At 40.7% G+C, this 288,358-nt stretch overlaps 7 protein-coding genes and 3 long non-coding RNA genes across 35 annotated transcripts in view; 5 read left to right on the top strand and 5 right to left on the bottom strand.

Moving 5' to 3' along the window:
- PLEKHM3 (pleckstrin homology domain containing M3) overlaps positions 1 to 27,318 on the bottom strand; it is a 137,296-nt gene extending 109,978 nt beyond the window's left edge. For 2 of the 5 annotated variants that reach the window (XR_002439610.1, XM_021399698.1), the window contains exons 1-4: positions 27,182 to 27,318; positions 17,467 to 17,597; positions 16,404 to 16,622; positions 3,980 to 4,792 (exon numbers count right to left, since the gene is read on the bottom strand). Coding sequence is in view for 1 of the 5 variants with exons in the window: in XM_021399698.1 (XP_021255373.1) it covers positions 3,980 to 4,583 (604 nt within the window). In the remaining 4 variants the exon portion in view is untranslated. Of the gene's footprint in view, positions 1 to 3,979; positions 4,793 to 10,526; positions 10,680 to 13,170; positions 16,379 to 16,403; positions 16,623 to 17,466; positions 17,598 to 22,258; positions 22,367 to 23,203; positions 23,415 to 27,181 lie in introns of those variants that run through there. The other 3 variants (XR_002439612.1, XR_002439613.1, XR_002439611.1) reach the window with 3 other exon arrangements.
- On the bottom strand, positions 24,699 to 61,875 carry CARF (calcium responsive transcription factor). Of its 18 annotated transcripts, none has more exons than XR_002439606.1 (19): positions 61,728 to 61,856; positions 61,121 to 61,357; positions 57,441 to 57,656; positions 56,217 to 56,337; positions 53,537 to 53,666; positions 52,052 to 52,136; positions 47,609 to 47,798; positions 45,171 to 45,291; positions 44,131 to 44,274; positions 43,174 to 43,407; positions 42,612 to 42,774; positions 41,618 to 41,693; positions 37,891 to 38,021; positions 36,588 to 36,942; positions 34,348 to 35,029; positions 30,171 to 30,214; positions 27,182 to 27,361; positions 25,979 to 26,059; positions 24,699 to 25,018 (listed from the first exon to the last, which is right to left on the bottom strand). XR_002439606.1 is itself a non-coding variant. In XM_021399688.1 (16 exons), exons 1-15 carry the CDS (start codon positions 61,842 to 61,844, stop codon positions 35,645 to 35,647), a joined length of 2,382 nt encoding a protein of 793 aa, XP_021255363.1. In that variant the 5' UTR covers positions 61,845 to 61,856; the 3' UTR covers positions 34,494 to 35,029; positions 35,606 to 35,644. The 18 variants fall into 18 exon arrangements, 10 of the variants coding, with proteins under 10 accessions (XP_021255360.1, XP_021255363.1, XP_021255362.1 ...); XR_002439605.1 differs by having other exon boundaries at positions 24,699 to 24,970; XR_002439608.1 differs by having other exon boundaries at positions 27,197 to 27,361.
- On the top strand, positions 61,786 to 69,319 carry WDR12 (WD repeat domain 12). Its single transcript, XM_021399700.1, has 13 exons — positions 61,786 to 61,883; positions 61,970 to 62,064; positions 62,154 to 62,248; positions 62,827 to 62,933; positions 63,686 to 63,801; positions 64,263 to 64,417; positions 65,182 to 65,227; positions 65,838 to 65,923; positions 66,109 to 66,249; positions 66,363 to 66,468; positions 67,221 to 67,353; positions 68,058 to 68,130; positions 68,856 to 69,319. Exons 1-13 carry the CDS (start codon positions 61,843 to 61,845, stop codon positions 68,931 to 68,933), a joined length of 1,272 nt encoding a protein of 423 aa, XP_021255375.1. The 5' UTR covers positions 61,786 to 61,842; the 3' UTR covers positions 68,934 to 69,319.
- On the bottom strand, positions 87,569 to 118,071 carry FAM117B (family with sequence similarity 117 member B). Its single transcript, XM_021399699.1, has 8 exons — positions 117,371 to 118,071; positions 110,980 to 111,128; positions 105,213 to 105,305; positions 104,610 to 104,723; positions 97,783 to 97,926; positions 96,529 to 96,751; positions 95,619 to 95,739; positions 87,569 to 93,485 (listed from the first exon to the last, which is right to left on the bottom strand). The coding sequence occupies exons 1-8, from the start codon at positions 117,912 to 117,914 to the stop codon at positions 93,167 to 93,169; spliced, it is 1,707 nt and encodes a 568-aa protein (XP_021255374.1). The 5' UTR covers positions 117,915 to 118,071; the 3' UTR covers positions 87,569 to 93,166.
- On the top strand, positions 111,137 to 124,625 carry LOC110400089. 4 transcript variants are annotated; one of them, XR_002439616.1, is made up of 5 exons: positions 111,137 to 117,336; positions 121,484 to 121,581; positions 123,251 to 123,456; positions 123,625 to 123,797; positions 123,964 to 124,625. It is a non-coding gene; the product is annotated as an uncharacterized LOC110400089 (long non-coding RNA). The 4 variants fall into 4 exon arrangements; XR_002439615.1 differs by lacking the exon at positions 111,137 to 117,336 and adding an exon at positions 117,365 to 117,493; XR_002439618.1 differs by lacking the exon at positions 111,137 to 117,336 and adding an exon at positions 117,365 to 117,493 and having other exon boundaries at positions 123,549 to 123,797.
- Positions 126,848 to 226,492, bottom strand: BMPR2 (bone morphogenetic protein receptor type 2). The gene is made up of 13 exons (XM_021399684.1): positions 225,872 to 226,492; positions 176,050 to 176,223; positions 174,693 to 174,872; positions 151,534 to 151,644; positions 150,946 to 151,037; positions 148,779 to 149,009; positions 144,510 to 144,624; positions 142,739 to 142,899; positions 141,060 to 141,207; positions 139,938 to 140,074; positions 136,318 to 136,490; positions 133,934 to 135,213; positions 126,848 to 132,201 (listed from the first exon to the last, which is right to left on the bottom strand). Exons 1-13 carry the CDS (start codon positions 225,945 to 225,947, stop codon positions 131,951 to 131,953), a joined length of 3,129 nt encoding a protein of 1,042 aa, XP_021255359.1. The 5' UTR covers positions 225,948 to 226,492; the 3' UTR covers positions 126,848 to 131,950.
- LOC110400092 lies at positions 151,610 to 155,121 on the top strand. Its single transcript, XR_002439621.1, has 2 exons — positions 151,610 to 151,887; positions 152,845 to 155,121. It is a non-coding gene; the product is annotated as an uncharacterized LOC110400092 (long non-coding RNA).
- Positions 226,996 to 232,139, top strand: LOC110400090. The gene is made up of 2 exons (XR_002439619.1): positions 226,996 to 227,049; positions 227,217 to 232,139. It is a non-coding gene; the product is annotated as an uncharacterized LOC110400090 (long non-coding RNA).
- Positions 245,842 to 274,640, bottom strand: NOP58 (NOP58 ribonucleoprotein). 2 transcript variants are annotated; one of them, XM_021398475.1, is made up of 15 exons: positions 274,411 to 274,640; positions 267,448 to 267,524; positions 265,797 to 265,849; positions 263,790 to 263,914; positions 262,889 to 263,025; positions 261,636 to 261,700; positions 259,347 to 259,481; positions 258,462 to 258,607; positions 257,393 to 257,519; positions 256,613 to 256,776; positions 255,747 to 255,881; positions 254,437 to 254,498; positions 251,898 to 252,031; positions 246,912 to 247,033; positions 245,842 to 246,188 (listed from the first exon to the last, which is right to left on the bottom strand). In XM_021398475.1, the coding sequence occupies exons 1-15, from the start codon at positions 274,453 to 274,455 to the stop codon at positions 246,132 to 246,134; spliced, it is 1,584 nt and encodes a 527-aa protein (XP_021254150.1). In that variant the 5' UTR covers positions 274,456 to 274,640; the 3' UTR covers positions 245,842 to 246,131. The 2 variants fall into 2 exon arrangements, with proteins under 2 accessions (XP_021254150.1, XP_021254151.1); XM_021398476.1 differs by lacking the exons at positions 267,448 to 267,524; positions 274,411 to 274,640 and adding an exon at positions 267,041 to 267,069.
- SUMO1 (small ubiquitin-like modifier 1) lies at positions 276,365 to 286,177 on the top strand. Its single transcript, XM_021398477.1, has 5 exons — positions 276,365 to 276,543; positions 281,404 to 281,478; positions 282,563 to 282,640; positions 284,264 to 284,335; positions 285,306 to 286,177. Exons 1-5 carry the CDS (start codon positions 276,532 to 276,534, stop codon positions 285,372 to 285,374), a joined length of 306 nt encoding a protein of 101 aa, XP_021254152.1. The 5' UTR covers positions 276,365 to 276,531; the 3' UTR covers positions 285,375 to 286,177.

The raw sequence follows: 288,358 nt of genomic DNA, 5'->3' as shown, positions 1-288,358 counted from the left end.
CCGTACTCAGCATTGGGAGGGCCCACCTCGAGTACTGCAGTCAGTTTTGTGCACCTCAGTACAGAAAGGACATTGAGGTGCTGGAGCAGGTCCAAAGAAGGGCAACAAGGCTGGTGAAGGGCTTGGAGAACATGCCCTACAAAGGGAGACTGAAGGAACTGGGGCTGTTTAGTCTGGGGAAGAGGAGGCTGAGGGGAGACCTCATTGCTCTCTTCAAATACCTGAAAGGTGATTGCAGTGAGAGCGGGGTTGGTCTCTTCTCACTGGTGACAGGACAAGGGGAAACGGCCTCAAGTTGCTCCAGGGGAGGTTTAGGTTGGATATCAGGAAAAACTTCTTTACAGAAAGGGTTGTTAAGCACTGGAACAGGCTCCCCAGGGAGGTGGTTGAGTCACCATCCCTGAATGTGTTTAAAAACCGTTTGGATGTGGTGCTCAAGGACATGATTTAGTGGTGGGTTGTTAGAGTTAGGGTAGTATGGTTAGGTTGCGGTTGGACTTGATGATCTTGAAGGTCTTTTCCAACCTGAGCAATTCTATGATTCTATGATTTCTGGTATAGACTCTCTACTACCACCACCATGATCCATCGCACTAGACAGCCATGTCAAATAGTGGTGAGATATAAATTAGCCCCTTTGCTTAAGGATTATCTTAGTCTCACTCAACCCAGATCGCAAGTGCTGCTCAAAATCTACATGCCCAGGAGCTTGCTTGCTGTACTTGCTTCTGTGAATGACATTAACACCACAAGAACGCACTTATGTCCTTCTTTCACAAGCAATTGATTCAGGTAAAGAAGAAAACCCTTGTAATTTCTCTCACCAATTCATGTGCACTTCCTCAGCATCCCTTCAACTTGCTCCTTTACCCAGCAGCTGAGCACAGCGTGTATGGCAGCACTTGGTTAAGATGGAATTGAGGCTGCTTTATGCTACATAAGGTCAGTGGTGGAGTAGAAAAATGAAATCCCTCAAGTCCATGTGATCCCTGAAGTAGGATAAAGCAGCACTGCAAAACTCAAAGATCATTCCCAATCCACAGTCTGTGAACCACTACCATGCTGCTCATGAATACAGATTTAGATATGTTTTTCCTCCACAAAAATATACTAGAGAAGCTTGCCAGTATAACACAATAGAAAATGCAGCAATGACAGCAGAGCAGCAAGGTCCTAGGCTGCAGGAAGTGAGGGTTTGCTCAAATACAACAGTCGTGGGCACAGAAATAAAGGAAAGAAGCTGCTTACCTTCAAAAGGCCTCATGTACACAGGGATCTCCAGCAAGATACCCCTACCTCCACTGCCAACCCTTAAATGAGGTCCAGGAATGGGGGGGATCCTGGCTCCATCCCTTCTGCTCACTCAGGTGCATTGCATTGCATGCACCTCAGCTCTTCTGGGTTGTTGGCCCTGCTTTCCTACCAGGTGCTCAATCACTGTTTCAAGCAGTGACTTAGCATTTCCACTACAGCCAGATATCCAAGAGTTGCATGAAGTTGGGGCCCAAACCCCTTTTGAAATATTCTCTGTACTACTCCTGAAGATGTGATCAGACCTTTGCAGTGTTCCCAATGATGGCTAGGCTCCCAAACAGGTAAAAAGATGCGAAGAGAGGGAAAAAATGATAAATCAATCAGTAGAGAGAGGCAGGTGAAATTCTGGCCCCAATCAGTAGACTTTGGCCTTGTTAGCCAGTTTTAAGGCAATCATTTTCTTCAACATGCCTATTTTGCCATGTCGCAGTGCAGCAACCAACCTATAGATGCAGCATCCTGACACGGTAATGCTAAAATCAGTGGGGCTGGCTGAGTACCTACCTGCATAGCCTGCTGGCGAGGGGCACCAGGCCATCAGCTCTCTGCAGCTGGGACACTTTCAGCACACAAGTGCTCCTCCGCTCAGTGAAAGCTCTTCAGTGCCCCCATGCTCACAGGCATGGGAGGCAAAATAAGCAGCTACCTGCGAAAAAACACTATAGCACCCACACTCTTGGGACTGGTTGTATTTGAATGAAAACATTCACATGACTGTCAAAGATAACTGCCCATGCACTGTGTTTTAATGATCTAAGCGAGCTTTCTCGAGATGCTACAGAAGCAGTATTATCCCTTTGTTTGCCAGGCCACATGCCCAGAAATACAGAAGCCCGCCCTGAATTTGCTTGCAGCTTCCTTCTTTTCTAGCTTCACTTACTGCTTGACACTACTCTGCAGCATAAGCAGTGCTCATTTCTGGTACACTAGCTGCCTTGCCAGCAGGCCTGAGGAGATACAGCCCCAAAAGGTGCAGGTTCTTTCAGAGCTTTTTCTTTCACAGAATGTGGAATGGATCCAGTTTTATTTTATTTGTATTATGAAAAAGTAAGCAGCAGGAACAGATAAGCTCAGAGTAATAAATATAATATGAAGATAATGAAAAAATAATAATTGTAATTGTGAAGAGCTGATCTGTGCAGCAACTTGGCCAGCCTCGGGGGACCGGGAGACCCCTGCAGGCTCCAGAGGGAAGTCCTTCACCACCACGGGGACTGATAGGAGCAGCTGCAAGCTGCTCTCAGTACCTCATGTGCATTGGCTTAATCTGCATCAAAACCCTGGAGAGGGATGTCTCCAGGAGCTGAGGCCTCCATGACTTCTTCCACCACCCCCAGAAGCTTTCAGCCAACCTGCTAATACATTTTTTGTCTGTTGTGGAGTACAGTTACCAGTCCCAGATACACGTTCCTGTAACACTTACTTTCTTGGTTTTGCTTTTCTGTTTTCAGCTCAAAGTAGCAGCAAACTGTAGTGTAAACTCACCATTAAACACAAAGGAAAGAAATACCACAGCTACTGTCTGAATCCCGCACAGCAGCAGAACAGAATACACCAGGGAAACAGGTTAAAAGTTAATTTTCAGACCACAGTTTTCACTCCTCAAGGAAGGTAACCACCACCCTGAGACAGACATCCCGTGAAGAAAGGCTCTGGGAGAGCACACAGCAAGCATTGACAAATGCTTCACACCTTTGCTGAGCATCTTAGAGGTACTGACTGCTACTGGGCTGCAGTAGGGTCCTGACAGAAATTCTTCCTCCACTCTTATCACCCACTTCCCGCTCTTGCTTCTTCACTTCTAAGATCCCAGGAATTGACTCTACTGAGTCTCCTCTACAAAAGGCATTTTGAATACAGCTTGGAGCCCGGTCCACTACTGACATTCACAAAATAAATCATAGAGATGGAGACAGTGGTTGAGCGTTTCCGAAGCCCTGAGCACAACCTCTTCCAGTGTGCCGCTTGAGAAAGGAAAAGGAAAAACTATCACTTGCTGAAACATCGCCACAGCTCACTGTGGACGCCTGCCTCAACCTGATAACAAGACTTCCTGTACCCCAAACAAAGCTGGCAGAGAAGCCTTAATATTGACAGGCACAAATAGCATGCTTGAGTTTTTGTTAATTGTTTATAGACTGAATAGCCAGCATTTCTTAAAGAAACAGAACAGAGATCTCAGGCCTCACAGTAAAGCTTCATATACCTACCCTCTTTTTAATGGCTGTTCTTTAATTTCTTTATAAAAGCTGACTTTGTTTGGATTTGCCATTCTCCCAATAGCTTTAGCATCCAAAGTTGTGTTTTGGTTTGTTTTTTTTTTTTTTAGTTTAGGAAATGATCAGAAATACATAACAAAAATGATTTTTCCTGAGTCAGAATGAATGAAACAGGAGCAAAGAGTAAAACAAGCTTAGTTTTTTGAACAGAAGTCAAGATTGTTTTAAACACTGACCTGTTTGCCAGGCAAACAGAGCTGTATCAAAGATAAGAAAGTCATGCTGTTTTACATCATCTTAAGAGTTAGCTCGTAGAGTTCTTTTTGTTTCTTTTTTGTTGTTGCTGTTTAATTTTTTTGAAACAAGCAGCTCCTTATGGAGATAAATGTTAAAAACAAACAGGAAAGCCTCCGCTACAATAGAAACAATAACATATCCGTACAAACCTGTGTTTCCTTGGATGTCCTGTCCCTTGGTTAGTGCCAGGTAGGAGAGCAGAGCACAGTTATTGTCATGACCTGGCAGAGCTGGTTGCTGCAGAGAGGAGCCAGTGAAGACCACTCCCCAGTTTACATGGCTGATATCAGAGCGTGAGCGGTTGTGTCCTGGCTTGAACGTGGAGGCTTCTTCATTCTGCACTAGGATGTCATTCACTGACCGAGGCCTGTCTCTCCTCCGCTGACAGATGCTGAAGATGTTAAAAGCCGCAGTCTCCCCTTCCCCTGCCCAAGCAAGGTTGTCAGCAGCTGTTCCCCTTTGCACCATGTGCTGATCTTTGGCAGAAAATGCTGTCTGGGCTTTGGTTTCCAAGAGGCCATTTTTGCAGTGATCCCAAATGAGGGTACCTTTGGCTAAGGAGGCAACATTCCTTAGATTCCTGCTCTCTGTTATCTGATCAAACACTTCGTGCCCAACCAGCTCAGGCACCTCCTGGACACCAAACACCCCAGAGGGCTGCACAATCTTCTCAAGCTTAGTATCAAAACTATTGAAGAAGTCTTCAGTCACTTCCAAGGCAGGGCTAATATCATCAACTTCAAGAGCCTCCATGTCCTGTGCTGCCAGTGGGTCCAAGGGACACAGCTGCTTCACATCTGCCCTTAGCACACCACTAGCTCAGATGGTAGGACAAGTCCACACACCAACCACAATCCTTAGTGGCAGAGAGGAACCCAACCAATCCTCTTCTTCAGATGTGAGACTGAACATCCACTGATCAAGTTGGCTGTAGTCACTCTAGGAAGCACGCTCGTAGTCACCTGTAAAGCAAAGCAAAGCATCATGTCAGCACTAACTTTTTCACAGATAAACGTGTTTATCTGCATTGCTCTTTCCACAGTCACAGTGTGTTAGCTCTTCTTGAACTGGAACAGAGAGCAGGGTGGGCCACCAGATAAAGGGGAGCCAAAGTGATACCACTTACTAACCAAACGTTAGAGAGCTGCACTGGAAGGCAGTACTGACCAACACTGCAAATGCAGCCACCTAGGTAACTTAGTATAGGTTCCCATCAGGCTGCAAAGCAAGTCAACTGACCTCAACTACTTTTTTTCCTGGATCGCTTGCATTCCTCCCTTTAGGAGACCAACACTAGTTTGCAACAGCCACTCTGATGCTTGTCTGCAGAAACAGAACCGTGATATTTTATAAATCAGTGCTAATAGGCTGCCGCAGAGTGACTGCTGCACATTTCTCTCTAGAGTATTGCTGGGAATCTGTGTGAAATGGTGTGGCAACCTAAATCCCAGAAAGATAACACATCCTATGAGGAAAACAAAATACATGGTAACCCATACTGTCATTAAGCTGCAGATCTTTACTTCCCAGCAGCTGATTTAGCAAAACATAATAGAGAATGGCTTTAAGGCTGGAACTACTGAAGAGCTGTATTGAGCTCACTTCAGGAAGGAAGGGAGGATTATTACACTCCCTGGGGTGCAATAAGGGGCTGTCTCATTGCCAACTTCTGTCTCACCATGCCTGCTGCCTTCTAACCTCCCCTTCTTGAAGCTCCATCCACGGTGCTGCTGTGCTTGAGGGACATGCAAGGAAGCTAGGTTCGAATAGGGAAAATCAAACATGCAAATTCTTGGGACCTAGACACTAGGTGCCAGGGGTAAAACAGCTCTCACAGCACCTGGAGCAGACATACACAGGATGGCCAAAAAGTCAAGGAGATCTGTGTTTTGACCACATCAGTTCAAGGCCTAGAAGCAGCAAAGCTCCATTAGCTCAGAGCTCTGCCTAGATTAATACACTCTAAGCAGAACTAATTAGCCGGGACAGGGCTGATAATTAGCAGCTCATTAGCTTGTGAATACTGCTAAGTGCCACCAAGACCCATGAAGATTTACACTTAGCAGGAAAAAACATCTATTAAACAGCATCAAACACACATCATGCTTATATTTAAAGTTTTTCGGGTTTTGTTGTTTTTTGTTTTGTTTTTTAAATCTAGAACAGTCTACTTGCCTTACCCTAACTTAAATTAGTAAAGTCATTTAAATAGACACTCCTTCCTCAAGCCACAGGGAGGAAGGAGACCAGCATCTCCTAAAGAGGGGCGCAGAGTCCTGGAGCACAAAACCTCTGCAGGCACCCACTGGCCTCCTCCCTCTCACGGCTGTGGCCACAACACTCCCGTGCTGGAAAGCAGCAGCTCAGCCTCTAGCGTAACAGATCAGCATTACAGACCACCATTTCTCTAACACATTCCAATTAAAATAAATAAGCAAACAAATAACCACATACATAACTCTGGAAACTTCAGGGGTTTTCACTGAGATCATTCTCCTCCATCTCTTTGTAAGGACTCACTTCACTTGTCTCAGCGAACTGGGACTAGGATCAGCTTGAACAAGCAGATGAGACACTAATGAGGGTCACTGACACAGTAATGGCAGAGCCAGAACCAAAATGGAGTGTTGAACAAAACAGACATGGAGTGGTTTCAAATCAGAACAGCATGGGAATGCTCTTTGCAAAGCTGTGCAATTGTACTAGTTACGGCAGTGGGAAATGAAGCCACTCCAACCACATCCACATTGTCACCTTAAAGGAAGACGAAGTTCACTCTCACAGATCATTCCTGCCATTGACCCCAGAGCTGCATTCTGCTCATGGTGTCTCAGAGCTCCAGCATGCTGAGGAACGAAACCTGCTTCAACCTATCCACTTATTCCACATCCTCCCATGGCATGTCTTTAAAGTAAGAATGGTATTTGGAAATTGCAAAACCGCAAAAGGCTTTCACTTGAATAAAAGCAGTACCAGCACAACCCCATGCCAAGAGAGCTGCAGGCTGACCGCACAAAGGCGCTGTCTCCTTAATTGGCGGAGAACACAGCCCTGCTCCCACACAAGCACTGGAGCAACAATCACTCCAGAAGAGTTTATGACATGCCACTGAAGCACTGCAGAGGAAGAATTTCAGTGGTAGCAGATGCAGTGTTGCTCCGTTCTTCAATTTAAATCATCAGCAAAGGTGAAAAGGGACAGAAGAAAAAACAACACTTACATGTAACAGGTTCATCCTTAACCACTTGAGCTGCTTCATGCAGCTGCATGTTTCTCTGGACCCTACAGACTGGAATTACCGGTGTCATGCAGCCACGCATAGTGCTGCAGAACTACAGCTGACCTCATGTCCGGGGAGATGCTGAATCACAAGGTCATGAGAAGGTGACAGGCCCTGCATCATACGGTATGCAAATAGCAACACTCATACTCCCTAACTTCGCTGCTCTGTCATGCTCCATAGGTACAGGCAATGTGACCTTGGCAGTGGCAGGCAGAATGCATCCCACTACACCTAGAGCCTCCTCAGGTCAGAGAAGGAGTTACGCCATGTGTGCAGTGATTCCCTCAGCACTAGGATTTGATAAACCTCCATAAGCACAAGTTGGCATCTTCTGGCAGTGACATTCAGCAAAGATTTCCTTCAGACTTTTAAAGGGATTTCGTGACAAATGAAAGCAAGCTCTGATATGCCAGTAAGCAGCTCCATCCAAATCTCCTCTAGGAGAGAAAACAGTGGAAACCACTCCCTTCATATAAGGGCAGAAAAGGAAAATAAAACATTAGGATGAACTCCTTTCAAATTACTATCGCATGTATTGCCTCATGTATTGCTTCTCAGAAACACCTGAAAGTTTCCAAGGACATTCAGCCTAGGATAGTAAATACAAGGAAGAGGGATGCATCAGCCCAGACTAGTAAAATCAGCCAAAGCTATAGGCAGCTGTAAAGAACCCACCTTAACCAAAATTGGTGAAGGTGGTGCATTGTTCTTAGCAAAAACTGCTCAACATCAGCTTGTAGCAGCTGAAAAGTATCTACTGTAGATAGAGCTTCTGTCCACAAACGTGCAGCAGTCAGATAACTCATGTTGTGAGCATTCATTAAGTCTTTACTATCACGAGTGCATAACGGCCAAATTACTCATGGCTGAGGCAAGCAGCAGTGATTGCTGGTCATGCCACATGAGACACAGAGCTTCCGTTTACTTAGGGTAACGCAAAGCCTCAAGAAGCCACAAAGGCCAACATAGCTGACAGAGCAATCTGACAACAGATGAAAACCATGGATGACAAACGCCAGGGAATGTACACTGGAACAGATTGTTTCAATTCCTGATAAACTTTTCTGGATCCCCATCTTCCAGGAAGAATATCTGGGCACCACACTGCAATAACTAGCAGGAAAGAGGCAAGGGCAGAAAATAATCCTGCAAGTGACAAACCTCCATGACAGCACCCACTGTGTACCACCAGCTCACGCATCATGACCAGGACTGTTCATTCTAGCTCAGACAGGAGAGAAAACCAGAGCCAGCACGCATTTAGGAACCAGTGACTACAAAGATCCATTTAGCTCTGCAGTCCCTACAAAAAGTATATATATACATACATATATATATATGTCTCATACATATATATATACGTATATATATGTCTCATACATATATATACGTATATATATATATATAGATAGATGTCTCATACATATATATATATATCTCTCTCTCATACATATATGTATGAGACATCTTTCTATTTGGTTGCCTAAGGAAAAACGGTTTTTGCCATTGTCCTGCCTATCTTCCAGTTCTTCTTCTTCCCTCTCCTTTGAATTATGCAGGCAACTTCAACTAGACACAGCTGTATAGAAGTGTCTTTAAAGACACAATTCTTGCATTTGTTAAATATTGGGCAGGAAACAGGAAAATTCACCCTTCTGCTAAAGGGAAGGCAAGCAAAACCCGGTCCCTCTTTGTTTCCAGAAGTGCCACCACTTCAAGCACAAGTGTTAGCGCTAGATAGCTCTGAAAACACCAGGAAGCAGAAGAGAAAAGAAAGGAGACATGACACAATTTGGTAAGAAAGCAGCCAGGGTGGTTTTGGTGCTCACAGCACCACCACAGTGAGCAAGTGATGAGTTTCAGTTACGCACAACAGATAAATAAGGGTCTTCTCTTTTTTTTTTTTCCTCTAGTTGGAGGAAGAATTAGAAAGGAACCATCAATTACATACACAAACAATATTTTCAGGAAGAAACATGTAAACAAGAGGAGTGCCCAGCTAGCCAAAAGACAGAAAAACGTGAGTAATACCGAGTCACTGATTCCTAATGACTCTTAGAGTCAAATTCCTGGCAGAGAATTTGGTATTTCTGAGAATTCTCTCTCAAGGCCACAAGAGGAGTTTCACAGGTTACCTGTCTGCAAACAGAGAGCAGTGGTGCCTCAGTTCCTGGAGAGCTCAGCCCATCCCTTTCTCGGCACCCTGGAACATGCTGAGGGAACCAGCCGTGCTTACCTCACACTGTAACTGTAGGCTGAAACCCCTATGCCAGCAAGAAAACAGAACGGAACATTCTTTTGGAACATTTGGTAACAATTTGGTAGCAGAGCAGATTCAAGCAGCCACAGGAACCTTTATTGTTTGTGTGCTGCAGACTTGGACCACTAACAAGCCTGGCTCATGTCTGTGACAAGCTCAGTCCAACTAAGAGGTTATCTGAAGAAAAGATGGACATAGAACCACCTTGAACAGAACCACTGGGGTTGGTGCAGCTGATACCTAATGAGCTTTTCTATCAGTCAGACTCTGAGCAACCTCAACCTATGACCTCTCTTTGAGTGGTACCTTGAACAATCACAGCCTATGGGCTCTGTTCTACAAACATTAGCTCTGAAGGTCCCATCAGCCAAGTACTGCACAGAATCCAAATGGGATGCACTTAGGTCAATGACTGTCCCTGAAAACCAGTATGCTGCGCAGAATCCCTAGGAAAAACATTATGAAGCTGAGGACTTAGGAGCTACCTCTAAATTAAGAAGTTGTGTTATATTTGTCAGGTGGCACACTTGAGTTGCTAGAAGAGGATGATGACATACAGGCGGCTGTCAAAGTCTTTACTACCATTTTCATACTCTGCTGGCACAAATTGCCTGCAAAATGAAGCTGAAAAATTGAGGCAGCAAAATGCAAGGTACTGCACAGTGCCATCCTTCCAACACCTCCCTACTATAACTGGACAGCAGATGATGTTTTGTTTACAGCATAGCAAGGCCTACTCAGCAAACACTCTCAGTGGTCTTCTGACCACCAGCTTCCTTGTTCCCCCAGCCCAAGATAAGCGTTATCCCCAGTAACACAGCACACAAGCTTATTAGATTCATCATTTAAATCTCTGAACGAAATCTACATTGCCTCACAAAAGAAAAGACAAAACTACAATATTTTTTTCATATGGAACAGGCAATCGGAGTTTCAAAGAGACTGCCGTATGATAGTCAACAGTCTTACATTGCCTGAAGAATTGTCTTCAGATGACATTTTTAAAGCACCTTTTGAGAAGCCTCTTCCCCGAGTATCCAACTGAGAGATTAACTGCTTAAAATGTTCAGACAATTCTAGTTTACAGCGTCCCATGGAAGTGCTTTTTGATTGATAATCAGGCATAAACCACTGATGTTCAGAAGAAGCTTACAAAAACTGGAGAAAGATGCTTTCTGGTCAGGAATGCTTGCCTGGAGGGCCAGGTGCTCAAGAAGGTCACTGAATGTAAGCATAACCATTTCTGTGGTGCAAAATCATCTGCTTGCTATGGTCTCCCTGAAGGGCAGCAATAAGCTTTTTCACGCTAAAGGAAGAAAAAAAAAAAGAGAGAGAGATGAAGAAAGAGGAGAGACCAGGGAGAAAGCAGAATGGCGCATTCTGTGAAGGGGAGCAGACATTTAGGTGAGGGTACACAGGTTTCACTCTGTGGAAGCACAGACTTCCTCAGCTGCTGATCTGCCCCATTGCTTTACCAAAGAAACTCCCCAGGCATCCTCACCCGGCATGGCAAACTAGCACATTGCAGCTATAAACACCTCATCCAGCAATGAGCACGCATTAATGAATAATAAACAGTGCTTGTAGTACACCTTTAATTTTAACTGCACTTTGGAAAAAGTAATTAAAATGAAACATCTCTAAGCTGAGGAGCGCACACCAGAACAAAGCACAGGGTATGAAAGGCACTGTGCAAACCTCCACCTGTGCAGGAAGACACATGGCTCATTGGACATTGCCACTATGATGTATCAGCTTGTCTGCTAAGAGGAAATGGGAGAACTTGCATGTGACAAAAGACAGAAAACATTTTTAATACACTTTTCTGGTTAACACAACTGAAGTTGTATCTCTCCAGTCCATACGTTCTAGAAGAACTACGCTGAAGAGAAGACCCTGCTTTGTCTTTTATGTATTTTAACAGTGATCAGAAATCAAGACATTTTCATTTTGTCCCCAGGAGCTCTGAACAGAAAGGAAAGACGTATGTTGCTCCTGAGCATGTTGTTCTGTAGCACTCATTTCCAGAGGCTGCTGGAAATGAGGCTGCTGAGCTGTCAGCTGCTGTGTGCAGCAATGTTCTGCCCAGCATGCCTCCCCTGCTGCCTGGAGGTGGCCGTGTTTAAGTAATAAAGGACATATATAAGGGGGGGCTGCCAGATAAAGACATTTATCTCCTTTTAAGTAGGACAAGGGGACAATAAGAAGCATTGGGACTTTTCTAGATGAGGCTAGCTAGTATAAATAGTAAAGCAATAAGTGAATCCTTTGCTATCTATGCCAGCCTACACAATTAACTTTCAGTTAGCTCTGCAGAGCAGTTTCTCTGAGGTGCACCAAGCAGGGAGCAACAAGCACACCCCAGCTGAGCCAGCACAGCCCAGCACGCCCCACAGCTGGCAGTAACAGCTGCCACTGCCTGCAGGCCACAATGAGGGCTGGAAACACAGCATCTCCACAAGAATATGGGAAACATTTCTTCTCTGAGCTTATAGCAAGGCCAAAGGAAAAATACAGACTTGAATTCCAAACCTGTCCAGCACACAGTCTTCCAAGCAGCCCCGATCTGCAAACACAATCAACTCCTTGCTGTGGTACCCAGGGAGCTCTGCTGGGACACAGAGAGCAAGGTAGACACAGGCCTGGTCTCCCACATCTACTGGTGGCTGAATGTCAACACTGATGGGACTACGTTTTTAATAACAAATTCGTTTCTAACCTCAATCTAAGCCCTCTTCTTATCTTTCAGATAGCCGGGACCGCTGTGGTTTGGCACATTTATCTTTGGGGAAGCGGTACAGGGGAGGGAGAGTACAAAGGATGCTCAGCACAGCACCACAGCAACCCGGTGCCCCTGGCCCCAGAACTCTGCCCCAGCTTCCAGCCCTCATCCCCCCCCCCCCCAGCAGGCTCCTTCAGCACAGCTGCTGCCATCAGCTGACTCCTCCAGCACAAACACCTGCTGCTCTCTAAACTGAACCATAACTTTATTATGAGAGATATTTGCAGAAACCTAACAGAAACCTCAAAACATCAGATCAAACCGAAACACTAACAACACGATGGGACACAGCTCTGTAGGAATGGTGCACCTAGCTACTGCAGACTGATTATGTCCTTCGTTCTGCTATGCAGTGCCCTATTTTGTGTTTTAAATTTCTGATTCTTTAATCAGAATTTTTTCCATGCAGGATGAACAAGCCATGTAAGCGATGAGATAAAACTCCTCTAGCTTTGAGCGGGTGTTGGTCCCACCGAGAGGCAGATGCTTTTGTTCCTATGTACGGCAACTTGCTGTAGTCACTCGGTGGGATGATGCAGTGCCTAAAATTAGACTTGTCTGTAAATCCTGGCAGATCAGGGCGATAAGCACATATCTGTAGAGCGGAGAACAGATGAGGTGCAAGCTGCGATTCTCTCTGCCAGGCTCACCCCACCCTTCCGCAGTGCCCCAGGCCGGCCCGCGCCCACACGGCCGGTGTCCCCCGCGTTCTCAGCTCTGCCTCTGCCCGGGTGCCCACTGCACAAAAGCAGCGGTTTCAGTAACACACGAGAAGACCGCAGCACCGTGTCACGCTCCGCGCCGCTCGGAGCGAAGCCGAAACGCTTGCTGAGAACTGCGGGGAGATGCAGGGCCGGGGCTCCGCCAGGGGCACGGACCACAGCCGCGTCCATACCGTGGGCGCCGTCCCGGCTGCACGGGGGCCTCGCCTCCGCCCGCGCGGCCCGGGGAAGGCTTCGGGCGGCGGCCCCGCGGAACGCCCGACCCGCAGCGCACGCGGACGCGCGAGGTTTACCTGGCCGCCGCGCTACGAGGAAGGGGCTCCCGGCGCCCCGGCCGGAGCGGAGCGGAGCCGCCGGCGTGCGGGCACGGCCCGGTACGGCCCCTCTCGGCGCGGCCGCGTCCTGCCGCAATCCCGGCCCGGCCGCCGCGGGAAACGGCGCCGCGGAACCAAGGTTCCTGCCGCCGCCCTCAGGGCCGCCCGCGCCCGGCCTCGGCAAAGGGACCGCGAGCCTGGGCGTGGGGAGCGGCCGAGGCTCGCGCACCTGGGCGGCCTCGAGACAGGCAGCGGGGCGAGGGGCTCTGCGAAGCGCCCGGGGCGTGACGGCTGCGGGAGCAGGTCGGTGCGGTGAGCATCACCCGCGGCAGCAAGGGCACCCCCGGTGCAGCCTGTCACCCAGGGAAGCCAAGCTGCAAGGCAATCACAAACTCTTCATTTAATTAGAATGCAGTGCAGGACCCCACCCAAGAACACGGCATGTGCAAAAATAACCTACAGGCACGCTTACCTGGGTGAAGCCCAGTACCTCAGCCCCGTGCCTGATAACACCCAGCAGCGTGACACCACAGGCTGTGCACATGGGCACAGGGCTGCACCGATACATGCTGCTGAACCGAGCCCAGAACAGGGATCTACAACCAGCAGTGTGAGGGGGGGTTTGGGTATCTGTCATAAGAGGACTGCTAAGAAAGCAGTGCGGGGACAGCAGAGGCCTTGCTCAAGAATCATAGAATCATTAAGGTCGGAAAAGACCTCTAAGATCACCCAGTCCAAACACCCACCTACCACCAATACTGCCCACTAAACTATGGCCCTCAGTGCCACATCTCCAAGGCTCTTAAACACTTCCAGGGATGGTGACTCCACCAAACACAATCATAGAATCATCAAGGTTGGAAAAGATCTCTAAGATCACCCAGTTGAACCATCCAATCATCAGTGTGCGTCTTTCTCACAGTGGTCATTAGGGAACAGTTTGGATTCAAGTTTTTAGTTCTCCATTGTCTGAGAACCACTTTTACGAACAATGATGACCAATTTACCTGAAGGAGGAGAAGACTCCATCCCCTTTCTAAATGATATTTTCACATCTCTGAGTCCTCACAAACTCCTCTGCCACAGCTTTCTACAATGGAGCCCTCCTAGGTTGGGGGCTCTATGTTTTCTTTTTTTAATCCATCAGACATCTGCCTGCATTCTGTGTGACACTGGGGAGAATGAACGGCCAGACTTATCCTTCAAAGTATGACAGACTCCTATTCTGAAGAAATCTGAACCTTGGAAAATGTAATTGTCGTAACTTTACATATTGAAGAATATAAATTTCAGATCATATACTCATATAATCATTAAGGTTGGAAAAGACCACTAAGGTCATCTAGTCCAACCATCAACCTGTCACCGCCATACCCACAATGTTACTAGGATGTAGCACTTTTCATCCTTTGAAAATATCGCCATTCTCTAGCACAACAGGAGCTGTTACAAGCTAAAGACCTGGCAGTGGCTGTTGCACACAGCTTGACGTCCAGCTCGGTGCCCTCACTCAGCAGCCATCAGCACACAGCCTGATATCGCACTCAGTGCCTGGAGCCCTCTAGCAGTAAACCTTGCAAGAAAACAAACTCCATGCCCACCTGATGAGGCCATACATGGGGTCATTTTCCCGCTACCTGACCATCTCTTAGCTTTCGTTAGAGGGTCTGGAAGTCTAAAGTCAATACCAAAAGAGGGAGAGCATGGCTCTTTCTGCTAACTCTGGAAGCATAACTCAGCAGCTGTCCTGCTGGGAGAGCTTGCAGGACTGAGTGGTCTTCTTTGATCTGAATGACTCCCATACATACAGCAGAACAATCCAACAATCTGTTGGATTGTCTGCTACCAAGTTTGGCCCCTTTTGATGGGAGTCCAAACATCTTTCTCTCCAGCTGGGGAACTCTCGGGCAACACTTAGGAACACTTAGAGAACACTTAGGGCGGGCACAATGTGGAAGGGCGAATGCCAGTTCACCATACTGAAGACCCACCAGCTCACACCAGCTGAGAGTTAGACCACCGCCTCTGAAGCAGGGCCTTTTTTCACACGTTTTAATTACGGACTCCCTGCACGGAAGCTATTACCTCGCAGAAAGGCCGCTAACTGGCACATTCAGTGCAAGATGAAACCTTTCCGATAATTGTTCCTTAAGTTCATGTTTGCAAAAATAAATATCATCAGATGATTAAATTAAACACCACAGCCAGCCCAGCAATACGCTGTTCTCACTTATCGTGCAGGAAGGAGATCAAAGAGAGTGGCTCAGGTAGAGCCGTTCCGGCTCGGGTTGGTAGCTACCTATAGAACACACTAATTAGCCCCGCTCGGCGGGTGCAGTGCGGAATTAACCCTCCCGAAATCAGCCGGCATTGCCGTTTTCGTGCCCCGTGAGCACCTGGGTGCGGAGGGACTCCACAAAGCCCCGGCGCAGCCCCGACCCGACCTCAGGGTCTCTCGGGCCCCCAGCTCCCGCAGCGCCTCCTCCCGCAGCCCCCTGCCGGGAGCTGCTCCTGGGGGCGCCGCGCCCCCGCCCGCTGTGCCGGGCCTTCCCCGGGCGGAGCGGGGCGAAGCCGCCCCCCCGCCGGCCCCGAGAGCTCCGCTATTCTTCTGCTAATGGGATTGGCACCGCTTAAAGCGGTCTGCGCGGGTATTGTCTGCGGCCGCAGCAAGAGAAACATTATTCAAAGGCCATTCAGGGCCTAAAAGAAGCGGCAGAGCAGAGTAATTATCGGAGACTCTCCATTAACGAGGGCATCTTTGCTCTTTGTCTGTGTTGGTTTAATAAGGGCCGCTAATGGGGCCGGGGGAGGGGCGGGCTAATGCTTCTAAACAAACCCCCTCCTCCCTCCCCCGCCGCTGAGCCCCGCTGGCCTGATGGGCGCTGACAGCCGGCCGGGAGCTGCCGTACTGGGGCTGACCCCGGGATCACGCGGGGTGCCCCCGGCCCGGCTCGCCGGCAGCCGCCTGTGCTCCTGAGAGTCGTTCTGTGCTGCCCGACCCCGCACTGCGCCCGCCCGACCTCTCTCATGTCACCCAGTGACCCTTCGCGGCTGGGCATGACGCGCTGACGGCAGTAATGGGGGACGACGGCCAGACGGAGCTCCCGCAGCAGAGGCCCGGGCTGCTGCCCGCACCCGGGAGGTACTACGGGTGGGCACCGTCCCGAGCATCCCGCACCGCGGCCGGGTCCAGCGCAGGCAGTGGCTCCCACCTGCCGGCGGGGTGGAGGGAGAACCTACGCCAACCTCCAGCCCGACATCCTGCTCCGCTGCTCTCCAGAGCACACACATAAATCCTTCTGAAGGCCTCCAGACTGTTCCAAGTGCCAGGTTTGAGGGGTCCGTCTCAGGGGCACTTTGCAGTATCACAGGGTCAGGCACACGTTGGTCACTTCAACATGGAAACGTGGACGAGAGATCTCAGGACGTCTCTGCAAAAGACAGCAATCAAACAGCGCACTGTAATGCCACAAAAGCAACAAGCTGGAGGAACAGTGCAGCTCTTCTCAGTTGTGACACAAAAAGTACTGCGGATACAGGGTTAAGGACCACAGGGCTCATTTTTAGCCAGCTCTGAAAATAAACAACATTCAATGAAATGATTCCCACACGTTTGTGCAAGTTTTTTGCGGAAGCCAAACCTTGGACACCACTATTCTTTCACATAGAACTTCCAGCTCACTTTCAAATGCCACAGCTCTAATGGATGGTTGCACTGCACAACTAGCCTGTGGACTACAGACACAAAGCAGTGCCTGTGCACCTGCACGTGTACATGTCTGCAGCCTCGGGGATAGTACCTGTGGGACAGCTGATGCCAGTGCTCTCTCTCATTATGAGAAATGAGTTTATCCAGGCGAGGTACGAAACAAATGCTTCCATACGGGCACCCACCCAGCCCTCTCCTGAAGCAAATATCCTGATGCTAATGGTTCATCATAAGCAGAGGAACAAAAAACCATGGAAACCCCGCACTACTTAAACCAGCGGGTTTGTGCGTGAAGAAGCAGATTCCGTATAGTCTGTATAGTTTCTCACCCTTGTTTTGCAGTTGGCAAAACAAGGGTTGGCAGTTCTGAAATTTTCATAGTTTTGGGTTGTTGTTCTCAGCATTTCACCAGCAAGTGCATGTCTTGCAACAAAAAAACCTCTTTGTAAGTGCTCTATCTCCTCTCCATGGGAGCAAAACGTCTCAGAACACCCTTGCAAGTCAAAGAGAGCACTCACACTTCACATGAAGGGGGCTAAGATACAGGGCAAATAAACTGGTAATACCTGATGTCACTCTTGGCAGACAGAGCTGAGGAGTGGACATGGTTCTTTCTTCAGAGCCTTAGCATGGTGTCCTGCAATCAATGGTATTCCCTGTCCTTGTTTTGAAGCACTCTGTTTCAAGAAGCACATTCCTGAAAAAGAAGTCAGTTTTCAGCATGTAATTGCTCATGTTAATGACAGCTACTATTCAGATATTTTTTCTTTTTAGAAAAATTATACGTATGCAGGGGAACTACCTTTGCCAATGGATTTTGCAATCTAAATTAGGAAGTTAATACACTGATACAGAATGCACAGGACCTGGCCTCTGATGATAAGTTTTGCTTTATAAGTATCATTATTATCTCTCTTTACCACTAACAGATAACACAGACAGCTTTGTAGTGTGTATGCTAACATGAGATTTGAACAAAAACAAAACAGTGACTCAAAAGGGATAATGGAGATCTAGTTGATACCCAAAGCAAAAATGAATGAAGAGAAAAAAAACAGACAACAATCAAACAAAAACCAAAATCGATAGCTTTAAAAATCTTGGTACCCCAGGAAAAACAAGTTGCGACAACGGGTAAGGAGAGATGGCCAAGATCTGGACAAAGATGTGTCATGAAAAAGGAGAGCTTTTGCGTGAAGGAGAAGTCAGTGAGTAGTTTGGTAGTTTGTGCTGAGCAGGGTGAAACGAGACAGACCTGGAAGGGAGCAGAGCTCCCAGCAGCGAGAGATAGGGTGGGTGGTAAGATACCAGTCGGTCTAGTCCTTGAAACTGCAGTCAGAGTAGCACAGCTGAAGGTGAGGCATCTGGCATGAAAGATAGGAGCACTGCAAGTAAGCAGGGAATGACTACATCTGCCCTGCAACTACTTTTTCACCAGTTCTCCCTTCTTTTTTTATATTCCTCCTGCAAATATTTGAGGCTATCAGACAATTAATTGAAGTGGATTCATTCCAGGTTACTCTGCTTCACTCTGCTGCTGTCATCCTGTCGCATTTGAACTGACCGGAACCCCACGAATGCAACAAACAGGACTGTGCTGCCTGCACAGTTTTGCATTTGCTCTGAACTGAGTTTGAGCTTATCAATGTAGATTTGAGCCATTTTTAAGTTGAATACGAGCCTTGAAACCTAAGAGAAAATGAAAAGGAGTTAGAAAGGTCAAAAGATGCCTTTCCAGAAAATCAGTTCTGTATGTTCGCAAACTATTGTGAGCAGAAGACATATTGAAATAGGGGGCAGGAAGCAGTTATTAATCTAAGTGCACTCCAGTTTAGTTCAGAGTAATTTCCCGGCTTTGTCTCCGTATCCTTTCATCTCTTTCTCTAGAAAACATCTTGCTTTGCCAGCTTAGCAAAAACCTTTCCCTTCAATGCCCTCAGCTAGCATTTGTCACACCTGCCCTCTTCTGTACTCCTGCTGCCTTTTCAGCAAGCAAGTGGTGCCAGGGGAAGGTCCCCTAGTCACAGGCCTGACCTGACCTGGTCTCAGGACACTGCTCACTGTTCCTGCAAAGCCTTTGATATAGCAATGAGGAATATTTACACCAACACACAATATCTACACCAGCCAGCACCAATCCTGTCTGTTTTGGAATGAGGAATAATACCAGCGTTTCAATACTGTGGATAGAGGCCTGAAACTGACCCCATCTAGAAGAACCTGAGATATCAGAGCTTTCACAAAAGCAATCTGCTGGCTCTAATAAAATAAATTTAAAAAAGAAGAAAAAAAAAGAAAAAAAGAACTAGCATATTTAGTTGTTGCTATGAGGGACTTGCTGTCCTCATAAGTGAAGTTACAGCCAGACCTTCAGTGTTTGACTGTGCACTCCTTTACAGTGACTGTTCTGCTTAATACTAATCTCATCAGCAAACTGCATCTAGGGAAAAGCAGAAAGATTGGGTTGCTGCTGCATTCCTGAGATCTCTGCTGATGTAGTCACTCAGGTGCAGCTGCAGTTAGATATGAGTTAGCACAGCACCAAAAGCTCTTTCTCTGCTATATGAGTAAGGACATAAACGCATCCCACAGGTACCTTCTCCACTGCTTGCAACTCCTATACAAATACTACCCTGAGTGCCAAAATCCTTTTTACCTCATATATCTATCCATCACCAAACTCATGCTCAAAGGACATCCATCATTTTGTAAATCTTGAATAGTGTGCACTAATAGTCACAGCTTTTCTTTTTTTTTCTAAATAAAAATGATGCCATTGGTGTCCATGGAGATGAACTACTTGGGTGATAAAGGAACATGACCGCCTTGGCCAGAGATTATCTACAGTGTCACCTATAATGGAGCAAATAATGGCATCTCTTGGTACTTACTGCATCCTTTAGGAATAGAGCTGGAGTAGTCTGGCTTTATGCAACTGTGTTGCAAAATATTAAGAAGAAAAGCTTCAGTCCTCTGCACACAGGTAAATCCAATACATTCTGTTCCATGAATCAAGCTCAGCTATTAATCATGGTAATCACCAGCACTTACTGCCGGGAAAACTGTAGCCATTAAGTCTGGGTATCTACAAAGTCAATTTGCTGTAATACCTTCACATCTTCAACACTCTGTGAGAGCTTCCTGAACAACACCTATTCCATCAAGACAGCGTGTTACTGGCTCTAATACTGCACTGAATTCTCCTTACTGTGACTTGCCTTTGAACAAGGATTGTGTGATATCTAATACCTGCCAACCCGTATGTGACTTTCTATCCAATATATAATGCTTCCCCCACTCTAGCAATTATGGTGAAGACTCCCAGTTGCATTGATGCTGGCCTGACAGCACTCAAAAGCTGCTCAGAAGAATATTACTTCCTCCTGGCTAACATAGAATTAAAGAGAAAAATCATGACACTGAAGACTTCTCACCCCGGGTGGGCCAAAGGTCACGCTTCCCTACTGTGGTATCACACGTGTTTATCCTGCATTAAACACTTTACGTTTAGAATAAACTAAGTTAGAAGAGCAGTGCTGCAGTCCGTGCCGGAGGTGGCAATTGCAGGCTGCGTTTCCAGAGGCCCCGAGCAGCCGTGCATCGCTGCCCCCTCCTGGACGGACTGCGCCTGCACCAACACGGAGCCCGGGCTGCCAAAACCCAGCCGAACAAGTGTTTTCTTCAGGCACTGAAGGAATACGATTGTCCACTTACTGAGCGTTGCCCCGACACCTTCAGTAACCTGACTGAGCACCACAGCGATAGCTGCGCTGCTGCTAAATAGATAAGGACTTATTGAAATATAATTAGACACAACATAGGTAGCACTCACTAGGATGAGGAGTTTGCAAGTCAAAAACTCCAAGAGATAAAACGGTTGTAACATAAATTAAATTTGCTCAAAAAAACCAAAAAAAAAACCCAGTTATGTTTCAGGATGTTACCTCATGCTTCCAAGGCTCCTCTTGAGTGCTCTGGAAAATTGCCCTCTGCTGTGCATGCGTACACAGTGTGCCTGCATGCATCTGCGTGCTTGTGCACATCCTCTTCTCTGACCATCTAAACTCCTGCACACAGCAATACTTTGCTATGCTGCTTAGGTTATTTCTACACTTCCTGCCCGTGAAAGGGCTCTTCAGGGTACAAATCCTGCTAACTTCCTTTCCCGATCTTCCATTCCAGCTGATGTTCTCTGTGGACGCTTAGTGAGCTGTTCTTCAGCCCTCACCAGCAAACTAAGTGTTCTTTAAGCCTGCTGCTGACGCTTGCCGTGCTGAGGCACTTCCAGGGTGCCTTTGTTCCGCCATGCTGATGTGCTCTCCATCACCTCAGAGAAGAACTTAAAAAGTTGGAGATGTACACATTTTTCAGCACTTCAAACACACAACACAGCTGCCCGCTGAGCTGTCTTCCAGGAATGCAGGGAGATGCCTGCTGCCAGCTCCCCTTGACCCTAAGCATTGAGCCCAGCCCTGCAGCCTCTCTCCAGCCCAGTGACTGCTGCTGGCTGAGCCTGAAATGGGAAGAGGGCACAACCCAGATTTAGGCAGCATGCTTCTTAGCTCAGAGAGCTCTGGTGCAAAGCTCTCTCCATGTATGCTCCAGATAAGTTTTGTCCATGCAGCAGCCTCTCTCGCAGCTGAAATCTGGCTAGCTGGGAAGGACAGTATTGCATCTGCACCTCAAGGAACTGACTGAGCACAGAGATGCAGCACATCAGGACTTCTCAAGGAAATGTTTGTGGTACTTTCCTGTCTGTGTACAAGACTGATGTTCGATTGAAGTCACTGTCAGGTGTAGCCTGAAAGACGCACTACAAAGTATTATGGTTTCCCATACATTCATAGGGATATGAGGGCTTATTTCCTCACAAGGGGCTGTGAAGATAAATCCAGCCATGACAGAGAGGTGCTCAGGCACTGAAGAAACTGAGGAGACAGCATTTCATTATCTGAGTGTCCCCAAAAGCCAGATGTGTAATTTCCTAGGCGGATAAATTCAGACCTTGTTTTGTGGCTGATGGAAAAAGGTGCATTATAGCTATCAGTGACATTTCCCATCCATGATTCCTGAGGAACTGTCCAAGAGATCATGTCTCACTGACTGCACAAGCCAAGAGCTCCCTCTAGCACCACAAGAGAAATAATGCAGTTGGAACTTAGGCAATGCTAAATGAAGAGAAAAACTTTGTGAAGAAGTATCAGAGAAATACATTAATTCTGCTGCTTTTCTTCACTTTTGACCAAATATATCCTAGGAGTCAGTTGTGTGCACATAGCTAAGCACAGACATCTTAAGAATTAATAGCAAACATATGTACAGGGCAAGAAAATGCAGGACCTTATTTTACATGCTTACTCAAATCACAGGTGCAATTGCACACATCCATCCCGGTCATTAGTTGTCTCAAGGCAAGTGCAGACAATTCTGGTCAACAGTTTCTATGGAGGGAGACTGCTGTGATCACTGCAAACGTACGTATTGTTACCAAGAAAGAGGTAAAAGAGGAAAACAATAAATAAATAAATAAACTTAGATAACAGGGCATGAAATAACCCTGTAGAGCATCTCAGGTCACAATATTCAGGTTGGGTTCTTATATTGTTTTTCTAATCATTACTTCCATTTTATAGCATTTGAAAATAGAACAAAGGACCCCTTTGACTGCAAAAGCTCATCCAGGAGTACCTAAATTGTCTTGAGTGATGTATGTGAGTCTGTGACTAATTTAAAATGCAGTTTTCAGTGACTGATTGGCACAGAAGAAGCAAGACAAGGTAACAACCATGCTAAATGCCAAAAGCTCTTTCAACACACAAGTAAGTTAGGTGAAACTTCAGGAAGTGACTACCTTGAAAAAAAACAGCGTACATACTATAAATAGCGTAAGGGTCTTTCTTCTTAAACTGCTACTAAGAGCTGTCACATCATTTGTGCATTACCGAATTGCTCAAAATGGTTTTGTACAGTTGTTCATAGCAAGTATAATCAACAAATAACTTTGACAAAAATAAGCACCTGTATGTATAACTATGCACATGTGCATCGTGTGAGGCAATATATACTTTTTTTTTTTGCAGACTCCAAAAGTACAATCACTTCCTAAAATTTGCTTTGTCTAATGTATACAGAGGAGCCTACTGCTGAAAGAGCTGACAACAACTTTAGAAGAAATGCTACTACTAATGTTGTCTGACCAGAGAGCCCAAACCATACCACACTCCCTTTCAACTCCTGGTGGCCTAAATGGCCAGCGCCCCCCAAAACTTAGGGCTAGAGAATAAACAGACTGGGGTAAAATACCTTCTTTTCAAACAGTCTGAAGGAAGACTGGGAAAGCACTTCTCACTCCAGAAACAGCTAGATGATGGGGTGAGTTGAACCAGCTGCTAACACCAAGCTTTCACCTCTGCTTTCTCTTGCAAATTTGCTCCTACAAGTCTTTTGCTCTAATATGAAGAGAGAACAAAAGTAGGACTCATGACCGTCTTCATTTCCTTCCTTTTTCTCTCACCTGCTGAATATGGGGATGATGGCTGTGTTCCCTGCCAACAGTCAACAGCTCTGCAGCTGTTGTTTTCCAAGTAGCAGCACCTTCATCCCATTTCATTTGCTTGTCCCTATAGATGAGGAAAAAAAAACAACTCAGCAGGGCACAGACCTTCCATGGAAAAAATGAGGTCTGAAAAACCCTACTTAAGTCACTTACCTACTGCTACAAAAAGTAAAAATAGTAAAAAAAAATCTGACTAAAAAAATCAGCAGAAATGTTTCAGAGCGTTTCAGATGCCTCACTCTGTGCTAGTCCCCTAATCCTGTCTGACACTGCTTGCCCTTGTATATGATCATGGCACAAATGTGGATTAGAATTTCAAAGTATGAATTAGCAGTAAGGATCCACCAGCCAAAATAAAGATAATCTGCTATTCCCATACATAATAGCAAAACACCAAGTCAAGCAAATACAGATACAAATAGGGAAAATTTTATACATAATTTAGCTATATAATTATGATACAGAATTATATATAATTATTGTATGTACATATATACATATGCATATGTATGTGTAGATGTATTATATATAATATGCATATACACACACACGATCTGTTGTGCCTAATTTTGTGTTTAAGCAAAACAGTTTCTGGGGGCTCTCTTCTTTGAATCATCCAGCCAGTATATCAGCTAGCAAGGTACTGAAGAATGAACATGATTTTAAGCACATAATAAATAAGTAAGAAGCATCGCTGACTCATAGCACTTAACTGTACTATATTTGTGTATGTCAGTCAAAGCTCTTTGGAAACCTAGATGATCTTTACTTTTAGGGCATAATATTATAATGATTTTTTTTGAGTCCAGAAATGACTTCAGTACTCTGGAAATTCTGTGCACTTCAAATTAAGTATGGTTCAGGTTTCTCTACTCAAAGTCCTTTCTGTTGCAGCGAGGACCCCGTAGCTCATAATGACTGAAAACAGTCACTTCTGTGCTAAAAACTACTGTCAAGGAAATAGGAATTCAGATATTACAAAAGCAAAACACAAGTGAAAGAGTAAATATAGAACATCTTAAGTTTCTTCCTGGTGTTTTTTGATAATTACCATCAATATTTGAACACAAATTATTCCTGTTAGCTAATAGATGAAATATATCTTGCCATGAAAAACTTGTGTATTGTGTTCTAATGTGACAACTATTTACTGGATAAAAGAGATCCCACAGAAGGTGTGCAAAGCAGTTGAACACTAAATAAAAGCTAGACAAAGCCAAGAGAAACCAAATCCACCACACATTTGTATTTTATGAAGCGCTTTATTTGCCATTGCTTTCCGCAATGTCTTAATCATTACTTTTGTTTGCAATCTCAGAATAAATGCCATCATATCACCAAAGTGTTGGTCTTTGGTCAATGTCTGAAAGACCTTATCTTACTAATAAGTATTATGCTGACTGACTATGATATTTTTTGTTATCACCTATCCACAGCAAAACAGTTCCATCTTGCAGCCGTTAGCCAATCTCACTAGTGATACCTCAGATCATTTTGCAAAGAAGTTCATACATCTGGAAGAGAAGTAATAGAGACATTTTTTTTTTCATAGATTGAGCTTCCTAAAAAAAAAAAAAAAAAAAAAATCAATTTCTCTATGAAAACATTACTCATTTTACTGTCTGCAGCCATGGCTGCAGAAGGTGATCAGCTGGGTTCCAGGGTAGCCTTTGTAATTTTTTTTTTTTTAAATGAAAGTTGCCATAGTTTAGTGACCCAAACTACAGCATTCTAGACAAAGTCACTTTGCCTGATCCAAGTTCAGAAGCGTTTGGACTATTTCAGTGCAAAGGACTTTTGGTAGCTGGAGAACATGTATAACCACGTATACTTCCAGAGCAGCTGGTGGCTAATTATCCATGTCTGACCCTGACAGTTACAATATGGAGAAATACTTTCCCCTTCATAGTACCTCAAGAGACAAAAGAACTAGTATATGCATTTCCATCTATGGCCTTGACATAGCTAGGAAAATTTGAGAAATAAAATATACATTAAGTAAATAGTAAAACAATAATCAAAAGTCAATAATATTGGAAGAAATTAATTGAAATCCTTTTTGAAGCTCTTTTAATTTATTAGCTAAGAAGTCCTCTTTGTCCACCATGGATAACTTTACATCCTTCATACAGACAGCTCTAACAATTTGCCACGTTCCTTTTAACAGAGAACCTTCCTTTCATGGTGAAATGAAAAAGGAAAAGAAAAGAAAGATTAATTTAGTTAATGGTAGGAAGTTATCCATCGCTTTTCTGTTACAAACAGTGCCTCCGCTAGAAATCAGCAAGCGAACCATCTCACCTAGTATTCAGCCTAGACACCCTTAGTGGAAAGCATCAGGTGTTTTTGGTAGGTGGTATAAGAACCCATGTACAAAACTTACATTCCAAGGAAGTTCCCTTCTCATTTCAACAGGAAAATTCTCTCTGAAAAGCACTGGAATATAAATCTCATGCCCAGACTCTGCTTATTTCTTTTACAGTGCATGGCCTAACAGTACTTTGACCAAAGATGCCACTCACCCCAGGCTTTATCCCCTTCTGAAGCGCAGATATAACACTCTGAAGATGCTGCTACCATCCTCATCATCAGCAAGAGCAACACTGCCAGAGTAGATGAAGGAGAAAGTACTGCAGCAGCATTATTTTTTCAGAATGCCTCCCCTACATTTCAATCTGTAGAACGCAAATATGGTTGATACCCAGTAGAAATGTAATGGGCTAGACAGGTTCCTCAGTCAACACCACAGTTGAGATTTACTACAGGGAAATAGTGAATGAGCAGAAGTTGAAAGGCCCAGCCAGAACATGTTCAGAAATACAAGCCCCAATTCAAACACTGTGCACTCCTTTCTACACATAGAATGGCTTTTTAAGAAGTAAAATGTGATCAATTTTGTGCCTTGCTTAAAGAACTCAAAGTAATATTTGTTTGCAACCAAAGAGATCACTATTTGTCATTGTGACTTGAGATCAAATACAAGTTTTCAGTAAGTACTTGTGGGATTACCCAGGAAGCCCTGTTAATCAGGTAAGAATTCACTCCAGAGAAGCAGCTGCCATGAAGAAACACTTTCATTAGTCCCATCCATCTGAAACGGTTTAGACATCACTCATATCAAAGTAGGACCTCTTCCTGTGTCACCACAGTCCACTATTTCCTAGGTTAGGGAATACTGTGAGGTTCATACCTCAGATGATGGAGAAACTGTGGTAGGTTGCACTGTCCACCTTAGCCGCTCTTCCACTCTCCCCTTCTTAACAGGTCAGGGATAAAAACAGGCTGAAAAAGCCCATGGGTTCAAAGACAGGGAGATCACTTACCACTTACAGTCACGAGCAAAACAGACTCAACATGGGGAAAATCAATTTAATTTACTGCCAGTTAAAATAGATTTGGATAGCGAGAAGCAAATATCAATTAATGCAATACTTTCCCCCTCATCAAGTACGTTTAAAAATAGTGAAGTCGTCATTCCTCAGATAATCTCTTCTCAGTAGGAACTCAAGAAGGTTCTCACCTTCCCCGTCTCCTTCCATGTACAAAACCTCAGACATGGTAGCAGCTTTGTCAACAATTAAGACAACAAACGTTATACCAGCTTACATTTAGAAGATAACTACTGCACAGAAGATAAAGCAAATATGTGGTTACCATTCTAGCTTTTATTACATATGAGTTCATAGCATAAGTAACACCAAGATCAGCTACAAACAATTGCTTACCATAAAAACATTTACCATTCAAAGTGAACCACTTCAGTCAGAAGAAACTGCAATCCCGAGCTGCATCCTTGATAGCTTTCTATCTCCTGCAAGCAGCTTTGTACAAACTTCACTTCCTCTTCTGTTTCCAGTCTGGCTTCTTGCTGGTTTTAACTGGAGTACTCTCAGAGGTAAGCGATCCTAAGAAAACATCCAACATCTTATGAACTAAGAGATAAAAGCAGAAGACAAGGAGGAAGCACTTGCGCTCTTCAGAAAACTGGACTGTCATTTGTAAGAAATACATAATTAATTTCTAATTGGCAATCTCTTACTTAATTTTAGCTTTAGAAGAAATATCTGAGAAATTGTTACATTTATCTCCGAAAGAACAGCACCCCAGTAAAGTACAATTGAATTTTTTACCATAGTAAAGGAAATAAATAGTAATAGGAATATTACCATAGTAATAGGAAATAAACACTGGACAGTCAGATCTAGGCTAGAAGGTAATTTCTAGGCAAAATTACTGACTAATTAGCAAACCCACTGTTAAACTTCAAGGGTTTGGTTGTTTCTTATTTTTTTTTCCCCCTTGTGGGGAGAGGGCTGGTCACAAAGGAGTTCAAGATTCAACCAGTAATTTTTCTCATGTTGTTTATAAAAAAAAAAGGGTATTTTGTGAGCAGCAAGGATGCTTGCTTTAACATTGCCTTTTTTGATTGCTTATTCCTTCTCTCAGCTCCCATTCCCAACACAGCTTAAACACAGCATACTTGAGGGTGGCTGTCCTATGTGCTGTAAGTTCACTCAGCATGGACACAGTCCATCACGTTTGCATACAAGACGACCTCAATTTTCCCCCATGGTGGAAAACAGAATTCCACAAGCTATGGTTGAGGAGACAAAAATGAGGAGCATTACAGTCACTAAGAACACAAATGCAGCTGACATTCTTGAGAGCTGGGAAAAAAAAAAAAAAAAAAGATTTCTCCTGCTCAAGAAGCACTGCAGGATACATATGCACAGCTTCAGAGCTAGTACCTAGCACAGTTAGGCCACAAATTTGTATTACCAAATTCACAGTTGAAGGCTTTCTCTTCTTTCTCTTTTTCTTGAGACCTGACCATTTACGATGCCATTGGTTTCACTAAATGAATATAAATTCCAAGCACAAAGAAAATTTGTTTTACAATTTAACCATCTCCAGACTTGATGTGACCCAGTTGTTCATAAACAAACTATAGTTCACAGATGTCGTCATTGACATGCTGTTAGGTGACCTGATCAGATAACGCAAATGAAAAGGAGGTACCCCCTTGTGACAGGGAAGGTGGTAAGGATTCTGGTGTCATTCATTTCCTCCCCACTCTGAGGTGCGTTTGGCTCTACAACTGCTGTGTATTTTTGTGCATACACTAAAAACACTGATCTGCATATGGGGCTGCACTTCTCCCTCTCCCACTGATCTCCCCCTGACACCCACAGCTCTGTTTCTGTCCCTCCTACCACCATTTGATTGTCCTAATTACATTTTAAATAATATGTAGAGACAGACTATTCTATAAAGACCAGAAGCAAAGTCCCAGATCTTTGCTAGTGCCACTGAATACAATACGATATTTAAGCAAACAACAGAAGGGCAACAAGGCTGGTGAAAGGTTTGGAGAACACGCCCTACAAAGGGAGACTGAAGGAACTGGGGCTGTTTAGTCTGGGGAAGAGGAGGCTGAGGGGAGACCTCATTGCTCTCTTCAAATACCTGAAAGGTGATTGCAGTGAGAGCGGGGTTGGTCTCTTCTCACTGGTGACAGGACAAGGGGGAAATGGCCTCAAGTTGCTCCAGGGGAGGTTTAGGTTGGATATCAGGAAAAACTTCTTTACAGAAAGGGTTGTTAAGCACTGGAACAGGCTCCCCAGGGAGGTGGTTGAGTCACCATCCCTGAATGTGTTTAAAAACCGTTTGGATGCAATGCTCAGGGACATGATTCAGCAGTGGGTTGTTAGAGTAAGGGTTGTATGGTTAGGTTGCAGTTGGACTTGATGATTTTGAAGGTCTTTTTCAACCTGAGCAATTCTATGAAATATTGATAATATTTTAGTGTTACTCGTGGTCTATCAACACTGTGATGCTGCAGAAAACTGAGTATATTACAAAAGTAACCAAATGGCAGATCCAATAGCATGCAAATGTTTGCTTTCCAGTTCCTTCACACTGAGGACACAGAAGTCAATTCTTACAAATCACCATACTACAAAGAGATTTTCATCCTTAACAATCTCTACTAGAAAAATGATAAGGAGGAGCAAGAAATCTGTTTTGAGCAACATGTTCTTGTTTGAACAGACAGCCATTAGCAAGAGCCCAGCACATGTTAAATGATCACGTGAACTGCACTGCAGATTGCTAAGAATGATAGTAGTAAAAACATGAATTTCAATTATCTACATAAAATTCCAGATTACGTGTGCCCTAAAATATATGCATCACTTAACTACAGTCAAGCGTAACTAAATCTGTATTAGTCAACTACACACAAGTAACTATATTCAAGGTTGTTTTTTTTAAAATGTATACAAGTCCATGTGCATGTGTCAATTAAAGCCTCAGTACAGAAAAAAGTTTTGCTCAAGTGCCTTTTGCATATGCATGCCTTTTGCAAGGTTTCTTCTATCTAGTATAGACTAATGGACCACTGATGAGGTTTTACCACTGCACTACTCAATGCAGTTAATTTTCTAGACAAGGAAGACCCCTTGGACAGGAACACTCAGCATTTGTCCTCAGAAAGCTCAAAGGATGTGACCCTAGATGGCAAACACCTACTAATACCTCCTATGATAAAGTATTACTGTTACCGTAATTCCTTTGAAGACCCCCCAGAAAACACATCAAATCTCTTTAAAAAATAAACATGTAATTTGTCAGATGGGTTGGAAAAGCAACCCACCCACACTCCTGTCACGTGATAGGATTTTTGTCTTCCCTTTTTCCCCCCACAAATCATACCTTAGTTGGTGCTTGTAGGATAGACCTGCTGGATACCTTCTGACCTAAAAAAACAACACAATGTGTTTTATGCATTTTTTTTTTTCATCCATTCACGAGTGTACCGACACGATTATTACTGATAGAATAGGCTCTCGTGTTTACTCTTAAAGGTTTGTTCGGCAGGGAAGGGCAGGCCAGGAAGAATTTTCTCATCAGTGTTCCATGAAGAGCAGTGTCTTTCCAAAGTCTCATCCTCAGCTACATTGCACTTTCTATCCCAGATTCCTTCTGCCTAATCTGAGAACACATCTGTCTGAATACGCTTAAGGAAGCATATCCTAAGTTTGCCAACAGCAAAGTCAAGTGAACAGCCAGCTACTATCCACGCCAAAATGAATGATAAGTCACAAACAAAACAAGGATAAAAAACAATTAAAGGAATACATGGACTTAGAACCCAAGGGAGACAAACAAAAAGTGACAGAAGCAAACCTCATCAGTATTTACTTGTGCAGTGAAGTCATTAACTACTTTCAACAACATAACAGTGAAACAGGGCAGAAAACTTGGATGGAAGTCCTAATAAGTGCGAAGAAAGGTTTGGCTGGAGTGTGTTTGAGGTAGACAGGGCAGCAGCCAGAGGGATGAGTGGAGCATCAAGTTAATTCAGTTGGGAAGAACAAGCATTTTCCTTGGTAATGTGTAAAGAAGAGGAGGCTACTCCTATGTTTAAACTCTAAGAGGATTTTCTTCATCAGACTAAGGGAAGATATTTAGTTGCCTTTGGTACTCACCAAAACTTAAGCAGCTCCGTTGGTTCTGAGGGCAAGGCAGGCTTTCCTTTTCTTCCACATCTATATATTTCCCTCATGAACTCACACTCACCCTGCCCCCTCCCACCCCGCCCCAGACACTGGAGCTGTGCTGAACCTTTTGTGATGGGCTTGCAAACCCTTTCAGGGCCAGGAGCTCCCCCCAGCTCAGCCCTCCACATAAGGAACAATCCTTTTTACACTTGCAGGACTTTCTTCCACCAAGTCTCCTTGGACTTGTCCTACTTGTTCTCATTACTACACAGTAACTACTGCCCCTGTAACTCTTGTATTTCTCCCCATGAATACCCATAATCACAACATAGACAGCTTTTTTTTAAAGAGAAAGTAGTTTACATTTGAATAGAAGTACTATACATTAAATTACTGTATAAATATATATACATACATATACAGACATCTGTGTCTCTAAGTTTTGTACAAATTGCAACAATCTTCATATCACACAATCAAATTTGAGTTTTGAACAGTGCAAAAAAAAACCTGTGCGCTCCCTGATACTACTGGTTTCCATCCAAGAGGTTGCCAGTCTTGGTAAGAGCTATAGATAACCAGTCTTGGTAAGAGCTATAGATAAGCGCCTTTCTGCATCTTTTCTATGTTTTTGCAAAAAACTTTTTTGCATGCACATACATAAGTACAGCCCTTCTTGTCAAGCCAACAAACCACCCTTATGGTAATGAGGAATGAGAATAGAGTGGAAAAGAATTTGCTCATTTACAGTGCCATGGAAGCTCAGTATCTGTATGTATGCAAAATGAACACTTGAACACAACAATCACAAGAAAACAAAGTAAACATCAGAAAAACATTTGCAAATCCAACTTAACGCCACAACCAACTACTTTGCACCAAGCTACACAGCTTTCTCAGAAAAAAAAAAAAACCTCGAGTATTCTATTCAAACAAATTTAAGTGTATTGAAAGTGGTATTGTCTACTTGTGATTTTTTTTCTGCATGTGTGAGATTTTTTTCCGTAAATTTTAAGTGGACATTAGTGACCTAAGTTGTTTATCTGAATACAGATGCTTGAACATTTGCGACCAGCTCATGTTCTCCATCAGCAACACACACAAAGCAAGTGTAAACATACTCTCCAAACAGGAAACATAATGCTAACTTAAAAGACAACTCAGTAATAAACTGGAATATGCATTTGGAAGATGAAGTGGAATTATGTGAAAATGAAGGAAACTATCAGCCTAAGTATTTCAAACAAAATTTTCCTATGAACAAAATTGCAACTTTAACCCCCAGCTTTTGAACAGTCTACATCATCTTCAAATTTCTCCCAGCTTCTTCTTCTCTTGATTTCAAGGCATCATGCAAATCAGGCTCAATTATAGAATTAATTTCATGGTCTGTAACTCAAAACAGACTACAAGATTTCCACAAGCTATAAATGCTAAACTAAAGATAGAACTACCTTCAGAAATATTGTTCGGCACAGGATTAGATTATAGCTAATAGCGGGAAGAAGTGTGTCAGTTAAAAAGTAGATCTGTTAATGAGAGAACTGAAGCAAGAGCTACTGGAAATAAAACTTCTTTCCTCAAGTTTTTACACCAGCCACGAGTCCACTGCTTCCATTGAAAAAAAAACTGAAATAACCTATTGCTAGTTAGCAGTAACTTGTTTTGAGAATAAGCACTCTCAAAAATGAGGAACAATTCTTAAAGGGGAAAAAAATGTAATATTGAGAAAGGCAATATACTTTGGAATGTATTATTTTAAGAAGAACAGATGGTGATGGAATCACTGATCAGTGTGGAATGAGGTACCCATCCTGGTATATAACAACTAAATTTGAAAAGATGACTGCTGCCTCCAGAACTCTGACTGCAGCAGAGAACATCCATTCTGGACATACTTTCACAATTAACAACAACAACAAAAAAACAACACCAACACCAAAAGGGTAAACCTCATGGGATTTACCTACCCAGAAATAAGTAAGGCATACTACAAAACAAGTCCATGTATCAGAGACTCCAAATATCTGAAGATTCTCTATGCACTTGCATGATGAAACACTGGCTCTTAGTGTTTATGATCTGTTGGAAAGTTCAGATTTAAGCTAATCCATAAACATTAACCTTAGAATGAACAGTATTAACAGCGATAGTTAATTAACTTCACGGAAGTCAACATATTTTTATGTTAAGACTACAACATAACAACTATCTAACAGATGCTGCTTATAGAGGTATTAGGAATCCAATTTCAACCTGTGATTTTGAAAATTATAGCTTTAAACACACAAAAGAAAATTAAAAATAAATTTTAAATGGCCACTATTCCAATGAGGTTTGTGAATGCCTCAAATGCATATTAATAAATCTAGTCATTTCAAAATGTTAATCTTTATGTTCAAATACATACAATATTCCTAACATTTTCTCTCAGCATAAGTCAATGAATCTTCTTTTTATTGTTTTTTAGAGTGGAAAAGAGAAAGTCTTACACCTGCATTCTTGTACAGCACGCAGGAAAATATCTAATTTTATGATCAATTTCTCAACCACTTCAAAGGAACTGCTGGAACTGCCGTACACAAAATATTCTGGATGCTACTCTAAATATTCAATGTCTGAAAAACCAATGCCATTGTTTAACTTGACACCTACGTTTGCATCACTTTCATTTTGCTTATTCCTTTAAATAGATTTTTTTTTTTTTTAAAAGACATTTGTCTATCATGAATCATGCAATTCAATTCTTGTCACTTACTATGGCTTTGGCTTAAGTGTTGCCAGAAGGTACTACTTGACAATATTCAGCTTTATGAGGATTCCTGGTAACTCTTTTAAGTACTACAGACCAGTTCAGTCCTAGAAACTGCTACTACTGAAAAAAAAACAAGTTTGTTTCCTGAATGTTATGTTGACAGTACATATTGCTTAGATTCATATTACTTGCTTCGTTTCCTTGGGCCTCTCTGTTAGTAACGTATATGTAAGCCCCACAATCACGAACAGCAGCAAGTTAAATTATATTTATGAGTTGATATCTTGAGTGCATAAAGGAAAAGGTAGAGAAGCTGAAACTGCAGCAGGTTTTTTGTTTTTTAAAAAAAACAAACAAGGCTGCTTTGAGATGTTATGAACAACTATTGCTACTGCTACAGTACCACTGCAAAAGCTGCAGGTGGCAATGTGTAGATGTGGCACTTAGGTACATGGTTTAGTAGTGATGGCTTGATGATTGAACTTGATGATCTTCAAGGGCTTTTCCAACCTTAATGATTCTACGATTATAAAGATAGAACATAAGTTTAAAGACATCATAAGCTGAAAACATTCATTGTTACAATTAACAGATGTTTCTTCATCATACAACTAAGTTCACCTGACAACCTCACCTTTCTTCTCTCCTTGATCTTCACACCATTAACATGATCAGGTCAAAGTTGCATTTTCTTAAGCATTCATGTCCTTCATCGCTTTGAAATGTAGTCTCTCAGACCTTTGTTTTGTCACAAAACTATTGTGTTGATGAATTTTGCTGTTGGATTCCACAGTCTGGGAGCTGGCAGATTCTGCGGTCTGTGTAGTGCTGTAACAGTTCATGGTCTCAGGGAGAAAAGCAAACCAAGTATTTTAATCCACATTCTAAAACAAATTGTGGAAGACTTTCAGAAATGATGACCAAAATGGTCCATATGGATAGCATCCAAATTACTCAAAACATGAAATAGAAGAGAGAGGTGGTGGTTCACATGGTAAATGAATAGACTTGGAATTGGCAGTAAGTCACATCAGTTGTAAATCAAAACAGTTGTTGGTCCAAACTATTGTAAAACATACCCAGTCTGAATGTCACAATACCATTCAAAAAGAATGGCATTATTTTGAGAGTATCTGACTTTCCTTCCAAGACTTTTAGAGTCCTCTAATATGAAAAATCCTTACAGCCTTCACAGAGCTAAACAGAGGAAGATCTCTGGCAGTCTCTGATTTTATCTGGTTCCACAGACAGCGCTTTTTCTCTTGGCTCTTGTTTAACTTCGCTCATACAGATACCAGCCTCTGTATTATCTTCGACTTAAAACAGAACAAAACAAAACATTAAAGTCCAAATACCACTGATAACACTTCAGCCCCAATAACTGTATGCATTTAAAAGGAGTTCAGGAACTCAAGCTAATAGGTATGGCATTTGTGAACTCAGCTGCTGAGTAGTTTGACAGCCAGTTATAATAGGCACTGTGCTACAAGACACTGCAAGGTGACATTAATTTACTACAGTAAGTATCTCCATAAGAATATTCTTTAAAAAAATGTTTGAAGCTCTAAAATTTACTTTCCCCCAAAATGTCCTTCCTCTTCCTTCTGCTAAAATAAACCTACCATCTTATATTATTTATTTATTTGGTAAAGGCTGGAATAGAGATGTTATTGCTTAAAAAATAAACAATAAAATAGGTTGATTTAAAGAATGACCTTAACTTCAGGCATTATTGACCACTGTTCAGTGACTGCACATACATTCTCTTCAGGAAATAGCTTATTCTTAAGTTACCACTTTAGATAAGAGAAAGTCTAGAACATACAGAGTAACTTTAACTAAGTGCACGTATACACACAAGAGGATAAAAGTGTCTTGAAATATACACTCACTGAACTGGTGAGTGTTTCATCCAAATAAGCTCTGTAACATTAATCCCTCTTCAACATAGATTTGTTTTTGTCCTCCTGCTCTCCAGACAAAGAAATGGACTCTGGAACAGAAGAGAGGAGGATCGGTACATTTTGTGGGCAAATCTTCCACCTAACTTAGGAACAGCACCAATATCCTCACAATTTCCAAATCCAGGTGGTGATGATAGGTTGATATCTTGAGCAGAAGGAAATCCCAGAGGAACAGCAACTACAGTTCCTACAGTTGTATAATTTTATACTTGGTTAAATTTTTGTGTGTATGTAAACTAGTAATATTTTAATATACATTTTAAAATAAATAACTTATTGAGAGGCATCAACATCTTGATTGAACAAATGGGCTAAACAACTGAGTGAAGGTGGTATACTTGATAGCCTCTCTTAAATAGCCTTTACCCAGAAGGAAAAGTTTCTCAGCAGAACAACGAAATTTTATAACAAAAGAGAAGACAAGCTACAAAAATATTTGAATACAGCCAACAGAAAAATTCTTAAATTTCACTTTGATAATACTGCCACAGTAAAATATCCTAATGGTGATTTAAAAGATCAAAAAAACCCATTTATTTCCAAAGACTCCTAACAAAATTCAGTATTTGTTATTTCATATGCTTATTTCTCCTAACAAAATTGTATTTTTGAAGATGAGCGATTTAGGTAAATGTTGGGATTTGGAGCAAAACAGCACTTAAGCTGGTATTTTGTCAATGGAAGTGATGGTAAGTAGTTCAACTAAGCCATCATTTTTTATAGCAAGAACTACATAAATACATTTTACAGTTACCATGGTTTTACCATAAATATTAATTAGAATCAGCTGATAAAAACCTATACCAAGCTCCCCTTAATCAACACATTTATCTACTTTGTTTTAGGACACAAGGAACAAAATCCACTGTATATTCTATATTTATGTATTATCGGGAAGAGTGGAACTTACTAAGTGCAGGCTGGCTTTCCACAATCCGTACTGGAATAGTCTGTACATTTCCCAACAGAATCTGCTGGACTTCTCCTTCTAGGCTTCTGGAGTCCCCATCGAGTGCTACCAGCTGGCCCACGGTGACCACATTCTGATCAGTACCAGGAGGAGTCCCAAAAGCAGAGGCGCTGTGCTGTGCTAGGCCAGCACCTTTTTGCGGATTGTGCCCTTGACCAAGTACTGGAGAATGGTTGGTTACTGCACTCCCTATGGAATCCAAGAGACTTGCAGAATTGGGATGAGAATGGTTATTTACAGCTATCAGGGCTGTTGACCCATTTGTGGAGGTAAAGTTTGATTGCAGCTGTAATCCCTGTAAAAAAGAAAGCAGAAGTACAAATATAACAGCATTTAAAGCAGGAGAAATTTACATTTAATAACACATATTTTGCAGTGCTGGAACTGGATAGGTTCTAACCTTCTATACATCATCTCTTTTGAAGAGTCAGCTCCAGCATCTGTAGATTATACTTGTTTCAGGAAACATAGCAGACAGTTGTGTCCAGCAGCACCTAGAAAACTACTAAGGACCATAAAAGTCTAATTCTGGACAGATATTCAGTTTCAAATCCTTCCTCAATACTGTCCATTCCCATGAGGGATGGGCACTAAAAGCTAAGTACACTGGTTTAAAGTATAATGGAGCGAAGCCAAGGCTACCTTCAGAAAGAGAAGCAAACAGCAAGCAGAAGAGCATTTCACTGCAGGTTCCATGTCTATAGAAGAGATTATGAGCTTCAAGAGACACAAAGGTAGCTTAGGAAAGACAGTTAAGAGAGACAGGTTTGAAGCAAGATGAATTTTAGAAGAAACTATTTGGGCACAGTATTCTTAACCCTGTACTTCATCTTTTCAACCTAGAAGTTTTAGGATTTTAACAGATTTTCTTATGAGACTGGAGAAAGATTTAAAAGGAATATGACTGACATATCCTTCCTCAATTTTGCAGCATTTTCATCATGAAATGACTGAAACATCTGGAAAATGATTAAGGTGATTGATTTGAGGCAGAAACCCACTTCCCACACCTTGTTGGTTTTGCCTTCCCAGAGACCATAAATACAACGATGTAGAGGGATCTCCTGCACTACAGCTAGATACTAGTTGTATATAAGAGTGGCCAAAGCAGGACTTGAGAGCTACTTTTAAGTCCATATTCCCTCATAGCCAGTGTTTGGGATCACTAGTTGAGGGGAAACTTGCTTCCTTCACCACTCCAGCACAGAACAGCTGATATTCTGTAAAAAAAACTTGTCTGTACCTGAAGTTGTGCAAATATCTTGGGCTGAAGTGAAGAGAGAGAAGACAACAGCTGAGCTCTTTCTGATAGCAAGGTCTCCCCACTCTGGTTGGATTCTGCTTTGGTGATGACTGACTCCCCCGGTGAGCTCCCTGCAGTGCCACAGACAGTAAGCAGTCAGTTATAACAGTTTCCTCCTTGTTTAAAAGCCTCCCCTGTGAATGGAACAAGCCAAGCCCCTTCAGTCTCAATATAGATGTAGAAAAGACACGTATATACATATATGCTCTTCTCCTTTGCAGAAGAGCTTGGATGCTAAAGAAAAAAAAAAAAGGTTGGTTACAAGAAAAAGACATTATAGGAATATAGCACATCTACTGAGAATGAAAAAGAAGCAATTCTAGACAGCAACATAATTACTCCCAACTCTGTGTGTTGAATTCCTAATTCTAAAATAAAAGTTGAAACATTTCTATTAAAACAGCAATCTAATAATTTGACCACTCAGGCACCTTCATTAAGGGCTGAATAACAGACAAGCACTAAAAGAAAGGGTTGCCTTCCAAAATAAAAACATACACAGGAAATCCTGCAAGTCTTCTAATTCATTCCAAAGCATATTTATAGGACTAGGAAAGCTTCTAAGCAATACCACATCGGGTGCAATTTTAAAGAAAGTCCGTTTACCTGATGCCCACAGATTATATCATATTCCCAAAATTCTTATTTAAATCAAAATTAATTGACTCGCAGCAATTTCTGGCAAAAAAAATTCCCATGGGATTATTCCATTCCTGTTTGAGATACCCAAGACATTTCAGCTAAGATTTATACAGATACAATTAGACATTGCTCAACTTTCTATTTTGCAGTTTCACTGCTGTAACTACGAAAAAAGAGCTTGCCCTATGCATATGGATTGATCTATTGAATGGAAAAAAATGAGAATAGTCAACAATTTCAAAAAGCTCCCTAGAAAAAAAAAATCACACAAAGCTTCCACCCATTTGAGCAACTTGAAATACATTTCTCATCATACGTAATGAATTGTAAGCTCACTTTCTCTATTCTAACTAACAATAACATGCACTCTAAGTCTTCTTGAATACAACAACTTCAATGACTTAGTGTTTTTTAATATTATATGGAGATCCCAAATGCATATGTGAATGTTCACACATAGGAAGAGATGGCAGTTCTTCTCTGAGACTGTACTCTACACCAGTAAGCCTAGGTACAAACCTAATAGATAAAATCCAATTCTATCCAGCATGGATACTTGGTATGAATGCCAGAGGTTAAACACATACACACTACTCTATTTTACTTGTCAGCATATTTCACAAGAAATGTAAAAGAGAACACAGACTTAGGAATTCTGACAGTGATTCTTACACCTAGTAGTAAAGAGACAAAAAGCAGTATCATATGACAAAGGGTATTCCTCATAGGCCTGGAACTCTAGACAGAGTTGCGGAAGTCTGTACAGAAAATGAAACAAACAGCTGGGTTTTAATTCTGTTATTGCTTGGTTTCTATACAGCACAAGCTGAAACAAAGAAAACAACATATATAAACAGCAGTTTGAGAAGTTAGTGTTGTTTTCCCTTGCTACCATTTCACATTCTTGAACAAGTACTGCTTTCTTCAAAGTCGGCTTCTTTTTTTCACGCAGACTTGTAATAGAATTATAATCATGTGTTCACAGTATGTGCAGGCTCATCCTCACACAAATTTAAACGGAGACAAGATATGATGGAATTAGATAATCTGCTTATATTTACTGAGCTGGTGCACACGTGCAGAAAACCGAACACATCCAATATCGTAACCTCCTCTAAAGCCAAGTATCTCTCCAAGTGGATATTTACATAGTTTTTCGAGGCAAACTAGTCCATCAGATATCTATGAAAGAAGAACTGATCTTCCTGAACTTTCATCAGCATTCAGACAGCTTATACCAAAAGTTAGCCCTGCTGAGCTCTATCACAACTGTTGAAACCACCATTTTGTTCCTCTCCATAAAAGCACAGTAATGGAAATATTAACATAGGTGTGCAAGCTGAAACACAGTAAGTCTGTTTATACTGCAAACTCCTTTTCTATAAAACAAGACTTCCTTTAAAAAGAACATTATTCAAATTAAACCTAAAAATTTACCTTTTGTACTCTGACAGCTGTCAACATTAAAGGTCTTGCTTCAATGTACTGTAAGTGTATAAACACTTTTCTGTTCAATTTGATTAATTGCAGCAAAATCCATAATAAGTGTTTAGAAACAAAACAGAAGCCCAAATTTAGTCTTATTACTAACTACTAATGCACTGGTGTACATGATATTGCTCAAGAGAGAAATCACCCAGCAAGCTATAGACTTCTGGGCTTTAAAAAAAAAAAAAAAATAGATCGGGGATAGACGAGGGCCAAAGAAGAAAGAAGTCCAAACACGTCTAGATTTCTTCAGGCAAGAACACAGAGGAAGATAAGTTTTGACTTGGACAAATCTTTAACTGTGACGACTATGGCAGTGCACCTTTGATTCCCATAGAACTCTCTACCAGCTGTCTGGAAAAGCACCAAACAACATGTTCCAGATAAATGAGAAAACAAGCTGGCAGTGCTACTGAGATTAATAACATTAAGATAATGCTGCAAGATTCTTAATGAAATGTGTGGAGATAATTAGGTTCATCCACCTTGCTGCAATCACATTCCTGCTAAAGCCATCAACTTCTCTAATGAGTCTCATAACATATCTTTGTTAAACAACAGATGGGAAAAGCATCCACAAATCCAGGGAAGTTCTTTCACGCCACACTGGGCAAAATATCCTTGAAACAGAAATATACTTGAAATCTAGGCAAAAAGGAGAAAGTAATGTCACTTTAAATTTACTATCAGACACCATGATCCAATGGAGCATTTCAATCAACATGTAATCCTAACAACATGGGTGGCATTAAGATTTACTTACAAACACCTTTATTTGTTTTAGTAAATGTTCTGAAGTTGAAGTGCTGCTATTACTTTCAACAAAGAAACCATAGTGTAATTAGCTTCTTCAAAAAAAAAAACAACCCAAAACATACGGATACAATAAATTTCTTCTATAGAAATCTACACTGTTTTAGCAGTGAAGTAAGAGGAAGTCTTGTTAACTGGCTCAACAATTGCTTGGAAGAGACGCTATTTTGCCTTCACATGTTAATATAGTCATTAACAACGACTTCCTGAGAAACAGAAATCCCAATATGCATGCGAGTCCCCTTTAGCATGATATTTTCAGCATGTGCCAAGCACAGACCACCATGGAACTCAAGTACCCAGTTGGTCCCAGCTGTGTGCCCTGATTGATATCAACACCTCTTCAATAGGAATTCCATTTTCTCTAACAGCAGGTGTTATTAGCACCTCCATCCAAGGCAAACTGCTCTTTGAGAATAATCATCCCATAAAAAACTCCAGTTGCTCGAGGATGCTAAATAAAAGACAAATTTACAGCTTTTATAGTTCTGTCAACTACATTAAGATAACACATTTTTTTCCCCTCTGTGTGTGGTCAGTACAAAAAACAACCAACACAACATGCCCTTTCCTGCCTCAAAACACAATTAATTCTGAAATAATTCTTCTTAATTTAGCTGAGTGTAAGAACGCAACAGCGACCTCTCTGGACAGAAACTGAATTTCTGGGGCATCATTAACAGAACTGACCACATTTGGAGACAAGTTATTAAAACATTCCTACCATCAGAAGGTGGTGAGGCAAACGTAACAGTCACTGTCTCTGTGAGAACATTCCCACTGTCTGTGGTCCACTGTAGCTGGAAAAGATCACAGTTCTCAAAAAGAGGTAAAGTTTGTCTATTTCAGAGACAGAGACTCAATTCAGAACATGCAAGAAAACAGTGTGTGAAATGATGTTTTTTTTTTTTTTTTTTTTGATAACTATGCATTTGGGGAGTTCTTTGTTTAAAATAAAAAATACTGCAAACTATTTTTTAACATGCACTATACCAAGAAGGCTAAAGTCATCTCATGAAAACTTGAAGACTTAGAACTAAACAAAAGAACAGCCAAACCACAATTCGGCCAACAAAAATTACAGACTCACCCTAGCCCAGCGCATTTTAGGGAGAGTGGAAAAAACCCAATGACACAGCATTATTTAATACTACAGTTTGGCAAAGCTGATTTTAAACATAATAACTGGGAAAATTAGGATGACTGTACATTTCTTAGTGCTCAGTAGGTGGAAGAAATTTAAGGAACAACATGTAAGAGTTACTCAACATTCTGAAGTATCTATTTCATACTTCATTTGCTAGGAAGTGCACTACAGAATTGTACAAGCTCTAATTTAGGCTGCACCTGAGGCAGACTTCATTCCAACTTCTCAGATGGGGAAAAGCAGATAATGACAAAGCCATTAATAGCTTTCTAATGCATGTCATTTTTTCTCTACCACATTGCCTTCTAGTTCATGCAGCCATCGCATGAGGATTGCATAATGTGTCACTCAACTAATAGCTATACAATGATGATGAGATAAATACTGAATACGGTTAAAAGGCTTTATTCACTTTTAATTCAGTTTTGCTCAGCAAAAGATTCCACTGAAAATACTGCTGCTGGAAACAGGACGTCAGAGAGTTGTGAAATGCAACCAAATGGTAAAAGTTAAATAAGACTTTCAGTATTTAAGTCCAAAAATAAAAAAAGAAATACTAGGGCCAACATACCGTTGCTGGAATGCTTTCTGAATTATATACCAACTCGCCATTTCTCAAGGATTTCTGCACTTCATGAATGTGGTTCTTGATGTCATTCACAGTGGGAAAGAAGGATAGGTTATGTCTCTCTGGCACTTCATCAGGCTTGAATAATTCTCTTTCCACATACTTTCTGTCACATGTTAAAGGACAAAAATACTAAAATGAAAATATGCATATTTAGGATCTATTGCACTATTTCCTTGTTACAGCTGCTGCTACGATCTCCCTCTCCAGGTTGCAATGACAATGTCAGAGCAAATTAAAAGATATTTGGATCCAGTTTCCTGTGCATCTGCTCTGGAGTTTGGAATTTAAAAATACCCATTTGCTCAACAAGACAGCAGCTCTTAATGGTAGTCTACAGTAAAATGGAAAGAGAAGACAAAATTCAGAAAAGAAAGAGATTCTAATAACATACTGGAAATACATTCAGTTATACACCAGTACTGCCATTTACTTACAGATCAACTTAATCAAATGCAAAACCAGGTATAGCACAGACTAAGAGCACTAACAGACAGTTCTGTACCTTAGCTGCTTCCTCACTGCATAGACTTGCTCAATTCCTTGAGACACCAGTTCTCGAATCTTGTCTGCCACTTGAGGATGAAGGCGAGAAGGCAGAGTGCAGTTCTCATCTCTAACAACTTCCTCCTCCTCCTCCGGAAAAGCAGCAGGAAAATGGGAGGGTGAAGAAGGGAGGCAGGAAGTTTCCATTTCATGATATTGGTGGGCTTGCTGAGTGGGTAACTGCACATACCACCTGGCAAGGAGGAAAGTTTTTGTAATTCTCAAGCAAAGGCAGCAAAATGGGTCTCTTAAGGAAAAAGCTGGACAATCACAAATGAACCAGTTAGAGTGACTTAAGTTTTTACAGCTCCTGAGCTGGAAGATACTGTTCTTTAGAGCTCAGAATCCTCTCACACTCTATGATGCAAAATTACCCAGGTTAACCCTCCCCAATAGGGAAACTATTTCTATTCACAGAATCACAGAATTGAAGAGGCTGGAAGGGACCTCAGGATCATCGAGTCCAATTCCCCCGCCAAAGCAGGCTCCCTAGACCAGGTTGCACAGGTAGGTGTCCAGGTGGGTCTTGAACATCTCCAGAGAAGGAGACTCCACAACCTGCCTGGGCAGCCTGTTCAGTGCTCTGTCACCCTCAGTGTGAGGAAGTTCTCATGCACAGTTGTGCGGAACTTCCCATGCTTCAGTTTGTGGCCATTTCCCCTTGTCCTATCACCACACACTGCTGAAAAGAGTCCAGCCTCAAATTCACTGCATGGAAATGTCTGCTGACGTTCCACAGCTCAATATTTATTTTATTTAGTAAATGTGTTAATCCAGAGCCACAAGTCTTATTAACAAAAAAACCCCACAATGTCAATAAGACTAAATAAAGCTATCGAGGACATTCAAAAATCAAGCAGATGATTGCTGTTTTTGTATCATTTCTCAACATAAAGAAAAAAAGTGCAAAATTCACCTGAGAATACCACCAGCCTCTATCAAGTTCTTCTTCAGCATGTTGAATGCTTTCTCCTGCTCCATTCTTATGATTTTCTTGTCAATTTTAGGGTCAGTAGGAACTCTGTACTCTGGAAACTTTTGAACTTTTTTAATATAGATCCTTCCATGGGGAGGATAAGAGAAAACAGAAAAAAAGAAGTCTCCTTCAATGGGAAGGCAAAATTCCCACCTACTTCATGTCAGATACTATCACAGAAAAAAAATCAAGCAGAGTGTTTCAAGGGATGAGGAACCTCTATGAGAACTGAAGATTGTTTAACAGTGTATCAATAGAAAGAGATGCAGGTGGGTACAGATACACATACGCCTGGTCCAGTAAGGAAGTCAATTGCCTAGAGTTTTGCACCTCAGCAAAAATTTTATTTCCCTCAGTAGTGTAAAAGCACAACATCATTTCTGGACAGGTTGGAGTTCACCCTACCTGACGCGTGAGCTGAACATAAACATATCTAACTGTGTCCATCCAGGTAAGCACACCCTTAGCTCTGTAAAGAGGTAACAAGCGTGGCACTGAAACCCAAGAGAATGTTCAAGGATACAAAAAGAATACAAAACACTGGAGTTGGATATGAAGAAAGTCCTCAGTGAACAGGAAGAACTGTAACTTCTTCTGTAAATAGAAGATCTGCTAAATTTGAACGATTTACTGATACAACTGCTGTTAAAAGGTTGAAGGAAAAACAAGACAACATTGTCTTAGGATCAAATATAGTCACTAAAGGACACCACCATACGATGTCCTCGTTGTTCAGACAGTGATTTCCACCTGTAGTTCATGTACTGATGTATTGGTACTTTACATGTAGGCAACCTGTCGAGTCTCCGCCCCACACAGTCTAACAGAACAGTATTTCTTCCTTCCCTCAAGCTATTGAGGAGACCAAGGTAAGAACCACACTGCATGATACCAGCTACTACCCACAAACTACATGCTGTCAAGGCTCATGAGAACCATGTTTTCTTAGCATGGTGAGTAGCTGTATAGTCAGGTCTTACCTTGCTGGACAAGTGGCTTTGTACAGATAACCAGAAGTGCTTTCCTGCTCACCAGCTTTTTTGGACTGAAACCCTTTTCTCCTTGGACCATACTGGCACTCCATTACAATGGCTCTGCTTCCTGGGAACAGAAAATAATTCACTCTATTCAAGCACCCATAGAAGTCATTATAGTAAAACATTAAATACAGATAAGACAGAAACTCTGAAAAAGTTATTTCTGTCTAACATCAGACTCCTTAGACAACAGAACGCTCAAATGTAGCAAGCATTCAAATACACTGCAAATGCTTCTTTCACAGCACATGAGGAATGTGGGGCACTTTGAAAGAGTCTCCTAAAGCGATTACACCTCAGAATGCTCCTAGAAGATATATAGGGGCAAAAGATTAGGTTCTGACCTGATCAAGTATTTCACGATACGAGTAGCCTTACTAGTTACCAAGGAAGAACAGTGTTGATAATAAACACAAATAAGAGACACAGAATCTCCAAAGTAACCAAGAAAATCCACAGCTGAAAGCAAAGGTATTTAATCAATACTTCAGACCATGCTGCCCTATAAATTCTTACTTGCAACTCTGACCTACCTGATCAGGTATATAACGCTGCCTTGGTGTGGCATACTCCCATGAACACAGACAGGCTTAAACAAAGATTGCTTCACTCTGAACTCATTCAAATACATAGCTTATTCCAATCAGATCACTTAAAAAGGATTAATAGGCATAACAAGGTGTCTGTGGTCAAGAACAGAACTTGCACCTCTCCCACATCACATTTAATTATCTATTACATATAATTTACGTATTCTAGTACATAGGCAGGAACTGCCTATACTGCAAATGACATAACCAAAGCCTTTTAAAGCTATCACTACGGCAACATAAAGTGTTTCCACAAGACACTCAATGAGTTACTGCCTGAGAATGTGATCCTATTAAAAAACATATACACATCAATGCGTATAAAGAGAAGGGAAATTTAAAAGAGACAATTGTGTATAATAAACAGATATCTAGCCTTTTTGTTTTTTTTGTTTAAAACAATAATTTCCTAGGATTGAAAAGACTTCAAGACCTTTAAACTAGTTCTTACTAACACGCATCTCAAAAGCTATTGAATCATCTTCTACAAAGGTATCAGCTATCTACAATTCCTATTAAGACTAAGAATCGAGATTTTGATGATTAGTTCATCTTTTACAATATATAGGGAACTATCCAGCTTTTCCCCTTCTACTTCATTTCCCCACAAGCAGAATCACAGTGGGGAACGCATTACAGACCGGTTCCACTTCGGCAGAAGATTAAATTCCTTGAGAGCAAGACTTTTCTCCTGCGCAGCTTAGAATTAAGTTACCTGGGATTTAACAGCAGTTCAGTAAACCATATTTCCAGCCTCCGCTGTATGGATCTAAAAGGTTTTTAATGAACATTCTTCACAGAGGGTTTATATTCTATACCTAAACGCACTGGAAAACAATACATTAGATGCATACATAATGCTTGTAGAGGGGTCTAAACAAAGTTAAAAATACTACAACTTAAAAATCAGTCTGTACTAGTCTGCACCACCTAAAGGAGGAAATAGTCTACGTGTGATTTTGTTCTAAATATCTCACCATAGGGCAGCGCATTTATTAAGCAGATCTTACAGAAAATTAAAGATGTCTCAAATGCATTTGGAGAGGGTGCTGCTAAAAGCACAGATTGTTTTGGCTTTGTTCTCAGCTTTCTTGTATCTCACAATTCATGGCTGAAGCTATAAGGCTGAGGCTAATGTTTCACTTTTTCAGTTACTTTCAGGAAAAAAAAGCATATAACCTACAGTCCACTCATTCACATGCAACAATTAAAGCATATTAATTCTGTATTTGAATGAACTTAATTTCACATATGCACTGCGTGAGCTACGTACGTATTTACCGATCTGTAAAGCCCACACATTCATTAAAAAAATGTCTGCTGACAAAAGTTGATGTTCTTTTTTAACTTATTTTTTTATTTCTGTTTTAAATATCATTGGATCCCATAGAACAGACTCTTTCAAGGATCTGCAAGTTAGGCAAGAATACTGGGACAGGCTCTTACCCTTATGAGAAACTCCAAGTCTTGACAGAGCAGATGGAACCTCCATCTAAAGAACTCATTCATAAGAACCACCATCAAATGATACTTAAGTAATCTATCTCTAAACAACAAAGGGAAAGAAACACTCGCAACAAAGCCTGTGGTTTCAGGGAAACAAGCTCCTTCACACTCTGGCACAGAGGTACCCAAGCCGCTTTTTTTTTTTGTTGTTGGTTGTTTTCTGTTTTGTTTGTGCCTTGAGTTTACTGACACTATGGTACAGCATAAGGACCCTTCTTCATGGCCAGCTGGCCACTGAAGTTGAGATTTTTCAAAGTAGTTATTAAAACAAAAGAAGTTAGTTACCTGCATTGATAAAGGGGATCCCATCATATGGGACATACTGAGATTTCCACATCAACCGTGTGGCGGGTTTGGCCGGGCTTGGAGACTGGCGCGTCCCCCACACACTTTGTGTTTGCTGCTTGTGTAGCGTTAGAACACTCTCTAATTCTGTCTCGCTCACACAATAGCCGCGGTATGAGTCCCCAATTTTCTGCATGGAAAGGAGGTGAAATAATAAGATTATTCACCCAGCTGACTGCTCTGCATTACCCAAGAAAGCAAAAGCAGTCAGGGACTCTGCACGTGAGGACACAGGCTCAGGTTTTTGGTGTTTCGTATACCTCCCCCACACTAGTACCCTCACAAGTACATTTACCATTGTATCTAGCACCAAAGCAACCTCCACTGGGGTCAGATCGTAAGCGCACAACCACCCCAGGAAAGGTTAGAGTTACTGCCAACACTAATTTACAGAGGACAACTTCACTCCGTAGTCACTCACCTCCTAGACAAATTCATCTCAGGTGAATATTTTCATTTGATGCCACAGAAGATCTCCGAAGTGCTAAAAACTATCTACTTATCTAGTTCAACGGACGCACACAGCTGTGAGTTGGAGCAGAATACACCTGCTTGTAACAGAAGCAACTGCCTCACCCACTCAGTGCGTTATCTCTGAATCAAATGTCTCATGTCTCATTTCTTCCAAAGCTTCAAGGCACGCTCAAGTCTCAGTCATACAGAAACACAAGATACGAGACTTGGCATTGCATAACAGCTATGGTTGCAATGAGCTCTGCTAAGCTTTGTGCAGCTCCAAAAAAAAAGAAAAAAACGCATCTAGATTTGACTCCATGGAAAGCCAACAACACCAACGACATACAATGCGTTGACTTTGCAACACCTCCTGTGACAGCTGTTCAGCCAGAGACATCCATATCATCTGGTTCAGTGCTGGCACACCAGGGCCACCCAGAGAGCACTGCCAGCACCGGGACAGCAGCAAGCTTTCCATGTGAATCTAGAACGTAATTCTCACTTTGATTCATCTGCAGGACAGGCAGCTGACAATAACACCCAGAGCAGTCTGCCACCTTACAGCATAACCACGGGGCAAACGCATGGTGAAAGAACACTAGCACCTGATGGATCCCTTTTGCCACTTCCAGTGACACAGCACACAGATGTTTCAATACATACAACCAAATCAACAGCAGTGTCTCTCCAAGATTATTATCTCAAACATTTATCTGTGACAACGAGCAAACAAGCCCCTTCCAAAGGAAGTGGGGCAGCACAGCATTGCTGCTAGCACAGGCCCAGTAGGATAAAGGCATGCATATGCTGGTGGCAAGAGTTGGTCTGAGGAACTAGCTGCTCACACAGCAGCAGCTCACTGTGCTGCAAGCACACTGTTCTAGCATGTAAAAGAATCCGCATACACTGCATTCACACAGCTGCAGAGAGGAAGAAACACTAGTAAATGCTTGGCCAGAGATTATACATAACATAAATGGACAGAAATGATCTGAAAGACACAAAAGTATCTTTACAGAGACGTAGAAATACATCCTTTCACAAGAGGAACTGCAAATATTGCACAACCAGTAATTATCTTTCCATACCTTCCTTATCTGGTCACTACAAACAGGCCTTTGACTTTATTCTTGAGGATGAGAGAAAATGTATAGAACTCATGCCAGAAGTTACCAGTTAGGGCACCGTCTCCTGTTCTAGCTTTATTTCTGCACAAAAGATATCATCTTCCCAAAATGGATGTGGCAGAGAGAGAAAAATCACATAGCACATAGGATCCCCACTCCCTAGGAGCTTCCCAAGCAGGAACAAATGGACATGAGACCACCTGTTCCAAACAAACAAATTTAGGTTTGCATCGTTGATTAATTAATACACTTATAATTATATCTTATTTCAGTATGCTGACACATGCTGGAAATGCATTCTGATCAGACCACTGAAAACTTCAATTACGTTATTTTCTATAGCTTTTTTTTTTAAATCTATTTTTTGTTAACAAAGTAGTTACCTTGAAGTAAAGGGATACTCTCCAACCCTTTAACTCCAGCCAAGTTTCAAGTAAAAAAAATGAGCAATTCCTTTTCTCTTCCCTGACCTCATCTCAGCAGGAGTACATACACTAATGCATGCACGTTAGGACTGCAGTTTCTCTCAGCTGTAGCAGCAAGATGCCAGAGGAATTACACTGTCTAGGCACTACAAGTGTAAACTGAGCATTTCAAAGCAGCCAGGGAATCAGCACAGAACACTGTGCCAGTTTTGGACAGTTGCAGCTTTTACTGTTCTGTGTTTGCCTGTGCCTGCAGTACTGATCACGCTTCAGAGTCCCGTCCTGGCCATGCCCTGGGATATACTGTGGGCAGTATGCACCCGGACCATGACACGGCCTCACCTGCTGATATCTTCTGTGAAATTCACACAGACCTCCACTTTAAGGTTGTTTCTATTCTGGAAAATGACTGAGAGTGTAATTGTGAGTTAACACGTTGGTCTGCACCAAGAATGACTGGACTAAAGGTACAGCATTCTCTCCACCAGATCCCCAGATTGTACTTGGACCCTTCTATCCCGTTACTTGTAATAACATGTTCTGCAAGACACTGACATCAAACATAAACAGCACCTCAAAACCCCGTAGTCTCTGTGCCCATAAAAACGCGTGCACATCTGAGCAGTTCCCAGTGGATTTACAAGGACTGTGTAAATGACTGAAACTCAGCAAAGCAACTCTGCTGGGAACACACAGGGAGGAAGAGAATTTGGATTATTCCTCCATGGATGTCCCGAATTCTGCTGGGAGAACAGCAACAAATTATTTTCTTACTTTTTTCAGGGAACAGAGAGGATTAATGCATACAGCCAATATTTCAGCAGAAACAGATGCTTACAGCCTCAGAACACATTCAAACAGACTGCTTTGTCTTTTTCTTAAAAGCGAGAACTCTTATACTAACATGGCTCCTATGAATTTTAAACACAGCAGATGAAGTTTCTTGTAAGACTCAGATAGATACAGCAGACGGTAATGCAAGTCCTCCTATAAAATGAGGCCAGTAATAAATGACTCAGATAAGCTACACGTATGTCAAAATGGGAAAATATGCATCAGAGTAACAGCGATTATACATCTTACTGGACTTCAACTACTAACCAGCCACCTGAAGCGGCTCCTTTACCCAGTGAAAACAGCATCTCCAGCATGGAAGGACTCACGTTACTAGTTTTCTGATCTCTGCAAGTCTAAGTGGATATAATATCAGACAATATCATTTGTATAAAATAAAAGACAGAACAAAAGGAGGAACGGATTTATATATTTAGTTAATTTAAAAATTACATTAAGGAAAGAAATTCCATTTCTAAGTCTCTTGCAGCTGCAATTTCTAGCTATCAGTGGCCAAAACAACAGGAAAAATCTTTAAGCAGCAATGATTTCTGAAAAAGTGAGTAAGATAGCATGATTTCTCCTTCAAAAAAAGTATTAAAAGAAAGTAAAGTAAATATCCATCAGGAAGGGTATGGTAGCAGGAAGATGAGGTAGGTGATCTCAAGAACTTTCCCATCTCGTCTTTCCTTTCAAATTATTTATGACGCATTTAAGCTGTTAATATCATCCCAGTCATCATATAGATACACTTCTGTATATTTAACAACATGCAAATAGAGAGTTCTGCTTAGGTCAAATACCATGACAGGGAATAAAAACAGAGTTTCATCTACACCAAGTATGCAAATTCCCCATTTAGCATGGTGAACTACCTGTACAATTTACAGGAGAGAAAGACCATCTTACGGTTCCTTAATGGGTAATTGGAAAAAGGGGTATCAACCTTTCCCAGATTCAAAGATCTTCTCCCATGCAGTATGAGAAAATCTCAAAGCAAGTAGTAGTCACAACAAAAAAAGACAACAGGTAAGCATGCTTGCACAATAGAAGAAAAAAAAAAAAAGAATATTTAAAATATGAAGTTCCAGACTTGAATCTAGAAAGTAGGTTTTGATTTCTAACAGATGACACAAACTGATATAAAGAGTTGCAAACTTAGGGCATACAGAAAAAAAAATATTCTTTAATTATTAGACCACAAAGTTTAATGAAATGCAGTTTGCTCAGCAGAGACAAGTTTTTTCTGTATCATGAATGAACTCGATCCCGTGAAAAGGGATCAGTGGCTTTTCCCAGCACTGTATGGCATCGTGGAATTTCAGAAGCACAATTTACGCTTAGGAGCTGTTGACAGTTGGACATTCCCAAAAAGAAAGGAATTCCCTAACATTTTACACGTGAAATGTGCTAGTAGTAGCAGCTAGTACTAGTCTAATCTCATAACACCCAAAAGCTTGCACACAACTTCTATAAGCGTAAAGGTTCAGAGTCTTCATCTCAATGAAAAAGGCATTGAGTCAGAATTCCTTGCAGCTCACCTCACAGTTCCAGAGACGGCGTGCCCACGCAGGTGCATTTGTTGGCAAAGACTGGAGAGGCATGGGAAAGGAGTCCTGTAATATCCTGAAAAATATAAAATAAAAATGCAATAAGAGTACATAGACACCCAAGAAAGCAATTTTTTAGTCTAAACTACTGCTACTGCATCAAATCTGCCCATTACATAGATTCTTACAGCACATGACCAAACTAGAAATATTACATCAGCCCGTCTTGAAAACCTGGGATTCATTTTCTCCACATTCTATTTCACTATTAAAATAATTCACCATTAAGTATAAAAAAGAAATAAAATCACTGTCTTCTCTGTTCAACAAGTCCTCTGAGCATTCAGTATCATCATAATACTGAATGACAGTAACAGCCAAAATATTGTGAAATACACCAGGCTGAGTACCTTGATAACTTTCTTATGCAGACTGATGGCAGAGTTACAGTGATTAAAACAGACATCCAATGCACATTAAATACTGCACATTAGTATATTTTGAATTTCAAACAAAACCAGCTCCAATAACTATTTGAAGTCAATATCTACTTTCTTCACTCCCTAAATGCTGGAATGGAAACAGTGCATGCTTGTAGCAGTTTAAGATGTTAATCATTCCAAAACCCAAATGCAATACTTCCTGTCCATATAAATGTGTCTCCTTTCCAGGATCTGACATGTACAAACTATGTTCGTGATGTCCATACACAAGGTATTACACTTCATTTTAAATGTTGCTTGAATATATATAATTTGTGCTATAGTGCCAGGATTATTCTAATCTCCTCTACTTCTCAGTTTCAAAAGAGAATAAACCAATGCAAAGCAGGCCTGCAGTTCGTAAAAACAAGGCTTTTTTTTTCCTGGGGGAGGGGAGGAGGAAGCCCATCAAAAAAAATCCCACAGTATTCACAATTAAGATACTAGGCATCATTTAGCAAGGGTACAAAATCAGATTTCAAAGAGAATTAAAGAATAACTGAACTATTTTAATTTAAGAAGCTTTGCTAATCAATCTGCCTATGTCTTCCACCAAAACACATCATTAGCAGCAATCTTCTCTTACAATTTGTCAAAGGAAGCTGCAGTATTCCCTGCAGCTCCTTCACTAAATTACTTTCAACTTGTGCCATTATGAGTCTGTGTCTCAAGTAATTTCAGTAATTTGCACTGTGCTACTTTAAATACTCTCCTATTGCTCCAGTTAGGATACATCCAACTTGCTCTGGAACGCAGGTACTTTAAATGCTCTTCCCACTGCTCTGGCACACACATACGCTCCCTGCAAACACAGTTGGCTACACATCACACACTAATTCCAAAAGTTCATAATCTCCACTGAACTATTCTGTAGTAATTTGTGATAATCACTGCCCCCCCCACCCCCCCCCCCCAAAAAAAAAAAGTATAAGAAAACCCAACAGTATTACCAGCAAGTCAAAGTGATTGTTAACCTCTTCAACTCCTGACCTACCTGGCTGCTGATTTTTTTGATATGGAGAGAGATGCTTGTGGATGGAGAATATAACCACTTGCACTGTCTGCTATAGCAGCCACTGCCACAGTCTGCAAGTTCCCATCACCGCACTTCTCTTCTGAAGCATCTTTGTAAAAATAAAACATCCCCCTGGTTAATATGTGAACTTTGAATGAGAAAAATCACAAACGACAATTACATTTTGTGTGTTGCAGAAACAAGCATTTTAACAGATGAAATAAGAGTACGTCCAAAAGAAAAACTACAAAACAGCTCTAGGAACACATATGAAGATACACTTGATAAGGTTGATTGTACTCACAGACTTTGGTATTTGCGTTACTGCTAATGACCCCACAACAGAGTAAGTAATCAGAACTTTAAAAACTGTTTTACATTTCTGCAAATTCATGTAGGATTGCCCGACTATCTTGTCCTGCTGCAAATCTCACACCCATAGCTTTTAAAAAGAAAGGAGATTGCGATACTACTTTGTAATTAGAAAGGGCACCTAAACAAGCAAAAGTTTCTTTTCTGTTGTTGTTGTTGATGCTGTTTCTTTTTGATATCATGAGGGATCTAAGGCCTCTCTGGTAACTGAATCTGACACGCCATTACGACAAACGTTTCATCCAGGAAGCAATCCATAAGCCAAAAAATAGCATGAGATTGAAGCCCGTGTATATGGATAAGCGATAATGTAAAGGAAAATGGTGAAAGCAGATACTTGATATTTTGGTCTCAGCATAAATAAAAGAGAGTTCTCTTTAGATATGGGATTTTTGCCCTTCAATTATGAAAGTTTCTTTCCCCCATTCCAAGAGAGAGAGAACTACGTTATTGACTCAGTACAGATATCAGTCCACTAGATAGCTTCTGCCATGTAAGTCTATAACAAGATGAAAGTACAGCGATAATAGTGGGGTAGCAAAGTCTTTGGCTGCAGCAAATGAGGACAAGCCCAAATGCAGCAGCTGTAGACACAAAAACAAAGGAAAAAAAAAAAACTACTTACCTTCAGAAGGCCTCAGGTATGCAGGGATCTCCAGTGAGATACCCTTGCCTCCACTGCCAACCCCTAAATGAGGTCTGGGAAGGGGTGGATTCTGGCTCCATCCCTTCCGGTCACTCAGGTGCATTGCGTGCACCTGACCTCCCCTGGGTTGGCCCTGCCTTCCCACCAGGTGCTCAATCACTGGTTCAGGCCGTGACTTAGCATTTCCACTATATGCCAAAAGATTCATGAATCAGAGTAATATCACTCAGGCTCAAAGCTTGTAGCGCTGGTTCCTTCTAAACAGATGCACTCTCAAGAGCCTAAGCTCTACTCTGAAGTTTGTGCCATTTTATCTATTACCACTACCTGCTAGGTAAGAGAAACTCAAGTTCTTACACTCCATTCTCCTTCCCCTTTAATCTCTGACAAGTCTTCCTTATGGTATTTTAAAGATCAAACAACTACATAGTCTTTTAGTAATAAGTGCCTAGAAAAAGAAGGAAAATCAGTAGTACTGTTGCAGAACTTATATTCAAATACTGCAAAAATGATCTATTTGCACAGGGAGCACCACATGGGATGAAAAATGTGAATGCAAAAATACTATTACGCATTGCAAATTATTGCCTATAAAAAGTAGCAGCAATTCTTCAGTACCTGAAGCTTCACTGTCAGCTTAAAATCATGTAAGACTGTACTAACTAAACAGTGGTCTCACCCCTGCAGGTAGCAAGGGAGGAAGGAAAGAGAAGCATTAGCATAGCAGCACACTTTCAATGTAAGATCCTGAAATCATCTTCCAACCTTAAGTGAAAAAGGCTGAATCAATAACTTGAATCCCAAGACATTAGTCTTATCTTTAAGCTCTTGTTCCACAAGAACACTTAAGCAGTACTCAGATTTTGAAAATTTCCTCAATTTTTGATATTTTTTTCTTTTTTTTTCTTCCAGAAAATGTAGAACAGTTCAACGTATTTTTCAGAGTTTGACAAAACATGACAATTAAGTTTTCAGTTTTATTCTGTGAATGAAAACCAGCACATAGCCTTTAGCCATCCAGCTTGGCTTACAGATGGATAATGAATGCTTCTTGAGATGAGCTTAAAATTTGTGCTTGTAGTTGCATGCCTCAGCACATACTTAAGATGTGGCACTTTACACACTGAGGGCAAGAACTTGGCAATAAAGTGAAAGTTACAACCCATTCACTTCGTGGGGAACTGAATTTCTACCTAGATACTTCACTGCTGGCTTCACAAAAGATGCCTCGCCACATGCGGTCTCTGGCGCAGGCCAGAACATGAATTCTCCTATCTGCATTCCTTGAACTAACTTCCTTGACTCAAAAATGAATCAAGAAGATAGTAAAAATGTGAAGCTGATGATACAGTTCTCTGATAAAGCACAAATATAGATATTAATGGTAAATAAAGCAAGCAGCAGCTTTGTCCTTGACTTCTCAATTTACCCATAACACATTTAAAGTGAGCATAATAACCCTTATTTCACAGGGCTTTGACCAACAGAAAACACTGCGTGGCAGATTCATAATCAGAAAACAGATTATTTAAGTATGCATTTTTGTCTTTTAATATTGGCTAAAGAAAGGAAACACACAAACAAGAGGCTCGTAATAAAATACAAGAATCATGAAGGATACATTCAGACAGAGGAACTCACCCTGAGTGCTGGTGACATCCAGAAGCTGACCCTGAGGAATTATCACTTGGGCCATTCCTGGCTGGGCAGAAGGAATGACGTGAAGCACCTGCCCATTTTCTGACTGGCTGGCAACAATCATCTGTACAGTGATCACACAAAAGTATCAGTGGTGCTAGTTGGTATAGCGATCAGGATTGCAGGTTGATGGGTTTTGCCTGTTATTGGAACAGGAAATATCCTGGCTAGAATTAGGGTCTGTAAATTAACTTGAATTTACATATTAAGAAAACCATCTATTTACTGTTAATTAAAATTGCTTGCCACCTTCTATTAAAAAAAACCAACCCTTTAACTTATAAAAGAGGTAAAGAAAAAACACCTTAGGGGACTGCAGAAAGAATTAGACATTTATTTGAAACAGAAAGATCTCAAAAACCTGAAAGCCATTCGGAGTTGAATCGCTGCAACCCCATCCACAGACGAGTAGAATTAATCATGACATATTAAAACCTTTGATCTCTACTCCTAAGAAATTGAGCTCTATGGGCAGCATTTTATGCGAAAGCAGACAGAAGAAAAGCTGTGGGACTTTAAGAAACAAATGACTTAAACCTCCTAGAATTCTGGAAAACTGAGAAGACTCGTTATGGTAAATACTTACTTTACTACTAGGGCTTGTTTCCGGCAACACAATAAAATCTTAAATGACAAAACATAACCTTGATTCTGACTTACTACACTTCATATAGGTGAGGTGCCTTTAAATGACAGTTCAACACATGCCAACCATGATCCTTGAGTGAAAGAACATTTACTTTGTAACAAGATAACGAAGAACTACAAATGCAACATTTTGAGCAAATTAACTCAAAAAAAAAAAAAAAAAAAAAAGACTGACAGAACGGGTTGACATCGCTAATATCCCAGCCCTAGGAAAACAAAGAGACTCATCCAGCAGATACAGAGAGAGCAGCAGCAGAAGCAGCATGAGATTTTACCACACAAGATCAAATGTTGAATAGTGACAAACGCTGCTGTTTAATAAAATCAGTAAGGTTGGAGCAGGATTTCCCTACTTGAGGAAGAGCGACAGGAGCATAAACTGAACCGCGGAAAATTCTCGCCTTGTTGCTCAAGACTGAACAGGCTGTTCTACAAGAAAAGCGCTGCATTTTTGCAGGGGTCCTTCACGGAGGCCCTTCGCCTGCGCATTCACCACCTGCCCTGTTTGGCAGCACTCACCATGTGCGCGCTGGGCGCTCCGAGGGGCTGCAGCTCGCAGAGTGGCTGGCCATTTGGGTTGAGCAGGTGGAACTCCTCTGCGGACAGAGGCGGAGGCGGCCGCGCGGGTGCAGCTGAGGATGCAGAGCTGCCCAAGAGGCGTACGGTGATCGGCAAGGCTGCAGGAGAGTCGCTCTGTCCCAGTGATGGATCCCTGGAATCCATGCAGGTTACACGCTTTCATGGAGGAAAAACAGGAAAATGTGCTTTAATCCCAAGCAGAGATCGCTCCTTTTAAAAATAAAAAAGAACACTTAAAACGGTCAGGAAACATGTTATGCTCAGAGGGTGCTCTACGTCCTTCTGAGTAAGAGGCTCAAATACAATTACTACCACAACACACAGCATCTGGCTATCCATCGGCTCAAAACCAAATGGCATAGGAATACGACAGAAGGAATTTCTGTGCTTTTTAAAGACAGACGATGCATTAGTACAAAGCAAGCAATAAATATACTGACGCGCTATCATATGGTAAGTTAATCAGAGATGATGCAAAGAAAGCGCCTACAAAACCAGGACTTTTGTATTTCACCTGGAAACCCCAACCACTTGTTTCTGACTGCCTGGTACTGCTGCAGTTGCCTGCAAACAAAACATTAGATCTTTCCATAGCGACATCATGGTCCGTTTTCTTCCATTACAAAATGACCTGGAAAAGTTACAAAACTATTTCAGTACTTTCGCCTCAACCAAGATACTGCCGCAGGCTTTTTTTGGTCTTAAAAATCTAGCCTGACGATTTCCAGCCGGGCTGCCTGCTCAGAACAAAACCCTCAAGACAAAAGCCCTTGCTTCTTTATCACTTTATTACTTGCTGCAGAAAAATGTCAGCACATTGCTCCAGGAGTATGTTCTAGTGCCTTGTGTGAGAAAATTTGCTCGACTCATTGCACATATAGATAAGCACACACACTCTTCTGCTTTGCACCTAGTTCACGAGCACTTATCTCCAAGCTTCCTGAGACATTTGATATTTAAAGATACACCTGCACTGCCTTATGAAAATATTAGTCATCTCCTTCCATAATAACATACAGGTCTTCAATTACCCAAATCTGTCATGCAGCCATGTTGGAGTATATTGGGTTTGTTTTAAAGAGGTAAAAAACAACGTTTAAGTGACGGACGGTTACTACTGTTAGCCTACAGCTCTAAGCTTTGTGCAGGAAAAACACCAGGTATTTTAAAAAAAACAAACTTGTCATGAACCAAGGGATGAAAGACAGAATAACAGAGTTCCCAGTACTTGGGAGATTTACCTCTCATACCAAAGAAAAGCCCGCTGCAAACCTTTGAGCAAACAGAGAACATTAGACAGTAAATTGCCATAGCCACACTTTAAGGCTTGGACCCAGACAGTACAGCCTTTAAAGCAGTCACAAGTCCCAAATATTTATAAGCAACTAGACAAAACAACATATTCACCCAGCCCCTACATTACTAAAGCGTGTATATACGCCAGTGCATACATCATATGCCAAAGTGAAGAGGAGACCACTTAATTCCTGGAGTTTGGGTGGAAGAGGGAGAAAGGTGCTTAGTTTTTCCCTCCAGCATTTATCTAATTTTCCATTCAATTTTCTAGTGAGAATATTCCAAACCAAGCTCCAAATAAAGTTACTAACATTCAGTAACTACTTCGGAACTGAGAATAATTATGAGATGTTTTAATTTAAATATATGAAGTGTATTGAAAGCAAATGAAAAAAATATATAAAATAAAACCCAGACCAGATAGAGCAGGATTTCAGCATCACTCACATCACTCAACCAGTTTCCCCCAACTAAGATGCAAAGGTACCCAGTTTAGCTGAGGCAGCACATTCAGTTCTTACAGGTAACCTGACGAGCACGATAGCGTGCTCCGAGCGCTCTGCAACCCTCCTACAGAGCATGGGGATGGCTGCATCAGGATGGACCAACGGCCCAAACAGCCAACGTCCTGCATCTCACAGGTTGGTTAATAACAAAGCCCAAGGAAAAATGACAGCAGCTGAGCAAACACTCAGTGATATTCTTCCAGCTTCCTAGTATAAACAGCCCAGAAACACCTCAAACCTGAAGTTGTACCTTTGTGTTTTAAAGAAGCCCTCAGTGTATTTCTGTTTGGTGGCTCTGTCTAACCACTGCTCTAACCCAGGGAAACCAGGGGCATGCGTATCACCCCAGAGTGAACTCTGTGGTGTAACCATCCAGGCTTCATGAGCCTCGCTTCTGTGCAATCCCAAACAAAAGGGTGATTTTTTTGTTTTGTCCTAAAGGGGTATACTTTTATAGATGCTTAAAAGCATGTACACAGTTAATACATTTTATACCTAGATAAACATTTCTAACAAATACCCCAAATAAGACAGTTTCCTGTGTATAGATCTAAATATGGATATTTGTCACAAATGAGTAAACAACACACAACTATCTCTTCCTAAATGTTTTACATATGTTTTATACAACAATTTCAAATATAACACACCAGTGACATGCATTTACCAGGAGGCCCAGAAGAGATGTGGGAGCTTAAGGTCAGTGTAGAACTGAGGAATGGCAACAGCACCACCCAGGCAGCCCCATGCTGCTTCCTGCCAACCCCTGAAGGCTGCTCCCAGCCCCAGGTCCAGCACTTTGAACCCTGCCGGACTGCTTCCCTTACACCCTGCCTACCATGTGGGGAGCGCTCTGCTTCAAATAAAGCAATATCTACAGCCACCACTGGCCTTGGTCCAACTCCACAAAGAGAACAAGCAGCTACAAACTGCAGCACACACAGATAAGCACAACTCCATCACCAGAGCGTCAAGAACAGTCTCACAGATGGGATTTCCAAGAGAGCCAACACGATGCACAGCAGTCCAGTCTACAGCGTTGCTACCAGCAGATGAGTACCAGAGACAAATGTGCTGATAGCTCAGGATTGCCTAACACTGTGAGGGTGGCGAGACGCTGGAACAGGCTGCCCAGGGAGGCTGTGGATGCCTCCTCCCTGGAAGCACTCAAGGCCAGGCAGGATAGGGCTCTTAGAAACCTTGTCTAGTGGAGGTGGCCCTGCCTGCAGCAGTAAGGATGGAACTAGATGATCTTAAAGGTGCCTTCCAACCCAAACATTCTATGATTCTATGAAAGGCAGATGGCAGCTCCAAGCCTTTCCTCCACATACCACCACAGACCACAGGCACAGCCACCCCACGGTGGTGCTCTCAGCAGCGGGCACCACCCTGCCCCCAGCCATGAAGCCCAGAGAAACGCTATTTCCTGCAGTCCCACATATAACTTTTAATACTAAGAAAGCAGTGTGGATACCAGTCCTATGAAAAAAAGCTAAACTATTACAAAAGTAAAAGAGACGTGCTCACAGTGACAACAAGCACACTGACTTACACTGACGTATGGGAATCCCCTCAGACACCTCAGACCCTCAGCGTGTTCCCATGTTTAAAAAAGAAAAAAAAACACAGGAAAAAGAGCTGGACTGTAAAAGTCAGTGCCTTTGGCGTGCCTGACGGCAATACTGCCCATTCTGCCTTCAGCTCATACTTCGTGGCAAGAGGCATACAGATGGAGGCCTTGCTAACAGTCGTGTCCCAGGATTGTTATTATAAAATAACGTAAGATCTTATAAAGAGACTCAAAATCACAAGGCTTACCACAATTAAACACTTCCTCCAGAGCTGCCCCTGAGGACACTTCTCCAACAGGTAAACCCTCGCGAGGGGACAGTAACGCCCTAACGGGGCGATGAGGGCACGGCGACTCCCCCAGCCACGAGTCACAAGCAGGCGAACGCGCACCAGGTCCGGGTGCGCACGGCAGGGGGGGGTCGGGGGGGAACTGCTCACAGCGCCGTTACGCAGGCGGGGTACGCCAGTGCCCGGGGAGCAGCCCTAGGGACGGGTACGGGGGGAAACGGGCGACGGATGGCACCCGGAGCCTGTGAGAAGCAACGGGACCGGCACCGCTCACCCCGCGCGGGGCCGGCTCACACGGACGCCGCAGCCCGCGCGGCGTGAAGCCAGAACGAGGGATGCTCGCGGGGCGCGGCGGGCCGGGGTCCCGCAGGCGGCCGCAGCCGGCCGCAGCCGGCAGTCGCGGTGCCGCGCCCCCTTCCCACCCCCCAAACCCCGCTCAACACCGCCTCCTCACGGCGAGGGGGCACGGAGGCAGCCCCGCAGCGCCCGGTATGACGGGCCGGCACCCTCCGCGGGGGACACCGCGCCCCCCTCCTGCCCCTGCCCCGCGCCCAGCCCGCCCCACCTCGGCGGGGCTCCCGCCGGCGCCGCCATGGAGGCCGCCCCTCGGCGCACGCGCGGTGCCCAGCGGCGGGAGGGGCTCCGGGAAGGCGCGCGGGCTGCTGGGGGCCGCCGGCAGCATGGCGCAGCTCACGGCGCGATTCCGCACCGAGAACCCCAGGTGAGGCGCGGCCGGGCCGGGGTGGGTAGGGGGGTGGCTGCCGGAGCACCCTGCCCGGGGCCGCTAACGGCGCCGTGTGCCCGCAGGTACGCCGTGGAGGACGTTCCCTTCTCCGTGCCCGCGGCCTCCGAGACCGCCGACCTTAGCCACCTCATCAACAAGCTGCTGGCGGCGCGCGCCGGTAGGTGCCGCGGGAAGGGGCCCGGCCTCACGCGGCTGCCGCGGGCCCCTCGCCCTCCCTGAGCGGCTCTGCTTTCTGATTTGTTTCAGCGGACCACAAGTATGTGGAGTTCGACTTCCTCATCCAGGGCCAGTTCCTGCGCGTGCCGCTGGTCACGCACATGGAGATGGAGAATATCTCCACGGTGAGGCCGCGCCCCGCGCACACCCGCTGGGGGGAGTGCCGAACGCGCTCGGTTTTTCTGCTTTTCTGACTTACCCAGAAGTCCCCGCATGTTTAAATTCATTCTGAACTGCAAAATAACGACAGAGTAGGAGACGTAGTAGCTTTGGATAATGGAACACCGTTATCGCATCTCTTGTCTCTGTACAGTGCTTTAGTCCATCATTCACCCGTGTTAAGGCCCCTGCAACAGTAGTTAGGCTGAGGGGCAAAGGGAGAGGTCAGCATCGCCTCTAGAAAGCCACACCCCGTGAATTATTTCAGACATCAGTTTTAAATGGTAGATACAGAAGAGGAACACGAGAACAGTGAAAATAATGGCTTTTGCTTTCAGCTTGCTATTAATTGTAATTTGCTACAACTATGGAAAGCAGCATCACCCACCTGAAGACTGCAGTTCCACTAACCTGGAATTCTTGGTGCCAGGATCTCTGCCCAATAAGCTTGTATATTTGCACCACACTGCAATTAAGTATTATTATTGTTATTGATTAGGAAAAATAAAACCACGCTAAATAAACATTTTGTTTGTGAGCTCAGGAAGAAGTGGTGGAAATAGAGTATGTGGAGAAATACATGGCCCCTCAGCCCGAGGAATGCATCTTCCATGACGACTGGATCAGCTCTGTTCAGGCCACTGAAGAATGGTACCGCACTAAACCAGTTCTTTGTTGTGTATTATTCCTGATGTATGCACATGACTCCATGATGTTAAATGGAGTGCTATTCTGTCTCTTTACTAAACTGTTACTTTTTTCTCCTTACTCTGTTTTTGACTTGATTTTTCTTTTTAACCTAGCAAGTCCTTCAGCTGCTTGCTTTTGTAAATAGTTTAGTTTTAAACCTCAGAACTTGTGCTGAAGTCAGCACAGAACAAGACAAATATTTCAGCATAGAACTCTTGCTTGAAATAGGTAATACAAATGCTGTTTACCATCTCTGAAAGGAAGCAAGATTTCTGTATCTATTTTAAATCTTAAATCCTTTTGACTTCAAATGTGATGAGTATACAGCAACAAATACAACTGTATAGCTTTGTGCAGAGCTTTTCATTAAAGCTCATAATTGTCCTTAAGTACTGTATTTTTAAAGTCATTTTCCAGTCAACACGGCCACGTTCCTATATTAATATATGGTTTGAAAATGCTCCAAGATCCTCCTGTTAACACACCATGAACAATAACATTTCATACATGATTTAAAAGGTAATTTAAGTCTCACTTACCAGAATATGCAGTACTACTATTGCTATTCTTTGTCCTGTACTCACAGCTTTGCACTTAGAGGCTTTAACAAAGCCATTTCAGGTAACCAGTTAGTATGTCATATTCTTAATTTCTGGTTTTGTAGAAACATTGTTGGCTTTAAAGACAAGAATGTTAAATTCTGTGTCTTGCAGGATATTAACTGGCTGCTATGATCAGACTGCCCGAATCTGGTCTTCAGAAGGAAAATCCATCATGACAATAGCTGGGCATACGGAAGTAGTGAAGGATGTGGCATGGGTGAAGCAAGGTCAGTATGTATATTATAAGAGCAGTAATAGTTGAAGTTATTGGGAGAGAAATGTCAGAGTTTCCTCAATCATGAATACTCATGTAATCACAGAATGAATGATTAAGGTCCAACTGCCCTATGCAAGCAGCAACAGCTAGAACAGGTTGCCCAGGACCATGTCCAGATGTCTAGATTTTAAATTATGTCAGCCTTTGTCAGTTTTTTTTTTTTAATCAAGTAATGGTGGCAGTAAGACAGTCCATGAACAGTAACGAATGTAGTAGTTTAATGTGCACATTGTCACCCTCCCAGACTTACTTGTATTAGTTTTACTTGCAGGGTAACATGTGAACTGAGGTACGTTTACGTCACGTTACTGGCAGATAGGGTTTCTATCTACTATTTCTTCAACTAGAACAATTCCTATAAATATTTTGGAAAGCAGAGTTTAGGGTGAACATGCCTTCTTTCTTTCTCAGATAGTTTATCCTGCCTCTTAATCAGTGCATCTATGGACCAAACTATCCTCCTCTGGGAGTGGAATGTGGAGAAGAACAAAGTGAAAGCCCTTCACTGCTGCAGGGGACACGCGGGGAGTGTAGACTCTGTAGCAGTTGATTGCACAAGAACTAAAGTGAGTGAGTCCTTGAAGGAAATCTTTGGATTTTGGGATGTTAGCAACCCGTAACTCAAAAGTAACTTTTTCTCTCTCTGTGTAGTGATAGTCATCATATTATTGTGACTGACACAGATAAATGTCTGTTCTTGTTCTAAATGATGGTTAGTAAAAAAAATCTAGGAGTGCTACATGAACATGAGGTCTTCTTTTCAAATAAAGCGTTGCACTTACTCCAGTGCCACAGAAAGCTGAAGAGGACTTTAAATAGCGCAAGCTAGTGCAGTGTTTCATTTCTGAGAGTGACCTTGAATGCTTAAGGAAACCTTGTATTTTACACAGATGAATACAGGTTATAATGAACTATTTTCAAATTCTGCCTAAATTTCAACAGTAATTTTGGATCAGAAAAAGCTTTCCTAGAGCAATACTTAGAAAAAGCTGATGGTGGAAGAGGTACTTTCTCTTTATGCAAGACTTGAGCACTTAGAAGCATTCATACCAAAGGTAGAGTTGCCTCCCTCATCTTGACTCTATCAAGGCAAAAAAAAAAAATTGCTGGAGATGAAAAAAGAGATGTTTTGTAGATAATCTTCCTGCAAAGTTAAGAAAATGCAATTTGATCTGTACCTTTTTTTTTTGTTGTCCCATTTGAGGAGCCCAGCCCTACTAGTTATGTATTACAATCTATTGGTTAATTTTTCAAGCAGGAACTGTACTTGGTAGGGCTGGCTTGCAAGGTTTGACCGGAACAAATGTTAACAAAATGTTTGTTTGTTCAGTTCTGCAGTGGATCTTGGGATAAGATGCTAAAGATTTGGTCTGCAGGTAAGATAAGTCTAAGCTGAGATTCTCGGCCATGTTCAGAACTGTGCTTATAGTAACCTGAATGATGGATACCTGAATCCCTTTTTCTATAAGAAAGTTTGATATCTCTGTTAATAAAAGCAAGCTATACCTTTTCTTTTTTATTGCAATAGCTTTGCAAGACTGTAAGTAACTCTTAAGTTCCCATTTTGGTTGGTAACAATTTCAGGTACAGCTTTGAACTGCCTGCCCCTGTTCATTTTATTTAGAACACAGAACTTTGTTTCATTGATTTTTAGTGCATTTATACAAGCATGCAGGTTTGAGTATAGACTGTAAAGCAAAGGCCTGTGGGTTATTTTTATGGTCTATTAACACTGTAGTATGGAGCAAAGTAAGATGGTCAGGTCTTTTCTAGTAATGTAGACTAATCATTTTTTTCATTTGCATGTTTTCTTTTACTGTTACAAGACATGCTCTTGGTTTGGGAGTATATATTTGGGTACTATTTCTGAAGATAGTGTTTACCACACACTTCAGTTACTGTTGGGATTTTCCATCAGGAAAGATGGTCTTAAAAATTCTGCTGGAATGTCAGAAACCTCTATATCAAATGTGTCTTCTGTCATAGTCCCTACAGATGAAGAGGATGAAATGGAAGAAACAGCTAATAGACCACGGAAGAAGCAGAAAACGGAACAGTTGGGACTGACAAGGGTAAGATGAGCTCCAGGCTTGTATGACATTTTGAAGGGCAGCCACAGAATGTAATTTATCTTTGTTAATAGTTACTATATAAGAAAATCTCTGGTGATATGTCCATGGTAGATCAGACGCATTTTTATTTACTGAAAGATAGATGTGTAAATTATACTCAATCTAATCTCACTTTTAAATCCTAGACTCCCCTGGCAACCCTCTCTGGCCACACAGAAGCCGTCTCTTCTGTGCTGTGGTCAGATGCTGAAGAAATTTGCAGTGCATCGTGGGACCACACCATTAAGTTCTGGGATGCTGAGACTGGGGGTCTCAAATCAACTTTGGTGAGATCACTGTACTTCATGTGTTCAACTGATGTCCAGCTTAAACAAAAATAACTGTACAAAACCAACCAGTAGCTCCTCTTTTAAAGGTTTTGGGTTTTTTTTTTTGACAGACAGGAAACAAAGTGTTTAATTCCATTTCTTACTCACCACTGTGTCGACGCCTGGCATCTGGGAGTACTGACAGACATATTAGACTATGGGATCCTCGCAGCAAAGGTGAGATGATAAATGTGTATGTTCATGAAGGTGTTTTTCCAAAAGCATCTCAAAACTTGCCTTCTCATGCCTCTGCTAGAAATAAGCCATTTAGGAGCTTTTATTAAACACAGACGTTTCTTCTCTTTTCTGTAACTCAGTGCAATTAGAAAACTAATTCAGTTTGTTTTCACTTTCTTAAAAAGACAACCAAAAAAACCTTAACAACATATATTCAACTGCATAGTCGCAAACCTGAACTGTTTAATTTCCTTTATTTAAAGACTCAGTCCCTCTGCTTAAGCTGCCACGCTCAAATTGATGGGACCATCATTTAAGCAAAATAGCAGTCGCTTTGTTATACTGTTGTGGTGCCTTCTCACACAGGACTGCTAATCACTTAGATCTGAGCCAACTAGATGTATTCTATAGACATGTTTACTTCTTCAGCTTCTGTAAATCCAGTCATGATTTCAGCTATATTATCCTCTTATTTGTTACTAATAAAAGCAATTTTTCTTTTTTTGAAAGAATCTTTGAAAAGAGAGTTTAGTGAAATACATTTTTTTAAATTACATTTACCAGAACTAGTGACACTTTCCTTTTTTTTTGTGTGTGTGTGTTCACTTTGATTTCTGAGGTAGTAATTGCATAATATTGGGTACACTTACCCCAAACACATAAGTACTGCTGACTGAATTTTGTATGCATCTTAAAAGGGCCTGTTGCAGTTGACATTGGCTGTGAGTAGCTTTTTGTTTTTTCCTGTCCAGATGGCTCCTTGGTTCTCCTGTCACTGACTTCTCACACGGGCTGGGTGACATCCGTGAAGTGGTCACCCACCCATGAGCATCAGCTGATCTCTGGTTCTCTGGACAACATTGTGAAGCTGTGGGACACAAGAAGGTAAAATAAACACAAGTTCCATGCTAGCCAAAGGCATGTAAGCTTACAGCATCAATTAGCCTAATGAAATCACAAAATCAGTGTTAGAAATTCATTGGAAAGTCCTGTGGTGATTGTGCAAATCTGCTAGGATTTAGGAGTCAAGCATATAATGAAGAAAAATATTTTTAATCTGAGTACGTATGGCTTAATCATGAGAGCTATGTGGTGTTCTAACACAGGACATCACCGATGTTAAGAACAGTGTTGACTGAGGTGCACAAGGCAGGAATCCTAACATTGCTAATGGGATTAAGAACAGCAGGTCTGCTACATGTTCCTCTGCTATAAGGAACAAAATGTGCTATTTCTAAAGAACAACCCTTGCTACTGTTTTCACGCTTTTCATACAATTTTCAAAGAATGATATGGTCTGCGTGCAGGAAACTTAAATGTATTGTTCTGGGAAAAAAAGTACAGTCAAACACTATCCAAATGGAAGAAAAACCTTCATTAACCTTCCGTCTCAGAGTAGTTTGCAAGCAGGTGAAAAATACTGCTGCTTTTCTCTTTGGGGATATAAGAGAGCTTAAAACTGAAGCGATCAGCTATAGAGAATGCAATGGAAAGGTCACAAATAGTGGGTACCCGTACACTGTTAAAGAGTCTAACTGCTCACATAATTTCAAACCTGTGACTGTATATATACACCTGTGTTTTACCAGTTGCAAAGCTCCTCTGTATGACTTGGCTGCTCATGAAGATAAGGTTTTGTGTGTGGACTGGACAGAAGCAGGGGTAAGAATCTGAAGAATTAATCTGTTTATATGTTGTAGTTAGGAAGTGGGCTAAAAGCAGTATTTTTCCCTTATGCTTAATGGCAGAAAAGAGCAAGAAGTTTTAGTTGTTGCTTTGGTTGAAACTGAGTAAAAAAGGTGTTACTGTCATTGCACTGGCAGAGCTTCCCCGTACAACTGTGAAAGCAGATAGGATGGGAGTTTAAGATCTGTAGCACTAAGTGGGCGTTATACTCATGTTCCACATGTGGAGAGAAATGAGAACAGCAGCACAGCTCACTGAGAAAATACGTGTTTCAAGGTACCGTTTACTGCCACAGAGACTAAAGCAGCAGCAAGAATTGAGACGTTAGGCATGGCAATGCAAGTTGAAGGGGGGAGCTTTATAATCCTCTTTAGCAAGCTGTTCTGCTACTGTAATGATAACAAACATGCATAAAAGAATAAAAGCATTTCTCTAATGTTAGAAACTCTTGATGTGGCTACTGTTAGAAAACAGGAAAAGGCAGGAAGAGCTTTAGAAGTTTTACACAAAAACTTACAATTTTGGGAGGAGAACCAGAGACAAAATTGCTCCCATGCTTGGATTCTGGGTTTTCATCATGCATTAACGGATCATTATTTATTTCTTCTGTTCATGTCTTAAAGAAAAATGAGAATTTTTAATATATTAGGGAATTTTGCATAGTTCTGATATTAATTACAATTTTCTTTTTCTGTCATCAGTTGCTATTGAGTGGTGGTGCAGACAACAAACTGTATTGCTACAGATACCCAGCCATAGCCTCTGATGTTGGAGCATGAAGGTCAACAGCTAGAAGACTTTCTTTTAATTTTAAATTTTGCAGTAGTCACTCTCTTAACATCCATACACACTCAACATTTGAATGAAGACTTTTGCAGTCCAGAGAGCAGTTGTTCCTATTTTTTGTACTGGTAACCTGTATCCGTATTTATAAGAGCAGAACAACAGCCAGCAGCTTCACATGTGCTTACCGTGAAACAAAGCAGGGGGTGTTTTCTTCCCATTTTGATGACTTTGTATTTAAATCTTTCGAATGGCTATTTGAATAGCCTTCTTATTAACAGTGAACTGTTATTGACACTTAGAAAAAAACTACTGGACTAAATTATTTTTTGCATTTACCTGTTTTCCCTTAAAAAAAAAATAAAGCTTTTACGTAAGTTCATTGTTTCAGCGCCTCACTTCAGATAGAAGTCAGACGTTCAGTAGGGTTGTTGGTAGTTCTTAAGATTAGTTCCTTCACTGACAAACCCAGTCTACTTTTTAGGGTAGGACTTAGTACGCTCACAGTGCACACGTAGATAGCTAAACAAAATCGGAACTAGCTTTACTATTAGGTTATTGTAGAACAGTCAAGACAAGTTAATTTCAGTTAATTGTTGGTGTGAAATTGATAAGAAAATAAAAATCAAAACAGTTGAATTAAGTCAGCTACCCATTTGTTTATAACTAACTTGTATCTAAACTACTATCAACATGGTTTAAAATCTGAGCCTGTAATATACTCAGAGAATGATATGGTATTTTCTAATATCTAAAATCTACATCAGAATGGCAAAGCTGCTTTTTAAACTCTGTGCATGGGCAGAACTCTGTCTTACATATAATATTTCAAGGATAAGTACAACAAATGAAATTATTACTTATTAGAAATAAATATTTCGAGACAATTAAGCAACCAACCCATTTGAAAAAATGGGGATGTAAAACTAGGTATTCCATTTTAAATGCCCTGTCTACGTTAAATTTGGGAGTACACTAGATGGAATTACTTTAAAAAAATAAAATTAATACCTCTTTGTGGAGAACAGCACAGACTGGCCAAAGGCTGTGGTAGTTTGTTTTATGGATAGAGCAACTTGTCTGTCTTGACATCATTTTGGCATTCATGAACATAAACCTTCAGTAGGGCCAGGAGATATGTAGGTTTTGTTCATACACATGAATCTTTTAATAAGAAATTCCACATAATTTATGGTATAGTATCTTCCTTCAAAACGTTAGGATGAAGCTGGCACAGGATCTACTGCCAGACTACGCAACTCATGACCATATGGTTGAATTAAATACTTGTTTGTGAAGACTGCCTTGAGAATTTCACAACTTTCCATTCACAGAAACATCCTACTTAGTATTGCTTTTCCCTTCCTTCCTCCCTTTCAACATCAAAATCCTGCCATAAGACTATTTTTGAAGTAATTGGCCCTGATACGTTAGAAAATGTCATGATTTCATGTGGGGAAAAAAAAATCAAATTCCTATAAAAAGTAATTAATGGAAAAATCTTACAATACAGCATGGCACTTCATTATTTAATCATCAACTGAATAAAAAATAAAAGTCTGCCCTACAGTTAATTGGTTCCATTTATCCTCTGCTAAACTGAAAAACAGTTCAATTTTCATCTTTTGTAAATAAGATCACTCAAGTCATTGGTCCTATTCTGAAACTGAGCTGTAAGTCAAATGGCTTCTTTGAAGTCGCCTAAGCAGAAATTCTGAAGAGTCAAAACTAAACCCATTTTATAATGTAAAATTAAGTTCTGCATATTTCTTTAATTGCTCTCACAGCTTGAACACTTCAGTTACTAAACTGCAGCCTGATGCCATTTTCATATGGCTTTGTTTAAGCATGCTTTCTTGGCCAGTGCACGAGGCTGTTAGTTACACAAATGACAAGGAGACTCCATACAAGTGTTTAGTTGTTGTTTTTTTTAAAAAAAAAAAAACGTCCAGCAAATGTTGAGAGTATGGTGCTACTGGACTTGAAAAGAAGCAGTAAAGACACCTTAAAAATACAAGTTTATCAAGTTTCTGCAACCATCTTGTTTGGGGATAATTATTCTCGCATTTGGGTATTTAAAATACATTTAACTTAAAGTCCAGTAGTTTTTCCTCAACAAAGATCAGTTACCAGCTTTTGGGATAACTTTCCTAACCGGCTGCCATATTTGATAGCATACCTACATTGGAAACACAATTCTTTTGACACAGCCTAGAGCTAGCACAGTTTCAATTTCCTTTTTCGAACCCAGGAACCACCAGGCTTCTGCCCCCTCAGCACCTCTCCCTCCACCCATACATAAATTGCACTGAACAAAGATATGAGACTCTCTTTTGTTTTTTAGCTGCTAGTAGAGGTGAGGGTTTTCCTTAATTCAAATAACCCTATTTGAAGTTTCAATTAGTTTTGTGCAGGCTGATACATTTCCAGTATTAACTGCATACTTTGCTAGGTTTCAGCACATGTATGTTAGGAGACATTTAACTACATATACTTAGACTGGTTTCCACAATTAAAACATAAAAATATTTCAGAGCTGGGAAGGAATAGCGCATTTAGATAAAAGAATTTACTTTTAACAGAAACTACATCTTCATTTAGTAGGATTAGTTATTGTTTACCTGTAAGATTTTGCTAAGTATACTTTGAGAATGCATAGCTGTAGCAGGTTGTCCTGTCCTTATTTGCACCTCTGTTAAATAGCTTCCTTAACTGGATAACTAGAGAGAAATGCTGAACGTCCTGTTCCGAAAGGGAAAGCCATAAGCTATCCTTGATTTCTGTCCAAATATCCAGGTCAGCAGAGTGGTAATGCTACTGTTTTAGCACAGTGGCTGGCCTAAGGCTCAGCTTTGGCAGCAGCTGACTCCTGCTTGGCCAGCTCAGGTGAGAGAAGCCAAACAGATGCAAAGAGCTCTGCAGACTTGGTTAGACAGCAACAGGTTACATATAGTAGCTTACGTTACAAATCTTGTGCCAAAAAAAATCCCAGTGAAGCGAGAACCATCAATTGTATCTCATGGAAACATTTGGCTCAGAACTGAAATTAGGGAAAAAATTTAGATTAAAATTAATTGTCGTGAAAACCAATTAAAATTGTCTTGTAAATTATGAGAACACAGGAACACACAGTTTTTCTGTTGCCAGTAAGAAACTGGATGAATCTGATTTGGAAAAGACAGCTGCTCAATCTGCATGAGTCTTACCAAGCCATCTAAATCAGGAAGTTTACTCTGTGCAATGTGAAAAGCATAACTCAGACCATAGAAATGTAAACTTCTGCATCAGATCGAATATTCATACTCAGAATGTCAAAACGTCAACTTCGCATATCTTTGCAATTTATTCCATTAGGCAACTAACAGCCCAAGACGAATTCATGGTACATTTTCTCAGAGCATCTCAGTATGAGTTTAAATGGTTGTAAAACCAAACAAAACAAAATAAGCACCCTAGGACTACTACTGAGACTTTCAGCATCCAATTTAAGCAAAGAAATTTCTTTGAATGTTTGGAAGAACATCCTAATATGAATTACCGTTCAGCAAAAGCTGTATGGAAAAATATGATATGCCGATTTTTATTACAGCAGAATACTCCAATAATCTAAGCCACTTATCCAAAAAGCTCCCTTCTCATCGTGCTTTCTATTGTCTACAATTTATAAAACAGGAAGTACAGAAGTTCTGATCTTCAGTCAGAACACAGCTGCTGTAAACTACATACGACAGACAGTTCAGATGACTTAGAGGATCACTGGGGGAATGCTCACTGACTTAACTGTTCTCCTTGTATTGTCTAATCACCTGTCCCAGTTGTTGGAAAGCATTGCAGTTTGTTACTTAAACACACACCCGTCCCATGGATTTCTGCATACAATGCAAAAGACTGGTTGGTGGCCAGCAAAATGCAGCAGAAATAGTGGGAACTGAAGCAAGCTCACTGAAGAATGAGGATGAATATATGGCAACATCTGATGCAAAGCTGAATAACAAACTGGAGGTAAACCCAAGCATCTTTAAGTTGTGTCCACAGGCATTTAAGTGCAGAATATGAACATATGAAAATGGCATCATTTTTCCTGTCACTAATAATTATTTTCAACTGTGCAGTCTCAGTCCTCTCTGTTACTTAAAAAGCCTAAACTTGGTATGTAGTGTTGGGATTGCATTGTTGGTTTTTGAGTTTGTTCAACATCAAAGAGATGTTACTCTCCACTGTTAATGGTGTCATCGCCCTTCCTATGCAATGATCTCTGCATACACTTGAAACTGGTACACTGTAGCCCCAGATGTTAAGTTTACTGCGTTAACCAAAGTATAACAAGCTTCTGCCAGACAGATCAACAACTTACGTGACAGGGCTTAGTTAGGGGCTGAAGGCTGTGGGGTGACATAAATACCTCTATTTATGTGATTTGAAGACTGAAGGCTCGTTTTTCATCAAACAGTGGACGTGGACACCCAGAGGCATCTGCTGCAAACGTGCGCTTTGAACAAAAGCCTGGGAGGTGCAGCACATGTGTGCCTCAGTGGGAAGAGTTGTTCACACAGTGATGCATTCTGGATTCAGAATAAACATCTGTTTCCTAATCTCCCCTATTAAAGTAAATACAGTAACTTTAAAAAAAAAAAATTAAAAAGCACAGATTTCCATCTCTTGCATCCTTTCTCTTGGTTTTGCATCAACTTTAGCCTGAATCTTTGAATTTTCTTATGAATTTGGGAACAGTTTATGATAACAATTTAAAGAAATAAATAAATCTAGATCTGGCAAATTTATGAGTACCATCAGGGACCAAAATCTGTTATGAGACCAGACTGATCTTTGAATCTTCTACTACCAGCTTTCTATGAGGAATCTTACATCCCAGCAGACCTTGAATTATTAGTTCATTATTCCGGAGGAGTTCATTTGTATACACTGTGAGGTTTTGGAATTTTCTGACAGTAGGTTAATACTTGAAAGAGGGATAAAGCACAGTGGTTGATGTTACACAAAAGACCTTTCTTGCATCAATATGCAAGCAGTCCTCTTCTTGAAGAACTATTGTTGGCTTTTAAAGGATTAAATAAAAGGATTTTGCCACTAAAACCAGTTTGAGAACATACCCTCAATGGATGGTCTCTCTTGCCTCACAGAAAACTGCACTATGGTCAGCAGTTACCTACTGCAGTTAAAATACCAACTTACATGTTTCTGAGACCTAAACAGCACAGATTGAAACAGATTCTGACTTCAGCTACACCGCTGTAGTCCAAAGAAACAAGTTAAGACAGTGAAGCTCATTAAAGCCTGTTCTGGAAGGAGATAAGCTTTAGACAAGCTTATAAAGGGACCACAACTGCCTTATTCCAGTTTTACTACTGTCTGATCTGATGAGATTGAAATGTACAAATCTAGAGTGTTTTGTTTAAAAGATGTTGTGTATATATATATATATTTTTTTGCAAGGAGAGCAGTTTAGAACCGTGCATCATCTCACCACGCACCTTTCTGAATTGTTGGGGTATCTATAGTATTGCTTGCTGAGAGGTAAACACAGGATTATATGACACCAATTTTATCTGATCAGATCATTGTTGCTAAGAATATAACACTATATAACACTACGCACCAGATAAATTTGTTTTAAAGAAAACAAATCTTTATTTCTAATCTTGACCCAGCTTTCTGCAGCACAGTATAGCAAATGAAAAATATTTCCAGCTTCAGCATGTATGAATTTTATCTCTCCTATCTTGGCAGATGTGTTTGAAGGTAATCCTTTTGCTTAGCTGGCTTGAGTATTGCTTTTATCCCTTCCTATTAATCATCTCTAATTATTACTTTAACTTATGATACAGCATTCTGTAGGGCTGCTACTGTAGAAAGTAAGAGACAAAAACACGCTTAGTCATTTGTTTGCTAGGTGGTATATGATAATGCTTCTCATCCTTAAATGAGGAAACACAACATAGTATCATGAATAAATAATTATTGCAAGTATTGCAATTTTTTGAAGCTTCCAAAAGTCTCCAGAAAGAGATCAGAAAAAAACTTCCCTTTTTTAGAATTCTTGGAAATGTTACATCTCTAGCAATGCCTTCTTAAGCCCCAGAGTGCAATTAGAACACCGCCAACAAAAACTATATTTAAAAATATGGCATAATATTCACATTCACTTTCCTTTGTAGTACGTCTATATACCCCTTAGCATTTTTTTCCTGAAATTGTTCCATATGAAATCCGACTTGGACATTCTTGACTTGCTTTTTAATTAGTTCCTCCCCCAACCTCACACAGATCACACTCACAACTGCAAATGTTGTCCAAATATGAAGGCCTGTTTATGAGTTTTACCAGTCTGAATAATGCGCTTGTTTTGCCACCCCCAGTGTGCTCACGACAAAAATAGTTAATATGTAGGAATTGTCACACATCTTATTTTTCAATTACTTATTCTTATAGTCATACCTTATGAAGAAAATAAGCTGGAACTTTTATTAATGTTTCAGGCCAACAAGACTGTAATTGAAGCTGGAAAAAAAGATGGATGTCAAGGGAAGGATCTCTCTTTTTCTGCTCAGCAAAAGTTTTCAGTTTTTTTTTTGTTTTTTTTTTAAAGTGTTCCCTGTTCACATTATACACACTGCTGTTAATTCACTTGAAGGTATTCAGAAACATGTATTTGGTACAAAGGAACTTGGAGGGACATTTATCAGAAGCAATGGTTATTTTATCCCTGAAGAGAAAACCAATTTCCTAAACTATGATATATGTAAAATAGCAGTTGTTGATGATCAAGTGACAACAGAGAGCTCTAAACCCTTCTCTCTTCTCCATCAGCTAATACTCTTCAGGCTGCATGCCTGGTCTATTGCCTTCCCACACATCCTTCTCCTGTTCAGAGTGGGTTTAAATCCAACCCAGACAGAGTGTTAATATAAACCCATCCAGAGATAGATCAAATCCAATGCTTTAGCCTGATATGCTAGCACTTCACAAAGCCTTATGTAGGAGGGAGTGCCCAGGCAACATAAGCAATATCTGTTGTTATACACTCAATCTGTTGTTGAACATTTTCAGTCAGCAGACTGAAGGCAAGTTCAGTTCTACTGCTAGGTAGATATACAAACACCTTGCTATCAAAATCAGATCCTTTACACACTTATCAACTGACAGTTGGCAAGATTCATTATTACATTTTAATTATATTTATATTTAGAACATTGAGAAATAATAAATAAATAAAACAACCTGCATATACATTTACCCCTCATGCTCCCAGAGTTTTACTCTGCTTCTTCACATAGAAAGTTGAGAGAAAATGGGCGTTGACTAAGCCAGGCATTTGCAGTGTTTGAGTGCATGGTAGGCCATGAGTGAGCCAATAGTTTCCTGTTATTGCTGCAAATAAAGTACTGCATTCATGGAACACCAGCATTGCTGGTACTTCCACACTTTAGGAAACAGAATGGAAGAAAATCAATTTTATGAGCAAACTTCTTGTCCAGCACCTATTACTATAACAGATTCACAGTACCACTGGTACATGGCTTTTGCCATGTGGTAAGAAGGGAATGAGGGACAGCATCTGAGAGTGCTGATAACCACAAACACTACAGTTTTAGTTTTAACTATACTATAGTTATTCAGTTCACTTCTTCCATGTTTTCCCAGAACATCTGGCTTTGTTAGGCTCTTATATATACATATATATATATTTTTTTCCTCAGTCTCTTATCTTCATATTCCTTTCAGGTGTTTGAAGAGAGCAATAAGGTCTCCCCTCAGCCTCCTCTTCCCCAGACTAAACAGCCCCAGATCCTTCAGTCTCTCCTCGTAGGGCATATTCTCCAAGCCCTTCACCAGCCTTGTTGCCCTTCTTTGGAACATATCAATTCCAAAGCTCCATATCTGATACCATACAGAGCAAGCCTGCATGGAATAGAAAGAAGCATTGCTCTGGATGAAAGATAAAACCCAGGAGCTGTATCCTGACAACTACAAGCAAATGGGGAACTGCATAAAGTAGATGTTCACTCATCTATACTGTCTACAGTTCACAAAGTACTGGTTGCTAAGAAGTACTTCTGCAGTTCACTTGTTTGAAGATTAAAGTATGTCACCTTAGTACATTTTTAGTTACCACTTGCTATTATACCCCATGAGCAGGCTCAGCAAACAAAACAAAAAGATCCTCCTCCACACCTGGAGAACTGTCAACGGTTTACAGGCGTTAGGCCCGATTCCGTGACAAAGGGGACGGGGGATCCACGGGTCCAAGCCCCAGGAAAAGGGAAAAGGGGAAAAGGGTAGGGAGATGGCCCTGAGAGCAAAGAACAGCGGCAACAATCTGAGGAGAAACAAACTAATTTACTAAATAAAATATCGGAATGCAAAACAACACACTATAATACAATATAATTACAATTTAAGCTGATAAGTCCAATACAGAGAGAGAGAATGTCCCAAAATCAAGGTAGGCCTTACTCTACTACCAACGATAAGACGGCTGGAGAGCGAGGTGCTGCCAAGACGAGAGATGGCGGAAAAAGGGACGAGATCTCGTGATCAGCAAGTTTTTATACTGCGAGCTTTTATCTTTTCCCTCCGGCTGGAAAATGGTAACAGAGGAGCAAAGTGCCGTGGGGAATGCAGTAGTCCTTCTCTTCCGAGAACCAGGTACATTCACTACATGATGTTATGATGTGGAGTACCAATAACCGAAAATCATAAAACCATGACAAGAACATAAACCTATTGTTCCCTATACTTGTTTAGGAAGCAGAAAAATGAGTTTATCACCACAAACAAGTCAGCATATGAAGGAGGAAACATGAAACAACTTTCCTCCTCTGTTTTGTGCCCAAAACGCTCTCCTCTGGGATGATGCTGATTATACTCAAAAGCACACAGAGTTAAAATTCTGTAAAAGACAATGAATAAACATCAAGTCTACACATGTACTGCTACAACACTCTACAAGATTACCTCTATGTCTTCAAAGTTCTCACATTTAGGAAGAGATTACAATTATTATTCAGTGTTTTTATTTTTTATTCCTCTAAGAGGTGGTCAGTTTCTCTGGGATAAGAACAATCACCTTATTTACGTAAGTGTGTAAGAAAACCTCACAGCAACAGAACACGTCACAATCCTACAAATATCTAAGCTGGTTTGATTTTATGGATTCCATAACTGGAAACTCTTGCTGGTAGTATACTGTATAATGAAAGACTGATCTTCTTTTGCTGCTATGTGTTTCCATTTCCATGGGTTTAGATACAGATGCAAGAAAGGGCTACCAAATATGAGTTTGAGATGCTGAAGGACTATCAGAAGGTGAATCAGCTTTAAGTTAGTAATAGTAACTTGTCACATTCCCTGGAAATCTATCAGGGAAAGTGATAACCAACTGTAGCATCAAGTCATTTCTGCTCACCTGCCTTCCACAGTCTTCCATGTCTGAGCTTTTAACGTACGATGGTAGGTTCAGACCTGCTGCCTTACGCAAGCTTCCTGACATTTAAGTACCTGTCTTTCTTCTGAAACAACTACTCCACAACAACACTCTTGCACAGTTCAATCATCTTTTTCAAAACAAGAAGAGAAAATATAGTCATTTAAATATATTAGAAATTCATTTGAAAATTTCAAATATTCTGAAAAGCTTTCTGGAAGACAGCATAGAGAAAGACTGAGCCTTATTCCTCCTCTTCCCCCAAGCAAGTTAAAAAAAAAAAAAGTGTGCTCATTCACCCTTGAATCTTCCAATGTTCCTTCTACACAAAAATAGAAACAATTATCTGGACACAAGTACCGTATGCTTAGTACCAACATTTTGGCATATCATCATCTTCCAGCATAAATATAACCAGTCTGGTTTTACTCTCAAAGTAACGCTCAGTCTTTGGTCCCCTTCTTAGGTGGACAGCTGCACAGGAGAGGAGACAGCCCCAAAACCAGCAATTGAGCAGCAGGAATACAGTTGGCATATGCCAAAAAAAAAAAAAAATTGGGTCTATTTTCACACAAACCATGCTTGGGAGGAAGACAGAAAACAGTTTTGTTTTTGTTTTTATTCTTATTTCAATGGCAGCTGTCGGAAAGCTGCTCAGCAGTTTGGAATGTCGCAAACAGTCCCTTTAGAGCTGGATTAGATGGAGAAAGCCAAAAGCACTAAGCAGATAGCTGCGTAACCATGGAGTAAAACTTACTGCATATTTACAGATATAAAGATCTATATTGTCTGACACATATAGCTCACTGTCAAGCTAGGCAAACAGGCTCGGAACAGTTTTTTTTTTTTTTAAACTCATAATCTGCTTTCACTAAGTAACTGTATGAGATAGATATTGCTAAAACAACTCTAAAAATAGAACTGCCAGTCCTGCTGGAGGGGAAGCTGCAATTTTTGCAAGCCAACATAAATAATGATTTTTCATTCTACTTAAAGTTCAGGAAAAATATCCTCATTTGCCAAATTAAAAAAAAAAAAGACAAAACTGATGGGAACGGAAAATACTTCCATGCTGAAAGAGGATATTATAAACAATGGAGACTCAAAGTCAAATCTCTCACTATCCTTTTTAAAGGAACATTCCAAAATCCGTGCAAGAATTGTATCAACTTTAGTAACTTTAATATTACTGCAAATACTGTCATCTCATGTCTATATAATTATATCTTTAAGAAATAACAGTGCAATTGTCTCACTCCATGCATACACATTTATTTGAGAATTTCTTCTGACATGCTGGCTTCAATTTTCAGTTCTTTTAGCAGTGTTTTTTCAACTCAGGCCTATTTTTATTCCTGGAGTTATTCCAGAGGTTCATAAGAGAGAAGTTCAAGGAAGTAACAGTGTGCAGATAAGCAAGCTTGATGATTCTCAGTTTTTAAGCACAGAAAAATGTAAAAAAAAAAATCAGGAAACCACAAATGCTTTAAATACCTGTACTCAAACTACTTTTTGACATTTCTTGTTACTATCCTTCAGAAGAGAGGGCCCTCTGAAGACTCTTCTTACAGATGGAGCAGTTTCTTTCCATGAGATCAGACTTAGATAATACCCTAGAGTTAATGTACACAGCAACAGAAGATATCACAGAAAACATTACTCCTCACCTGCAGTCCAGATGGTTTGAAAAACAACTGTTGCATACTGAAACACATTAACTACAATAACATTCTCTACAGAAGTGCTGCAGGAGGGAATGTTTCAGCCTGCTAGACTATGAGTTGCACCAGCTGAGAAGCCAGAATTCATTTTCAAATGCCTTCCAGTCAGGGGCACCTGCATTAAGCTTTCACAAGAAAGAAACAGCTGACTTTCACACACCAGCCACATCTAACATTAGGAGGATCCAACTAACTATGATTTAAAATGCCCCAACAGTGCCAAAGAGAACATAAACTTTGTTCTGTTCACCTTGTAGCAATCAACAAACTAGTTCTACGCCACTTGCTGAATTAGTTAATTCAAAGCATGAAAAAATATCTTAAAGACCCTGCACTTTTCAAATGAGAACACGCACTCATTTAAGAATGTAATCTGAAATCCAGTAACACAACCAGATGAAAATTTCATAACGTATAAGTAATTGCTTTTCTTCCTTAAAGTAGGTTTTGTTATAGTTTTCTAAGTTTATAGATAAAGATATTACATTCCACTGTCCTACTTCACGAATTGTTATGTTTTCTAGGATAGAAAACAACTGAAGAATTATAGGAAGAGAAGTAAAAATCTGCCACATGTATTAACAATCAGAAAATTGAATGAATGGGACAAGTAGTAAATTCTCAGCTTTCTTAATAGTACTCCAAGAGTCTGGACTCATAATCAAATTATTGAACATACTTATTCACAACTTGCAGACAAGATACAATGTGAAATAGAAGTAGTTGCAGATGGCAGGGCTATTCTGCTTATTTTGGGGTTTAGATATTTTTTATTTCTTTGTTCTTCTTTTAGAAGTCTGAGAAGCCACAGAGAACATAGAAAAAACACATGAATAAGGGATGCTGCAGCATGCATAGATGCAAGCCAGTGCAGTCCAGAAAAAAATGACTTAAGTGCCATTACAAGAAATCAACTGCAAGCAGGACACTTGAACCTCGGGGAGAGGACAGAAGTGTTTACAGTAAAAGCCAAAATAAGTAGTTTTCCATTCTGTTTCTCAGACTTAATCAAACTAGGTTTTGTAAATTAAAACAGCACCCTACTCGGGAAACACAAGCACTTGCATTATAGTAACTCATCTCAGAGACCACCTGACTTTCAGGTGCTATTGAAAACAGATGTTCTGCCTATTTTCCCTTGATCTGCTTTTTCTGCACAGTCATGTATGTACTCCTACTGAAGAGAAAGATACTAGCATCTCTCAGGAGGAAGCAGTGGGAAGAGAGGGAATACCAATCGCAGAACACATAGGCGCATGACTTTGTATTCAGAAAGTAAATATGTTACTCATTGCCAGACAGCATATTAACAAGTCACAAACAAAGATATTTTCACTGTGAAGAAATATGATATGGAAAAATTTTAATTACATCAAGAGTGGAAGTGTATTGTTTTCTCCATCTTTCAGAATTACACTGTCTTTCAAGCTCACTTCTAAGTGAAGTTTACCTTCTTAGATGAACATAATACATTTATATCTTTGTTTGCATATCAGTTTCCTACAAGATAGGAGTCTGGACATGCTCTAGTGTCATACCATGGTTAAAAGTACACCATGCACACAAGAGATTATATTCAGAGCCTGAAGTCCAAATGAGTAGAACAGAGTTATCCTTCCCTCTAGACCATACATTTCATATTTGGGATAAATTCTTCTATAAAGCAGTATAAATTAAGAGTTAATGTATGTATTACAGCACTGTAATGGGGACAGTGTTGTTCTTAATTATGTAATTAACAAACAGGAATAGAATAAATATAAGGAATGCAAACTGTATGGCAAACTCTAAAATAAAAAGAAACCTTTCATTTTATTTTCTTCTTTGAGTTTCAAAAGAGATATCTTATTTCTGGACCCCTTATGAAGTTCTCATTTCCTTCAGTATTGGAAATACCATCCAAAATGAAAATACATTTTCAAGACTTCAAGGTAGGAAGCCATCACAGAAAAGCACGGCCATTTTCGCTGGCTTCCTAACTTCACAGTGTACTGAAAATTTCAGGAGTATCTGCAAAATATCATAGATCCACAACTATTTTTTGTACAGAAAAACAGGTCTTATTTTCCACCAAAAACAATAGCAAGATTCTCACAGCAAAATGATTTACTCTAAAATTACTCTAATGTTACTTAAGACAAACCTACATTATCAAGTTAACACAATAATACACAAAGTCACAAAATGTGACTTGAATATAGGCATTAGGCTTCTCGAACTACTATGTTTTTATACAGCACCTACCGAACACACTACAGGTGTTTCACTATTTCATGCATACGTATGCTTTACTTGTCACATAGAATATTAACAGACTGCAGCACAAAGAACAAGTTTTTAGGATTCACAAAGTTTGATATCATTAGTAATACTTATAACTGTTTTGACATGTCCTTAAGTTATATATATGTGTGTGTGTATATATATACGTAGTCTATACCATACCTATATACAATACCAGGGTTTCACTATGATTATTAAACCCATATGTTCTTCAAATACATATGCATACGTATACATAAACAAACTGCAGGTAGAAGTTTTTGTAGGTTTCACATACTGCTACATATCTCAACATACATAGCAATGATACTTCTCATTCTAACTGAATTTGGACAGCTTAAGGAGAGCTAGTTCTTCACTGATAAGCATTCACTAATGTCTACACAAAGACAACTGCCACAACTGTCAACTGTCCCTTCACATTGAGTTGAGAGAACACTCAGGTTTGACCAGCCAGGCTAGGCAACACCACAGTGCATACGGTGCCCAACCACGCAGAAAGCAGCTGCGCTTGCCAAGTACTTCTCTCACAAGTCCCCCTGGCCTTTGCATCTGACTTACAGGAAATTTAGGTTTTTTCATGCTACCTCTCTCTCTCCTCCTATCCCAAATGGAAGAATGCATTCATCCTTCCAGAAATGCAGAAGGACATATGGGAAAACATCAGATCATACAGGTTACGCTTGCTCTGCAGCCTGAACATAAACAGTGCTAGGGCTTTATTCCAACGCTTAGCTCCTCGCTAAAACAGCATCATACTTAACTCTGGATTCCTGTGTGGGCTTCAGAGGAAGATATTTATGTACAACATACACTGCTGTAACACAGCAGGAAAAACTGCTGTACTATGCTGAAAAACCCAAGCAGCAAAGACAGTCTTGTAGCAAAGACAAGTCTGTATCATCCTGCAGCATGACTGACAGTCGTTAATACTCAACTACAGCCTTGCAAAGTCTGCAGAACATTTGTTACTCATGACAGCATACGAAGAGAAGTGGAGACAGTTTAATTATCAGACAGGACTTATTTGCAGACTTAACTCATTAATAAAGCATTAAATGCTCAGTTATGGACACCCATGTTGTTTTCTCTTGATTACCCACAACACTTGCAATTTAAGCTAAATTTCTGAAGGATGAGCACGTTAATAAAGCTCTGAACTATACATACTCTAGTACATGTAGCAATTGCATTGAACTGTGGAAAATAACAAAACAAAAGAATGGCCTTTACAGACCGCCGTATGCAAATCTCAGGCATCCCATGCCCTGCTTCCCTCCTGCCCCCAGTCCTACTACCCGAATTCTAAGTATTTAGGATTCGCTTACAGTCATAGAAGATTTATTTATTCTGCATCTGAAAAAGAATAAGAAGGAATGTGGTGGACATTTGACTCAAGCATGTTTTTTCCTTTTTCTTTTATACTTAAAAAAAAATCAAAATTATAAGATCTCTTGTAAAATCTCTATTCAGGGGATTAAACTTATTCTCTCGTTTGGAGCTCAACTGCATTTTGTATTTCCAAACAAGAACACTAGATGCTACAACATTAGACAGCAGTACTGCACTCTTGACACATGAAGAGAGTTTGTTCTTTGTATACTGTGTTCCAGTAGCACAAAGCACTAGCAGTACAAAGAAAAAATGTAATATCATACAGTATTGGACACCAGCTGCACTGATGGCCACACGTTACAGAACTCATGCTGAGGGACAGAGAAAAATGTTTAAGCAGATTGTGTTCTGCACTGAAATTATTTTCTTCCTTTTAAGAAATGCCAACGTTTCTACTTCCACAGGTTCTTAATTCTAGAAGAGCTGTAACATGCTTTAAATTGTATTCAGTTTGTGAAGGAACTCTATCTCCCACTTCACTGTATATACCAAACGAAGTTAAGCCAGTATTTCCGGTTTGTTGAGAGTCAGGAAAATACATCAGTTACTTGTTTGTCTACAGAAATACCCCGAAGTCAACTTGAATAATTTACTTTAAAATATCTTATTAGATAAAAATAAGCATTGCATCTTTTTTTTTTTTTAGCTGTTCAGAATATGATTGAAGCTGTATCAGTATAGCTCGATCTTTTTGCAGATGTGGAAATCCTTTCAAAGCCAGCTGTCATTGCTATTTCAAACTGCTTAATGCTTTGAGTTATCCAATGGGGAAATTTTTATGCTATTTTGTTACAATGGTCCCTCAAAACAATCTGATCTCATTTTATCATAAGAGAGAGTGATTAAAATCTTACTCCAAACATACACTGTTATATGATGTGATTGTCCAAGTGGCTAAGTTGCAAGGAAAACAGCATTAAAGATCCTCCTACAACCTCTAAGAGCTATTCAGTCTCTCGCACTTTGAGGCTGTTTAAAAGCTTGAACTTCAAGAAAATCCTCTAGGGCATACAACAGACTCTTTTTTGTTTCCTCTTCAAGGAAATTGCATACTTTGGATGCACAACTCTGAAACAGCTGAATTGTATTTAGGACACAATAGCAGATAGGATGATAGTGTCACTTCCTAACACTGAGGAAGGCATGACTTTCCATCCTTAACTGTACTTCAAAAGCTTCATAACTGTTCTGCTAGCTGTCTGCAATTTCACAAGATTTTTCTGGGCAATAAATGCAAGTTTGAGTACAGGTTCTGTACTTCTACTACTGTTAAAAACATTGATCCAGTACACTAAAAAAAAACAACCACCAACAACAGAACACTGTAGTTAAATCTTGATTTTGCCAATGGAACAAAAGAAATCCAAGCTAGATCAGGATACAGCCCTTTAGTGAATTTGTGTAGTACAAGATGACATTGTACCCAACTATCAGCCCATCACCACCATGCCCACTAAGCATGTCTCTCATTGCCACATCTACCATTTTCTTGAAAACCCCATTCTGTTACTTCTGAGCTAGATTACCCACTGCTCTCAACGAACTTGGCTTAAGTTGTGGATGGATATTGTTTCTTGGAGGTTGGCAGCTTTTACACACCTGTAGAAGAATGCTGCCATCCACCCTATTCTCTAGACATACCCTTGCAGTTTTATTTGAAGAAACGTGTTGAATTCCAGCAAACAGTTCCAAGACACCAGAAATGCAACTAAATGGGCTGAAGACACAAACTTTCAGCTTGCATGAAAAAACACAGATAAGTTCATTTTCTAGGTGAAAAAAGGGAATTGTCCCACGTGTCCTGCAGAAGCATGCCGCTAGCAACTTCTAAAAAGGAGGTTAAATATCAGCAACTTGGGAAAGACTGAGAATGGTCTAGACTTCTTTTTTTAAACTATTCCATTTAAACAGAAAATTGAAACAGAAACTTCACCTCAAGAGAAGTAGCTTAATTCTGACTGCTCAGATTAGTTTATAGTTTCCCAGATGACATTAACTCTATTTACTCCATCAGTTATGGATAATTTTACCTGCAAACTATAAATCAAGTTCTACCATAACTCTTCATCAACCCTACACAGTGCTGAACTCTGAACGTGTCTTGCAGCTGAGTAGCAGTTCTGTAAATGCTGTATATCAGAGCAATATTTTAACACAGGATTTTGCAAAAGCCATGCAGAAGAGCTAGGTAGACCGGGTGTTAGCCTTTTTGTTAGTTTTCCAAAAGTGCAAAAAGAGCATAGATTCTCTTCCGCCTAACACACAGCTAGGTGAATTCTGGCACATTCCCTTGTTCTGCTCACAAAGAAGCAAAATTGCTTCTGACAGGTTCTTAGCAATACCAGGTAAAGCATTCACAGGTAAGTCAATAGTCCTATACAGAAAAGAGTCAAACTCACCCAACTGGTGAAGGGGCTCTCTGGCTGTGCAGCACTCCTTCTCAGCAGCAGCCTGGGCACAAGAGATGCTCTCCCTGCAGTGGCTGGCCCTTTCATGAGCCCGGGGGGCTGCACCCTGTGCCCACCCCTTCTGGTCAGCTGAGGAGCACAGGTGCAAACAATTTGCCTGTGCTCCCTGGGCCAGCCACACCCCTTCACCAGGTGCTCCATCACCACTTCAAGCCCTGACCTAACCATTCCCCTACATCCATATTCACAGAAGTGAATAAGATCTGCTAGGTAGGAGATAAGGAAACCTCTCTAATTGCCATATCAATCAATGGTTAAATGTGTTTATATTGATCAGCTACACATATAGTGTCAGCAAAAACATCCACAATGTATTGTGTAACAAAACTTCTCAATGAGCAGCTTAATCAGACCACATATGCACCCAAACTCAAATTTAGGAATTAATGAAGTGTTCTGCTTTCCTTGCAGTAATTAGTTTTCACTCTAACACTGATATTCTTTTCCCTTTTCTATAAAAGCAATGTTACCACAGCATGAAAGCATTACTCATTACAGAGACATTCCTCCATCAAAACAAGCACCAGTCACAGGGCAGTGTTCAAGGACTCCCTCAAACACAAGTACAGGAAACAGGGTTCTGTAAACGGAAAATGCAGGAGGCGGCAAATAAAGTTTGTTTGGCACAAGTAAATATTGGGAAAAGGGCACACAGTGGCAATGAATCCATGCTATTTCAAGCGTGTGAGAATATCACCTGAATTATTTCCTCCACCACATTCTGTCATTTTTTCCTGCACAGCACTGGACTCCATTCATGTATGGCTAATCGGCAGTGCTTCTGTAAATGCCCTATACAAAAGGAATATGTTAAGAGAGTAGCAACTTGCAAAAATTGAGGAAAGACTCAACATAAAGCTAAATGACAACAAGGGAATAGGACAAAACACAAGCAGCCTTAGTTTGTAACTTCTATACTAATTTGCTATAAATTCAACCTTAACTCTAAAGGAAAACTGAGATATCTGCAAAACTCTCCCAGTAGGTGTTCTGCCTGGTTCTATCTCACTATGTAAAGGAACAAAATGAACAGCTATTTAACCGAGGAACAAAACTTCTCAGAATGAAAACACTGAATCAAGAATTAGAGGATTGTCATTGCTCACCATGCAGAGTTACTCCTTTGTTTTCGTAGATTATCTTCATCTCTTCTTAACATGCCTTGTAGTTTACCTGTACGCAATACATGGTGTGAAAAGAATTTAAAGACTGAAAGTGCATATTTTATTTAAACAGCTACAATACTCAGAAGTAAATTTTGATGCAAATCTGCACACAAAACTTCACTACTAAAAACAAAAACAAAATTAGCCCATAGCTGGAAGTGATTGCTTTTTATTTTAGGCAAAAAATAAAATAAAAATAAAAATCCCAAAAACATTCCACTATTGCAGTTTGTAAAAATTTTTACTGTTTCTAGTGGAAACAGTTCACAATTCAGTACTCAAGATTTAAAACAACATTGTGCAAAATAGTACTGGCATAACTACACATAGCAAAGACTAGTGTAAATCAAGAATTCCATTGAAATGAGTAGAGCTGCTCCAGTTTTACACCAGTGTACATCATTTCAGAATAGGCCCTTTATGCATAACATCCCTGGAATTCCCCTTGCTTACAAAAATAGCCTTACATGCAACAAGTAACTGATCTGTACAACATACACAAGACGACTTCTACAAGTTTATCACAGTGTAACAGAAGAAAACACATCAGCCAGTTTCATACAAAGACCAATCTAACGGCAGTTTTGGACAGCCCTTAACTGTTACCCTCAAAAATTGCACGTTTCAATAAATGAAAGATAATTTAGAAAAAAGCCAAGCAATATTCTTCTTTGACTATTAATCCACTGAAAATTAGGGTGGATGAGTCCAGAGAGGGTGGTTTCGTTTCTGCTTTTCAGCTTACTGGATTTTCCAAAGAGTTCTATCAGAATAAATCTGTGTAAGAAACTTCTGCTGTTTTCAGGCCAAGTCCTCTTCTGCAATTCAGATAGACCTGTGAACACTACAAAAGTCTCAGCAGTCAAATAGAAATCCCAGTGAAGAACTTTTAAGCAAAGACCATACCTAAGTATTTACTGATGACATGCAATGAATCAAGAAAAAAACTATGAGGACACCATTTACATCTGAAGACTATTGCAGACCAGTTGATATACAGGACTGGAATTTCACCAAACACTCAAGAATAGTTAGCATTCTTTCCCAATTTAACAAGTAACACAACGGAGTCAAAACAACGCATCCAGGTCATTCCTTGTATAAGTAAGAGATCAATAGCAAGATTAACTCCCAGCGTTGTTGAACACTCACAAATAAACGTCAAGAAAATATACAGGTACATCTTGCAATGAATGGTCATTTTGTTTTCCTAAACATTCAGGTGAAGGAAAACAATTTGATATGAACTCTTCAATCACAAAGAAATCAATTCTCCACAGTGCTTTTCACCCCTTAGTTTAAGAGAAGATGAACTTCCTATTACCTTTCTAAGAGCTATACTTTTTGTTTTAATACATCAACTTGCTTGAGTCTAAGTCACCACGACATCATTAGGCTCTGACATTTGATGAAGGGCACTTAACTACAGAATCACATAGAGGAAAGCACAGTCCTGACATGATCTCAAGTGTTTGGATGCTTATACAGCAAGGATCTTTTTTTGCAGGTTATATTAATGTTATGTTAACTTCACAAGAACAAGAATGACAAACGAGCATTGCTTTGAAAATGTTTATATTAAAATTATGTACCAGTTCTGTACGAGTAAAGTTCTGCAAATCTGTCTGTAAAAAAACATTCTCTAAAATATCAAATCATACAGTTTATAGAAGCAGGCCTACGCAGACTGTGTGTGCATATACAATGAGACAATGGAAATTAAAATATCTAAGAAGTCACCCAGCAGCAAGGATCTTTGTAACTACAAGTTACTGGTGTCTTTCTATGGGTTCTCCTGACTCCCCATTCAGAGTTTCATGGAGAAGCTGTCAGATATTCTGAAAGAAAACAGATTTCACTAGCAGTGAGTTACTGTAAAGACATTTCAGAGATGGGGAGGAGAGAATAGATATGTTTCAGCGAGAAATAACTGCCACACCAATGAACTCTATTAAAGTCAATAAACAAAAAGAAGTTAGGCCTGAGGCAGAGGAAAGGTTAATGGATATGACTTTTTTTTTTTTTTGCATTTCCACCCCCCACTGTTCTTAAAGTTGCATGCTCCTTGTTTCAAAAGTTGTCTTAGCAACAATTAACTCGAGTATCAAGATCAGAAGTAGTAAGCTTTTTATATGGTAGGAAAAAGAATTTTCAAAGATATTTGCCTGTACGTTTATGTTAATATTGAAAACATTTCCAGATATTACAGAAATAAAATAATGCAAGTACCTATTTTTAAAAGCTTTTTTCTTCCCAAAAGGCTCAGACTTCAGTGTTCCCAAAAAAATCTTAAGCTCTCAATTTCAGTAAACCGCATTTTAGAACAAACCAAAGAAAACAGCCCTGAGAGTAAACATACTTTTTAGGAGCTGATTTATGTAAAGCAATAGCAAATGCAGCAAACACTTACTTCCATAGTATGCTATATTTAATTTGCACTCCCTTTTTTCTCTCTCAGGATATGCACATGCAATCAAGAATTTCTTTCCAAGCATGTGAAATTTACAACTGGAGCAACGCTATTTAGTATATCTCAAAAGATCAACCATCAGTGTTACTGAACACTGCTATCAGCCTTCAAGTTGGGCTAGTAGTGTAAAATATCAGGAAAACAGTATCAAGTGTGTCAAAGTTTTATGTAAAAATAGACCTTTTATGTATTCAAGCTACAAAATAGGTAATCAAGGAACTGACTGGGTCTATGCATAGTTAGGATTTGAAGAATGCCAAAAGAACTTTAAATATTTCAGTATAACTGTGCTTGAGCCATACATTACACCCCCATAAAACTGAGTATCTCAACTCTATACATAAATGTGTTGTTTGTTTTTTTTTTAAGTTATTTACATGCTCAAAGCTATTTTTAAATTGATTTAAGTACTTTAACTTGCAGCTCTGCTATGGCACAAGACAGCATATAGGAAATTTAAGGCTAAGTTTTATATGCATACGTGTAAAAGCCGGTCTTGGAACAAGAGCTGTTATATTTTCTTAATTCTGAGTCCTTAGTGTGGATTCACATTAAAGTAGAGCTGCCTCAGCAACAGATAGTCCTGTACGTTAAAAAAAATTGAATCCAATTTGTTTCGATAAAAAGCAAACTCCTCAAACATTTCTATTTGCATTTTTAACAGATCAGCTCAGTAATTTACACAGTACGTTGTCCAATAATATACAATGGGAGCTACTGAAGAGATGCTTGAGTACTACAACAAGAGAAAAATAGTTCCAGGTTAAGAAAGCCCACTGCTATTTGAGAGAATCACTCTGTGATTAGAACAAACATCAGAATGCAGTTTTGGTTAAATCAGTTAAGTCTCAAGGCCATAATAAATGCTATTTGTTAATTTTAGCCCTTCAGTTCTTAACTATTTAGTTAAGTTCTCCTGATAAAGCACTATGCATTTTGGCATTGATGGAGAAACTCTTTACATGCTACTGCTACAGAAAAAGTAGATTTACAAGAACTTCCTTCACCGGAATGATCTCATCTGCCATGAATCCAGTCATACCAGCTTTAAACAACCTATCTGAAGTATTACTAGTCTTCAAATTTCACTGGAACTATTTCAGAAGAAAATGATTAGTATCACAAAGCCTCATTAACTGATCACAGTACACAAATGTGGTGCACAAAGTCCTCTCCTCTCCAACAACTTATTCAGTGTAAATCAGAGCTGTCACTCCAAAACAGAGCCCTTTAGTCCCATCTGCATGATCCTATCTATTTTGATGTCATATTAAATTATGTTTATTTGCTAATTTAACAGATCTAGTATGTTCATACTTCCTGGAACATTTTTCATTTGCTGAACTTCTACATAATGGTTTAAAGAGGGGCTCAACATACACTCTAAATGCAGGACTTGTGTAGGCCACTGTGATTTACACTTACCTGCTCAGTAAAGTTTATTGCTATCAGACAGTTATTTACGCTGGATTTAGAGGAACAGTAAGCGTGCATCAGAACTATGACTATTATCTGCAAAGGTACTAAGATTATTTCTTTCGCCTAGTGAAATGTCTGCAACCAAACTTAGCATATTAAGCACTGAGAAAAGTTGTTATATTAACAGTACAGTCTTTAGATAGATGTAATTAGGGAGAGACCTGAGACTGCAACTCAGCCATGGAAGCAATGCATATGCAAGTCAGTAGGAACAGTTCATGCTTAACAGACCGATATTCAGACCCACAAAATAACCACAATTACATTAATTTGAAAGGACTGAATTTACCTCTGTAAAAGAGGCTAAAAGGCAAACATTTTATAGGATGATATGACATTGGCATTCAAGCCACTGCAGTTTTTTTTGCACATATCTATATTGTATTTACTCAAACACATATAGTGAACCCTAGGAACACAAGAGAAACCTCACTGAAGTTCCTGAACAGCTTCCATTTGAAATGGCCCCTTCCCTTATAACTTCAAAGGAACCATAAACTGCTGCATATGAGGACAGAAAAAGCATCAAAAAATCCTGTTTTATGTGTCAACCTAAGTTGCTAGTCAAGAAGGGAGAACATAGCTGCTGCAGTAAACTGCTGTGTAACAAATACCATGGCCGACAAGCCATCACCTTCAACGTATACAGAAAACACCACTATGACAAAAAGAGAGGAAATCATGCACAGGTATTTCAGTATCACATGGCTAAGGTCTATAATACACCAAAGAGTCACATCAGAGCAAATTTTTGCCAAGAGTGATTAACAATTCATGCTGACTAATTCTGTAAGTAACCAAGCAAACCTGTAAGAGGTAAGTGGCGCATCTTCTGGAATAACAGGGAACCAGAGCATAACATGTTTCTTCCCACTCCTGTACAAACATTCTGTGCACAAATGGAACACTACTGGGACAAGCGCTTAAAATGCAGTTCTCCAGCCAGTACACCAACACTGACAGCAGCTGGGTGAAGGAAGGAGTTGTAAGAATGTGACTTACTGGAAGCACAAACTTATAATATCAAGAAAAAAAATACACTACGTATTAACACTGCTTTCTGGATACTCTACTGTTTTAAAATTTTCAAACACATAAATTTGTCTTACTTAGGGCTGAGGCTGTTCAGGAAGGTCACATAATTTTAGATTGCTTAAATACTTCAGCAATCCTTTGGTCCCAGCAGCTGTAAAACAGCGAAGTAAAAAGAATCTTATCTTCTCTACTGTAAAAAACAAACAAACAAACAAACAAAACAAAACTGGTGGGGGGGCATAGGGGAGGAATTTTTACCAGAAAAGTGTCTTTTAAACACTATCCACTACACATCAGAAAAGGTAAGTTTTTGTTATAAAACACATGTTTTCATACAAAAGACATCTTGCAAAACCATTTGATTGCCCGTCCCCTCCGCAGGTTACAGTGGTAAAATGGGGTCAGCTGGTTGGTCTTGATATTTTTCTTTCAGTGGGAACAAAGAGTCAAAGGACACACAGTATCACTACAATTGGTCCTGTAAATGGCAGAGGCTTACAACAGTCTTAGTTTTCACCAGTATTTAAAAAAAAAGCAGGTGGTAAACAGAACTGAAGTCTTCATAAGCAGGAAGTGCAATAGAGCATCAGCTGCTGCATCATCCTGAATTTCTCAATGTGGTACCAAACTGTCAGTTACACAAACAGTTCAATTATGACAGTGCCATAAATTGTTAAAAGAACACAAATAGTGTGATCAGAAAAATCCAGTCAACTGCTTCCAATTTTTCCCCAGTAGTTGCCCAGAAAAATGTCAAGACACTAGATCTATCCTTCAGCTTCTTCAATACGTCCTGATTGCTGGAGTATAGAGGTCTGTGGTATTACTGTACTTGTTCCACGAGAGATCCTGTCTTGATCTGTGTTTGCAGACAAAGAAGCCATAGAAATGGGCTGTAACAAACTGGGTGCCATGCCAGATGAGACAGTCAGGCTGTGTGTAGCGCCCTTCAGCGTAAGATCCTGCGTGGGAAGAAGTGGCTTGAGGATGCTGACAAGACAGAAAGCAGAGCCACTTTTAGGTATGAAATTCACTTTGTTTTTGTCAGGGCAGTAGAAGGCTGGAATTTCATGCAACGGCTTTGGCCTAGAAATAAAATGCACAAAATAGTTTTAAAACAACATTTAACAACCAAATTCTGTCACTGGCAGCTATGTGTACTGCTAAATGTGTCACCAGAGGCAAGATAAGGTTTAAACATGAAATATTTCAGCTAGCCAATGTTGTCCACTCAACATTAAACAGAAGCGTTCAACCTCCAGCATGCATTTGATTCAGCTATTTATTATCAACCATCATCAATTCAACAAATATTAATAAAAAAATCTAGTGACAAATCAGCAGAGAAGAAAATGTTTTAGAAAAATTGTAGTAGCTCAGTCTAGCTCTGATGCCATTCCCTGCAAAGCAATGCTGGGCATAATCTGATTATTCTTAATAAAAACTTGAGGAAAGGGAAGACTGGAGACAGAAGAGCTAAGTTATATGTTAGTGTCTCACAAAACAAAGAAAGAAACCTTACCAAAGAAAAGGCTACTCAGACTCCTTTCTGGAATGGCTTTATAAACCATACAGTTTAGTTTCCAAAATGCACAGCACTTTCAATGCTGAGGAGCCTCAGTATGAAACCTAAAGGTTCAAAATCTTATGAAGTATTCATTTTGGTTTTAACACAAATATAAATGGAATATTTGTCTTTAGGATTATAATTACACTCATGAATGGTCAATGGTCTGTAGTTTCTCACTTGATTATTTTCAAACAAGAAGGACTTGTATGCATACTTATTCCTTCCCTGGAAAGTGTTTTTTTTTTTTTTTTTAAAGAAAAAAAGTGGGAAACTGTAGGGGAAAAAAAACAATAGCCAATAAAAAAAATCAGTTAAAAAAAGAATATTAGGAATCAACCTTTACAGTTTGTCTACAGATTTTCTTTATGATGCGCATAAAGGGCAGCCTGAGAGGAAACGCACTCTGTCTGGGCTATGAGCGAGAATCAGCAGCAACTTCACCTTCCAGGCCTGCTTGAGTATGGATTTGGCAATGTTGAAAGGACACTCAAATGCAGCTGGTGGGCAAGAGCTGATGTGTGAACAAGTTCCAAGCTGGTAACTGGAGCATAGTTCAAAGTCTCTTTTTATATGGAAGAAGGAACAGGCTCTAACCTGAACTCTACAGCAATGCAAGTAACAAATTCTCAGACCGTGTCTGAGCTGAGCTCAGAGCAGGATCTCAGAGGCAGAGTTCAGGCACCATTACATAAAGGACTGTCTTGGTAACAGTGTAAAGACTGTAAAAACAGCATCATAGTAGCACAGCATCTGATCAACTTTATAAATTCAGTGGAAAAGAAGATGCAGGAGGAGAGATGGCATTACTCTGCCAAGAATCTAGCAGAGATACTAGTAACGGGCCCATTTCTAATGCATGCTCAAGTTACACAGGCACAGGCTAATGCCCAGTTGGAATCAGAGGGCTTTATGTTAAGGTAGAAGCATCTTCCTGGGGAGTAGTACTGAGATTTCAGGAGGAGATCCCATAATACAGGTCTACCTCAACCTGCACTGAGTCTTCACCATGAAGGAAACTGTGAGGACTTAGCCTCAGCTAATAAGACCTCGTTGGGCTTTGGACAGTTGAGTGTAAAGATAGACACTTCCTGCAAGAGTTTGCTTAGGTTCAGCAGGGTGCCATTGATTCACAGCTAACAACCTGTAATGTAACTTAGTCAACGTATCTGCATTAACAGTGTCTTAGTAATTCTCTCTGTGAATGATTATTTGAGTTTCTCCCCCACTATTTACCAAGTAAGAGAGTCTTCTCAAGCTGTGCTGGTTGTGCCATAAAAAAATGGTTGGAAAAAAGCTCACCATTAAGTTCTCAAAGAGCTAGTGTGTAAGTAATTTTTTCAGATAAATTGTGAAAACTAAGAAGGGACAAGTCAACGTAGCAGAGTCCTAAGCCACCAGCTTGTAAAATTATCTTTCAGCAATTCTGTCCCTCTAGACCATATGCCAAAGCTTTGATTTTAACACACAATCATGGTAATGTAATACATGCATATATACCAGTACACAGACACACAAAACAGAGACCATGTTATTAGCACAGTTTTAGTAAGTAACTGGGTTGATTATTTTCATCTGACACGAAAATCTATAAATGAATGAGTAACTCTAAGTATTAATTGTTATTTCTTACATAGTAAAGATCAACTTACAAGCTCTCCTCAAAGACTTTCACCTTTTCACAGCCCTCTGGTGGTTCCCGTTTGAACATGTAGCTGTTGTTGGGTTTTGGTGAGGTAGCATATTTTGGCAAGGGAGAATTATTCCCATTCTCTGCAGGAACAGAGTAACTGATTATTTAAATACATCACACTATAAAAATCACTATAAAAGCTATATTTACTATCCAAAAACATCCCTTAAATTGAATGAAATCACTTTGTTATCAATGTTATAAAATTAAGAAAAAATTTCATTCATTTCCCAATCTTCATTTGCAAATAAGCTTTCTTGCATCAATCCCTTTCCTCCTTCCCATTTCCTTACATCATACACAGATTACTCAAACCATTCATTCCTGGACATTTTCAGTTTGTAACTGCTGACATGAGTCTATGGCCCTGTACTGTTATCATCTAGCCAAATGAAATGAGCAGAGTCATATGCCTTAAAAGCAAAGAAAAAAAAGCACAGAACATGTTTTTGTTGCTCTATCTCAGAAGGCTTTTAGGGGTTCATGTATGAAAAGTTGGATAGCGCTCATTTTGTCTTAGATCATGACAATTACCTGACAGAACCACCAGCACTAATCTATTGTGCTGTTCCACTTGTCACTGTACATTCTTGCGTCCCTAGCTTGATTAAAATACTTGAAGTTTTTATTGATATAATATATTCTTCTTTGGGAAGCACGTTGCTCATCTACCTATCCAGAAACAATTATGGAATGCCAGATGTGTGCATAGTATTTAAAGCAATTTGGAACAATTAGATCATTTACAAAGAACAAGTCCTACTATTTCTCCATGCATATGGGAAACAACAGGCTTTGTTACTATGTGCTCACCTACATAGAGATGAGTTAATGTTTAGTACTGTTGAACATTCAAAGTTACACAGTACCTTTATCTCTGGAGTCAACAAGATCTTCTGTTGAACAAGGACCTTCTTCACTGCCCTCATTACAGATGGTAAGAAATGAGGTTGGAGATACTGACTGGGAACGGCTGCTGTTGTTACTACCCCTCTCTGCTCCACCAGGTGTTTGGGTATCAATGCTTCGGGTACTGCTGCTACGCTGAATCAATGGAGGTGGTGCACGGTGCCCATCTGGAATATCTTGAGGCTGTTAAAAATAAAGGGCATTAAATGGCTGCTCTGATCTGGTTAGCAATTTCATTAAATCCATAGTGTTAAAAGTTTTTTCCTGTTTCGTAAAACTGAAAATTTTACTTGTTACATAAGATTCCACCTAAGAATAAAATAAGTCAGGTTTTGAAACAAAGCAGAACAGTTTTCAAGACTTCACAGAATCACAAAAATCTTGAGGTTGGATGGGACTTCTTGAAACCATCTAGTCCAAAAATCCTGTCCGAGCAGTCAGCTAGAGCAGGCTGCTCAGGATTGCATCCAGTCAGATTCTGAGTATCTCCACAGCCATTAACTCCACAACCTCTATTGGGCAACCTGATCCAGTTTTGAGCACCCGCATGCTGAAAAACACTATTACTTTCTTGTGTTCAAATTAAATTTCAGGTATTTTAATTTGTGCCCACTGCCTCTTGCCCTGTTAGTGGGAACTACTGAGAAGAGTTTTGCTCCCTCTTCATTCATTCCTTCCTATCTGATATTTATATACATTTATAAGGTTTCCAAATTTTCTCTTCTCCAGGCTCAACAGTCTCAGTTCACTCAATCTCTCCTTGTACAAAACATTGTTCTAGTCCCTTAATTGCATTCATAGCCCTTATTTCTGGTATTTTCTTTTACTACTGAATTTCTCTCTAAAAAAAAACCTAAAAATAAAATAAAAAATGACTACGTTATGCTTCAGCTGCGATGGAAACACTTCTTTAGTGCTGGCAGAGTGAAAAAAAAAGTTATTACAGAAGTTTTAAAAACAGACCTTTCACCTTTTTATATCCTTAGTTGAAGTTTCTTATTCTACTGGAAACAACTATATCACAGCCATCACAAAAGAAGAATGTTTAGAATCAAGCTTTAACTCTTCTTTTTGCTTTCCATGAGACTTTTCAAATACATTTATTAGTAAAGCAAAAATCCAGAAAACTTTAAAATAAAAAACGGTGCAAAATAAAGCTCATAACTTCAAAGTAAAAATAATTATAGAGAGCAATCTTGGTGGCAGATACATACAACAAGCTGTTCTTCTTTGTCTCCAGTCTCCTTAATTATTATCTCAATTTCTTGATTTAGTCCTTCTATGCTGTTTCGGAATCGTGATCCTGTTGATTTGGTAATAGGTATCACAGGAACAAGGGCACTCTTCGGGATTGGAGCCTGAACAGCAAGACAGAAAGTAACGCAGAAGTACTTAAGACATTTACATTTACTCGGAAGTGAACCTTTGAACAGAACATATCTACTCCCCAGTACCAAGGACTTAAAACAAAACTACAGTGACTGTGTTAAAATGCATAACTTAAATGAAGACACAGGCATCCTAATTTTTGTTCTCATTTCTAGCAGAAAAAGCTTTCAACTGTCTAGTCGCAAAACTTCTTCAGATACAGTCTGCCTTCAGCTCTATGTTGCTTTGCAAGTGAAAACTGAACAGTGAACATTGACATGTAAGTAATTCTGAAGCCTTTAAAAGATATTTCCATCCCTTTTGATGTGAGCTGTAACATAATTTCACTTCCCCCTCTGGATCTATTACTACTAATTTCATTAAAATTGTTTTAATCAAAGTCTGCTGTCACATACAGTACCATGACAAATGCAGGTGGAAAAATTATTTTATAAATGCAAGACTTCACTGAACTAGAAATGAAAACCTGAAACAGCCACTTAGTCTCCCCCCATTAGTTCAGACCAGTCAGTTCTCAGAGAGAAAGCACACTCCTAGATTTCTCAAAACATTGATCAAATAGAGGGAAAATTCCTACCATATTGTACTGCGTCCTACTAATGAAAAACTACTGTAATTTTTCTTTTTTAAACATGAATCATTTTACTGGGTATATCTACTCCGTTTACGTGCAGCAGTGCTGAACACCACTGCAATATGTTATTGTTTCAATAACAAAAATATTGAATGAGCAGTTGTAAACATACATATTATATAGCAACCAAAACTGAATTCTGTGCAATTCAATACATTCGAAAGCACCGTTGGCTTTTACAGTACAAAGTTTAGGAGATTTATGATGTTAACAGAGACTTATTACAATGTAAGCTTTTTTTTTTTTTTGTATATATGCAAGATTGATCTACTAGTTTGGTAGAAATGCAAATATTTTGGAAATTACAGTTAACCTTCCCAACTTCCCACCAAATATGAGAAACACTGGCAGAGTCTCGTTCTTCTCCAGCTTCAAATAAAATGATTTTTTGTTATTTTTAGATAATCACTGCCACTTAGTTTTTAAGGTACTCATTGCAGCAGTTTTAAAGGCTTCCCACCATGCTCCAACACACATTGCACATGAACAGCTAAAACTATGCTGTTGTTAAGCTCTTAAATACACAGAATCCACTTGTACCATGAGTTACTATCTTCCTGATTATTTACTGGTAGACTTATACAAGTCTTGGTTCAACCCCCAAGAATGTTTTCTGGTATAACTGTAACACAGAACAGTTTGAATAATGTTCAAGATAAAGCATTCAATCAGATGCTCATCCGGTCTTCAAAGCCCTTTTCTCCCCCTTTCCCTCTAAGAAACACGCACCAAACCATTGTGACATGACAAAAAGCATGTAAAATTTGTATGGCACGAAGACAATGACTACTTTAGAAAAATGAATGCAAACAAGAGTTCTAAATGCAGATATGTATCATAATGCAAACATTCTCACATTGATAGATCTCTAAGATGGGAAACATCTATTAATTATACTGGCTTTACTGAAACATTAGGATAGTTATAAAAAGGAACTTGCATAAGGACTGCAAAAGCTTATATTCAGGAAATTCTCATGACTCATTGTTGATGCCGACAAAATTCCTACATTATTAGAGCAGCCAAACTTGGAAAGACTTTGAAAAGCCTTGCCTGAAGAGAAAATAGAAGCCACTGGATATGAGCACAAAAAATTCCCAACCATACTAACTGTGTTCCAAACAAAGTCTTGGATCAATTGTCAGGTGAACTAATACAGGTTAAAATATATTCACAATGCAGGTAAATCAGCACAAGTTGAGACACTAATAAAGACTGACCATGCAACCATTTATTTCATTTAGACATTCCTATGAGAAATTGATCTTCTCAACAAGTAGAAAGCAGAACGTCTTTATCACTTAATCAGCCTGTGACAAACAGCAAGAGAATGTTTTTGACTATTCATCTGCAGATTTCGGTACGCACAGAACAAAACAAGATGCCACATACAAGACAAAAACTACAGCGCTCACACATGAATACACTGTCCAGGAGTCTTGGTGCAGAACAGAGTTCTGAAACTTATGGAGATGGCATGAGCCCATGAAATACCAAATATGGGTGAAAATCCAAATTGTTCACGTGTTTTAGAAAAATGGTCTAAGCTTTTCCAATTTTTCAACAAGTAATAGAACTTTAAATAGAATCCAAGGTTTTTTGATAATTCCGTATATTAACATCAAACTACATTAAGTTTGAATACATCAGAGTAATTCTACTCTAAAAATGAAACATTCTACCTACATAAGATGCTAAGGGAAAGAGCCCACTGACTTGGCTCTTTTTTTTTTTTAAACATATTTATTATTATGTAATAAATAGAAAATCCAGCATCCTCAGAAGCATTCTGAGATCACTTGAGGAGGATGCAACCTTTCTGCAAACACCACTTCCTGTAAAAAGAGGCAGTATGAAAAATTGTTGGCATTAAGGAAAAAGAACAGCTACATACCACAAAGAAAAACCAAAACCCATTCAATTGTTTTTGAAAAAACAAAGTTAGTAAACTCTTAAGTTTGCCACCAATTATTTCCTTATTCTGAGTAGAGGGATAGAAATAGCTAACAAGCTTACTCCGTAAAGTCTAAACAACGTTTTTAAGAAAACCATATAGGCTCAAGAAATTGTGGGAAAGCTTAAGTGATTATTAATAGGGAAAAGAGATGAAACAGATTGACTAGAACTACTTTTTTTTTAGTTTTAACTTGGAGAGTTATCTCCAAAAGGATACAGAGTTCGTGAGGTCTCTGAAGAGACCAGCCTCTAGTACTGTTTCTCATTGATATCAGGAATTCCACTAGTTGAGCTCAGAAATCTTTATATGACCCTAATAGAATCAACAACTGCAATTCTCCTTCAAGTTGGAAATGTAAAATCTAAATATCCTAATAGCTAATAACTAACTTCAAGTATTTCTGTGTAATCCTTTACACAAAAACTAAAGGAAATGAGCTGCTGCCAGAAATTCCAGTCTAGTAGTTCCCTAGAAAGGAATCAGAAAGCTGACAAACTTCACCCTTGAAGTGTGCAGTTACAGATTTTTCACTCTGACTTATAAAGTGCCTCTAAATACCATTAGTGTAAGCCTTAGTTTACCCTTTCTGAAACCTTCTGTAAATTCCACCCTTTGCAAGTGGCTCACGACAGCTGGCACAAAATTTACCACAGGAAACAATGGTTTGTTCTGTAAGACAATGCTGGAAAAACTGCAATGTCTCAGTTTATATTTTATAGTCTATTTCACAAGGCCAGAAAATAATTATCCATTTTGCAATATTTTATTTACACAGTTTAAAATTTGGTAGAATGCAAAAAGCCTCTCCACACAAGATAAAATTTTATGAACAGTGTCGTTATGATGCCAATTTACTGTATAGAGAATTTTTATTTTGTATTTTTTCAAAGTAGAAGCATCACTGTTCATTTTCAATATTAAAACAGCTTAAAATACATTTATATTAAAGTGACAATGGCTTAGTAATCTGAAATTTATGGATTTGTGAACTACTAAGAGAAATCTGTCAGATAACATGTTAATTCTACAATGCAGTGAAATGCCTACGCCAAATGTCCCGCAGTTTTAATCTTGTTACCATTGTTAAAATGTTTCAGTTCTCTTAACAAGTATTAAACAAGTATCCAAAGAAATTTTACAGATTTTTCTGTATTGTTTTTCAGTATTCTGACCACCCAGTATTCTGTATTATATACACACATATATAACACAAATGCATATATATGTTATATACACGTCCACACTTGGAATCCTCTCACCAATTATAATGAACTTCGTCAGAAATTCCTAGATGGGAATCAGCTCTTTTTTTTTTTAATCTTCTTTCATTGTTTTTATTGAATTGCTCAGGTTGGAAAAGACCTTCAAGATCATCAAGTCCAACCGCAGCCTAACTACACTACTGTAACTAACAACCCACCACTGAATCATGTGATCACCATCATCCCTGAGCACCACATCCAAACGTTTTTTAATCACATTCAGGGATGGTGACTCAACCACCTCCCTGGGGAGCCTGTTCCAGTGCTTAACAACTCTTTCTGTAAAGAATTCTTTCCTGATATCCAACCTAAACCTCCCCTGGAGCAACTTGAGGCCATTTCCCCCTTGTCCTGTCACCAGTGAGAAGAGACCAACCCCGCTCTCACTGCAATCACCTTTCAGGTATTTGAAGAGAGCAATGAGGTCTCCCCTCAGCCTCCTCTTCCCCAGACTAAACAGCCCCAGTTCCTTCAGTCTCTCTTCGTAGGGCATGATCTCCAAGCCCTTCACCAGCCTTGTTGCCCTTCTTTGGACCTGCTCCAGCACCTCCATGTCCTTTCTGTACCGAGGCACCCAAAACTGAACACAGCACTCGAGGTGGGCCCTCATCAATGCCGAGTACAGGGGCAGGATGACTTCCCTAGTCCTGCTCGCCACACCATTCCTGATACAAGCCAGGATGCCACTGGCCTTCTTGGCCACCTGGGCACGCTGCTGGCTCATATTCAGCCAACTGTCCATCAGCACACCAAGGTCCCTTTCCGTCAGCAGCTTTCCAGCCACTCCTCCCCAAGCCTGTAGGGTTGCCTGGCATTGTTGTGACCGAAGTGCAGGACCTGACACTTAGCCCTATTGAAACTCATATGGTGTACTTTGGCCCATCAATGCAGTCTATCCAGGTCCCTCTGAAGAGCCTTTCTACCCTCTTGCAGATCAACACGCCCTCCCAACTTAGTGTCATCTGCAAACTTACTGAGGGTGCACTCAATCCCGTCATCAAGATCATTGATAAAGATGTTGAATAGAATTCATGTTGAATTTTGTAATGTTCTGGCTTGAGTCACTGTAATCACTAAGCTCAGCAACATGTTCTGCATCCATACTTAAGCAAACTGAATCTAAATGTCGGAATTTGTACTAGACAGCTTGTTTCAAATTCAAACTGTTGTCTTTCTAACTTACAGGCTAACAGTCTGCTACATGAAAGAGGAGGAGAAAAGAATTTTTGTATGGAAATTTAAAGTGTTTGAAGAACTAATTCTTAAATTATGTCAAGAATATAACTCTAGTAAAAAAAAAATCCTAAATAAAATACTTCCTAGTAGCACAGAATTTGACCTAATAACAAACTGACTTCAAGGTGCACTAATGTCCTGAAAATTCATGACTCTCTATTAAATTATATAGAGCAGAAATAAAATTTAAGGTCTCAGAAATAGTATTATCGATTTTTATACAAACTGGGAATTGAGACCAGCACTAGAAATTCAAAACACTGTTCTTCTTTCTTATTTCCAGTATTTGAGCATCACAAGATCACTCAAGTACCCAATTCCTAATCACAAAAGAACCTGGATCCTCAAGATTGCACATGTCGTTCTCCCTTCTCATTTCATCCTTCATTAGAATGGGTGAGTACCTGAACTTACACAGAAGTTGCAATAGTTTCCTTCCTAGAACTAAATTATTTCTGGAAGGATGGAAGGACAGAAGGGAAACAGTCAACAAAATACTGTATTTATTAAAAAAAAGCTAACTGCATTTTAGGAGCAGTTGGGAATATTAAGTTTGAATAGGAGCTTCAAAGCTGAAGTATTTTCTAAATTTGCAATATTAACAGTTCCACAGTTTCTTCAAACTACATTGACTTGCAAGGCAATTGAGGTATTTGTTCTTTTTGTGACTGTAAAAAAAGTTGCATCTCAAATAAACATTAACGAGATAACAGCGGGGAAAAATTGATCAAACTTTCCTATTGATTTTTCTTTAAACTTAGTAAAGCGAAACAGACCATAAAGAATGATTTGTGTGTATAAAGGCATGCATTTCCTCCCCCTCCTTCCCACCTCCCACCTGATATCAACTCAGCTAGAAATATTACCTCCCTGTGAATGTGATCTCAATAATTGTCTCAACATAAAACTACAACTGCATACCAAATGTGTGGGAGTGTAACCATCTCAATTTTTGAAGTAATTACTACTTTAAGTCTCAAAGCATAATGAACCGCAGAAAGTCTTATAAAGGCTGAATGCATCCATTAAGAGCATAAACACTTCATAAAGTACATTAAAAAAGTTTTACAGTCACTTGTCAGGCCAGCTCTCTAAACGTGTTCATTACAGGATTAAACAAGTGCTACAGTCGAGACAAAACGTCATCAGGATTAACTACAACTTTCAGCCAATATCATTTTACTGCCAGTTTGCTCCATGCTATATTTATTCTACATACAAATTCATAATTGTTACAGCAACTCTTAATAAAAAATTTCAAAAATGTCCTTGGTTTTAGATTAAACTAACCTGTCATTCCTTTTTGGAGGCTGCAGTGTACACAGTGTCCTTTAAGGAAAGATCTAACTATCTGAAATTCACAGATGGAGTCCAGAGCTAGCCTAGCCAGATAACAAAAAGATCTGGGACCCCTTTTGTTCCATACAATCAGAGGAAACGGATCTATTTAACAGAATTCACCTATTGCTCCAACATATTTAAACGCACATGGTATTTTTAAATTTGCTTTAAGCTAAAAATAGCAGTATCTACCCAATATGTACAAACAGAGCACAGACTTACCTGACTGTGGTTAATGGCTGCATGGTTACCATGAAATGGAGAGTGCCTTTCTTTATCCCGATGATGCCTACTGCTGTGTTTGCTTCTCTGCAACTGTTGACGCAATTTTGCAATCTAATTAAGAAAAAAATCACATTAGATTTCACAAGGTACATCCCGCTATACAGTGGTTCATTAATTTATTCTAACACCTAGCTAACATTCTTTACTACCACAACTTTCATAATTATTGGCAGCACAAAATTAGGCTCAAGTTCTTAACGAACTTAACATGTTATTTACCATTTCAGCTCAACCCTGGAAGGTATCTCTGGAGGTTTAATGAAAGCAGTTATGCCACTGATTGATTTCTTCCTCTGACAAATAATGTTATCTGAAAATAATACTTGCCACCTCTTCCACTCTTCAGCTTAAAAGTTTTAATAGTCCGGCATTTCTATAAGAAATCAGTATCACAAGAATAGATACATTTTACTTTCTATCAAGCCCAAGCATTGTATAATAAAGCAGTACAATATTCATACCTTCCTGGAAATTCATGTTAACAGTGCATGCCAGCAATAAACTTAATCCAAATGTATCTCAAATAATAGCACCCCTGACCTCCTTGAGTTGTTCCGTGCTGCCCCATGATGCTGAACGTTTGTGTGAGCTTCTCTTCTTTTCCAAATATTCTTCAGCCCAGGCACTTTCAGTCTACAGCAAGAAGATTACAGGATTATTTTTTATATGTCTACATACATAATTTCTATTTTCTTGAAGAACATGCAGAGAAAAATTACAAGAGAGAACAGAGTTAAATTTGCTAGATTTTGAGCTGTGAGCAAAAAGCAGTCACCGACCAGAAGCCTTTGTGATAAGTAAAATATGAACGTGTGGAGTGAAACTATCAATTTATAAGCTTTCAGACCTACTCCAATGCAGGAATAGGTGCCAGTTTCCTTTCTACTTTACTGAAAATTGCTAAGGTGGTATTAGCAGCCAGATGTACCACAAGCTACTGTGAAGCTCTGAACCAGTAGCAACCAGTGCAGAATGTGGAGGAGTTGGTGAGTGTTATTTCCTGCACAGATGCTAACCTTATTATTTCTGATGCGTGATCAAGAATAGTTTAGAAGTTGGGAAAGCCTGTACCAGTACACTTTCAAAATCATTTTCAAGCTCAGAAGACTAAGAAAAAGGCAGGTACCTTTTCTGAGCATCAGTAGAGCTATTGCAAAGAAGGGAATTAATTAATGCCTCAAAGAGCTTCAGGTTCATAGTTGTCTCAGGTCAAACAGAAACCAATCAACCAACATAATTTCACTAAATCAACAAAGCTATTAACATTTAATAAAGAAAGGTGCAAACATACAGCAGTGAAAAGGTTCTGAGAAATTCTAAGCATCCATAAGACAAACTGCATTGATTTAAGGTAACATAACACACTAATGAGCCTGTGATAATACTGCGTGTTTTAAGGACAAAGTTTGTCTTCCCACCTAACAATGTCCAGAATGGCCTTCACATACAGCAAAAAGTAAATCCTCTAAGATCAGGAATACTAACACTTGTCAGGAATCTTCCCATAGTCATAAGAAATATCCCTAATGAAGTAGGGGATGGATTTCAGGAAGCAGATTACATAGTGAAAGAGACAGTGAATCCCTTTAAAATCTCATTGACATAGTACAAGCCTTGGCACGCAATGGATCCAGAGGCAATCTAACCACCTTACCACTGGGAGACATTGATACTTCATCTTCTCCTACAGACCAGAACTTTGATGGCCTCAAAATCTCAACATCCATCATCTGCAACAGTTGCTCTTATGTTTGAGATGAACAGCTTGCAAGCTAACCTACTTACCCCATCTATTCTGAGAATACAAACTCGCAAGGCCTTTGAAGATGTAGTACTAATCCCTACTTTGCAGGGGAAATGGAAGGTTAACTCCAAACACAGAGGTTACGTTACCGTTCAACTTCAGTTAAGGTATAAGTTTCATGTACATGAAACTTCCACAATCAGTAATTTTTCATCTTCACCATTCCAACTCAAAAACTAACCATGATGAATCTGAATAATGAAGTTAGTACAGTTGCTTGGAAATTCCTTTTTCATAGCAAAATTAGAAGCCATGTTTTTCAGAAATCCCTCATCTTCATCACAAGATCATCCTTTCGGTCTTTTATATTCCATAAACACTTTCAAACTTTAGAAACTAAAAGATTAAAATAGAATCACTGATAAATCCCATTTATGAACTCATCATGCTAGCAACAGTCCCCATCTGGCCAATTCCCAAATATAAATCTGGAGCGTCATCCTATCCTCTAGCTCCTGGAACAATTAGTTCTGGCCAACTCAGTATAACTATTACCCTTGTCTATGGGAATCTCATTAACATTCTAATCAGTCTTTGCATTTACTTTGTACTGGATACTTTGGTTTAAGACTCAACACACTTCATACATTAACGTCTGACTCATTTTAAAGGGCTAAAGGTCTCTTTCCTACTCATCCTCCAAACCTGGTTAGAAATATTTTTAGAGCAAAAGTAGGAATAAGAAATTGAAAGGCTTCCTATAAATTAATAAGACAGAAACATAATATTATTTTAGTAGATCTCCTACATCTTCCCCGTATTTTGTTTTTAATACATATTTTTAGGAAACATAGGCCAAATAGACGCAAAGGGAGATTTCTGGTTCTTTAAGTTCTTAACATACTATACATGCTTGTTAGTTGCTACCATTCACAACATCCTTCTGCTTGTTCCTGAATTAGGGACAGAAATAAGATTAAAGCTAATTTTTTTTTTTAAACAAATATCAGAACACTTAATTAAGTAGTCTTAATTCCAACTACAGAGTTTTGGTTTCCAATTACTTTTTTAAGAATTCAAAAAATCCAAAATAATTGTCTCACATTAAGCTGTGTTTTGGTATAGCTTTAATTCAAACAACTACAGGCAAAGACATATTGGTCTGACTTAAAGGAAAAGACATAGAAGTTAGAAATACCTATTCTAGCAGTATTTAAAACAATAGCTGCATCTACAAATTCTAACCAGAACCTAAGATGCTCAATAATACCATATTCATCAGCCAGTAACATTCTGCATGTACATAATTCAGCCTGGTTTTTATAGATGAGTTTCAGCAAAAATAGCAGTCCATGCGGTTTTCGACTATGTAGACAGTCTCTGCTTCATCTCTTACACATTTTGTCAGCTATGACCTACGGGCATCTATAAAGGTCTTCAAGTCCAAAGTATGTTGCTAATTGCTGCCTCCTCCCAGTCTGCTTCCTGAATGACTCTACTTTCAATGCCATAAACCTGCAGAATCAAGATCCCTTACCTACTCAACTTGAGAATCTTCTGTATTAGTTGATCCAATTCATATTCCCTGAAGTTTTGAAATCTAAACACATTGATCTCACTCAGTGACAATACTGCTGAAAGACAGTTCCAGCAGCAGCAGCACAGCCATATTGTTCACAAAGAAACAAGCTCTATCAGTTTTTCCCAGATGTGACATTCTTCTTTTGATCAGAATATGAAGGTACTTGCAGTCATTCCCTTCACACAATCTGAAACACAAGAGTTTTGAACTATGTGTTGTATTTTGAACAGTGATTTCCAAACGCTTGTAAATGGGTATATAATTGGGTGCATACATCCATCTATTACATACTGACAACACTGTCTGTGTTACCATGACTCAGACTGTGACGCTAGTCAGAATTCAGTAAGTCATTCCTAAAAAAGCCACATCAGACACACTGACCCTAAGAAGCAGGTGAAAGTGAGGGAGACATGAGACTTCATGAGATCTGAAATTACACAGTGGACCTAAGATATGTATTAAGTGACACTGCATCCAAACATCACCAAACATCACCAAACCTTCAGAGACACTAAACAGTGCAACTGGAGAGACAAGGTCGTCTTGCAAAACTATTGTAATTAACTATTGTAAATCATGTTTGAAACTTGAACCTAACTTAAATGGTTGCTTTCAAGCGTACTAGTGAAGACTGTAAACCAAAAAGCCTCGGTGTCACACCAACAAAAGGTTTGGACATAGAGATGTATGTTTGTGTCCTAAAATATTCCCCCCATTTGCTATATTTTCAATGAGGAAATGCAAACAGATCATTATTTCCTTCAGCAGTATACTAACATCAATCACCATTAAATATAATAATTGCAAGGAAATACAAAATGTCTGTCCCACAAATCTTTGCAAATATGTTTCCTTTTATATATAAAAACCCATTTACTGTATCAGTTAGGTGTTGAAGGGGAAAAAAAGAAAAATGTACCTAATCTAGTTGAAAAATGTACATATAAAAAAAACAACCACAACTCAAATTAAAATGAAATTAAGCAAAAAGAAATGAACTGAATGCTGCAAATACTTTGGCAGTAGCACAGAAATAATTATTTTGAAAAAAGTATTTTGAAATCAAACATGAAAATAAATAGTTAAGACACCACACAGGTTTGGTTCTGCCATTTGATTATGTTTTTTAATAGGTAGGCATGAATAGCAATTTCTTATACATATCATATGCCTTCCTTTATCCTCCCCCTCTTACCATGTTTTGCTTACCCCTCTAGCCCAATCTTTGAACCATTTTTCCTGTTCATTTTCCCCACAAAGAAAACCTGTTTCTCAGCTCTCCTTTCTTCACCAGTTTCTATTTCCACCTTATCCACATAGACGTATTCCTCTACAAAACACCTTCCTTTTCTACTGAACTAGTTTCTGGATTGTGGCGACTTCAGCTTTTTACACTAAATGTTGTAGATCTTGAGAAAGCCATACAGTAACAACCAACACTGTAGGCATCTTCTGCTCAACATCTAACACATTTGAGTAGATAGCACACAAACCTATTGCAGCTATGTTTCTGTTATTGTTACCAAACACAAGGCAGGCTCAGTCTCAAGTATGTCCCAGAGGCTGCCAGTTTATCTTCCAACTATCACTCTCTTACATTTTTTGGAACTGGTGGAGACCCATTGTTGAAACTGTGCTCTGGGATTAGGGATTTAAAACTTGGGATATTTGGCTCTTTGTTTCACACAGGGATAGAGAAATGCACTGCCCAAATGCACCCAAAGAACAACGGAAGAACATCAATATCTGATGTATCTTATTTACTTAAAAAAAAATCACTTGAATCACTTTTGCACGGATTAAGACACCATATAAAGCAACAGCCCCATATAAGGGGAATGACAGAGTAAATGTCACATGATAAGCATCTAACCCTTGTAATGGGAGTTTCATTTAATTGTTTGTTGTTTCTGTCTTTACAGATACTACCGGCACGAACTATTAAAAGCTTGTGTATGATCTGCCAAAAAGTTTTAACAGCTTGATAGAACTTCACATCACCATTTTGATGCGTTGCAGTTCAATTAAATTTGAGCATCATTCACACTTCTGCAAAGCAGCTTCTCAAAGTATGTGCTTCAGTACTATGTACATATATTCCAGGTAAACATTAAAGGCCTTTTACAATCAGAGGATCAGAAAAGGCTACAGAAACTTCTATGAAGGCACTTGAGAATCCTTTTTATTAAGTTTGGAGACAGACATACATATAAAGAGGCATTCTAAGTTCCCCCGCATAAATTAAGACTAAGTAATATTTAACACCAGTGCAATCCAGTGTCTTGCACACAGTAAGAACAATGAGAAAACAGATCACACAATCATACATTGGCTTGAGTTGGAAGAGACCTCAAAGATCTCCCAGTTCCAAGCCTCTGCTGCGGGCAGGGTCACCACTCACTAGATAGGGCACTAGATCAAGCTGCCCAGGCCCCCATCCAACCTGGACTTGAACACCTCCGGGGATGTGGTATCCTCAATTTCTATGGGCAGCCTGTTCCAGAATTTCGCCACCCTTTCAGTGAAAAATATCCACCTGAAAACTAATGTAAATCTCCCCTCTTCTAGTTTAAAACCATTCTCCCTTGTCCTATCACCACCTACTCACACAAAAAGTTGATTTCCCTCCTGCTTATAAGCTGCCTTTAAGTACTGGAAAGTTGGTATCAGGTGTCCCCTGCACCTTCTCCAATTCCAAGCTAAACAAGCCCAACTCCCTCAGCAGATATGCAATGCACAAATGCCTCTCTTAGACCATAAAGTGGAACTCATAAAATGTATCACAGTTCATGGTCTTTTCTTAGAGAATGCAAATAACTCAAATACATCACTGCACGGGTAGAATTTCTGCAACCTGAGAACAAACAAGAGCTGGTGAGCAAGAAAGCTGAAGTGAATGTTCTGAAGGGAATAACCTTCTTACATCTAAACACTGTCTTTACACTTAAATACGCTGAAGTAAAACAAATCTGGCCTACCTGCGTGGCTTTGTCTCTCATACATGGAACAGCTTGTCCATGATTATCACGAGGCCACTGTCCAGCAAGGTATGGAGCAGCAAGTGTATCCAATGAGGAAGTTCGGCGAATAATACTGGAAGGGCTTGATGAAGGTGGTCTTGATTTGTCTGCCAGAGTAATAACATTTGATTAGAAAGCCAGGAAAAGTGCTTAATTATTTTAATTGCCTACAATAAGTCATATAAAATTAATAGATACCATTATGTACTATAGTACTACTAGAACTACTATGTTATTCAATGTGCAAAGTATACTTTTAGTGGAAGAACTGTTTGCTTTTCCAAGTTCTATTTAGTTATAACATGCAGTGAAACGTGTCTCCCTGGAAAACATCCTTATATCACAAACACCGCATCAGTACTCAGCAACACCAGTTATTCCCTCAGAGGTGCAACAGTCATTAAACGATGAAGGCTTAAATTAAAAATAGCTAAGCTTCCTCGCACCTGCCAATAACTAACCAAGAAAATTTGTGCCAAACTTCTTCAATTTAATGATTCAAATTAATGCATTAATTGTTTCCCCTGCACCTACCTGAATTCAAGGGACGCTGTAGCTGAAGTGCTTTATTAACTGCCCAACATACAATGCACAGCAGATCTGCAAAGAGTTATATCTAACCCTCAGTTCCATAAGTCAGCTTTGATAAGGTAATGATTTACACGTTGCAAGACAATCAATGCATTTCCTCCCTTTACACACTGCTTAGTAACTATACTCATATTTGCCTGACGCTAGACCTTCTGCAACTCTTCAAACATTTTTTATGCTTACATTGATATCATTTCTCAGAACAATTTAGATACTAACATGAATCTTCACTGAAAAAGATTAAATATAACGAAGATAGGAAGTAAAATGAGGCAGAGGAATACGGTGGTTAAAAGAAATTTGCATCCGCCAACAATATTTTAAACTCACAGTTAGAAAACTATGCTGTGAGCTAGTAAGCGTCAACTGCGTACAGAAAGGTTCCTCAAAATAAGAAGTGACGTTTACTATTTTAAAGAAAATTAGAAATAGGAAAGACCTAGGCCTTAGGTACACATATATTCTCACATGCTATTTGTCCTAGATGTAAAATTCAAATTCAGAAATCATAATGATCTAAGCTTACTACCGATCTGTTTACTATCCACAGAATTACACCTGAATGGCATATTCATCATACCTATAAAGAACACAGAGGCCTAAGACAAGTGGCTAAAACACAGCAAACAATATTCAGAGATCAGATGAATGCTTTAGAAGGGCACTGGAAAAACTCAGTCATGTGTCCTCTTCCTGACTGTGTCTTTGGATGAATTCCGTACTAAAAGCAGAAATGCCATAGCAATTTGTACTCTACATAATTTATTTATATGCAAAAGAAGCTGCGCCCGATTACTGTCAGACTGCAAGTCTGAAAATAAAACCGCCACCGTTATAAGTCTAGAATTCAATTTCTGTGCAGTTTCGATGTATTAAAGATACATAGAGACAATAAAACTTTTTATTTACAGATTTCAGTAGTGCGGACAACATTGTAGCCTCCCAGAATGGCAGTCTTTTAAATGTAAGTCTACTGACATTCTATATTAACTATCCTCATACAGACACTGCATTAGAAACACGTACATTAAAACTGTGAGCACTATAATTATCCCTATTAACATAAAGCAGTTCTGGAACTGCATTTGTTTTATTATTTCTAATTGCATCAACGAAGATCAAAATCTGTGTACTGAGCTGAGTACCGATTGCTCTCAGGGAGTAGTGACAAAGCTCAGTTTTCAAGTTACCTTGCACTTGGAAGACTCCTGTATGAAAGAAAGTCTCCGACTGCTACTACCATTCAGCATACTAAAGCGTCTCTTTGTATCAGAAGATTTCAAAACGATTCCTTTTGTCTGCACCACGGGAGAATGTGGCATGCTAATACAACATGTAATTCCTCACAAATTATGTTTGCTTCCCACATTACACCAAACACGTTATTTCTTTGAGAAATAGCTGCCATATTGCCTTTGCTTATTTTTCTTCTGAATGATCATTCTTCCTCTTCAAGAAGCTTCACTCTTTTTGACCAAGGGGAAACAGAAAGGATGTGAAAAGAAATAATCAGGAAGCGCGTGTAGTCGCTCACATCATCATCAAGGCAACTGCGACAGACAGCTTCACAATCGAAGCGGCAGAAGCTATTACTGTCTCCCCTCCCCCACCAAAATGGTGAGGATGGGGCAAACAGTGGGGATGAAAGCTGTTTATTATTTAAGTTCAAGGGAAGCTGCACGTTTCAAGCCACAAAACCTATGAATATTCTAAATGAAAAAGACCTTCCTTCAACAAAGTTGGATTTCAGAGGACTGCCTTAATTTAGATAGTAAAGGATAATAGAATACGTTTACTTCCTTTCCGCTCTCACAACATGTTTTGATACGAATTGCCAAAGCCTACTGCTCCATGCTGTTTCAAAACACTTTAATAGAAACACGCGCAGCGCCTTCATTGCATTTTCCTCTACAATACTCGAAGCGTTCAGCTGCTATTTTCCCTTGATGTGACCTACATAACAAGAGATCTGCCTCCATAGAGATAACAGTTACAATAGCTGTGGCTGATGAAAAACAATGGAGATGTTTCATCAAACATACAGTTCTTAAATATTAGATCTGTTCTAATGGTCCCAATTACCTCTTTAAACTAATATTTGTGGAAAGCATCAACCCTCCTACCCATCCCCTACTGCCCTAAATGAACTTGTTTAGAAACAAAGTCTTTCTGCAATCTGGTTTCCAACAAAGCAAAATAACAGAACGAGATATAAACAGAACACAAATCAACAAATTCCACAATGCAGGAAAATAGCACAAAGTTACTGCACCTTCACGAGTCACTGCAGCACTACTGAGAGACAACAAACCACCTATCGCATACATCTAATGCACGTGTCAAGCGAGGCACCTCAGAAGGGCATTTAAGCTAAGGCAGCGTAACAATGAGACTGGAGAGCAAAATTAAACAAGTAGAAATGCTTAGCAATAACCAACTGAAGGGTAGGAAAGATAACACTGACTTGTGGTGGGGCCTTCTTAACATACGAGTCCCACAGCTACAGTCACGCTGTGATTTCCTTTCTCAGCTGTAGGACTGCACACCTTTGAACTGCAGACCTCACAAAGGAATACCGCCACAGAGAGAAACTTGTTTACGTTTCACTGCAAGCGCTCATCAGGCTCAAATGGCACTGAGACACACAGCACAGCCATGTGTTTTCCCCCTGGAAGGCGGTCTTGACTATTACCTTCCCATAGATGTAGAAGAACTTCTCACTCGTTTGCATCTATCAACTCAAAACGATGCCTGGGTAGGAGAATGACTCAATGTTGTTTTACAAAACCAAACCTCAGGGAAAACTATATAAAACCAAGACATTCACGTTACTTCGTGCCAGTGCACGAAAACACTTTTAATTCAAATACACTCCCTGGCACTGTTGGCCACAAGAAATACAAATTATGATGTTGCAAAAAGGAGTTCACTTTCTGTACACCTATCATTTGCTAAACAGCTTACGTAAGCAAAGCAGCCATCTAATGATACACAAAGCCTTCTGCGCTCTCTTATCCTACAGACATATCTTCTATAATTACCACTACATTTAGTAATTAATGTTGATAGGTCTGCAGCTATTATTTTGCTTTTCACTAGGTCTTAAAAATAAAAAAATTCTACAGTGTAATTTAAGTGTGATGGAGTTCCATGCCCTCTCCCTCCCCCCAGGACAAATTCACATCCAAGCTCTATGACTTCGTGATATCCCATTTTAACATTCTCCTTCACTTCCTTTCACAAAAGCGGGCTTCAGTACCACTCTGTCATTTACTATTTTAAATAATTAAAATACAATATAGTATGAGATAAAAGAAAAGAAAGGGAAGAAAGTCAACAGACACTACAGATGCCAAATTCGTTACGTAGAAAAGGAACATGTGGTAGGAGAAAGGGAAAAAAAAAACATGACTAACTTCCTCTAACAGGGGTTTGCAGATGAATAAAGGTGCCTATGCAAGAACTGAACCACAACTGGAGATGGCAGGAGAGACCTTGCAGCATAGAAATGAAGCAAAGGAGTCAGTCGTCACCCAGGTGACAGGAACAACAGCACAGAAACTGAAAAATCAGCATTTATTAATACAGAAGCAGAAGCCTGTGAAATCAGTGCTGAAGACTGCAGAGAAGGAATATCAGAGAAGAAAATGTGTCGTGAGAAGATCTAAACTCTTGGCCTTACCTTGGAAGGAAGCAGCAAGAAAAACACAGAAATGTAGGGAGCGTGCCGCCAAACCTTCAGCTTATAGTTACCCCATCATCAATAGCAAATTCAGCTACGTATTTTGATCATTTAGTTGCAATTCCACTCAGAATACCTAGGTCTAAAACAAACAAACAAACCAAACCGGAAAACACACACCAAGAGAAATTACTTATTAAAGGAACATTTCTATATTGACAAATTGGACTTCCTACATATTAAGGAGTATTAAAACCACATATTATGGATTAAAAACTCTCAGATCAAAATTATTCAACTGCTTACTAGAAAAGAAAACTTGAAAATCATGAAGTTGAGCCTACAGCGTACAATCTACTGAACGAGTACTGAAGTTCAGAAGCAGCTATCATTTGTCTAACCTTAAGGTTCCTTTCAATCTAAAGGAACAAACAAAAAAAAATAACCCAAAACCACAACACGGCTGCAGCTATAGGAACAAACAGAAGCCATCAAAAACTGAAAACAAGAAACAGGAAAACCTGTTATTCTGTAGTAGATGCTGAATGTTACCCTGAAGTGGCCTGCACAGCTTCACAATTCTAGCCTCATGCAAAGCTGAAGTTTCATTTCCACGTTCCTGCCTGCCGCTATGTTTTCTCATCCAGATGAGGAAAGTGAAGTTGGCTCAGTGTCTGTCAAGCACTGGACTACACAAGACAAATATTAAGCAATACGAACCAGACTCAATTTGCATTTTGGGTCCACATGAGTACTGCTCAGAAATTTAATCAGGTGGCAGAAAGTAAACAGACACCACTCATCAGTTTCTGCACAACTTGTAAGAAGCTAGGAGTTCTGTGAGCACGTCGGTGATGAAGTTACCTGGTTTCTTCCTATAAGCTAATGCTCAGATCCAGTAAAGAAGTTCGCTAAACAGCACGGTTTCAGCAGGCTCCGACATCCTGACCTGCAGACAGTGGTTTCTGCACCCTAGGTGGCCTGATGCACGCCTTCGTGCGCTGCTTTTGAACCTGGATGTCAGGGGTGGCCATCCTGCTCCTCCTTTTCCACATCAGGGGACTGTAACTCTAATGAGAGCTCCAACAACGTTTCCAGGAAGAACATTAATGATTAACAAGAATCTCCAATGAAGAATACAGACATTCTTCAATCCAAAGCCTCAGAATACAACCTTCAGCAAAGCCAATCCTATCTGCAAAGCAGGAGATCTAAACCAGAACCTAAACACCTCTGTGGCACTGCTCTCTACCATACACCTGCTTCTCTGAAATGCAACTCTTGAAGAAGTATGTCTGAATAGAGAGCAAAATGAAGCTAATGCCTGCGTGACTTCGTTGAAGTACAGTGCCAACTGATTATGACTGGGCCATCTAGCAGCATTCCTCCTTGGAGGACAGGACAGGAAATATATATATTGTCTAGTTACAAACGTGATTTTAGATAAGGGGAAAGCAACAACAGGAAATACATATGAATCAAAGATTTCGGCACATTACTCAATGCTGCGTAAGATGATCTCGTGCAGTGGGTGCTGTAGCTTTGGTATCTTGAGAGTCACCACTTTTTCTAGATTTGAGGACATTAACAAAACCTTACTCGTGCACTTCTAAGTAAACTTTTATGCTAAGAACAAGGATTCGCACACACGAACCTCACCCAGATGCCACATACTGCTTACATTTCAGCACGCTCAGTAAGCACGCTTTATTCAGAAGCACTAAAAAAAATGACGTGCTGCAGAACGCACACCGTTCCCACGCTACTTCCACCCTCGCTGCGACACACGCGCGTCATCGCTCCCGAATTCACACATCCTTCTGCGGGGTTCAGGCTGACAGCAACCTCCAGGAGACGCCCGGGGGTGTCCCGCGCGCGGCGCGGCGCCCACAGGGCCGGCTGGCTCCTAGCCACGGGCTGAGGGCGCTGCCTGGGGCAGAAACACCGTCCCACGCGTGGCTCTCCGCCCCGCTCCCACAGGCAGGAAGGGGAGCAGCAGCAGCAGCCCGAGCCCTGCAGAGCGCGCCCCCAGCCCCCCTCAGGTAACGGCCGCCAGGTGCCCGGGGCAGCGCTCACCTTTGCAGCCCGGCGAGCCGGGACTCTTCCTCTCCGGCGAGCTCCTGCCTCGCTCCGGGGAGTGCCGCGGGTGCCGGACCCTGCCCGCCGTGGAGCTGCCCTCCGGCAGCGGCGAGGAGCACGGTGAGGGCCCGCAGGCGGCCGGCGGGGGCGGCGGGGGGGGAGGCGGCGGCGGCGGCAGCTGGTGCGGCCGCGGGGGGCTGCCCCTGGCCCCGCCGCCGCGCGTGGGGCTGCCGCCTCCTCCCGGCGTCTGCGGGGCCGCGGCGGGGCCGGCCCTCCCGCCGGTGGGCGCCGCGCGCGTGGGGCTGATGCTGCGCGAGGCGGCCGCCGCGCGCGCGAGACCCCCGCCCGGGGCGCTGGCGCCGCTCCTCGTGGGGCTGCCATGTTGCTGTTGCTGCTTGAGCTGGAAGGGCACCGTGGCCCGCATGGGCTGGAGACGGCTGCTCGCTCCCGCTCCGCCGCCCGCCACCGCCGCCGCGCCCCCTCCCCCTGGGGAGGCGGCGGGGGTCGGGGAGCCGCCGCGCCGCACGCGCTGGTGGGACATCGTCCGCTGAGGCCGGCGGCGGGAAGCCGAGAAGCGGGGCGCGGGCGGGACCTCGCGAGGATCCGACGCCTCGGGCAGCTACCGTGCCGCGCTCTCCTCGCACCCGGCCCGCAGCTCCCCACGCTGCCCGCCGCGCCGCCGTGCGCCTCATCAACAATAGTGCCCCGGCCGCCCGCCCCGCCCCGCCCGCCCCGCGAGCCCTCCCATTGGCCGCGCCGCCGCTCGCTTCGCGCAGTTACGGCGCGCCCATTGGCTGCGGGGCGCGCTGCGGAGCGGCCGGGCCTGCGCGGGGAGCGGGAGGGGGCCGCGCTTAAAGCGACACGCGGCCCCGCGCCGCCCCGGCACGTGCCGCGGGGCCGGGGCCGCGGGCTCTCCCCGGGGGCCGGGCGGCCGGGGCACGGCGGCACCGCGGGGCCCCGCGGGGCGAGCCGTCACGCGGAGAACCCGCAACCCGGCGGGGGACGGTGACCCGCGAGCGGGAGCTCGTCCCCGGGGGGCGGCTGCACGGCAGCGGGAGGCTGCCCGCGCCGCGCAGGGAAGGGCTCAGCTCAGCAGCGGCTTATCCAATCGCCTCGCCACCAGCTTAGCGCTACCGATATGTGGGTAATATCCAGGCAGACTCGGCCCGCCTTCCCCTTAATCGCTGTGTTTACCGCTCTTCATCAGATTCTTTGTGTCTTCCCCTCGGTATTTTAAAGGTAGTGGGTAGCTGCGGGCATCCTCTTACCCTGACGTGTCCTTCAGAGAAGAGAATGCAGCTTTGTGCCAGGCCTCTGTTCACGCGCTGAATCGCTTAGATGCGAGGCAAGCAGCCCTCTGGCACCTTCGGGCCACGGAAGAGTCAGTCCTCTTCTTCTGTGTTGCCAGTGCGGCCGTGGGCGACTCAGGAGGACTGTCCTGAGCCAGATGCTTGTCAGTATTGCTCTGCAAGTTGCGTGTTACAGTTGAGTACCATTGCCATGATACAAATGGTGCGGCAACAAATTATGTGCTGTTCTCCCTTGGGCTTGTGGTTTATTTCTCCTCTCTGGTGCTGTTTCTGATTGAAGCCCCCCTTCACTTAAAAGCCCTGCCCCACCTTTGTGGAGCAAAATTAAAATTCATTCAAAGCTCACAATGCTTGCTCGCAGGCTGTGTACAAACTGGCGATGTAGAGTCCACGATAGCAGATGGGTCAGCCAAAGCTGGCCGCATGGCTGTGCTCAGCATTGAGAACTGTCCTGGGCTACCCTTGAAAGTGGCTGTCAGGGAAAGGCCAGAACCTGGCAGACCACCACCACTGCTATACTCCCTTATGGAGTGTGAGTGACATAAGTCACCTTATAAACAGCACAGGTAGGGGCACTCACGGTCCTCCTCTTGTAGCCATCACAAGTGCTGCTAGTACCACTTGCCAAAGCATCATAATCCCAAGTAGCCATTCAATTAGGGAAACATCTGGGAAACAGTGCTTGCCTCACTAGGAACAGCTGAGAGCAGACAGTAGAGGTGAAGGGATCTCTTAATTTCCCCAGCAACTCCATGCACATACTGACAAAGAGAACCCAAGCTTCATAATGCTCCGCAGGTAAATGCCAGCAAGGTAGGAAGACAGCAGCCAGTATGCCTAGAGAAGTAAGCGGGACCTAGATGCTGCTGCTTTGTCTGCAGCCCAGGGGCACCCCAGAGGATCCGAAGCAGGTTAACGCATGTGTACTTTGCTTCATTATGGCAATTTTCAATCAAGAGCAGAAGATATACTATGCTGCTCTTCTTGCTGTGACATCACCCACTGCCAGTACAGTTGCTCAGCAGGTTTTCACTCCTTGGGTTATTATATCCTCTCCAGAAATACTGCAGTTGTCTGGAAGCGGCATGCCATTAAGATATTTTTAAGGCATAAAATATTCCAAACAAATTCTAATTCCTGTTACTGTTTCAAAGAGGCCAAAAATGAAAGCTATTGATTTGTATTTTTTTGGTACGATGCACTTTTTGGAGCCAAGTCTCAATATTTGTGACAATTATAGTACTTGTCACACTGCAAAAATGGCACTGCTGTGCACAGTTCTAAGATTATAAAGCGAAGCATTTACGTAGGCTGCTCATCAGCAGCCGTATTATTGCTTTGCGTGCGTTAGAGATGAACATTCAACATGTAAAATCGTGTACTCAGACCTAATCAAACTGTGTGTGCTTCATACATTAATTTGCTTAAACTAACGAATGTGTTGCAACAGGATCTTACTCCTACACCCTATGGAAATAAAAGAAACTACTAAAGCAGTACTATGAATTACTTGAGAGTAGTTTAGGAACGTTGTTCTTAATAACACAAAAGTCAAAGTAATGCCCCCTGCAGTGATTCGGGGGCAACCACCAGCCCTCCTTGCAGTGCCCATCTCCCCAGCGCTGGGCTTCTTTCAGCTGTTGCTCTGCTTCCTGCATTCTGACTTGCCAGACGGTGCCCAGGCCAGCTCCACTCCACACATTTCATACAGCTTCATGCAGCACTTGTAGGCTGTGCATTCTTCCCATCAGTGACTTTTACCCTGCCCATAACACCTAATGTGATGGTGCCAAGAGGGATCCAAAAAAAAGGAATGAAAATGATTGTCACGAAGGCTGCGAGCCTTCTCCTAGCACCTCCCGAACCAGCCCTTTCGCCAGTCATAACTAAGTTCATAAGCGCCAATCCCAGCGTACTAACGACAAAGGCAACTACTACTTAAGGAACTTAGTTGGCCTGAAGACTGAAGGTTTATAAGTAGAATCACTCACTGCTCATAATAACATACATGAAAAATGTACTGTTAAAAATATCAGTAATGAGCAAACCTGATGGAAAATGGTTGCACTCCAAGTAGCTTCAAATGTGTTCTTATTCTGGAATTAAATAAATGCAAGGCAGCACACATAAAGGAACACTCTTCTGCCTGTAACTGTTGCACCCACAGTAGTTGCAAGTAATGCTGAGGGTTGAAAGATTAAAGATTCGAGGAGTCTAATCTAAACAGTAAATTATGTCCCAGGATATTTCGCTGCATTTCCCATCTCTCCCCTGCAGAGTGGGTTAGCTTTGTTTGTCTGAGCGTTCAACAGCAACAGGGGAAAAAGACATTTTAAGGTTGGACAAATATAGTAGAATTTGCTTCTCACAAAGCCTTTAGGATCCCAGTTAGTATTGCAGAATACTTGGAGGGATCTGGGAGGGCAAGCAAATTGAAAATAAGGTATTAAGATTAAAACAATAAAAACAACAGATGGGGACGGGGACATAAGTCAAGCCTCATGCAGTAAGTAAAAGGCAACTCAAAGCAAAATACACTCTTGCAACATGTTATGAGGTTACACTCTTTAAGAAGAGCAATATCGTGAGGCATCAGTCCCTCACCGGCATTAAGATAACATGTTGTACATAACTCCTTCCTTCCAACAACAAAGATTTCCTTCCCTTTAGGAGGTAGTTTTTAAAAAACTGTTCCAAAACCTTATTATTTTTGGCACAAAATTGCAGAGCTTGTAAAATAATACAAAGGTTTATGTACGTCTGTGTTGTGTATAGAGATGTAACGTTTCTGTATTTCTAGTCTGTATGCAGAACAATGCGTGTGAACTGTAGAAGGAAACTCTTGATGTATGAATATCAAACACTGCTCTCACAAGCCACAGGCACAGTTTCTATACCGTGAGTATAATGGAACCGTGTTACTGTTAGTAAAATATTTATCTCAGTTGTCAAAATTATCAATTAACTAGGTAAATGGAAATGTTTCAGTAATGTATGTTTTATGGCCATATCGCAGAATGATGAACATCCTGTATATGTGATTAATAGGCACATATCTATAAACGCTGTTCACTTAAGAGAACCTAGAAGGAAGACAGGTTCTTCTCATTTAGGCCTACAAACTTGTTTTGCTTCTGTTTGTTTTTGTAACATTTATAAAAGCTCAAGAAGTGTGAAAAGCATTCTAGCATGGCTTATTGGTTCACTGAGAAGCAGAGATGAAATAACACGACTTCCCTCTCCACGTATGTATAGTAACCTTGCTGTTAAACTAGTTTAATTTACTTTAGCAGAGTGTATGATGGGGTGGGGGCATGGGACACTCTGATTTGGGAAAATACCTATTCAGAGAGCAAGGATCAAGTAGTGTTCTGAAGCCTCCCTGCACTGACGGTACGGGAGCTTTTAATTAGCCTGGGCACATCTATCAGTTTGTCTCAGTTGTGCTATCCTTTCCTCATGCATCTCACCTTGCATTCGGCCTGACTTTGCAGCAAAGACAGCCAGAGAGAGAATATGGTCTTTGAGAAGATGAAAATAAAACGAAGCTAGACAAAGCTACAAGTCCCAGTGCACCTAGCGGCCCCTCATCCAACAGGCAGCCAAAACCATGCGGGCTCCATTCAGGGTTCGTGTGCTCATTCTAAAAATGTACTTGGACTGTGATGAGCTGCCTTAGGAAGATGCTGTCCTTCTCATCAAAACTGAAATGCATTTAGATCCATTGTTTCCAGACTTACTCATTATTTGCATCCTTGAATTTTGCCCTGTGCTCCTGGGATCCCCATCTAGAAATGCTGTTTACTCAGATGTTGCCTAGTAAATAGAGACTTGCTTTCCTTAACCATCTTCCATGGCCCACTCCCTACACACAGGGCTGCCCCAGAGCCTACCAGCTGCAGTCAGGCAGAGTTAGCCACTCAGGACCACATTTGTGCATCTCTCCCAGACCTTCCTCTCTTCCCTCTGAAGAGAGGAACATCCTCTGACATAAAAGCAGAAGGTCTAAGAGTACCATTTAAATTCCAGAAATCAAAACATTGTAACTCATTTAAAGGAGAATGACAACCTTTCAGGCTAACATGAAAAGGTGATTTTATACATACAAACATTTTGTTATACTGGAGTTTTCCCGTCTGTGTAAAATTAACCCTCTTATCCAATAGAACATGCTTTGTATCATGCCAGAGAGCAGATGTCTATAATCTCTTGCACACGGAGAATTTACATAACATCAGAATTAGCAAGAAGTAAGTGGAGAGGGGGGAACCCCGAATGGAAACAAGTGAAAGACTGATGTGGCTGTGTTCCACAAAGTACGTTCAGCAGCTGCATCGCTGCTCTGGAACAAAGGGGAATATAATTATTGTTGTTTTACTTTCATTTCTCAGTAGCAAACCAAAAGCCGAACGAAAGTGGTTATTTCTGCAGGAGAGAGCAGGCTCAAGTGTGCACAGGGGGTCCCGCAGGGAAATCTCTGAGGAGGCTATTTCTTAGCACTGAATAGCTCACACACCCTGTAAAAAATAGATCAGTAAAATTCACCAGTAACACTTTGTTATTGCAGAGCTGACTCAAAGGTTCTCAGATGCCCCGAGGATAAGACTCAGCCACACCTGCTGGGTTAGGGCAGGACTTGGCTGCTCTTGCTGTCTGCAAGGAGTGATAATTGCTGGGGGAGCATCTACTTCTTTCTGCACAGCTGCCCGACACACAGGCTCCCAGTCTCCTTCCTTGGGAGCAACAGCCCAGCCTTCCAGGGCACTAGCAAAGGTAAAACTGGCACACAGAATTCCTGGTTTTGTTGATGATCAGCACCCCCCCTGCTTGCTGTTGAGCTGCCATCAGCTTCTCCCTTGTGCCAGGAGAGCTGCTGCCCAGGACGAGGCAGCAGGGAAGGGGCCTGCCTGCAACAGGAGACGAGCTTTGTGTGCTTCCCAGAGCTCTAGGTGGTCCCGGCCTCCAATGACTCTTCCCAACTACTGCCTGATGGGAAAGCATCAATTTCTTGGGGCTCATCCTGAGAGGACTTAAGAGATCTCAAGCTCCCATCGCTGTCACCGAGAAATCTGGATAAAAAAGAGCCTTGTGAGCCTGTCCTTACAGCTTTAAATGTAGGTAGTAAAATTTGGTTTGCTAGCCTCCCTTTCCTGTGATCTGGTGTTGCTCAGTTACCTTGAGCCAAGGGCAAGCCACTGCATGCAAGCAGAGTGCTGTCTTTCAAGGAGGGACCCTCTCCTTGTCAATAACTGTCCTAATCTCCTAATCCTTTTGATGCAGAAATCCCCTGGGGAGCTGCAGATCCAGCCTGGAACACCGTGGGAGGCTGAGGCCGCTTCCTGCTCACAGGGGAGGTGAGGCTTGTAATGGTCCCTCCCTATAGCCAGGGGTTTCTGAATTCATCTGTGATGCTGAGTTGTTTTGCAGTACAGGCAGGTGTTCAACACATGCACTACTTGCCTCAGTTTGTTGCTTCATCCTTATTTATGACAGCAAGAAAGCTCTTCATGCTGCCTCTCTCGATTGCATTTTGGAGGTAGTCCTCTGGCCAAAGACTTGCAACACCGTCTCATTTGCTTGCACAAATCATTATCACTGTGGGTACAGAAAAATAAATTGTCAAGAATTAAGTAAGGAAATGTAAACACCAAGGCTACTGAAGTGCAGGATGGGCCCCACCAAGCCGTGTAACAGGAAGAGCTAAAGCCAGTGAGGTCTCACCATTCAGTGCTTGGTGCTTTAGGTGCAAGATGCCTGTTGCAGCACTCTGAAGTGCACACAAATGATGTTTAGTTGCCAATGCAAGCATCTTAACTGCTGACCAGTGAGAATGGGCAAAACAGCAAGTGGAGACACTGCATTAACGTAGCAAAGGCAAGCCCTGATTATTTCACAGTCATCTGATAACAGTGCAAAGTATCATCTGTCACATGCCCAAGGTATCTCAAAGTCTCGTTCAGTTCTCAGTAATGAAGTAGTTCCTCATCCTTCCACCAACAAAACGCAACTGCAACAGTTCTACTTTCACTCCTGGGAGCAATTCTTATTACTCATGGCCAATAATAGCACAAAAAACCCACAAAAGACCATGCTTTTTGTCATTAATATGATCTTTAATAAATGGAATAATGCACCATTTTACAGCAAGCCTTTTCTTTTAGACCTAAAGAATAGCTTTTTAAATGTTCTTATCCAATGTCTCTGTATCAATACAATCTCTTTATTTAGGTTTATATATAACAAAGCAATTCTTACAAGTATTCATAGAAAACTCTGTAGTGGCTTTAACAATGTCAGCTTTCATAGTGGCATCCACAGATGATTAAAAAACAAAAATTAGCTTTTATTTCATACTCACACTGTTCCATGAAACACAACTTATACAGCATAGCAAGGGTATTGGGCAGCTTATACAAAAGAATTAACTGAAAGCAATTATTCATAAATTCATACATGATATTTACTCAATCAGTTGAGAGAAAAAAACAAAAATACCCGTTAACAAAAGGGTTCTGATGAGACTCCATATTCTAGGGTTTCTCCCCCTCTTCCCCAGAAAAACTCGCTCAGAAATTAATGCTCTCTTTACCGCCTGCCATAAGGAAAATGTCAATTTCACATATCCTTATTTCAGCTTCTACAGAAGACCAAACCCTAGAAATCGGTTTTTGCCATGTTCATTTTCCTCTGCATTTGGGGGAAAAAAAAAATCAACAGCGATTGTAAAATATGATTCCAGCTTATATAAATGTGAATAGAGCACACTTTCCTCTAGAGACAAAAAGCAGACGAGAAACATTACAGACAAACCTTTTTAAATACATTTCAACACTGTGAAAGAGAGGAGTCACAAAATCAATAAATTCAAAAGTGACCGTGAAAGTCAGCAATAACATGGACTTGCCCATTTCTTTGTGTTCGTTTGACCTAAAGATTAGAGAAACATTTATTATTTTCTTTCCGTTTGAATAAACAAGATGGAAGCGTGATACTTCATGACACAGTTCTGAAGCACAAAAGAAAAAAAGTGAATCAAGTGCTCTGGAAATATAAACCTCACACATCTTTGCTCGTTTAAAAAACTAGTGAATGAGTTACAAAAATTAACTTTTGGGAGATCTAAAAACTAGTAAATTATAAAGGTAGTTGTTTTTGCTTTAAAATAGTTACCAGGCAAGATCTATGGTCCTGACAGATGTAATCTATCTGCAGAAGCCTGCAAGAATTTTGAAGAAATCCTTCCTTACTGTGACAGTTAGGGTGTGACCTACGCATTGAAGCTTACCAACTGAACAGCTTGCAACTTTACACAATTACTGATTGGTAGGCTTTAAAAAAAAAATCTGACTACTACACTATAAATTAACAATCAAGAACTAATTGGAGTTATGCTATGCACATATGTAATTAAACTACAGTGAAATATATAGAATTGGCCATAAAAAGGAATTCCATATTACTAATGCACAATAACAGCCACTAAATCAGACCTGCATTAAGCCCAGATCAACATCAAAGGGCTTTGGTGTAAATGAGGATTTATCTGAAAACCTCACACTATCCTTCCCACTGGTGCAGCCCCATTTCTCAACAATAACCACAGCTGAACTGGTGCTGACCTAGTGCAGAAGCCTGAACCTAGTCACTAGCTAGCAGCCCTCGGAATTCCAGCAGCCAGGGTTAGCCCACGTGGCCCAGCATTCCACATTGGCTTTCCCAGAGCTAATCCTCCCAAGAAGTTTTTCAACCAGCGCCAGCTCTTCTTTGCTCCTAAGTAACGGCAGACACCTCTTTCATTTCAACAGCATTCGGCTCAAGCACCTGCTTGTTTGCGACTTTCGTGTTTGTGATATGTTGACTTCCCCAGATAAATGTATGCCAAACAGGACTCCCATTTTGATTCAAAGGAGTGCCAAAATCTCTTCTGCAGAAGCGGAAGTTCCACTACCAGTTTTAGTCAGTACAAAAGAAACCTCAAAATGAGAAATCTGACTTCTTACTATTTCACATCAAAACTGAACATACTTAGGGGAAAAGAATAAATTAAAAATAAAATGGATGCATGTCTACAGCTGGAGTTTTTCCATGACAACATAGAAGCCTAAAATGCAACTGGTTTTAATGGCCTGAACCTCCCCCCCCCCACATTTAAAGGGTTACCATGCACTTAACTACAGCAGCTACTGCATAAAAAAGCCCTGTAGAAAATATAACGTATTAAAAATGTTGAGGTTTTTTTTTTCCAACTTGAAAGGAGGAACCTTAAATCAGTGACAAAGTCACAAATATGTCATAGGAGATCTTACATTGCTGGATTATGTCACAGTCTGAGCCCAATTTTATTATAAAGACAATTTAAGAATGATATCTGAAAAAGAACATAATACTTGCTACCAGTGCTACCATCTGATGCTGTAACTCAGAATTTAATCGTGGAATTTCTGCATGACATATGTATGCATCTAAATACATACAGAGTTTACATAAAAATATATATATTTGGCTCCACTGCAATAGATTTTTCATTGAAGAAAGGATTAAAGTTGAACAAGAATTAGAAAGTACATAAAAAAAGCAAAAAAGGAGTTATTGTATTTACCTGGCAAAATGCATAGCGGGAGACTAGAGAGAAAAGTTCAAATAATGCAAATTTATGCAAAATACAAACTCATCCATTCTATAACCCAACTTTCATTATCAAGCCTATTTCAATCTTCTTTAGTAAGCTGCTCCAAATTTCATATACATTAGGCCATGCATATACTACTGTACTAGGCAATTATTATTATTGTTATGACTTTAAAAAAATCATTTTCAACATTGAGAACTTTATCATTTTCAAGTAAAAATTACAGTATGATACAATTTTTCCTGTATTAACTGCAATGTGAATTTAAAAAGTTATCCTTAATTAGGCTGGAACTTTCCATTATTATGTTTCAGTGGCAGAATGGCCATGATCTTTTGAATATTTTTTAATGGAAGAAAATTATCATCTGAATGTAGGCTTAGTAATATTATATTAGTGGACTTCTGTTGTTGTTTTAAACACTTAGAAATACTTTAGGGATATCATTAAAGGAAAATACAAGATGACTGAACCCTGAAATTATGGCATATACACATACACTGTATATGTTTGTATTTTCTATATAGCAATTCATTATTGTTAAATTTTGCCCAATAATCCATTCCATACAAATACGGAATGTCCTTATTTTCCTTTCTGAGGCAAGCAGAATTAATGAATTCTTTTTAAAAGAGTTGACAGATGGGAAAATACACACTTTATAAACAGATTTATATGGATTTTTGTTTGTTTTTTTCCAGAAACCTGACAGCATCCATATTGTATTGCTTTTTGTATCCTGTATTGAAAAAAATCTGTCTTGATTGCCTTTGGAAATGAGGTTATTTTCTAAATGGAAACAAGACTGACATGAAGTATGGTAAGAAAGCAAAATACAGACAAAAATGTTCTTTGTTTCAGAGAATACTCTAGAGATGAGGATATTAACCTGTCTTCTTTTAAATTAGGAATTTCTTTATCTTTTAGCTGTGCAATTTAAGTGCATCTTGGAGTTACGAGAAAGACATGCTAACTGTTTAGCACATGAAACTATTGAGCTTTATAAGTAAAGCTGGGGAAATGTTTCTGATAATTTTACTTGCAAATTTCCAATTTAGAAGAGAATACAATTAACTATGCTTGTGTGTCTGTTCAAACGGTTAGAATTCACGTTCTAAAAACCACATAATGTTGATATCTCTATTATGGGAAACAGAAAAAGAGACATTGCATTAACCTAACTCATTTAACTTCTACTAGCATGTCATTTTTAAAACCAATAAACTTTGGATTTTGGTTATATATACAAACATCACAAATGTTTGTGGTAATATTTTACTTGAATTATACATTATAAATTACCATAGCAAAAATTCTACTGTTGCCTATTTGACAGTGGCACAACTCATAGGTATTTACATTATCATTCTTTTTTTTTTTCTACTTTTAACTTGTCTGCAATATACACAAGACGTTGATAGTATATAATCAACTTTCATCATTATCCTAAAACAAACAAACAAAACCATTTGTCTCCCTTAATCACAGTACATTTACCACCTATCCATGTGTCTGATCTGTAGAATTCTCTCTTACATGTATTTTATTTGGTTAAGGATGACTCCCCAAGACATGAGATGAAATTCGATATCATTTAATTTACAGAGAAAGTATTCTGCGGAGACTGGATTATACGCTGTGAGTAAAAAATAAAATAGGACATTAATAAAATAAGCATTAAAAACAAACTACTAATCTGACCTCATCTAGGTGTGCAGGATTACAATATTTTGTTGTGCACTTAAGAGTTTGTTTTGACTGACCTTTACAAATAAATACTTTTTCTCTATGTAATCTATAGGATATTTTGTGATAAAGTACACATTTCTGTTGTGCTACAAATTATATTTATCCACAGTAGGTTACAAATCCAATAGCTTTTACTAATTAAAATTCATCCCCAAAAGGCTTTCCAGGAAGTTATAGAAAAAGACAAAGGAAATGGAATTTTTATGCTTGCTTTAAAAATGTTTAGCAAAAACGACACGAGAATGTTTATCTGATATTAAAGTTATTTTGATTGCATTAAGCATAACAGAAGTTGGATTTCTTGCAAAGGATTGGTCTGAAAAGAAAGGCTAGAATATTGCTGCAAATCTGTCTTAGCAGAAACTAGTCAGAGTAAATAACTTTTCTTTCCCCAGAGTCTGCCAAATTAGATAAGTGTCCTAAATATGCTTTTCAGCCCACATTCTGAAATGCTGACGGATGATACACGTAAGACAAACGAAAAAGTCATTGGAAAAGGAGTGACGAATCTTCAATATGCATGATACAGCAATCATCACAAGACAACATACTGTACTTCAAATGTAGACCTGAAGTCCAAAAGAGATAAAAAACACGGCCAACATTATGAACAGAATGCCAAAAATTCTGATTGAGGTTTTGAAACCCAGCTGAGCAACTGGCAGGTTTTCAACATCTGGGATGCAAGATTGCAGCAGATGGGAAACTGGGGAGTGAATTAAGAGTAAAACCAGAGAAAGGCTGCATTTTCTGAAGAGGGAAAGTATAGCTATGTATTTATACATCAGGATAACAGAACTGCACCTCAGAGTTATTATTTAAGCTGGTGCTTAAAGAGCACAGGGAGCCCCAACTGTATCTCATAGCTTGTTATTCTACAACTACACTGAATCAAAAATTTGAATGTAGAGTTATCTCTTGGAGATACCTACAAGAATCTAAGAAACATTTAATAAGCATCGAAGAATAAAATCATAGAAATAAAGCACAAGCAAGGGTTTGAGAAACAGCAAGAATCAGATGTAGCAAGGTACGTGCTATACCGTTTATATCACATGTCCAAAACAGAGCTGGCAATTTTACCTCATGGAAAAAAATAATACAATAGCAAGGAAACAAAAAAGCTTGAAAGCACAGAACATCTGTTTTTGACGCCAGAAGAAGATAGGTTGGGAGAGGCAAATGCTGCCAGTATCCTACCATAGGAGTTTGGCAGGATGGCTGCATAGAGTTTATTTTATTTTTTGAACATTACCAGTTTTCCAAAGTAAAACTTGACTCATTACCAAAGACTGACATGTGTTACACACACACACACACATATATATTTAATTTAAATAGTTTTACTGAAGTGTTTTCCATCAGAGAACTTTTTGGGTGGATGGATAATTCTTAAGTGAAAGGAAGGCCTGACCAGTAAGGAAATTAGTTTTCTTTCAGTAGATAATAAAAATGATTATTCTACGAAAAAGTAAGATCTCCATAAGATGGTGAAAAAAATCATCTCAATACATATTAGATTCACATTCACTGACAGCTAAAAATCAATGCGTGGAGTGTTACATACAAACTGAAAGAAGAGTTTAACCAGAAAAAAACCTACCTTCCCCCCCCCCAAAAACATTCATACCCATGAATTTTAAAAGCATGCAATAGATTTTACCAAGATTAATGAAGGGCTTTGAAAACCTGAGGGGAAGAAGAGTTTCAGCTCAGCAACAGCAACCAATCAGGATGCACCTACCTGCGTAGGTCATCAGGCTGATTTTACCCAGACTGTCTGGAAGGTGTTCAGTCAGGAAAGATTTGTGCCAAATAAGATTCATAATTTTTCCTCTTTGTTAACAAAGTATGTTTGCAACCTGTCTTCACTACAGCTCTCAAGTATGACAGTTACTTAGATTTCTGTTTAAACTGCATTTTTCAATGTACACTATTAGTGATCTAAGTAAGGTTTTACAGAAATACAAATGGTGAAACTGCACACAAAATAAAGTTACAAAAATGGCTGACATTGTTTCCTTTCATTTGTTCAACAATTGGTTACTCAGAACTTGACAGGCTGGCATCTACTACCATTAAGGAAACTAATTTCAGATGAGAAAGATCAAAGGAAAGGTACTGAACTCAATTTTTGTTCCTTTTAAAAAGCCCTTTCAAGTTGGGGAAAGTTCATACATTGTCACCTCAGAGCACGATGTGATATAGGCAGCAGCTTTGAGCTGGCTACGATGTGCAAAGTTCATTGCCACAACTGGCTGACTGCTCGACTGTCAGGGAAAACGTAACAGAGACAAAAACAGGAACATGTGGCAGTTTTAGAAACACTTTTCAATAAAGCATACTGTGATCTATAGACTATTGCACATTTCAACATGACACAAGAAAATGGGGGGAGGGGAAGAGAATACACTTTGTAACATAGAAATATACAGACTAGCTTGTGCACAGAAATCAAAACATGGTTACAAGACACCACTGCAGTCAAACCTGTCTTATAGTCTGCTTACGATCTTAGTGACCTTAAGAAACTGGTCCAAACTGATTATCAGCAATACCTTTTTTTGTTTTTTTTTTTAAAAAAATATTTTGAGACCACATTTTTGATACACATATATATATTCCGTGGTCAAAACAGACAGACTTAACTTTAGCGATACTAAATAAAAGTGCAAAAACGTTCAAAAAATAAATCAAAATAAAAAAATATGGAAGCATAAGCTAAAAATTTTCTGCATAGCTGAAATCTATTTAAAGCGAGTCCTTGATAGGGGTTGCTGACAGGAGGAGAAAGCAGTTTTTTTTTTTAAATGTCTTCTGTATGTTTGTTTCAAATAATGAAAAAAAAAAAGGAAAAGAAAAAGGTCATTTGTCGGCTTTTAAAGTATCTCACAGGCAGTTCACTCCTGCGTCCTTAGATACCATTGTGGTGGCAGTGCCTCCTTCTGCAAGGTAAACAGCAGTGCTGGATTTGGAGTGCACTGCCCGGTCACCGCTGTTATTGTTGACCTCGCAGTGCAGCGGCTCAGTGGAGATGACCCATGTTGAAGGACGCCACCGCTTCAGTGAGTAAGGAGTTTTCACACGTTTCTTGATCTTTTCTCCTGAGCCTGATTTGCCATCCTGTGAGGAGTCACCTACTGAAAGAAAAAAAAAAAGTAGAAAATAGTGTTAGAGGGAAGAATAGACTGGACAGTCCAGGGTTGTTACTCATGCAGAGCAGAACCAAAAGAAGAAAATCCTACTAAATTAAGCAACTGTATGGCAGAGACATGACAGTGAATAGTAGCTGCCACTAAAACAAGGACGCAGATTCTGTTCTCTGTCAGAAATTACTTCAGTGAAGTAATTTGTGTTACCTTGAATGCACATTGGCATCAAACAGCAGAATCAGCATTTGATATTTGAGGGGCTTTTGCAATCATAGTATCTTATATTACCTGTAATGGAAGGTACAAAAAAAAAAAAAAAAAAAAAAAGAATGTAGCTACTACAGGACGGCAAAAGCTAAACATTTAATAGCACAATTAAATCACAGATCCCCTAATCCTACTTGGCCTCACAAAGCACTTCTTTACATACGAAGCCCCAGGCCAGAGCTCAGGCCTTTGCTGGGACACCAACAGTCTACTTTCTCTGGTAGGATCCTAAATCAGGATTTCAGTTGTTGCATTGCAAAACTGGCAAGAACACATGCTTGTCAACCTCAAACATGACAAAAATTCAGCAGTAGAAATCTGATCTTAACCTTCAAACCTTTTATTTTTTCTTAACTTTCAATTAAAGAAAGATACTCCATTAATCTTTTTTTTTTTTTACCTCAATAAAATTTCAGCTCAACAGGTAAAGACAAAAAATAAGGTTTCCTACTTAAAAGGAAAGCTTAGACATTCAATTGCTGAATATTCAACTACATTTCTTGAAAGATCTGTTCTAGCTCATTTATAAACTTTTTCCTTCCAAGCATGCAATGCCTGGCACCTGGGTTAATTTGCTAGAATGACAGTCTTTAACTAAACATAGTCAGAGGTTTGCAAGTACCTTTTGAAGATGACAGTGTATTCTGGAGCATATTATCTAGGAAGTCTTTCCAATAGCCCACAGACTCCAAAGAAACTCCTTGTATGTACTCAGTTACAGCTATGAATGCCTTCTTACTGTGATAAGAAGATTCTCATTGGAATCTCTTACATTTTTAGGCTTTAAACTCTAAGGCAGTTTTTCCAAGGGAGTCTACTAAAATTCCTTCTCTAACTACTTTGATTATGTTTTAATATGTATGTGGTAAACTAACAAAGGATCGCTGTAACTGTTGAAGCTCAGATAGCAAACTAGAGAATGCCTGACTGCCCATCTAGGCTGGGTTAATGCAGTAAAATCAGTTGCTTTAAAAGATATGAAGTTATAATATAAGTGTATAATAAAAACAATTTTAATCAATGCATCTTAGAGCCAGCTACTCTTAATAATGACAAAAAATAAGGAAAAGAAGTCAAAATGTGTCCCTGAAGGAAGAAATAGGAGACATTTCAGTAACCTTTGCCACTGCCAGGGTAGATGCCTCGCAGTGAATAACAACAGTAGAAATTGCTCCCTTCCCTGAATCAAAGTATATAGAATAGAAAGGGACAGATTTTTTCCATGTATGTGGAAGGAAGATAGCGACCTAAAACATTCTGGAGCTGATGAGGACAGAACACAGGACTTTATTGAGAAGACTGAAATCGTTCTGATAGAAATTGAATTTATGAGATTAGTAGGCACACTTAGAGGAGTGAAAGGGGACACAGAAGTATTTTCAAGCAGATATACATAGTTATTCAGCAAAAAAAATGTGTCAGGGAAACTTGTTCAAGTTCTGCAGGCACTTACACTGCATACTACTGCTATCCAAACTATTTGTGGCAGATAGATCCAGCGAATTAGGCCTCTGTGCTCTTCTAGTCTGAGTCTGCCCAGGATTTCTGGCCACATTCTGGATACTGAGTGTAGCTGTGTCTTGCACTGGACACGAATTACTGTTATTGTTATTAACATTTGTTCGGCCATTATCAAGTTGTCGCTCTCTCCTGTCTACTAGGCGGTCCAGAACACCTTCATCATGGCCAACCTGCTGCTCCCGCCTCAACAAGGGCTCATGCTCATCTGGGCTTGAATTAATATTCAGCCGACTATCCTCTCCACTGAACTGGTTCTGAAGCATTTCCTGGGCCCTCTGTGCTGCTGAACTGGCTGCCTGGCCAGACGACACAGCACCATTGGCATACTGGGTTGTGCCAGCATGAGAGTTTATGCTGTGGGTTCTACCAGCCACTCCGTTCATGGTAACGGTCACCACATGAGGTTCTGCAGCATTGATTGTGTTCATCTTGGCAACACCTGTTTCAACTTGCTTCAAGTTTGATTTGTGCTTGCCACCAAATTTTAACCGTGGCTCCTTTGTTGAATTTTTGGTGTTTAGAGGAAGGCTAGTAGGCCTCTTCGGAAGGTTCTGTTGCTTGGGTAAAGGATAGACCTGAGCAGATGGGACGTCTGGAATCAAACATGCTTGACCATTGCTAGCTTGCGTGAAATCCTGTTGTCCTGTCACCTCTACTGCAAGTTTTATCAGTGGATAAAGCAAACTGGAACTAGTGCTGCTGAGTGGATCTGGTCCACTAAACTGCTTAAGTGAATGTTCCATCAGATTCTCATCAGAACTTTCTTTCAGGTTCTTATCTACTTCTTTTGGATCCAGTTTATTTGTCTCTAAATCCTCCTCTGTTAGCTGCAGACAAACCGGCGTGGGCCCACCTGGCTGCATGACGTTTGTAGTATGTAAGTTTGTTTCATCTGAATAAGGTATTTCAGATATGGTGGTCATGCCAGTGCTAGGAGTGAGGCCAGTTGTATTGGTGGTAGTAGTATTGGTGGACAAACTGGTGACACTTGTCTCAGGACTAGGGATGCGAGCTTGTGCTTGTTGTCTCTCATAGTTAATGGAGTTTCTATTCTTTTCCCCTGAAGTCAGCGGTGTAGTGGACATTGAATGTTCAGATGAAATGTTCTTCACTATGCTGTCAGTGTGGTGGATTGAATCTTCAATGTAGGAAGAAGAAGAATAATCTGGATATGGCCTTATCTTCGACACGCGTCTATGATGTGACAGGTTCCTTTAAGAAAAAATAAGTGATATTAAGATCACATATGTTAATATTTCCATATATTATAAAGCCTCTAATTTAAGAGAGCTGAATGTCTATTTCTTTTCATGCATAAACTAAGGACAGATACAGTAAAAAACTGAGATCCTCTTCGAAAAATCCTGGGAAGGAGAACTTCATTTTACTAGGACAGCAGTTTTGCCGTGAATGTTATTTACACAAGTAAATCATATAACAGTAATTTCCTTCTATTTGTCCAATACTTGTATTTGTACAGTTCACTGCTAAGGTACCGCTCTAGTTGCAGACAAGTGATGCTGAAAAAGGGAAACAAGAACTATATACAAGAGCATAGGATGGAGAAAGTGATGCTAGGAAAGAGTCACAAGATCCTACGCCATGTAAAACATATAATAAGTTTAACAATTGAGGTATTCCATGCTTTAAATAGAAATTTTTCTATGACAAACTCTACCAACACTGCCCTTCTCTCAAATCCAGATCTCTGGTGTGTACTATTTAAGCACTGATGTCAGTTCTGCAAATTCTCACTCTTGTACTGTTTATAAGCTGAGAAGGGGTGTGGACATCACCTCTCTCACTGGGTCAGAATAACAATGACTTTAACAAGGGCTCAGTATTTCTTAAACTGAATAGGTATAAATTTGAGTCTTGGTGATTTCCTCAACTCTTACTGCCTGAACACTCATATATTTAAAATGTTCTGCGAAAAGTTAATTTCAATGCATCATTTAGAAAAGATTCCTTAAACAAAATTCATAGTCACTTCATGTCTTTGTAAGCTTGTTTGGATAGTTTGTCTAAACTCAGTTTAAAAGGCCTCACTGTGATAGAAACAGCTGCTTACATACAAGGTGTCTGAATTCTGGTGATTGTAAGAATCCAAAGCTGTAAAAATGTTTATTTTGTGGATTCATGCAATATAAAACAATCAGGATCATATACAAAACCCATATACAGACTAGCTCCCATAACACATCTGCTTCACAGGCACAGAAGCATTAAGTGGATGGTGCACTCTAGGTTCCTTCCTGGAGTGAGCTAAGCACTGGATATTCATTGCCAACTAAAATTGCTTTTTTCTCTTCTTACCGCTCATTTTGCATGGCAGTTGACATTGGATTGACTGTTGGACTAACTGATTTATTTCTCTCCCAAATCATCATGAGTTCTGCCATTCTCTCCTCCGCACACTGGGCAGTTAATCGAGCTTCAGCATCTTGATCCCAACAGTCTTCAATTGTTTCTTTAAGTGACCTCACAGCCTGCCAGGAGACAGAAAAAACAAAACCAGTTTTTCTTAAATTATTTTCCCTTTATATTGTGCTTTTAATTTACTGTTCTATGACAGCATTCTGCACAGATGAAAATAGTCACAAGTTGGTGAGAAAAAGAAATGGAAGATATATAACACAATTTTGTTCAGTGCTAGTTTACACTAGTAACAACAATGGTGCAGGACTAATATTATCATACCTCATAAACTCAGACTGGAAAGATAATTATTTAGGAAAAAATAGAGCTGTTCATGCAAACTTCAGCCTGCCCTTGCTGATGTACACGTGCTCATTCTACCTGCTTTATGAAAGCCGTGTAGAAAGGACTGATGATGGCTCTGGAAACCTTGTCTTTGCTGTCCTCACAATTCAGCTAGTGGTCCCTGTTTTGCTGCCCTGCACTGTATGCAATTGACACAGCCTTGCCCCGTTCTTTGGGCTTCTCTTCTTCCATCCACTCCTGTAACATTCAAATACCTCATAAATATCAGTGAATTTGTTTGCACTATGGGAGGAGATTATTGATGCCCTTGTTTAACAGATGGAGAAATGGAAACAGACGCTTCCCTGAGATCGCACTGTGGGGTGAATGGGGCACTCAGGATTAGAGCTCAAGACCATCAAATCATGCTGCCATATGGTCAAAGACCTGGAGAGGAGACAACTTAAATTATGAGCACTGAACATTTCTACTTCTACAGCACCCTGCACACAGAAAACAGGCAGCCATTTATGGGCCCCTGCTGCCCATCGATGGCCCACAGTTTGCCAGAACATCTCACATCTCAGCCCAGCTTTAATCTCTCCCGCACCAGTGACTGTGAACAGTCCCAGCTGGGCACTGAAGCATTCAGTGGGGCCTGCTGATTGTTTCTGTGCCAGAACCGCCTTGTTCGCTTCTGGCAGGAAAAGCCAGGAGTAGCTCTGCCTGCTAGTGAAGAGCTCCTCGCCCACAGAGCAGGTTCCTGGCATCACTTGCATCTGGCAAGTCACTGCTGCTCAGTGATGCAGCTATGGCTGCACAGGTGGGGATGAGCTCCCACACAAGGAAATCTTTTATCTCCCTTCCCATAATCAGAGAGGCTAAGCAGCTAAACCACTTGCAGCTGAGGGACACGAGTCTAAAAACATCATCAGGGACAATGTCAGGATAGAGTACTGGATATGTTTTCTCTACGAGAATAAAAGGCTTCATTCAGTTTTTAGTATTTAAGTTAGTCGCAATCTAGTTGCATCTTTAAGTTAGTGAACACCTGAATCTCCTATCTTGCCCCTATGTAAAGCTCTCCCCTACAGGTTTCACCAGCTGTAAATGTAATCATTACTAAATTTACTAGTCTCTCTTCGAGCAAATCTTTTTCTTTCCGTGTTTTAAGGATATTGAAAGGAATACAGTGATGATAGTACAGATAGTTAACAAGACTGAACTTCTAAAGCTTCACATTTATCATAATAATCTATTTTCTATTAATTTCAGGTTCAAAGGGATCTACTCAAAAATCCACCATTGAGAAATCCTACAATTCATAAAAAAGATGAAAGGTAGCAAGTTGCATTATTCTTATTTTACTAATATCCTTCCATCTTGACCTTTGAAATCAAGCTTAGTCCCTAGTTTGGGCTTGGCAAGTGAAATAGAAACGCTGGTAACATCCCAACTCAGTTTATAGCCCTAAGATTATTTTACGCACATCATCTGCTCAGATCGTTGATTCATGCTGTGAAAAACAATACCACTAATCAAAGTCTATATTGTAACATGTGTTCAAGAAACAGACCGAGACTGCACAGGTAATTGTAAAATGAGGATTCCACATCTTTAGAATGGCTTAATTATGTGACCTAGACAATTTGTTTTTTATTTGTATTTCTAAAAGGAAAAGAGAAAATACATTTCTTTAATATATCAATACGCACAGAAGTGTTTTAATCCAACACGTCAGCATAACTTTAAATATTGGAGAGAAGTGTTTTATCTCATGTGTAAGATACAGGAGGTAAGGACTTGGGTCCAGGATGAGATTATTTTACTAAGACATCTCTTCTGGAGTGTTTACTGAGATGTTATCCTAGACTAGCACGGGGTGGAGTGTTTTTTTTGTTTTGTTTTTGTTTTTGTTTTTTTGTTTTTTTGTTGTTTTTTTTTTTACTATCTATGAGAGAACTACAGGTTACTGTTTTTTTCTTCTTCTCTCTTAAAGTGATGATACACATCCATCCTTAAAGCTGAACATCATTTTGTTATTATTTCAGATTGTTGAAAAAATGTTAGTGACAGCACAAAGAATGTGTTAAACAGTCTAAATATGGGGATCATTATTAGGTCAGTGTCTACTAATACTGGAGTCTATCAATTTATAAGAACGCAACTGGCATTTAAAATGGTAGGACACAAGTCAAAACAAACCTTAAATTGCTTGTATTTCAACTGTCTTCAAAAACAGCTATCAAGATTAGGTTCTTCCAACACCACATTTGCCAACGTGGCTGTAGTTAAAACAGTTGCTGCTTGATTTCCCATACAATTTGGGAGTGGATTTTTATTTATAGCTTTTGTTAAGACTGGCCCAAACTGCGCAGTAAGGAAAGCTCTCTATGAAGCTCCCAACTCAGTTACAACATGTTTTATAGCACTGTTAATACCAGAGGCTATGCTCCTCTCTGAAAATGGTTTCATACATATTTACAAGTACCAGCAGAGATGAGGCCTTAGGCTCCCCCATTATCTGCGCAGCAGCTACATACTTATCAACTAGCAAAGTCTCTGAAGATTAAAAGGCATAATTTCAGAAAGTGAATTCCTAAAACCACCTTTTAGATGAGTCAAATATGTGAATTACCATACTTGCTTAAATAAGCCATCATATTATCAGGTGGAACCCAGAGACTGTTGACATTTTGCTTTGCTTGTAATAAAAGAAACAACTCCCACTACGCTAAGGGGAGTTGCATTACCTCACCTTTGCTGCAGATGAAAGCAAGCACACAGACTCTTACCAGAGTTCAGCTGACTTGCAGTAACTTGTCAGCCTGCAGCAGCAAGCAAGGCTCTAAGCCGCAGCAATGCTAATTCAAAACAACAAACAGCATTACTCTGCTTATACTTTTGCAAATAAAAATTGTAGATCAAATGAAGCCACATAAAATTTTGAATGTAGTTATAATGAAACAATTGCTATAAACTGTAGCCACTGCAAATTCTGGGGACTATACTTCTTCAGAAACAGTTTATTACAATGCTTACGAAATTTCAGAATTGGAGGATTATATTTTGCCAACTGTTTAAGTGCATTACTAGTCTACGATTTCAAAAGGCAGAAAAAATCAGCATCCAGAGAATATACGGGCACTTGATACAAATGCAAAAATTGCTTTTAAGAAATTATACCACTGTACAGCTGGCTCAATCATATCTTAGTACTTATTCTATCTCACCAGGCTGTTCTCTTTCCACGCTTCTGGGAATTTTGGTCTTTGCTTTTCCCTGGACACCAAGACTTGCATATCCTCAAAAGTGGGATGGTTTCCGACTTCTGTCTGGAAAGCCATCTGGTACTCTGGCACAGATTCCCCTGTTAGCAAAAGAAAGAATGAACAAAATCACAGATTTGGGGGGAAAAAAAAAAAAGGCAGGGCAAGGGCTTTCAAGTGATGAAAGGTAGCATCAAAGCCGTTCCCTATCAAGATATTCTGACTCCACCCTCAAACCCACACTCTTACGCTTCCCTCCCTCTCCCCAAAAAAGAGGAATTAACTGCAAATGAATTAAGTCTTGTTTGAAAACTTCTCAAAACATCTTCAAATTTTACTGACTGAGGGGCACCTTCAGAACGTCCTGGAGCCTGGGGATGACACCTAATGTCTGTGAAATGTCAACAACTAAGCATACTTCGTCTGGGAGGAAATCCAAACAGATTACAAGTCCCTGCATGTACTGTGCAGCTGTTTAACAACAGAGGGAATACTGCACGTCAGATTTACTCTATATGCTATAGCTCAGGAAGAAGATGGAGGTCACTATACTTTCTCGTGTTCTAACAGTTTATTTCCTCTAGTTTTATTTTACAAGACTGATGTTGCCTGAATTTTTCAAGTCACTATCATAAATAAAAGTATGAAAGGCTAAATACCATATTATATTATGACACTTTTCCATCCCTTTGTTCACGAGGAAGGTCTAAAAGACACTTTGGGCACTATATCAGGTCTAAGTACCGAAAGTATTGCCTTTGCCATCAATCCAACTCTCAACGTTCATGAGCTCTGGACAATAATAATAGTGCTCAAACAGCACTGCTATGTGGCCTGCAAAATGCTTTAACGGGCAATCAGAAGTCTGTCAGCGTGACCCACACTTCACACACCAACACAGTATATTGTTAACAATAACCATCTCAAACGCTAGATGGCACCGGCTTAACAGCAAAAAACAAATGATACATTATTTCCCTTCTTCACTTTAAAAACTATGACTACCAACTAACATTAGTTGCTGATCTTTCTTCCATCATTGTTTCTAGAGTCTAGTTCTAAAAGAACTAGAGTTCTTTTAGTTACCTGGGAAGAGGTCTGTACATCTCATAAATATCTCCCAGTAGATGAGGCCTAGTGCATACATATCTACTTGTTTCAAAGCAGATTCACAGTCCCTTAAGTTCACTGCTCCTTCAAGCACTTCTGGGGCCATATAGCGGATCGTACCGACCTGGAAAGGCAAAATCAAAGCTTTAAATCAAGAAGTAACTTCCAAATTCAATTTGATTATAAAAGTTTTGAGTTCTTTTTCTTTTTTTTGTGCATGCACATTGGTTTTTTGGTTTTCAATATATTTCAATGTTTTCTAGAAGCTAAGATGGAAAATGCAGTTCTCCCCTAATCAATGCCCTCAGCTGCTACTCTTATCAGTGGCCTAGTCTTAATAAAAACTTATGTTAGATTAGAGCAGTCATTCATCAGTCCTTATAGGACAGTATTTTGTCAAAGGACTACTGCACATCCCTGCATTTTAAACGGTGGTTTCCCCATTCCTTTGTTCAGTGAGAGGAGATCTAAAAAAAAAAAAAAACCAAACAAAAAAAACTTGTGCACTAGGTATTACTACTGTAACACTTGCTTTCTAAAGGATGCTGATTAGCACTGTGAAATATTCTGTGAATGAATTGTAAAGTTTCACTGTAAAAGCACAGATGCCAAATATCCTGAGGCAGTAGGAGACTTTCAGTCTTTGTTTAAACTATTATTTGAGTAGCCTACATTCAGATGTCAGCGCATTTATGCTTATTAAAAAAAAAATAGAAAAAGCGAGGACTTTCTGAATCATTGCATCACAGAAAACAAAGCTTAAGAAATCAGTTTCCTCTTTCTGCCCAGAAACTATTCTAACCCATTCCTAGCAGATATTTTTCCAATGTGTTCCTTAAAATCACAGAAGGATGCAAATTCTATAGTCTTCTCTGGCAGCCCCTGACTTCTGCAGATTAGAAAGGTTTCTTCAAAACAAACCTAAACTTTCCCACATACAAAATAATCCCATTACCTTTCTTCCTATCCAAACTGAATGCAAACAGTTTGTTCCCTTCTCCTTGCAGCATTTGTTTACATATTTGAAGACTTGCCTCCATCTTTACCTCACTAGACTAAACAACTCTAATTATTTCAATCTTTTCTCATAGGTTACTCTTTCAAGCTTCCCCCATTATTCTGTCCCACTTTGTTCTCAATTGCTCCACGCCTTTCTACAAACATTTATTTTCCCTGTTGCATCTACTTAAAGTCCATCAAATTACAGATGACACACGGAGAAATAAGTGGTTGTAGGACGTGGAAGGGGAGGGGAAAAAAAAGAAGAAAAAAAGAAGAAATATCTAATTACCTCAATTTCCAAAGACTCTCTGGGCTTAAGTAATGTTTGCAGTACAAGACTCATGCAGCTTGCACCCACATCTTTGTAACCTCTGCAACCATACCCACCTTGCATATACCATCTCTCATGTGCAAAGCTTCCTCCTCCAGGGCTCCCAGTCTATCACCTTTCAAAATGCTAGGTACGAATGTTCTGACAATGAAAATTTGTCTCATCCTGTCAATGTTTCAGCCACTTCTACCCCTACTGCAGCAATTCCCCATCAAAAGAATTGTACCACCATAATATTCATCTTATAACAACTGTTTCTCAATGTTACTCCCATACTAATTTGTCTTCCTTTATATGCTGGCTTATCTTTATTTGTACTTACCTCACTAATGGCTGCATTATCTTCCTCACCTGGGCGCACCAATCTGTTTCCAGTTAACTTCATGGAGAGCCCAAAATCGCTAATTACACATGTTCCATCGTTCTTTACCAGTACATTGCGGCTGTTCAAGTCACGATGGGATATTGCAGGCTTGTAATGGTCTATTTGGACATATGAAAGTGCTTGTTATTATTTGAGCAGTTCTACTGTTTGGCAGAATGAGAGAGCCTCATTAAGTCTGCTCACCTATTACAAACAGAAAATCAACTTATCTTGTAGAAAGCTAATATATTTGCTTCTTTATAATGAGCTCTGCAGTATGCTATCTATAGAAAACTGACTGGCATTCATAGCTTCACTGCCTTTATACATTATACTGGGTTACCATTACATGCAGTTTTAGTGTTTGCCAATAAGCTTCTTTCCAAAGGATACTGCAGCATGATTTTGGCAGGGAAGACATTATGTACTTAAGCACAGACCTGCTGCCACAGCCCTGACAGCCATTCCAAATGTTCTCTCTCATATCCACAGTCCTCTGTTAAGAGCAATACCAGCTACTTAAATTATAATTGGGATTGGCACCTATTCAGAAGATATGTAGACAATATTATTCCAGAGAATCTGTACATGTTATTCCTGCGAGGGATTTGATCTTTTCCAGAGAGTAATCTCAGTTGTTCCTCATTCATACGCAGTTTGTTTAGTGAAACAGCCAGCACTACAGAACCAGTTATGCTATGCAGTTTATTCTACTCCATGGCTTCCTTCCTAGCTTATACAGTTCAGTCTACGGCTGTCTCTCCTTCATGATGGAAGGTTTGCACATTTTCTGGCTGCTCATGGACGCACTTATCTGCACATTTCTAAACGATGACATTAAGATGATAGCTGCAGTTTCAGTCACGCATAGGAATACCAATTTAGGTATTTTCAGCCTTGCACTTTTAATGGTATTGTCAGTTTTCATTCTTTTGTAGAGCTAGTGCTTAACATTTGAGATATATGGTTTAGGACTTTACTCTCAACATTAGCACCTTCATGTAGAATTAATACTGCCATCCTTTCATTTATTGCCAAAAAGCTAATGCTTCAGTGCCAGGCCACATTCTGCAGCCAGTTATAGCACAGAATACCTGTTATATAATTGTGATACTTCACTGGCTGGAATGCTGGGTTGAAGCAAACAAGCAGAGATAAAATAGATATATCAACATGTTGTCAGATCCAGTGCTCTAATAAATCACTAAAACTCCAGCAATATCATTTGTATACAGAGAAGAATGGGGCCTCACCCTTCAACCAAAACCAAGAGATACGATAAAACTACAGTGGAGTTAAGAAATGTAACTATTTTTCACGTATACAGTTCACACACAAACTAAAAAATGCTTTGCTGGTATGTGTTGGAACTGCAGTAAACAAACAGAACGCTCCATCTGCTTGGTCTCTATTGGACAGAAACCCAGTGCTTCAGGTCTTCAGTAATCTGTTGCCATGATACAGCAGCACTGTACAGCTCTGCCTCCTCCTCTTGTTTGTCTCTGGGACACTGCTGGCTCTTATTCCGTTTTCATGCAAGCACCACTGGCGCAGCCCACAACAGGGATTTGTTCAAAAGGAAAAACATATCAGAAGTTGTGAGGAATCTGTATTTGATTAATGATTTCCTACTCATTGTACTGTCAAAAATGAAAAAGAAAGGCAGTGATCTTCTACCTGACAGAAATGGCAACACCTTGAACACTCCAACATCCCTTCTTGGCCTTACCTCCTCGAGGTAGCTCCGTGTGCAGGTACGCCAAGCCCCTGGTTATAGAATGTGCCAACCGGCAAGAGCTCACCCAGTCACTTGTGTGGAGACTCAGATATTTGCACAGTGAACCCTACCAAAAATGAAACAACAAATACAAGATTAATATAATTACCAACTTGCAAAATGAATAATTGAGTCAAAATCTTGAAGAAGGATAGTTTTATCCATTGCTTCTGAAAGTCACAATCCTGCAACTGCTTCAGTGTTTTCTCAGATGTTATAAAACACAAGATTGGATCAAAGTTCCATTAATTTTTAGTGGTGCCATTCAGTTTATGTAGGGAAACTGAAAAGAAAATGTAACGTACACTGCATAATAATTGAGGTTGCCTTTAATGAGTAAAGTATTATAAAACAAAAGCAAACTACTCATTTCTTTTATTCTTAAAAAGTTCTTACTGAACAACAGAAGGAGAAAGGCACCTGCAGACATAACAGCTGGGGTTACTAATTAGTGGACTTTGAACCTTCAGCATTAACAGAAGAACACTGAACATCTCTCACTGGCATCTCACCTGCTGTGATTAGTTCAGTCACTGAAACAAAAAAGCCCAAAGAAGGCTCAGAACAAAAGTGAGCCAACATACACTGAAGAAATGGGGAAAAAGAATTTCACACTTTTTTTTTTTAAAGATAATTTAAATGTGAATAAAATGCCGGTTTCTTTTTTTTCATTTTTTAAAAAGAAATAATTATAATGTGCAGTGAAATCTTAAAAACAAAGAAAGAGTGTCAACTGTGACAGTGAAATATTCTAGAAACAGACAAAATGACAAAAGGGACATCCTACGACTATGATGTCTTTGAGTATTTTTATGCACAGTCCTCAGTAACAATATCCTCAGTTTAAACAAAGCAAATCCCCAAGCATAAAGAACAAGAGGTCCAGCCTTCTCTGCATACGTATTATAAAGGTTATTTATGACTACCACCTTTTTCCTGTTTAAATTTTTAATCATAAAGATGCACTAACATGTAACATCTTACTATCATAGCTGCAAATAAACACCTGATTGACACACCAGTTAAGTAACATTTGGTTAAAAAATGACAGCCAGTATTTGCCATTTGAGTCCATTTGGAATCAGTATTCAGGTATGTAATACATTCGCAGTTCAGATGGATGCACATGGATACCAACATTTAAAATGACTGAAGACTTCAAAATTTTTATTAATCCAATGCTAAAACTAAAAGCCAATTACTGACACTCCTTAATAAAATTACAAAAGTCTTACAGCTTTTCAGATGTAGACTGTATGGAATAAGGAATCCATATACAGATAACCTCCTTGGTGAAAACAGACCAAACATCACTACACACTTTTAAACTTGGATGAAAATTTTTTTTTTTAATTGTTTAAAGTACTGTCATAGGAACTTCAAATAGATTTTGGTAACAGCAACCTGAGAATTCATCTACAAGTGAATTAAAAGCTACAAATGATAAGGAAAATGTGAAATTATATATAAGTACAAGGACTGCTACTAGCTTCCTTTCCCTGTCAGTTCTTCTGTAGAAATAAACCCCAAATCCAAAACAAGGGGTTCACAAAAATTCTTGTCACTATGCCAGGCCTAAATCTCAGGCATAGTCTTCTCTTTACTCAAGTCCACATGTGATAAAGCAACGTTGTAGAATATGAAATACACAGATAAAATGGTTTATCTATAGACTTAAATTATATGAAGGTAGACTGCATGGTCCAATGTGGATCATGTATCCTCTTCTGATGTATAAATCTCCACTTTATCCTTTATTCCAGCCCATTCTAATGGAGGCAACAAGACCGTTGTTGTGGCCTAACTGGTAAACACCATATAAAGATCTCAAAGCTTTCTAACTACTGTGTATTTTTAAGCTGGCTGAGAGTTATGATTTTAGGCTCTTAGTGAAGTTCAGTATAAATGACAACCAGGAAAAGCTTTAGTCAAGGTTTTGAAAGGGAGATTTGTTCTCGAGATCATTCTTTTTAGAGTCATGAGTTTAAGCATTAAATTGAGGAAATCTCTTTTGATTATGACTTTTGATAAAATTGATGGTTTTGTTCTGACAACCATAAAACTCCACTGTGTTTTACAACAATTTTTCAATTGTTTTAAAAAAGACACAAATGTTTGAGCACCAGGGGCACAATTCCATGACTATTATCTATGTCATGCTGTGTCATCCCTTGCAATTTATGCACTGCTCATTTACCTGCCGTATCTCATACCAGCATCACAACAGTGTGTTGATCAGTCAACACACATATCCCTCTTCTTATTACTTGCTCCCATACATTCATCTGTCTGGTGTTCAGATAATATTGTCATTTGGTTTAATTTAATCTGTCTTGCTTTCACCCAAGCAACACCAAAAACAATTTTCTATGTGAAAATGTTCTATTTTGTGTGTTTCTACTTCTAAGAACGGAATTTTTTCCCAGAAAAATGATGTTTTGGATGGGGAGTATTTCAGCTGCACATTTTGCTTGGGTTGCCTCTTATTGAAGCAAGTTTTATGACTACAGTTTGAATGGTGCCATTCCCTTCTAGTAGGGCTTCCACAGCAGGGTTCCTTCCCTGCTGTTAACTCAGCATACAGTGGAACATCTGCTCACTGAATTAAGGACCATACTGTGCATTAATTACACCTGCTGTGCACTTTTTCCAATGACTTCCAAACCACCAGTGGATTGATTTCAGGCTAATATTGCTGTTTTCAATACCATATTGGGAAAGAATCCGATAATATGATGTTGTAAGCCTCATCTGTGCATTCAAGCAGATCGTTAACAGATCCTGTTTATAGAAGACAAAACAATTTCCAATCAAATTATGTGTCAACTAAAAATCTTTCATTCAAGAAAACAGCAAAACCAGATCACCTGTTAAGACAATTATGCTGTGCCCTCTCAGGAACAGAATACTTTCTTGACTTCACTTAACTTAGTTGAAAGTAAGCCTGCTCTGTCCCAGTAGGCTATACATATGGTATAGACACAGCTGAGCTTTCCTAGAGTCATTTCTCATCTCTGCAATCTCTTATTCGATTTTCAGTTCTTACAAACTGACAGAATCAAGTGTGTTCTCAGTTTAAGAGTTTCAGTCAGGACACTCCTCCTATATTTGTGAAATGATATGCTGCCTTCTTAAATGTGCATATATATTTAGATATTTATGTACATGTATGCATTTAACTTTCAACACGAACACACACATAGAACCTGAAACATCTTAAGGCAGAAGCCATCTTTACTGCTATTTACTGCTGTTCTGTTTCTTTTTGCTACTTAATAAGCAGCTTTCGTCTTACTACCCCCATAGCAAATCAACCTACAGTCATCACCTTTACACTCTGGAATAGATACAGTGGCTTTGTTTACTTGAGACCAAAACGCTCACTAAAATATGATTTAATTGAGCAGTTAAAGTCCTTTTCTACACAACAGGAAAGTGCCTCATATATGTTACATTTTATGATTTTTCATTATAAGCAGCTCACATTTTACGTTGAACATTTTTAATACATTTTTGTTCTGTGTACACATACATGCACACACGCACACACACAGAGTACTCAGAACTCAGATCAATGAGTTTGAGGGATGTAGCGCACACTTAGCTCAGGAGAACTGAAGATACGGTTCTGCAAAGTAACTCTGCTTTAAGACTTCTTCAGTATCATCAATACATAGTATAACAAAACAAACAGGGTATGCCACAGGAAGCTTTAAAGAAGGTAGCAGTATAAGAACACCTCACAATTTATGGTGCCACAAGCAACAACACTGGAGCCTTATCTTTTGTTGTAGAAAACCCCTGCTATTTACAGCTACTGAGTAAGGTTGCAATGATCTTGGTATTAAAAACATTGCACCTCCATCAAGTAGTTTTAAGTTTATTAACTATTTTTTAAGTAAAAACAATTCTTCAAATACTGCCCTCGATTATTCCACAGTTGATTAAAAAAACGCAATATAGTCAAGAGCAAAATATTACAGCCAAGAATTTGTATGACTACATTTGGTAGCAGTAACTGGGTAACCTTAAAGAGTATTACAGGAAACCATACTATGGTTCATTAAAATTGTACCTTATATGGATCATTTTTCCATTACACCAGTCAAAGGTGACTACTGTGCAAGAAAAACTGAATCAGCAGAGACCGAAGTACATCCATTTTATGTGGCTATTCTTAGGAATCTAAACAAATCCAATTGATTTCTCTGAAGCACTTACATTGGGATAATATTCCATCACCAATAAATATTCCATACGCCCATCTGCAGTGAACCTCTCATCTCCCACAATGAAGCGGGCAATGTTGTCATGTTCCATCAGTGGAATCCTGTAAATATTCCTCTCATTAACGAAGTTTTGACGATTGGCAAAAGAAAATACTTTCACAGCAACGGGGCGTTCATCTAGGGAGCCTTTATACACAGCTCCGTATCGTCCCCGGCCAATCAACTGCAAAAAAAAAGTAAATAATTAGTTCACTCAATAACAAGTAAAGGCAAAATCAGAATTTTCACTCAACAAAGATTACATACCAACTTTTATACACAATTACACTGTAGGAAATAACAAATGTTTTGTACTGAAGACCAGAACTAGAATACTGTCATAAAAGCTATTCTGAAGCTGGAAATCCTAGGATAAGCCCACTTAGATCTGTATTACTAAATTGACCTATAGTCTGTATACCCATTAAATAAGTAGTAGATAACCTATTCAGCTGTTTTATATAGAACATCAATAAATCCATGTGCTTTATGCTGATAATTCTCGTATTAAACTTTTGACTATTAAACATTTACAGCTTTTACGTGATCAATTTTAATTAACTCCAGCTATACATTTTAGGTTTAGGATAGCTTTACAAGCCATGCATATTAGGTTAATAATGACTCTACATGCATTTGCAGTGCAAAACAGATTCTAAAGGAGATAAATGTGTTTTAATAAGAAGGGAAAATCAATTCTGTGCTACCTGTAAATTTTTATTCTAGCTCCCACAATGGTAGACTGTCTTCACAGAAAAGCCTTTTCCATCTCCATGGCAACTGAAGAAAGATGAGATCTCTGCTCTAAACCAGAACACTGGACCACTTCAGGAAGAATCCTAGTTTCTAAAGCTCAAAACACTAACTACATAAGAATTTAAGTCTATTGCATTAAAATAGTTTACAGGCAGACTTGAATGTGAAAGTGTAAGGTTTTCACAGACAAGTATCTCTTCACTTTTACAAATAGTTACAAATGGAAGAGGAGGGGAAAGCAGAAGGGATTATAAAGTAATGGTTCTAAAAATGATAATACTGTCTAACAGGAAGTATCATTTAACAGATAATACTTTCAATTTCTCAGTCCTCCAATGTCAGAGTCCTTGTAGTGGTCTGCAAAGTGGCAGTCAGTCAGTTCAAGGTACAAACATACAATATGTTCACATCTCTACCAGAGATGTGAAAAAGCAAACACAGGTTGAGACAGTTTGTTCTGTGACACCCTATAGCTGGAAGCGAGGTGTCAACTCCTTAATGTTTGAGAAAGAAGACAGAAGACCCTGTAGTAGATCACTCCAACAAAGTTGATGCTTTTTCCAAGACTATCTATCAGTATGAGTGATTTCTTCTGAGGCTTTACACACTTGTACAGTACATGCCTTTGTACTCTTGTGAACTCTGCCTCCAGTACTTTTCTTGTTGTTGGCAGAGGCCACCCAAGTTTCTTTGCAGGTTAGTTTCCTTTCCCCATTGCCCAGAGCACACTACAGTGAGGATGCCATGGCTGCAGCCAGCATCTCTAATTGTGATTTCTGATAGGCAACATGAAGAAAAGTACACCTCCCAATTTCTTTCACAATTTTTTTTTTCTTAGCAAAAAGCTTTTACACATTCCATGCAAGTTCCACTAAGTATACCAATTGAAAGCATAATATTTTTTAGGTTTCTGATGGTGCATCTAACACCAAGCTCAGTGGAAGGTTCTAGTTGGTCCCTAGTTGCCATGGAGATAGAGAGTACTCCACTGTGATTAATGACAATACATAAAACCACTACTATGGAAATACACAGCCCTACCTGCATTAAATTCTATACTCCAATAGGTGTTACTAAAGCATTTCAAGTGAATACTGTAGGATATTTTACTTAAAGTGATCAGAGTTGAGTAAAAAAAAAAAAAAAAGAGTTTTGATGCAGTGCTGAAATACAGAACATTTAAATTCCCTTCACCCCCATTGATCACTTTCCAGTGTTTAGTATTTTCTTTTCAAGATAGAACGTGTACTAGCTAATACAATACTGCTAACAAAACCAGGCAAAATGTAACTGCTATAACGTGTTGATTTTTTTTCTTACATTGAAAAAAAAAAAAAAAGATTAAGAAACGGTAGAACATTTACCTCCAGTAACTTAAGATTGTCCAGATCCAATGAGGGCTCTGATGCTGCTGCCTCCATCATGTTCATGCTGTGCAATCCTTGTTTACGGTCTCCTGTACAGAAAGGGATGGGAAGGGAATCAGACACTTTCTGTTTTCATACCATAACTGTAAGTGAAAATGCAACTTACCTTGGACTTGGCACTAACAAATAGTGTAGGTAAATAAAAAGGAATCCTCGAAATTCTTCCGAGTTAGTAAAATCAGCAGAGAAGGTGCTGATTGCTACAAACCTAAAGCAACTTGCTACACAGCTGTTTTGATAATTGAATGTCACCAGCAGAAACTGTAAGGCATGTTCACAACAACACTTGTGTTGAGTAGGGAATACGTTGAGGAAAAGCAGACCCCAAAATGCCAACTTGGATAAAAACTCATAAGTCTCTCTGAACTGTTATGAAAGGGATATCATCAGAAAGTGACAGAGAGGAGAAGGGGAGCATCTCTCTTACAAATATGTAAGAGAGACTAGGGGAGAAGACAAAACATAAGCGTTATTTTGAGAAACAGTCTGAAGAACAATATTAAAAAAAATAGAGTCAAACTCTACCTGCAAGCATTCTGTATCCAAAGAACAGAGCAGCAATCAAGACAGCTAGTACAGACACAGATGCAAGGGCAATAACTATCGTCTCATCTCGATGAAAAGAATGAGAAGAATCTGAAAGAAAACAAGATGAAGATTCTAATTGTAAATTTGAAAAAGTCAGGTCCATAAAAACATGTTATTACAATGAGAATAAAACCATGTTCTGGATTATAAGACATTGTACTAAACTCTTTTTCCTCTTAAAAATCAAAGGATGACAGGGGAGCTGATCATCTCAAGCCCAGCTGATCTGCAGCTTTCCCTACTCCTTCACTGCCATCAAAAGGCACCAGAGAAAGGCACTGGAACCTGAAAGTGAGTCTCCTTTTTATGTGGGAGCATAAAAGGCATCCAAGGCCAAACTGATGCATTCCTGCTCGGCTAACAATGTCTTAATCAAGTTTCCTCTTACGAATCAGGTTAAGATTACAAGCCTTTTTTTAATTATTATTCTACCACTAGAATGAAAATCTCAGAAAAAAGTAAAATATAAAAAAATGGTTAATAATGTTGCCATGTGATGAATAATTAATGTTTTGTATTCAAACATCTATACATATGTTAGATGAAAGATCTTTCGTGCCAATACTTCAAAGTACTTCTGTTTTTTTCTGATTTGTGTCAGTGGTTAGATCACTTTTAGCATGATTCTCACTATGGAAACCAGACAGACATCTCCAAAAACAACAGCAGAATACTGAACAACCTGAAACAACAGTAAAACACTGAAAATTACACGTCTAGTTTTACTTAGCCTTTTTTTTTTTTTTTAAACGAATATCAAATTTGATTAAAATGCATCTCACTATTTTTTGAGGGAGCCGTAAAGAGTTTTAACGTAAACATTTGTTATTGTCTTCAATGGTTACCTTAGGTGCTACTCCACATCAGATCCCAGTTTTGATTCTTTCAGGCATGTAAATATTCAGCCACTTTAACACAGAAATTTCTTACTGCAGATATTCCTCTGATGTCAGAATCACTGGAATGTGGCATTACAAGACTTGATTTACCTTGGCTTTAAAATCAAGCTTGTGAACTATGTTTAAACTTGTCTTATACACTGCTAAAAGTACTCCTCAAAAGACTCATAACGAGACCTAACTATTCTAAAACCACAAAATATATAATGCACACAAGGCTTAAACATTGGGTAAATTCTTAGGTGAGACTGAAATAAAATTTATCTCAGTCTACACTAGCTGAATAAACAGACAAATTCACTGCTTAAACTGCATTTACAGGAAGTTAAAGACGATTAATTTATTCCAGTTCCCAGCATGGATGAACATCGGAGAAACAGACGAGGAAAGAAATCAAGTGTGAAAGACATCAGCTTCCATTTTTACAAAATTGTAATGGTAAACAGAACTACTAAAAAGTTGGTGAAACAAACAAAACAAAACAAAAAAACCAAAGAGAATTTAGGATGTGAGGTAATTACCTGGAAAATTACCCCTCAGAAATAACATGCAGCACATATCAGAGAAACCCTTCAGATAAGAGGGAGCTCATGGTAATCATGACACTATCAAACTTCAAATTGTTCTGTTTAAAGAAAAACCATCACTACTGGTTTTGGTGAAACAGGGTTTCACCAGGAGAATAAACTATTGCCACAGAGCGCTGCATTACACAATAGTAGTTGAGATTTCTATCATTTGGAGATTAAAAAACTGAGGTTCCAGTTTTCACCTAGATTATGAATTTAAACTACGAACCTATAAACACCCAGTCATACACTTTATATTTAAAAAATGCAACATAAAGGAACCTTATATCACACAAAGCGATATACATTTTCTTACACTTATATAGTATTTTATAACTGTTGGCAGGAAAATCATAATTTTAACTATTCTATTTTTATGAATGGAATAGCTTAATCAATTTTTTTTCTTATCTATAGAAATACAGACACACACACATATATATTTTCATATACATATTATTGTTTGGTTTCTTTTCCATCAGTTCAAGAAGATGCTTGACACCATCTTAACACCAAGAAAATGCAGGTTTTGAGGGACTGAGCTTCCTGCTATAACCTCTGCTTTAGTAGACCACACAACCAGCGTGTAGCCATTTACAGCCTCCCTATTGCCCTACATACAGTAGTTGTTTCCACTGCTGTTTCCCAAAAATTATCTAATGCCCAAGTCCAATTGCTCCAGTCTTGCTACTCTTACAATCCAAGGCCTGACAGCACACCTCTGTCCACGCTGGGCACCATCCTGCCACCCTCCTGTCTTCTGGAACAGGATTTTGCTGTTCCTCCGCTCCTAGCACAGGCCAGAGAAGGCCATCCTGAGCTGCCCTGACTACTTAGAGACTGGCAGCATGTGTACACTGGCTTTCTCCCATTAGAAGCATGTGAGCAAATATATTATGGGGCCTGCCAGCAACAAAAAATCCCAAATAACAAAGTTTAATGGAAATCAGTAGTAGAAAAACATGTTGAGAAAAAGGATCATTACATTCTTGTTCCTTGATGGAACCATTCCCTCTGGAGACTATTTATCCTCAGTGGTATCTCTGCATTTGCCAAATAACTGTAAAGAACTTTCCTGCTGTTCCACCGGAAAATAAACTTCTTTTTAAAGTTGTTTCTTAACAAAACATAAAATTGGCTTATCCTGAACCAATTTTTCCTTCTTATAAACATTTTAAAACAATGTTGTCAACTATTCAGATAGTCACAGTCAGTCCTACAGCAGGAATTACTACTGCCAGACCGTCAGACAACTTTTATAAATTGAAGAATAGATAACTTCCTAATGAGGGTAACCAAACATTTCAGTAGTCTAGCAATGTACAGTTCAAATTAATATGGGTGGGTAAAGCACTGCTTTGAACATGCATAACTGCTGTTCAATAATCTGATTTGATCTTTTGGGATCATCATCAGTATTTTGGTATTTCTTCAGTAACAAACAGAAGGAACTGCATGGACTGTTTTACACTACCTTCAAATTTCAGACAAGAACATTGATACCCCAGTATTATTCCCAAGCCACTGTATCGCATAAAAACGATGAGCTGCAGTCTTTGGGAAATGTAATGATTGCTGAGTTGATTACTGAGCCAAAGTCTAGCCACACTTGTACACAGAAGATAACAGCAAAGCTCCCTCAAGTTTATGTTCTGTAAGCAGAGGTTAGCAAAAAGAAGATTTGCTTCTTCCATGGTGAAATTTTTATTTCTACTCAGCAGAGATAAAGAAAAGAATTCCTACTTCAGCTTCCCAACCTAAAACAGAACAGCTCAAAACAAGAAATTAAGTCACCAAAAGCTGTTGTAAGGCCCAAGACACCATCAGAGCCAACCTGTTTGGGTGGGAAAAGGGAGAACATGGCTACTGACTCTTCAAGCAGCAGCTAAAAGAAACAAAGGATAACCTATGCCTGTGCCATTTCGGAGGCATCTGGCACTTCCGCCTTGAAACAATTCTACCAGTAATTCTGATGTAATATTTTCTGAAGTCCACCAATTACATCACAAAGAAATATCATGACAAATAGTATCAGCAGCCTTAAAAAAAAAAAAAAAGCAGCAGCAGAAGTGATTAAAATAGAGATGCCCTCGTCCTGGCTGGGGAGCAGCTGGTAACCCGCAGAGCGCTGCTCCCAGCAGCATGCTGACCCCGTCAGCAGCACAGAGCTTGTTTCTGTGTTCCAAACCCCAAGTACAACGGACCCTGTGTAGGGAGAGAATTTTGTCAAAGGCACTCACAAATTAGGCATTTCAGAGCAATGCTTCCAGTGCTCAGTCAGAAGCAAGTCATCAGACTGAACCTGCCCTGTACTTCTAATACTCCCTACGCGCATTGCTACCACAGTAGGCTTTTCTCTTTCCTCCTCTAAGACATCTCTGCCATAATAGTTGCCAAACACTGCTACAATATCTTTGGTAAACTAGATTTTAAAATTAAGCTTCCATAGTGTCACACACAATTTTCCTACTGCTGCTTTACTAGCTTTCCTCAGAAATGACAGTGAAAGAAAAATGCAGACGGTGCTAATGACATCATGAAGAATAATATTTTTCCTTCCGATTAATTTTTCCACTATAAACATAAGCTCATACTATTAATTAGTGCTGAAGTATTGCAATCCATGTCTATGGTTGAAAAAGCTTCTTCTTTTATTTTTCTGTAATTTAACTTTCAAAAATGAAATCCTCTTTTGCATGTTTTCTGTTTCCATATTTTAAAAATCAGCTTTTATCCAAAGAACCATTTGAGAAAAAAAGGAAACTGGGACAAAACCAGGTAACAATGGCAAATGGCAAAAGAGTCTCTAAACGTTACAGCACTCTTCCTTTGGAGCCAGAAGGAAGATGCAGGATTCCTGTGCCCTCCCTTCCCATCAGCAAACACCATGACACCTCTGGCCATCTGCCCCTCACTGCCCTTGCCCCCAGTGCATCTTCCCTCCAGATAAATAGATTGGATGTATGGAAGAAGTTTTTTTTACACAAAAGGTAGTGAGACAATGGAACAGGGTGCCCGGAGAGGTGGTGGATGCCCCATTCCTGCAGACACAGGGCTCTGAGCAACCTGATGTAGCTGTAGGTGTTCCTGTGCATTGCAGGGGAGTTGGACCAGATGGCCTTTAAGGGGCCCTTCAAACAATTCAATGCTTCTATGATAAAGCCTCAGCTACCCACCACCACCTACGTTACTGTCAGTTCAAGAGCCGAAGTCCATGCTGTGAAGGTAAAACATTCCAGTCTTGGCTGAGAGACCATGGAAACCCACACAGAATTGCCACATTTTCCAATTCACAGTGCATCAGACAGTTGACTATTAGTCAAAGTGCAAGGTATTGAGTGGGAAATCAGGAGGAGAAAGCACCAAAGCTCCTACAGCACTATAGCCCAAGTGCTCACTGTCGCTGCCTGCAAGGTCTTCATCACCTGGGCATCAAACCTGGGACACAGCAGAGATCGCTGTTAGGATGAGAAATCTTAAGGAAGTTATGAGAACAGCGAGTGTTTGCCATGTTAAAAAACTAGGAATCCCACGGGGCAATATTTGGTTATGTAAATAAGACTGAATCACAACATAAAGACAAACAAGGACGTCCTTAGAACAATGAAAGTGATTATGTTGTTTCCTACTTTTTAAAAGATTGAATATGAAACCCTAGACTTTGAAATTTCTGAATGTTAAGTATAGAGGTACACACACGTACACTCTATATAAGTATGTACATATGTAGAATGAAAACAACCCTGAAGACCTACAGGAATTTGTATTCTGATAACCATATTTCAGAAATGGTGGTGGCCACATAATACAGGATATTCACACGTGAAAGCAATTTCTGCCAGACTCATGTATTGCTATTAAAGTTTTTCATTCAAATTTTTAGAAATCAGCTGCCCGCTTTTCAAGTAAATCCCTCACAGCTGTGTACTTGTCACACAGTAGTAAATAAATCTAGAAAATACATGTGTGTGTTTAAGTTTAGATAAGTATCATATAACAGCATGTTAGAGAAACACTACAAGTACCGTCTATAATGAAAACCAGTTTTTAAAAATTTACCTGTGTTCCCACAGAATTTCTGGTATCAACATGTTGCAGAGGCCAAGCAGCATTCCAGCTGGTACCAAAATATTAAACTACCTTATCACCAAGTAACTACCAAGTTATGGTAGTCACCAAAAAATAAGGAGAACACCATCCTTCAACCTTCACAGCGCAGTAACATCTGATGCTTCAAAACAGCTCCAGCTGTGTGGACTCTGATCAAAGTCAGCACGATTACACAGGGACTCAGATATCTGCCCATGCAGATTGCTTTAAAAAGAAGTGGAGTCTTAACGCCATCCTACAACTATTTCTTTGATGTGATCAATTCAATATGTTCATTGCCAGTCTATTCTGGCAACTTCTGTTACAGAAGTTGCTTTTCTATTTAGGAATGTTAATGATATTAAGGATGAGATCAGAAGCATGAGGGAAACCTTACTTTTAAATCATAAAAACAACACAAGAGGAAAGGCTGAAGTGTGTAGGCAATATGGCCTTCAGCTGCAGATGACCGTAAACCCGCTCTGCAAATTGCAAAAGGGACTCTGTAAGCATGATTGATGCTACTTGCTTTTCAAGTCTCATTTCTTTTCTCACTTGCTGTGTATAACTTTTATGACAATAAGGTCTCAGATTTTTGAAAAAACATACGATTATCAACTATTCCAAAAGCCCATACATTTAAACCTCTTTGTGTTTTCTGCCAGGTTAACAGTGTCATGGTAAGGATGGTTTACCCAGTTTCTTCATTAAGAAAAGAAAAAATATTTATTTGTACTCATGTGATTATTATTATTTTTTTTAATTTAAATACTTTGTGGTTCCTTACAAAACATCTGTGCATAACATATAAGCAATGATCTGTTTATCTGCTCAGCCTACACACAGTTATATGAAATGGACCTTACTATGCAAGCCAGGTCAACCATTTCTCACCGAGCACTACCTCAACTGCTGATCCACTGTCCTGCAATGTGACCAGCTCAGTCTTCAGCATGTTGGAGCAAATAACAAGAATGTATCCAACATAAACTACATATCAAAATGACTCAAATTATTTTAAGTGAATCTTATTTGATCGGTTCAGGGAAGAACACAAAAAAAATTAAGCAGAGAACTTGTGAGAAACGTACATTAGTGGCCTTTTAGATATCACGTTAAGCTTTTCAACATGCAAAGAAGAAACCCAGTCACACAGCTAAATGCATTCAAACCCACATTTTCAGTTAAGCTGATACCACAAGGCTGCAGTACATCTTGAGTTATTCTCTACAGACCTCCACAATGAACTCCAGGAGGAGCTATTTCCAGTTTTCCATAAAAATATCCAATCACAGAATGCCTTAGGTTGGAAGTTCCAACTCCCCTGCCATGGGCTGGGTTCCCCAAGGCAACCCTGCTGTCCATATAGCCAGCTGTGAATAATGGAAGAGAAAAACAGCATTTCCTAAACTTTTTTTTCCCTGCAAATTTTTGCCATTCTCCTAAGCTTTTACAGGTGCATGCTTTAAAACAACTACTATAGTATTTCTGTTTTAAGCATCTGTAAATTTGAAGTGAGACTGCATCCTTCTGTCAGCACTTGACACATTATTAATAAATCTAAATCCTCATCAAAATTTTCTAATAACCTAAGACAGTGTAAAATGTAAATATTTAATACAGATCACTGTGACTACCATCAATAATCAAAGCAAAGTTCAAGCAAGAAACACTATTTCACATCCAAGCATCTGAGTACACAATGGCTGAGGTCAGTAAAGAAACTTCTGTGGAAGAAGATCGAGCATGTGGTGCTGGCACAGATGAAAAGCTCGATGGGAAGAGTATTTTTTTGTGAGAGATGGTGCAACATTCCTTAGCAAAACAACCCTGCCAAGCAGTAAACCTAAGGCAATTTTCTTTCTTAACTGAAAATGGATGTTTCTTGCCCGGACTCAAGAGCAAATCCTTAGTTTCTATTGCAGAATGAAAAGCTTAGAGCAGAAAGTTTGCACTATTTCCAGTCATGCCATTATTTGAAGAAAAGGTTTAAGCAGTCACCAGTATCTTCCCAGTTTGCATTCAGTATCATATTGTAATATAAAATCATGTGTACATTGTTATGAAGTATCCTTTATAGCATCTTTTTGTGCTTTTCTCCACATCTGGAGAGCTAACATTTCTGTCATTTCAGAGGTGAACAGAATCTCAGGTAATCTTGCAGACATCCATACCCTGGACTTTCAGTAAGCACGAGATGCCCATAAGTGCTGCAGTACTATCTCTACCTGGCAACGATGCATCACAGATTCCCCTGAGCTCCTCAGAAAATGCATGAACTTACAGATTTTAGAGCTTAAGCTGTATGATTTTCCATAGTGTGCTTCAGAGGAAGCCTGCTACAGCTGAAGTCAGGCAGACACCTTTGGAAACCTGCTGTCAGCCTGCAGGTCGGACGGGAGCTCCCTGTGTCCAAGAGGTCAGAGGTGGATCCCCTTCCCCAGTTCCCGTCCTTTTCCAGAGGAGCATCTGCCAGCAGTCCAGCCTGCATATATTGGATTCACCTTTTTTGTTTGTTTTGAAAACCGAAGGCTGCACTGATACATGAAATTTAAGAATTAAGCATGTGTGGTAATTTCTTTGGTAGAGAAGTGGGTTATGCAATCTCTAGTGGCTCTTCCTTTGATGAGTAGATAAAGGGACACAAATTAGCAGCCTGCCACCTTTCTGGAAAAATAACTCCTGAGTAGACAAAAACCCAACCCAACCTCTTTGTCTTTTCTTCTGTGAGCTTTCAGTGTCATTTCTAACACTGCTTGAATACTCCCTTCGAATCATGATGTATGTACATTTAACAGCAACTCAAAGCCAATCTCAGATTTAGATCACCTTTCTGAAGTGCCCTAGACACAGCTAAACATTCACTAACTAAAGAAAGAAAGGAAATATCTTACTTTAAGCAAATGGCGCTTCAGTGCAGACCTGAGCCCTGCATTCAAGCTTAACCAAATGCTGATTTGGACACTAAACCACATACTGTGAACATCTTCCATATAAAAATAAAACAGTTGTGATTTTTTTTCAATAATAAAAAGGCTGGAAAAACATCTACATTATATCCTTCTATAGCCCTTGGACCCACAGGGCTTCCCCCTCATTGCACCAAGTGCTAACAGCGGCAGTAACATAATGGCACTGGGCCATGGTCTGTAAAAACTGGAACAAAAAAACACACGTGCTGCAACAGAGGAAAAAAACATGCTTCATAAAGCTTCTTTAAAGTTATTTGAAATCCAGCTGGCTCAATAACTACATATTTCATATTCTTAATGTTCCTAGGCATATTGCTGTACTAAAAATAAAGCACAGAAATGACATCAAAACACTGAATGTGTATTTTCATATGAACATGTGAACCCAAAACCGCAAATTCCTTTAAAGGAGGCAGCTGTGATCCAGCACGCCCGCACGTTCTGTATCTTCGATAGCTGTGAGCTCGGGATGGACATCCCTGAGCTGGCAGTGCTGCCTTGCTCTGTCAGCCCACAGCTGCTGGCAGGAGGGCCGTGCGAGGGCTGAGCAGCGCAGCCGGGCCTGTACAAGCAGGCGCTTCCTGCACGCACACCAGTCGGGCAGCCACTGCCTGCCACGCCAGAGCCTCGGATGTTGCTGTTTACAGAGCGTGGAGCCAGGCCGCAGCTGAGGCTGGAGGCACACTGTCTGCTTCCGCGCAATGCTTGCTTTGTCTGGGGCTGCTGCAGAGAGCGAGGCCATGCTGCTCGCCCAGCTGCTCCCGCCCTGCTTGTTGGAAGGCAATGTGGGGCTCCGGGCCTGGTACTGGTACCTCCAAGCAAGGAGTCAGGATGTTTTTCCTCTGTCAGCTTTTGTAACACACAGTGAAAACTGAACCCATTTATCAGACATGACTGTGCGGTGTGCTATTCCAAAATCATTGCCACAGCCATGCAACAAAACCTTAAATAGGGCACAATTGTAGGCAGCTAATCTGTTCAAGTGAAAAACCAAGATCAATGCAAAATCATACAGCAAGAACAAGTTTGACAAAGCCCTTCATAATGCTTCTGGTTTCTGCCCTAGTCTTTCGGAATTAGTGTCCTAAATCAGCTTAATGTAGTAATCCTTAAGTTTAGCAAGTATTTTGGTATTAAAACTTAGATCTTCTGACTCCAGAACATTTTTCTATACTTTCTGTACAGTGCACATTCTTGTATGTACACGGTTCTGTAATTTTAGATTTCAAAGTACCTGCTAAATGAAGTGAGGTAAACCTGTCTGGTATTTTAGCAACAGTTACTAAAGATAGTGTTTGTCTGGCTAATGCCAATCCAAACACCACATGGCATTCCGTAGTATGCATCTGCTCCAGCTTCTCCTATCATGATTTAGGAGGACAAAGTCTAACATGAAAGCGCATGCTCCATCTTCTCTGCAGGGCCAAATAATTTCTAACATTCACCAGATTCCCTTTCACGCTTCCCAGATGAAATTACCGTTAGAAGGTATTGAGTGATGAAGCAGAAAGCCAAAAATCCCTCTCCTCCTTGCTCTAAGGTCCCCAAGAAATGCAGTGAACATTCTCTTACCCTCCTTTACTTGAGACCTAGGCACTCTCAGTCAGCATCAGCATATCTCCATCCATCCCTCTTTCACTCCCATTCCTCGCTCTGCTCTCACCCAGACACTGCGGCATGCCTGTGTGCAGAGGAGGCAAATGACCCACTGAACGTCCCCTAGTTCCTGCTAAAAGATGCCTTTTCCCCAGCTAAGAGATCTTCACAGGGGCTATTTCCCTCCACCCCTACCCTTGGTAAACACTGAGGTCCAGTCAACTCCTGGCAGGAAGAACCACCTTCTCAAACATATTTCACATACATGAGATGCAGCTATTTGGGCACATCCTTAAATACAAGGAAACTAAGAGAAGAACAGAAGAGGATGTGGAAACCTGCAAACACAACAGAACATGGCAGAAGGAGGCAAAGGCATATTCAGCACGCAGCAGGCAGAAGGGCAATGGGTACAAGAATGCGGTGAGGGGACGGCCTTCCTCTCAGGCAGACCGCAGCAAGATCAATAGTCTCCACTGACACACAGCTTCTGTTTCCGAGGTGTCAGCTGAAGTGTCCTCCTTCAAACACATAACTACAGATCATATGAGGGCACGCAAGTGCATATGTTATGTATGTGTCAATGCAATTTTTTCCCCTTCAAGGAAGGGAGCACTTTCCAGAACTTGAACTATAAAGCTGGCTTTGATATTGAATACCCTGATCTTCGGTAGGTTACTTTGTTTCTCTGTGCTTTAGTTTAGCCAGTTATACAACGTAAAAACAGTAACTTCCCTAACTTCAAAGGACATTCTGACTATTTTAAAATAACATAAAGATGAAAAAGGCAATAATGATAAACAGCAATCCTTAGTTTGCACTTATGCAAAATCCTTCTACAGATCTAGGTGTTTGATTTCAGATGAAATGCAGACATTGTTTGATGTTCATTTCTTGCAGAATGAGTGCCAGCTCAAGCATCACTCCCTGCCTTCTGCTCCAGTTGCATGTTCTACCCCAACAGTGGCACCAGCTGCAGAGTACAACTACGGTTATGCTGAGCAGTGAGCTGGGTGAGAAAGCCAGCAGGGAGATCACTGGGAGGCGGGGGGAAGGAAGATCTGGAAGGTAACACCCCTGCCAAAACAAATACACATCAATCCAGTGCGAAGGCGGCTATCAAAGCCATCAATTTGTGTTACACTGTGGGCATACAAGAAATACAGCTGACTTCACTTGTATAACATGTTCTGTCTGCCCCACAGTAACAAGCTTGCTTCAAACCAGGAATAAATATTTCAACACAAATTCAAACAGGTAACGTGGAGACATTGAACAATCCAATGGAACTGATTTTTTTAACAATGTTGGAATCTGTGTGATTTCTAGATTATTTTCAGAGAGTGAACAAAACCCATGTGCATACTAAACTACACCGTATCTGCAGCTCTTCTATTTTAAACATGTTTTCAATGTAATTGAAAGAATTCTTAAATGAAACCCTGAAGTTGTCACAGCCCAGTGTACTGATTTTAACTGTTTTAATGACACTGTACAATTAAATTCTAAGACTAAGATTGGTAACTTCAGAAGATATGTTTATACAAATGCTTGCTTCATAAGGTAGAAATTAGAATGGGAAACACAGCCTCTTTAAAAATGAATACAAAGCAGGCTTCTGTCAATCTGATTTACTCAAATCCTGAATGTACCATGAAATCCTGTTAAATGAATGGCAAAAAACTCAAGTCCCACAAAATGAATAGAAATCTTTTTCGCCAAACAAAACTAATTTAAACTTGAGAATGACTCCTTCCTGACAGGTGTGCTTGCTTTAATACATCACAAAACACAAGCAGTCATAGCCAAGGTTTTGATATGACTCATCTGGTTCCCAGCTGGGCACCAAAGGACTTTTATATTTCAAAGATACTATGAAATTTGCCCACTTTTAATGTGTTTGCCACCAAAATTAAGACAATAGACTTTCGAATTGTTTTGCCCACCATTCTCACACTAGTCTTAAATCAGATTTAGCAATATGTAATTCTGTAAGCTCCACTACATGACTGTCAAGTGAAACGGGGGACTTTAATCGACTTTAAACTTTCAGCTTGCACTATATGTATTTATTTTTCTTTCTAATCAACTCTTCTCTATAAAATTTCAAATTCATGAAAGGTTTTTGAGGAGTCCAGAGCGCTGCTATAGCATAGCTAGCTATCAAGAACACGTATAGAGACTATGTCCTAAACAAAACAAATATAGCTCAATTTCAGCAGTAAGTAGATAATGAAACTTCCAAAGGCATTATACTTGCTTCATCATAACAAAAGTACAAAATTCTGCAGTAGCGGCACCTTCTTGGTAACTATTTGAATGAATCATAATCTTGAAAGAATGGAAAAAGCTTACCTACCAAACTCAAGAGCTCCATCATATAATAGAACTTCACTGTGTCAATAGCACTTTTGGGAATAAGACACTGCTACTGACATAACACAACAGCAATTACAAATACAATACCACAGTGGACAGACATATGGTGTGCTTCTGACATCACTGTGATACTGAATGTGCTTCAGGTCCTGCTTGAGTAGCAACTGTAAATCACTAAATTACATGAATTCTTGAATTCTTACACAGACTGCTAAAAAACACCTCAAAATTTAGCAGCTTATGCTCACCTTCCAACTGACTCACAAGTTAGCAAGCATGTGTGCAGTCATAAAATGAACATCTCTGATGAACACATAAATGAAGCATGATCCTAGCATGCTAATTACATATTTAGCTCAGCACGTCCCCTGCTATAGGAAACTTCTATTCCAGAGCATGTATAACAGGGTGACCACCCAGGTGGACTCTCACTGAATGCAGGACTGTGCTTGCCTCTGTTCCCTGCTCTGCGTAGTCTGTGACAGACTCTAACATCACATGCTAATTCAGCACTGGACCAAGTTCAGCAGAGTTGGGAGTTGCTGTGCAGACATATCTTGGTACCTTAGTTCACTTGGTCTATTCTGGAATAGTTAGTAAAATATAGGATTTACAATTGGCGAGTTTTCCTCCGTTAGCAAAATGTAAACATTATTGTCTTTATAACAGATATTTAACACTCTGAGCCTATTGTGAAAACTTTCTCCCTACAGCAGAGCTTGACAGTTACTGTAAAAAATAAAATAAAATAAAAAATAAAATCACGTTTAACTGATCTCTATCAAAATAAGAAAAACATTAGCATGTCTGAGCTTTACAGTGGAGATCTCAAATCAGTTTAAAAACAACTCCTTGATGCAGACTCTCCTACTGCAATTACATGCTAAGTACTCTCTATTTAGGGCAGGACGTAAGAAGTCTCCTGTTTCCAAAGCTGAGCACGTCTTTCACGGCACTCTCACTGAGTGTGCCTGTACAAGCACTCTGCAAGAGCTGCAAGGCCTGAGGACAGCACGCCTCCCTGAGCTCCTGGCACTGCTCTCAGGAGATACGTAACGCTTTTGGTTTACAGTGTGTATTTATTTCACCCACACACATTTTTAGTTTGCTCCGAAGATGCTATGAATGGCTCTGCAGCTGGGAGTGTCCGATGTGGGTGTGTGCAGTGCCCCACACACCCAAACCTACGCATGGTGGTGAACATTTCCTATCTGCATCAGGACTGCCTGCAAGCATGTGATTGAACTGCTGGCAGTTCTCGCAAAGGCAAGGAAGCTTGAGTTACTCTGCAGAGTCATTCAAAAACCTTTTCAAAAAACAGTTAAGATATTTTCGATATATTCATCTAGCCCTGACTCCTGGTGTTTTTCTGTGCTTTATTTCGCAATAAGTTTTCACCAAGTTTCCTCTGCTTTCCCATGCCATCCTGGAGACAGCAGCGTCTGGATGGGCACTAAGAGGAAGAACATTGCTACATGTAATTCACAATAGCTCAATCAGCACCATCCATTTTGCCTTTCTGCAATTATAAGCATGGAGAATAGAAATGGAGGGAAAAAGAACAGCCGTTAGAGTATAATCATACTAATTTGCTGAGTTTTAAAACTCTATTTATAACTACTCTCATGGTGAGTTACCGCTTTAATGGGAGAAAGAGAACTACGACCAAGCTAGAGCACCACGTATTCCTCAGATACATACATCCTGCTTGTGCACACATTGACACACATGGCTCTGAATTGCCACCCAATGATAAATGGGAATATTTTGGTTCTGCATAGGAAAGAATCATCTAACACTCTTATTTCCTGTTCCAAGTGTTACTACAGTGAAAAGCTTTTATGCAGGCTGCAGCAATCCCTTACCCTTACTCAGAGTATATTTAGTTTGAAGTCAATACATATGTCTGGAACAAGGAATTTTTTGCTAGCCTAGGAAAATATTTACAGGCTTGCAGACACTTCTAAATGAGTTTCATGCTACCAGCCTAAAGGAAGGCAAAATCCAGGCCAAAGTAAAAAAGCTGTGTAACACTACCCATAGATACTTTAGAAACTTTTATGAAATAACTGGCCTAGCACCAAGGCTACATGCAATACTTCGTAGGATCAAACTTTAAGATACGTGCAACAGTCCTACTGAAACCATCTCAAAGGAACCTTCAAAGGTATTTAAAAGTATTAAACGTTTCAGTTCAGTCTCAATGCAACTTTGTATCACATCTTAGAAAATTAAGACCACCCTTATGCCTCTCTGAAAATACCAAATCTCTCCTTCGATGCTAAAATAAAAAAGCTAAAGCAATATTAAGTCTTCACACTTCCCACTTACAATTTCTTGACTTGCCTTTGCAAATAGAATTTCTAATTTCTCTCCTTTAGATATATCTGCACAACTAACATATAAAAGTGTAATACTCAAATTAACTGAAATAAACTAGTTTAAGTTAGATTCTAAGACTAATTAATATATTGATTCATTTCAAATTATCAAATGTCAGTTGCAGAATAAATACCTTAATATCCCAAATGAAAACACAGATGATCAAAATAGGCTTCTGAGAAAGAGATATATGAACTTTCTACACAAATCTGATTACATTCACTATTCAAAAGATCCATATCTATTCTTATATTGAAAGTATAAAAGCCAAAACCATATATTCTGCAATCTTCCAACAGCTGGCCTTAAAAATTGTATCTCTTCTCACAAATTCAGTCAAAATGAGAAGTGCAGCAAGGTAAAGTGTTGCACACAGACAAACATACACCACCACCCCACTCACATGGAAATCATAGAATGGCTTGCAATGGAAGTATTTTAATGATCATCAAGTCACAAACTCCCTGCCCATGAGCAGGGTAGGGCTGCCAAACAGTAAGTCAGGCTGCTTGAAGCCTCATCTAACCTGGCCTTGAATACCTACAGGGACAGGGTACACCTGCAGGGATGGGGAAGAGTACTTCAGTTTGGCCTGCTCCACATCTGCCTCTGCAGGAGCCCGCTGACATCTGACTGACTGAATTCAAGCTGTTTGAAGAACGCTTGGTCTAAAAAACAAATTCAGATGCTCCTAGGAGTGGCTTACTACAATTACTAAAAACCAAGAGGATTTATTTACCAGACTGTGAAACACTGCTGTTGGTTTGCCTCCAAGTAATCTCCCATTTGAAGAGTCACTGCACATCATTTCATAAAGACAGGAGCTAGAAATTAACACGTATGGGATTTTCAGGCTCACCATATTCTCTAGATAAAGAAGCTGACCAAAAAAGGCCCACAAAAGACCAGTGACCGAAGACCAGCTTCGCAGAGCCCACATCCCTTTACCCACCCCATAGGCCTGTCTCTGCTCGGGAGGCTGAGCTCCCTGGTGCTGAAGCATGCATGCAGTGCAAGGGAGCCTGCAAGGCAGCTGAGCTCACAGAGGCACGCTACATGTGTCAAACCACTAAAGCTTTCTTTCAAAACTGCACCAGTTCCAGAATTGAGAGTGTAAATTGTCTTAGACAGAACCATGACACAGGATTAGATACTTTTGTCAGCCAGCTCAGCATAGAGTACAGTTACAAGTGAGGCTTAGAGAAAACATCCAATTAAGGAGTAAGAAAAATATATGGAAGGATTTTTGTGATCTAAATATTAATCCACATAGGTAAGTTTATTAGTACTGAACAGTCAACAATGGACCCAATATTTATAAGCAGTGTTCAGTTTTGTACTCAGCTTTCCCACTCCCAAGCTTGCCTCTCACTATTTCAGCAGTCTGCGGACACAGACTTTTCTCACTAGCACTGTATCAGGAACAGACAAAGCTGGGGGTGGGAATTTATCAGTAGCTGCTGGTAGCACCTAGCAGTGCTTTGTAACTGAGCTTTGCAGAGCTCTTGTTCCTTTTCATCTAAACTCCATTCATTTCAATCTTTAAAAAAAGAACAACAGAGTAGAACCATGGTTGAAATAAATAAATAAAATATGAGGAATGCAACCAGCCTAACATCACGTTTGACTGAATAATGCCAACAGAGTACAGTATCTTGGCTTGTTTAGTCAATACAACTTGCTAGGGCAACCCACTTTGGTAATGCTTAACTGAGTGCAGTGTCATCAACTTAAAAAACAGAAGACTGGTGAACTGTCACTGATGCTTTCTCATGTTTTATACTCAAACTTCAAGGGCATAAACAATTATCTCACATCTTAGCATTAACTACACCAGATATGACTACTCCTGACTATATTATAATCATATGTAACTCATTCTGATATTTAAAAGATTTACAGCATGCAGTCTTAAAATTTTAGGGGTGCAAAAATAAAAGAGCTAGAAATTAGTAATTATTCTTTATTAATACTTAATAATTGTGGAGAAAGTATTTATTAGAAGTCTACTACTACTACATCAGCAAACCCATTGATCATGAATGTCTGCAAAAAACAGTCTGCTACACCCATTCGACTTCCCATGAGCTCTCGCTCACCCTCAAGATATATGGGCAGTGTACGATTTGTTTAGAATAATGTTTACTGTATATTGTAGTACCTGAATAAAGACAAAAAATATAGTGACCTCACCTGCTCCTCATTTCACTTCAAGGAGAAAAAAGGTAAAAATCTATTATCTTTTTCTAATCTTTATTACTCACATGTTGAGTTCCATTCTCATCAGTCTTATTTACCTTTGCCTTGCATCTATAAGATATTTACAATAAAGCTCAAAAATGCATTGTCACAACAGATATAGGCTAATTACATCATATTATTAACTTAATGTCAATACGAAAGTCAGAAAATACTCAGCATTTCAAAAAAAAAATTGGAACACATATTACAATATTTGTATTGCCAAAGATATTTGCATATATTTAAACTCTGAGAAGTGCATAAAACATACCAACTCTAAGCAGCTGATTTCTAGTATATATGCACATTACAGCCACAAGAACTGCACCATACAAGAACTGTGAACCACCTATTTACAGATACTAGTCAATTTACAGCACATTTTTTCACTGTTTCTGAGGAAGGCAAAAAAAATCACTAGCTACACTTCAGAAAAATGATGCTTCCTGTCTTCACCATAGGTCTGAAACCCAAATAAAACATTTGCCATGTGGTACTAGAAATATGCAGGACATGTCAAAGATGATAACAGTGCTGTTCAGATTATTGTAAGTTATGCCCACATCTACTTGAAGAGTTGTGCTCTCTATGGACTCTGAAGTAAAATGCTTTAAGCCCTCTGAAACAAAGTGCAGCTATAGTGCCAGCACTTCACAAACACATTAATACAATAGCGTAATATGCATTATTATTGCAGTATTTCAAGATAAAAATGTTTTTTTTTGTTTGTTTTTTTTTTTTAAGATTCTAACATATTTTTAAAAGAAGTTTGCAAAGGCCCTTGTTCTTGGATTTCCAGGTCGTATCAAAATGACTTGTGCTAGCACAGCTCTGAAGTTACCTAGCACAGCTTTCCTACCTGGTGCACTTCAAACAGCAGATTGATAAAGCAACAGGGAATACAGTATAAAAGTTGTGTTTTTTGGTAGTAAGCATAATACTTAAAATGTTTCTCCAATTTAAAATAAGAACAAACATTTATTTAACATAGTTTTAAGTGTTTTGTGGTTTTGCTGCATAGTAAAAGCTTTGAAACATTTCCAAATATTTCCAAAATATTTCAATCTCAATGTAAGTAAAACATTCCAATTTCACCTTCCTGATTGTTTCTGTAAGAGACAAAATTTACATGTACAGCTTTCTAAGTAGGAATCGCCTTCATATTCAAGCTCCAGTTGTACATCAGAGCTTTAATTTTAAATTCAGTAGATGCAAGTTTAATCTCAAAAGAATACGATGTCTTAGAAGTTAAAACATTAAGTGCCACTAACAACAATCTGTAAGAGATTCTGCTTTTGATGTATCCGTTTGTAATGAGAATCACTGAATTGAAGTTACTCAACAAGCATTACCTGTTATCTTGAATGACTTGTGAAACCTTCCACTGATTGTACAGAAACTAAGACTTTCACTTGAATTTCTACATAACCATCTAGAAAGATTACTAATTGCTATAATACTGCTTGTTTGTTCCCCATAGCAACTTTCACTTCTACTTTTTCTCCCCTCGTAGCTCCATTTTCTACAATGGCCCAGTAAATAACTTCCTAGGAGGCATATTATTGTCCTACTACACAAAAAGTAGGTCCTTAACTACTGCCTTAATATTTACTGCTACTTTTCCACATACATTTCCCTGCCTCATAACATAGTGAAGATACGTTGATGACATACAGCGTCTTAACCCTTAACCCTCAGCTGCATAAGATGTGTCTGATTTACTCCCTGTTATTTCAAGGGTATAAATGTTAGTCCTCATGTGGATCATTCCTGCCTTCATCTTTCAAAACATTGCAAAGGTTTGTAATTTTCCATTTTCTATATATCAAAATCATCAGAAGGACAAGTACCACGCAAGTAGGGGAGAATGTTCATTTACAGTGTTTTCTTATACGACGCAGAAATGGAAGAACTGCTGAAACAACCGCTAAAAACTTTGCTGACCAAGCTCTGCACCTGCCAAGAAAAACCCAGCTGAAAGAAAAGGCATTTCGACTACAAATTAATACTGGATGCTACTCTCTCAGAACAAGCAATCCAAGGTAAGAACTGAGAGAGAAGAGGGTTACAACTTTCCAAAATTAGCATGATGTGATCTAATTCAACTTCAGTGGAGCTAGGTTGGGCCACACGCCCACAGCAACATGAGTCTACTGCTGCCTCTCAAAAGTAATAGCTGAATCAAAACATTCTATTACTATCTTAATTAACCTGACCCAACCATGCACCTTATAAATTATATTATTTAAAAATGGTAGCTTTCCTTAGCTAAGTTCCCACAGAATTCTGTGAACACTTAAAACCAGATATTTATGTAGCAAGAAGCTGGCCAAGAAAGGCCAAGATGATACACTGGAAAGATAAATCAATCCATCAGTGGCTTCGAATAAAGAAACACCAGCTTCTTTTGTTGCATGAGGCAGACAGCTTCTTTATAACCAAATTTCAGTTCTCTAATGTAATATAAGTTTTTAGCTTCTCTAAAAATTACAGCCACCATTTGTTGTTATGAGGAAAAAAACACCTGCATTGCTTCAACAATAGTATGAACTAGTAATGCTCAGCTCTTGTTGCCAGGGATTTCTCCCATGTATCCTGCAAATGCATTACTTGTCATGCAAAGACATACACTTAACACTCAGCTGCTGTGAGATTAATTTATGTGTAGTGCCAGGAATGCAGCCTTGAGGAAAAAAGAAACCATAATTAAAAATGACTTTGTTGTTTTTGATCCTGATGTTATTTTAACTTAAATGATTAATTACAACAATATATCTATGACCAATGAGGAAGAACATTTATCTCTTTAGTTGCTTAAATTCTATTTAAATGGTCATTATGAATGAATGTAGAATTAATGAAGTTGCCTTCAAATTATCTCAGAATTTGGAAAGTATTCTGTAGGCATGAGGGGGCAGACAGTTTACAAGAGTCCCAAAATAAATGTTGGACAAAGACAATAGAGTAAATACACATCTCCAAACATACCCAAAGAAATTGCTGGTCCTTTTAACGTGCAGTTAAAGGGTATATACAGGTACTATCTGAACTTAAGATGGTGAGGTTCTTTTCATGAAAACAGAAGGTGTAAGAATAATGAATCTATCTAGGGGTCATTTTGCAAAGCATGAGAATTTCCACTCACTCTGACTGAAAAGTGGCTGAGGCTGAGGATGAGAGGATACGAACACCAAGCTCCAATCTCTACTTCCGGCACTCCAGGAAACAGCTAACAGAATCTTTGCATTTTTAATATCTCAAGACTGTGGGCTCTAGACTACACAGCATCCTACAGCATTTGCAAAATTCCAGCTGGAGGAACAGTCAATCAACTAATAACAACTTGAATCTTTCTGGATTATTCTTAAGATAGAACAAAATAATATTATGAGTACTCCGATGTATGACTGTCTTCCAGCTGCAAATTAAGAAGCAAAAAGGATTAAATTTAAGGCTTCAAAAACTGGTTTGACCTTGATCTTATTAGTCACGTTTATAAATGTTTCATTACAAGACAGAATGGATTTTCTGTATTTGTGTTCTGACAAAATGAGAATTAACGTACACAAAAATAATGCACTCCATTCCATGAAGATACGGTTCTGATACAAACTTTTTTTTTTATATCCTAGAAGACAAAAATTAAGTGTAATTTCTGTGAGAAGACTTCCTGAATTTTATGAGAACAATGGTTTGTTGTACCTAACGTATCTAAAAATTTGAATTAACTTACTTCTGGTCTTCTTGAACATGTATATTCCAGCTACATTTTTCAGTGCGCTACTGTTATTTGTCCTACATCACAACCAAGCGATCATATAGATTTATTTATTTTTGGGATGGTTTTATCTCAAGAGTTTATAAGTTCACACAGATCCATCACATTAAGTATTGGCTGAAATCATTAGGCTTCATACAACTAACCTCACACTATTCAAACATGCCTTGAAATTTACAGCATTGTGAAGACAAATACTGTTCTATCTGTCCAAATAGCTCATTTTCTGTCACTGAAGAACTTTTCCACATACAATATTTTTTAATATCTTATCAAAAATATAGGTGAATATATACAGTTCAGAGGTTATACTAAAATTACCGGAAGATTTCCCATAGGACTGTGCAAGAATTTTGTCCTCAGTATTGAGGAGGCAAAACTAAATCTTAAAGCATTAAAATAGGTTCTAAGAAGAGTCAAAGGGGCTGGGAAAGGGACAGTCAAGCTCCAGTTCCATGAAGTTGCAGGAGTTTGTGGGGTAACCTTTTTCTTTGTTCATCCTTCTAACTTTCTAGAACATCTACCTCCACAGTGCTGAGTGTGTATGGAATTTACACTGCATGAAGCAGCCCAGTCTCCAACAAATGAGGCAGTAGAGCTTTATAAATAAAATACCAGAACGGGAAATAAGGTCATCCTTGGTGCTAGAACAGCCAATCTCCATCTCTAGCACAGCCAACGCAGGCAAACAACTGTGCCAGAAAGCAACCTACTTTGCTTATGCCTAAAGCTAACTTTGCATATTATGAAAATGGAAGGCGACACAATAACATAAAACAGTTTGAGTCAGTAGAAACGTATGCTGCAACACTCAATTACAGCTGGGTGAATTAAGGACTGTGTTACACGTTTAATATGTTTTTCCTCTCACTTTGCAAGTCAGGCTAGATTTTTCAGTATTAGAAGTTCAGTCTAAAAACTATTTGGAGATGTTATCATGCAATAACTAAATTAATTCAGACTGTAAATTCTACCCTTAGAGAAGCACAAGCACAAGTCGTTTTATAGGAATTTTGTCTCCCTACTGTGGGAGGATGGAGAGGAAAAGGAACAATCTTTATGCTTTTTTTTTTTTCCTTCCTGTCTGAATTTCCTGCACGTTTTCCCAATAAAAGGTTACTTTTTTTTTTTCACATTAACATGCCAAGCCCTCATCTTGCCCAGAATTGCTTATAAAAACTCTATCCTACAACTGCTTTTGAAAGCATCAACATCATCACTAAGTGAATTCTTTGAATTACCATTCCTAAAAACAAACTATTTTTTCACATTCTGTTGCTGTAAATACCATCCCATTAAAGTAATCTTCATTTCACAAACCACTTTTCTATGACAAAGAACTCTCAACATGCTGAAGCAGTTGCATTTCCATTTACAAGTCTGCCAGTATTCAATTTTTCTTTCACAGTTTGTATTTAGAAAAGGCTGTCCAGAAGTTTAGATTAGGCTAAACAACTGTGCTTCTTAATGCTTGGAAGGCAGCATCACAGAGTGTCTGCTAGTCATGACCTTCATTCTGTAATTGAAGGTTAACAGATCTAATATCTTGATTTGTATCGAGATGCTACGTTAATTTTATAATAAATAAATACATAGATAATCTAATTCAAGGAAAAACTAAATCGATCAAACTAGTACTGTTTGAAAGTTAAGTCAAAGTTAATCTCTACCAGAGATATACAAAAGAAAAGTCAGATTTCAAAGCACTGTAAGACTGTTAAGAGAGAATCTCCCTAGCCTGATCACTTTGTCTTAGGACTGGTTCTGCTGCCCGGATCTATCCATGAAACAGGACTCAACAGATGTGGAAGATTTTTCAAATGTGCCGTAACTCTAATGAACTTTCTGGCTTGTTTCTAAGATAAATCTGAATTCTTCTGAATATCCCCACAGGCTTCTGAATTTAGGCATCCAAACACCCAAGCACCCAAGATTAGAGACCATTTTGGAAAATATAATATGCATTCAGCAGTTTCCTAAACAAATACTTCTCTTGCAAGCGTTTAACTAATTCTTTGCAGAACAGCGTGGAATAAATAAACACAGTAAACTTCAAATGGAAAAGATCTGTTCTGTTTGCTATTTCTGTTGCATACAGTTAGAAAAGTCATGTTTTACAGTGCACAAAAGAAAAATCATTCTCTAAATGACTTCAACCATGAAATGACAAAAACGGAAACCTCTGACTTACTGTAAGGCGTCGTATCAGTTGGGTCAGGAGGTGGGAAGTTTTCAGTGAAGTTGACATTACATAAGTCAGTGCTACAACAGCAGAAGCGATATGTTCCATTCTGAATCAAGGAAGGGGTGGTTGTAACTATACACTCCTCAAAGTGACACTCCTGTGGGTCTCCTATATGAGACCAGCATCCTGTTAAAAGAGGTAAATTTAATTATTTTTGTAAAGGATGTGTTAAATTAATTTTAATGCATGCACAATTTAAGCACACCTATAGAAATCAGTACCATATAATTCTGAATTCAATGTTACAGTGCAGTGGAAACAGTTATCATAATCTGTTTCAGGACTTCACTACCATCTCTTGAACCAACAACTGGGCAATTTCTTTCAGAATTTACGATAGACAAGGAGAAGAAACAGGCAGTGGTACAGATCAACAAAGCTGTCTACCTGTCAACCTCAGTATGACAAAACCTGAGGTTCTTGAGCCTTCTAAGCAGATGTATCCTATTCCCCACTTCTCTGACACCAAGACAATACTACCACCATCTCGTCCGCAGTCTAGACAGAACTGTGACTTAGTCTTCTTACAGCTAGAAAACAAGACCACATCTATAATTTGGTGCTTCTGGCATAATTTCTAACAATTCTGTCCTTCTCATTGTCAACTGGAATCTTACTGGAATTTTCAACTGGTCAATGGCAGTTAAGCATCGTTTATGAACAAGTGCCTGGAATAGAAGGAGGTAGTGTAGGGGCAGAAGTGAACAATCTGAACTGCATGTTTGTTAACTAGTTTTCATTCTGTTCATACCTTATACTACATTAACTTGTACCCAAATAACCAAGCAGAGTCCCTAAGAATGGAAATCAAAGCTCATCTTCAGCAACTGCAAGACACTCCACCCCTTTCCTGCCATCACGCTACCAGCAGAAAAATAATGAATTGACAGTTAGTACGTCACAGTTTTGTTCTAGAGCTGCAGTTCCCTTTGTTAACAAACATCCGATCAACATGAACGTACATTTTTACTTAATGAGACATTCACTTTTGAATTTATCATAATATCAGTAAGTATACTAAAGTACATTCAAGACAGTTATCTTCCTCTGGACATCCTAAGTAACAAGTAATATGAGTTTTATTTCCTTCAACTGTATGTTGGACTCTTTAATCTCTTTTAGAAATCATTGTTTCAAAAAACTTTCTGTTCATACCCAAAATTGCTAAAAGGGAAGTTAAATTAGTACAATGCACAAACAAAACAACCAATTTTGCAACAGAGCATCCTCAGATTTATTTGCTATATTACAAAAAGCTGAAGAGTAGCAAAAACTACCGCAATTACAACAAAATGTAACATACCTTGTTTTACGAGATGTATGTCTCCTTCTCGTGTTTTTTCCCAAAGTCCATAGCAGGTACTACCTTTCATGCACAAAATGGTGCCATTCTCTTGGGAGATTCTGCTCTCGCTGATTCCATGGTCCTGCTGATACGGGTCCTTAAATGCACACAGCCGCTCCTCACTCTGTGCAGCTTTAGACAAAGAAAGAAAAATATTTTTTGTCACTGACTTAATTCATAAAATTTTATCTTTAATAAAAGGATGACTACAGTCTTCTGGAAACCTGTGTTCCACACCATACTGAACTATGAATATTCATTCTTTAAACTGTACTCCAACAGTCAGAAATAAAAATCCTGAAGTTACTTTTATAAAGAGGACAAAAAACCTCAGATATTCCAAAATGGATCTGCAAATGTTTGAAGAAAATTTCATTGTATAGCCTGCATCATTTGCCCACAAGCATAAGTTACACAACTGTTAGCTGGTTTCTTCAACCACGTGTGTTACTTAATTGCTTCCAGGTTGTAAATCAAGCCAACCTTGTTCAGAGTGCCATCCAAGCCAGTGCTGCCTTAACGCAGTGTCATGTTCCCCCTGCACCGATCTCTCTTTTTTCCACCTTTTATCCATCTGTTGCACTGACTTCATTTTCTCCAGCAACCCACTAATTTGGGCTATTTCACACAACATTTACAACCACCAACAGAAATACAAACAGCTGAGTAAAACCCATACAACTCGGACCAACGGACCTGTGGAATACTGACTGTAAATAAGAGCAATGCTGTACATAGATTCTCTCCACAGGACGTCCAGCAGGAACACTTCATACACAAAAAGAGTACAAAAGTTAACACATATGATCACCTGAGAAAATCCTTGAGTTTATTTAAAAAAAATAAATGACAAACGGCATACTGATTTTAAGGAGAATATTTGATTGACAAGCTTCAAAAATTGAGTATCTTAAGAATTCAGATGTTTTAAACAAAAATCCCCACAGTGATTTTATGAGTATGTCACCTTCGGTAAAGAACTCAGCCAAGCTGATATGCCACTATCATCTCTTCTCTAGGAAGAGAAAACACATTCTAACAACAAAGTCGTTAGAAAAACAAGACCAAGAAAAATAAATCCTACATTTGTAGTGAATATGCTATATAGAGTATCTTCATTCTTCACTTGGATATGATTTTATAAAATGCTTGGAAAATTAGATGTGTAACTACAACACAATAAATGTTATTCAGAAGTACAGCTCAGCAAAGTCCCCATCTCAGTAAGAAATCGTACTATGCATCTCAGTGAGTAGATTTCATCCAGTTCTTAAGCTCATGTGAAAGCACCGGCAGCAGAAAAACACAAGGCTGAGTAGGTGACAAGCGATATTTTGGGAAAAGTGATTCTAAACTTAAAATAAAATTGTAGAATATTGTTGTCAATTACTAAAGGTACTGGCTACATGCAAAATATTTCCTCATCAAGAATTTGTTTTGTCATTCTGCAGCATCAACTCCAAAGATGCTGTGTTTCAACAAGGCAGACTTACTGCAAAAATGCTGTTTCACTGTATTATTGGCGCAGACGATTTAATAACAGAATGACAAAACAAGAGATCTAGATTCAAATACGTGTCTCACTTCTAAGGCTGTTGCTATTCATTAAAGATTCAAAACTCAATATTCTCTTACACTGAGACAACTATAAATAGCTACACCGATGAGAATAGCCATCTGACAGCGACTCCTAGCTCATTCTGCAGCAGCAGTAATTAAAATAGCACAACTTAGTGTTTTTCAATGGTCTGGTGGGGCACGTATGATCAGCTCAGCTGCATGTCAGTTCAGTAGCGGTAAAACTCTTAGTGGAAGGGACAGGAACTTCTTAAGCCACTGTAATTCAATCACTTGCAGCTCCACATACTGCAGTAATCTAGGCCATGTTACTCATTCACCTTACTATGCACTGGTCGGTGTACAATTTATCCTTTACACCTGTAACTTGAGTTTCGAGGCAATAAGCATTCATTATGAAGTAGGAGCTCTATGTTGAGAAACTCAAGTTGCACAAATTTCACAACTAACATTTTCTTTCTAAATAAGTAGAAATTAGCTGAGTTGCTGAGGACAAAAAGGTCATATTTTAAGATCTAGCATGAGCTGCCTCAAGCAGCCCTTGCCAGTAGCACACAGTAGTTTTATTCTCAGGAACAGCTGAGTATGCCAGGCGTGAAGCATCTGTCCTACATTCCCTGCTTCACAACACAGGAATGGACATGAAACAATGTAGGAAAGGATAGCAATCCACTACTGCAAGAGAGCAGGAGTTGTCTAACTTTGAAAATCAAAAAGGAAAAAGATTATCATTGAAATATAATATTCAAGAGGGAATGGGACAGAACTACAAGTTCTTGTGAAACATGATGTATCTGCTCTAAGGGACACTACGAAGGTTTTTAAATAAGTTGAGTGCAATAGCAGAATGGGACGAAGGTCACTCATGTTGTTGCTTGTTTATGAACTGCTCAAATTGCTGCAAGATGAGCTTTCATGATCTATTCCCTTACTGGGAAAAATAGATTAAAAAGAATAGAACTTACAAAGCATATTTGATTATCAAAAATCAGACAGATTTGGATATCAAAAACCTGTTTCGTTTTGTGCACTGTTCTGTGGTTTAATTATATTTTTTGGGGGGAAAGCAAAAACAAAAACTCCATGGAATTCCAGGAAAAGTCCACTTTCATAATACCTCAGTTGATTAAAAAAAGTTTTCCCTCTGAACTCAGGGGGGGATTTTTTTTTTTATTATTATTAGTTTTGCTTTCCATGCGCAGATATATAAGGTATAGTTACATGCATCACGTTCTGAGGCACAGACCACCTTAACTGCCATCTTTTCTAGACTCTCCACCTTTCTATCTATTAGGATCACGCTTGAGAGGCAAGGACTTGGTGAAGCTACTTGAAAAAACAGAAGTTCTTAACTGTTGTACTGGATGCTGTCCAACCATGCACCACAGAAAAACAATCATTGCTACCAAAGGCTTTTCTGATTTGAAGAAAATGTACAGCCCCACAACAATATCTGCAGAGGTAGGGAAGAGGTAATCATGAGAAAATGATAGCATATAAGTGCCTGTCTTTATCAGTTTTCTAGCATACCAATAGAAGTGCAAGTTCACTTGCCACACAGTTTAATGTCAGATGATCTCAGTGGGAAACTTTTCCAACACAAATAAAGGTTACGCACCCAAGAACTAGAGTTTTCATCCTGACCTCTGCACATTCATGCTTCGATTATAACCGAGAGTAGCACAGGCCCTATGGGAGCAGTATCCACTGCAGTACTCTGCTGACCCTTGCCCCTTCCCTGATGGCTTGGAACATCTGGAGAACAGGAGTTTTTTCTACGGTCTCTGTAGGTTCATTGTTGAAGCTCTAATGCCAAGGAGAATTGGGTGGGACACTCAGATCTCGAGAAACCATCCGGAAGAACTACAGAATAGATGAGTCACTTCAATTTCCTTGCACGGTTTCTGCACATTCCTGCTCTGGGAATCTAGTAATACGGTTTCACTCTGCCAGTCATTGGAACAAGTCAGCTCCAAAAACTTTTAGTATCGGAAAACTTGAAGTCAGGCCCTGGAAGCAGTCAGTAGCCTAGATGAGTTTGCCTAAAACCTTCCCTCACCAAAAACACAGATACTACTATAAAAATCTAAACTGTATTACAACAGAACTCTTCGTACTCATGCACAGTGCCATTGCTCCTCTGCCTGTAGGCATGCTCCTCGTGGACAACCCTTTCTGTCAGCTTCAGTCAGCTCAGGAGCCAAGAGCTAAGCCAGGTGCAGGCTGAGCTGGGCCTCAGCCACCTGTCCACATCTTCAAACCAGCGAAACACAGAGGCCAATTACAGGTCAAGCTAAGCAGTATCTTCCCAGAGATGCTCAGAAATGCCCAGCATTGTGCTCTAACAAACCTAGCACCAAAGCAAGCAGCAGAACAGGTTTCCAAGGGTGTCAGCAGCACTGCTGAATCCATCTTTCATAACTCTGCTCTTATTAAGAGATATCACCCTGGAGCAACTCTGCCACAGCCCCCTTCACCTTTTTACTCCTGCACAAGCTAAGCATCGTAAAAACAACTACGCTAAAACCATTTATCTGGACTGCCGTTGCTCTAACTAATGTGAAAGTCTATAACAACTCTTTCATCACTAGGACTAAAACATAACAAAGAGAAAAAAATGCCAAATACATGTATATTCATTCTTCCAAAGATTCTAAACCCACTGGATCAAACTAACAAATTCTTCTGGTTGAGAGACAGGGGTGGAAGACTTCTCTGGAGAGAGTTCACTGTTCTTAAATCACAACTATATGATTAATCAGTACGCAATAAAAAGTAATAATTCCCACATTTCTAAAATTACCAAGAAAAGGAATAAGTCACATTAAAGGCTACCTCCAAAATTGAAAAAACCCACTAAATTCTTTTTAAGTATATAAGAAGAAAGAAGGATTTTCGAGACTTTTATTATCATTTAAAATAGGTGAATTTTATTGTAAAATATATTTCTTTGTCACACAGAACTCACACGTTCAGATCTTTTCTAATTCACTTTCAATAACAGATGCAATGAGATTTTCAAGCAAATGACAATTGAGTGCTTACATGTCACAAACTACTGAAACTACAGACAACTGGAAATACATGGAGCTAATATTGAAAGGGCCAAAAGAGTACAATTTGAACATCTAGTAAAAAAGATTTGTTATGAAATGCCTATTTTCGATTTCCCTTGAACTATAACAAATAGTTATAAAAAAGCAAAACAAACTATAACAAAATAATTTAATAAAAATAATGAAGTTAACTGAAAAATCAGTTCTCTCATCCAGCAGGGATTTCCAACAACAAGAATGAGAGGCACCATTCCCAAAAAGTGGAGCAAGCGCTTTACCTCCTTGCCACAGAAAGGGAAAAAAAAGTTGGTTTTCCCTAGCCCATTTTACACTTCCATCTCATGCAAAAATTAACTTCAAAAAGCCAGTTTCAAAGTTTCATGCTTGAAACATGAGCAGCATTAAAGTGGGTGTTTAAATAAGTGACCTAAGAAATACTACATGTACTCAGCTTTCTTGTTTGGCTGTTGGTTACTGCTGCACCTGATGGCCACACACACATTAACAGACTTAACTTTCAGGAGGCACTGAAATCTTACTGTTATATTCTGACAGAAGAATGGGGAATCAGACCAAGTTAAACTACTTTCTTGTGTTCCTAAAGGAAGTGGGAATTAACCATAGTTTCCCTGGATCATTCTTTTACTCCCGCTATGTTTTACAGAGGGAAGAAGTATTTCTGGACAGCAAAGATTTGAAAAAATAAAATTAAAATAAATTTACAAGTGTATCTACTGTGTCAGAAATCTTACGTGCAACAAATATGATTCATATATGTTACAATGAATTAAAAAAATTATACATTGCTATTACTTAAAATATACTAATACACTCATTCTTTTGCAATTATTTTGTATTCCTGGAGAATATAACTACTGAAAACAATTACAACAGAAATACCAAAAGTTACAGGAATCCAACTGCAAATCCTTAAAACATAACTCATGTTTTTATTAATAGCATAGGAAGTTGGTTCCATTAGTATTTAATCAACACTTCCTGTCCTTACATCTATTCAATGTTGTATATTGAACTCGCATCAAGTGTAAAGGGAAGGGGAAAGGAAGGAAATGCTACAGAGAATTATTCTACTCCCTGTTCTAATTGGCAGGATAAACACCAAAATTTTCAGCTCTGCAATTAATGTCAGGCAATGCATTTCACAATGTGGAAGTCATGAATAAAGGAATCTGAGCTAGTTATCAGAAGACAGATTTGCACGTAACCTTGGCAAACAGACTTTCTGGCATCAGAGATATATAATTACCAAAATGGTATCTAAGTCCAACTGTCTTCACGACCATGTAGGTGCGGAGTTAGAAATAAAATTTTTTTTTTAAAAAAAGGAAAAGGATTCTGAATATTTGCTTGCTTTTAATAGGATTTCTTTAAATGTAGGCCAGTATACATTCAACTGGGAACCTCATTAGGCTGCAACAGATTTTTTGAAATGATTAAGATTTTTTTTTTTCCTGTGAGTGGTCCTTTAATTAGTGAGATTTTAATCAGACGGGCCAAAGACACAGAAGTTCTTTTCTTTCGATCCTGCCAGCTCTTGGTGAAGTTCTTTTATGTGTACAATCCGGGGCAGCATCTTCACCCTAGAGGCTGGGTTATGAGATAGCATGTGTCTTCAGGATGCAAGCTAGCAAAAGGAAGGTGATTAAAATACCACCTTGAAGTATACCAGGAGGCTCCTTTGAGAATATCTTTTCAACTACTGACTTCTGTGTTCTGACACGAGGTAGGGAGAAAAAGAACCCTGAAGAAATGATCACCTAGCAATCTCTTTACTGCTGCCTTTTTCATGTTTTTTTCTCCTCAGAGACTCTAACTACAAATATATCGAAATGTGTACACACTTGCATGAAAATGTCACGTACAGACTTCTTTTGAAACAAGTCATTCTTCTGCAGACAGACCATCTTTAATACTAATGTACTGGGATAAAAAAAAAAAGCTGAATTGATTGCAATCTTCCACATATTTAAGTTTCCAATACACTGTTTTGTAGCACAGTTGACCAAATAGCAGTAGAGGTCTGGACTGACTGGTCAGGAAGAGAAGTAAATTGCCTGCTTAAGGACTGGGAATGTGAGCATAAAGGTTTAAAACAATAAGAAATGGCCTGAGGACTTTTTGAGCATTTGGTCATGAGCGGCACCATGCACAGCCCACTGATCTATGGGGAACTTCTATTCTAGAGGCTCTCCACATAGGCTCCATAAACACAAGCGCTGTATTAGTATTTTAAAGAGAAGCAATAAGAAAGAAGGGAAAAGTGCAAGGAGAAAATACAGAAGGAAATACCAGAAGGGAAGCAGGCAAGTAAAGAAGGTGCCTCGGAAAGTTACATCTGCAGTTATAACCTTTTGTCTCCCTCTAAAAATGTCAGGAAACAAACATCACAATCATTAAAATTTCCTCCAGTGTTTTACAGGACATAGTATGTACCCCCAAGATACACTGCAAAATACATTGTGACAATAAAACCCTGACAGTTTATACTTAATGTTAAAATTTGGAATAATCTATTCACAATATTGCATGTTCCTAGTCTTCATTGACAAAACTTATTTTGGTTTTCTCTGCTTTTGCTGTACAACATATCAGTTTCAAATGCTGGCAATTACACAAAGCCAGGCTCTGACTGAGGACTGGTGCCAAAACTAAAATGACTGCTAGTACTGATATCCATTTTCAATTGACTAAGTAACTGAGCACACACATGATTAAATCATTTATGGTCGTTATAAGACCCTTTTCTATTAAAATCATTTGACACTAAAAAATTCAAGTGCCTTTTTTTCTGCACATGGATATACTTTAGTCTTTCATTTTCCTCGATCTAGTCTTTAAGAAAGTAAGTAATTTTGAAATCTCTTTTCCCCTTCTTTGCTTTCTAACATTGTTGTCTGCTGATAAACACTATCAGCAACAACAGCGACGCCAACTTTTTCCTGTTGTGTTCTTAAACAGTCCTTTCACAAATTGGTGTATCAACTGCATTCAGAAGTACTAGTGGTCTGCTGCCTTCAGGTAACTAAAGGAATAAAACAGAACCAGGTCACTTGGCAGCATGTTGTATATGAAATTCACAGCTTGGTTCCCACTCAGGCACCACCACTGCAGGACATGACCTGTGGCCTCCTCTTGAGCTGCGCTGACCTGACGGATACCCAATGCAAAGAGCCTCACTGCCAGCATGCCACCAACATATGCTCCCTTTGCAGCTTGCTGGTGCAGCACACATACACCATATAAGGGGTAACATAAGTACAAGAAATGACATAAGTAGAAAAGCATGGATTGGCCAAAAAGTACATAATTCCAGTTCTTCAACTAAGGCCTTGTTCTCTCTTCCCTCAAATTTTCTCTAAAAGGAAGCACTACTTTAGAAGAATCCAGATTAAGTGAGAGCAGCCCTGAGGGAGAGTGACAGCAGAGATTTACTGCTAGCAGCTGACATTATGTAGACCACATACACTGGCAGACTTTATGCTGACCTGAGCTTACTGCCCATATGCTGTTTCAGTGCCTTGTTTCCTCAACTTCCTAAATGTTTCAGAGGACAACCAGACCACCTTGCTGGGCAAACCTCATGTGAATCATGAACTGTCACAAAATCCATTTTGATCCAACTAGCATGAGCACAGGATACAGTAATTACACTGCCTACACAACAGTTGCAAGAAAGCTAACGATACCTGTGTTCTGGCATAAAAACTGCGGGACAAAAGTCAATCATTTTAAGCAAATTTGAAGCAGTGGAGTTAATACTGGTTCATGGTTTACATCATGAGGCTGTAGCATTTTTCATCTGGCATGAGACGAGATCAAGCTGAATCTAAAGAAGAATCTAATGAAGAGGTATTGCATTGACTCAGCCAGGGTCACAGGAGGACACACTAGAGAATTAAAGCCAAGTATCCTAAAGTCTAAATGACAGCCCTATCAACATGACCTTCTATTACCTCTACTTTGCCCACTAATGTGACCTACCCCCTTAACAACTTCCTCCAGAAAACATACATCTAAACAAGAAGCTACATTCCTAAATGATTCAGTACTTTCTTTAAGATTCTGTTGTTGTGCACCGCTGGTAACACTGAGGACATTCATTTTCACTGTAAGTCTGTCTAGTTCAGCAGGTTCCTTCCTACCATCTTCTTTCCACATGCTAAATTACCATCAATTTTTAACAAGATAATTAAAAGGAAGTACATGTAACAAACAGGTAGTGGAGGAACTATATCAGTCTGGCCAAGAAATTCCTAAATATATCAGTGGCTAGCAGCGAAAAGCTGACACTGGCATGTTAAAAAAGATAATGTTATCTCAGCTCAATGCTGACACAAGACTGGCGACGTTCAATCACACAGTTTTTTAAAAAATACTGAAAGTATAAAACTTAAACGATTAAACCATTAAATATCATGGAAGTATCAAATCATGGAATATCTTCAACACTCACTTATGAAGGAATCTAAGCATATTAGTGGAGGACAACACAAAAAAAATTTTTCTGGAGTCCTAACGCTTGCTTTCTGCAACAGTATCAGAGCTTTAACAATATCACTGAATTTGAAGAAGCAGATTTGCTGGGGAGTGTTCAAATCAAATGGTTTCAAATCAAATTGTCCAATCTGAACAGTCTTCTGTCCTCCCATCACCTTGTCTCAAGATGAAACAGTTGCTTATCTTATGAGCTGATAAGAATCCCAGTCTTTGCATGCACATCAGTCAGTTCAGAAAGAATCTACTCAAAGGCTCATGATGTTGGTCAAAAGCAAATGGTATAAGTTTAACAGAAAAGGTTTTGTAAGTGAGTTTTAATACATAACTTCAACATTATGTAAGTAAATCTTATTACAACATATACTCATGGGCATTTAAGCCTAGATTTGTGGAAAAATAGGGAAGTAAGTAGCTGGCTTTCACCGACTCCGTGGGATTTTAGACAACCAACTCCTCCAGGCCTCCTGGAAAAATCCCAGCCTACATTAATCTTCTGAAAGCATGAAATAGCACGTTACAGGATTTAAACAAACCTAGCATTTTTTCATGTCTTTTTTCCTTGCTTTTTAATATTATTCACTTCCTAAAGAACTATGTTTGTATTCAGAGAAAAATAAGTATATTAATGTTTCTGTTAAGCAATTATGTCAGACCAGAAAACATCTCAGCCTTAGTCACACAATTTTGTCCACTGGTCAATGTCTACTCACAGAGTTGAAAGAGCCTGGATTCTTTATCTTTGCCCTAGACTGGAGTTCAGGGATTTTTTTCTGGGTATGAGTGTCTGGCTTCTGTTTATCTGGGCTGTCAAACTGAAGTATCTGCATGGAATAACACAGGAAACTCTGCAGCAAAAGCAACAGTAAAGCAAACTAATGATGTGGCATTTCTGCCCCAAAATAAGATGTAACAAACTTTCCAGAGCAAAATCCATTATTTTAAAGTCTATTTCAGATCTCACTGAAAGAAAAGCCTGTTACTGGGTGTTCCTCCTGGCCTTTGACTATACTCACATTCCTTGTAAGCTCGGATGCCTTTTCCTCTGGGTATACTATCACAAAGATTTTCTGGAATACTTTTCAGTATCTTCAGTTTGGAACAAGATAGTACCCATACCGTCTGTCCTTCACAGTATGTTACAAAAGTTCTCCTTACAACATTTGTAGGAAGCTTACACTAATGGTGATACGCTGAAACATCTGAAAATGGGGAAACGTTCTGTGATCCAAGAATGTAATCATATTTTGCCCTCAGTAATACACATTACATTACCTTTTGGCTCACCACACAAATGTAGTCTATTTGCCTCTGAAGTCTTAAACCCTGAGACAAATGACAAGAGGAGCAGAAGGCAGAAACAAGCTTTCATGCTGCTCTGCTTTCCAAGTGTGCCAAGGCTCTCACTTTTTTGGAAATCCTCAAAAAATATACCTGCAAGTTCAAAAACTCCCAAGCCTTTATCTTCAAGGCACTTGATGGTGTGCCACAAAACATCCCACAAACCCTCAACTCAGCACAACAACTCCCTAGGCACCTTAAATATAGCCAATGTAAGGTGAAAGCTGACTTACACAAAGGACAGAGTGCTAATAAGGACTAAAACTGCGGGCTGCTGCAGGAACTGGGACCTGCTTCAAACACCACTGCACCACCTTCCCTACCTGACAGGAGGTATGGAAAGAACTGTGAGGTCAAGATACTTATGTATCTTTATGTGTTTGTTGAAATGGGCAAAAACAGAAAATGGTGACCTTTGACAAACCTCAGAAGTACCAGCCCTCTGAACAGAGTTATTGTTCATATATTTATTGGTGTTATGTTATGGTGTTAGACATTGATGGCCACAGCTGGTAGATGCAGACAAGCCAGCACTGAATACACTCACTTCAAGGATTTCCTGTCTGTGGAATTGAAGTACTGTGGCTCACACCACAGAAACAAACTTCAGGGGAGAAGGAAACAAAACAAAAACCCCCACTAATTTTCCACAAGGAGAAGTTTGCTTTTAATGATTCTAGTTGACTATGTTGTCATTTAAGTTTTATTCCATTTGAAGGTCCTCGCACTTAGCTGATGGCTTGATGCCTGTCACAGCTGCCTCGTACCAGCATTCCCACGCTAACAGCAGGTAACATGGAAGAGGGCACTCCCAAAAACACAGACACTTAAAGAGAAGGCTGCGATCAATCTGCTTCACAATTTGCATTACACATCTGAGAACAGTGACTACAGTTATGCTCCAAAGACCATCCTAAGCCCAGACCCCCGCTCAGGTAGCACGGGTTAAGATATCCTGCAAGATACAATAGCAGAAAACCTCAGGTTCTTCGGGCCATTAGCAAGCAAGGCCACAGCCCAGAATGCACAGGCGGTGAGGTGAGCGCAGGGACTCTTCCTGGGGGCTGCCCCACACACTGCCCAGCTCCCCACCGCAGGCACAGGGAGCACTTGTCCATGATCTCTGAGTTCACACATTTTCTGAACCAGACATGGTCTAAGGGCAGGAAATAAGCACAAACAGCATCATGGTACTTGGGACAAAGAAGGAAGCAACAAAGACAAACCCTAACTAACAACAAAAATATCTAATTTTTCCCTCTAAACTTTTGACTTTTTTGAAGACCTTAGTCTTTCAAAAGCACAGAGCGGTATATAGGGACATTGGACAAATATTAGTAGTTTGGTTTAGATGGCTCTAGAAAGAAAACTATGATCAAGAATTATGACAGCCGCTACAGAGGATGTTAATAGTTTATGAATTGAGTAAGGCAAACTTTTCTGTTTAATTTAAAGTAAAAACATTAGAAAGCAATGTAACTTGCAATAAACATTTAAACAGCAGCTTAAGAAATTCAGATCAGATTTATTAATTCCTATACTTTCTTTTCAGCAAGCTGGCTCTAATCTGTGAAAATTAGAGTATAACATGGAAAAACATGTTTGCACATGTATTTTTAAAGTTAATGTTTCTACATAAACAAAATAGTTGTACAGAATACTCTAATATAAGCCTCATTTGTATAACGGAAATCCTATTTGCAATATCTCTGTAACTAATAGATCCTGATCTGAGTCTAAGTTACTTGACATGGTGATAAGCCAGATAAGAACTATTTCTGGTGATTAAGTTACAAATCCTTCCATTGCTAAATGAATGTAAGTGCTTTTTTTTTTTTTTTGATAAACAGTTTTAGAACATGACTTTAAAAAACAGCCATCAAAAAGAAGGAAAAATCAACAAGCACAGAGAAAATAAAGCTCATAACCTGAACATGCGTTTTAGACTCTTCAGACAATATATAATTTATTCCACTAACTTCACTAAACACATGAACAGGATCAGACAGGTTTTCAGAATCTGAGACAAACTAATGCTGCAATCAAAGTATTAAGAAACCAGCTGCCTCTGTACCATCACAGCTGATTATCACAGACTATAGATGGCTACCTTATTTGGAAAGTGTTTTCACAAATACTCCATTGTTGAGAAACCGGTACATCAGAATAATGTGACATTAACTCTTTGTTTAATTGTACATTAAAAAAAAGGAACTTTAGGAATATAAATTACATGCACTTTCAGAAAGTATTATAAACTGCATTTACAGTGAAAGCTGACAAAATGAACAAGTGAAGAGAAATACTGAACACTGTCAGGTTGCACAGTTACGGTTTGACTTCTCAATCTTTTCCCAAAATCTCACTAAAAATAAAACCAATGCCAAACTCCTAGGTCCTATGAGACTCTAGGATACAATAATGGAAAGACTAAAACTGTACAATTTGGAAGATACAGATTTGTATTCAAAATGTTCTCAAATGGTTTTTCAGTTCAAGTGTAGAAAAAATTGCAAGACTTAAACTTCCAGTACCCCTCAACAAATGAAGTATCTTTAATATTAATTAGTGTTGAAATACTATGATGGCACCTTAAATGCCCAAACACTCCTTAAGGTTATGAGAAATAATTATTGTTCTGCCTGGAGCTACTACTAAGTAGGAAAGCAACAGAACCCAGTATTTAACAAGATACTCAAGTGTTTACAGCACTGCTAAACAAAAACAGGAAGTATCTTTAGATTTTCTACTAATATCTTACTAACGTTTCAGTGTCATGTTCTTTCAATGTTATCTTTATGAGTTGCAATACTGGTAATAGCAGAATGATTGCATCACTCTAACTTGATACAACTGTAAAGGAAATTTACAATTTATTAACTATAAAGAAAATTCAGATGTGGAAGGAAATTATATTAGTGATTCATTTATCCGGTAACTCCCCCCCTCCTTTCAGATGACACTGAAGCAAATCCAAGACCAAGAACCAATTGAATTAATGCCTCCGGTAGGTAATTTTAATGGACAATAAAGCTGTATCTTGCTATCATAAATATAGATGTGGTATTTTTTTGCTGCATATGGTTTGCTTTGACTAACTCTAGCTTGGTCTATGTCATTTGGAATGAGATACTGAATCCTAGGACTCCAGGGAAAATAAAAAAAATCATCTTGATCACAATTTCTAGCTACTGATATGGATATGGCCTTCATATCTCAGAAGCCGCAGTTAAAGTCAGAATTTCACAGTCAGATGAGAAAAACTGACTGCCTTGGGGTAACTGCAGAAGTACAAATATGCACCAGTTACTTATTCAAAGTATGGCTTTCCAGAAAGCTTTTAGATTAAGTAGTTCATTCTTCCCTTCCTTGTTTCTTTTCCAGCTTGTCTTCTTTCCCTCACCTTCTGGAGATTTAAAAGTCTTTGAACATCCTCCTAGGAGATGAAACAATTGCCATTCACAGTTTGTCAGTGCTCTGCCTCAACGAAGCAGGGTAGTAGAAAGAAGCTTACCACAGATTCATCCTCAAAAAAAAAAAGTTATTTCTCTAAGTCTTATTGTTGCCTTGATGCTATAATACTAAAAGGTAAATCTTACAAGCTTGCAAACTTTTTTTTTCCACTCCTATGTAAAAGCTCTTGGAATTCTTTGTCCTGACCTATCTATACAAGTAAAGACTACTAAGATAGTCTACAAAAGGCTTAATTCCAAGCTTCATTAGCAACTCCACTTTTATAAGCTATTTTACTTCTTTTATTTATTTATTTTTTAAATCATAGTTGCATGTCAATGCAGACAATGAAGACAAGAAAACAGGAAATACTTTGATTCATGTGGGTTGTAATGTTACCTAGTCACTGTATTTTTCAGGGACCAGAAAATAGTAACAGAAGTTAAAATGAAGAAGCTCGCAATAGCAAAATCAGCTTGATTTCAGAGAGGAGAAAAAGCATCTCAAACTCAGCTTCATTATTTTTTCCTAATTAGTGTGATGTAAGTTCCCTTTGAGAACACTGAACTGCGAAGTATGTATGACATGGGTATTGATGCAAAATTGGAAGTAAAATAATGAAAATATTGGCAAACAAGTAAATCCGTTCTCTGTAAAAGGAAGAATAGAACACAAAACAAGAAAAAAAATACAAGTCATGTTTAGGGTACAACCATTCTCATCTGTGACAGCAAGGCAGTGAATGCCACTTACAGGGAAATGGGAGCATCTCATGGACAAAAAACAAGGAACTCCATTCAGTATTGGCTACAATTTCTCTACACTATTAATGAGTGCATAAACTACAGAAAGTCTTTCAGCAGAAAGCCAGCATTCCCTTCAGCTGAATACTTCTCAATCCACTACTAAGCTAATAAGAAAAAAAGAAGAAGGTAAATAAAGTCCTAAACAAAAATAATCAATTTTTCTATATCAAAATCAAGTTTGAGGGTATTTTCAACATAACAAAAGAATGTTAACAGGACACGACAGCTCACAGGCTTTGCAAAATTACTGATTTGTAACTAAAAAAAATACAAAATAAATGAAGTACAACGAAATTCAGCAATCTCCGAATACACTCATAAAATACCATATTATAAGAGCGGTATTTGGACTTTAAACGCTACTGAAACCAAGACTGCAGGACCTGTCCCATCATACTTAAATGTACATTCTCCTCTCCAGTGCAGAGTTCATTATTATGTTCCCTCCTATTTCCCTCCTATTTCACCTTCACACTCTTCAAGCAGCAAGGTCCTCTCTCTGTCTTGTTGATCATATTTAATGGGTAAAAGAGCATCTTGATCCAAGCAGTCAAAACAAAAGTTCTTATCTTATTATTACTTATTACCTCATAACATTTTTTCTGTCTGCCCAAAATATGCCATCTATCATGTTCTTTCTGAAAAGATCTCATTTTTTCATCATACTTCCCATCTTTGCTTTCAAAGCCCTACCACATTCAGTCTCTCACTCGTTTTTCCATCTGTCATTTCCTTGCTGTTCCCCTATGATGCATTTGACAGCAGCTGCCAGTTCCTCCCACAAGACACCTTTTATAGGTCACTCTCTGCATGTACAGTATGGTTTCTAAAACTGACTGCCAAATCACCAAGTCACTCTATACCTTTCATTCAATTCTACCACAACTTATATCTATCATGAGGAAATGAGTTCACTCCCTTTTCTATCTATTAAAAAAAGCATCAACAAAACCGCCATGCTAATGTGTGTTAAACTGAACACACCTTCCTTGCTACTGGCTTTGGCATTCTTCAGCCTGAGACTTCACGTCCACATTTGGCCATTTTTGCCCCTTGTCACTGCACCGTGCCTTTGCTCTGACTAGAAAAACTGGGACAGGAATCAACTCATGGTTTCAAATGAGGATGGACTGAAAATGTAAAAAAGTTCATAAAGGCCATTTTATCGTTACATTGCCTATTATTAAGAAGTGTTTATCAGTCCCTATTGTTCTCTCATTTCACGGGTAACACTTCTGTATCTCCAAAATCAGGGAAAGCACAAGAATCAGGGCCTGCAAGTATTCACCAAATGGGCACAGTGCTGCACAGCCATCTGTGGAGATTTCTCCCACATTGGTTTGTTCCTATCCACACAGAAATACAAGTCCCCTCCTTAACCACATCTGCTCTGTAGTTCAGATGGTGAGAGAAAAAAATACTTTGTATTAAGCTCAGTCCTCACAATAAAACATAGCACAGTTGCTATTTTCAACTAGTTTGACAAGAAAAAAAAGACCTCCTGGATACTAATTCCTAAAGAGAAGTTAGTGAAGGTGAGAGGCAGTACAACTGCTCCAGCTGAAAGAAAAGGTGCTTATTAGACACCAGAGACTTTTCAGGGGAAAGGAAGATTACCTCAAAGTGCCTCCTATTCAGTACAGCACAAGGGCTTTCAGAGGAGCCCTGGCAAGCAGACTATACAGAACCCTGGCAGAGCTTCTCCTACCACCAGATTTAATCCACATTTCTCACTTCTACAACATTTTAGTATACACACTTCAACATTTACACTTTGCTTAGATTGTACTGCAATTATTTAATTCCAGTCAAGTGCAAAATGCCAGTGTTACAGTCAGAGATGATGTCAGGGCAGACACTGGGAAATGCTGCAACACTTGCTGCTCCTTTTTGGAACAGCCATGCTGGAGTCTCAACTGAGACCACTTGGATGGGGAAACAGGAGAGGAAATGGAAGAAGTAGAACATGAAATATCTTGCCATGCTGTAATCAGACATAAGCTCCTCATAGCAGTGTCTGTTTACAAAGCGTTACAAACAATCAAATTCCCTTGGGATCTACACACAGAGCCCCATCATCTTCTACTGAAACATACACTAATCCTACTCCAGCACAAACAATATCTTAAAAGAATCTAGATTTTTCTTTTCCTATTAAGAAGAACTTACTTTTGGCAGCAGGAGGAACAGAACAGACATTCCTTCCATTTTATACAGTTTTCCTGATATGCATATATTGATTTAAAAGATTCCACACAAGCCACAGTTTAAAGCTAAACGAGTCCTAGGCTGTCAACTTTCATTTTCTTAAGCTTTACTTTTAATATGTGTTCAAAGAAAATAAGTTCTGAAAAACATCACTGCAAGCATCACTATAGCAACTGCAGCTCTTGAAGTCTCCTTGATGCAATGCTCTCAGATTCCAGATGGAACAAAATGCCATGTCTATCTCGCTTTTTGTAAGGTGTCTCTCTCCTACAAAGCCTTAAAGACTAGCAGGGACAGCTGGTGCAGAATTTTCTCTTGCAAAGACCACACGGACTCTGATATATTCACCTATTTTCACAGTTCTGAAACAAAAATACGATATCATGACATTTGCACCCAAATGCCAGCATGAAGTGCCACTAAAACAAGGAAAGAATTATGGAGGGTATTTATTCAAGTCTCTTTACAACCGAAGAGCTGTTGACCTCATTGAAGTCAGCGGCAGTTTTGCCACATATTTCAGTGGAACCAGAATTGCAGCCTTCACGCTAAGCTTCCGCAGTAGCCCAGTTCTCTAACTAACTGAAGTGCCTTACGAATATTTCCTAGCGCTTCACAATGCCTGCTACCTATGAACTCTGCCTAATTACCTGGATGTAATTTGTAGAAATGGCTGTGCATCTTTGAATCAAAGCCTTAAAAAGTAGTGAAATTCAGTATTATGGGACCAAGAACAACCAAAAGATCTTGAAACTATGCTATTACAAACTATAACTGCCATTACAAAATTCAGGTAAAAATGAGCACTTCATCAAAATGCATTGGTTCTCCATTTCACTCCCATTGCCAAAAACACATGAAAAAAGAAAAAGCAATGAAAATTTGTGATTGATTCCATGGCTTGGCCCTCTAATCTGAAAAATAATTAGCAAGATGTACGTTCCGTTTTCTGCTTGTAGAAGTCATCTCACAGTTCCAACGTGAATTTCTAATATTTATTGCACCTTTTAAAAATGTTTAATTTAAAAAGAAATTCTAATTTCCTTCCTTATTAGCATGTGGCCTGAATTAAGTGGTAGGAGTACAGTACGAAGAGTGAGGGAGCCATCTACCATTGCTCACAGCAGGCACAGATGCCAGAGTTTTACATGATTCTTGCAAGCCTCACTTTTCAAATAGGAATATGATTGCATGCTAGCAATACGTTTATGCTCCGGAGTTTCAGCCCTCCCTCTCCTATTTCACAGAAATGAGTTCTTCTCATGGAAAATTTTCTTCTTATCACAGATTTCTGTTATAGCTGAGAGACGGTTCAGTTCTTAAGAGTTGAGGCAAAATTCTTTACCTAGCTCACCCCCAGATATGTGGGACATCCTTGGCAAGCCTATTTCTTATTCAAGAATAGGAAAAATGGGAGCTGTACAAAAAGAATGGAGGAGATCATACAGATCAAGTAATTAATTAGCATAATCATGGTTATAGATTAAAAATATTATATGGAATACACCTACATATTTCCTTCTAGAGTTCTGGGCTTCAATATTGGAAATCACCTTAGCTGACGCATTACATGTCTGCAATTTCCAGTGAACGTCCTACAACATGAAGTTCAGGTTTGAGAAACAATCTAGCATTAGCAAAATCTAATCTGTAAGCAATCACAAGAGACTATGATTCACAGTAATAGTAACCAAGAACATTTCTTAAAATGTTGTCTAAATTCTTAAATCAAAATACCCAAACAAAAAAGATTTTCTAAATTACATATGTGGAAGATTAGTTACTAAATGCAAATCCAGACATGTAAATTTGATTACATGTTTCTGGCATGCCATCAAAGCAGAGAAAAAAATGCTACATATATTTGACTGACTGATTTAAACTAGACATTATTCAGATCATAGTTATTCAGAATCTTCAAAACTTCAAGGAAAGCCACAATCTTCTAAATTAACAAACTGATATTTCAGAAAAATGTGAGGGATATGTGTTATTTTGAAGCTATGAAAAAGATTAAAAAACAAAATTTGAGGATGTTTTGAATATTTTTTTTGTACTTCAGATAATACAATGCATCTCGGTGTAGGACCTTTTAAAAATTATACTAGAAAAAATGACAATATTTAGCTCTATAATAAAATCCAGACAGACATCAGAAACTGATTCAAATACATATTTCAAGTACATTGGCCAAAGATGTAACCAATTACGAAAGGACTGTACTTTGTCACATTTTTCAATTGATGTGATTCAAAATCTTGCCAAGGACTTCACTTCTTTCCCCCTCAATCCTCCATTCTAGCATTAGTAAACAAATAAGCTGCAGCAGTTAGTGATATTTTTCCTACAAATTTTTATCCATAACTGTTGAAGATTTCTTCTGTGTGGTATTAACACTGTAAATATTCAAAGCAGGATACTTTTTTAGACTGGGAGAAAAATTTGAGGTTTTCAGCTTGGTTAGCAATATTTCCAATTTTTACCTTCTTCCTATGTTGTTTTAGATATTTTCAGAACTAGCTTTCCTTGTAAAAACAAGTACACGCTTCCTGCTCCAAGGCTGGCATCCCCCTAAAATTAAACTAATTCTACAAGACAGTATCAATTCCCCCTATCTCAAAGTATCATATGCTGATGACAGATGACTAATGTTTTCATCTCTCTCTATTCTTACTTCTTTCCGTATTCTTAAGATGCATGAACAGAAGACAGTTAAACTGCATTTACTCAACATCAATTTGTGCAATCCTTACAGAAACTCTAAATTGCTTTGAAAAAGTGAACAAGAAGCACATTTTCTTTCAGACAACACAGAAAATTTATCTGAATTGTAATACAAATGTTGTTTTAAAAGCTAACTGAAACCACACATCAAGACTGCAACTTGCATTGTCCCTCTTCGAGAAAATAATTAACAGCATAGTATAGGACAGGCTGCTTTCTCCTCCATAATCAGCCCAGCTAACTAAGGATGCATATAGCTTTGAGACAGTATAGGACTATTCAGATTCCCATTCTGGTCTGGTTCTTTGCATTAAAAAAAAAAACAACAAAAAACAAAAACCCAGCATGCCTCTATTAACTGCTCTGCAGCTGTACAAACAGCAGTGTTTTACCAGTGCGCAGGCTCCTTGTCTGTATTTTATCTCATTCAGTAGCACTTCCATAAGCTTAAACAAGCCCAACATCTGAAAAACAGCAAGAAACACCTTCTAGACATACTCCTCACTATACAAAAAGATAACTACAGGTCTGACACAGCAAATTGCAACATCCATCCGTAAAGTGCACGACAGTCTTTCTACTGCGTCTCTAGAAGGCTTTTGACTGAAATTCCAAGTGCTAGGGGAGTTTATGGGGTCATGTGTTAGTTTTACGAATTTTCAGACTCATTATCAGGTTCTGCACTCAAAACAGCACTATAAAAAATTTGCCATGAATTTAGTACAACCAACAACAAAAGCCACTACTTATTTCTGCAGGAAGGAGTTGCCCTGTGTGAGCTGAAAATGCTATCATTTCCCTAGATAAATTATTAAACCAACTTGCAGGCTAATTTCTAAAGCAAAGTCTGGAAAAAGAGTTGTTTTCTGCAAATTTGCAAAACAAGTCAGCTGACAGGAGCAAGAAGCACCTCTCACAGCTGACAGTCCTGGCTGGAATCGTGTTGTAACTAATTTTCATGCTTCCCCATACCTCCTCCTCCATTTTTGGGGGCACTTTTGTGTAAAAAAAGACAAAAGAGACAAAAGAGACTGATCCAGACACATCCAAGTAACACACTCACCCAATCCACTGCTAAAACCATTCACATTATAATGGCTCAGCAACTGGAACACTAAATTACTCTGGGTTGTCTTCCTACTGATATCTGAGGGCACAATTTTGTATTTGAGTTGTTCAGAACATTCAACAGTGTAGCACTTAAATGAAAAACGTTTTATATTGGCACTGCTCAGAGCTACTATGTTTTTTGAAAGCCTTATGTCTTATCCAGATCATGGCCACGGGTTAAAAACAGAAGGGTAAAAAAGTGGCAGGAAAGTTGCAAATCCTTCTGTTATGACTGTAGAACCTCATTTCACAAAGCAATCTTTTTTTCTATCCCTTAAGATGCATTTGCATCAGTTACTGAATATTTCAGAGAAGTTACAATTACGTGATGCTTTTCCCCATATTTGTGACCAATATGTAGAATATGCTTTTAATATTAGCAAAAAAAATTGCTTTATGCTCTACAGAAATTATGATTTGAGTCACAGTTTAAGAACAGAAATTTATGAAAATATTTATTTTTAGGAAAGAATCTACAGCTCACAATAAATGAGAATCGTGAAACTGGTAACAATTCAAGTCTCCTTATTTTTCTGAGGTGGCAATGTTCACCTCTTTAGTATACACTGTTTCTCATTTAATTTAGAAAGCAGCATGAGACAAGTCCGTTTTGCTAGGAATACAGGAAGACCTTTGAACATCCTGTTGCAATTATTGTGTCTCACTAACGCAAAAGGAAAAAGGGGAGGACAGGAGGGAATACATTCAACTTTACAACAGCTTGAGAAAGTTACAGGACAAACTTAATTCCAAGAACTTAGGTAACCCTTTTGGCACAATAAAACGCAGCAGACATTTATTTCTTCCTCTCCCTTTTGGAATGGCTTCTCTTCACCCAGAAGAGAACGCTGCACTCCGTGGCCCCGAATGGCTGGCTGCGCTCCTGGCTGCTTGACCCAGGGCCTGCAGCTCCCAGCTCTGCATATGCCTTCCCAGCATCACCACAGCCAGCCCCAGGTGGGTGCCAACCATGGCAAAGCTGCACCCCACAGCAGAGCTTCTCCTTCCCAGCAGAGCTGTACTAGGCACGGGCTGCCCCACTTCACTAGGGGAACCATATTTGCTCAGCTCTTCTTGAGGATGAGCTGGCACCAACACGTTACAGCATTTAACATTTGCATGTAGTGCTGTACAAGTCAACTCACAGTTGATACAAAAGAAACCCTGAAAGAACTCCTAACCTAAAATGTTAGCAATCTAGGTAAGTGTTTAATAATTGAAACAAACAAACAAAAAAGAAACCAGTAACAGTTAAATAGCTCTAATTTTTTTTTTTTAATAGGCATGACAGATAGGGCAAGTTGTGAAGATGGAAATCACCTTTCACAGAGGATTCTTCTCTGAAACCAGTTGTGTTCTTCTCAGCCAACAAGCAAAGCAGCAGTGACACGAGTCAGTCTAACTCACTCCAAACTCAACTCATACTGCCACTTGTTAAGTTAAAATAATTAATATCCACACTTCAAAATCCATTTTTTAGATAATCTCCCTTTATGACTGACTACAAGCTTGATTAAAGAAGTCACAGTACAACGTAGCTATACCATAGATGGCAGTTTCTGTGCTTCCAGCTGCATCAGGATGTAGTTTCAAATTTCCAAAAATGAGTAAGGATATTATGAACCATGCACACAAAGTGCTTTCTCTTATCCAGTTATTGAAGTTTTTTTTCCTGTTTGAGTCAGGGGTTTACTCTCTTGGAAATAAATATCACTTTTTTCAGCAGTAAATTGCAAACTCTATTAAAATTATCATTTAATTGGTTTTGACTTGCTATCATGTTACAGAGTATAAGCTAAATTCTTGCTAACAAGGCCCAGAACATTTCCTTTCAAGAAGACTGCTCACATACAAGAGACGCATTGCATGAAGCCATACGTTCAGATCCCACTGGCAGCCAGGACCCAGCGTGAAGGGTAACTTCAGTACATCAGCAGTATAGAATCCAGGACAACCCAGCCTCCTTGGTCTCTGTGCTGGTGCTGTCTGAGCTCTGAAGTAACATGTAGGAAGTTTACTTCCTCTACCATCAAAATGCAACCAGCATCTCATTTTGAGAGCAGTTCTCAGCCTAAGTCCTTTGTTTTACACGTACAAATTACATATACACAGTAAGTATACATTATTTAGCAAGAGCACTTGCTCTTCAAAGCTGACATTAAAAGACAGAGCCACATTCTGTTTGCAGTGCCTAATGAACATACCAAGCAAATCGTAGGTTAGGACCGGCACTGCCCTCAAGACATGTTTGCTCTTTCCACCCAGACAAGCTCTGTCCAAAAGGAGTGAGCTTTTCCAAAGGTAAGGGGGAAGGTTACTGCTTGATCACGTATGACTGAACATGGGAACCAGATTCCTATGTTTCACACTGTTATTACATAAATATGGAACTGTACATCATAAAACATGAGGATAAGCTTTAATAAGCACAAAACCAAGTCATAATAAATGCTCTAGAAATGACCTAACAACTCCCCACTGCAGGAAGAGGCGGAAGGGCAGTGCAGGCCCCTCCAGCTGACGCTTGGCAGGAAGGCTTTGCCTCCTATGAAGGGTGTCTCATGGCATGTTGTTCAAGGAAGCACTACTTTTGGATAATTCTGCAAAGGTAAACATTTAATTAAATACAGCAGTAAGCACTAGGAAAGTGTGGACAAGGACACACGAAGAGAGGGCATAAGGGTCAAGAGAAAAAATGCCAGAAGGTGGCAGATGACAAGTCCGTTTCTCCCCCATAAACTGTAAAGCTCTGCCTTGGTTACCACTGAAGTAGAAATGAGATTGCCACAGCAATCACAAATCGTATTTCAATTTGTGCATACCACTGCTATCAACAGAAATAAGAAGCTACTTTTTTGTACCAAAATAATGACTTTATTTATTAGGTATCACTCATTTTAAATTCAATTAGCAATCTGCAGGTACTGAGGAAAAGGTTTGCACAAACATCACCATGCCACTTTGTTAATTTCAGACTATGAAATACATACAAATGAACACCTGTGAAATGCAAAAATAAGGACTTATATGTGAGGATCTTTGAGAAGAGACACCGATCCTCCATAATTAACAGCACAGAGGAGATGGAAATGTTTGCTCTTCTTAACAACATCCAGCAACGTGTAATTTAGCAGGCTACTATCATGAAAAACCTGTTGTTCTGTTTATCATTTTCTTGCCAAACTGGACAAAAATTTTAGTCTGGATTTCATTTACATCTGCCTTGTAACTGTGCAGCCAAATACAGTTCTGTAGTCACACCAGCAAATATTTGCAAGGCAGACTGTATTTTGAGAGAGAAGGAGGTGGAAGACATTTTCCTTTGGATGCACTTGAGCAGACCTTGAATCAGACCAAGGGCCTGAGAGCGAAAAGGCACCAGCAATGCACACATCAGGGTAACGAAGCAGAAAAGCAGCAAAATCAGCAGCAGTGGAGCTGCAGAGTCTGGACCTTCCCCAATGAAGCAGGAGAGCACCTAGCGCCTATATGACACTGCTGCACTGTGTTGCACCGCATGATGAGACTGACAGGGAAGGCGTTCTGCATCTGTTCCTTCTTCATGGGGTGATGGCACGCTTCTGGAAGGTGCACTCCTTACTTATTTGTACCACCACCTTTCTGTAGCGCAAACACAAACAAGATAGGGAAATCTCACAACGCCGATGCCCCAGCACTCATAACAAGGATAATTATCCTGCAGATAATAGAATCATAGAATTAGCTAGGTTAGAAAAGACCTACAAGATCATCCAGTCCAACCATCCACCTATCACCAATAACCCCACTAAACCATGTCTCTCAACGCTATATCTAAATGTTTCTTAAACACCTCCAGGGACGGTGACTCCACCACCTCCCTGGGCAGCCCATTCCAGCGCCTGACCACTCTTTCAGAAAAGTAGTGTTTCCTCATGTCCAGCCTAAATCTCCCCCGGCGCAACTTGAGGCCATTCCCCCTCATCCTGTCACTAGTTACAAGAGAGAAGAGGCTGACCCCCAGCTCACTACAAGCTCCCTTCAGGTCGTTACAGAGAGCAATAATGTCTCCCCTGAGCCTCCTCTTCTCCAGACTGAACAATCCCAGCTTCCTCAGCTGCTCCTCATAAGGCCTGTGCTCCAGACCCCTCACCAGCTTCGTCGCCCTCCTCTGAACACGCTCCAGGGCCTCAATGTCTTTCTTGCAGTGAGGGGCCCAAGTATAGATCTGTATCTTTGATATTTTCAAGGATTTTTCCCACTGACCTAATGCACATCTTTTACAAACATTATGCTGCTGGTTAAAAGACATCTCAGCTAGCTGACTGCTCAGGGCATTAACATAACAGTCTGAAATCTTTTAATTTCCCTCCAGCTAGTCATTCTGTGCCCAGTAACAGTACTTTTTAAAATCCTAAACTTACAGTGCATATGTATTTTGGATGATTTCCAATACTGACCAGTTTCACATGTTAGACACAAACATATAATGTTTTCCAGTATAATATTCTGGCTTCAAGCCATCTGCAGCTTAGGAATTTCCAAGTTTTTTGTTTAATAAGGTATATATTGAATGCTTCTCCTTTTCACCATTGTATTCTATCCTGCACACGTATATCAACATCTTACACAAACAAACAAACCATCCGTATCAAATCACAACTTGCACAGAAAAAAAAAACTATGAAGGGATTTACTTTTCACATCATCTACTGAACTGAAATGTAAAGGTAGATTTCAAACATTTGAAATCTTAAATGCAATTTGGTACCCTTTAGTATCATGAATCCGCTTTCCCTTCAGGAAGGAAATGGCATGAAATAGCTTGCATTAAAAACAACACCACATTTTGCTAGCAATGACCTCTTTTGATCTTGAAAAGACTTACATCCTTCTCTGGGGCTGGAAGAGGCAAACAGCCTCAGTATGCGTAAGCTTTTAGTAGTAAATTCATTTGTTTACCACGTCACAAAAATATAGTAATAATAATAGAATTTTCCAACTGTACAAAACTAGATTATAAAACATCATTTTATTCAAAGCAACTAACACCAAGAAAAGTCCAACTTGCTGTAAATCCAAGCCACTTATTATGAACAGAAGATAAATGTCTTGGTTGGCTTAGCATTCAAAGCAAGTATTCAGCAGAACAGAACATAAGCACACCCTTAACTTTGTGCTTAATAATATGGATTCATTAATTTACCTCTGTATGTGCCTCAAGAAATTATGATTTTGAAACTAATATTTAGTACAACTGCAGATGATCATAAATACACTGTGACAAAAATCAAGCCTTTGTTTCCTTTGCTTTTTTCTACCCCACACTAGTATCTCTCAAACTGTAGAGCAGTCTAGCATGGAGTAAGTTTGTAGCATTCTCTTATTTTTTTCATAAATGCAAAAAAAGATTACTTGCAAATTCTTTTTTGTGTGACGCATACAGCCTGTACAAACACAACACAAAACTAGAGTAGTAGTTTGGGTCCATTAGGTAGCTATCCCTCTGCAAAATAATCCAAGAAGGAACAAAAGATGAAACTGAAGACAAAAAAAAATCCTCAAGATCAGTTGCTCAGAAGGAAGTCTATACAGGTCTATAGTTCATTTGTAATTTAAAGAATTGTATTAACTATTTGTTTTAAGCAAGTAGGTTTGTTTTTAAGAAACAGCAACAGTATTAACTCCTTTCATTATCTGTCAGTTTAGAAGACACCAAACATGATTGAGCAGTAGAGCTAGAAACAGTTCCTTAGAGCTTTGCAAGTTTGCTATTCACATGTATCCTAGTATCTCCTCCACTTTATTCTAGGAGTCTTTTAAAAGCAAACTAGGTCTGCAATAAGCTTCTTGGCAAATAATTATGCACATCATTTACTTATCTTTATTATTTACATTTTCTTCTTATCTTAAGCAACCAAAGGCACACTAAACCAAGAAGTTTTAAAAGCTTTTACCCTCCTGCTGCCAAGGATTAACATAGTTAAGTATTCTATGGAGGCCCCATGAAACAAAAGAGAAGAGCTGGGAAGCACCACAAAGCAATGCTTCTCAAGTAAAAATGGGTCCTTTAAAATAAAAACAAAAACTCCCCACTTACTCATTCCCACCATTTGCTATTTATGCAGTGACAGAAAGAGTTAAAAATATAAATAAATCACTGCAGAAATTCAGAAAGATAATGAAAGTCAGTGCATCGAGCACAACAAGCTCAAAGCCATTCTGCTCCCTTTGCCCTGCAGAGAAGGCCTACCCCAAAGCTCACTAGAAGGCACAATACAGTCAAGTACCAAGTGAGCCTCCTCCTCCTATAAATCAAGGACACTATCAATAGGAACAGAGGATGAAAGAACTTTCTCTCTTTAGACAAGAATTTACCCAAACATCAGCTCTTAAAACTGAGCTTCAAATTGAGGCAATGCAGTTTTAAGTTGTTTCATATGGTGTCACACTACTTACTGTCTCACACTCCATAGACCCACTTCTGGTTAGACAAAGATTTTTTCTAATCAGCTGTTCAATAACTCTAGACAACTGTGTTATTCAGTAATCCGAAAATAATACTCTCTTTCTCTCAGGGCCATTAGGCTGCCTCTTAAACCAATCTAAAGTGGGATTAGCCCAATTTTGCCTTTTCCCCTCCCCTACTTACTGCTGTTTCTCTTGAGCCAGCCCTGACACACAACTGTACAGTGAACCAATTCAGAGATGATCTGGGGAAAAACAAGCTGGGGGAGCAGGGGGATGAAAGTTTTCAAAGGTCAGCTCTGAGCTGTCTTGCACACTGAAGCACAGATGCCTGCGTGAGAGAAGGTAAGTCAAACCACTTACGGAGCACACGGGAAGCAAGTGATGGGAAGGAAGCGTGGTAGTACCTGGCAGCTAGCTGCACACAGGTTGAGATCAACTTCAGCTCACACAGAACTGCAGTGAACCCTCATCTTCACTACTTCCTTCAAAAGCAAAACAACGCGTAACAATTCTACAAATGCAAAGTAATCAATACCTTAGTCACCAGTCAGATGACTAAAAATCTGCGCTCAAACACTGACCAGAGGAGTGTTGCAAGAGGCGTTTGTAAACAATAAAAAAAAAGTATGCATCAGCTGATCATTTCAGTATCCCACAATGTGCTACCATCCATACTTCAAACTAGGAAGAACTTCTTTTAATGGGGAAAACATTCTTAAATCATCCATCAACTTGAACGTTACAGTATTTTTATGGGAATCTTACTGAAGTTTAACCTGAAATTTTATCCTGTATTGAATAGTTATTGTATAGAATTGTATGAAGACTAAATTGTGAAACCTCAGCTGAGTACAGCCCAAAGCATTTCTTTCTCATCTTCTGTAGAGTTGAAAGGCTATGCCACCCCTTTTATAGCAACCCACTACTAAGTACAGCCACCAATAGATGAAGAAATGCCAAATTTTCTCTTTATAAAGAAATATAAATGGGAAGAATCTGTTGTGTTACTGATATCACTTCATGACACAAAGTCTTCACTTGGATCAATTCATATTAAGTGTTTTAATGCATTTCTGATAGCTCAGTGAATGGACTTGGGGGAAGTCAGTTTGAATATATTTTGATAGAATATGCAAAGAGGTTCTCTGAAGATCCCTTTAAACAAACTACAGAAAAAAACATTCATTATTTCAGCAAGTATAGATTATAGAAGCTGTCCTAGGGAAATAAGATATGAAATATAACCTCCACATTAAAATGCAATTGGATTAATTATTAGCAGTGTTATTTCCTTCCTGAAAAACCACTTCACTCATCTCTGACAAGCTACTAGAAACCTTTGGAAACCAATAAAAAAGTAATGAAATTTTAAGCAGTTGAGTTTTAAACCAAAAATTTATTTGTGGGAAAAAATCAACAAAACAACCACACAAAAAAAAATTAAAAACCCGATCCAGATCATTGGGCTGTTATCACTCAAGTTGACATGAAAAATCAGCAATGGGCCTGCTAGCCACAGGTGCCTGGATTCTCCCCAGATATGACAAACTCTCTGGTTCTGGCCTTTTCAGACTTCCTATTCCCAAAGAGTTTCCTGCATGTCATTACTTTGCATAGGTATTTCTGAGACATTTCTTAGTAGTAAATCTGTCTCTTTCCTCTTTATACTGACCCCAAGTAACTTCACTCCTAATGACCTGGACAAACACCAGTGGATATCAGAATACCAAGTGTTGCCTTTCCTTATACACAAGCATCCATGAAATTCAAGACAACTTTGCACTGTAGTCCAATGCAAACATCTCATGTGTTCCTCTAAGATAAGGTAAAAAGTCACTGTGAAGAGGGAGAGTTTCACACAGAGCTGATACACGACGATAGATTACTAAGGAAGAGTACAATATCACACAAAGCTACTCTAAACTAGCTTTATGGAAAAGAACTTTGACAATAAGAGAAGGTAAAAAGGTGTTTGTCACTCAACATCGTTTCAGTCTACTTAATGTAAATGGTTACAACAACATGAAAAAAACAAGCAGACCACTTACAGGAAAAATGTACAGCTATTTATACCTTTTTTTTTTTCTGTTACGTCTTAAAAATACATATCTTATGAGCTTAACTAATTAATCACTCGGGTCATCCTAAGCATTACCAAGCATTTCTGGTATCTTTTTATAACTTGTAAACTATTTTGCACATCATAGAAATTCCTAAATATTCTACAACATTCTGCAGTAAGTATTACATTGAACTTCTTTGTTATACCGTTATCAAATTCTATATTGCTACAGTTATTTATCTCACTGTCAGAAGTATCATGCTTTAAAACAGACACAAATTATGTCAGTCAATCTGATGCACTCATGTTTTATAGTGCGAGTTCAGGTAACCGGCTATGAAATTTTGGCTTGAGAATGTGAAGCAAGAAATGTCGTTCATTCTGCAGCAGAGGAAGTGCCACAGGCTCTTGAAATTTAAAGTAGGTTTCAGATGTGTATTATTAAGACATCTAGCCACTCACATAATCTAAGTACACGCACAGATATGGTTCTAACACCAACAGTCCTGAAGTTCCTGAATAAATACAGGTGAAATGTAAGGAGGAAATTCTTTATTCAGAGAGTGGTGAGGCACTGGAACAGGTTGCCCTCTTGGGGAACTGTTGCAGATGCCCCATCCCTGGAGGTGTTTAAGGCCAGGCTAGAGGTGGCAATCTGATGTAGGGGAAAAGCTGTCCCTGCCCACAGCAGGGGGTAGGACTAGAAGATCTTTAAAGGTTCTTTCCAATGCAAAACATCCTATGATTCTATGAAAAGCAGCAAGCAGCCAGAGCTAAATTTCCTTCTCAGAATAATTGCCAGTAATAATAAAACTTTTAAAGCATGAACATTAGGGATATAGGCTGCTCTCATTGTATCAATCCATTAATTATCAGAGCTCAAATTCAGAGCTAATTAACTTCCTGTTTTACTGGAAAGAGCAACTCGCTTTCTTTTCCTTTCCATAGTAAATTTTACCAGAGGTCAGCATCCTTTCAACACTAAAACCAAGGTGTCATCATCCTTTCTCTTCCCAACAATGCAATAAATCCAAATCACATTTTTATTTCCGAGAATAACACAATTTGTTAGCCAGCATTCCTAACAGTAGATTTCATGGTACTATTTCATATCTGAATTGGCAATAATCCTTCAGATAGCACACAAAACCTGAAACAATGAAAAGAGTTTCCCAAGCAGGGTGGAAACTTGGCAAATGAGTAACAAAGAAAATGTTTAAATAGAAGGCTGAGACAGTGAATCCTTTGTAGGACAACACTAACCAATGGAAACATTTCATAAACATCTTTGTTAAATTTAGCAACAAAAGAAACCAATTTTCAGTAAAGCTAAGCTCAAAATAAAAAGATTTGGCTGTTATGCCGCCCTAAGTCTGCAACAAACTTCAGGTGTAGGAGTCAGATTTATCTCCAGTTGAGTCATCACCTGTTACAACAGGATATTATACCAACTGCACGTCTATTCTCTGCAGGTCAGACATTAAGACAAAAAATGGTAATGTGGATGATAGAAGCAAATGCTTGCCAAATATGGATGCTAGAATGCTACATTTTAAGAACTCCGTGTGAATTTAGGCTCAAAGTATCACCTTCCTTCAAACACTGAAAGTTTTTAGGCAAGGCACTGACTGTGCCAGAACACTCTGAAATTTTCAGTGCAGTTTTAACAGCTTTGTTTCATGTGATAAGTATCCCATAAGACCCCATATTTTACAAAGGTACCAGAAACACTGAATGCTGAAGCTTAGGACAAGACCTACACAAGAGTTAGAGAAGAAAACTGAAAACGGCCCTTAAAGTAGCAATCATGTCTGTCCCCCAGCACCTTTTCTCCCTGCTGCCACACACTCCCATTGTTTAGCAAGCTGATCCACACCGCAGCAGGAGCCCCCACGAGCTGCTATAATTTGCAAGTCTAGCAAAAACCTAGGCCAGCAGCCCCACAAACACACTACTTATATTTCTGCCAGATTAGTGACTTAAAGTTGCTTAATGAGGAGTTCCAAATGAGTACAAGGGAGAGGATGGAATACATAGCTAGGAGCAGGAGAGAGGTGAAACAGAAAGATCTACATCCTTATTTTCCAAATGAGCTTGATTTGAACCGACCTTGGCTCCCTAGGCTTGCTAGCAATACTCAGCCAGAGAGGATCTGTGAATCACTTCGACATTCTTGATAAGCAAAAATGTCAGACCAACTATTAGAAGATGCTATGGTAATCACATATTTCAGTCACCTTATAAACAAAACCAGAAAACACCACAAGCTTCCATGGCTGCAGCATCAGATCATGGAAACAAACCCCAGCAGTACCTCAGACAACCCGATCTGGCCTTCTGGCTGCCTGCCACAAAAATCTTTCCTTCGTTTAAATTCCGCTCTAATTCTACTCTCTATTGTTTCCCTGCTTTAGGGAGCTTTCACTTCACAATAAGGGCATCTCTGCCAATCTAGCCCTGCCTCTGTAAATCATTTACTAGTTACATGATTTCATCATACACAGTGACAGAAACTGCATTCTGGAATTTCAAACATGAGTGTCAAAGTGCGTGCTTAGCAGCACCCCAAGCCCTACCAGCGGCCCATGGCAGTGGTTTGCAAGAACCACAGTGAGTCATGGCTTGGGGGGGGGGGACTGGGGAGGGGGACCCACCAAGTACGGCTCATCAACACAGGGATGAAACACCATGCCAAGAAGGGTAACTTACAGCCACTGTAAGCTTCAAATGTTGGTAACGAGAGGGCAGGGGGCACTCTCACTTATTTTATTTATTTCCCCCCTCCTAGTTCACTCCACAACGGTGTTTGGTTTTTACCTGTGTCTTGAAGCCAGTCTCTCATATTCCTTAAAAGATCTGTTATGTCTCATACTCAGAAAAAACAGTCAAGTCAGTTAAGAAACTGAAAGCCTCTTTCTGGCTCCCCTAAAAAAATAATCTGCCTCCTGCAGGGTCTTAAGAACATGGAGGGAAAGCACCCGTGCTGGCCAAGGGTACCTGGTTAAACCAGTTAAAAACTGCACCATTGCGTCCACAAGAGGAATGCTGGCAATTCCTTGCATTCTGCAGTGCCTTTGGAGCAATCTTTCATGTGCAAAACTACTTGTCAAACACAGAATGCGTGTCACTGGGGCAGTTCCGGAGAGAAGATACAGAGTCTCCACAGGGATGTAAGTTTTTGTTATTTGAAAGTGTCCCTGTAAAACCCAGAGCATGTGCAGCTCTGAAGAAATTCATGCTCTGCACGAAAACGTGCAGCTTGTGAGAGGATCCATTAAAAACACTCACATGAGTAGAAGTATCTCAGCTTACAGAGGAGAAAGTTAAGGTGGGGCACAGCCACTGGAATATGATCATCCCCAGCCAGCAACTTCCGAGAACGTCCGAAGTGGGAGCAAGCTGCAGAGTAAGCGTGCCATGAATTCTCCCTCTTTAAGTAATGCCAGTGCTCATCATCTTCAAAAACATTTTGCCAGGAGTTAGTGATTTTTCCCTGCAAACCCAAATGCTGCATTTTTAATTAATTTATAACATTTCAAAAACAAATTCAAATGCAAAGAATGTTTTCACTAAAGCTTGAAAACACTGGAAGATCTGATGGCATTCAGGTCAAATAGTTTATGAATATTTGCATTAACACACTACCTCCGATTTGTTGGTGGTTTTTTTATCATGATTTGGTTTTCATAAACTGACCATCACCACAGGTATTTCTGTTCCAGTTCATCTTCACTCTATTTCAGCTCAGTACGTTTGTATACATAACCTGAAATTCAAGTTTTAGGATCTCTTCAAAACTAATTGCACTGTTAACCATCTTTTCTATGTTAGCCAGTTAAGGATGGCATTGAAGGACAGTTGGATTGATATTATTTACATTTATTTACTTTTAATTTAAATTGAGGGGAATATTTATTATAACCAAGCCTGGAACTCCACCTGTAATTAAGGTTTCTGACACATCTTAGAAGAACTCTACTTTTCAGTTGCTTAAGACATTGACCAAATTATCATTGTGGTCAAAGATTGCACACAGCAGGTCTTTTGCTCTTATTTTACTTAAAAGTCCAAAACAGATTCAGTTAAAATGCTTCTGACACGTCTGCATGACTAGAAAAAAAAATTGCTTGTGAAGTCCATATTAAAATACTCATTGCAACTATTTTGTTGACAGATTCTAAAACTGGAAGAGCTGGAGCAGAATTTAAGATGTGGCAGACGGGCTGCCTCATCCCAAGGGTGTGGCCTCTGGTTGGTTTGCGGCTAGCTCTTTTTTTTCTTTTGGGGAAGTGGAAGGGGAATAGAGGGAGGATTGCTCACTTTCTTCACAAAGTACCAAAATTATAGGCCTCTGAAAAACTTCAGAAGAGGTTGTCAGTTTGGAAACTCAATTTTTCACAAACCAGCAGCACTGGACATGCTTTACAGCCTTTCGATTGTGCACACACTGCTTCCATAGCAGGTAAAAATATGCTCAGCTGCATTACAAACAAGATGAGATGAACTCATCTTCAGGCTCTCCTCCCACAGCCAAGCACCTACTCTGGTAAAACTGGAATAAAAACAAGATTCTCTCCTATGCTCCTTGCTCTTGCTAAGGAAGAACACAAAATAGAAATAAACTAAAATATTAAGAATTCTAATATGTGAAAAGCAGAGAGAAGACAGCCAGTGGAGAAAGCAGAAATGGTGCTATTGCTCAGGGAAGCAGGCTAAAGTAAGGATGCACGCGAAACAGAGAAAAGAGACAGACGTTGGAAATGTTTGTAATCTTGAACAAAGAGCAAATTTACTTTGTAGAAGAAGCTTTTTTGCTCACCCTGTAGGTACTTGGCCAATGACCTAGCATTTATTCTGTGATTCTGGTCATAATGTTGCGCTTAGGAAAAGAAATATAATATTAAGAAACAGTAAGAAATAAACAGCTAGGTTCAAAACATGCAGCAAGATAGTTTTCCTTCCATATAACGACAGCTTGTTTTCAACATAAGGCTCTTTTTCCCCCTACTCTTTTTTTTAATTAATTCCTTCCACAGCCTTATTGAAGGCAGCTCTCACCATGGTATCTAGATGCAAGAAAGCCTGTAAAACTGATTTCACAGTATTTTTATTCATCTTTCTTAGCACCCCTTGTTGGCTCTTTTATGGCACTAAGTGGCATTAAGTCTCAAAACTTTAAGAACCTCATCAAATGCTCCTCTAATTCACCCAAAGATACTGATAAGATATTCAACGTGATCTAAGGCAAATCAGCATTATAGAGAAAGTGCAGCTCTTCAAGGGAAAAAGGCTGTGAAAATGTACACGGACTCTAAGGTTTCCAGCAGTGCACGTTTATGGAATCAAACAATCTCCCAACAAGACCAACAGCATTTTTCAAACTGGAACCGAAAGAAGTTCTTGTTCCATAGGATGAAATCATTTGGGCGGAGCCAGGAATATAAGAACTACCCAGTAGTTACAGTAGTTGAGCACAAGCACAGAACTCAAGTCAGTGCTCCACCAAAGATAATCAATGGTGATTTGAGGCAAACCACCTTCTGCGCCTTGATTCCTAATCAGAAAAAAGTTAGAAGACAACACAGTCCTATTGCCATTGCATGTTGTCTGGCACTCCGAATAATACAGACTAAGAGTTTTATTATTCTTCAGCATTCACGGGGATAGCAGTATCAGGAAATATTTGTTTTAGAAAGACAAAAGTTCACAGACACTTCATTAAAATAAATTGCCCGTTCCCAGCAGGCCTTTATTCTCTAAATGAGAAACGGCAAAGTCTGAGTAAACCCATGTAATCTAGTTTTGTTGGCTCTCAAACAGCAACAGGTTAACAGTCTATCTATCAACACAGTCACCAGAAAAAAATCACTAATTATCAGATGGTCTATTAAGGAAAGCCAGTATTATACACTATCATCTCTTTTAGTGTGGCATATCAGAGCATTTGAAGTGAAGAAATACCTAATGCATGCCGATACTTTGCCAAAAGCAGGACACGCTCACCGTTTACTTTTGGTTGACTGCCACTTTGATGTAATATACTGCTTGCCTCTAGGGCTTACCTTTCTTTGGCAATGGACAGCTACAATGCAGAACAGCAATGCCAGTATGCAGGGAAGAGCAAAGGAAGAAAAGAATGAAGAAAAGAAGTGGAAGCAACATAAACCTTGTCAAGTCCTCAAATTCACAGTTGTTCTTTCATTAATATTTTTCACTAAGTAATACTTACAACAGCAATTCTTGGAAGGGAGTTCTAAAAACATGTACATTGTAGCCAACCAGCCTTCCACACATTAAACAATTCACTACTGCAGATGTGAAAAACGAGTAGCTTAACAAAGCGCTCTCAGGGTTTCATACGCTTGTTGAAAAGTCCTTTGTGCCTAGGCATTTCCCAAAATCTTCACTGAAGGCAGGGCTCAGAGTAATTGCACTTATACTAGTATTAGATACCAAAACATTCTAGCAACACAATTGGATAATGCTGAGGCTCAGGTTACCTCTTCACTCTCCTACACAGACAGAACAAGTGCTTGAAGAACATCTGATTGAAAAAAAAAAAGTGAAGAAACACAAAGGAAATGAAGGAAATACAAAAAGTTGAAGAAAGGAAATAAGGGTAATGAATTTTCAGCAAAGTATTCAGGTCCTTACTCTTCATTGTTACACTTGCAATAAAAACCAAGGACATTCAGTATCAAAAGGAAAGCAAATGAAAGGATACATAGGAACTTTCTCAGATTACTGTAGCTCTGAAAGCAATGCAATGAAAGCATGTCTGAGTACAGACACTTGGATTCCCCAATTTAGAAAGAGAATCAGTTCGAGATTAGAAATTCACTTTCATCTAAAATAAGGAACTTCTGCCATGTGCCTTCCAAATACACACATTTTTGCTGCACCATAAAAATATATTCACAGAGCTGGACAACTGCATACACTACCAAGAAAACTACTTGGTCACTTGTTCATTTGTTTACTGAACTTCACAGGAACAGCTCAGTTAGACAGAAGATGAATGGATTATAGAAAACAACAGATATTTGGATTCTGTGGACTGCTTGGAGTTACAAGTAGATGAGATGTCAGGAACGATCATGACGTCAGTTAAGCTAAGCAGAATTCAAAGAGCAGTAAGATGAAACACTAATATATTTCAAATGAAAACATTCTCTGCTTTTAAACTATGTACAGAATTGAAATAGTTAACAGTGTTAAGAAATCAATAAATGCGGTTGCAAAATTTCTAAAGTCATAGTTTATTTAAAGTTGACATCTCTAGTGGTTGCATGTTTTACAGTTTTTCACTTCTCTCCGTAACTGTAGTTTTAGTACATACAATTTTTCACAATCGACTTTCAGTTATAAGATGTATCAAGAACAACCATCAGTTTGGGATCCTAATCAAAGAAACCCCAAATGGGGATATGGATGACAGGGAACCAGCAGCTAGCAAACCTAAGATATGCTCCTATGGCATGCTCATCAGCTAGACACTCCATCTCACTGCGCTCCTCCTTCTGCCCTTTATCCATACACTTTGTAAGCGCTCTGATGCTTTCTCATTACAATCACAGTTGGGCCTCAATGTTTTATTTATATATATACATAAATAAATTCTGTACTGCAATAGTCAGTGGTATGTGTAGAACAAGTTCTCAAAACATAACTGGCATTTCAGAGAAGAAAATCCAGGGAAGGAGACTTGTCTCCAACTTCCAAGAAACAACAATGTTTATGTAACGTAGACAATTGCTTGCAAGGTAAAAGAAGTTATTTTTAACTCTTTAGCTTAGTGGCTGCACTTGAGGGAGGCTCCCATTTCCTTTCTTCATCTAGCTACTATTTCCTTTTCCTTCAGCTGCTTTTACACAGAATCTGGGCTTGCAGCTGGCAACAACCCATTGCAAAAGCTGAATACTGCTTGTAAAACTACTTCTGCCTTAAAGGGCAGCAGTCAACTTTACTTATGAATACATCTATTTCTGTTCCACACAGAAATAGCGATCCTGAATTAGGGAAGGCCTGAACATGAACCAGCAGGCCAGTCAGGAGATACAGACTTACACTGCCGCTGCTCCCACCACTACATGCAAAAGAGGCACAGATCTCACACAAACGTTTCTACCGTTTGCTTAAGCATTGCTACTTGGTGTGATCTCTTACACTTGCGACAACTCAAGTATGGGAATCTGTACACACTGTCATACACAAGTCATAAGCACTGTGACTTGTCAGCTCTTGATGATCAAAAATCAAATATTTTGTCCCATCATAAAAGAGGAATTTAAGAGCTTTTCTCTGGGAATATCATTGCTAGAAACGTAGTTAATTCTGACTCTATTTTAGTGTTAGGAAATTTTATTATCATGAGCTAAAACAAGTCTTCCTTGAAGACTGGATAAACACTACTGTATGGGCAGGTACGGAGAGGAGAAAGAATTTCAAAGGCATTTTATCTTTGTCTTCAAACAAAGACTTTTGAGATGAAGAGGGTCTTTGTATTCACATTTGTATACGCTTGATGAATAGAAACCGGAAGGATAGGAAGGGCAGAGCAAGCAAAGGCTACTCCAGTTCTAAGCTAGCTTCCAAAGCTTGATGTCACCAGTCTTACACAATACAAATATGAACACAAAGATGATAACTCAAAGTGATTTTAGCAGAACTACAAAGGAAAGGTATCTGGTGCCATTTCAATCTGCCACCTCACTCGTGAGTAGACAGTCTCCAAAACAGGACAATGATGCTGTTCTGGAACTGTCACCCACCTTCTCCCATACGTTTAGTTAAAAGCAATGATTTTTCTCTACATACAGTGAAAAAAATAAACTATCAGCTTGCCTTTCAAGTATCCTTGAACCTTCTGATTAATTGCACCACAGGAGAAATTGTTACAAATTCTATGGCATAGAACTCTTACACTTCCTAATGACCTGAAGAGCCCTTCAAAAATTTATCCCAGCTGGCTCCCTCCCTTCCCCTGCAATCCTACCGTAAGCTTCACGTGATTCTTACGAAATCATTATTTAAATATATGCCTCTGAAAGCACTTCCTTAATTACTTACTCAAGCATATGCACCTTTAAAATAAGTTCAGTAGATGAGCCATCTATCATGAGATACAAGCCAATTTTACGCAGGTAATGGCTGTCCTCTACTGCCTCTCATCTACCTTTTCAGTAGATCACCCCACCGCATCTCCCCCTGAACAAATGACACATTCACAGAGGATCTGATATCTATTAATCATGGTTCTCATAGTTCATGCTTTGCAAAACAATATAAGAAAAGAGAGAAAAAGAATGACCCACTTTTAGAAAGCATACCAGAAGAGTCAAGGAAGCTAAGCATTCCTTAAGGGAAGAATAAACTTCAGTCTTTTGCACTTCCTTTATGCATCCCTGTTGACCTGAACACTTATCAAAGATCTCTTTTTAATAACATGATACAACTTGTTTCTTTTCATTACAGCAAAGAAATGCATAAAGCCGCAACATTCAAGTTTTAAAGTGTCTTTCAAAATAACTGAAATAAGGGGAATGAGTGAAAATGAAGAAGGGAGAATAACAAGAAAGAAGCACACAAAGAATCACCTCCAAGCTGGGGGAAATAGCATCCATGGGTAAGAGACAAGCAAGGTCTACAACTACAAGAGTTTATTTCTATGCAGGAGCCTAAAATTACTCCTTTTCCCACTAGATGAGGCAGAGATCCTGTAGAGAAAAATATTTCATAGAAAGTGTCACAGTTATGTATCAAGCAGCTGAATTAAGGTTAGACAGATAGTTCCGATAACTACTTCGTTATGATTGAGTTCATGCTTGTTTTTAAAGCAGTGCTTCTAAGTAATTAAGGTTTTGCTACTGAAAACAAACTATAAAATTATGTTTTTCCTCTTCTAAATACAGTATTTACCACTCCCCTTCCTTAAGTGCTACACTTGCACCTTAAATTGCAGGGGAATTATCTCCATCTATGTTCCAGCAAGACAATTGACAAGGGAGAACAAACAATACACTCCACGCCAGATAAGATAAAACACTAAATTCCAGTATGTATTCTGCAGCAACCTTGCACATACACGCCTGCAACATCTTTCACTTACTGCAAATTAAGAGCATGCACAGAGTTGACAAAAGCAAAGCACTTGGCAAATTATTTTGCTTCCATCTTAACTGATCCCATTCATTTACATCTCTTTGCTCACAAACTCTTCATGTTTGTTTTCAGACTGACAAGGTGAATCCAGCAGCTTGTGCCTCCTTGGTTATCAGGAGCATCTGCTGCTCACTGGCTGTCCTCATATCACCAAGAAAACTGGACAATGCCTTTCCATGCTTTCCTCATAGCTCCACAATGTTCACTTTCCAACAGTCCTCCTCAGCTAGCGATGGTAGGTGCTACATACGAGTCAAGTTAACAAGTCCAGCAGAACTAATTAAATGGTTCAGCTCTGTGCTGCATCACATCTTATCTCCCAGTTTTGATATGCCTTAGAAGTATACATGTATCCTTTTAAACAAGCCATTTCCTTAGAAATCTTGTTAAAAGAAGTCAAAGCTCACTCTACTGCTCTTCAATTACAAGAGGGAAATGAATCTCTAATACTGTTTCCCAATACTTTTTGCTATAAAATTGTAGTGTGAATTTCCTGCCACCCCAACTAGATATCAACCTTTCCTTCAATCAAATATAATTAACTCTACAGCACTTCACTAAGTCACTTCTTGGAAAAAAAAACACCAGCTCTACGAAACGGCAAGAAATAAATGGTTTGCAATCCAAATAGCATCTTTTCAAGTCAAGATCCTTAACTATAGGAAGAATACTTCTGGTGATCGCACTGAACTCTTGCCTTTCCACATACCCACCATCGCACATTCTTTAGCTGCAAGGTCACTTTTTAAAGGTTATTACTTTTCCTTGTTTGGTACAGAATGAACAACGCTCTCATGCCTGTCTAGACTGAAACTCGATGGAATGCAGTTACCTCTCTCTGCACCTCATATTCCCACACCTCAACACAAGTGAAGCAAGCTCTGGTGTTATCAATTAAATGCTGAAACTAACAGCTTTCTGTAATTGCCACAAAGGAATTTACTATCAGATTCCACTGCATACCTCATTCTCATTTATGTACTTCAGCTCAAAGTGATAACTGCTTGCACGTGGCATTCCTGAATTATTTAAAACTACTTAGTTGCAATATAGTAACACCAGTAACATTAAGCTATGTACCCTATGCTCATTCTAACTACTCTAAAAATACGAACAAACAAAAAACACAGGAGGCACGGAAGGGTGGGAAAATTTAGGAAAATATCAAAACCCAAGGACCTTGTCCTGGAATAATGCTGCTAAACATCCAGTTAGGACTGACGTCTGGTTTTATCTGGAGAAGCAAGGATATTGTAATAGCTTTACTTATCAGAGTTTCCTAATAGCTGCACTAAAACGCCTGGTCTCCAAAACTTCTTTCAAGTCCAAAGGACTAGCAGCAAACACAAATGAGGAAAGTATTTAGTGGAATCCTGAAAAAGTGGGTGGGATTACCTCAGCATCTTCAGCATCTGAAAACGTAAATTAATGTTACTGAGCTGCGCTGTCCCAAAGTGATCCTGGTTATAAGCAGGAACACAAAAATGTCCAAAAAAAGTTGAAAGGTTCTTAACCGACACCACTAGACCATAAAAAAAAGGGCAATTTATAAACATTTCTGAGTAAATATAGAACTTAAACATGATTTTCACTTTCCCCTCAGTAATCAGATCCAGCAGACAAGTTGGCTGATACAGTAAGAGGTCAGTATTTCTTATTATCTTAACTAGCTTAAATTAGGAGGCCCACTAAAGGTTGTTGACAGTGTTTGATTTATATTTCGCATCATATGTGTGAATATATTGCCAGAAGACTGGTGGATCTAATTTAATATCCCTTTTAATGCATTTCTTCCGATATCCTCATTGAAAAATCACCTGCTCAGAACACGTTTGCAAGTCCCATATATTCATATTAACAAATGCCTTAGTATCTTAGCACCTCACTGCTTTTTTTTTTCCCCTCTGCACACAGGAGAATATATCCGTGCATTCTCAATGTGCAACTATGAAATTGTTCGCGTTATATTTTTGTATCATTATTTCTACTTTGCACTTCTCATTTTTAAAATACATTTACTATGTTGTGTCACATTTGGATTCCATATTCCTGTGCCCAAAGGCCACATCTTCAACTTCAAGTGGCATCACATATTTTGTACCCAGGTAAACAAAATAATAACCAGAATTCTCTTTGTTTTGCACACAAACGTTCTACACACCACTACTTTTTAAAATAAGGGAAGCTAAATTTGCTGACAGCTTCAACAGCAGAACTACTTCTCTTACAGGAAACAATAAGAGCAGAGAAAGTCTACTCCACATTTAAGTTATTTCTATGTCTGTACAGAAAAAAATGAAGGAATAAAAACATTTAGTGTTAGATCTTAAATGATTAACTAAAGCAATGTTAAACAATCATGGCCAAGTAATTGTGTTTAGCAGCAACAGCATTAACTATTGCAAACTAAATTTCACTAAAATTTAATTAAGCCAGATTCATCTTCGAAGTAAAAGAGAAATTACTTAACAGATCGTGGTAAAAAAAAAACTTGGATGCAATTAGTAAGTGTGAAGTTTACCAGTCAGTCACAGAAAACGAGCTGTTTTTAAGGAGCTTTTGGAAATTAGTAATATCAAGCAAACAGGCGATTTGCTAATATTAACATACTAGTTCTGAGCAGTGAAGCTGATTGGAAATTTGATAGCATATAGAGTACTTAAGAACATATACATACATACATAAACACGCATATATGTGTGAGTATTCATTGCACATAGGGAATACACACTACCATCAGCCATTTTGATGCGTTGTATAGAAAAAGTTTACAGAGAGACTCAAATACTGCCACAGGGCATCAGAAATAACTTCCCGCAATTTAAGAGGAATTAAACTGTTTTCTCATCTTTTTCACTTGAGATTCATGGACTCTCTCATCCCAGCCCCTGAAGCGCAGAGCACTGGAACACGTTCTTCCACTTCTCAGCTGCCTCCTGCTGAAGTCCCAGCAGCGAGTGCTGCGAGGCAGGCGCGTGCGCACAGCAGCAGGCCTTTGGCTCCCGCTTCAGCTGGCAGACCTGAGCATGTATGTCTATTTCAATCATGGCAGCTGCTCCAGCTACAGATCCCTGGCCTGGGCGATTATTGCTAGAAATAAAGAAAAAATTTTAAACATGCAAGCATAAGAAACCCACACTGTGATGACGTCTAGACAAGCTTCATTACAGAGTTCCTTTTATCCTTCTCTGTAACTAGAATTATTTTAATACAGAAAGATCGCTCCTGGTCTAAGTGCCTGCTTTGCATATATATGGAGGTGCCACAGAGTAACTAAAGTGATAGGCGCTACAATTTTCTTGCTACAATCTTAGCTTTCCTCAGCTTACAAATATTGGCTCCGCCTATCTTTCAAGTCTCAGACAGCTAAATATAATGAAGATTTATATTTGAGAACCAGTAATCATGAAAAAAATAACCTTCAAGTAAGAAGGTCCCTTGTCTGGGAATAAATATAGAGAAGTTACTTCTGGGGTTTAGGTTTAAATAAATGACGCAAGGCTCACAGCACAAGGTATGCACTCTAGATACATGCTAGGTCTGTACCAAGACTTTCTCAACTTAGAAGTTACAAGGACACAAGATCTCCCAAACTGAGATGCCTAAAAGAAAAAAAAGCTTGACTCATAAAAAGATTTTCTAAGTATCTAAAACAATATACTCTCTGAGATTGGAGTTATTTAATACATTCATTAATAAATAAAACAGCTTGCACAAAAACACAACCAACTCTTTTTTCTGGAAAATCTTGGAAATTCTTGGAAAATCTAATTAAGGTTCCATAACGCTCCAAGAGTTTGTTCCAGATCCACACTGCTTTGGAGACACAAATAGAACTTTTTATTTTTAAGAGAAACCAAGTCAAACAGAGGGAGTCAGATAAGGCAGAAGCAGCAGAGCATGTCTGGTCAGTCCTCCGGTAACTGAACTATGCCAAGGCCACTCAGGCCAGGTGAACCTGACCTTCGTGACAGGCAGAAAAAAGTTCACTCGAGGCCAAGAATGAGCAGCTTTTCAGGTGACACTGCCAATCCCCAATACTGCGATATCAATTAAGTGCTGCATTCTCAAATATACAAATTAGTGAACCCAATTAACATATATGACCTATGATTATACTTTCAGTCATCTCAAAAAAAAAAAAAATTCTTACAACCTCAAGTAGAATAAGCATATATAGAACAGAGAGAATGTTGCTAAATGCAACAGCAATTTGCTCACATCACATAGCCCACTTGACTGGGACAGTCAGTACCCTAGCGCAAAGGTTCACGGTACCTCTGGTTTTGTCACTGTCTGCCATTTACTCCAACCGTGCATGTCACAGTAAATGCCTTTCAAGTACACCTACTTAACACAAATAATACAACTATTTTTCATGCTCTTCACAGATTCAAGCAAGTATAATACATAACAAAAGCATTCAAGGGGTCCACAGGAAAAATACGTTACAGTAACACTGAAAAGATGTCATAATAAGAAATTATAATACATTTAATGTGTGGGATGTCTGAAACAAGGGTTCTGTATACGCAGGACTGTATACACAGGATGATCAAATCTAGTTCTGAAAGGGTGCAAAACAATGCACACAATAAACTGCAAGTTACTCACACACACCATGAAGTCATAGATGGATGACAATCATGCAGTAAAGTGATTTGGGCATTGTTTTGGAAGTTTAGTAAAAATGCTGAGTATACAGTGTCCCAAACACAACTCGTTCCATAGCTGTAGACTAAAGAAGTCTAATTTCTAAGAGCATGCTCTTTCTTCCACACTTCTTACCCAAAACACTCCTCCCACAGAAGGGATTGCCAGCCACCCCTCAGGCCCCCCAAACGTACAGCGACTGCTCCAGAGCAGAGCACGCACTGCCAGGTGTGTGGCATCCCTGTGACAACCGGGCAGCCCATTTTAAGCAAATAGACTTACAGAGGCTCAGTTCTGCCCAACCTTCCAATTGGGAAAGCTCTACCTTGGAATTCTCTCCTCAATTCAGATCCTAGTTTTTGTGAAAGCGGGAGTAAATTAATCTCTTGAGAGACTATTAGCATCTTTCACATACGGTTGAAATTGGCCAGCAGATTCAGGAGTTACTGATGGAAATAGAAGGGACTGCAGATGGCAGTGACATGAAAAGGAGTCTTCTGTGCCTGCATTCCCAGTTTTTCCCTCCCTATCTCACAGAGAAATAAGCAACAAAATACAGAGTACTGAGAGATGTAGAGCATGGACACCTTCACAACTCAAAACACAACGCGTGATGTGCTACAAAACAAAGGAGGCGATGAACAAAACAGAAAGCCCCCAGTGACTTGGAACAAAATGCCATCATCTCCCAGACACCCTGTGGTTTCCAAGGTTGTGAGGCTGAGGGAAGGGGAAGAGGGTAGAGACATCATCTAAATGACTAGGTCTCACTCATTCTCACAACAGCCACAAGAAGCCTTCAAAACCGCTGCCTACAACTATGCTTTCTCTCCCTCTCTCCAGGGAGAAAACTTCCTTGCCCCACATAACTGCAGACATGCATTCTCCCATCAAGTTTGACAAATGCAAGACATCTCTGCCCAATACACCTTGGTTCTCATCTGTTGAGAAACAAATTCAGCCCTTCATCCTTTCAAACTTCTGCAGCCCTGCCACCTGCTCCTTCCATTTGCTCACACAGACTGACCTCCCTAAGCAGATCCCACCACTGCTCAGCCCAGATCCCAGCTCTGCAGGCTGAGAGCGAACTTTAAGACACTACACTCTGATGTATGAACAACTTACCAGGACTCTGCTGTTCTCTGGCAATTGATTGCCTGCACGCGTACAGCACGCTGAACGTTCAGGGGTATCACCACATTAATTGAGGCCTATCTTAAGCAATCTTGCACCAGAGTGGAGAAGGGGGACTACTACTGTTGCATTACAACATACATGTTAACTAAGTACTGTAACAGGACAGGCTGTGCAATCCATCTTCACTGAAGATACTAGAAAGGTCAGATAAATGTTACCTACACTTATGCATCCAGACCATGTAGGATACAGGAATCGCTTCCAGCTTTACACTTCTATGGACTAATTTCAAAGACACAAACAACAACTAAACTATATTCAGTACTCAAAGTATTCTTCTGTTTTGAGAACTGTTCTTCTATTGCATTATTTTTCAATTGAAATTGAAGCCGTTAGTAGTATCGCTAAGTCTACAAGTTAACAAAATTAACACAACTACATGCAAGCTACACACAGATTCCTGTCCTACCCAATGCACAGCATCATCAGGACTGTTTTATTCAGACATAAACATTCTGTCCTGAATGGAACTTTGTGCCCTGCTTACGCACAGTCTGCTCAGAAAATGAAAGCACACGTTCATGGCATGGCCAGACTTTGAGCCCAAACACAATATAACTCCTGTGACAGGAAACCATGCACTCTGTTGGGGTAATAAAGCATTTGTGAAGAGCCTAACAGATCACCTTTCTCTTCTCCATGGTGAGAAATGCAAAGGAAGGTAACAGCTGCCAAGGAGACAATGACACTGACTATACAGACTGCTGATAAATATATAATGAGATAGGAAAAGGCAAGCGGGACAACGATAAAAAAAATCATTTGTTGATTTTTACAAGAGAAATTTGCAATATGTGCTAAAGAGGTGTCATCAAAACAGCTGTTTCATCATGAGAGTATTTCCTATGGGAAATACTTCCATCTTTGTCCCTGGTGAAATAAGGCTTGCCCTCCTGCATCAGAGAAGAACAGGCAGACAATTCAGCCAGCATTTACACATGGTTCCTTTGAGGGTAAAACATTCGTACTGAAGCATCTATGTGACAATTCAGGGCTTGAAATTTGGGCTCCTGACCAATCTGGCCAGACTATCTCCCATTTCCTTACAGGATACGCCTACACCACGCAGCACAGTACAGAAATACCCAAGTTTGATCGGGAACTGGAGGCAGTGTAGCTGAGATATCGAAGAGGTTCATGTAGGCTCATTTGCCTAATGGCAAAAAGGCTCTTCTCAGAGGGGTAAAGGGGTTCATGCACAATTCTGCGCTCTCACAGCCACACAACTGGAGAGTTAACGAAGCCCTAGACTGACACATAGGCTGTGCTTGTGTGTCTCCATCAAGCACACTACTTGTGTCCTTCATATTGACAGCCCATGTTCAGCTGCTATGCTAGTACTTCTGAGAAAGCTCCCAAACCAAACGGAGAAGTAAATAAGATTTTTAGATTACAACCGAATGAGCCATTAACGATGGGTATAGCTCTAGTCAAGAAGCTGACACCGAAGAACAGATAGATTTAAGAAAACTGTTTAATATGCAAGATAAGTCAGTTACTAATTCAAAACACTGATAAAGTAACCGAGTTGAATGGCCAAAAGGAGTTCTTTCTCATGTCACACAATTCATATTTCAAACAAATTATGTTTGTACACTACAGTAGCTCCAATTGGCAAGACAGAACAGGATAAAGAAGCTTTGGTTCACTCATTTTAATTAATAATTAAAACAATCATTTAAAAAAAAAAAACACCCCTTCAATTTCTATCCAATTCTTTTCGCTCTGAAAGTCTTGCAGCCTTGTTGATCCACACACATACAAGCACAAGGGAAAGACCCACAAAGATAAAAAGACATTCTACTTGCTTTAATTCTTACTTCATGTTTTCCACAAGTCATTTACACATTAGACAAAGGAATGCTGTCTACTGTGGATAAGTAGAAAGAAGGAGTAGTGGTTTAGTATTGTGTATCACATAAAGCAAGCAAATGAAACAAGATTAATATCTAGTTCATATGAACACCCAAATGAAATTCTTCAGCAGTACTGTGGAACAGTTCAAAGGTTCACCAGCCACTTCTTAGGCACAACCCTCACAATTAATGTATCCAAATCCTCCTTAATATAAGGGAGCAGAAATATGTCTCACAGCTCTAAACAAGACTTAGAAAGAGGTATTTCAAGTAACTTGATAAATGAAGAATAAAGTAGTGAAAATATTCCCCCCCCCTCCCCCCCCAATCAACATACTTTAAAATCCCTCTATCTTATTTAAAACTAGTGTAGGTAAAATGTACTCCTCTTTAAGAGAATTGCTGGAGTGAAAAATACACAATCTAAATACAAAGCTACCAGGTACTTGTTAAGGTATGGATTTTACAGAGAAAGCCAGCAACACTTTCTCCTAATAAAACCCAAAGGAAAAAAAAGGGGGGGGGGGGGGCAAAGAACCCCACCTGAATCTAGTTCTTCATTATATTCTCATCTAGCAGAGTGAAGGAAGGACTACTACGTTAAGCTCAGGTCTTTACTGAGCTCTCCCAAAGGAGACCTACATATTCTTGTCAAGGCAGAAAGCTCAAACCTATTACGAAAATACTTTCCCTCTGATGTCATGATTTTGCATCTATAAACACTCAGTTCCAACCACTGCAGAGATACAGTACCAATCGACAATTGGAAGTAACAATTAATAAAGGGTTTCCAGGCCAGAACCAGCACTGTCACTGATGTGAGCATACAGTTCATACTCTGGGGGGAGGGGAAGAGAAGAAATAACGTTGGCTCTTTCATGAACATAAAAGGGCAGAATTACACATTAGTGTAGCTTCCCCATGTATAGACATTTTTTCCCTGAAATGCAGTGTAAACCTAAAACCAACCATTAGTTACTTTAAGTAAAGCTCAAATCATTTGTGTAATTACTCTTACAGAGGATTACAACCAAAGTTTGTATAATGTGGATTGTTAAAATTTCATAATTAAGGAATAAATCACAATGGGAAAATGGGTCCCTATTCACAAGCAGCCAAACAAGCTGGCATCATTAATACCCTCGTAACAAGGCAAGACCAGAACTGAAATGTATGAACGCTGTTGCCAGGTCAGGACAGAGGTGAACCGGCAGAACTGTGCAGACGGGCTCGCACCGCACCTGCCCAGCCCTGGGCCTACCTCAGAGCCGTGCTCGCTCCTTCACCGCCCTTCTTCCTTACCACGGCAAAGCAGAGAACAACCTGCCCAAGCGTTCATGACAAGGGCAAAAAAATCCTGTACTTCTTTTAATCATTATTATTATATTTGAAATGTTAGGCAGTGAGCACCCTTGATTCCTGCATGCTTTAAATACCAAGACTTTTTGACCTTCAGAAGGCCCTTCTTCCTGAAGAAAAATCACTCCCAGGAAACTAACACAGACATAACAGAGATCAATCTAAAATAATAACAGTCACAGGTCGGGGTGATACCAGCATCATCAGTTGTTTCATGCTAACATCCTCCCGAAAGAGACGTCTTAAGAAGAGGAAGCAAAGAAATCTGGGGCTGTCCAGTCAGAGCGATGAAAGCCTATACACCATGATTTTCTTACAAGCAAGGATTCATTTGTGAACTACACGCAGACTACTGAAACGGCTCAAGAAGCACCTAGTCCTGCAAAATTGGATTCTGATTAGTAAAATGACATAAAAGTTGTAGGAGTCTCCCAGAACTGCTGGGAAATACAAACAGTACTGGTTCTATGGGCATTAATATCAGTGCACACTGATGGCAGTAGCACTTGAGGAGCTCCAGTGTGCTCAGCTGTCACCAGGACAGAGCCAAAACTGGGAGACCAATGCACCTCTCTTCCAATATCGGGTCAAACATCTCAAGTATCAAACATGAAGCTTCCGAGCAAAATTAAAAATAGGTCAAAGTGCCCAAAAATATGGCCAAGGACGGCCTTACAATCTATGCTTCCACCTCCTTGTTTAAAATAAGAGTCCTCTTCAAGATCTTCCAGCGTTCCGCATCAACGCTTTGTGCTGCTGGCCTACAACAGCGAGCGACAATAGGAGTAGCCAGTTTGCTTCAGATCGCCCCCAGGAAACAAACGTACCTCACGATCGGTCTGTCATAGGGCTGCAGCACATGCTCCAGGCCCTAAGAGCACCGATGCCATAAAATTAAAAATGGCTGTGCCCAGAGATCCCACAGCACAACCGGCACAGCTCTGCCGGCGATTAAAATATATATTAAAAACGCCTGCATTACCTTACCGAGGGCGCGGCATGCAAAACGAAAAGATTGTTTCAATTTTGGAAAAATACTGAAGTAAGAAGACAAGAGAAGCGGAGCTGCACAAAAAACGCATCCTGACTGCGGATGGCTCGTTTACACAATAAAGCAGATTCACGCCGCCGGCCGCCCCAACGCGCGGCCCTCCCGAGGCGCCCGGCACGGAGCCCGCACGGAGCCGCCGCCGCCGGACCGCGCCCCGCCGTGCCCAAACGCCGTGCCCAAACGCCGTGCCCGGTACTTACCGGCCGCAGCGCCGGGCTGCGGGGCGGCAGCGGCGAGCAGGAGCACCAGCACGAGGTGCTGCAGTGAGGCCGTCATACTGGGGGCGCGGGGGTCGAGACGGGGGTGGGAAATTAAGACACCGACGAGAGGGATTTCCTCCGTTTTCCAGCGGCCGTAGCGAGCTCTCGGCTCACGATGCAGTCTGCGAAGGCGGACGGCAGGTGAGGAGCGCCGGCTGCGCTGCTACTCGGTCGCGGCAGCCCGCCCGCATGGCTCCGCGGCGCCGGGGAGGACGCCGGCCGCTGCCGCCGAGCCCGGGCGCATCGCCCCGCTCCGGGAAAGGCGTCGTGCCGCGGCCCGCCTCGGGAAAGCGCTTATTTCCCACGCAGCTTCACGATATCGAAGAAGCAGCCGGGTTGGGAAGGAAACATATCCAGACGGGAGGCGGCGGCTGCGGCAGCTGTCACTCACGGCAGCCCCTCGCGCTGCCCGGCTCTAAAGGCTGGGGGCAGAGCCGGCTTCGCCCGGCGGAGGGCCCCGCCGCCTTCACGCGCCCGAGGACGCTCCGCGGCGAGGCGGGACCCGGTGCGCTCTCTGCGCGGGGGCTACGGCCGCCCCCCGGCCCATCCGCCCGCCGCCAGCCGGCTCCGCAGCCCGGCCCCCGCGGCGACGCCACCCCCGGCCGCCCCGACAGAGGTGGGGCGCGGGGCGGCGGGAGCGAGGCCCCTCCTCGGCGGCCCCGGCGGCGCCCGGCTGCGTTCCGCGGAGGTTCTTCCCCGCGCCGAGGAACGGCGCTCCCCCTTTTCTTCCTCCTCCTCAGCGTTCCGCGAGCCGCCTCAGCGTTCCGCGAGCCGCCTCAGCGCCGGCACGGCCGCCTCTCTCTGCTCCAAGCGAGGCAGGGCGCAGCTGTGCCCGCGGGGCGGGGAGCGCCTCGGTCCCTTCGCGCTGCCTTCCCCGACGCCGGGCTGGCCGGCGAGGGGCGGTCCCGCGCCGCCTCCTTCCCGTGCCCTCCGCCGGCCGAGGGCCGCAGGTCCGCCGCCCCGCCGCAGCTCGCGCCCCCTCCCGCCCGCCGACACCAGCAGCCGCGCCTCGCGCCAGACACAAAGGGGACTCGCTCCAACCGCCGGCCCGGGGCGCCGCGCCCCGCCCCCCGCGCCCCGCCCCCGCCGCGCCCCTGACCATAGAGGCGGGCCTCCGGGTAGGTAAAGAGGGGCACCGCTGCGAGGAGGGGCGGTGCTGTGCGCGCGGGCCGTTGGGGGCTCCGCCATGTTGGGGGGCGGGGAAGGTAGTGAGGGGTTGGGGTTCTTTTGCTGCCTTTGCCCCCTGTTTTGAGCCTCGCGTTTTTCCTTTAATAAACGCTCACAGATCTGCCCCGTCCTCTGCTTCGAGCCCTGCTGCAGTCCCCGCTGAGCTCCAGCAGCGTGGCGGTACCCAAGTCAAATGCACTCCGCTTGCACCTGGCTCACCCCGGCAAAACCATTATCTGCTGCTTAAATTAAAGAGATTTTTTATTTTCAAAACTAAGATTAAAAAGTCAATCTGATGAGCTATTGGTATGCTTTAACCTTTGCTACATGACACAGAACTGAGGAGATAATTAAGGCCAGCAGCTGACTGGAAGGCTGATGTTCTGGCCCAACAAAGGCTCTTCCAAACAAGTTTTACCGGGTACGGGTTAGAAAAAGGTTCTTAAAAACATCCTGTGTGCAGAGGGTGCCTTCCTAGCTTCTCCAGTGGGTAGTCACAGGAGACGCTTCCCTGTGCCTGCACTTCTACACCAGCTTCAGTAATGAGGGAACGACGGAGGAACACGTCCAAAAACCCAATTCCTCAACTCCAGATATTAAATACTCCTCCATAAAATGGCAGAGTTGCAAATCAGAGAGAGGTTTTTAATGATAAGAGCCTCTGCGTTACTTCATTGCTTCCACATCCATAACAGGTGAAATAGATTTGAACTGATTCTTGCGTCATCAAGAGACATTAAATTCTAATGGGATTTTTATCATTGTAATGCTTAGGCCAGAAACAGGGTTTGACATTCCTAATATCAAGTTGAGTTTGTGGGGCTGGTCTTTACAAGACTATTTTCAAAGATTGTTACAATATTTTTACTTCCAATCTATGCAGATCTAACATGGTATTGGTGAGAGACAATGAAATATAGAATCCCAGACTGTAATTTGTATTGCCATTCTCCAGTATTACAGCCACATGTATAACACAATATCTTTCCTGTTCGTTGTGGAATGTGAACTGAAGAGAAATAACCCTGAGAAGAAAAAAAACCCAAAAAACAATAACATACAACAGTTTTACCTCTGAGAGAGGAGAAAAAAATCCAAACCAACACTGAATATTCTTTGTGGGCCACAAATCCATTGTTCTTTTCTGTTTTAGCAAAGACTAACTGCTCAAAATGCTTCCTACCCAGCTGCACCTACCAATAAAATAAGCAGGAGCTGCTTTGCTCACAGAAAACAAGAACCTAACTGTGTGGGCTGCACAGCACTTTCACTGTTTAGATGGTAAAAGAAAATTACAGTAATTATGACGTATATCAAAACCTGCTCAGCCTGAAGTAAATGACAGAAGTCCTGCTTGTGTTAATGGTTCTAGTCTTGGCTCATTAGTTAACACTGTGAGTTCTCCACAAGGATTCATATAAAACAGATATTCTGCCTTAAAACACTATTTTTCTTGTGTCAAAATGGATTGGATTTTTGTTGTGGGTTTTTTTCTTTTTCCTAGAAAGAAGAAACAAGACTCATGCTGTTTTTAATATTTACTATTTCCTCACTGTTTCACAAATACCCAGGCCATGTTCCAGCAGACACCCTTGTGAAGACCACAGAGGCCTGCAAAAGTCCCCTCAAGGCTGTGGAGCTGCTTCACCTGAGCTTGTATCAGGACCTTGGACTAACCTCCTGGATGCGAATTTCCAGCAGTTTGCAAGAGTTTGTCCTCCTACCCTGCCTCATTTTGAATTTTGCCAAAGCCTTGAGCAGGGACCAGTCCCTTCTAGCCAAGTGGGACTGGCAGGGTGCAAAGCCCCTGGCCCCACAGCAATGCCATGCTGCAGGGCCAAGGAGGGGCTGGCCCTGCTCCAGCACACAGACGCAGGAAGCAATCATGGCTGTCCGAGCATGGGAGCAGCTTCCTTTTCCCACGGTGGTGGAAGGAAACCAGATCTGAACTGTCACTCGCAGACTCACTCATTGTTATGTGCTCGGACAAGGGCATATTTATCGTTCTTGCTGTGACATTGCTTTATCTGTTTAACTGTAAGCTTGAATTTCACCAGCATAATATTTAGCAATTTCAAATAAGACCAACAGGAAAACATTCAGGACAATGAAGACCTGCAAAGCTGCAACACTGTAAGTCTGTAATGTTGGTTCCAAAAAGGCTTGGGGGAAAGATGAGAAAAAGCCTGTAAAACCTACTGAGATGTTAGAGGAAGATATTCTGCCTGAAGCACTGTATTTCCACCAGGAAGAACTTAGCTTGGTGAAACAACAGTAGTGAATATAACTAAGAAATTACTGTTAAAAATAGAGTGAGAACGAGGAGGAAAGACCTTAGAAAACACACTCTTCTGCAACTGTTGTTCACTGTTCTCACAGCCAGGCAAGGATGAGTTTCAAAGCATTTTCAGGGCAGGTGCAAGGACAGCGACAGAAGAGCCAAGGCACAGTGGCTGTAAGCTCCCTTAGGTAGCAGCCTAATGTGAATGGAGCCCACAGCAGGGCATGTCTGCCTTGCCCTAGGGTGAGGAAGTTTTGAATGACACAGCCCCTGGTGGGGCACTGAGGCTGCCCTTTATGCTACGTCTGTACTTAAGTGAGACACTGCAATGAGAAGTAAGGCTGATACACATCTCGGGTCTTTCCTGCTGTCAGCCACACTGATGCACATGCAAATATGGTGATGTCACTTGCAAATTCACCGCACATAAATGAGACAGAACACGTCTTTGGTAACAGCATCTCATTTGAACAATGTGTTTTTTTCACTAGGCATATGGGGATTTGTTTTCATGCTTCCAAGGGAATTTTCCAATCAATGGAAAATAAAATGTACAAGGTATTAAGAAAACCAAAATGAACTACCAAACAATAGCATTAGCCCTGTTTATTTTTAGATAGTGCAATTTTCAGGCACTTTAAGAGGATTTCTCAGGATGGGTTCACTGTTATCCAAGAGTTTTTCAGCACTGACGCCACACAACTGTTATCATTGTTAGGACTCAGGGGACTGTTCTTTTTGACAGGGCCTTTCAAGAAGTCAACAAATCAGTTTAAAATAAGTCATAAATTATACTTGGCTGCCTATCAGCTTGGCCAGAGCGTTCTCTCAGTGCTGTCATAAGTGTTAGGGAAAGAGGATAACAACATGGCCCAATGTTTAGCATTTAGGGAATATTTTGTTCCCAATTTAAAAACAAAGTATCCCCATAGCATTGACTCTGATGACTAAATATATGCTAAAACAGTAATCAAGATGTTCACACTTTACTCCAAATAAATACACCCATTCTGAATCCTAAGTAATGCCCTAATAAATAATGGATTTGTTACAGGTCTTCTGCTGCAAATGCCTGCCACTCACAGCTACATTAGGGAGCTGTCAGCAGGATCATCTCCCACATCTCACCTCCTGTACCTGTATGTGAAGAGACTTGGTTCCTGATAACCAGGATCCAAGCCTTACATAGCCCTCTAGATTATTATTAACATCCTGAACTGCAGCCAGAATGAACTGAAAAGACAATACTGTCTACTCATAGTCTGCTGAGTTATCAGCTAAGGCTTCAGCCAGTGCAGCCAAACAAGTAATCACACGCAGAGGCTGTTACCATTGGAAGCATTCAGTTACTTATTTTACATAGATTTTCCCATCAGTGTTAAATCTGAGGTGTCACGCAGAGCCATTAATACACCCCCATGAGCTCAGTAGGAGTTAAAGGTCAGAATAGTGAGAGCAGCTGTGGGAAGACTGTAATTATACAGAAGTGGGGACACAATGTGTAGAAAGAGAAATAGAGTGTCCCCTGGTGATGTTAGAAGCAGTCTGGCTCTTGAAGTACCTTTCTTCAGCACTGACACAATTCCTTCGCATGCCTTCCCTTGACCTACCAGAGTCGCTCACACCTTAGCTGAATTGATTGCTGGTTTCTGCTCCTTTTCCAGGGCTCTGCTTTATCTTGGGAAAATGGAGGGACATTCCCTCCATGAAAGAGGGACAGGCAGATAGACACTAAACATCACAGCCCAAGTCTCACATACTTGAACAGAGAGAAGACTGACTGAAACCTCCTTTGTGCTGGAAAGTCAATTCCTTTCTGTTCTTTCTGATGGGCAGGAAAAGCACTATCCACTGCAATCGACAACCAGTCTGGTCTGTCCTGCCAAGATCTCAGACTGATAAAGCCTCTGTAGCACCACAAACCAGAGCTTGCTCTCACTCTCACGATTACACCAAGAGCTTTAAGGAAATGGTAAATTGAATTCCTTGCCTCAGAGGGAATTTATTTCCCCTTTGGCCCAGTGAAATAATCTGTGCCAGACATTACTTTTGGCCTTTAGACTCATAAAAGCCTGTCTGAAAGCTACTATGGCTTCCTTTTTCTACGTCTCTGAAGCACAGAAAGTAGCAATAACTGTCCAGCATTTGAGAAAAAAAAAAAAAAAGTTTTTGTGAGTATGCATTTGTAAGGGTTTTTAGTCTTGGATTTTTCTAACCCTACTCTGTCTCTTTGTAATCTACTGCAAGACAAACCATACTCTGCAATGAACTCACCAAGGTCTTTGCCATCACCCAGTATCAGTAGGTAAATTTTGTTTACTTTCAACAGGAGATTTTTAATTAATTTAATACAAAAATGATTTGCACTGCTCTAGGGGCAATCCCTGAAAAGATGTATTTTGATCTTGATCTTATTTTCTTGTATGCTGGCCTCACATTTCTTGATTTGGGGGATAGCAAATGGTCTCCTTTGCATAGCACATACTTGCTTTACAAAAGACGTAAGGCTCAAGCCTGGATACGTAAGCACGTAGGCATGAGACAGGTAAGCCTTCAGTGTTCAAGGAGGAGGAGGAAATTGTATGTTGTGGGATAGACACACAAATGTAATATTTTGACTCTAGAAGGATTAGCAATGAAACAGTTAATAGACATTTTTATGTTTCATAATATATGATATCTCACTGTGATAATGAACTACCAGCCATGTTCGTAGCAGTCACTGTCTTGTTTTAGAGATAACACTGCTTAGTCTGTGGAGACTTTATCTCTGTTTTGGGGGTGGAGGTGAGAGAAACTTTCATGCTAGTTCTGAGAAATGCTTCCCACTTTGAATTATGCCTTAAATCGTACACTGAAGGCCCTTTACAGCTTGCCCAAATCCCTTAGTGTGCTCATCGCAACATAAAATGGGAAATTGACTGCAGGGTATTCATCAGTTCGAAACATAACTTACTTATTCATTAAAACCAACAGTGGATTTAGTCAGAAACAGAGATACAAGGAGTCGTGCCAGAACCATCTTCTCGTCCTTAGCAGGGGGGTATGTCATTGCCACAGACTTGCAGGGCTTCATTCCTGAGAGCTTCCTGCACCTTCTCACACTCACAAGAGGCGGCTGGGAGCAGCGCTCACGGCATCTCCGACACTCTCCCTCCTACTCCCACATTCCTGCTTTTATTTTATTTTTTTTAATTACTCACTACATGAGCTAGTTGATAGCACAAGGCCAGGTTGGCTTTCAGAGGCCGGCTCTTCCTTTTCATTCTCTAATTTCTCACAGACAACTAGACCTGAAAGCATTTCTCCAATCAGCACAATGCTTCTAGCAGAAAGCTAACAAAAATGCCCCTTGAGAACAAACAAAACCACCTGATGAAGCCTTAGTGGACCTGTGCTCCCTTTGCTGAGGGGAGAGCCTGGAGAAAGCAATGTGTGCGTGCCTATTGCTGGTTGTCCTTGAACACCAATGCCAGCTCGACAAGCACCAGCCATTCACCTAAAAGAGAGGAGCAGTGACTAGGAAATACAGTCATTATTTACTGTTTTAAATGAGGTACTGTACTGGCAAACCAGCCTCACAATTTGGAAACATTTTTACCTGTGAACAACACTCCATCAGATCAAAAATCTGGGTCAATGTCTCTGTATGGCCTGGCTGCCTCTCACAGGCCTATTAGGAAAAATCTGACAGCTTCTTCCATCATTCCACACTTCAGAGGGCTGAAAACCTTGTATTTGCAAGTGAGGAACAGCCTCCAGAGGTCATCTCCAGACCAAAACGAGCTGACCAAGCCCTGCCAGTATGGCCTGGAGAGCTCAGGCAGCCCTTGGATGCTACAAAACCTCTTCCTCTGCCTGCAATTTACAAGTAAAAGCACACAGCATAAATGAGCACAAGGAGGCATTAGTGGGCAGGGACTGCTAAAGGAAAGATTTCTCTTTGTTTCTAAGAGTCTGTAATTTTTCTACTCTTCTTCACTGAGTTCAGTAAAACCCATGCCTGAGCAGGGTTTCCACTCTTTAAAGTTCTGTTTCATTTTTGTATTTATTCACTTTTAGCCATCTTGACAACCTTGGAGGGAATGGATTCAGCATGAGGAGAAATGGTTCTTGTACCTCTCCCCCCACGAGCTGCCAGAGCTTCCACCTGCCCAAAGGTGCAGAAGGGTGAGGGGTGCAAAGTGAGAGCAGATAGAAGCAGAGACACCTAAAGCGAGCACTGAGCAAAAACGGGAAGGAAATCTGTGGGCAGGAGGGAGAGCAGTCTGGAGGGAAAAGGAAGAAGGGTTCTGGGGATAGTTAAGCAATTTAAAATTTACATTTGTGGTTTTAACAAAAAGGGTGATACTAAATTCAGACCTCTGATATCTACGACCAAACCTCTCTGTGGATTAGCATTTTGCCTGGAGGCAGCTATCTGCAAGGTAATACAGTGGCTGCAAGGTACTGGCTCCACCAGCGGTACAAAGTAGATGGGAGCAGAGCCGCAGGAAGAACCCCAGGAGCCTGGAGAAGGGGTGGGCGTCCCCAGACCTGCTGTGTCAATGCAGACAGAGGTGCTGGTTTGCCTACCCAGCAGTGCACCCATCGCTCTGCCATCAGGAATTGAAAGTCAGCACAATAGCAAACACTTCAAATTTTCCAGAAGTTCCCAGATGTGGGCACACTGCTGCTGCCAGCAAGGGCTAAAGACCAGTACATGCAGTGGTGGATAGAGACCTGAGGCAGAAACAGGTTATTACAGAGACAGCTCCACTCACAGTCCCTTCTCAGGAATGCTCCATCCCCAAACAGAGATTTTGGGGGCACCATCCCCTCCGCTCCTAGAAGTGCTCTGAGCTGTGTCTGATCTGAGGGTGCCCTGCCCTCAGCCCCTGCTGAGGGTCACACTCCCCAGGCGAGGCACAGGTTTGAAGGCCACATGCTGTCATCAGCTGCCCAGTGAGGGGACAGTGAGGCAGTGGCCATAGCCTGGGGGTGATGGGGTGCCCTGTCGCCAGCCACAAGGAGTGCAGCCACAAGAGGAAAAAGCCCCACAGCTTCTCTGCACCCAGCCCTCAGCTCCCCGAAGCCTGTACTTGGTTTTGGAGGAAGCAGCAATTCCTACGTTTCTCTCAACTCAGCCAAAAGCTGTAAAGCACATTTCTCCTGCTCTCTGCTAGTGTCCAGACCTCCCCTACATGTTCTGTCGATGAAATCTCTCACCCCAATTCAGGAGATAACGGTGTTTGCTAAACACGCTCTGCCTCGCTACCAGAAGAGCCCCTGACCTTGTCCTGTCTTCTTGCTGCTTGGCAAATCCTTATCAGTGCTCGCAGTGACCTCCAACCAGCTGCGCAGGAGCCTTTGGAGCTAAACATGAGCACAAATAAGTGCGGTAGCAGCAGCTGCCCCTGACGTACCTCCTGCTGTGGTCTCTGCAGGCATGAGTAGTGAACACAGCCAGCCAACCATGGTCCCCGCTCCTGGCAGGCTGAGGCCTCTCCCTGCAGCATGTGCCCACCGAAGCACTCCCACAACCAGGCCTCCAGGCTGGCACAGGCCTACATTGCCAAAGGCATCATGTTCATGAGATGTGGCCAGAAACAAGCAGGCCTCCGGACTGCTGGCTGCCGCCTGGAGCACAAAAGATCACAATTTAATGGTTGTTCCAAAATTAAGGGGAATAGAGGCTGCCTTGTGTGTATCCAAACACACCGCCCTCCTCTCCAGCACCTCAGCCTCCTGCCCCCCCACAGACTGAGAGGCTTCTGTGCTCCTGCACACAGAGGTCTAAGCCTGAGTTCATTCAGCCCAACAGCAGCAGTGACCCACGTCCGAAAACGAGGCTGTTGTGACTACAGAGCATTGTGAAAGCTGAGTGAAGCCGAGACCAGATGTGTGCTCTGCTTACTCCAACAATTGCTCTGAGCAACGCCTCGCTTTGTTTTTAAACAAAACAGAGGAGTGACAGGAGTTCTGCTCATCCATATGAGAGTTTCTCCGCCGTTCCTCCACGCTGCAGCTGCATGGTGGGCCAGCACCTACTGCAGGAGTCACTGCAAGGGGTTGCTGTGAAGTAGAGGAGGGTGCAGGGCGGGGGCCATCTTCTTGGTCCAGTCCTGCTCTGCACAGCAGCCTGCTGCCGGCAGGCATAGCCTGTGATAGTTTCAGTAGGATGTTGCATGCCTGCAGCCTGCTTGATAGCTCCCTGGGAACAGAAGTGATTGCTCGACAACAATGATCCTTTGCATTTACAGCAATCCTTTCATCAGGGGATCTCAAAGCAGCCTGCTGGCAGGAGCAAGTCCAACCTCACACTGTGCCTTGGAGATAAGCACAGGATGGAAGAGGTTGAGTGCTTCAAAGCACATAGCAGCTCTACAGGATGCATGCACATCGTGCTGGATGCCGTAAAGCTGCGATGGGACTGCAAGGCTCAGATAAAGCTTCAGGGAGAGGAAAGCACACTGAGAGCTGAATAAGGACGTGGAAGGAGTGTGTAGCATCAGGATGCTACGTGAACAGCAACAAGACCTTCCCCCTTCTATACCAAGAAAGGCCAGAGCAGCGCAAGACAAGCAGGACAGCACTGGGCGTTCCTCAGGCAGCTGAAGGGCCACCACTGGTCATCAGTAGAGCTGGGAGGCTTTACAGCTATGCCAGCAAAAACAAGCTGGGGCCAGGGTCAAGGAACATGGGATCAGGCTCCGAGCTGTCAGCAGTTGTGGTGTATACATCGCTGAAAACAGATGCGGTGCCAGGAAAGTCCAACTCCCAGGACGAAGAAAATAACTTCAAGACGATGAGAGAAACCAAAGCAACTGTGACTGCAAATTAGTGATTACATAAAGGCTTTTATCTTAAAGTTAGGTTATGTCAAATTCTGAAGTAATTTCTTCTGCCAGAACACTCACTTGAGACCGTGCAATTTGGCCACAAATTGCTACATCTGGGGAAATGAAGGGAAAAAACCTCACCACACACACACAAAGAAAATTATCTTTCAAAGCAGGCCAACTACGGTGCAACAGCAACAGCCTTGACTTTGCACCAAGCGCTTCTCAGGCAGGCGGTGAGCAGAGCGCAGCAGGTGCCGGGCCCCAGCACCTCACCGCAGCCCAACACCCATGGAGCACACAAGGGGCCCCTGCCTGTTACTACGAGCTGAACACTGCCAGCCTGCAGCTTCTGAAAGAATGTCGAGCACAACAGGAGACAACAATGGGTATTTTGAGAAGGAGACATGCCCTTCCTGTGTGAGATGAACTGTTCTTGGAGTTGTTCGTAAAGCAAGGAGACATGCTCATATACCTGCCATCAAGTATGAAGCTGGAATGCTTTCCAGCCAAAATGCTGAGAATAGCTCTTTACAGGGCATGCAAATACGCAGAGGTTTCTGAAGGGAGAAATAGCTGGAAATAGTTTTAGATAAAAGGGCCCTTCATGCCAGCTGGCAGAAGTAAACTGATGGAGGAGATAGAGGGATAGACGGGGCTTAAAGCCACTTTGTCTCAGCAGTGGTCTGGGTTTGTACGCGCCATGGCTGAGGGCAGCACATCGCAGCGCCCAGCCCCAGCCATCAGCTTTGTCAAAATACACCAGCCCAGACCACGGCGCTGGGCCCCGGGCAGCACATGGGGTTGGCTCCGTGCTCATGAGGTGCTCCTTCACCCCTCGGGCTTTTCCCCTTTGGTTCAGCCATCCTGTCTCCATAAAGGCTCAGGAAGGTTTACTGCAGTGCAGGCAGCTTCAAGAATATCAAGGCCAAACATTTGTTTTCCATAGCACACCAGCAGTGCTGCGACTTCAGATGAGCGAGAAATGAAGGACTGAAGAGGAACATAAGGGAAGATATCCCCTGAAAACACAATCATATGTTCTAACAGAGAATGCTGCGGGCAGGAGCTCCTGCAAGACAAGAGCTGCTCTGGGGCACACCTCGGTGGCAGTCTCCCTTGCCAAAGCACAGCGGGAGCCTCCACAGTACCTCAGCTACACAAAGAGACCGCAGGAACCTGGAAACATTGATGTGAATACCTTGAGCGGAACAAGGAGTAATTTAACTTTGTTAGGGTTTTTCTCCCCTCTGTATTAGGACCACGCGTCCCTGGAGATTTCACATCAAAACGGAATTGCGTACTGAGTATTAAATATTTATCAATGAATTCACAGTTGAAAGCAACCCACAATGGTGGATGAAAACCAAAAGCACCTCTGCATTACTGCTATCCTCACAGATTCATTCTGAAGGATCTCAGCACTGACCTTTACAGATGTTTCTGCTTTTCACATCAGACAGAACTCCTTCCCTTCCTGTCTGGAAAGACTGAGGAAGCAGCTTGCACCACCGGAATTACCACAGCTGAGCCCTGACGTAGCCAGCAGCCATGGAAATGGGCACAGTCTGAGTTCTTGGTCCCTAGCGGGTACCCCTACCGGGTGGTGGCTGAGCAGGGTGGCTTGTGGTGGGGGAGCTGCTCCAGCAGCAATGGCGGCTTCTTTGCCGTTGGTTTCCATAGGCATCCTAACCTAAAAAAAGTACTCCTTGGCTATATCGCCTTCTGTACATGATGCAGGAAAGCCTCCGATGTCACAGTTGGAAAAACAGCAGAACTACCTGCTCTGTGCAAACTGCACAGCCGAAAATGTATCAGAGAAAGTGAGACTTTTGCCCATCGTAAGGCAGCAGCTGTAGGAAGAAGAAATCACCAAATCTGTCCCTTTTTCTGGCAGGCATCACCCTGTGATGACTTGCAACAGCCAAAGGGCATGTCTAACACAGGGTGACTGTGCAACCCTGGAGCTGCGTCAAGCCCTGCACACCAGCGCTCCTCAGCAGTGCGCGGGTGCTCTGCTTTGCAGAGCTGATCTAGCCGAAAACACATGGGTTGGGCCCAGTCCTCTCCCCACATGGAGCAGAGGTGCCCGCTGGGGTGGGGTGGGAGCACAAGCGGATCTGGAGGGCTCCACAATCACTTTCTCTCTTCCCCTTTCTTCCCAGGTGCAGTGATGCACAGCTCCTGGTGGGCAAACTCACCAGCTGCAGTGATTTCTAAAGGTCAGGGCTCCCATAGGGGAAGGCAGTCAACAGCTGACAGCAGTGAAAACCTGGATTTTACATCACATATTGAGCAAATTTGATTGAGAAATCACAGAAACATCAGTAAGCTGTTCCGTTCTCCTGTTCCACAATGACCTTTTTTTTAGGTTAAAAACACACTTAAAGGTTTTGTGTTTTTTTGTAGTTTTGACCTCAGCACATGGTAGTTGCTCAGCTGTCAGCAGCAGAGTTGCAGTTCCAAAGACTTATTGCACATTTCATGCTATCTGATACGTTTGACAGCGCTGTAGTCTCATGTGATTAAATTGGTGTTTCAGCTTTTGTCAGCAAAAGTTTCTAAATTTTATGCTAAAAGAAAGGAAATAAACCCCGGAACACACATGGAGGGAGCCAGCAAAAAGCAGTGGCATACAACAGTTCCTTGGCCTCATCCTTAGTGAAGCAATGCACATATGTTGGACTTCAGAAACCAAAGTAAACAGTCTGATAACGCAGACGGCTGGCTGCTGAACAAGGCTCTTACCATAGAACTCACCTCCCTACAACACAAGTCATGTTATCTTGAGCCCGTGCCCACCAACACAGCATCTATATAGCCATTATATAGCCATTGGAAAGCACATGGGAAGACTACCACTTGCTGCAGCAGGCCCAGCAGCTCCCTGCCTCCTACAGACGTTGCAAGAGATGTGAAGCTCCTACAGCAAAAGCCTTTGTAGAGTGAAAACTTTCACTAGCAGTTCTGCGAAACACATCAATACTGCCCCAGAACCGTGAGTTGAGGAGGTGCCATGAGCTTTCAGTCTTATCTCTTTCCAATTTTTGCATAAGATGAGATACTTTCTTGTTGGCAGGGTACAGCTCAGCAAGAGGAATGGTTCATTTTCTTTCAGCAGTTTCCATGCTATTTGTATCCTTTAATTGTTTCAGGTGCATTTCAGTTATCAGGCATACCTGCTTCAAAGCACAAGCAATGAAAATTCTCAACCCATATTCCCTTGGGTTTTAAAGCCTCATCTCCTGAAATCCACACAAGTCCCTCTCCCAGATGCCACAGAGCAGAACCATTCTGATCACCAAAATACTAAACCCACAAACCCAAGAAAATAAAAAGACAAAAGGTAAAAGGCCTTTCAAATCAAGCAAATAAGACAAGGAGAAGGGAAATAGACTGTCACCCTCCTGGACACAGTGCACACAGCGTGGACCTCTCCACGTGCCTGTCTGCCGTTGAGCCGCCGTGGCTGCCTCTGTGCAGTGCCCTGTGGGGACCTTGATGCTGCAGCGAGCAGAGCGGGACGGGCTGTGCCCCAAGATAAGATTGTCTGCCAGCACTTTGTTGGAGGCAGCCACTCAGATGCCGGAAGGAAAACAAGCTGTAAGGATGGTAAACAGAGAAGGGGAAAAAACGCCCTGGGGAAGCAATGCTGGCACAGGAGATGGGTGGTTCCTTGTTGGCGAAGGGCATGGGGGCACATGGCAATCCTCATTTTGATTCAGCTTAGGCCTGTCCTGTGCAGCCCAACTTTGAGAGCCCTAAGAGGAGCCGAAGGCTCAGCCCAATCCTGCGAGCATTCAGACAGCTCATGATGAATAAATCAGTGGAGAACTGAGACATCACCCGCAGCTTCCTGCTGCATTTCAGCCACCTTTGCTCAGCGTGCTTTGCATCGTCCTCACCAAGGCAAGTTGCCCTCCCTGGCACTTGAGCTCGGGGCACAGGCAGGAACCTCCCAGCCAGGGCCACCCAGCTCTGGGGACGCAGGAGGACAAGGTGCTACAGCAAAGGCGATGGCTGCTTCAGTGCACTCCAAGGTCTAAGGCTCCTTTTCTGGGGCAAGGGAGAGAGTTGTGCTGGATGCTTCGGCTTAATCCACTGTACAGAAACAAAATCCTGAGAGGTTCAAAGCTCTTGTGTTTACTCTATCAGGCTTATTTCTGGGCTAAATAAACCATCAAAATCTAAGGTTCCACCAAAAACATCAAAACACGCTAGTTGAAGCTGATGAATAGTCAGTGTTCAGCAGAGACAAAGCACGAATACGTAATTATTAGAAGATGAGTCACCTGGAGAAACTAGAGCAGTAGCCAACAAAAAATCCCCCTTGTGTAACTTGAAGTGAACAAAGCTGCCCGGAGCCAGGCCAGCATCAGCAACAAGACCACAGCAGCCCTGGGGCAGGCAGCACCACCCCAGAGCAGGGGCAGACATGGCCACGTCTCGCAGAGGGCTGTGTGCCTGCCTCAGCCAGGGCCTGGACCTCGACACCAGCACCCTCTGCCATCCACATTCCCTCCATGACTCACAGGACTGGAACAAGCCAGACTTTTGCAGACAACGAAAAAGATAAAAATCATATTGCTTGGGGGAGCGCCAAGCTATTATTTCATCCAATTAGACTCTCAAGCTGCTAAAAGTTAAAAGGATTTCCTTTGGAAAGGGAACGTTCTCCAGCCACTAAGTCTCCAGAAAGGTACAAGAGAAATAACTCCTGGCATTCAGCATTAGGAAACAAGCATCTAGACAAAGGTTTCTTTCTCAGCTTGTTGCTGCTGCTATTTTTAAGAGATGCTACACTAGAGATCCTGGAAACAGGATTTCTATTTTTATGTTTTTCTATCTGTGACAGACTCACACATCCAAGACATGCTAGGGATGGTTTACAGATCTCTGGTGATTTAGCTACTACCACCAAAAGGTACCGTACCCCTGGGGTAGAAATGGATGGGTACTGCTGATGCGCTGCCAGGGAGTGACAGCACGCAGCCAGAAAGAGAACCGGCTGCCACTGCTTGAGGCCACTGAAGCTGCTCCCTGAGACACAGCATCGGCGGCACACCACGCATCAGTCCTGTTCCTGTGAGGTGCGCGAGGGGTCACTTCCACACAGTGAGGTCTTGGAGAAAGCAGTCAGCACCACGCTGCAGCCAGTGCCATGCTGGGCAGCGCAGGAAGCCCTGCCAGTAGTACTCACCCTACTTGGCAAGGCGGCTCCTTGCCCCTCCTGCAGCTGCCTGCCACCGACATAGCAAAAACACAGAATATGGGAATAGAGGGCAAGAACTGTTTTCACAGTTTCCTGCCATGCCCACCCCCATGCAAGCAGGCTGGCTACAAGCGGAAAAGCATGCTCCCTTGCCACAGCACTGCTTGGTATTGCTTCAACGTATTGCATAACACCGGTTGGGTAATGGGACGTTATCTTTCTCGTATCCCTATCTCCAGCACCAGGGAGTTGCATCCAGCACTGCACTACTAAGAGCCCGCCTCTCATCCAGGGTAGTTGCCATTTTGCACAGCCTCTCTGGTCCCATGGCAGAGTGCCACAATGTCTGAGCTCGGATTTCAGTGCTCTCCCACCGAGTACTACCAGTCCTAACAAGCTACCTTCCAAAGTGATACTACACCATTACAGGAGCAAACCTCGGCTTTGACACTGTGTGAAAGGATGTTATGGGTAGAGCTGGTTTCAGCTCCATCTAGGAGAAAGGTTTTAATGAGTCTGCAGTTCTGTCAGAGAGGTTTCATCATGGACTTGGACAACCTTGTCTGCAGGCACTGCATCAGCAGACAGGTTTCCTCCCTCTTCGCCTCAACACTTCTACATTAAGGCCCATTCAGAACTCACTGTTTCCTCAGTAACGAGGCAACCAGTCTTCTACACTCACAGGATGGGAAGCATTAGCTCAGTTTTTAGAGGTGGAGTGCAAGCGGTGGAGATTAAACATGGCAAACCCAACCAGCTCTGATCTGACTGAGGGTTTTTCCACCACATCCCTCTTGGATCTGTAGCACTTTCTGCCATAGATTAAGACGACTGGGAATACAGCTGCTGAATGTAGAGATGCTGGTGCCTATGAGAGGAATAACCTGACACCTGAGAAACAAATAGTGTGCAAAGGATAGGTGAGAGCAGTTTGGCTGGATGCTGAAGTCCCACATTAGCCAGGGCCATGTCACCTCATGCGCACTTACACTTGGACCGGCGTGCAATATTACACATGTGCTCAGAGTGCCAACAAACCACTCCTGAAATAATTCAGGGCACAGGGACCTAAAAGCTGGGCTGGCTCCGGGGAGAAGCAGGTAGGGCACCCCAGCCCAGAAGACAGCCTGCATACTTGATGAAACTTTCCTTGCAGAAGAGAAAATGCTATCATCTGCCCAGATGGAAGAGTCACACTGTTACCTCAGGAGCCTCTGGCAGCTCCCTGAAGGCAAGCTGTCGGCTGGGTGTCCTGCAGCGTGGTGCAGCTGATCCTGGTGGACACTCTGCACAAGGCCTTGCCCGTGAGGAACAAAAGTCATCTGGTCAGACTACATTGTCTAAGGCTTGGTCAAGACTGCCCTCCTCTCCAACACTGATGCAACATCCCTTAAAAGGGAAAGGTCTCTGCAATAAGAAGTGCAGTGAGGTCACGGAACCGGCTCTTTTCTGTAAAAGATAACCATAGGAGTGACACATACCACAGAAGCCACCAGTGGTTTACATTTAGAATCTCTTAGATTGAATGGATTGGACGCTTCCTTCTGCTTCTCAGGCACAGTAGTAACTCTTTGGAAGCAAAGCCATAGCTCCATGCACCCTTGCAGCCACACCCCCCCCGGTAAGTAGATGGTATGGGGACGTAACTAGTGGCTTCAGTTAGCATCCAACACTCAACTCTAGAGGAAGAAAAAATCCCAAAGTCTGTACAATGCAGAAAGCAAAGAAAGCAGAGTGAGCGTGGCCCACGTGTCCCACGATGGCAGGACCTGGGGATACAGTGCTGAAGTGCCCAAGTATCTGAGATGCATTACATTTTCTCAGCTACTCTTCTGAAATAATTTTACCCTCTTCTAGGTTTACATCCTAAGTACATGAGCAATTCTTCACTACTGGCTTTACTGTAACCCACACTGATCAACTGCTCTACGGATCACAGATCCCACTGTTCCACTTGAAATGCCAACGCCTTGGCCAGCTATTCTTTCTGGAAGTTAAACAACAACAACAAAATCTATCCTTAATCCAACATTAGTAATTTTCTTTTTAAAAGGCAAAATGAAAAAAGGCTCCCTCACAAAGATTAGTGACCAACATGCTCCACATGAATGTCCTGTTGCACAATTACTCAAAAGGGAGGCTGTACAAACATCAGAATTTGAACTTCTTAAATAAGATCAAAAGGCTGAAGTCCTAATTAAGGGCCTGCTCTAATTCTTGGCATTCACTGTTACCCGTGCAAAGAGGTTACAGTATTTCCCAACTATAGTTGTAGGCTTCATTATTTCAGACGCAAGATGGTACACAAATGCCCAGACCTTTGTCTGGGGAAAACCATGCGTAAGCAAGCCAGTTTAATCTGCCTGAACAGATAAGCAACTTCAAACACAGTGACCCCGGCTTAAAATGACTGCAGCCTATCACCACTGATTATTTTCACTGTTCACATTTAGCTTTCGAGTTCAATACACTTATCAATGTTTCAGCAGCTGTCCTTTAGGGCACTGAGCTCATTGTTCCTAGGATGAGGAGTTTAACAGTTGAACAGTTCAAATCAGAACACAGAGTACTTACTTCCTTACCTGCTTAGAAGAGGTGGTGCTGGTAAGTGCATGATCTATCCAGGACTCAAAAGCTTGCATCTTGCTTCTTCTTCCTCACCCCAGCATACTTCTATTTTCTGCTAAGCAGCTTCACTTTGCAAAAACAGAACACATACTGCATTTCAGAAGTTTTGATGCAGAATAAAGCAGAAGCTGTAGTTAATTTGATGCTGAAATCAACACTCAGAACACTGGGGCAGGAGGAGAAGCAAAGATTCAGCTGCAACAGCCACCTTGGGACATGGAAGCTCGTTTCTATGGGACACTGGCTTGCAGTAATAAAATGTGTTAAGTATGAAAAGTGATAGAAAGCGAATGAGATTCATCCAGGGAATAAGCAAAAGGAAGGAAAGTGGCTATGCAAAAATAACCTTGTTCCACGTCGATCTCACTCATTAGACTTACTGGGCAACCGATGTTCACACAAGTTTTCTGATTAGAGTATAAATTATATACGGCAGCTTCTGAACAGCACATACATAATTTATCTGAGACTTTTGAAGAAGCAACTACATTCATAGTTCAGAGGAAACTTAAATCTCACATCTGTAAAGATTTCTGTTTGAAAATGCACTTACAATAAAAAACTAAGTGCACTAATAGCCAAGTCTTCCAGCTCACTATGGATCGTTTTTAACACCTTTGCCACCTGCCAAGAGATTGAAGCTGAGTTTGCCTTGCTTTTCCAGCAAAAAGCAAACAAGCTGGAAAGGTCTCAGTACACCCCTGCAATCCAGAGCTCCGCATAACAGAACATCAACAACTGCAGACAGCGCAATAACACAAGGACATGTTCATAACACCCAGGATAACAGATGATTGCGGGACAGCACCACAGTCCTGACATACTGCTTCAGGATACTCCTTGACCAGCCAATTCAGTTATAGCTGTTAAGCCCAGAGCAATCAGAGAAAAGGCAGTTCATGCTCTTGATACAGGCAGAAGTCCACGAAGCAAACATCTTACCAACTTCATTAGGGATTCAGTATGTCTAGTTTCACAAAAGATAAGCCAAATACAGGCAGTTAAATTTCAAGAGTTGGTCAGTAACTATATTACACAGAAAAGCACCAGCGGCATTGGCTGAAAAGTTACTAAACCCTGCTAACAACACTGCTATTTTGCTTAGCTTATGAGTGTAGACTCATAACTAGATGCACTACCTTACCTACACATTTTTTTCCACATTAATGATGCAGTGTTGAGCACAGCCAAATAAACATTTTCTTTTCCAACATTACGCTTCAAGAATTTTAGTCTTGATCATATGATGCTACTTCAGTGCAACTGTATTCCCCACAGAGAACAGCAGAATTGGCAAATGACTGATTTCTGTCTCTAATAAATGAAAACACTTGCCTTTTCAAGTCCATTATCAGATGGCTGAGAAAGTCATTGTGTTCTAGTTTCTTTTTTCCTGTTCTTTTAAGACAAGTGAAAAAGGTTGTACTAACCACCACAGAAGCCATTTGGAAGCTAGCTCAGATTGTTTCAAAGCATGTGCCTCAATTCTGTCAGACAATGTAACAAAACAAAAATGTTTGGAAGATGATAAAAAAAATTCTCCTGATAAGAAATGCACCGCAGACTTGATAACACCTCAGCTGTTCAGTGCTCTTTCATGTTACTCACAGATATTTGTATCAATTTTACGGAGAACTTAAGAATATTTACAAGCTTTGAATTCCTCAGGGAAGAAACTGCAATGGAATATTTACACATTTATAAAATAGTTTTATGCTGATCATTCAATTAAAACATTAAATTTTAGAAACAGTCCCCATAATGGTTAGAAAGCCAGCAAATAAATTACAAGACAAAGGCATAAGATCTCCATAAAAATGTTTTTATTCTTTACCGATGAAGACTGCATATGAAAAAAGGATCGACTCTCAGCTTTTCAAAATGAGATACTGCAAAACAACAGAGCAATCTTCTTAAGTAGCAGGGACAGTGGGGTATCCTGCTCCAGGGCACTACACAGCTATCAGATGCATCTCCTTGCCCTCTTGCAATATGGAGGAGAGGTTACAGTTTTCAGCTAAAGGTTGAAGAAATTATGTTAAGAAATGCTACTCCAAAGCACTGTCCTGTGGCCGATGTTTCCACCTCTTCTCAGTCTTCATCCTCATCTTTCACTTTCTTCTTTTTCTTCTTCTTTTTCTCTGTGTTCTGGAAACAAACAAATGTTGCTATGAATAAATTGTAACGGAGAAGCAAAGCAACGTATGTAGCTAAGCAACAGAGCTCAAACTCAAAGCATCTCCCCAGTTGCCATGCTCAGCTTAGCACAAGAGACGTCCCCTTCCTCCACTGCTACTCCACTCGATGGTTACAGCACAGCAAGGGAAGTTGTGCTGTATGTCACACTGCTGGCAGCTCCAAGCTGTGGTCAGTCTGCAACAGGCAGTGTGGCTGCTCTAATGAAAGGGGAATAGATGAAATTCCATGTTAAGAACAGAATTTGAAAACTGAGCAATTAGTTTGGTTACAGCATCCTCTCTGCTGCTGCTAGGAGACATCAAGTGATGCTTCATCTATTCAGCATGTACAGCCTTTGCTCTGCAGGAGCCCTGAACAACAGAGATGCCTGTGATTCAGTACTAAAAGATCTCCAGAGAAGAAGTAACAATAATGGAGACTAAAGCTGAGGGTGGGCTCAGGAAAGGAGGGGAAACACTACCAGTGCACTGAGGAATTACAGTTTCTCAGACCTTTTTATGTAATACAACTCTTCATGGAATTTACAGTGATGGATATTACTAAATGAAGTTGCTAAAAACAGTCCTTGCATAACATGAGTCAAATAGGCAAGAATATTTCCCCCCTTGCTCCATATATTTTGGAGGGAATCCAACCCAAAAAGAGTCAGGCAGCTGCGCAGCTCTGCCTCACCTCAACTGTAGAGCTGGTAGGCGCTTCCTCTGTCAGTTCCTCCTCTTCCTCAGCTTGTTTTTTCTTCTCCTTTTTCTTTTTCTTCTTTTTGACAGGCTCATCCTCTTCTACATTTGTCTCTTCTGTACCACAGAAGGAAGAATAATAAAAGGCAAGTTGCTGGTTATTACAAGTGGAAAAGGCAGAAGGAAAAAGCTTTCTATGAGATTTGAGAGGATGCAACAAGGATACTAAGAAAGCAAAAAAACACTGCGCTGTCTCCACACCCATCTTTCATCCTTTCCTCCCATATTTGTATGACTACTCCTTGCAATTACCAAAACGTACAGCTACATCAGACACAAGTGACAATGTGACAGCACTAACCACGTCTCCTCACACAAAAAGCACTCCCGTACGCAATCTCCAACATTTAAAACATGCCTGTGTGTTTTGTTTGCCTGTCAAATTATCTTCAGGTGTACTTTTTGAAAACAGACTGCCCACAGTTGGGCAAACATTTTCACCAGCATCACAAGAGCCATGGAGGGACTCGACAACCCACATCAGAAGTGCATTCAGCCAGCCAGTAGCTTATTGGCAACTGATTCCCTTATCTTCACATTGGAAAGAGGCAGATCAGCAATCATTTAGACTAGGAGACACAAAGATCTTCTAATGCTGAGCCGACAAAACATTTAATGCAACAGTAGAAACTCTGTCCTGAAAAACAGCATTTACATAACCTGGGAGAACTGTTAACTCAAGGAGAGATTTACCCATGTTCTCTCACATTTATTTTTCACAACTATTCGTCAACAGCTGGTGTATCTAATCATTGTGGTAGGAGGACTATGATTTATCACTACTCATCTTCTACAATATATGCCACAGTCTTAGGAATCTCCAGGTAAAGAAAACAACCAGAAACCATTGCCTAGCTGACAGCTTATGCAGAAGCCAGTCTGCTACTGGAATACATCCAAGTTAAATTTATTTGCACAACTGAGTCAGTGCTACATAGAAAGTTTCTCAGTATGAAATACTTATGTGTATGTTCATGATGTAGTAACCGCTGTCCTTCTGTAAGTAGCTACAAAACTAAGATGCTGAAAATAGTAGTGTTTGGGGTACGCACTGATGCTACCCAGAAGCATGGCTCAAGATGCTGTTTTCTCACTGTATTTCCCCAAAAAACATTTCAATTTGAAAGTACACTCACTTATCACTTACAGAAAGAACAGGAACAAAACTAAGTACCATTATTAAAATAAATAGATAATAAAAATCACACCCCTAAAGTCTTAATTGTACTGTCACAACTTTAGTTCCTTAGGGCAGCAGAAGGACTGAGTCAAAAATAGGCTCCTATCTTTGCCACCAAAATAGCCTTCAGACAAATAATGGGCTTTAGTATAGAAAACTTCTAGACATTTCTACAGCAAAATATAGCCAACCAATACATGCTTTTTTTGACATTTAAAAAATGCCAGAAGGAAAACAGCAAAGGATTCCCAATAAAGGAACCGGTACATATGATTTTAAGGGGATTCTGCCATAAACATGATTTGCAATTAACCGTGTGCAAACATAAGGAGCACGAAACGTGTAACAGTAAGTATCCTCGCCTTTGTACTACTTCTTGTATTAGTTAGGCAAAATAACACTACGCATTAAAGCCATATGATATGATAGGAGTGTATGCATCACACTTTGCTACAATACACACTTTAATTCAGCAGGATCAGTAAGCTCTGCATCGTCAAGCACAACACTGAGTAGCACTTCTCAGAAAAAACTTCCTGTTATTAGTGTGTGTCATCAAGTCTGAAACACCAGGCAGTGGAATCCGCCACAATTTACAACCACAGATAAAGCACAGAACACTCACAGACACTGACACTTCTCACAGCTGGCAGCAGATGCCTTCACGAAGATTTAAGTCGTTGCTTTCTAGCAAAGCTCATCACAGGACATCATGCATTTGAACCTAGGCAGAATGAGGATAAAGGCTCCAGGGGGGCTGCTCTTCTCCCTCTGGATCCAGTACTTCAAAGTCACTTGAGCACAGTGGGACTCCTTTGTGATACACAGCGGTTGACAAGAAAGCCAACAGCCATTGCTATCAGGTACTGAGGCACAAACAGCAGCATCCAGAAGCGGAGTTTGATCGATGGCCCTGCACAGCACTGGAAATCATTACCAGTAGTTCCAGTAACCCATTTTCCACCGGTCTTGAAGCTTTTACACACCAGCCTCTAACACACCTTCCCTCCTCAATATGATTCCCCCCCCCCCACACACACAAAATCAAGTCACACAGCCTCTCAGTAAAGGCACCGCATCATGATACTCCTGTCATTTAAGTCTTTGGGCCTTGCAGAGCTCACTCCATTAATTTAAGATGATGCTTCCCTTGGTGAGAGACACCTTCACAGGTGACAAACTGCCACTATATCCTGATGCCTCCACACAACTTGAGCACCTCACTGGATGCACTGGCTAGCTTCACTGGTGGTATGTATTCTGTTTGTTTAACCACACCTAGCTTCAGACTCTAGGCACTAAAATATCAATCCTATTTCACTTCCTCCACCACTAACACGGATTTTGCATTCCTTAAGTGAATTATAACTTATTTCAAGCACTATCCTTCCCCTTGGTTTCCCTCTAGGTGTAACGTAAAAGGTGAAGGTAGTTTGAAGTCATGCCTCCCCCCTTAACTCCTATACTACTATTCAAAATACTACCATACATACACTTCAAATAGGGAGAGAGAAAACGCCACACACACATTTGGCAGTTGCATTTACATTTCAGTCTAGCACAACACAAAATACCGTCCCCCTTTACGACAAACATTAAAGCAGTAGTTTGACAAAGCACTTTCCATCAGCAGCTTTCCACCTCATTCCTGTTCCTTACTTTCCTCATGGAGTATGAACTGGATCAAATTTGATCTGGCTGAAAAATTCCTTTTCTTCTGCACTGCTTTTCTACCACCCCCACTTATGCAGCTGCACAAACAGCAAGGGGAAGGAAAGGGGCAGAGACTTCTTACACAACACTATGTCTAAATGTGTAAACTCCAACCAGAGAAAACCTTAAGAGTACAACATTGGAAAGAATAGAGCCAAGAACAGCAGAAATTGAAATGCTCATACATATTCAAGCAGATATGCAACACAGATCTTAATGCTGGGACCTCCTCTGCACTCTCCTGCATGTTTCAGAACTTAATGAACTACTCAACAAACTACTTGGACCCCACCACCTCACCAGCAAGCTGTGGCAGACATATCAGCTAGAAAAAGAACAAGGTCATGATTTGTCTAGCCTACGTCAAGAAGCTGAAGGGATGAAATCTGCATGCAGTTGATATGAGGTAAATAAGCCATATGAAATTGCTTCTTCCATAGCCTGTCAAGCATCTGGCACACATTAGGGCTGTAGTTCCTGAAGTGTCTCAATAAAATGACCCACTTGATACAGAGATCTGGGGGGAAAAAATAGGAGCTATGAACATCCAAAGGATGCCCTGCCTTTTCAGGCACTTTGGGTATTAAGTTTACCAAAATCAAACAGCACAGATTTCAGTAGTTCACAAGTATTCTGAACACTCTCTACAGCTCAAACCATCCTTGCCAGCTCAAGGGCAACTACTAAGCTCCACCCATTCTCAATAAAGCAAAGGACAAAGACAGAAGCAGATTTCCTCTATAAGAGCACAAATTGTTGAGTAACATTTACAACTAGAAATAACCTCTTCATACTGGTAAGACACCAGGCTGGAAATAACTGTAATAATTCACCTGCAAGGAGCTCATGCCTACAAGATGTCAATATTTTGGTAACAGAAAGGAGACCCATGGGAACAATTCTGAGGCTATTGTAGCGGAATTTAGTTTAAAAGATTATCAAAAGCAGTAGCTGTGAAAACACCCACCCCATTCTCCAAAAAGCAAATGGGCAAAGTTCAAGCTTTTGAAGTACTCAACTGTCCTTGTTTCTTTATGATAAGCACAAGAGAACAAGCTGGAGCACACATCTCAGATTTAAAGTACAAAGAATTCCCCCTCCAGTGCAATTTCAATTCTCCTAAGTTCAGTTTCCTACAAGTTGCTCCATACATGGACACAGACACAATGAGCCAACTAACTAACCAGAATCTGGAAAGATCACTGCTGTGTAAGGTGAGCATTAAGAGGTATACAACCAGCACAACTACTCTGACAACTGGCCTCTAATGTCTCTCAAGGACAGCAACACAAATAAAGACAGAAAGGGAAGGTTCTGACAGCCTCAATCTGCAGGCATGAGCAGTATATAGAACTGGGAGCAGTTCAAGCCCAGACTAGCCTAGTTCACGGCTTCACAAGAGGAACTTAAAGTCATCTCAAGTTACCTACTAGGTACCCTACTATCATAGCAAGTATTAGGCCAGCCATTTAGAGGTGCTGCAAGTATACACAGAAAAAGAGGGACAATGTTGCACAAAGTGAACCACAAAACAAAAAACAGAGTGCTTCGAAGTCACAGCCCAAAACCTTTCTTCACACAATCTCTCAGAGGAGAGAACAACTGTGCCCACAGTTGTTTTAGCTCTCTAGACAATAATTCCTTGTATGCCATAAATTCAGACTGAATTTTTCAAGTGTCATTTAACCTCAAGTTCTGATGTTCACCTTTTATGTGCTGAAATATTGCTATACAGAATAAAACAGTATCCCTTAGAGAAAGTTTGGGCGAGTTTTTTTTCCCCACAGCATCTTTCTTCTTTCTAGATGCTGAGGCCCACTGAAGATGAACTTACTACACAGTGTAAGAATGAGTAGAGCTTTTACTTGTTAAAATGTTCTATACTTACAACTGTTTTATGAGAAGATTCTTTTTTATCCTTCTTAATATATTGTGACAGACTTGAGGAGAGTAACCAGGTATTGTGGATGGTTGTCAGACTGCACAAAACACACAGCAGCACGCCAGCAGCATATTGCAGCAACTAACCTTTCATCTCTGCCTTGAACTTCTTTGCTTTCACTGCAACCCCTGCCTCCTGCTCTTCCACCTCCTGAATTTTACGTTTCTTTGGAACAGCAGGAAGCGTAGAGTCACCAGAAGGATCGTACACCTTTATTTCACTGTAATGAAGAAAACAAGTCAGTTCAAGTAACGAAGAACTACCCACCAGGTAAGATCTTGCAGTTAGCTTTCCAACACAATCTCCCGAAAACATTAGCAAATCAATCCTGCTCAGCTAACAAAGTATCTATAGGTAGTTGGGCCCTTTCTCCAACACATGAACAGTTCATCAGTAACCATGAGTCCAGGAGATATTCCTGGAAGTACAACTGTCTGATCTGAAGATATCAGTTCAACCAAGAGCTCATTTTTGGTTTATATCTGAGATTCTACATAGCACTTAAGTTACCCACTTGATCTCTTTCCAGCTGAAAGTCTTTCTATCACTGTTGTATGGTCACAAGCACATGGCTCCCCACAATTAGAGAAGTTCATAAGTGCACCCTAGGGTTAATGGATATACAGGATTAGGAACAGCTTTGTTTTTGCTTTTTCTGCACTGCTTCTCCTCCATTACATTCAAGGGCACAAGTTAGAAGGCAAGGTAATGGCTCATCTCCGTATCACTGATTTCACAGGACAGGTGAATACCGAATCTGTGGCTGAAATCACCTCTACCTGAATATTGCAAGCTCCTTTGTTCAGTCTCTACCTCTTACAGAGGCTGCAGAGAACCAGCTGCCCTTAAACCCAGTGCTCTTCCATCGTACCATTTCAAAGGCAACTGAATCACTAATAGCAATAAAGCAGTTTTTTTTCTGACTCATTCAGAACAGAATTCCTAGAAGAGAAATAAGTTTTAAAACAATAACCCTAAACTACTCTCCACCCAGACATGTTGTGCACCATCTAAACTTATCTAAAGCAGGAATTTGAAGAAGCTACCTTGCAGAGGGTGTAAACGCAACTGAGACTAGTGGTCAGACTGAGAAACATGTGGCAATGCTAGCAGACAGCACTACCACCTTCTCCTATAAACATCAGACTCTCATAGGTATGATCACAGCATACTACTTTGCAGAAACTGACTACGCAGCCTCTTGCTAACAGTGGATTCTGTTTCATCTCTGCAAAACAGTCAGACAACAAACTCCTGAAACATTTCTGTGATGTAATTAATTCATGCTGGGTATGTAGTTCCATACAAGCCTAAGAGATTCTTGCCAATATCCTTACAACACTAGTTTAACCCTTCAAATAATATCCACAAAGCAGTAGTAGTGTGACTTTGTACTATGAGGATAATTTGAGGGAGACTGAGTCAGTGTGCAGACCCTAGACAAAGTAGTTCAAGCTTCTTCAGAAACTCAACATGCTCCTGAAAATAAAACTTCAGAAATTCCAGAATTCAAATTATTTTGTGTGCATGAAATTAGTATTTTTGTATCTTTTCCTTTTAGACAACCTGACTAGGGTAGACAACAGCAAGTTACCTTCAGCATCTCTTCCCCCAAGCCTACACGTTTGCAGAACAAGCCTAAGAGTAGGAACAGGTCCCAGCAGGACTTGATCACTCCTCATTTCAAGAGGTCAAAAACCTACAAGCATGTTGTCTCCTCAACACCTTAAATTACTGCTTCCTTACACACACACACATTTATTGACAGTAGTTTTTTCAAAAACTGCTCCAGAAAACACAGCCATCACTACCCTTTGAGATGCTGAACAAATGGAAATGAAAGTTACAGCCAGCCTTGGAAAAAGATGCATGATGACTGCAGATGTATGCAATACTGCTAATTTTTCTGACAGAACTAACACCACGCTCTACTTCTGCCAAGCACTTGCCCCTCTCTAGCCAAGCACTTGCCCTCTCTACACCAAGGAGTCACCAGAGTGGGAAGGCCAAGTTAAGCAAGATGCCTGCAAATAAATTAAGTGAAAAATCCAGGCATCGCAGCTCAGACTAATAGTAAAACATTCCAGCCCTTAGATGTTCAGCCATCAAAGATGCAGTCCAGTCATTTCAGGCATCAGAAACAGTGCTATCTGTTGCTTAAGACACTGTGCTATTATGTATAGGACCTAAACAAAGAGATTAAGCTTTGCTCAAAACAAGTGGCTTTTTTGTTTGTTTTCTTCTCTAAAAGTAAGATTTCTAGGACAGCTTCCAAACAAGTCCAAGAAATGCATTTAAACACCAATTTTCTCAAATCTAACTTTCTCAAACTTGCATTAAATAAAGCTGCTACGTAGTTATCTGATGATGTGAATAATTTTCTACTAGAAAATCAGGGCTGTTTCACTAGTTTACTGGCTTTACTACAACTGTAAAATGTGAGATCGTGGAAATTTGCATTAGTGATGAGGCATGGGGACACGTGGTAAACACATCAATGTTTTAGAGCACAGAAAATGTTTTCTGGATTTCAAGGCAACCCAGCCCACAATGAAAAAGCTTCTCAGGAATAAAAACGTGAAGAGCTATTTACACTCAGCCGAGCTGAAAACAAAAACTATTCACCTCTTGTTTTGATACTTGTCTGCCCTGGCCAAGGCTTTTCCAGTGCCACTTATTCTTCTTATCTAAAAGAAAAATGTATTAGTGAAAAACAAGTTACTCAGAACAAAAACAACTCACAACACAAGACTCAGAGCCCTTGAAAGGAATCAAAAATGGAAAGACAGGCATATGTGATTGGTCAGGTTCTGGTACCACCGCGAGAGTCTTATTCCTAGGAGTAGAATAGTGACAGGGTGACAACTGAGGTGAGAAAGGCCTCATGAGATGCCTTCCTAATACAGCTCTTCTAGAAGCCAACACAACCAAAGGGCATCTAGTATGGGATCAAACATATCACAGCCACATAACAGCATCATAACTTGAAATTCACAAAGCCAGTTCAAATTTGTACATGCTTTCTTTTTTGTAAGGACATTTTTCTTGTATGTCAGGTAGGTATCATTCCATACCTGGCATAAAGCCAGCCTTAAAACCACAATACAGGCTCAAAACTCCATTTGATTAAATCGATATTTGTGAGATGATAAGTTGGTGCTTTGGAATTAACTAACAGCTCCTTCCTTCAGTTTCCACAGGAAGTACTGCATCCTGTGAAATACTCAAAGAAGAATCGGCAAGTTTTTCTGGATTCTTCTTTTTTTTTTTTGTGCTAGCAATGCCAGTAGTACAACATAATAGCAGCACATATAGCTTGGAAGGCTGCATCCAGTCATAGCTTGCAAGATCACATGCAGAAGGCATACTACCTAAAAGAGGAAAGTGAATCCTACATTGTCCCAGTATGCTTTGCCAATGGCAACAGACGGAACAGCAGGTACAGAGAGGCAAGACATGTATTAGGTGATGGAAGGATAATGCAGCAGTTCTTCTGTGATGTAAATAACATCTAGCTTTGGCTCCCAAGAAAGCTCCTGAACTCTAAGCACTATCAGATTTTGGGAAACCACAATGAGAAATGGGGTGGAGGGGGAACAATAAACAAGCTGGCTTCCTTTTAAGGAGAAGCAGCCATGAAATAACAAGTGTGTGTTTACAATAAATAAATGTAGTAGAATACAAGTGCACGATCATATTCACTTCTTCAGAATCAATATTTTTCAGTATAATGTATATGAAGACAAGCACATAAACAAGAAAAACTGACACCAGCTTACAGGCCTTACCCCTCCAGCCAAGGTTGGGAGACTGGCTACAGAGTAACAATGACACCAAAGATGCAATGTATCAGAAGATCATGCCACAAACAGAAGAGGTACAGAAGCCAAATTTTTCAAGGAAGTCAGCTTCATGCAGCTCTGTGCTGTACTTACTCCTCTCTCTTCCAAATGCCTCAGTCTTGTCTCTACTTTTAATCTGTTCTCAGCTCCCATTTCAGCACTGGTATCCTCTCCAAGGGCATCGTAACGAATAGTCAAGGCAGTCTTAGCTGCCAGCATTCGAGAAATCTGGGCAAGGCAAAAAGAATATTAAATGCCAAGACTGAACATAAGGCAATGATTCACTCTGATCTGGAAACCATAACCACAAACAGAAGAACAAAGCAACCATATCCTAGCAGTGTTTAGTCCAGAAAACAATTAGTATATCATTCTTTAGCACTGAAATACAGTTAATTTAACACCGTACTTTTAACCTAAGTAGGGGGACACATCTGAACCTAGCAAACAAGTTAGACATCTCCCATTCTACCTTAAGTTTTATCCCAGGTCATTTAGAGGTATAATTTCCAGCTGAACAACTTTCTCCACAATTCAAGATACATCTCCATCTAGTTGCATTATAAAAATCTAAGCTCTTTAAATGCAAGCCATGAACGTTACTACCTTCATATGTATGAACTTGATTTTCAAACAAGACTAATGCCTGACACAGCTTAGCTTACTATCACATAGAACAAAGCAGAAAAATATCCCTTGAGAAAACCAGTGTTACATCATAACTCAGCAGGAATGGATCTGTTATTACAGAGTTGTGTTGAACAGACCATCCCAATCCCCTTTGCCAACAGGAATGAATGACACACACAGATTTGTGGGACAGTGGTATTTTCCACATAACCACAAAGCAAAACAGGAGAGAAAGCCATGGAAAGAGCCTTAATGTGAAGCTCAAGTCATCTCATCAACAGACTTCCACGTCCTGAAAAAAGCCAAGCTTAAACAGTTCTCAAACTCACCTTTCCTTTGTTTTTGGCAGTTGTTTGTCCCACTAAGGAAGCATGATAGATAAGGCCAAATTTAGGCGTGTCCCGCTTAGTTTTCAGTGCTCTGAAGAGTGCCTTCTCAGCACCCAGTATCTGAACTGTTGAAGCTGGATGTTTTGCCAGATTCAAGAGGGAACCTAAAAGGACACAGGAATAGTAATCTATCAGAGGAGCAGCTAAACAAGCACAGTACTATATCCCTACAGCATTCAAAAGCAGAACCTCTGAGCATTCAATTTCTCTATGAGCTGCTTCATGTCCATTTCCTGAAGGACAAGTAAGCCACTTCAATATTTCATGCTTAAACTAATGCTGTCTACGATATCAGTAACAGGAAAGATAGCTGAGTCAATAGAACATTTTGTACAGGAGTAACGCTTACTCCTGACCAGGTCCATCAGCAAGAATGCATCACCACTACAGCAGATAACCAAAAAAAGGCTACTACCTTGAGCCAGTCTGACTATAAAGGCTTAAAAGCCAGCTTCTCAGCATTTTATCTCAGAAGTGATTGGACAATCAGAAGGGGGCTCAGTGTCTCAGAAGAGGTAGTGACTTAAGTTGCCCTCATATTCCAAAAAGGATTCAGGCCAACCAAGGACTACATCATCATAGACTACTACCAAGCTCATACTCATATTCTCAAGAGATGCTCATCAGGGTCTTGCATAATGCCTATAGATGATCAGCTCCTCAGAAAAAAACCGTGATGCGGTCAACTAAGCTTTATTTACACTGGTCAGTGTGACCCACCTGCATGAGCAATGAGCCTTGCTCCAACCAGTTCACCCACCATGACAGTGAGATTAGGAGCAATGGCCATCATTCTGTTCTTCAGGTAGTCATACAGCTGTGTCCGATACTCAGAGATCTCAATCACCTGGCATAGACGAAGTTTAGTTACATGAATCAGTATTGGCTGACATACAAATCTAAGCCCTAAATGAAAGCGTCGAAAATTCCAACCAACGAGGCTAACAGTGCAAACTACACAGTCAAGAGCCAGTTATAGAAAGCCTTTTATAGAGCATATTCCCAGAGCAGAGTTCCATCCATGAAGTATACTGGATTTGTATTGTTCATTCCCTTATGCAACCTATTTTCTCAGCAGAGCTCCTGGTAAAGGAGCTGACAACATGCCAAAGACAGCGAAGCAGAACAAAAATACTTAGTAAGGACATTTTCTTTAGGACAAAACCCTGGAACATTCAGTTTTCACATAAATCTTTGTCACCATTCTCCTGAAATAGGATAAATGGTCTTTACTTGTTCCATACAAATAAACTCAATTAAAATACAAATAAAAAAGCAGCCCAGTCTAGACTGAGAACAGGAACTCACTATTCCTAATGCTGCCACTCCCTGGTAAAGTCACAAAGGGATTCAGCTGGCACCACTGAAGTCAGAGGGAATTTATACGCAACACAAATGAAAGCAGGAGAGGGCTCCCAGTTCTTTTTGGGCCTCAGTGCTCCACTTTTAAGCCAAGGCTTACAACCCAGCTTCAAAATTGACAGATTAGAAAGCAGTTGCACAGTACCATTCTCCTAGGGGCTTAAAAGCACACCGATACCAGAATTCCATCCAAAACGAAGACAACTGCAGAAGACTTCATGTAGACATCAACAGATTGAGATGGCTCAGATGAGGTAGTGACTGTGCACCCTCATGTTTGTACATCAGGAAAACAACAATATAGGAATCATCACTGCCATCATGACTGTGTTAGAAAGTCCCTAGGAAAACCTCTCCTTGGTAGAAGAGTCTCTGATGTTGTTAGGTAACGTGGAATTCCTATTGCTATTCATACATATGTACACACCTGATCGCAGAGATGGATTATGTTGTTTATATCTTCTTCTGATACTTCTGTTCCCATGGAAATCTCAGCAGCAGCCTTTACATCTTCTTCAATCTCCTCCGGTAGGATGTCAGAAACATCACAAGATGCAAAATTTCTTCTGTCTCCTGCAGGGGACAGATGAAAGCATGTTTGTAGTGGGGCCGAGATGAACAAGTAAGAAAAGAACAGAAACAGACAAAGATAAAAAGGCTAAAATAACAAGTCAGTCAAGTAATGCCATCATCCTAATCTAAACCCCCCAAATATATATCAGTGTTCAGATTTTATTTACACTACCTGAGGATGATTAGGAAAATTAAATTTGGAACTAGAAAAAAGCCCTTATTCTGTAACATGAAATACTTCATCTTTTCAGTAGCTGCTTGCTGTAAAATTTTCAGTCACGAGATTACAAAGGAAGAATACCAGGAAGCAAGCAATCACTTATAACTAAACAGACCTAAGTAATTATTCCTACAATTGGAGGAGAAGGGAAAAAAAGAAAAAGCAGCTGTAGTCAAAGAGAACACCCACAAACAAGCAGCAAGTCTCTTTACATCATGTTTGGCACCTAATATCCAAAGTGGTCTGCCAGTTCTGGTTCTAAGATATGCTGGTGATCTTCATGAAGAATTGGCTGGTCATATGATATTAGCTTTCTATTAAGCTTTAGAATTGCATTAGCATACAGAGGCAACTACACATCACCTCTCTACTGGCCCTATTTACACTGCTCTTGATACCAGGATTGTATACGAGACCACGACCTACTGGAGAGCGAGTGGCTGGTCTACAAATCTGTATCATAACATTTCATGTTAGTACACAATGCATTCCCCAGGCTCACGCCTCTTGATTACTCACCAACTTTCCGCACGCATTTACAATACGTTAGGTTATCTGTGATGATTTTACCCAGCTCAGGGAAGTGCCAACCGTACCACTCTCTACAGCGCATGATATAATTATTCAGTTCTTTGTCCAAGTCATCAAGAAGTGCTAAGAGAAAGAAGAATGGACTTTTGTTTCTTACAAGGAAATAGAGAAATGGTTAACTCTCAAATCAACAAATTTAAACAATGTAAAAAGAGATGACAGAAGTACGTAAGTTGCTCCAACAGTAATGCCTCCTACTTATTTCCATGGAAAATACAACAGATACATAGAGCACAATACAACTATTTGATAAAGCAAATTCTCAGCTACCAAACACTCTTTTTCAGCATAGTCACCGCCATTAGCTATGCATTTTCATCAGCGACGAAAGAGAGTCTGCACACTCCATTAGTAAAAATCTGCACCAGAGGAGGTGACCCACTATCATCACTGCCTCACTGAGCTCCCATCCACTGTTTGGTCTCCAGAAATATTCAGCAAGCATCGATGAATGTCAGTGGGTGCCATTTTTTCCACACAGAGGAATTCAGTGACACACCTTTGTTTCATACACGCATCCACATCAAACACCATTTTGTCAGACTGCCCCTCTGCTGCCATCTGTCACACAGTAACAAAACATAACACAACACTGGTGGGAACGTTCTACCTCTACTGCCATACCACCAACATTCACCTCTGAAGTTGCTGGCCAACATAACAACATACAAGGCATTACTTTTGGAGCAGCCTACATATTTTATCACAAAGATTTTATGGAATGAAACTTAAGCTGCAGTAAAGTAGAAGTCTTTAGTTTTCAGAGAATTGCATAATCCTAGGCACAATTATGCAGAAACGTTAGAATTACCACAAATGTGGCCTCAAAGTTTCACCACTGGGACCACCTTGTAGAACAGACTCCTTTAACAACTGTAAAGGGCATTCTCCTAGAAGGGGCACAGGACCCACCATGATTCTGCCTCTCAATCAGAGAAGCGCTACATGCACAAGATGGATGTAACAATTAGCCCCCTAATAAACTTTACAGAGAAAGTCTAATGGTGAGAATGTATCTTGTATTCAGTTACTTGATTGTATTAAGCCCTTTAATTGACTTTATAGTATAAATGCATCCGACAAATCCAACAGGCTCACCGGTTAGAAGATATGACTGATAACTGGATTTACAACATCAACATGTAACACCCACGGCATATATTGCTACAGAGCCCTGAGGCTAAAATATTTCCCTCTAATGCAATAGCAACATTCCCATCTGTTGTCTCAGTGGTAGTGACGAAGGAACTGAATTAAATCATTATTTTCAGCTTAACTATGTTTCATCATTGACAACAGTCTGGGAATTAATATCCTAAACAAGATTCCTCGCTACTGCTTCACAGCAAGAACACTGAATATTATGTGGATGTCTTCAGAGACAAATAAGGAATGGGCACCCCTATCTGTGTTTACAGTTGCAGTCTCTTTTTCATTAAGAACGCATGGGGATGGAAAGCAGCATTAAATACTGCAGTGGTTTTTACACCTCTAGGATAAGAGCATCTCCACATTGCTCTCTATGCAAGCTACCATGAAAACAAAGATTCAGAAAACCCTGTTAGCATATAAACAGGAGGGGGAACCACTGTTTACATGGGCTGATAGTGACAGAACAAGGAGGAATGGTTTTAAACTGAGACGGGGAGACTAACGTTGGATATTAGGAGGAAATTTTCACTCAGAGGGTGGTGACACGCTGGAACAGGTTGCCCAGAGAAGTTGTGGATGCCCCATCCCTAGAAGCATTCAAGGCCAGGCTGGACGTGGCTCTGGGCAACCTGGTCTAGTGGTTAGTGACCCTGCCCACAGCAGGGGGGGCTGAAACTCGATAACCTTTGAGGTCCTTTTCAACTCAGGCCATTCCATGATCCTGTGATTCTGTTCTGTGGGGCCCAGACACTTTCCCAAAGTAAATCAGAGGCGAGGCACATTGGGAAGTGAAGTCCTCAGAGGACTGAATTAACGCTGCCTGTATTTCAGCTGATCTCTATGCTAAGAAAATGGACATCGGCTTACTGTACCACCCTACCAATATTACTGTTTGTGGTAAATCCTATTGAGATAACAAACTTTATGCCTAGCTGAACACAACAACACAATTTACTTAAACATGCTAGGAGAAAAATTGACACCAATACTTTTTGGCAACCAGTGTCAAGAAGGCAAATAACATAAGCTGAGTCCACTGACAATTTAGGCTCTAAATATACTTACAAATTGCCTGGACAATCATGGTATCTACTTTGTCTGGGCTGAATTTCAGCTTGTATCGAGAAAGGCTGTGGACACAGAAATAATTTCATCAGTATCCTGACATCCCACTGCAGAGCACATCCCACCGCAGAGCACATTCCACCCGTTCCTGTTTTACAGGAATGTGGCTGTCCATACATTCATTCAGCAGTTCAACTTTATGGCACTGACCACTCCCCACCCGCGACCACTGGAAAAGCCCTGATGACACAACCTCTCAGAACAGCTGTGACATATACATGAGGATATGCTAGGAAAAAGTGAAAGTTAAGGCTATCTGTACAACACACATCAGACTGAACATAAATGCTGTGGCAGGAAATGGGTTTCTGGTTTCCTTCTGCATTGCTTCCCACAAAAAGTATTTATCAATAGCACTTTCAGTTCTGCAGCAGCTGGAAGAGATCCACAAAACACAACCTACACAGCAGCAAATATCAGCAATGGTAGTGAGAAGGAACAGAAGAAACTTCCCGTAACAGACTCTCACTAACTGAGAACGTCCATTATCATCTGGCTTTCAATGTATGTTTAAAATTTCTACAGTAAAACACATGATATCCACGAGGACTTAAATCTTCAATTTTTTTTTTAAACATTAATGCCTATTTTCTAGACATCAGCAGCAGCAACAAATGCATTTTTAAAGAATTAGCTACAACAAAGCAGTTTTCTAACTTGCCAACGGCTACAGAACAAGCTCGTGTCAGAAAATGGATTAAAAGTTGCTCGTGAGTGTATGCCTGACCCTGTGCAGTTCCAGTAATTCTTTTCTATTTAACTACTGCTCCACTAAACCTAGCAAGGTAGTGATGGTGAGAAGGGAAAGACATCTCTGCCTTTAATATTTACATTATATACATTATACATGCACATATGCCAGTGTAAATCATCAAATCATGATCCTCCCGTATCTAAATGGCAATGAAGTTTTAAACTAATCATTCAACCACTAGAAACATTTCAAACCAAGCTCTGTTGGTAGTTGGTAAGGGAAAGGAAGCTATCAACTTTAGGTGAGGCTGAAGCCTTTCAACAGGAAGGTGGTTGCAAACTGGAAAACCCCTGTGAAACAAGGCTTCAGATACACGTGTATGTTGACTTATAAGTGAATACAAGACCACATCACATACAGACCCTTGAAGCAGCACAGCACAGCCAAGGACACAGGAGTAGGGCAGTGACAGGATGAAACAGCTGTGCTAGGAACTTACCTGTGTGCCAGACCCAGACACATAGCTGCCATCTCTCGAGAAGGAAGGCCTGTAATAAGCCCTTCAATCTGTGAACGGATCCCTCTCATCAGCTCTGTAACCATTGGGCTGTGTATACAACTCAAATTCAGCTTATCCTGGAAGATGGAAATCATTGAGTCCAAGTCAGATATGACTACGACATTTCTCTAAATGCCTTCTTCCAGAGGTTTATCTCATTACACCTGGCTTTCCCACAGCAATTCTGTGGTCACTCAACAGGTTCAAGTCTTTTTTGATGCTTAAGGTAGTGACAACTTCAGTTCTCCACACCATAACAATCCCAGTTTGAAGGGGAGATGTATAATTAAGCCTGTATTTGTTATGTAGACACTGGAAATGAAGAATCACAATTTTGAAGTTTACTGGAAACAGTTTGGTCCCAGAGAGAAAATTCAAAGGCAGAGTATATGGGTTTTTAGTTCTTCAAGGTTTGGGATCTTCTTCAGAGAACAAAAAATGAATAATCAGGTCAGAGTCCTTGGTGGCATTCACTTCAACGCTGTAGCCTATGCTATCTGCATCCCACAACAATCTCCTAACACGGGATGAGAACATGGTCAGAATAAAACTCTCTGGAACAGGCAGCAATCAGACATGAGATGGGAACCTAGGATTTGACAGCTAGGAGATATCAGAGAAAGCAGACCACCTCTACAGTACTTCTTCCTTCCTCTGGTAGGCAAGAGTTGAAGGAGAAATTTGATTGTAAGGAATAGTGATCTTCCATAACACAAACATCACAGTGGCAGCAGGTTCCACTGCAAATAATTTTTATCCCTCCGGAACCTGTCTGTAAGATCTCAGTAGCATGAAACAGAAAGAAGACGACAAAAAGAAGAACAGCAAAGTCAATTATCACCTTTATGACACCTCCAAGTTTAGCATCTGCTACGGCCAGCTGTTCATGGGCATCTTTTGCCACTATCTTCTTGAGAATTTTCTTCAAGTTCTTGCTGAGCTTGCCTTCTACGAGAGCTGTGGATGCTGTAGAAAACGAGAAGACCAAAGATGCAATTTCTTCCCTTTCCTAAAACCTGCAACAATATGACCTCTAACTTGGTATCTTTATTTTGACTGCCATAGTAGCTCTAGTCTGAGCTGCAATACTACTTTACTGCATAGTAGCTAAAACCAAAATAGAAGTTATATTCTTGCCCTTTTGAAGACCGAGATTAAGAGTAATTTTCCCATCTGCCTCGCCTTGCTCCATGTGTTTTCGGTTCTATTTTTCTCAATTTTGCTTATGGAATGCTACAAGTACATAATGTGCCTTAGATGTAAATTTCACATTTCCAAAAGCAAGGTTTTAAGGGAACATTCTGCTTACAATTTAATTAACCAATCATTTCCCAGGTCCCTTTATCCATGGCTGAAGTATCTTAAATTGAGTAATGGCTTATTAGCATCCTGTGCTGACAGTAACTTACAGTCATTCAAAGCCCAAGAAAAAACAATATTGCACCCACAGACTGGGGAACCAGAAACAAACCCTTTTAATATACACCACGTAGACTGAAGAATTTTAAATGGATTTTTTCAAACTCAAGTATTAACTGATCTGTAAGAGATTTACAGCCCCACACAATATATTTTATGATGGCACAAATACAACTCTCTCTGCAGATCGGTTTTGTACTCCACTGAACTTCTGTGACTGATGCAACATCTTCAACATAACACACAGAACACAAGCCAGTGATTTTTGACTTCTAGAACCTTAATGAAATTTAAGAGTAAATTCTGTACTCAGTTTCCTTTTTCCTCTCATCCCTTCTAGAATAGAGATAAGTTATGAAACTTTTAAGATAGCCAATAGCTCCTAAGCCACTTAAAACAGCCACTTACACAATTATCCCTTCAAAATAAATGTAACATAGGTAGCTTAAGTAATCTCCTCCATTTTTCCCAGATAAACTCAAAACTCTAAATCAGGGTTTTTTTCCTGTTTTTGTTGCTTGTTGTTCAGGTGGTTTTTTGTGTGTACGTATTTTCAAATCAGACTAGCAATAACATGACCTGAGCATAAATCTAAGCAAAAGGAACATACTCCAAAAAACATGCCAGAGAAATATACTGCAGCTTCAGTCTCAACTCTTTCATTTGCATGTATGACATCTCCATTTCTACAGTGTTTCCTTAGCTTCCTCCATAAGCTATCCCTATTAACTCAGAACACGAAGATCCATTATTTGGCAGTAAATGTGAGGCGTAACATCCACTTACAGAAGTCATATAGTACTAGTCCATTCAGCACTAATCATGTAATCCCTGAAAAATTAGCTAGCACTTATATCTTTTCTGTTCAAACTAATCTGCAGTGTTGAGAATTTAAGTGCTTAAATAGTAAAAATTGTTGAATATAAGGCTTTCCATTTTAAGGACCTGAATTTCTTTGAAGTGCAATATTAGCATTTTTTCAGCTGCAAAAAAACAGTTATAACACATCCATAAAACAAGCAGTTATCACAATATGTAGTCTGATGTCTGTTGTCTCAGTGGTAGTGACAAAATGTTGTCTCAAATCAGTTACATTCAGTTCTAACAAGTATCCATCATAGACAACAGGCAATGTACATCAAAATTCTACATGGTGCTCATCGGTAAATTGCTTGGGCAATAACAATGACATGAAAAAAGTAAGACTTCATTATGTCTCTACTACACTGCAGAGTAGGTGGATGACCTCATAAAATAACAAAAGCAGATGCCTTTGAAAGACGCATTATTTAAAAACTAAGCAAAGAAAAAACAGCAGACAGAGGTAAGCGATGAGTGAGCTATCATCTGACAGGCTAGGGATTTTTATTGTTGTTATTTAGTTGGCTTTTTTTATTTTTTTCTAAGAACAATGTCAACTGTCCCTTACCAGCAAGTGCTTCTGTTGTGTCCTGAAACTTTTCAAAGTGTTTCAGCTTTACTCTGCAAAAGAAAAATACACGTATGTAAACAAATGTGTATAAAGCAAATGCTTAAAAAAAAAAGTTTGCTTGCTTTTTCTCCTGTCCCTGTTATTACAGTTCTTCTCTTTGTCCCTGATTACAAGAGAGCAGAGATGAATATATAGACCCTCAAAAAGAAAGACGAGCAATATATCTGTTATTTAAGGAGACAGACATTAACCATGTGAATTTCAAGACAGCACCCTGATTGTCACTGCTGACTGAAAATGCTATCCTTCTCATCTTTGAAAGAGAACCTTCTGCCTCCGTGGGACACAGCCAGCACAGCCCAGATTTAATGCTCTTTTCAACCAAATACATCTTCCAAGACTTCAAGACTGAACTGATTCATTGCCCCGAATCCTTGAGTCCTTCCTTGTAATTGCATGTTAGAACATCAGTTTTGAGTTAAGCTTAAAACAAACAACCAGTAAACAGAAAATTCTTCCATGGCCTAACTGCTCACCAGAGCCAAAAATCAATGGGCAGTGTTTAAACACACTGTGCCAACTCCTGCAGCTCAAGTTCCTCCTCCCCCTCACATAATCTATGGTGTTGATATCTAGAGTCACAGTGAAGAAGCTATCACAATCCAGTAAATTCCTTGTCAAGGACAGGCATTTAACTAATCCAGTTCTGATTAACCACTGTGCTTTGTGAGTCAAGTATGTGAAAAAGAAGCAAGGTCACAGATAAAGCTGAATGCCTGAATTAAGAACACAAGCCCAACAACAGCCCCAGGCTTATTCTGATGTCTTCTTAGAATCATTAGAAATACAAGAACTAACTTGATCAAAGAACAGATCCATTAAGAGCCATATCCTGTCTAGCAAGTGGCCAGGATGATATTTCCAAGACAAGATTAACAACACTTCAAACAGACAAATGTGGAATATTCTGTCCTCTCCTCCAAATATTCCTCCAGAGCAGTACAAATCCAAATCACAAGTCATAGCTTGTTCAGAAGTATCTGTTCTAACCAAAGCTGGTTAGAAATAGTCCAATAAAAACACCCTAAGCAGACTTGGCAGGAATTCACCATTGTTTCCAGCCTTAGGACAATTTGCTAGAAAGGTCAGCTTGGTCAGCAGGCACTGCAACCCCCGGGCAGCTACTCAGCGACGCTAACAGTCACTGGTGGCATGGGAAGCAACGCTAGCTCTCAACTTACAGAAGGATTCGCATGCTATTAGTTTCAGCCGGATTGAACCACGACGGGTTTTTATTTCAAGAATTTCCTGCGAGCACAAAAACATGTTATTTCAACCAGTTTCAGTTTTACAAACTTGGATGTTCTTGTCAAAACATCCAAAACTCCTTAAAATGTTGTTCTTTCTTTAGTGGTATGTGGTAATAACTTCTGCAGCTTAATTACACTGCAAATTATATATATATATATAGTATTATATAGTACCTAATTTCACATTACTGTTGTTCACAGCCTTTAAGTTTTACAATATTTTAAAGTCAACGCTTGTTTCTGAACTTCCTGTTTAAAGAGCTATACAGGCAGTTGTGTACTTCCAAAGTCAGGCTGCTACTCCCACATCAGACTGCTACCCCCATCAGGCTACTTACATTTTGTTTGCTTTTTCAGGAGTTTCAAACTCTTTCCACAAACTGTCAACTTCTTGGAGTTTTTTCTCATTCAGAACCTGCAGACAAAAACAAACAAAATACAAGCATATTTAAAGCACATCTGAACAACTTTCAAACTTGCATTCAGTAGAGATGACCTGGAACAGGTTCATGGCATATCCTGCCATTGGAAGTTACTACAGACGGAGTCAACAAACAATTATGGTGATCTCCAATTTCACCATTCTGTCTCAGCATCTTTATCCTACCAGCATGCAACTGTGTAAGTGCTGTCCCTCTTTCGTCAGGAGACCTGCTCTCACATTCGCAGTCCCTGAGACCTCAAGTTTAAACATAGTCTCCACCAGGCAGCGGGCTCCCTCAAGAAGACTGTGGCGACCCAGATGGAGGGCCTGCCCAGAGATGTAGCAGTTCAAGTCTCAGGCTGCAGGGAGTGCCTGAGCCTGCAGGTGCCGGGGGAGGGTGGGATGGATTCCACCTGTGTGAAGTGTGAGCAGGTGGATGAGCTGCTCAGCATGGTAGTGGAGCTCAAGGAGGAGGTAGAGAGATTAAGATCCATCAGGGAATGTGAGCGGGAGATAGACTGGTGGTGTAACTCTCTGCAGGGAAGACACCGGAATGATACCCCCAGACGGCGGCAGATCCTCTCGCCTACCATGATCGAGCTGAGGGAAACAAACTGGGAGAAGAGGAGGAATGGAAACAGGTCCCAGCTCGGCGACGCAGGCAACCGCCATCCCGGCCTACCTCGGTTCCCCAGGTGCCTCTGTGTAACAGGTTTAAGGCCCTGGAACCTGAGAGAGAGGTGAGTGAGGATGCAGGAGAAGCTCTGCCTGCAATGTTGCCAAAGTTGCCCAAGGTGAGGTGGTCGACTCCACGCCTTGAGACTGCCTCTGCCAGGAAGGACAGAAGGGTGATCATCATAGGCAACTCGCTTCTGAGAGGAGCGGAGACCCTATATGCCGGCCTGACCCTACCCATAGAGAGGTGTGCTGCCTCCCTGGGGCCCAGGTTAGGGATATCTCTAGAAAACTCCCCAGTTTGATCTACCCCTCTGATTATTATCCTTTAATAGTTCAGGCTGGCAGTGATAAGACTGCTGACAGAAGCCTGAAACTTCTCAGAAATGACTTCAGGGGACTAGGGCGGTTAGTTCAGGGAATAGGAGTACAGGTGGTATTTTCTTCTATCCTTTCATTTTCAGAGAAGGACACTGAAAGGGGCAGGAAAACCCATCTCACAAACACACGGCTGAGAGGCTGGTGCAAACGCAAGAATTTCGGGTTCTTTGATCACGGGGCGGTTTACTCGGCACCAGGCCTGAGGTCTGCTGATGGGTCTGTCCTGTCTCAAAGGGGAAAACGCATCCTTGCCCAGGAGCTGGCAGGGCTTATAGAGAGGGCTTTAAAATAGAGAGAAAGGGGGAAGGGGATAAAACCAGCCCTGCAGGAGGTGTGCCTGGGTGGGCACTGGGATTAGGGGTGAGGCAACAGGCTCAGCTGAAGTGCATCTATGCCAATGCCCGCAGCATGAGCAACAAACAGGAGGAGCTGGAAGCCTTCGTGCGACAGGCAAACTATGACTTAGTTGCCATTACGGAAACATGGTGGGATCGCTCCCATGGCTGGAGTGCTGCGATGGATGGCTACAAGCTCTTCAGAAAGGATAGGCAAGGAAGGAGGGGTGGTGGCGTGGCTCTCTATGTTAGAGACTGTTTTGATGCTGTTGAGCTTGCAACTGGGGAAGACAACGTTGAATGTCTATGGGTTAGGATCAAAGGAAAGGCTGACAAGGCAGACATCCTGGTGGGGGTCTGTTATAGAGGTCTGTTATATCCTAACCAGGATGAAGAGACAGATGAGGCGTTCTATAAACAGCTGGCTGAAGTTGCGAGATCGCCAGCCCTTGTCCTCATGGGGGACTTCAACTTCCCTGATATATGCTGGGAATACAACACGGCGCAGAAGCAGTCTAGGAGGTTTCTAGAGTGTATGGAAGATAACTTCCTTCTGCAGCTGGTGAGAGAACCTACCAGGGGAGGTGCCCTGCTAGACCTGCTGTTCACAAACTGAGAAGGTGTGGTGGGAGATGTGGAAGCCGGAGGCTGCCTTGGACAGAAGGAAGTCCTGAAGGCGCAGGAACAGGCTGTCCCCCTGAGCCACAAGATGAGCTGGCGGGGAAGGAGAACAGCGTGGATGAGCAGGGAGCTTTTCCTGAGGCTCCAGGAGAAAAAGAGAATCTACATCCTGTGGAAGAAGGGACAGACAACTTGAAAAGAGTACAAAGAGGTTGTTAGGATGTGCAGAAAGAAAATTAGAAAGGCAAACGCCCAGCTTGAACTAAGCTTGGCTGCTGGGATTAAAGGAAACAAGAAACGCTTCTACAAATACATTAACGGTAAGAGGAGGACCAAGGAGAATCTCCATTCTTTACTGGATGCAGCTGGCGATGTGGCCACTGAGGACAATGAAAAGGCTGAGGTTCTCAATGCCTTTTTTACGTCTGTCTTTAAAAGCCAGACCAGCTGTCCTCAGAGCACTCTACTCCCTGACCTGGAAGTCTCGGATGGGAAGCAAAATAAACCCCCCCTGATTCAGGAGGAAACAGTCAGAGACCTACTATTCCACATGGACTGCCACAAGTCCATGGGGCCAGACAAGATCCATCCGAGAGTACTGAGGGAGCTGGCAGAGGAGATAGCCAAGCCGCTTTCCATCATCTATTGGCGTTCCTGGTCAACTGGAGAGGTCCCAGAAGACTGGAGACTTGCCAGTGTGACTCCCATCTACAAGAAGGGTCGTAAGGAGGATCTGGGGAACTACAGGCCTGTCAGCCTGACCTTTGTGCCAGAGAAGGTTATGGAGCAGATTGTCCTGAGGGAGATCACGTGGCATTTGCAGGACAATCAGGGGATCAGGCCCAGCCAGCATGGGTTTGTGAAGGGCAGGTCCTGCTTGACCAACCTGATCTCCTTCTATGATTGAGTGACCCGTCTGGGGGATGAAGGAAAGGCTGCTGATGTGGTCTACCTAGACTTCAGCAAAGCCTTTGACACTGTCTACCATAGTATTCCCCTGGAGAAGCTGGCTGCCCATGGCTTGGACAGGTACATTCTTTGCTGGGTAAGGAGCTGGGTGGAGGGCTGGGCCCAGAGAGTAGTGGCGAATAGAGTTAAATCCAGCTGACAACTGGTCACGAGTGGTGTTCCCCAGGGGTCGGTGCTGGGGCCTGTCCTCTTCAATATCTTTATTGATGACCTGGATGAGGGCACTGAGAGCACCCTCAGTAAGTTTGCAGATGACACCAAGCTGGCTGGGAGTGTTGATCTGCCTGGGGGTAGAGAGGCCCTGCAGAGAGATCTGGACAGGCTGGATTGCTGGGCTGAAGCCAATGGGATGAGGTTCAACAAGACCAAGTGCCAGGTCCTGCACTTTGGCCACAACAACCCCAGGCAACGCTACAGGCTTGGGGCAGAGTGGCTGGATGGTTGTGTGGAGGAAACGGACCTGGAGGTATTGGTCGATGCTCGGCTGAGCATGAGCCAGCAGTGTGCCCAGGTGGCCAAGAAGGCCAATGGCATCCTGGCTTGTATCAGGAACAGTGTTGCCAGTAGGAGCAGGGAAGTCATTGTCCCTCTGTACTCAGCCCTAGTGAGGCCCCACCTCGAGTACTGTGTCCAGTTTTGGGCCCCTCACTGCAAGGAAGACACTGAGGCCCTGGAGCATGTTCAGAGGAGGGCGACGAAGCTGGTGAGGGGTCTGGAGCACAGGCCTTATGAGGAGCGGCTGAGGGAGTTGGGATTGTTCAGTCTGGAAAAGAGGAAGCTCAGGGGAGACCTTATCGCTCTCTGTAACTACCTGAAGGGAGGTTGTAGTGAGCTGGGGGTCAGCCTCTTCTCTCTTGTAACTAGTGACAGGACGAGGGGGAATGGCCTCAAGTTGCGCCAGGGGAGATTTAGGCTGGACATGAGGAAATACTACTTTTCTGAAAGAGTGGTCAGGTGCTGGAATGGGCTGCCCAGGGAGGTGGTTGAGTCACCGTCCCTGGAGGTGTTCAAGAAACGTTTAGATATAGCGTTGAGAGACATGGTTTAGTGGGGTTATTGTACATGGATGGCTGGACTGGATGATCTTGTAGGTCTTTTCCAACCTAGCTAATTCTATGATTCTATGAATTTACAGTGTTATACTTGCTTTCAACTGCATTACCGAAGTTGCTCAATAACGGCTAGGTCCTTTTGAACCTGCACCATCAAAGCAAAGCCCTCTCCTTGTTTATCAAAACTGGTCTTGCTCCACCTCTTAAAGGATTCATTAACAACCTCATTGACCCAAACCTGTCTCTACTTTGGGAAAATACAAACATGTCTGGGACACCTCACAGGAAGGAGTGATCCCGCACCTTATTTTCATGAATCCAAATGAACCCAAGGAAGAAAGGACATCGCAATACGGATGACTTTTCACCAGAGCTCAGGAATCAGTTGAACTGAAATTGCTTAAGAGGCAGCAATAGCTTAATTCCATCTCTGGTCAAAGGGGATTCCCTTTCAGTATTTAAGCAGGAAAAGGTTAACGATTACACTGCTAGACCCTACACAAATTTCACAAAATGCCGAGTGTACTGCAAACTCCTAGAAAAGTGCTCAGGGGAACAACACTGGCAAGATCCTTACAATATTACATTTGTCATACCTCACTAAAAATGTTGGATTTAAGTTGTGACAAAGCCCCAACACAACCAAAATTTGACTTAGAGCAGTGCAAAAATCATTCTTGCACCCTTGCAGATTTTTAAACCCATTTTAAACTTATTTGCTGAGCAAATAAGCATGGTAACACATGTCCCACAGGTCTCTGAGACACAAGACAACCTTTGGGCACATCTTCCTCTCCCCATCCGGTTGATTCTTTGCTTTGGATTTAATTCATCTTTGACATGGACTGGATTAGTTCTTCCTATCCTGAAGCTTAGAGAATTTTCTGTCTCTATAAACGGACATCGAGAAAAACACAGGCATGCAAGCTGATAAATCAAGGTTGCTAGTACACAGAAATTATGGCTGCCTATAGACATTTTATATCCCACCAAATACTAAGATGTATTGGAACAAGACCTACAAGATCTAGAACACGGTTATCCCATTTGGCTTTACTACACACACACTCTTTGCTCCTCTGATGGGAGCAATACCTACAAGAGAACACTGAAGAGCTACCCAGCTTGCAGAGGAAGATGGTTCTGACCACCAAAGCATAAAGGTGGAGCACAGTTATGTTGGCTACAGATTGTGGGCACTGCTGAAAAGGGAAGCAGGTGACGACAACTGTTTCCAAAAGTTCTGAAACCCAAATTCTCTTCTGCTTCTTTAATTCCTTGAGAATTAAGAAACAAAACAGTGGCTATCTTTTGAAGCTGTTTAAAAAAAAAAAAAAGCCAAACACTACAATGAATACTTTGATACAGAACAAACATACAGCTATAACAATCACATAAATTTGCAGCTACTGTGTGTACGAAAGGAAAGTTCTCCCTGTCCTGCAGATATGCAGTGTGGCTGGGTCTCCCTGGCAGCTGCTAAGAGCCAGCATGGAAAAACAAAACACATCTCCAAACACATATCTGAATAAAATGTTAATTACGCTCAGTTCTATCAGATAGCTTCCAGCTCTCTCACATCCAACCCAGGTGCCAAATGCAGTTCGCTCTCTCAGAGTATGTTTAAAGTCCACGAGGGAACGCTGCTGCTTGCTGCCTAGTGCCCTCTGCTGCTTGGCACGGACACCACAGCCGGGCCCGCAGAGCACGCAGCTGCTGACACCTACAGCAGCACTTATGCAGAGAAGTTTCTTCAGTTCAGTGTCTCCACTCCTGCCTTTACTTTCAGCCAACCTTGGTTTCAGTGGTTTAAATATGGGCTGTTTTCAGCCCTTCCTGACTCCTGCAGAATTACAGAATAGAATCACTGAATTTCCTGAGTTGGAGGGACCTTCAAGGATCATTGAATCCAACTCCTGGCTCCACAAAGGATCATCTAAAAGTCAAACCCTCTGTCTGAGCACACTGTCCAAACGGTCTTTGAGCTCCAGCAGCTGGGGGCCGTGCCCACTGCCCTGCACAGCCCGTTGCATACCCACCACCCTCTGGTGCAGAACCTTTCCCTAACCCCCAGCTGCCCCTCCCCTGACACAGCTCCATGCCGTTCCCTCGGGCCCTGTTGCTATCCCCGGAGAGAAGAGCTCAGCGCTGCCCCTCTGCTTCCCGTGAAGAGCTGCAGCCGCTATAAGCCTCCCCTCAGCTCCTCTGCTCTCGGCTGAACAAACCAAGGGATCTCAGCTGCTCCTAACACACCTTGCTCTCAGACCCTACCCCATCTTTGCTGCCCTACTGCAGACCTTCTTTTTTTTTTTTTTTTTTTTTTAATATCCTTCTTACATTGTAGCACTCAAACCTGCGCAATGCTTGAGGTGAGGCCACACAGTGCAGAACAGAGTAGCGCAATCCCTGCCCTCCGCCACCTAGCTAAGCTGGGCTTCACATACTGCTGTGCAAATACAGAGAGTCGTGGAGGGCTTGGCTCACTACAAAATATATTTTTTTTTCACACGGAGATAAGACTTCTCTTAACAACAGAGAAGCTGCAGGTTAACAACAGTACGACGGGCCACTGCCCAGAATCATGTGGGGGGCTACCCGCATCACCCCGTACAATCAGCAAAAAGAGCAACCATCGGCTTCAGCAGGCTCCGGGCCTTCTCCCCAGCCCCCGCCCGCCCAGCTCCCGCAGGCCGGAAGCCCCAGGACAGCCGAAGGACACTGACCCATACCCAACTAGCCCCACGTCAAGATAGACACACCACCCTTCTACGGCCCCCGCCAGGCCACAACTGAGAACGAGGCGCAGCCTCCTCACGGCCCCTAGACCGCGCACCGGCGCCTCACCTTGAAGATAGCATAGCCAGCAGCAGTCTCAAACAGCACCAACATGGCGGCAACAAAGAAGGGCCGGGGACGGCCGGGGACAGCACAGCCACGTGCGCTCACCGACGGTACCCCCCGGTCAAGCACGCGCGCGCCGGAAGCGGAAGCGGGAACGGCGGAAGTGACCTCACCGGTGGGGGGAAGCGCTGGGGCCGCCCGTCCCGTGCACTCCTACAGGCCACGTGGCGGGCGGCGCGCACGGCGAGAGCGCGCATTGGGCGGGGCTGAGGCTTTTGCCTTTATAACCGTTACCCCTTAAGCGCCCCAACTTGGAGGTCACGGCTAGGGGAAGGCACAGCCGTGCAGGTCTCAGTGTTGCACTTTGCAAGTTCTCGCCTGTGAGCGGCGGTGTAGCGGGACGCGCTGTGACTGCAGGGCCGCGCAGTGGGTGTGGGCTGAGTGCAGTCCCCACCTTGCTAGGTTCTTGCTGCTGCTTTCGGGGTTACCTGTGGTGCTGTCCCTGCCTGCCGGAAGGGGGTGGTGTTGGGGCCTGGTTGTTCCCGGCGTGTGTTCGTGCGTCTTATGCAATCGTCTCCGTGAGTCAGCAGCGCTTCATTTCCTGTCCTGCTCTTGTGTAAGAGGTACGCTGGGAAACCAGCAGTCCGAAATACAGGGATTCACGTTCTTCCCAATGGTTCCTTTTTTTCCGTGGAAAGTTTTTTTTACTTAGATTTTTTGGTATTGTAGTGAATATTTAAGCCCTATAACTAATAGCATTACCGAAGAAGCAATTTTCAGCTTGAAAGGTCATTTTTCCATCTCACACGCTTACTTTCAAAGCCCTGTTTCAGGGCTGATGGCCCAGGATGTTGTTCAGAATGTTACGTTCATCCTTTTTGTCAGTACTACCTGCTCCCAGGCAGCTATGCCAGTGTTAGGAAGCACTTGGTTGTTCTTTGTATTACTAGAAAACTGGGTTTTGGTAGGTTGAAGAGGCTACGTACAGAGGAGCTGGGCCACTGATTCTGAGGGGGGGAACGCTACACCCCTCCCCTGCTGAACTGCATACGTGACCTTGAATAAAGTTACGCCTCAACCTGAAGCAATGGAGGGGAGCTCACTGACTTCAGGTGGCTGAGATTAGTTGCAAGGGAGGAAAATCAAATAAGTTATAATACTTCCCTTAATAGTCTCATTTAATTCCTAGGTGGCTGCAGCAGTGATGGCTTTGAGTGTTCTAGAAGAGCCTTGCATGTGTATGCTCCATTTTCATTAAAGCAGTGTTATTGTGTTTTAACTGTAAATACTCAGTATATTGAGTTTACACAGTCGAAGAAGAGAAGTGTGGGCTTTGTTGATGTGTTCCCGTATTTCTCACGGGTCAAACAGACCAGTTTCGCAGATACTGCGCTGACATAGCTTGTGCCCTGGGGCTGTGACTTCCTTAACAAGGCGGAGCAGCAAGAGTCGGAGCGGTGAGTGCTCGGTGTGTGCAGCCGCGCACATGTCGGTGCTGTGCCTTTGTCCTGCATAGAGGTGCGCAGCTGAGTTCTGGCTCATCCGAGCGTGTGCTTTTATTGCAGAACTGTGTGGGAAAAGAATTACGCTCAGGTTTTATGCTACGTTTTATGTCCGAGGCTAGAGCCACGCCGGTATACGGCTACCTTTCTGTACTTAAAGCTGTGCTTTCGGTTGCGAGTAGCAACGGCGCATAGGGTGAAATTTGTTCTATTGTTGGTATTGTGCGTTCTTTTGAAGCCTTTAGGCGGCTTACTTGGGGGAAGGGAGGGGGAGTGTTACTGAACTGACGCGCTCCCCCCAGCGGCGGTGCCGCCCGCTCCGCTGCCCGGCACACAGCCGTCGGCACCGCTCGCGGGATGAACTCTATCTGCTTGGGGCCTACGCTTGGCGCCGGCCGCGAAGCAGCAGCGGGGCAAGCCGGGCCCCGCGTGCCGACGCGGAGCGAGCCAGGGCGGGCTGAGCCGGGCCCCGCTCGGGCGGGGAGGAGCCGGCGGCGGGAAGTGAGCTCAGGCGCACAGGAAATCCCGCCCGCGCCGCGGCCTGTGTTTGCGCTGCGGGCAGAGAAAGGAGCCGAGCCCCGCAGCGGCCCAGCCGAGCCCGCCGCCCGCCCCGCGCCTAGCCATGTCGGACCAGGTACGCGGGGAGCCCCGGCCGCGAGGGGAGCGGCGGCACGAAGCCCCGCGGCCCGGGCGCGAGGCGGGAGCTGCTCCCTCCACCCCCCCCACCCCCCGGCCGCCCCCTGCAGACGGCGGGGCCGAGCGGGGCAGGGGGCGGGGGTGTCCCGTCGGGGAGTGCGGTGGGGGAGGGCATCTCTCCAGGCCGAGCTCTGTCTGTGGCTCCGCTCCCTCCCCGCTGTGGGTTAATCCCCCCCATCCCGCCCCGGTCGAGGCATTGGGAGCGGGGCCGGCCCCGGGGCGCGCTCCTGGCGGGGGGGGGGGGCGCGCAGCAGCTTCCTTTCGTTTTCCGTTGCTCGGCGGTGCGGTAGGATGCTGCTCCCTCGAGCGGGCTCTGCGCGCGTTGGGCCGGGCCTGGTGGGGCCCACGGCTGCCTTAGGAACGCGAATAGGGGGGAGGGTGAACCCTGACTTGCCCAGTTCAGCGTTGTATGCACGTATTTAAACATCCGGTCCTTGTCCCATACCCTGTCCTTCCTCCACTGGTACGCCGTGATGTTGCTGTCAATTCTGACCCGTCAGCGAGGGACTTCAATAGTTCCTTGTACGGCAAGTTCTTGGCTCGCTTGGCAGGCACACACACAGCCCTTTGCTCGCATCCATTGCGTTAGGCTGTGTGACCTGCTGGCTGGAAGCTACAACAGCGTTCCAGTTCCAATCTGTGCTCTGTTTCACTTTATCATTTATAGTGCTTTCATATGGCAGTGTTTTCTAACTTTGTCACGATCGTTTGAATTCTGAAAAATCAACTTTAGTATCTACAAATGTTTCTTGCAATGCTGTGAAGTCAAGAGTAGTACCAGTGCCAGCCAGGGAATTACAAACACACAAAAGTTGATACACTGCATCTGCTGTGCAGAGTAGCCTTGATAGGTTGTGAATAGAAATTATTGCTGTATGTGCTGGTGGTCATTCCCTGCTTTTCAGCTCTGTGCAGCTGTGTTGGTGAGGATGCTCCTGCCTCTCCGTAAGCACAGCTATTGCTGGCACTGATTAGGGCACATCTCCAGTGCAGGGGACTGCAGGAAAGTGGCTGCGGATAAAGAAAACACGGTTTCTGAACTAGTTTTTTTCGGCTGTTATTCTTGTGACCCATTCTGTAGCGCTCTGCGTTTGTGAATTAAGGCATGTTTTAACACATACCAGCTTTCATTAAGTAATTCCTTCTCCAGCCCAGTCCTGCTAAAGCACATACATGTTTAGAACTGCTTGAAGTATGTAAAATTTAGTGCATGGGATCACCTCTTTGGTCTTTGAATAATCGCCCACATTGATTTATTGAAAATAAAGCTAAATATTGTCATATATGTGTCTGTACTGGGGAGACTGCAGCAAGAGCTTAACCGCCACTGAAGTAACCACACAATGTGCAGTGATGCGGAACTGTAGACCTTATTCCCTTGTTTATCAACCCTACTAGAATAATTTGATTGCCTGAAATTGAGCGTTGCTTACCATGTCTTCCTTGTGGCCCCGAATTTAAGTTGTTAAGAGGATGCCATTTGGCAGTAGTTAAAATTTTGGCTTGTCCTTTTAGTATAAATCAAGACACATGCTTGATTTAGTAACTTTATTCCCAATAGGAGATATACTTTTTTTATCATTGAAGTTACTGTAAGAAGGACAAACTGCAAAAAGCATACAGCTGCTTGGTGGGATCCAAGGAGAAAAAGAAAATTGTTCCCTTTGAAGGATCTTGGATTTGCTCTAGTTGAATATAGGTGTTTGTCTCTTCATGGACCACAGATAGAATGCTGTGGTACAATTTTATACATTTTCTCACTCCTATAGCAAACGTCAGAGTTCATTTGCTGGATTATGAAGTGTATTGCAATCTTATACATTCTGTAATTTTGATTTTAAAAGAGCTAGAAGAATTCTGGGTATGTTTAGACAGTGAAGTCTGAGCACTTGAGAAAACTGGAGGAGGAAATTTGTAATACACAAGCTTACAATGCTTGTTTTGTGGTTCTGTTAGCTGCAGCAGCAAATACCTGGCACACTCAGTGCATTTCATCCAAGAAGCTTTGGGTGCTTTAAGGTCATGAATTCAGTGTTGACATAAATGTGAGACAGTACTAGGGGCCTCACTTAATGCTCTTTAGGTGGAAAAAGTTTGACTATGTTATGACCTAGTTTTAGGTGAACAAGATTTGACTACAGAAAAAAGTCTTTACAACTTTAGAGATCTAATGAAAAGTTAGAACTGAGCATTGTGGTATTCCTCTTTTGTTTGTGTGGTTATTTTTCGTTTTTTCTTTCTTTTAACGTAGGATTTCATGTTGGAGCAATAACACCATTCCTTTTCACTGTGCAAGTGGAAGTCTGGAGGTTTGCTTGTGGGTTGGTGAACTGAGGTTTTGTTAGCGAATGCTAGTTGTTTACTAACTTGCTTTCTTCGTTCTTAAAAGGTTTTCTGCTGGGCTTTACCATTTGGCATTGAATAGCAGTACAGTTAGCACTGACAAAACGCAGGGAGGTGTTATATAGACTTGACCCTGTTTCTCTTTTCCTGAAGTTCCATCTCAGAACTGATTTCTGTGGGTGCTAAGTTGCTGGAGCTTTAAACAAGCATCTTTATAGGATGCTTTGTTTTTTTTAGGACTCTGATTCCCTCTGTTTTCTCTACTGCTTGCAGCTTTCCCTATTACATTTTAATACTTGAGTCATCTTTCCCTGAGAGTAGAGAACAAATACCTTAGGAATCATTGCTTTCCAGTTGTATTGGCCAGAGGTGCTGTTATAGTAGTAATGATGTTTTGTCATACCTTTTACAGGATGATTTGTTTGTAGGAGCTAAGTAGGTAAATGTTACAATGCACAGAAGTGTTTAAAAAAGTACAAATACTTCTTCTGGGATAATATGCTGCTGTGAAATTCAGTTCTTATTCAGAAGTAAACTAAGACAGTGACTGATCTGAAATGTCCTTTGAAAGGACTGGATGTCTTAAATTCTCCTGCAAACAGGAGAAATTTGTTACATACTTTGCATCTGTAGAGATCTGAAACTTTTTGATTCATTGAGGCTAGTAATCCTGCATGTAGGGAATAAAAATGCTGTTTGTGCAAGTTACCAAGACAGATCTTGGTTCTCATTTTTCCTCTGTGAGTCAGGAGTGGAAGCCAGCATATTTTTATTCCTGCAATTAGAATTCAGATATGTTAGAAAGGGAAAACTTTGGTGGGAAGCTTGCTTGCTATGGCTATCACTGGTAGAGTCTCCTTTCACGTGTCCAAAGTGACTTGCTTGGAGACTCGAGAGTGTCTAGTTTCTGGAAGGCTTGGGGTTAATTTTGATTTATCATCCTCAAAGATCAAATCAAGTCCCAACAGTTCAGATTGTGCCCAGGTGAATATAAGGCCAGGTGGAGTCTATGGCTTTTGCTGTCGCAAAAATTGAATGGATTGAACTTGAGGCAGTATTCAAACTTACACAAAGAGCACTTCTTCTTTCTTTCTTCCAGATTGAGTAGTGCAGAAAGGGGAGCTGGTTGCAGACTTTTCCTCCCTTTCTCAAGTTTTAATCATAGAATCATAGAATGGTTTGGGTGGGAAGGGACCTTTAAGATCATCTAGTTCCAACCCACCTGCTGTAGGCAGGGACACCTCCCACTAGACAAGTATGCAGGAAAGCTGTGCTTGTTTAACCTCTGGGGGAGTGGCGGGGGAGTGGGGTGGGGAGATGCTCAGAAAGGTTTACCTACCATTTTAATATGGAGATAGAGGTCTATCTGGATGGTCTTAATATGTAGGTGTAGTATGTATTTCAAGTTCAGGCATACAAAGAATATTTGTATGTACTTGGTGAAAAGCGCCCTTATGATTGGGAAAACATGTATCAGATACCTGTACACATGCTGCTTATTTTGTCTACTGTGCTAAGCTGTAGAATGTAAAAGGAAGATGAAACATGATCAGCAGGATGTCCTTGTTTCTGATTACTCGGGAGAGTTTTTTCATTGAGTACCATCTGGACCTGTGGTGGTGTCTGTCTAAGATCACTTGTGTTCTGTTGGAACTTAACCAAAGTCCTGATCCAAAATATGTAGTGACAGGCAAGGCATTGGGCCAATAGTGCCTACTCTTTGGCTTAACTTATTTCTCCGCAGCTAACACGAGAACTTTGATGTCTCTGATTCATACTTTATAGAATATAGCATTTAAGTTGAAGAGTGTTAGTGCTTGAAATGTTGAATCAAAGTTTCCTGTACAGTTAATTCTTATCCTGGAGAGATACCAAAACACTGTAGTTCTTAGAAGTACAACTTCAATTTTTAAGAATTAGTCTTATAACAAACATACTAGAAGGAGGCTGTTAACTGATGTTGTTTTGTAGTCATAGGAGAAGGTGGCGTATCATCCTTTTGAAAGTAGTAACTGCTGTTGATGCAGTGGAAAGATTGAAAAGTGTTTCATGGTTCACTGCCTGTACACTGGTAGGGAGTTACAAGTATTTGTTTACTCATGCTGTCCTTCTTTTTGTCAAGTATCTGAGTCTCTTGGTATGCTTCCTATATATATACATTTTTTGCTATCCGCTTGTTGAGTTAGTGATATAAAATCATATTTCCCATTTTTTTCATCTGTCATCTATTTTTAAATGATTCTTCTTGTGTTTTTTTCCATCATTAACTTCTCACATGCAGAGGGGTAGCCTACTGTAGTGTTATGTTACTATTTTCACGTATAGAGGAAGAAATGAGGTACCTTGAATAGTGTGAATTTAATGTGATGAGGATAACTGGTATCGTACTGTCCGGTGAAAATAAGTGTTGGACTTAGATCATAGATTTTTTTTTCTTGGAATGTTTTTCTTGCAGGAAGCAAAGCCTTCAGCTGAGGACTTAGGAGATAAGAAAGAGGGGGAATACATTAAACTCAAAGTCATTGGGCAGGTGAGTTTTTACATAATGGACATCTGGGAGATGGTGTGAATTTTTAAACTATTGAAATGGATGGGAGAAAGTTGATATTTTAAGTTCTTCAATGTGAGTCTTCCCCTCCAAACCCCAAATAAACTATTTACCAGTTGCCAGCAATGTGTGTTAGCGTACTCTTAAATTCAGGTCTTTGGAATTCATGTACACAAGCATGAGATCAACTCTACTGGATAAGAATAAGAAGAGGTTTCTGTTGATTGACTTGTTGTTAATGAGAGATTGGATTGTAAGTCTGAATTTATATTGTTCAAATAGATATCAAGATTCTTCTAGAAGTCCTTCTCCACAAAGAACCATTAGTTCATTTGATTTAACTCAATGTTGTTTGTTGGAATATTAATGCAATTGCTGTTTACTGGAGACATGATTTTAACTGGGGCTAACATAAACTCAACTCTGCTGGTTTAATCAGCTATGATGAGAACACATTCAAAAGCTAAGTGTGACCCATGTACTTTTTGTACAGAACCTTTTGTGATCTGTTTTATCTGTAGCCATTTTGACAAATGCAGTTATTTGTACCTTATCGCTTGTAGGAAGGACTACAGAATAATGAGAGCTGAGATTTTGCTTTAAGGTTGATGTTATGTTGCCAAGTCAGCCTGTATCCTAACTTCCAGATAATTGCTCTATTTGAACAAGGTTTTGCATATATTTTGAAATACAAGCTTTAGCTTGTCTCGTGGAATCTTAGAGCAGAAGTCTTCTGCATATGTATGTTTGTATTTTGTAAGTATGTCAGCTGGTTAAAGATGGAGCACAGACTGAGCTGAGTATGGTATTTAATACTTCTAAATCCAAAAATGTCCATAGTGAGCCGAAGGCTATATTGTGCCATCTGTTTTAAAACAGAGCTTCCTGCGAAAGTGATGAATTTAAGTGCGTAACGTGAACCTCTAGGATGATTTAGCAGTCACTAAAGTATGCCCAGTGATAGTTAAATGGTGTTCTGTGCTACTTTCTTAATGAAACTCTTAAAATGAACATAGAGAAAGAAAGCAGTTACTGAAATAATAATTTTTTTCTTTTCTGTTCTTAGGACAGCAGTGAAATTCACTTCAAGGTGAAAATGACAACACACCTCAAGAAACTCAAAGAATCATACTGTCAAAGACAGGTTTGTGAAACAGTGACGCTGAATGTATAGTAGCTGTTCAGAAGGTATAGAAGTAACCTTTTAAAATGTCCAGACTTGCATTTATAGTTACTGTAAAATCTTCTGGATCCAAATGAAATTCCCTTGAAATAGAATGCAGCAGCTTAGGATGAGGGCAGCCTTAGACATTGTTACTGTCATAAGTATGGTAATAAATTTATACTAGCTATTATGCCCTAACCTAAAGAAATATGCAGTATTAATGATTGATACCGATAAATAGTAGTTACTGTTCCAGGACAGGAAATATATGTTCACTTCCAGATTCTGTGGCAGATACTGTGGATTCATTGATGCTATTTCTAGTGGCCCTGGCCTACTTCATTCCTGGCTTTGGGGATAGATGCCTTATGTGGCCTTTTCTTGAGCAATTGCATTGAAGTTCAATTCAGTAGATAAAATTATTAAAAAAAAAAACCTTTTTGTGGTAAGTTCAGTTTGCATTCAAGTATGGTTGGTTCTGTAGAAATGCCTTTTTGATACTATTACGCATTATTTTTTCAGTGTCTTTGTGCACTAATGCTGCTATATGGTTTACTATCCTACTAGAGAAGAAGGAGAGAAAAGGTTAAACACCAGTTATCCTTGTAGCCAAAATAAAAAATGACTAAAATTGGGATTCTTCAAAAAACTTAAAAGCAGATCCTGGAAATCATTCATGCAGTAGTCGTATTCACTGTTGGAAATGCGTGTGTGCAGATTTTTTTCCCCCAAGAAATACATGCTTCAGTCGACAGAACTATATCTGTCTCCTGGCTGAATTCTGGAGAGTCCCACTTCCTTCATCTATAGTCAACACTGGTTTTGGTGTCAAGTAATCTTTCTCTGCTAGAGGGGCAGCAGGCATTTCTTCCAAGTTGGCCAGAGGGATTGTTGGAGCACTGTGAAAAGCTTTTCCTACTTATGAGTTGTTCTGCGTAATAATTTGCAAGCAATATTTCTGAGATGTAATTGATGCACAAAACAGGTCATATTTCACTTGCACTTATTTTGCTAGATAATGCATATGAAAGAAGAGGAAAAAGTTAGGTGTTTGTCTTAGCTACGGAGGTGAAGTATGGTATTGAGCTTTAATATAGGAATACTGTACACTAGATGTACTATGACCTCATTTTATTTGCTGTTGTGATGCTCCATTCTCTGCTCACTCTCCTTCACAGTATAGAGCTTTTGCAGAGCTGATGACTGTAAAGGATACCATTCTTTCTTACAGTGATAGAAGATTGTGAAAGCAAGAGTAGGAGTTCATACACAGGTTCTTCATGTTATGGTAGTCTTTCATTAGGCTGATAAACTGTTCAGAAGAAGACTGCACCTTCATGTAATGTCTTGGAAGGGAGAAAGTTTCCTAATTCTTGAGCTAGAAGAACTTCACTGTAACTTTGGGAGAACTATGCAGTTCAGCATTATTGTTCTCCTTGAGCCACTTGGTGGTTTACATGGGAGCAACAGGATAGCTGAGCTGTCTGTGTAACAAGAACTAACGCTTTCCTTTTTGACTGATATGTGTTGTTTTTATTAAAGATGTTTTTCTTACCAATATGTGTACATCTCAGTGGAGTTTTTCTTGTGCATTTTTTTAAGGGTGTTCCAATGAATTCACTCAGGTTTCTCTTCGAGGGTCAGAGAATTACTGATAATCATACCCCCAAGGAGGTGAGTTTCTTTTCAGAGAGCATTGCATACAGCATTCAGTGGAGAAACTAAATACAAAATCTGTTAGTTTATCTGTTCTGCTACGCTAACCTGATTTGTTTCTTTAAATATAGCCAACTTCTTAGACTACATTTAATCAGATATACTCTGACTATACTTGTCTGACTGGAGTTTTTAATAAGGTTGCTACACAGGTCAGAAAAAAGATTGACTGGACCTTCACATGTAATTTTCCCTCAGAAGGAAGGGTGTAGTCACTACTCGTCAGTGAAAAAAGTCTAAGGGAGCTGGTCAGTTGTTGAACTAGATCTTCAGTTTGAATTTGGAACAAACGTGTTTAGTTCTCATTTATTAGATGAAAGTGTAAATAAACAGAAAACAGCTTACTTCTGCTGTCCAGTGACTTCCACCAATTGTTACGATAAAGCAGGAAGAAACATTGAGTTATAATGATGACTTTATGGAAAAAAATCAAACTTGTGCATTGTGGAATTCAACAAGTTAGTTTGTTTGAGACAACAGCTGTGAACAGGCTTTGAGTTGCAAGCTGTAGGTCTTAGCTGTATTGTGTTGTAGCAGTGTGCTGTATATAATCCATGTGGCTATACAGTGGATGCATTCACAGTGTTGGTAGTTGCGCTCCTGTGCATCTGTTGCCTGAGAAGGATTTTAGAGGAGAGTAAAGCTAGTAATTTCAAGCTGACGTGTACTGCTCAACAAGTGGATTTAGACTTCACAGATAAGGTTATTGCTTTGACTGAGACATGCTGAAATGTATTTGATCGAATTAGAAATATTGAAGATTGTGAGTGTTGGCTAGTGAGGTACTGAAAATTTTTTCACCCCTTTGTCTTTTGACAAATTATGATGGGGCAGGAGAACAAAGCATGGTATTGATTTTTCTAGGACCTGCTCTGAATTCAGTGCACCAGATTTATAACAATTGTGTTTTTTTTCTCTGTTCTCACAGCTGGGGATGGAGGAGGAAGATGTGATTGAAGTTTATCAGGAACAGACGGGGGGTCACTCAACAGTTTAGATCCTTCTGTTTGTTTTATTTCCCCTTAATCCTTTTTTATTTTTAAATAATAGTTCTTTTGTAATGTGGTGTTCAACACTGAATTGAAACTGGCACCCCATCTCTGGGAGTTTATTTTCAAGCGTCTGGTATTTTAAATTCTCGTGCTCATTATACACTATTGTTTCTGTTTTCATTGTGCTGAACTTCTGTGATCCAGCTGCAGCCCTGCTCTCCTTTTCCCTTCCACCCTCCCCTTTAGAAATACATGTACACACATGCATTTGTATGTTCACTAGGTTCGTGCATTTCAGGCACGAAGGTTGTAAGATCTGCCAGGTGGGCGAGTGTTCTTAATGACTTCCATATCTGCCCTGAAGTTTTGATGTGTGACTGTTTCACTCCTGGACTATAACTTTCAGTGCGAGATGAAGTTTTTCAGAACTAAACTGTGGAGAAATCGTGTATCCATAACTCAGCTATTTTGCTTAAATTGTGCTGATGGCCCAACGAAGAAGATCGGAGTTGGAAATGAAAAAGCTAGAACCGTTGTCATCTGTACCTTGCTCCAGAGATGGCTTTGCTGAAGACATAGAATTGAAAACCCTAATGATTCTTAAATCTTGCCAGAAGAGCCCAGAAGCATTTTAACTTCATATAGCAATTAGTACACGCAGGTATTCATGCAAGAATGTTCACAGCAGGCAACTGGTGTTACTTTGACACTCTTGTTTGTACCTTTTGGCCTGGGACATGGGTTTTGAATGGACATTGTCTGTACCAGCTTCATTTAAAATAAACAAGAAAAACGATTTTATAAACAATTTGCATTTTCTTTTCAAATGTTTGGAAATGAACAAAAATGTGAAAGGAGATAATTGGGGCTTTCTTTTCTAGTACCTCTACGTAGAAGGCAGAAAAAAAAATTGTGGTCTGTAAACATACCTTGAATGAAAGCATTTACTTTTTTCTACTTGCGTGAGCAATATACTTATTCGCTTGGATAGCAGGTGACTCTTTAAGACTACTAGCTGTTTCTTGTCCTGTTAAGGAATATTCAGATAGTTAACATACTGCTTCACTTCATGCACAAAGGTTAGACTGAAAATGCAACTTGGAAGAAAATACAAAAGTTTAATGTCTGCGTTTCATACGATCATGGTACCAATGAGTGATCTCTCTGTGATGGATGACATGGAAATGTCAAGATGCCTCAGCACACTTGAGGGTCCCCTTCATGTTATAGCTAGTTGCAGGTTCTAAATAGTTTGAGAACCTTTGATTGGGTGTGGAAGCTCAGATGGAAGGTTATAGGCAGGGCAGGGTAGAGAAGGTTTCTGCATTGTCCCTGCTTCAGCTTTTCAGCAGACGGATAGGATTGTTCCTAGCCTGGTTTTGAAAATCAAGTTCATTTTATGAATGGCAGATTAATTTAAAAGCCCATTTTAGTGCTGGCGTTCTTGGAAGAAATTGCAGATGAGTTGTCCATGATCAGTTTTTATGGCCCTTGCTGTAAAAACTATACAGGAACTTTCGTGCTTCTGGTTTGATTTACTAATACTTTTGTACGCATAGTGGCACCGAATTTTTTTAAAGATTAAAGCTTTTGATTAATAAATGTTAGAAAGTGGGAATTTTAAAGTATTCTATGTAATTCAGTTCTTCCTACTGTGACGTAGAACAACTTGGCTTCTTTGGACTTAGCTCCAGTTGCTTTTTGAGAATGCTAAACCTACCTGCTTCAGGATACCAGAAATAAAACAGCCTTATGATTACTGTCAGATCATCTCTGATTTAATTTTGTGTAATGCTCTTGTTCGTAGACAAGTTCTCATTATCCCACTTCTGCAAATTAGGAACAGAGGCACGGGGGACAGTGGTTTACTGAGGTCACTCAGGAAACTGAAAGTAGAGATGAGAAAAGAATCCAGTTCCCCTGTGTTTGATGTTAGTACTGTTGCTGGATCAGCTTTCTTTGGTTCTTGTTCACTTTTACCCTTTCGAGTCTGTTTTACATGCTCTTCCATATCAGTTTTCTAGTTTTGAAGCACTGCCTCACTGAAGCCTATGGAGGAGGGTTTCCTGCCAAATGCTATTTCAGCTTCAGTGGAATGAAGCTCAAGGCTAAGGTTGTTTTTTTTGTTCTGGTTTTTTTTTCCGTGTTGTGTAACATTTTCCTGAAACATGTCTCTTTATAGAATGGATATGGTACCAGTGGCAAAATTACTTGACCTCCTTTTGATATGTTATCAAGCATCAAGGAACAGAGCTGCTGATCTAAAGCAATGTCTGTACAGTTGCAACTGTTTGTGGAACAGTAATAGTAGGAAAACTGTACTCTGACTCCAAGATTAGTATTGAGAGCTTCATGTAAAATGAGAGGATAAACAAGCTACACATGCATTGGTACCTTTTTAAGGAACTTCATTTTTTGGAAGTTGTACTTCAAAATAAAACATAAATTTTGAAGTTGAGAGGACAAAGACTTGGTTTTTCTTCTTTCATTTCTTAGGATCAAGTAATAATTTTCCAAAAAACTGTTCTGAAAAGGTGGTCTAGATTGCTCTCTCTAAACCATTCATGGATTTGAAGCTCATGACTGGAAGTCAGTCTCCTTCGTATGTTGGAGAAAAATAGAGAAAATAATCTTTTCCTCCTTGTGAAATTTTTGTGTCCTCTTCATTGATGTGCTCACCTGTATATCAGAAAAACCCAGCTCAGCTGTTGATAGCTGCTCCTTCTCAGTGGTTTTTGGTTTAGAAAAGTGGTGAATGTTGGAAAAAGAGACAGTTCACAGCAGTAAGATGTAGTGGCTATTTACTTCAAATATTAAAGCAATTAAAATGTTTCTAATTATGAAGTTAATATACTTGATATTCATTATCATGCTGTATAAAAACTGTATTGATAAGTGCTGTATAAAATATCAAGTTCCATGTGGAGGTCTTAAAAGCTTATGTGTTTAAAGTATTTGTGTATTTTCTTAAATATATTTATATCTACAT

Source organism: Numida meleagris, chromosome 5, assembly GCF_002078875.1.
Source record: "Numida meleagris isolate 19003 breed g44 Domestic line chromosome 5, NumMel1.0, whole genome shotgun sequence".
NCBI lineage: Eukaryota > Metazoa > Chordata > Aves > Galliformes > Numididae > Numida > Numida meleagris.
The sequence above is the reverse complement of the archived record's forward strand: the minus strand, read 5'-3'. Positions and strand labels throughout refer to the sequence as shown.

Excerpts from the sequence above, each read along its gene's own strand:
- WDR12 (XM_021399700.1), top strand. The coding sequence starts at position 61,843 with ATGGCGCAGCTCACGGCGCGATTCCGCACCGAGAACCCCAG. Across the intron at positions 64,418-65,181 it reads TTGATTGCACAAGAACTAAA|TTCTGCAGTGGATCTTGGGA; the intron begins GTGAGTGAGTCC and ends TTGTTTGTTCAG. Across the intron at positions 68,131-68,855 it reads TGGACTGGACAGAAGCAGGG|TTGCTATTGAGTGGTGGTGC; the intron begins GTAAGAATCTGA and ends TTCTGTCATCAG.
- CARF (XM_021399685.1), bottom strand. The coding sequence starts at position 61,844 with ATGCTGCCGGCGGCCCCCAGCAGCCCGCGCGCCTTCCCGGAGCCCCTC. Across the intron at positions 52,137-53,536 it reads TCAAAAAAATCAGCAGCCAG|GATATTACAGGACTCCTTTC; the intron begins GTAGGTCAGGAG and ends TATATTTTTCAG. Across the intron at positions 42,775-43,173 it reads GCAGTGAGGAAGCAGCTAAG|AAAGTATGTGGAAAGAGAAT; the intron begins GTACAGAACTGT and ends AACATGTGACAG.
- FAM117B (XM_021399699.1), bottom strand. The coding sequence starts at position 117,914 with ATGTCCCACCAGCGCGTGCGGCGCGGCGGCTCCCCGACCCCCGCCGCC. Across the intron at positions 104,724-105,212 it reads GCACGGAACAACTCAAGGAG|ATTGCAAAATTGCGTCAACA; the intron begins GTCAGGGGTGCT and ends TTTCTTAATTAG. Across the intron at positions 95,740-96,528 it reads TGTTGACTCCAGAGATAAAG|AGAATGGGAATAATTCTCCC; the intron begins GTACTGTGTAAC and ends CTGTTCCTGCAG.
- BMPR2 (XM_021399684.1), bottom strand. The coding sequence starts at position 225,947 with ATGACGGCCTCACTGCAGCACCTCGTGCTGGTGCTCCTGCTCGCCGCT. Across the intron at positions 136,491-139,937 it reads CGTGGAAAGAGAACAGCCTG|GCTGTGAGGTCACTTAAAGA; the intron begins GTGAGATAGAAT and ends GTCTCCTGGCAG. Across the intron at positions 135,214-136,317 it reads ACTGCCATGCAAAATGAGCG|GAACCTGTCACATCATAGAC; the intron begins GTAAGAAGAGAA and ends TTTTTCTTAAAG.
- NOP58 (XM_021398475.1), bottom strand. The coding sequence starts at position 274,455 with ATGTTGGTGCTGTTTGAGACTGCTGCTGGCTATGCTATCTTCAAG. Across the intron at positions 252,032-254,436 it reads GACAAGTATCAAAACAAGAG|TGAAATAAAGGTGTACGATC; the intron begins GTGAATAGTTTT and ends TCTTCATTACAG. Across the intron at positions 247,034-251,897 it reads GTTCAAGGCAGAGATGAAAG|AAGAGACAAATGTAGAAGAG; the intron begins GTTAGTTGCTGC and ends TCTGTGGTACAG.
- SUMO1 (XM_021398477.1), top strand. Across the intron at positions 281,479-282,562 it reads AACTCAAAGTCATTGGGCAG|GACAGCAGTGAAATTCACTT; the intron begins GTGAGTTTTTAC and ends TTCTGTTCTTAG. Across the intron at positions 282,641-284,263 it reads AATCATACTGTCAAAGACAG|GGTGTTCCAATGAATTCACT; the intron begins GTTTGTGAAACA and ends CATTTTTTTAAG.